Source organism: Dendrobates tinctorius, unplaced genomic scaffold (assembly GCF_039654945.1).
Source record: "Dendrobates tinctorius isolate UK_male_01 unplaced genomic scaffold, ASM3965494v1 ptg000014l, whole genome shotgun sequence".
Classification (NCBI taxonomy): Eukaryota; Metazoa; Chordata; class Amphibia; order Anura; family Dendrobatidae; genus Dendrobates; species Dendrobates tinctorius.
Window position 1 is genome coordinate 30,502,182 of NW_027361682.1, and position 261,623 is coordinate 30,763,804.

The following is a 261,623-nucleotide window of genomic DNA, read 5'->3' on the forward strand; positions in this document are numbered from 1 at the left end:
GATCTCAACCAGAGTTCACCTTATTAAATACCCAAGAATTAAAGTAAGTGCAACCGGATGATGGAAGAAATGTGTCTACACAAGGAGGAAAAATTGCCCCGGAGAGATGAGCCCACACTTCAATGGAGACAGTTGCGTTTCAGTGAGTAATTTAGCTTTATGTGTTGTATAAACAGCGTTTGCGATGGAGGAAGCGCACTGCCCGAGGGAGGCCGCTGCTTGGCAGCCTGCACAATCGAGAATTTGTTTTTAGACTTGAAGAACATGTATTGTGGGCCTCTTTGCAAACATGACACCGACAGTCCCTACATGTTATCTCCAGTGACTTCATGTGATGCCATATATAACACCATATAGGATTTCTATCACCCGTGAGGCTGGGAGGGAACTTCACTTCTGGTGGTACCATTCCCAGACTCTGACCCAATTTGGAGATGGAAGGGCGCAAACTCAATTCTGGCTTAGAAAAAGGCTACTGTCTCAGAATATAAAAGAGACTAATAAAATCCTGGAAGGGAACAAAGGTTTTCCAGGCACCATGAACCCTATAAAGCCCCTTTCCTTTAGTCCTAATAAATCTCAGGTGCCGCTATACACAATGCCATCAAGCTTCAGTCAATGTAGTCTGCAGTGTTTTGGTTTGAAGTGTAGATTTGCTTATGGTGTTTGGTCTGGGTCTGAAATGAGGGGTTCTGGTGTGAGGGCTGTATTTGGGAGGTCTGGTCTGGGGTCTGTTTTCATTTAAAAATTCTGGTATGAAGTCTTTTAGTTGCAAAGGACTGAGGTTTGTATTTAGTGTGTCTGGTCTGGGATCTGTATTTGGTTAGGGGTCTGTGTCTTTATTTTTGAGATCCGATCTGAGTCTTTAATAAGGAGATCTGGTCTGAAGTCTTTATTTGCTTTAAGGCACTTGGTCTGTATGTATTTAAGAGATCTGGTCTGGGGTCTGTATTTGTTTGGGTAGGGGTGGGAAATCTCAGGCCACAGATTCTTGGAGACCACATGTGACCTGTGATGTATATAGCACAGCCCCATGTCTTCTGTGATGTATATACAGCAGTCTCTGTGTCTCCTATGTGATGTATTTACAGAAGAGTCCCAGTGTATCCTAAGTGATGTATATTACAGTGATGAATTTCCCACTGTGAGGAGATCTGCAGTGTAATATACATCTGTGCTCGGTAAGACTTATTACTGTGAGTTTTTTACATAACTCATCAGAGCAAAGAGTCGCCTGTGCTCCAGACCAATGCAAATCTGGAAAAGCAGTTACGAGTTGCAACATTTTCCATATGCCTAACATCACAGCCACACCAAAGAGAAAGCAGTTGAAGCCATCATATTAGGGATGAGTTAATTACATGTTTGACCAAATATAGCAGGATCATTTTCAAGTTGATAATTTTAAATGACCCCCGAGTGATTTTATAAATATTCAAATGGCCCCAGGCAGAAAAGTTTCCCCACCCCTCGTTTAGGGGGTCTTGATTGGATCTCTAATGTGAGGGACTGGTATATAATTGCTATAAGGGGTGACTGGTCTGGTGTCTGCATTATTTAATCTGGTGTGGAATCTGTATTTGTTTAAGGAGTCTGTATTTGCATAGGGTAATGGTGTGCATCTCTACTTAAGGGGTCTGATCTGCCGTCTGTTTTTGTTAAAATGGTCTCGTATGGTCTATGGTTTGTATTAGTTTGAGTCCAAGTTTGTCTGTAATTGGGGGTCTGTGTTTATGGGGTCTAGTCTGCTTTTCTTTGAGGTGTGCTTCAGGGCAATTTTAAACAGCTTGTGATGTAGTGTCTTAAATTGGAGTCATGGCCAGCAAAAATGGGAGGGGTATAGAATGCACATTTCTTGGTATTGGTATCTAGGCATTTATAGCCTAGAAGCAGGAGGTTACTACTCATGATGGGAAAAAAAAACCTTCGTTTATGGGCTAGTTTGGGAGATTGTGTTGCAAAATTTGGGACAGGTGGTAGATAAATGGTTAACACTACTCTTTGGGTAACACTATGGTTCTTGAACAAGTGTATAGGCACAACTAGTGCGAATCCCACCATTTAGGCTTTGACATATGGTTAACATGAGTTTACTGGAACTTTACAAGCAGGAAAAATACAAGCCAATCTAAGGAGTTTGTGTTCTGCCAGGGCGCATTGACGCAAAAGCTTATGGTTTAGTTTGTGATTAAAGCGGACCACACCAAATCTTTGTAGAAGGTGAAAGTTTTTCTTGACATACGGTGTTTACAATTATGGGTGTAGCTGTGATACCATTATGGGACATTAGCTTCAGAGAAAAGATTAGTAGTGTGTCAAAGTATCAAAGAAAGAAAAAGCATCGTAAGTATAGGTGCAGCATACGAAAGTAGTCTGGAAAGTGAAGTAAGACATGAGGGATAATGTAATGAGCAACTGGTGCCATCACTGAAAAAGAGCAGATACCAAATGCCATTAGACACACAGTCATGGCCGAAAGTGTTGGCACCATTGAAACTGTTCCAGAAAATGAAGTATTTATCCCAGAAAATTATTGCAATTACACATGTTTTGTTATACATGTTTATTTCCTTTGTGTGTATTGGAGCAGTTTAACAAAAGGACAAAAATGGCAAATTGGACATAATTTTGCACAAAAGCCCCAAAATGGGCCAAAATTGTTTACACCGTTCCAAAATTGCAGGTAAACAACTTTCTTTCAAGCATGTGCTGCTTGTTCAAACTCACCTGTGGTGAGTAACACTTGCGGCAATATGAAAATCACAATTGAAACCAGATAACTTCTCCCCTTTTTATCTCAGTCTTTGCATTGTATGTGCTACACTAAACATGGAGAACACAAAGAGGTGAAGAGAACTGTCTGAGAACTTGAGAACTAAAATTGTTGAATAATATCAACAATCTCAAGGTTACAAGTCCATCTCCAGAGATCTTGATGTTCCTTTGTCCATGGCGTGCAACATAATCAAGAAGTTTTCACTGTAGCTAATCTCCCTGGACAACAGAAATTTGATGAAAGGTTGTAACGCAGGACAGTCCAGATGGTGGATAAGAAGCCCCAATCAAGTTCCAAATAAATTCAAGCTTTCCTGTAGACTCGGGGTGCATCAGTGTCAGCATGAACTATCCGTCAACATTAGAATGAAATTAAATGCAATGGCAGGAGACCCAGGAGAACCCACTGCCGACAGAGTTATAACAAAGCTAGACTGAAGTTTACCAAAATATACATGAGTAAGCCAAAATACTTTTAGGAGAGTGTCATGTGGAAAATGAGAACATCACTGTACTGTTTACCAAAACTGGAATGAGGTCTAAAAACAAAGGAACACAGTACCTACAGTCAAATATGGTGGAGGTTCAAATATGTTTTCGGGTAGTCTTGCTGCCTCCGGCACTGGGTGCCTTGACTGTGTGCCAGGCATCATGAAATCTGAATATTACCAAAGGATTTGGGGTCAGCAATGTAGTACCAAATGTCAGAAAGCTGGGTTTGCGTCCTAGGTCAAAAGTCTTCCAGCAGGACAATGACCACAGACATACTTCAAGAATAGATGGAAATAGTGATGAACGAGTATGCTCGTTACTCGAATTTTCTGATCATTCTTGGGTGTTCTCCGAGTATTTTGGGCGTGCAAGGAGATTTAATTTGTGTCGCCGCAGCTGCATGATTTGGGGCTGCTAGACAGCCTGAATACATGTGGGGATTTCCTAACAAACAAGCAATCCCTGCATGTATTCAGGCTGTCTAAAAGTCGCAAATCATGCAGCTGCAGCAACACAATCTAAATCTCCGAGCAAGCACTCCCAAACTACTTGGAGAATACCCGAGCATGCTCGGAAATCTCGAGGAACGAGCATACTTGCTCATCACTAGATGGAAACAAAGCGCTGGAGAGTTCTGAAGTGGCCAGTAATGAGTCCCGATCGAAATCCCATTGATCACCTATAGAGAGATCTTAAAATTGCTGGTGGGAGAAGGCGGCTTCAAATATGAAAATATGAGAGACCTGGAGCAGTTTGCAAAAAGAACAGTGGTCCAATATTCCAAATGAGAGGTGTAACAAGATTGTTGATGGTTATAGGAAGCGATTGATTGCAGTTATTTATTCCAAAGGGTGTGCAACCAAATATTAAGTTGAGGGTGCCAACCATTTTGTTGAGCCCATTTCTGGGATTTTGTACGAAATTATGTTCAATTTGCATTTTTTTTGTGTGTGTCATTCCAATATGCACAAAATAAACGTGTATAACAAAACATGTAATTTCAATCATTTTCTGCGAGAAATATTTAATTTTTTTGGAACAATTTCAAGGGTGCCAACACTTTTGGCCTTCACTCTATGTGGCATAATCACAGTAGCTTCCATAGTCATGGGAACAAGAAACAACTCCGCAGCATAGACATTTGTGTGATCATGATGACCAATTTATAGAATCCAGAACTCTCTATTAGCTGATATCAACTAGTCCAACATGCGATAGACCCTGCATTATTTGATGTTGGAATTATAGAACTTAATTTTAAGGTCCAATTGAAGATATGTCGAAGAGCGGTAAACCTTGAAATATACTGTACATGTCCATTCAGTCTACAGTAATATGACATTTGTACATTATAAATTTTGTCCAAAGTCCAAATCATAACTGATCCCAGGAAAGGTTTCTCATCCAATTATTAATATTAATCATTTACCAAAGGCCCCAGAGCATATGGAGCAGTCTACTCAAATAGTGTAACTCAAGAGTGTAAAGAAATTCTCTGGTCTAATGTAGAAAAGATATCTACTTTATAACTTCTCCCTATGTACAGGAATGCAACTATTATATTAATGCCCCTATGTACAAGAATATAACTACTATAATGCTGCTCCTATGTACAGGAATATAACTACTATAATACTGCCCCCTATGTACAACAATATAACTATTATAATACTGTCAACTATGTGCAACAATATAACTACTATAATACTGCTCCTATGTACAAGAATATAATTACTATAATACTGCTCCTATGTACAAGAATATAATTACTATAATACTGCCCTCTATGTACAAGAATATAATTACATTACTGCCCTCTATGTGCAAGAATATAATTACTATAATACTGCCCTCTATGTGCAAGAATATAATTACTATAATACTGCCCTCTATGTACAAGAATATAACTAAATAATTAAAATTTGCGCTTAATAATGAACCCCTTTAGCTTGTAGTGACCTAAAAAATACACACAAATGAATTGGATTGCTCCAAGTTAGGTAGTTATTACCTTAAGGTGTAATCTGAGCAAATGTCTGGACTCCAGAGGACCAGTAAAGAGCGCTGTGTGTCTTGATGTGAAGTCAGATTGAATGATGTTTGCCAGATAAACGTGGGTTAATACAACAGCTCTTCAGGAGTGCTGTCCCGGCCGGTGACAGACACTCCACGCTCCCCTCTTCCAGCGGCGCACCGGCGTGCAGTGTTCACGATGTGAAGCTGATGAAGGAAACCGTGTTTTTTCCGAAACTAGTCGGAGAGGAATTGGTCCACTGTGCTCCCTGTAATCTATCACGTGACCGGTGACATCACGAAGGTCCTGTTGGCTCATCTCACGCCACAGCTACACATCATGCACACTGCACGCCGACGCGCTGCTGGAAGAGGGGAGCGTGGAGTGTCTGTCACCGGCCGGGACAGCACTCCTGAAGAGCCGTTGTATTAAACCGCGTTTATCTGGCAAACATCATTCTATCTGACTTCACATCAAGACATACAGCGCTCTTTACTGGTCCTCTGGAGTCCAGACATTCGCTCAGATTACACCTTAAGGTAATAACTACCTAACTTGGAGCAATCCAATTCATTTGTGTGTATTTTTTAGGTCACTACAAGCTAAAGGGGTTCATTATTAAGCGCAAATTTTAATTATTTATTTATATTTTATTGATCACATTGGTGTTCCTCTCTCTTTTCTGCAGTTACTAGCGCCACCTACAGTCTATACAAGAATATAACTACTATAATACTGACCACATGTACAACAATATAACTACCATAATACTGCCCCCTGTGTACAAGACTATAACTGCTATAATACTGCCCCCATATACAAGAATATAACTACTATAATACTGCTCCTATGTACAAGAAAATAACTACTAAAATACTACTCATATTTCCAAGAATATAACTACTATAATACTGCCCCTGTATAGAGTCCAAGAATATAACTGCTATAATACTGCCCCTATGTATTAACTATTATATAACTGCTAAAATAGTGCCTCTATGTACAAGAATATAGCTACTATAATACTGCCCCCTATGTATTAGAATATAACTACTATAATACTGACCCCATGTACAACAATATAACTACCATAATACTGCCCCCTATGTACAAGAATATAACTATTCTAATAATGCTCCCTGTGTACAAGAATATAACTAATATAATACTGCCCCTGTAAAGAGTACAAGAATATAACTGTTATAATACTGCCCCTATGTGCTAGAATATAACTACTATAATACTTCCCCTATGTACAAGAATATAACTACTATAATACTGCCCCCTCTCTCCATGCATGTGTCATGGCTGTCACACAGCCGCGACATATGCAGCTGCGGAGCTGAACAGCTGATCAGCCGGAGCAATCCAGGAAGCGGGGTTTCCTCTGCAGCTTATTCAGTAACACACTATAGCTTGCCGGATAAGCTGTGACCCAATCAAATTCACTCATCGCTAATAATAATATAACTACTTTAATACTGCCCCCTATGTACAAGAATATAACTGCTATAATACTGCTCCTATATACAAGAATATAACTGCTATAATACTGTCCACTGTGTACAAGAATATAACTACTATAATACTGACCACATGTATAAGAATATAACTACTATAATAACCCCATGTACAACAATATAGCTACCATAATACTGGCAACTATGTACAAGAATATAACTACTATAATACTACCCCCATGTACAAGAATATAACTACTATAATACTGTCCTCTATGTACAAGAATATAACTGCTATAATACTGCCCCCATATACAAGAATATAACTACTAAAATACTGCCCCTATGTACAAGAATATAACAACTATAATACTGCCCTCTATATACAAGAATATAACTACTATAATACTGCCTCCTATGTACAAGAATATAACTACTATACTACTGCCCCTGTATAGAGTACAAGAATATAACTGTTATAATACTGCCCCTATGTAGTAGAATATAACTACTATAATACTGCTCCTATGTACAAGAATATAACTACTATAATACTGCTCCTATATACAAGAATATAAGTACTATAATAATGCTCCTATGTGCAAGAATATAACTACTATAATACTTCTCCTATGTACAAGAATATAACTACTATAATACTGCCCCCTCTCTCCATGCATGTGCCATGGCTGTCACGGAGCCGAACAGCTGATCAGCCGGAGCAATCCAGGAAGCGGGGTTTCCTCTGCAGTTTATTCGGTAGCGCACTATAGCTCCCGGATAAGCCCTAAACCCAATCAAATTCACTCATCACTAATAATAATATAACTACTATAATACTGCCCCCCTATGTACATGGATATACCTGCTAGAATACTGCTCCTATATACAAGAATATAACTGCAATAATACTGTCTCTTATAGATGATCTTTTCATCACAAATCGCTATGGCCTCTTTCACACTTCAGTTTTTTTGCATCAGTTGAAATCCGCCAAAAAGTCAGACAAGCGGATCCGTTCTTAGCTGATGTGAACGGATGGCACAGGATGCGTTTTGAGACGGATCCTGAAAATCAGGAAATTTAAAGGAAACGCTGCCCGGGATGAGAGAGAGAGAGAGAGAGAGAGAGAGTGAGAGTGTTAAATCAGTGTTAAATCAGTGTCTGGAGGATCCGCCAGAGAAAAAAACGTTACAAGCTCCGTTTTGAAATCTTTAAGGATGATGACGGACACCAACTTTTGGCGGATCCTCAAAAAAAAACGGATGCAACTGACAGCAATCCGTCACAATCCGCCATTAATGCAAGTCAATGGGGAAAAAAACGGATCCTCAAAAAAAATTGAGGATCCGTTTTTTTTCAAAACCTGGCGGATTGTGACTGATTGTAAAAAACTGAAGTGTGAAAGAGGCCATAGCTGTTGTGCAGCAGAGGTGTCTAGTATAGGGAACTTTCTACAGCAGGACTACACCTGGTAACAGAAGTACACTGGATTTTTGCTGTTTTATCTGATTATCTTGAGCATTCACTTGTTCTAAACTGCACTGATGCAACTTCCTACTGATTAGATAAGCCATTGTAAAAACAATACAAGGAATAGCAGTTGCACATTTACAGTACTTAATGATGTATATTTATAAAAAGCATGGTATGGTATCGGATGTTTAGAGGCGCTAATAATTGTTGACTAGAATTTATAGAATGTTCATTCACCGATTCAGCTTGTGAAATCATGTCAGCAACAATCCGCCAAACAAGCAAAATGCTTCATGCCAGCATTAAAAGCTTCGTTCTCAGCAGGACACCTTCCTGTATAATTAACAGGACATGTGCTAATGATGACGATGATATTCTATGTGCCGAAAATGATAATGTTATTGATCATAAGATTCAGGTCGGTCTATCTATCTAAACAGGGGTCTTTACATGTCACACATAAATTCTCCTTAGGAATCAAACCCACAACATGTACCATTGCAGACAGCCGCTAAAGTACAGAGCCACAGCCTGCACTGCCATCAGTGGGAGGATTTTGTATACTTGAAGCCGCATTGCAGGCTACAAACCCACAGGTAAATTACACTGGTCACAGAGATACATTGAACCTAGCAGTGGATTTCTATGTACCTGTATTCTAGAGGGAGAATAAAAGTCAGGGTTTATTTTCCCTAAAAAATAATTAAAAGACCAATTACAATAACAACATTTTTACAAAAAGATAAACATCACAAATCAGCAAATAATATGGACATATTTGATATCCGTGCAATCATACTGACCGCACAAAACTGCAATAAGATTATTTATGGTGATCAGTAAATGGCACTAAAAAAATGGTGATTGATTTTTTTCCTCTATTAAGACCATAAAAAAATAATGAAAATGTAACACCGAGGTCACACACAGTGTAAATGCTGTGCTTTTTCTATTGCACACACCACACGAGGCAATAACAATCTTCTCCGAATATTGCATGTTTGCCGTGTTTCCTTTATACGTTTTCCCTCTTATCTGATGCTTTTATGGTGCAGATGTAAAGTAGAAATTTTAATGCTTTTTTAATAGTATAGAAAAGCTTTGATTCTTCACTTAATAATGCAACAGCATTTTTCATTTTACATTCTTTTTTCCAGGTTCCACATAGAAGCCTATATAGGAAAAAAAAAGAATACTGCACAGTACAACAGCGTTTTTAGACACACCGAGGGCAAGGCCGGACTGGCCACCTGGCAATTCTGGCAAATGCCAGAAGGGCCTGTCTGGTTGTGGGCCGTCTTGTCTGCTACGTTGTTAACAGAATCGGTGTTCTCAAGATACCCATACTGTTAAGAGTATAAAGCCACTTACTCCAGCAGGCCATGGGTATCATTAGAAACATTGGTCATGTAGTAAATCTTGCTTTCTTCAATCCAGGGTAATATTAGTAATATATCCCATATGGTACTTGGGGACAGGGACACCATGGGCCTGTGTGATTTCAAATGTCAGGGCTGAATTTCAGCCCCAGTCCTTACCTGGCAGGTAATTTAATGAAATCGCATCCACTTTGCTTGGACATGTTCACATGTAGCGTAAAAGCTGCTTTTTTTCTGCTGCTTTTTTGCACAGAACTTCTGCTGTGTTTTAGGGTCCCGTTACACTAAACAACGCACCAGCGATCCCGACAGCGATACTACCTGGTCAGGATCGCTGGTGCGTCGCTGTTGTGAACTCATTTTCTGGTCTTCCTTTGGTTTCTGGTGAAGGAGCTGGTTGTCTTGACAGAGGAGTTGTGAGTTCTCTTTCTGGGCTCCCTCGTGTGGTGGCTGGAGGTAATGAAGCTGATCTAATTAACAGAGACCTGCCACCTGATAATGAGGATGAGGATTGGACATCTGGAGTCTCAGACTGGATTTAAGACAGCCGACTCCCTCTCCCCATGCTGGTGATTTTTTCCTGCCCCCTGAGGTTCTAGTTTCCAGTTCAGTTCCTGCCTTCTCAGTTTACTGCTAAGTGTTCACTGCTATTGTTCACACTTGACTTGGTCTGGTCTATTCAGTTTTTATGTGGTAGCCAGCCCTGGCTGGGGCTGTGCTGAATTTCCATTCCATAGAGTGCTGATATACTGGGAGAAGTCTAGTGACTTCAGGGGTTTTTTGCTATCAGAAGTGTTGGACATTTTTGCAGGGATTTTTGGCATGATTGCAGACAGTATATTTCCTTTCCTGTCCTTTCTAGTTAGTGTGGGCCCCATCGGCTGCTCAGCCTATTTTCCTACCTGTGTTTGTGTTTTCACCTTGTCTTACCGTCAACACATGTGTGGGGGCTGTCTATTCCTTTGGGGTCTGCTTTGGGGCAGTTTAGATTTCTGTTGTGAGTTCATTTTCCCCTTCGTCACTGAGGTCTGGTGAACTCCCTATTCTGGTAAAGGAAGGTAATGAGCCTGATTATCAGGCACCTGAGTCTAATGATGATGACTGGCTGAGTGGAGTCACGGACTGGATATAAGGCTGCCGACGCCCTTCTGCCCTGCGGGTGATTTCTCTGTGGACTTCTTTGAGACCAGTCTGATTCCTGCTCCTCTAAAGCTAAGTTTTCTGCTTTGCCTGTTAGCATTTGTGTTTTTGTTTTTTGTTTCCCTTGCTTTTCTGGATTCTGCCATTCCCTGCTGGGGTGAGCTGAATCTCCTTTTGCCTGTTGCTCTGTCTTCAGAATATTCCTGAGTACTGACATAGCTTTTTGAAGCTTAGCGTCTTCAGGGCCTTTTTTCACTGTCAGTTTGTTGGCTCTTATTTTTGTAGGGTTTTTCACGGATTGCAGACAGCAGCCTTCCTGTCCTTTCCTATCTAGTTAGCTTGGGCCCCGTCTTTGCTCAGTCTATCTTTCTGTGTTAGTGTTCCTTCTTCTTGCCTCACCGTCATTATATGTTGGGGGCTGCCTTTTGCTTTGGGGTCTGCTCTGGGGCAGTTTAGATTTCCTTTTCTGTCTTTAGGCTAGGCAGTTCTCCGGCTGTGATCGAGGGGTCTAGGTCATCGTAGGAACCCCCCATGGCTACTGCTAGTTGTGTTGATATGTTCAGGGGTCTGCAATCCGATAGCTGCCAACTTCTCTGGTGTTCTGGACTTAGCTAGCATTTCTGTTTTTGCCTCCTACGGTGACTCATTCATAACAGATTTCCCCTTTTCCTGCTTTAGGCTTATTTAGTCCTCCGGATGTGACGAGGCGTCTAGAATCATCGTAGGTACGCTCCATGGCTACTGCTAGTTGTGTGGTTAGGATCAGGGGTCTGCAATCCGCTTAGTTGCCAACCTCTCTGGTTTTCCTCCTCGGTGACCCAATCATAACACGTCGCTACATGATCGCTGGTGAGCTCTCAGACAGGCAGACTCACCAGTGTTCAGGACCAGTGAGGACGCTGGTAACCAAGGTAAATAGCGGGTAACTAAGCGCTTGGCGCTTAGATACCCGCTATTTACCCTAGATACCAGCTCACAGCGTCTGCTTACAGTGCTGGGAGCTCACTGATCGTTGGTCTCCCGCTGCCACACGCGATGCGTGCTGGCCAGCGGTAGACCAACGATCAAAAAATGGCTCAGGTGACGAATCAGCGATCTCGTTAGCGATCTCGCTTAGTGTGAAGTACCCCTAACTGTCTAAGCAAATAAAATGTGATTTCATGAAATCTTCGCCCCATGTGTGTCTAAAGATGTTGCTGAACCACGTATTTTTGTGTTGTTTTCTTTAGAGGCTTCTAGGTAGAGCCTAAAAAATGCATGTAAAATACAGCAGGTTTTTTTTTTTTTTTTTTTTTTTTTTATGGATGTGGCTGAGGCTGAAGTCAAAATTTGTCCCTCTTTCTCTTCTGCAAAAGTTGGGAGGTATGAAAATGCTGTTACTTTTCTGCCCTACTCACTGGAGGCCATTGTCTACTTGAATATGAAATACAAGAATTTTATTTCCTGAAATTCTAATTAATAAGGCAAACTTAGATGAAGAAAAGATAAGGTCATGTCCAGCAATCAGCCTGTCTCCGCTTACTCCAATTATTCAGCTAAAGTCTTACAGGTCAATGAATGGAGGTAAATCAAGACTGATCTCAATTTCTCATTTTGCCTTATTAATCAGATTTTTTCAAAGCAAAATGCAGCGGCCACTACAGGAGAAATCTGTTATTGCAAGACACCTACTCCAATGAATGAATTTGGAGCTGCTGCTTATTAACCTGAGACCCCTTCTAGACAACGTCTTCTGCTTTATTTCTCAGTTCTCCTCTTCCAGCCTTATGAAATTTTAACAAGTGCTAGGCTGTAGTTGTGTGAACTAATTCAGCCAAAATTAGCAATTGCGCCCACATGTGCCCCCTTAATATTTATGGCTACCTATTAATATCACAGGGCAAACAGACGACTAAACACATGAAGGATCCGAGATTTATACCCAGGACATCATCTCTTCCTGTTACGATATAAATCCCTCCACAGCTCCACGCATAGGTACACAAACATCCTGAAATATATCGCCCCTATATAAATTATTCAGCCCTCGGCTGACCTCTCCATCCTTTTCAAAACAAATAAGGGAGACGTAAAACATCCTCCTCCTGAACGGGGAAGTGTGCTTGCTTTTTTTTTTTTTATTCCTGCTTTTCTCTAAATAAAACCTTCTTTCACAAGCCAAGAAACAGGTTGAATCTTATTAAAGTCCTATGTTTTACGTGTGTCATATATAGAAATATCCCTTTAAAGCGGACCTGTCACCAGATCAAAAGTGACCAGTTTTTGCTCTTATTTATTTCCTGCTGCTCTCCTGAGTATTCTGTGTTTTGCTTTGTTTTTTATAGGAAAGGTGCCAAGTTGGCACAAAGCTAAGCGGAGACAATACTGATGCCCCCACCTCAACCATTTAAATGCATAATTGACAACTTTTGGATGTGTAACCCTCACAAGAGGATTTTTCTCAAGGACATGCCCCTTTCTCAGGTCACTCCTTGTCCACAATTCTTGCCTTTTCCTCGTCCACCTCCAATCTTCCTGAACGGAAGAATTTATTCTGGATTCTCTACTTTTGACATTTTTAAGGGAGGATTTGGTGCGTTCTGAAAATTTTTGAAAGATTTCCAAGTCCACATACAGGTGCTTCTCACAAAATTAGAATATCATCAGAAAGTTAATTTATTTCAGTTCTTCAATACAAAAAGTGAAACTCATATATTATATAGAGTCATTACACACAGAGTGATCTATTTCAAGTGTTTATTTCTGTTAATGTTGATGATTATGGCTAACAACCAATGAAAACACAAAATTCATTATCTCAGTAATTTAGAATAATTAACAAAAACAACTGCAAAGGCTTCCTGTATATGAATTTGTCTCAGATGGGAACAAGCTGGCACACAGCCCAGAGGAGATGTTTTTGTTGCCTCACAGGCAGGCTTGCACTGGCCCACAAGAGAACAGGAGAATCCTCCGATGGGCCCCTGTAGGCCACGACCCTCTTATATGAGCAGTACTTGGCACATATACTTGAATCACTACGTACAAACAAAGGCAGCATCTTATTCATTTAACAATCTACGCAGATCATTGTTATATAAATCTGTGATTGACGATTGTCACATTTTCATGAAGCTGAAAAGTGAGGCCCTGGAGTTGGTTACTGGTGGGCCCTTGGCACCCCAGTCCGACACTGCTCACAGGATATTAACGGAATTTTCAGACATTCCGTTTTCTTTTCCGTTAGGCCACTGACTCTAAATGCTGCCTTAACACCGTTTTCTCGTCCATCTTCTTGACTCCAGAATGAAAGAAATGTTCCAGAACTTCTCCATTTCTGGTTCTAGGGAAGGTTTTGTCAGCAGCTTGAACATTTTCCAAATATTTCTAGTTTCCGGACGGTCTCAACTTTTCCTCTTGGATTTTTTGAGGCTAAATATGGTGACCCTTCAAGTCACAGGAAGAGACTGTTAAAAAAGTCCTCATCAGAACCCCATATAATAATAATAATTTTATTTCTATAGCGCCGACATATTCCGCAGCACTTTACATTTCAGAGGGGACTTGTACAGATGATAGCCATTACAGCATAACAATAATCACATAGATCATAACAGATACCAAGAGGAATGAGGGCCCTGCTCGCAAGCTTACAATCCATGAGGAAAAAAGGTAGACACTAAAGGTTAGTGGTAACAGTTGCCTTCATTGTTCAGACCAGCCATAATGTTAAGTGTGTAAAGGGCATGTCACACTAAGAGATATCGCTAGCAATATCGCTATAACTAGTGACGTTATAGCGATATTGCTAGCGATATCGCTGTGTCTGATACTTACCAGCGACCGGCTCCCCCGCTGGTTATCGCTGATCGCGCGAGAACGTTCAGGACCGTTTCTCATCGTCAGCTTCCTGTGGCGCTTCCTGCTGTGAAGACGAGCGACGCGTGGAGCCGGGCGGGAGGACGCAGGATCACCTGGTGTGACAGGTAAGTAGCGACCCCCGTCCCCAGCGATGTCGCTGGTGAGATCTGCCTATGTGGCAGCTCACTAGCGACCACTTAGCAATGTACCAGCGATCCTGACCGCGTCATATCGCTGGTCGGGATCGCTGGTACATCGCTAAGTGTGACAGTACCTTAACAGTACAGACACAGAGGGCTAATAGATGCACAAAGCATGTGGGAACATGATACGGGGAACCTGGTTATGGTAAAACTGTTGACTGTACCACACAGAGATAGTTAGGTTAATGTGTTGAGGCGGTAGGCCAGTCTGAATAAATGCGTTATTAGGGCACGCTTAAAATTGTAGGGATTGGGGACTAATCGTATTGACCTGGGAAGGGCATTACAAAGAATTGGCGCAGCACGTGTATACACTTCCTTGTCATTTTTTCCATTTAGATATCTGTACTATATTACCACTAAAAATACTGCCCTCCATGGGCAAAAGTATGGATGTGGATTAACTTTCCTCCGGCCTCTCATCTAACTTGCTCTTTGACAATCTACAATCTGGTTTCTGCCTCCATCACTCCAGTGAGACAGCCCTGACAAAAATTACTAACAACCTACTTACAGCCAAGCTCATGAACAATCCTCTATACTCCTCCTTCTAGACTTGTCCTCTGCTTTCGACAGAATTGATCACTGCCTCCTTCTACAGATCCTCTCCTCCTTTGGCATCAAAGACCTCGCCCTATCCTGGATCTCCTCATACCTTTCCAACTGCACATTCAGCGTCTCCCACTCCCACACTACCTCCTCATCCCACCCTCTCTCTGTTGGAGTCCCCCAAGGCTCTGTTATAGGACCCCTACTCTTCTCAATCTATGCACTTGGCCTGGGGCAACTCATAAAGTCCCATGGATTCCAGTACCACCTTTATGATCATAACACTCAGATCTACCTCTCTGGCCCAGATGTCACCTCTCTGCTGTCCAGAATCCCGGAGTGTCTATCAGCCATATCCTCCTTCTTCTCCTCTCGCTTCCTCAAACTCAATGTGGACAAATCTGAACTCATCATCTTTCCCCCATCTCACAGATCTTCCTTACCTGACCTATCTATTGCAATTAACAACACGCTTTCCCCCGTACTAGAAGTCCGCTGCCTCGGAGTAACCCAAACCGCATATCCAAGCTCTTTCTACCTCCTGTCGACTCCAACTCAAAAATATTTCCAGAATCCTTTCCTCAACCCTCAATCTACTAAAATGCTTGTGCATGCCCTCATCATCTCCCGCCTCGACTACTGCAACATCCTTTTCTGTGGCCTCCCTGCTAAGGCTGGTTTCACACTTGCGTTTTTTTGCGCTGTTTTTTAGCGCAAAAAAAGCATGTTTTTTTTCCCTATCTTTTACATGGGTGCGCATGCACATGCATTTGTATGCGCATGCATTTTTGTAGTGTGCGCTCGGGCGCACAAAATGCATCCTGTTGCATTTTTTGTGCGTCCAACTTGCGTTTTTTTACAGCCAAACACCCATTATAGTTTATGGGTGTGCATACGTGCACATGGTAATGCGCACGTATGCGCAAAAAAAGTATGCTTTTTTTAAAAAAAATGCACCAAAACCCGCAAAACAACGCACACAAACGCATGATGCGTTTTTTATGTGCGTTTGCACTGCGCACGGTGCACAGCACAAAAAAACGCAAGTGTGAAAGTAGCCTAACACCCTCGCACCTCTCCAGTCCATCCTTAACTCTGCTGCCCGACTAATTCATCTCTCTCCTCGCTACTCCTCTGCTTCTCCCCTCTGCAGATCTTTTCACTAGCTCCCATTCCCTCAGCGTATCCAATTCAAATTACTAATACTGACCTACAAGGCCATCTATAACCTGTTTCCTCCATAGGTCTCTGAACTAATCTCCCGATAACTTCCCTCACGTAATCTCCGGTCCTCCCAAGACCTGCTTCTCTCCTCCACACTTATTCAATCCTCACCCAACCGCCTCCAAGATTTCTCCCGAATATCCCCCATCCGCTGGAATTCTTTGCCCCAACACATCCGACTATCAACCATATTGGGATCCTTCAGACGGAACCTGAAAACCCACCTCTTCAGGAAAGCCTACAGCCTGCAATGATCCCCGCTTCCCCCTCACCTCTACTGGAGCTACCGCCTCACCATCACTGGAGCTGCTGCAACCCACCAACCTACTGTCTCCTTCCCCCATCTTCCTGCAGAATGTAAACCCAAACGGTAGGGACCTCTCTCCTCTGTATCAGTCTGTCATTGTTAGTTTGCTTACTGTAACTGATATCTGTAATTTGTATGTAACCCCTTCCTATGTACAGCACCATTGGATCAATGGTGCTATATAAATAAATAATAAGGTCTGCAAAAATAAATTTTTCAAGAGCTGTTTTGGTTATTCCACGTAATCTTTATGTTTTTGAGTGCGCTGAATCTGAAAATGACCTCCGTTTTGTCATAGGACATCACATTTTCTGACAATTCAAGTAACTATGTTAAATAAGACAATACCTCAAAATAAATGAAAATACTCATAAAATTAATTTTTTATTACAAATGTTTCATGAAAATCATTTTTTAACTGCAATGAGCTCATTAACACACACTAAAATCGATTCTTCTTCCCTGTGAGGCTTCTCTTGGTACATTTACGCTTGTGAGTAGCATCTGTAATGTCTCTCTGAAGCGTCCAACAGTGGGAATGGAGGAAATGCACTTTCAAACTCATCAGGCAACCTAAAGCTTGAAATGCTTTCAGCATTCGTCCGACGATTTTTTTGTAGTCAGGGTCTTTGTTATTGCCTAAAAATTTCTCTACGACCTCTTTAAATGCAATCCAACCTTCTTTTTGAGGATGCGTCATGGTATTGATAAACTCTTGATCAGCTATAAGCCTTCTAATGTCTGGTCCGACGAACACACCTTCCTTCAATTTTGCCCTGAGAGGCCTGGAAACTTAGTGACCAAGTATTTGAAGCATTCTCCATCTTTTGAAAGTGATTTTACGAATTGCTTCATCAATCCCAATTTGATGTGGAGAGGTGGTAGAAGAACTTCATGAGGAGGAACCAAAGTTTCTCGGAGGACATTTTTTTTTCACCAACTGTGAGCACCCTCGGCTGCCAATTCTTCTTGGTCCAGTGATTTTGTCGGTCTCGACTGCCCCATAGACACAGAAAACAAGGGTATTTTGTATACCCAGCTTTTTGCCGAGCAGCATGCACAAGACTTTCAAATCCCCGCACACTTGCCAACCGTGGTCTTCATATTTAAGTTTACGAAGAACCAATTCCAAGTTCTCGTAGGTTTCCTTGAGGTGTACGGAGTGACCTACAGGGATGGAAGCATAAAAACCGCCGTTGTGGAGTAAAACTGCTTTGAGACTTCTTTTTGAAGAATCTATAAAAAGACGCCATTGCGCTGAATCATATTGCATTTTGAATTGACCCATCAAACCTTCGACATCGATGCAATAAACCAACTTATCTTCCTCTGCAAAGTAAGGAACGAACTCGTCTTCACGATGTCTGAACCATGAAAAAGACACTCCTGGCAACAATAAATTCTTGCATTTGAGCCTTGATCTGAGTAACTCAGCGGCATCTTTGGGAAGATTCAAGTCTCTTACCAAATCATTCATCTCCTCCTGGGAAAACAATTTTGGTCCTGTATCATCTTCAAAGTCAGAACTTGATTCATCATCTGTTTCAGGTATGACTCCACCTTCATCGGAGCTAGTTATCTCTTCCAAGGTAGCAGGGGCCTTGGGTACTGGTATATCTGTGCCATGGGGGATGGGACGAATTGCTGAGTGAATATTGGGGTATGAAATGGAATGCTTCCATTTTGAATTATACCCTTTCAAATCGCATGAACAAAAGTAACAATCGTCACTATGGTTCTTTTGCTCTCGCCATACCATTGGAATCTCATAACGGAAAGCTTTTTTCTTACCCTTGGTCCAATTTCGTAGGTCCTCAACACACCGTTTGCACACTTTATGAGGCGCCCAAGCTTTATCTTGATCTCCAAGCTTTAGTCCGAAATATGCGAAGCATACTTTTTTCACAAAGTCTGTAATATTCAGCTGTTGCTTCAACACTGTATATTCACCACAAATGTAACAGAAACTGTCAGGCGAATTAATACACTTCCGCTGAGCCATAATGCTAATTTTGGGAAACACGGTTGAATATGACGAGCTAACACGAACTGAGTTTAAAAAGTGTGAACAGGCAAGAACCAAGATAAAACAATTGAAACAAGCCCGGCATGTCAGAGCCCGCTCATTCAGCTTGCAACATGTTGATGCTGGTTTCATTAGCTCACTCTGCAAGTTCTTTTCTTTGAAAGTTATATTTTTTTGGCATCGTATATCTTCAATGCATTGATGTGAATTAATGAATAGTAATTTTGACTTTCAAAACCCTAAGATAAAAAAAAAACAAAAATTGAGAAAAATTTACTAAATTTGAAGAGAATTTTGCATTTTGTGGCAAATCCTGATGTCCAGGATTTTTTTCAATATTTTTTTTGTTTTCAGCACACCAAAATACATGGAAATTAGATGAAAATAATCAAACAGCTTTTTAGTCGCAGACCTGTGTGATAATAATAATGTAATTTTCCTCTTTGTGTCTTAGTGCACATATAGAAGGGATTGCAGTTTGTTGGTTGGAAGTCAGGAGGTGACCCCAAGAACTGGCAGAGAATCTGAAGGGAAACCTGATAAGTATGGGCACTGTGCCATGGCGACTGGCGCTCCCAGTCAAAGAAATCTAGTACATTTTCAGGATGAAAGAATCTCGTCCATAATGGATACACAAGGGTATTGAGGATGAAAGTGTACAGTGCCAGGCAAAGGGGCAAATGGCTCTGGGAAAAGATGGCACACAGTGAAAAATGTGAACTAGCCAAAAATATACATAAATATGTGGAAATATTAAATATTTACAAAACTGGGGCAAGAGCAGGGGGTGAGGTGTAGACCCACATACTACTTCACAAGCAGTGTCGTAGCTAGTGTCCCTGGTGCAAAATTGGGATTTGGTCCTCCATCTGAATGTTGTTGATGTATAGGCGATCTAGATTCCATATAGACATAGGTGTTCACCCCCCCTTATAATTATGTTTCCATCTTTGCCCCTTCCTGGTATAATGTTTCCTATTCTGAGCCTCATCATATAATAATGTACCTCATTCTGGTATAGGGTCCCTCAACCTGGACCCTTTTGTGGCATACTTTTCCTCATCCTTGGTCCCTTTCTACAATAATGTCTCCACATCCTGGTCCCTTCCTAAAATTATGTCCCCTATCCTTGGCCCTTTCTGGTATAATGTCCCCATCCTGGCCCTTTCCTGATACAATATGCCCCATCATGAGCCCCTTCCTGGTATAACATCCCACAATCTTGTCCCCTTACTAGTAGAGCATTCCCCATCCTGGGACCCCTTCCTGGTATAATGTCTTCCATTCTGGGCTCCTTCCTCATATAATGGCCCTCCTCCTGGGCTCCTTCCTGGTATAATGTCACCCATCCTGGGTCGCTTCCTGATATAATGTCCCCCACCCTGGGCCCCTTCCTTGAATAGTGTTCACATTTCTGGGCATCCCACTGAATTAGGCGCTGGTGCTGGCAGCCCCCCCCCCCCCGCATGGGCTCACTGATGGTTGCAATTGTTACGCTCCAGGTCACCAGTGTTAAGGAGTAAAAGTCAACTCTGCATGAAATTACCTGCCACCATAGTCATAGGGTCTATTTCTTTGGATTGTTACTGTGGCTGTTAGTGGTCATGTATCATGTCCAGCTCTGTTATGGGGTAACTGTGGAAGGCACTAACATAAAGCACTGTAACTGGTTCTATTATGTGAGGAACTATAAGAGTTTTTCAGGCACAATGGTTGACTATATTATGAGCTTAATGTAGTAGTCACTTATGTATAAAGCCACTTTGGTTGCTGGCTTTGTTATGGGGGTACTGTTTTTGTGAATATTAAATAGGAACCATAGCTGGCTCTGTTATAGGTTTACTGGTACTGATATGGAAGTACTGTGACATGCGCTGTTATGGGTACACTGTGGACATCAATGTTACACTTACAACTTGCCTAGCTCTGTCATGGGTTAATTTTTATAGGCTTTAATGTATTGCACTTTGGCTAGTTCCTCATTTATTTTGATTAGCCTTGCGATTTACACCTTTAGGCCGGGGTCGCACTTGCGAGAAACTCACACGAGTCTCGTGTCTCAATAACCGGCACTGCCGCCGACACTCGGGAGCGGAGCACTCAGCTGCATAGAAATACAGGCAGCCGCACACTCCGGTCTCGAGTGTCGGCGGCAGTGCCGTGTATTGAGACGCGAGACTCGTGTGAGTTTCTCGCAAGTGTGACCCCAGCCATATAGGGGCTAAAGTTCTTTCTCTTTTTTTAGTTGTGTTATGGGGACACTGTGTTTTTCAGTCAGATATAGGCTCTACAGTTGTCTGTTAAGCTTATTTTGATTGGCTCTGTTATAGGGGCACTGTGGATATCTCTGTTATGGGGGGCACTGTGGATATTTGTTATACGGTAGGTACTGTGCCTGTCTCTGTTATGGGGGCACTGTGGATATCTGTTATGGGGTACTGTGCCTGTCTCTGTTATGGGGGCACTGTGGATATCTCTGTTAAGGGGGGGGCACTGTGGATATTTGTTATAGGTACTGTGCCTGTCTCTGTTATGGGGGCACTGTGGATATCTGTTATGGGGTACTGTGCCTGTCTCTGTTATGGGGGCACTGTGGATATCTCTGTTAAGGGGGGGCACTATGGATATTTGTTATAGGTACTGTGCCTGTCTCTGTTATGGGGGCACTGTGGATATCTCTGTTAAGGGGGGGGCACTGTGGATATTTGTTATAGGTACTGTGCCTGTCTCTGTTATGGGGGCACTGTGGATATCAGTTATGGGGTACTGTGCCTGTCTCTGTTATGGGGGCACTGTGGATATCTCTGTTAAGGGGGGGGCACTGTGGATATTTGTTATAGGTACTGTGCCTGTCTCTGTCATGGGGGCACTGTGGATATCTGTTATGGGGTACTGTGCCTGTCTCTGTTATGGGGGCACTGTGGATATCCCTGTTATGGGGTACTGTGCCTGTCTCTGTTATGGGGGCACATGATATCTCTGTTATGAGGGCTCTGTGGATATCTGTTATGGGGGTACTGTGCCTGTCTCTGTTATGGGAAAGTACCCACCTGAGGAAGACAGCGTCCTGCTGATGAAACAAGTTGTGGAATAAAGACATCAAACAGATTTCCCTCCTGACTGCGGTTCATTGCTCTACTGTCTCTGTTATGGGGGCACTGTGGATAATTTTGATATGGGAACACAGTGGCTGGCTCTGTTATGGGGGCACAGTGGATATCTTTGTTATGGGAACACTGTGGCTGGCTCTGTTATGGGGGCACAGTGGATATCTTTGTTATGGGAGCACTGTGGCTGTCTCTTATGGGGGCATTATGTCTTTCAGTCATATAGACTCTTTGATTGTTTCTCCTTTTAGCTGACTGTGATTGACTCTGTTATGGGGGAACTGGCCAATAATTATAATGATCGAACCCACTTTTTATTATTCCATTATTTTCAATCCCATCATGGGTCAGAAAATTGCAAAAATCTCCTGTTTTCTTGACCCTAGAAGGCGATTTATTTTAAGGCCATTATTGCCTTCCTTAGTATAAATACTCCAGCGGTGTGTGGGAGGGGAAGTGACAACTGCTGTAGGGGTCTAATACTGTGTGCTGACCCCTGATAGCCATATTGGTTTCACCCATCTTTAAAAGAAAAAAAAACAAACATATAGGCCACGTTCACACAATGAGTTAGTATTTTACCTCAGTATTGTAAGCCCAAACCAGGAGGGTGATAAATGCAGAAGTGGTGACGGGTTTCTTATACTTTTCCTCTGACTGTTTCTCTCCTGATTTTGGCTTACAAATACTGAGGTAAAATACTGACTAAATACTGATGGTGTGAACGTGGCCTAAAGCTATAGAATACAGCCTTATAACTTAAAGTTAAATGTCCTGACGCTCTTCTGATTTGTGGCGTACACAACATTGGTCTTACTAACTTCTCACAGTTGTCGGCGGCCCCCTCACACCACAGATATGTCCTTGACGCTGAGGCAGAGGAGAGAAAGGTCATTGATTTTTGCATTGTATTACAGGACAAAGCTTAGTAAGCTTGAATTCAACTCCACGGTATCATCCACCAGAGATACCGCCTCGGCTCACCAGTCCCTGCTGCTGAGTGTCTGCAGTCCATAATATTCGTTATCTCCATCCTACGTGATAAAAAGATTGGGTTACCAACACAAACTCGGCTTTGAAGGCATTCAAACAAGTTTCTTAAAGTGCCCCTCCACCCCGAGCAAAAAAAAAAAAATTCCATGTACACCTGTGGGAGAGAGGGTCCCCGTCGAGTGTCCGGGTCGGAACCAAGGGGACCGTCACCTGGGTTCCGGGGGAAACTGTTTCTGGGGGACAGAGTTCGGGGACGGACCGTTGTGACAGACAGATGGGCTGGGGGGAGTGACCAGTATAAAGGAGGTGGGGAATTCCCGGGACGATGAGTCAGCAGGACGAGACAGAAGGAGTAGGAGATTGTGAGAGCGACTGAGAACCAGAGCGACTCCCCAGAGCCAGGAAGGAGGCCAGAGACAGGAGAGACACTTCCCCTGGACATCAGTGGGACGGCGCAGAGACGACCGTCCGAGAACCGCTGCCCCGCGTCGACCAGCGGCCGCTGCCACCTTCTTTCAGCCCGCGGCTGCGGCCTGCCCGCGGTCATTCGTGGCCGTTGCCGTCTCACTCCTGCCCGCGGCTGCGGCCTGCCCGCGGACACCAGCGGCCGCTGCCGCCTCACTCCAACCCGCAGCTGCTGCCTGTCTCCCGCTGCCCGCAGCCGCTCTGCCCTCACCAGTGGTCGCGGCAAGCCCAGTGCCGTCGGCGGCCACCACTGTCACCCTCCGGTCCGCAGCAGGGGCCGAGCCTCCACTTGCCGCGGATTCCCCGTCGCAGCCGTTAACTGCGCAGGTGGCCTACCCTTCGCCACCCCACATCGCTGCCGCTTGCCCGAGCCCGAGGGCTGCGGCCCATCCGTCCAAGGACTCCGCCGGGGCCTGTGAGGTTCCAGTGTCATCAGTGCGCCGAAGCGCGCGAAGACTCCGTCAACGCCTCAGCAACTGGGCCTAGCGACTACTACACCGAAAGACCACCATCCCGAACGGCGAGAGACGTCTGGACGGCTAAGTTGACTATATAATTAAGGACCCGTAGTCGGCCATACCGCGGCCCTATAGTGACCGGCTAGTGCCGGACGTAGTCGTGTTCTACCCGTTTGTGTTTGCTTGTTTAGAGCCCCTGCGAGGGCAATCCGTGTTACCCCTTTTTGTTGATCAGGCCATGACTGAGGAAAGTTCCCTCTAGTCCTATAAACATTATTATAGAAAGCACCAAATTGTCTCGCGACTCGTCACTGCATCCTGCGTACCTGCAAGCACCACACTTGGCGTAGTCGGCAGGATGCAGTCTCCGAGCGCGGACAACGAGGGCCCCCCCGGCCCAGCATTTCTTTGGGGGCTATGCTAAGCAATCTACCCAGGTTCTCCGGCAGCAATACTATGCTGTGGAATTGGACGGAGCGAATGTGTGGGTTATTCAGGATGCATCCGCTTAGAAGTGGCCCTGACGGCGTTGGACGGGGAAGCCCGGGATACCGTAATGTTGAGGCCCTGGGGGCAGCGAAACACCTTCATCAGGGTGTTAAAGATCTTAGAAGAGACCTATGGGGACACGACCGATGTGGGGGAACTGAGAACCCAGATGTTTGGACGCATGCAGAAAGAGGGGGAAACAGTGACCCAGTATATGAATGTTTTGCAGGAACTGTTTTTAGCCATTGAAAGGAAGGATGGAGTCGGCGTGGGGACCGTGGACGTAACATTACGTGATCTGTTAGTGACCGGGTTACGAGACACCCTGACAAGACAGGCTTTGCGAGAGCGGGTGCGAGTGGACCCACATCTGACCTTTTCAGAGATAGGGAAGGAGGCACGAGTTCCGGAACAGGAGCAGGAGGTGACGGTCCCCCTGGGGATGGCTCGGAGTATCGAAGCATCCGTAAGCGCCCTGAGCGAACCCCACTGGGTACAAGAGATGAAGCAAGAGATACAGAGTATTAAAGGTGAACTGGCCGAAGCCAAGAAAGCGGCCACAAGGAGTCGGCCAGGGCCGGGTAAAGGAGGCATGAACTATTGCGGCCCCCACCCAAGACGGTCCCCACGACCATTCGCCTGTTACGATTGTGGAGAATTGGGACGCTCCGCCCGAGAGTGCCCACGTTCCAGGGGAAACTCGCCCCGCTGGCCAAGAAGAGCAGAGGACCCTGAGCCGTGGAGACTCCGCCCAGAGCTGGAGCCCATCACACGGGGTGGAGGAAGTCACGAAGACCTGGTCGCGCGGTGCCCAGTGGTATAGGCAGAGATCGAAGGCCGTGCCGTGCGATGCCTAGTGGATACGGGATCGCAGGTTACGACCATGCAAGAGACTTATTTTCGGCAGCATTTTCCAGAAGCAGTGAGACCTCAGTGGGGGACAGTGATAAAGTTGGTAGCCACCAACCAGCTACCAGTTCCTGTCGTCGGAGTAGCCTGGATGCAGATTTCGATAAGCGGCAAATCACTCGGCCGCCGGGGAGTGGTCCTGACCCAGGGAGACACAAACAGCAAACATCCGGTTATTCTGGGTATGAACACACTACGAGAGTTCGGCAACCTCCTCCTCAATGAACCCACACAAGAGACTCTGAGCCACTGGGGTTCTCGCACGGCCCAAGGGTAGGTCTTCCAGCGGTTGGTGCGGGAGGCGCGAGTGCTCCTGGAGTGCCAGGAGGGTGAGGCGCTGGGCAAGGTCATCGCGCCAGCAGCCCCCCCGCTCGTGCTTCCTTCAGATCAGATGGTGGTAACTCTGCCGATCTGCGCCCCGATGCCACTGGAGGGCGTGGAGGTGCAGGTGGAACCATGTTACTCGAAGCGCCTGCACCCTGGCATACTGGTAGCCGGCTCCCTGGCCACGGTGCGGGAGGGGACCGTCCTGGTGCGTTGTGTCACCCTGGAAGACCAAGATATCACGCTAAAGTCCCGGGCCGAAATGGCCAAACTAGTGAGGCCTTTGGAGGAGATGCTGCCGGACCCCGCGGTCCAGTTGAAGGTGCAGCCCGAAGATCCTTGGGCAGTAAAGGTACGAACCCAACAGACTGCCGTGTCCTCGACCCAGGAGAAAGGTCGCGTCATCCTGGAGAGAATGCGGGCTGAACTTTCCGGCCTTGCGCCAGCCCAGCTTCTCCAGGTAGAGACACTTCTTGGACAATTTTACAGTGTCTTCACCAGCCACGAGGACGACTTCAGATGTACCACGGCCATCACGCATGGGATCCCCACGGCAGGAGCGGCCCCCATCCGGGAGCGATATCGGCAAATACCACCGCAGCTATACCAAGAAGTGAAAACCCTATTAGCCCAAATGCTCCGGAAGGCGGTCATACGAGAAAACCAGAGCCCTTGGGCGGCCCCTATTGTCCTGGTTCGGAAAAAAGATGGCACTCTGCGTTATTGTGTGGATTATCGGAAGTTGAACGCCTGCACCATCAAGGATTCGTATCCATTGCCCCGCATAGAAGAGTCTCTGTCCGCCCTGGGGAACGCGACGTACTTTTCAACCCTAGACCTGGCCAGTGGGTACTGGCAGGTGCCGATGTCGGAGGAAGACAGAGCCAAGACGGCGTTCATCCTTCCCATGGGACTGTTCGAGTTCAATCGGATGCCGTTTGGGCTGGCCAACGCCCCAGGAACTTTTCAGCGGTTGATGGAGCGGTGTCTAGGAGACCTCAACTTTGAAGCCACGTTGATATACCTGGACGATATTATCATCTATTCCGCCACGCTCGAGGACCACCTGAAGCGGTTGGGGCAGGTGCTCGGCCTGCTGCAGAAGTACGGGTTAAAGGTAAAGCCCCAGAAATGCCACCTGTTCCACACCCAGATCGAATACCTAGGTCATACCGTCTCGTCAGAGGGCGTCCGACCATCCCTGGAAAAGGTCGCTGCCATCCAGGGGTGGCCTACCCCCAAGACGGTGAAGGACATGCGGGCCTTCTTGGGGTTGGCCGGCTACTACCGTCGGCTTGTGAAGAATTTTGCACGCCGAGCTCGAGTCCTGCAGGACCTGCTAAAGGGGGCTCCCGCCGGGGCGAATGGACGGAAGATCCAGTGGCAGCAACTGCAAGAGGATGCGTTTCAAGATCTCAAAGCTGCTCTCTCGGATGCCCCGGTATTGGCATATGCGGATTTCTCGCAACCGTTCATCCTGTATACCGACGGAAGCCTCCAGGGATTAGGAGCTGTGTTGTCACAGGTGCAGGACGGCCGGGAGAAAGTGATCGCCTACTGTAGCCGGTCGCTGCACCACTCAGAACGCAACCCGGACAATTACAGCTCCTTTAAGCTCGAGCTCCTCGCGGTAGTGTGGGCAATGACGGAGCGATTCGCAGAGTACCTGGCGGGCTCCAAAGTAGTAGTGCGGACCGATAACAACCCATTAGCCCATTTGGAGAAAGCCAAACTGGGGGCCCTAGAGCAGCGGTGAGTGGCTCGAGTGGCCAAATTCAATAATAAGATCATCTACAAATGGGGAGCTGAAAATGTGCACTCCGACGCGCTCTCCAGAATCCAACACACCACCCCAGAAAGCTCCACCCCGGTCGAACTTAGACGCTCCGAGCGGTCAACAGCCGGCAAACCCCCTGAACGTTACGAACAGGACCAGTTCATATGGCGACAAGAACTGTCGTCTCCAAAGACTAACTTGAGTCTACTAAAGCCCTCGCCCGAGGACTGGTGAGCATACAGGGTGGGGGAATGTGGGAGAGAGGGTCCCAGTCGAGTGTCCGGGTCGGAACCAAGGGGACCGTCACCTGGGTTCCGGGGGAAACTTTTTCTGGGGGACAGAGTTCGGGGATGGGCCGTTGTGACAGACAGATGGGCTGGGGGAGGGACCAGTATAAAGGAGGCGCGGAATTCCAGGGACGATGAGTCAGCAGGACGAGACAGAAGGAGCAGGAGATCGTGGGAGAGACTGAGAGCCAGAGCGACTCCCCAGAGACAGGAAGGAGGCCAGAGACAGGAGAGACACTTCCCCTGGACATCAGTGGGACGGCGCCGAGACGACCGTCCGAGAACCGCTGCCCCGTGTCAGCCAGCGGCCGCCGCCTTATTCCAGCCCGCGGCTGCGGCCGTTGCCATCTCTCTCCTGCCCGCGGCTACGGCCTGCCCGCGGCCACCAGCGGCCGTTGCCGCCTCGCTCCTGGCTGCAGCCTGCCCGTGGGAACCAGCGGCCGCTGCCACCTCACTCCAACCCGCGGCTGCGGCCTGTCTCCCGCTGCCCGCAGCCGCTCTGCCCTCACCCGTGGTCGCGGCAAGCCCAGTGCCGTCGGCGGCCACCACTGTCCCGCTCCAGTCCAAAGCAGGGGCCGAGCCTCCACTTGCCGCGGATTCCCCGTCGCAGCCGTTATCTGCGCAGGTGGCCTACCCATCGCCACCCCACATCGCTGCTGCTTGCCCCAGCCCGGGGGCTGTGGCCCATCCGTCCAAGGACTCCGCTGGGGTCTGTGAGGTTCCAGTGTCATCAGAGCGCCGAAGCGCGCGAAGACTCCGTCAACGCCTCAGCAGCTGGGCCCAGCGACTACTACGCCGAAAGACCACCATCCCGAACGGCGAGGGATGTCTGGACGGCTAAGTTGACTATATAATTAAGGACCCGTAGTCGGCCATACCGCGGCCCTATAGTGACCAGCTAGTGCCGGACGTAGTCGTGTTCTACCCGTTTGTGTTTGCTTGTTTAGAGCCCCTGCGAGGGCAATCCGTGTTACCCCTTTTTGTTGATCAGGCCGTGACTGAGGAAAGTTCCCTCTAGTCCTATAAACGTTATTATAGAAAGCACCAAATTGTCTCGCGACTCGTCACTGCATCCTGCATACCTGCAAGCACCATACAACTACTGACATCCATGTTGGAGGCTATGGATCGTTATGTTTGGTCACCCAGTCATCACCTCTCTACATGCCAGTACACACTTTACCCTTACCATCTTCAAATCTGTTAAAGGGATACTCCAGCCATAAGCCCTCAATGGCAAACATACAAACAGCTGAAAAGTAACAGCCCACATGCCTTTTAAGAGGTAGTTAAGCTAGCTGCTCTGCTAAGGGTTTCCATATGTTTCAATGCAGAGAGCAGACAGATGAGCGATAAGATGGATAGTATGAGAAAATATGCCAGGGGCACTGTTATTACAACCTTGCTCTTACATATGACTGCAATGAAAGCAGTTTTACAAGTATTTTAATATAAACACTGTTTTGTCATCAGGAGAACTGTTGCATAAAGGCTCTAGCATAGGGGCACTGTTGTAGTATAATGGCTCTATCATAATGGCACTGATCCATAAAAGGCTTTCATAGGAGCACTGCTGTAGTATAATGGCTCTATCATAATGGCACTGATCCATAAAAGGCTTTCAAAGCGCCATTATACTACAACAGTGCCCCTATGAAAGCCTTTTATGGATCAGTGCCATTATGATAGAGCCATTATACTACAGCAGTGCCCCTATCATAAGGGCACTGTTCCATAAAAGACTATCATAGGGGCACTGTTGCATAAAGGCTCGATCATAGGGGCACTGTTGTATAATGGCTTTATCATAGGGGCATTGTTGTAGTATAATGGCTCTATCATAAGAACACTGTTGCATAAAGGCTCTATCATAGGGGCACTGTTGTATAATTGCTTTATCATAGGGGCACTGCTGTATATGCATCTTTGGGGCACTATTGTAAAACAGGTCTATAATTATGGCACTATGGGGAGAAACAGGGGAGTAGCGAGGAGAGAGGTAGATTAGTCGAGCAGCAGAGTTGAGGACAGACTGGAGAGGTGCAAGAGTAGCAAAGAGGTCACATAAGACAGTGTTGAAGTAGTCAAGGTGGGAGATAATCAGGGCATGTACAAGAGTTTTAGCAGATTGAGGGCTGAGGAAGGGACGGATTCTAGAAATATTTTTGAGTTGGAGGCGACAGGAGGTGGCAAGAGTTTGGACGTGCGGTTTGAAGGACAGGGCAGAGTCAACAGTTACTCCGAGGCAGCAGATTTCTGGTGCGTGAGAGAGAGTGATGCCGTTTACCATAATAGATAGATCAGGTAGGGAAGATACGTGAGATGGAGGAAAGATGATGAGTTCGGTTTTGTCTACATTGAGTTTTAGGAAGCGAGAGGTGAAGAAGGAGGATATGGCTGATAGACACTCCGGGATTCTGGACAGCAGAGAGGTGACATCTTGGCCAGAGAGGTAGATCTGAGTGTCATCTGCATACAGATGGTACTGGAAGCCATGGGACTTAATGAGTTGTCCTAGGCCAAGGGTATAGATGGAAAAAAGTAGGGGCTCCAGGACAGAGCCTTGGGGGACCCCAACAGAGAGAGGGCGGGATAAGGAGGTAGTGTTGGAGTGGGAAACGCTAAATTTGCGGTCAGTAAGGTATGAGACAATCCAGGACAGGGCAAGGTCTTTGATGATGAAGGGAAGAAGGAATCTGTAGCAGTAGGCAGTGGTCGACTGTGTCGAAGGCAGAGGACAGGTTGGAGAAGGAGGAGGATGGAGAACTGTCTGTTAGCTTTGGCTGTAAGTCATTAGTAATTTTGGTCAGGGCAGTTTCGGTGGAGTGGTGGGGGCAGAAGCCAGATTGGAGGTTGTCAAGGAGAGAGTTAGATGAGAGGTGGGAGGTAAGTTGAGCATGGACATGCTGCTCAAGGAGTTTGGAAGCAAACGGGAGCAGTGATATGGGGCGATAACTGGGCATAGTAGTTGGGTCAAGGTTTGTTTTTTGAGGATGGGTGTGATGGTGGCATGTTTGAAGGCAGAGGGGAAGGTACCAGAAGTTAGCGATAGGTTGAAGAGATGGGTTAGGGCTGGAATGAGCATGTTAGTGAGGTTGGGGAACAGGTGGAAAGGGATGGGGTCAAGTGTACAGGTGGTGAGGTGTGATTTGGAGTGATTTGGGTATGGAGCTCCCATTCTCTCGTAAAAGGAGATATTGGCAGAAAGGAGGATCGGACATGGTGAAATTAAACATGCCCGACCCTTTTGCTATTACTAGAGAGATGCCACCACCAGAGGTGTGTGGAGGGTCCACCAAGCCAATAAGAGTTGCATTTTTGGACATGGAAACTACAGGGCTGAGATATCACCGTGTGAACTTATGTTTGGTGCTCTACCCACTAAGCTGCCCACTTTTTTTTCAAATTTTATCTCCTGATATTGTGTCTGCTTTTCATCAAGCTATGAGGAACAGCAAGATACAATGAAGCTGAACCAACTATACCACAACTCCATGAGGCACAACAATGGTTTTCTGGTGAAAGGATCTTATAGCTGGAAGATTTCGATCTATTGACAAGTGCTAATACTGACTATTTGAGTCTGGGGGTAATACAATGTGCATGAGTCCTCATGGTGACATCATTGACCACTTTAGAACTGAGGGTTAGGAGACATTGCCAAAAAATACACATCACTTCATTGAACCCCACCTGCCAAGTGTTTCCAATGAAAAAAAGGAAAACAGCACTCAATTACACCAAAACTAAAAGTGCCATACATAATAGGGCAACGACGGCTAAACTGATCAGTTTTGTCAGGATTGGTTGCTGGACTCCAACCCAACAGATGATGGGCTCTCGGTTTTCAGATTCTTCTCTCATCCGGTATGGAGGTCTGTTGGCCCTCCACATTATAACACCTCCATGCATACTAGATTGAACTTCCTCAAACCTGATTTATTGGGGCCTACATACTCTTACCTAACAGATTACGTCACGGTAAAGAATTGAACATGATGAATTTTAATGCGCAATCCTGTGTTCTTAGGAGAAATAAATTGCTGCCATAAAGAGTTGGTGTGAATCGATTCACAGGACCCAGGCTATCGGCCACTTCAGTAATCTGTGGCCGCTGGATGGAAGCGGACAACATCCACGGTTCCTCTTTTGATTAGCCAGCATGGCGCAGTGTAAGATGTGATGTTGCGCCAATGCCAGGCCAGCTAGTAAAAAAAGAGCCACAGATGTCATCAGGTAAGAGGCGGTTCTTAGGGTTCCTGTCCAGCGGCCACAGATTACTGATGTGGCTGATAGACCTGGTCATGTGAGTCGATTCGTACTATCTCTACTGCCTGAGAAATATGGCAGCCATTTATTCCCATCTTTCCATTGGAAACAGAGGAAAGTGTACATGGGGGATGGTAACAATAGCATTCAGCAGACAGCTAATTAAGGTGTAGGGGCACCTTAATACCTATGGGGGTGTTGACGCCATGCATGTTCATTCCGCTTACTCTTGAGATCTTTCGATTGTTTCCGTATTTGCCTTGTGTGTTTGTTTATAGCACTTAACAACTCTCCTCTAATGAAGACACATGACTCCCTGAGGAGTGCTGCTTCGGGGACCCCACCCACTATAATGAAGCTTATTCTCTGCAGCCTGGGGGCCAATTAATTCTGTAAAAAGGCTTCTTGAAGGGAAAGCTGACAAGTCCAAACACAACCGGGAACCCAGCTGCAGCTTAACCATATAACTGCCAGAAGATATGTGACTCACAGCACAGTAGACCACAAGTGCGGAGCAGAACAATGATCTCCTTCATACCCGTGGAATATGGGTCAACGCTGCCTTCAAACCTGCCTATGGATTATACAATATCTATCTTATTACCGGAAGCTTCCTGTAGGGAAAGAATCAGCATTTGTTTCCCCATGACAACTCTTCCTGCCTTGTAATATGGCCACTTAGAGTTAACCGTAGGTGTTCTGCTCTGTACATTACTTATATTCAACGTCTTTCAGAGCAAATATCAACTGATTGTGGAAGTGTTGATCCACCACCGATCTAATATGGATGGGTCAGCAGTATGTTAGGTGTGGACAACCCCTTTAAGGGCTTCCTTAGATTTTTCACACCCCCACCAAGTTAATCTACATTAATCCAATGGAGGTATAGATGGTCCACTACCTGCTCCCGTCACATTATACATATCTTGCTACTGATCAGGAACTAATCCAAAACCATATCACATTCACACCTTTAATATTTCCGAGAATCTAGATATGGACAGTAGCATCTGAGCCCAAGTACCCGCCACATAAGAGGACACCTGTTTTATAATTAGCACATCGTATGTGGGGACCCTTGTACAAATTTCATGTTGGGACATCGGTTGCCACCATCAAGGACCTCATGAATATTTCAGCTAACCATACACATTAGATATTTGTAGGTGGATCCTATAAAGTCATATGTGAATAGAAACAACTCAATGGCACTTGGTAGGTGGGGGCTTCGGTTCGGATTTTGCATTGAGGCCTAGGAGCTTCAAATTGTGCTTCTGATTGGCACCATAGAGGAACTCGTGAACATCTCAGCTGGCCATACACAGTAAATATTTATAGGTGGTTCTTATGAGAACGTGTATAGAAACAACTCAATGGCACATAGTAGGTGGCGGGTCTGGTTCAGATTTTGCACTGATGAACTCATGAACATCTGAGCTGGTCAAACACATAAAATATGCGTGGTAAGGCCTCTAAATAGACGACACAAGGATGAAACTTTGCCCTAACAATTCCTGGAACCTCTTTCCTTCTATGAAGATGACTTGGCCCAAATGCTTGAATGTCTTCCTGTATCTCAGGCGGAAATACCCTTCACACAACCAATATACAGAGTGACAGCAATAATTCTGCCAAGATTGAGTGGAGCCAGATACACATCTAACAGACTGGTGGGGTTGGGGCTTGAGCATTCCTCGGCCCCAAGTCACACAGAACATCTTTTGTTCTAGATCACCAGGTGAAGCAAATATATGCCCATGACTTCACACATACGAGAGCTGCAGCATTCCTCACATATCTGCGCTGACTGTATGAGCTTATTTACATGTCTTTCTGCTGAGGGGGCAGGACCATTTGGTCATAGGACTGTAATGGTCATGGGGCCCTCAATACCTGGGCCCTATACACATCAAATGCACAATGAATTTTAGATGTGTTTCAATGTTTATGTTTGCTAGTGGGCACCAAAAGTGCCAGTGAGATGTGCCAAAAAATAGGGCATGCATGTCCTGCTTTACCATGACTCCTTATTGGAGGTAAAAGAAGTCACCACATATGATGATTAGAAGAGGTGGACTGTGGTTGAGCAGCCCCTTGCTTGGTCCCATAGAGTTACCACTATGAGGGTGCAATATACTGGCAAGCAAAAATGTATTTAAAGCAGCAAGCCTATAGGGCATTGTAAATATACCCTACCCATTGACATAGGACAGACCCTCAATTCGCAACACTAGAATAACAAAGTGGAATATGTCCCTTTAATACAGCCAAAATGAATGCAGTCCCCTGACTAGAACTAATACAGACCAGATCTCCTAAACTTATCTCGTACAAACCCCAGACTTTAACCTTTACAGAAAAATAAATATAGACTACATACAAAATTCCCTACACTAAAACAGACCCCTTAAATTAATAAAGACCCCAGACTAGACACTTTAAACAAATATAGTACCTAGACAATGATGCCTAAAAAATTAAACACCAGACTAGACCCAACCCGACCAATCAATGGACCCACAGATGAGACACACTAAACTAGACATATCTCTGTATGAATACAATAAATAGAGACCCTTATTAGATCCCCTTTATAAAATAATGATACTAGACCGGACCCCCTAAATGAATAGAGACGAGATCCCTAAGATAGAGATCTCACTCAAGATCTCTAATTAAATACGGATCCTAGGCCAGAATCCCTAAACAAATATAGACTCAACACCAGGCACCCTTAATAAATATTGACCCTAGACCAGACCACCCAACTACAGGACTCACATCAGCTGCCTTATATAAGTACAGACCCCAAACCAGACCCCTTTGGGTAGGGGCACACTGCACCTTTTAGACACCTGCGTAACTGCATTGTTTTTGAAGAAGTCATTTAAATGCGTTATTTCTGATGTCTTTTGGACGTCTTTAGCAGTGAGCATTTTTTTTATTGCATTTATAATATATAAATAAAAGGAAGTATATGCAACCAAAATATTAATATTTATTGACCCATAAGCACTTTTAAAAACATATATAAAAACAATATATAACACAGTGGCAGCTTCCAAGCAGTAGCCATTTTGTGGCTTTCAAAGACTGAAGCGATTAATATAAATTACAAAAGACGGAACTTGTGCACAGCAGGTCGTTTCGAGATTGTTGTGCATATATTCATTGTTTTTGGTGTTTGTTCAGTGCTCGTTCAGGCAGGTACCAGGCGGAATCCACCCGAAAGTAACGTCATGTGTATTTTTTCACGAGAGTGTAGTGCTGTAGATTTGCCCGCTCTTCTAGGAGATCATCATTATTATCGGTGAAGACCCAAGTACAGATTTAGCATCTAAAGGGCAGCTAATATTCAACACAACTGAGCGCAGAAAACTTATAAAATGCCTTAATTTTAAAGAAAAATGGTGCCGACAGGCGTCCTCTATTAGGAAGTGCTTGGATCTGATCTGAAAAGCGACCACCCACATATCTCAACAATTAACTATATAGTCCTGTCCCTTGAGTATGACCTTGTCTCCACAATGATGGTGATTTCCAGTATTTGACCTTCAATAGCCTTTCCTCCTGGCACAAAGTGGTAATGCCGCCCCCGATCAGTCACACCTGAAGTTTACAGCAAGTTTCTTTAGGTGATGACAAGGACCTGTTAACACTTAGAACAAAGCAAACACTTTACTCAGACCCATAGTGGAATTTTCCTACAAACATCAACCTAAATCCAGTCTGACAAGTTAATCCAGCGTCAATAAACTAACCCTTTCACAACTGGGACTGAAAGCGCTAAAATAAGATAAATAGCTAGATAAAAATAGAAAAACTTAAGCCGCACTCTTCCAAGCATAAGCAGGAACAAAACCTCTGCATGCATAAAAAATACCCCAAAATGGAGGCAGCACTCCAAAGTTAGATGGTAGAAAAAAACAGATTTTTATTAGCCCATGCGGAAAGGGCTCAAAACGAAGGAGCCTTTTTCAAGCAAGTGACCGCAAGGGTTAATTAAGATCAATTTTTCAACCAATTGCTTGAGAAAGGCTCCTTCATTTTGAGCCCAAACGTACCTGCATGGGCTAATTAAAAAACCTTTTTCTACCCTCTAACTTTGGAGTGCGGCCTCCATTTTTTTTATTTTTAGATAGATAATATATATGGTATTACATAGAGATGAGATTCTTACCAATTCCAACATAGTGTAAAAGATGCCCAATTTTGGCAAATTCTGCACAAATTTTTCTGTTGCCCTTTAATGTCCAATATATTTATATAGTATTTACTCGAAAACGTGATGCTTCTCCACCTTATCTGGCAGTATCAGATTTTGCCCAACAGAACGGATGTGTCGCGCAAAATACATTTATTAAATGAGACTTTTTTTCAACAAGTCACTTCACTAAAAGGGAAGTGAAATATCGGGTTCACCATTATTTAGAATTTAGCTCCTTGTTAGTAGTGTTTTAAAAAATGTCCAAAAATTATCACACACGGTGTCCAAAAAATGCAAATGATAAATTCCTTCTATTGTGCTTAAAATAAAATAGATGAATACATTTGGATTTGTGATAGCAGAATGGAAAAAGCAGAACAGGTGCAGGGCACTGCGCCAAGAATAAAGTACACGAGAGATACAGAACGTTATGCAAATGTTTTGTGTAGACATCCAGTAACTGGTACATGGCTCTGATTCCCAGTCTTCAAGTACAGATTTAATCAAGAACTTTAGAAGAGAGGCAAGTGTAAACATAGGGACTCATAGCAAAACACATAATGGGTTCCACCCCTACTGTAAGCAGTGACCTAAATGATTTCATCAAACCTTGTGTCTGCATGTTACAGCTAAAAAAAAAAAAACAGTGCGTAGGTAATGGAGATGTCTGGATGCAATGCACAGAGAGCACGAGGTGGGAACAGTAAGGGTATCTGCACATGAGTAAACGCCGCCAGTTGAACGTTGCGCACTAAGATGCTAGCAGGAACGTGGGATACAGTGACGAGCAGGAGGCAGAGCAAGAGTTAACGGGTATTTTATAAGGAATAGCAATAACAGTGAATACTCCACATAGGGAGCGGTAATGAAGATTTACGAGGAATATACCACAATAGAGTGATAGTAAAGGTCACACAGCCGTGACACATGCAGCTGTGGAGCCGGACACCTGATTATCGGGAGCGCTCCAAGTATCCAGGCTCCAGCTGCTTTTTCGGTAAGCTCTATAGCTTGCCAAATAAGGAGGGATCCAAAGATATTCGCTCATGTCTAATCACCAGCGACATTATACACAGGAGCTCTGTATATAGTGTCAGTGTACAGGTAATAGTTATCACTGGTGACATTATACACAGGCAGGAACTCTGCATGTAGTGTCGGAGTACAGGTAATATAGTGATCACCAGTGACATTATACATAGGAGCTAGGTATATAGTGTCAGTGCACAGATAATACAGTGATCACCGGTGACATTATACACAGGAGCTCTGGATAAAGTATATAGTGTAAGTGTACAGGTAACACACTGACTTACCAGTGATGTCTCGATTTGAAGTCCTTCATCTTCGCTTTTCTTCTTCATCCAGCACAGACTGCCATCACTTCTTCCAGCCAGGACTCGTCTATGCAGAAAATAACACAGTTATCAATAGCTGATTGCTTCTAGAGCACATTCCCTGACTTATGCACTATGCCATATGAAGAAAAATGCAACATAATGCCTCCTTGTACAGTAATACAACCTTCATTTGTTTCCCCCATGGAAAACAGGATTCTAAAAAGTAAATTATATTACAGCAATAATATTCCCGTGTTGGCCCCTACAGTAATTATATCTGTCCACTTGCCGCCATAAACTAATAATGTAGATTCCTCATTTTGGCCTCCATACAGTAATTAGGTCCCTCAACCTGGCCCTGTTAATTAATAATGTCCCCCATCTTGGGCCCCTATGTCCCTGGTGCTGACCCCATGCCCCTGATCCCATGTCACATATTCTGGCTCTGCATTATGCCGCATCCACCAAAGAAAAAAAAAAAGATTCAGATCCGGCGCAGTCATATTAAAATGGCTACCGACCTATTAGAGGCCGGTGGCTGATGTCAGTGCATCCATCGAGGTCGTATTCATGCAACGCCTGAGACGGGCACACTGACATCATCCGCTGGCTTCTGACCGGTTGGTGGCCATGTTAACTATTTGAGTACAGACCTTCTGCACCACAATACATTTCACCTGAATGTGCGTCCTCTGACACACGTTCAGTTGAAAGCAGCGGTTCGACTCTGTGTGTGTCCTGCTCAAGGGCCCACCAAGGACCTGTGCCCAAGGGAAAATAGTCCGGTATCCCGGTGCTCCAGTGCAACCCTGTCTATACTGAGTTCCCACCCAAAAAGCATCTTGTTTCTTCTTATATCCTCTGATCAATAGGGGCTTTCATTTAAGAAGTTGAATGCACGGTCTGTTCCTCTAAGATGAAGGGGGCTGCAGTACATATGGAAACGGAGTCTGTATTGCTGGCTTACTATATCGACTCGAGCTGCAATATTGTCATCTAGCATACAAATACGGGAATAGTTATACGTACATGCAGCTAATAAATACAACACCTTACATATGTGAGGTAACTGCTGAATAGCAATGCCTTTATACACAACATCCACATCAGTAGTGTACTCTAACTCCACTGATTTCAATGCAATTGCAACTATGCAATTCTCGGTTTATCCTGTGATGGCGCTGTGGAGAAATTGAACACTTGACGACAGGTCTCCCCAATCTATTTTGATGTGCTTTTAATTGGGAGACCCTTCTAACCAAATGGATTGTACAAGACCCCTTTACTGATAAAGACATTGAAGGATTGCCACATCTTCAGGAGCAGAAACCCTTAGTGATCGGCTGTCATCATGGGTCGAATTGCAGTGGCCTCTTCAGGAGAAACTCGGTACTACACGTCACTGATTTAAATTATTAGGTCTGTATTCTGTAATCTGGCAGAGAGCCATGATATGGGTATCATGACTAGCAAAAATATTTTGCATGTGGGAAAGCACTTTTTTAAGGGAAATTCATCTTTTAAATAGATTTCCCAGTTAATTTCCATTAAGCAGTTTGACTCCTGTTTTTTACCAGTGTCACTGTGACCTGCTTAAATAAGCAGATTTCACAGTCAGCACTTCGGCAGGGAGTTGATAAATATGGATCCATATTATTACTTTGGCCTTCATCTATGGTGTGACCCTGTACCCCGACTGTCTGGCATTGTCCAGTATTGAGTTTGTATCAAACACCTCAACAAAATAAAATCTGCCTTTATTGCCCATAGTAACCAATCACAGCGCAACTTATATTTCACCAAAGCGGTTTAAAAAATGAAAGCTGGGCTCTGATTGGTTGCTAGGGGCAACAAAACCAGTTTTCGTTTTAGACTGTTTTGGTAAATGGATTCCACTGAATGTATACACAAAAGCTATAAAAAAAAAGCCTGATATACGTATTTTCATACGACTTTTGCTTTAGATTTGGTTCACATAATGTAGAAACCTTCGGACTTTGGCCAGGCCTACGGCCTTTTTTTTATGCCAGTCTCGAGGCATGGCTGGAATTCTCCTTGTGTGGTGTGAAGCCGAGAGGATGGAATGTGGATTAAGACGTCTTGGGCCCTTTAGCCTACTTTATAATACTCCATGTTCGATCAGAAAGCACCCGTGGCGCGGCTCATATCTCCACGCTGCATGCCTGAAGTAATTAATTAGAAGGCAGCACTCTTAAAGAGGTATCCCCATCTCAAAGATCCTCTCCCAATATGTAGTAGGTGTAATAATAATATTAGCAAATACCTCCGATTAGAAATGTAGTATGGTTCTTCTGATTCGCTATGTCACTTACCCCATGTGCAGGGCATTACAGTAGCTTTCATATCCATGATTATGACCACTCATATAGTGACAGTTCGCTGTTAGTGGTCATAACCATGGATACCTAAGCTACTGCTATGCCCTGCACATGGGGTAAGTGACAAAACGAATCAGAAGAACTATACTACATTTCTAACTGGAGAGATTTGCTAATATTATTATTACACCTATTGCATATTGGGATAAGATCTGAATATCCCGTAGCTTAACCATACAGTATTTACACGAGACATTCTTAGTGACATGGTCTATCGGGTGTAGAATGGGTTCAATAGCTAGTATAAACATATTTAGATTACGATTAGTTTTTTTTAAAGTTTATATTGCTTCCCTTTTTCTATATCGTAAGTAAAATCTAAAAAGAAATGTAAAAAAATTGAACATATTTGGTTTTGCTTCTTCCGAACTAATAAAATATAATAATTTATCCCTTAAGCGAACACCCAAAAAAAATCAATAATGACAGAAACGCAGTTTTTTGGTCACTTAGCGTCCAAGAAAAAACAATTATTGATAAAACTAATTGACCAAAAAAAAAAAAGACAAACTTAAAGCTCTTGGAAGGAGAGGAGGAAAAAAATTGAAAGCAAAGAGGGGCTTGCTGAGACGCCCAAAGGTCAGCATAAATCTAGGGCCAACCCTGCTACTGCATGAGACGGCATTACCACCCAGTCCTACGTAGGAAGAGCCCAAAACTGGGCAAATCTGCTAAAAGTCACTGAGGCTGGCAGGTAGGATGAGACTGAGGCCAGGGGCGAAGCAAGGATAGAATAAAGTGAAGATGCTGCCCCCTGTTGGTATATCACAGGTTTTACATGCACACCCCAGGTGCCAGAAAGAATATCCGAAATACAGAGAACACCTGTTTAATTTACTAAGCAAAAGACAAACTAAGGGCTGACAGTGCTAAAAATCAAGGCTAAGTAACAAGGCCAGTCTAGACACGTACTCAAGAAAAGCAACACAGGACGCGGAGAGCACATACTTTAGGAGAGGGCCTCCAAAGGTCAACAATGACGCCAATAGTAATACATTTACAGGCCTTAGGCTTGGGATATAACTACTGCAGTACATAAAGCACATACATTGCCTGAAAAAGTATTCTTGCCCATTGAATGTTTCCAAATTTTTCACATTACACCCACAAACTTAAATGCATTTTACTGGGAATTTATGTGATATACCAACAAAAAGAAGCAAGTAAAATTGTCAAGTGCATTTCTATTTATCCACCCTGAGTTAATACTTTGTAGGACCACCTTTTGCTGTAATTGCTGCTGCAAGTCTCTTCCAGCTCTGCACATCTAAAGGTGATATTTTTGCCCATTCTTCTTTGCACTCTCGCTCTCAGTGAGATTGGATGGAGGCGTCTGTTAACAGAAATTTTCTAGTCTTGCCACAGATTTTCAATGGGATTAAGGTCTGAACAGAGACTGGGCCTTTCACACACATGAATGTGCTTTGATTCATACTATCCATTGCAGCTGTGGCAGTATGTTTAGGATCTTTGTGCTGCTGGAAAGTGAACTTACACCTCAGTCTCAAAAGTCTTTTGCAGCCGTTAAGAGATTCTCCCTCCAGGATTACCTTGTACTTAGCTCCATCCATCTTCCCATAAAGTCTCATCAGCTTTTCTGTCCCTGCTGAAGGAAAGTATCCATGCAGTATAACGCTGCCACCAAGTTTGACCGTAGTGATGGTGTTTTCAGGGTGATGTGCAGTGTTAGTTTTCCACCAAACAGTTTTACATTTAGCCCCCCCCCCCCCCAAAAAAAAAAATTCTACCCTGGTCTCATCTGACCTGAGCACCTTCTTCCACGTTCTCACTGTGTCACCTCCCTGGCTTTTTGGCAAATAGGAATTCTTATGGATTGCTTTCAAAAATGTCTTTCCTCTTCCCATTTTTCCATAAAGCCCAGATTTGTGGAGTATCCGACTAAGGCCGGTGTCACACTACCATAGAATAAGGACGAGTGCTATGCGAGAAAACATCGCACGGCACTCTGCCCAGTGCTAATCTATGGGGCAGCTCACATCACCGTTTATTTTCTCTGCTGTATTTGGTGTGTGCAGGTAAAATCGCAGGCAGCAGGCTGCGATTGTCACCGAGACTTGTCCGAGACTCGCTAATGCAAGCCTATGGGTGCGAGAAAAAAAAACTGCACAGCACTCAGACTACGTGAGTGCTGTCTGATTTTTACGCACCGGTGTCTTTTGAAAAGCCAGCAATTCATGTGCCTCCTACAGTAAAATCACACTGACAGGTTATAATAGATGTCGGCGACGCACACATTATATAATATATATATATATATATATATATATATATATATATATATTATTGCATACATATTGTAGATACAAGAAAAGACGGCAATCCATCTGCCGTGTACTGTAAAACAACTGCAGGATAGAAGAGATGGATTACATACAGTAAATACACATAGAATAGATGGATATACAGATGTCAGTGACACATACAATTAGTACAGTGTGTGCTTACTGTACATGTATCTAAATAAGAGATTATTTTTAAGAAAAAAATGGCTTGGGCTCCTGCGCAATTTTCGCAACCAGCAGAGGGAAAGCCTAAAAAAGCCTGGTGGGGGCGAGTATACATGGCTCCTTCCTAGGCTATTAATATCAGCCCGCAGTTGTCTGCATAGCCTTTGCTGGTTGTTAATTATAGGTGGACCCTACTTCATTTTTTTTCAGAGTCTCCCATTTTAATAGCCATTAAAGTATACAGTTGTGAGCTGATATTAATAGTCTGGGAGCTCCATGAGTATTACCCCCTTCCCAGGATATAAACATCGGCCCCCCCAGCTGTTGGCTTTTGAAAATTACGAAAATTACGAGGGAGCCCACGCCATTTTTTTTCAGAAAAATAATCTCTTATTAATTAAATACATATACATTAATTTGCACACACACTTGTGAGACCTTTGAAGGGGCTCCCGGGGTGGACCCGCTGGACCGTGGCAGCGAACCTCCCTCGGGCGAGCTGACCTGGTGTACCACCCCCTATACAGGGAGCGTTAGGGGCAGACCCAAGGGAGACTATCGCCACAGTAGCTGGTAACCAGGGGAGAGACCCAGGAGTAGCCGCAGGGGGCCGGAGAGGCAGGCAGAGAACCGACAGGACTGGAACACGGAGGACGAACAGGACTGGGATGAAGGAGGCAGAACAGCAACACGGAGGAGACAGCAAGGTGGAGGCACGGGCTGGAGGACAAGGCTTGAGACACAGGAACGAGGCTGGACGGGACCACAGGCAGGCACTAGGAGAAACACGGAGAGTAAGGAACAGGCACAGGCAAAGGAACTGCTGGCAGGGGAATGCGCGGCAGGACGTGGGGCCAGGATCACTTTAAGTCACAAATGATAATCAGGCAACGCCAGGAGAAAGGGGCAGCCTGATAAGGGGAGAGGTTGAAGGACTTCCGGGTCAGGGTGCAGCGCGAGCAGGGAGACAAGAGCGGCCGCCCTGGGCAGAACAGAGTGCGCGTGCGCCGCTAAACACAGCACGGGCGCGTGCTCGTCGGGAAGCCGGGGCAGGAGGCTGAGCGGGAGTGCGCAGGGACGCCGGGTGAGTGTGCCAGGAGTCGAAGGACCGCGGTGAGGCAGGTGGTGGCCGCGGCGGTGCAAGGAGCGGCGTGACAGTACCCCCCTCCTTAAGCGCCCCCTTCCGCAAGCTTGAAAGAAACCTAGCCAAGATTCGAGGAGCCTGGATACTCTCCCGGGGCTCCCAGGATCTCTCCTCAGGACCAAAACCTTTCCAACCAGAAAAAAGGTCCTCCCTCTTATCTTTTTCCTGGCCAGAATGTCTTTCACTTCGAACACATCGTCAGCGGATACAGGCGGAGGTGAACGAGTGGTAGAGGCATGAAACTGATTGAGGATGAGAGGTTTCAGACGAGACACATGAAAGGAATTAGGGATGCGGAGGGAGGCGGGAAGTCGCAGTTTGTAGGAGACATCATTGATGCAAGCCAAGACCTCGAAGGGTCCAATGTACCGAGGACCTAGCTTATGCGAAGGAATCTTTAGGCGAATGAACTTGGAGGATACCCAAACCTTATCACCCGGATGATATCAAGGAGGGTCTAAGCACCTTTTGCCTGCGTGTCTCTTCACCCTGTCACGAGCTAACTCGAGAGCGGTCTTGGTCTCCTGCCAGATCCTGGAGAACTCCCTAGACAGAAGAACAGCCGCCGGTACACCCGCGACAGGAGGGACCGGTAGGGGTATGCCAGGATGTTGCCCATAAACGAAAAAGAAAGGCGACTTGGCAGAAGATTCGCAGGAGTGATTGTTATATGTGAATTCAGCCTACGGGAGTAAATCAGACCAGTCATTCTGGTGGGCATTAGAGAAGTGACGGAGATAATTCACCAGGCACTGGTTAGTCCGCTCCGCTTGTCCGTTGGACTGTGGGTGGTACGCTGAAGAGAAGTCGAGAGTAACGTTCATAGCCTGGCATAAAGCTCTCCAAAATCGAGAGGTGAACTGAACTCCTCTGTCCGAAACAATATGTTGAGGTAGGCCATGGAGGCGAAAGATATGATGGATGAAAACTTCCGCCAAGTCAGATGCTGAGGGTAAACCAGGAAAGGCGATGAAGTGTGCCATTTTGGAGAATCTGTCCACAACCACAAGGATGATGGTACAACCCGAAGACCGAGGTAATGTAGATCGGTAATAAAGTCCATTGCGACGTGTTGCCACGGAGCCGAAGGGACTGGAAGCGGGTGTAAAAGACCAGAGGGCAGCTGCCTTGGAACCTTGTTCTTGGCACAGGATGGGCAAGAGGCAACAAAACTTCGGACATCATGGAGAAGGGTAGGCCACCAGTAGTAGCGGGACACGAGGATGAGCGTCTTTTTTAGACCAGCATGACCCGCGAGTTTGGAGGCATGCCCTTAGCATAAGACTCGCCTCCGGTCTCTTTCTGGCACAAAAGTTTTACCGGGAGGTAGAGAAGTTAAAGTGACGGGTGCCACCGTGATGAGCCTGGAAGGATCCATGATGTGCGTGGGTTCCTCCTCAGTATCTCTATAGACAAGAAGGACCTGGACAAGGCATCGGCCCTGAGATTTTTGATGCCGGGGCGGAAGTGAAGTTCGAAATCGAAACGACCGAAGAACAGGGACCACCTGGCTTGCCGGGGGTTGAGTCTCTGTGCAGATCGGATGTAGGCTAAGTTCTTATGATCCGTGTAGATCTTAAAAGGATGTATAGCTCCCTCCAATAGGTACCTCCACTCCTCCAGTGCTAACTTGATGGCCAGCAGTTCCCTGTCACCGACGGAGTAGTTCCGTTCCGCAGTGGAGAACGTCTTGGAGAAGAAACCGCAAGTACCCAGCTGTCCGGAGGAAGCTCTCTGAGAAAGTAGTACACCGGCCCCAGTTGCCGAGGCGTCAACCTCGAGGATGAAAGGTTTGTTGGCCTCAGGACGCTGGAGCACGGGTGCGGTGGCAAAGGCTTGCTTCAGAGACAGGGAGGCGTTCTCCGCCTCAGACAACCAGATGAGAGGATTAGCCCCCTTGCGGATCAACGAGGAGGTGGGACCAGACAACGAGGAAAAATGAGGAATAAATTGCCGGTAATAGTTCGCGAAGCCGAGAAACCGCTGAATTGCTTTAACACCATGAGGCCGCAGCCAGTTGAGCACAGCCGACTCCTTTTCTGGATCCATGCGTAAGCCCGAGTCGGAGATGACGTAACCCAGGAACGGAAGGGACGACTGCTCAAAGGCGCACTTCTCCAGCTTGGCATACAGGCGATCCTCCCTCAAACGCAGCAGTACTTGACGGAAATTTCTTCTGTGGGTGGACAGGTCCGGAGAGAAGACGAGAATATCATCCAGATACACCACCACACAGGAGTACAGAAGGTCTTGGATAATGTCATTTACAAACTCCTGGAATACTGCGGGGGCGTTGCACAAACCGAAGGGCATGACCAGATATTCGTAGAGCCTGTCCCTGGTATTGAAGGCGGTCTTCCATTCATCTCCGGAGCGAATACGGATGAGGTTGTAAGCCCCACGGAGATCCAGTTTAGTAAAGATTCGTGCTTCCCGTAGCCGATCGAACAACTCCGGGATGAGAGGCAGCGGGTACTTATTCTTGATCGTAATTTCATTAAGACCCCGGTAATCAATACAGGAACGAAGAGACCCGTCCTTCTTCTTGACAAAGAAGAAACCTGTGCCAGCAGGTGAAGACGACTTCCGGATAAAGCCTCTGGCCAAATTTTCCTGAATGTACTCGGTCATGGCTTGAGACTCGAGAGGATTCAGAGGATAGATTCGGCCTCTAGGAGTAGAGCCTGAAACAAGATCGATCGGGCAATCGTACGGACAATGCGGGCGAAGACTCTCTGCCTCTTTGTTATCGAAGACGTCGGCGAAGGCCCAGTAGGCCGAAGGCAAGTCTGCAGGCACCGTGACTAGCCGCAAAGTTTTAAGAGGCTGAACAGGAAGGAGACACTTAGTCTGGCAGGACTGACCCCAACGAAGGATGTCTCCAGACCGCCAATCCAGAACAGGTTCATGTATCCTTAACCAAGGAAGGCCTAAGAGAAGCGTATGGAACAATGATGGCAGTACGAAGAAGGCTATCCTCTCCCGATGCAAGGCTCCAATTTGTAACTCCACCTCTTCGGTGACCAAGGTAACGGTCTCCCCTAGGGGAGCACCGTCGACTGACGCTAACTGCTGAGGAGTCTCCCAGGACCTGGCAGGTATCCGCAATCTTTTTACCGCCTCGAGCTGGATGAAGTTCCCTGCTGCCCCAGAATCTATATAAGCTACCTCTGAAGAGCGTTTAGAACCGTGGTTCAACAAGACAGAGAGGGTCAAAGGTAGAGAGGTGTCATTGACACCTAGGGAGGCCTCTCTTACCTGTCCTAGGCGGAGGCGTTTCCCGGTCTCACCGGATAAGAACGCAGGAGATAGGTGGAGCTGCCACAATAGAGACAGAGACCTTGCACACACACTTGTGAGACCTTTGAAGGGGCTCCCGGGGTGGATCCGCTGGACCGTGGCAGCGAACCTCCCTCGGGCGAGCTGACCTGGTGTACCACCCCCTATACAGGGAGCGTTAGGGGCAGACCCAAGGGAGACTATCGCCACAGTAGCTGGTAGCCAGGGGAGAGACCCAGGAGTAGCCGCAGGGGGCCGGAGAGGCAGGCAGAGAACCGACAGGACTGGAACACGGAGGACGAACAGGACTGGGATGAAGGAGGCAGAACAGCAACACGGAGGAGACAGCAAGGTGGAGGCACGGGCTGGAGGACAAGGCTTGAGACACAGGAACGAGGCTGGACGGGACCACAGGCAGGCACTAGGAGAAACACGGAGAGTAAGGAACAGGCACAGGCAAAGGAACTGCTGGCAGGGGAATGCGCGGCAGGACGTGGGGCCAGGATCACTTTAAGTCACAAATGATAATCAGGCAACGCCAGGAGAAAGGGGCAGCCTGATAAGGGGAGAGGTTGAAGGACTTCCGGGTCAGGGTGCAGCGCGAGCAGGGAGACAAGAGCGGCCGCCCTGGGCAGAACGGAGTGCGCGTGCGCCGCTAAACACAGCACGGGCGCGTGCTCGTCGGGAAGCCGGGGCAGGAGGCTGAGCGGGAGTGCGCAGGGACGCCGGGTGAGTGTGCCAGGAGTCGGAGGACCGCGGTGAGGCAGGTGGTGGCCGCGGTGGTGCAAGTAGCGGCGTGACAGTACCCCCCTCCTTAAGCGCCCCCTTCCGCAAGCTTGAAAGAAACCTAGCCAAGATTCGAGGAGCCTGGATACTCTCCCGGGGCTCCCAGGATCTCTCCTCAGGACCAAAACCTTTCCAACCAGAAAAAAGGTCCTCCCTCTTATCTTTTTCCTGGCCAGAATGTCTTTCACTTCGAACACATCGTCAGCGGATACAGGCGGAGGTGAACGAGTGGTAGAGGCATGAAACTGATTGAGGATGAGAGGTTTCAGACGAGACACATGAAAGGAATTAGGGATGCGGAGGGAGGCGGGAAGTCGCAGTTTGTAGGAGACATCATTGATGCAAGCCAAGACCTCGAAGGGTCCAATGTACCGAGGACCTAGCTTATGCGAAGGAATCTTTAGGCGAATGAACTTGGAGGATACCCAAACCTTATCACCCGGATGATATCAAGGAGGGTCTAAGCACCTTTTGCCTGCGTGTCTCTTCACCCTGTCACGAGCTAACTCGAGAGCGGTCTTGGTCTCCTGCCAGATCCTGGAGAACTCCCTAGACAGAAGAACAGCCGCCGGTACACCCGCGACAGGAGGGACCGGTAGGGGTATGCCAGGATGTTGCCCATAAACGAAAAAGAAAGGCGACTTGGCAGAAGATTCGCGGGAGTGATTGTTATATGTGAATTCAGCCTACGGGAGTAAATCAGACCAGTCATTCTGGTGGGCATTAGAGAAGTGACGGAGATAATTCACCAGGCACTGGTTAGTCCGCTCCGCTTGTCCGTTGGACTGTGGGTGGTACGCTGAAGAGAAGTCGAGAGTAACGTTCATAGCCTGGCATAAAGCTCTCCAAAATCGAGAGGTGAACTGAACTCCTCTGTCCGAAACAATATGTTGAGGTAGGCCATGGAGGCGAAAGATATGATGGATGAAAACTTCCGCCAAGTCAGATGCTGAGGGTAAACCAGGAAAGGCGATGAAGTGTGCCATTTTGGAGAATCTGTCCACAACCACAAGGATGATGGTACAACCCGAAGACCGAGGTAATGTAGATCGGTAATAAAGTCCATTGCGACGTGTTGCCACGGAGCCGAAGGGACTGGAAGCGGGTGTAAAAGACCAGAGGGCAGCTGCCTTGGAACCTTGTTCTTGGCACAGGATGGGCAAGAGGCAACAAAACTTCGGACATCATGGAGAAGGGTAGGCCACCAGTAGTAGCGGGACACGAGGATGAGCGTCTTTTTTAGACCAGCATGACCCGCGAGTTTGGAGGCATGCCCTTAGCATAAGACTCGCCTCCGGTCTCTTTCTGGCACAAAAGTTTTACCGGGAGGTAGAGAAGTTAAAGTGACGGGTGCCACCGTGATGAGCCTGGAAGGATCCATGATGTGCGTGGGTTCCTCCTCAGTATCTCTATAGACAAGAAGGACCTGGACAAGGCATCGGCCCTGAGACTTTTGATGCCGGGGCGGAAGTGAAGTTCGAAATCGAAACGACCGAAGAACAGGGACCACCTGGCTTGCCGGGGGTTGAGTCTCTGTGCAGATCGGATGTAGGCTAAGTTCTTATGATCCGTGTAGATCTTAAAAGGATGTATAGCTCCCTCCAATAGGTACCTCCATTCCTCCAGTGCTAACTTGATGGCCAGCAGTTCCCTGTCACCGACGGAGTAGTTCCGTTCCGCAGTGGAGAACGTCTTGGAGAAGAAACCGCAAGTACCCAGCTGTCCGGAGGAAGCTCTCTGAGAAAGTAGTACACCGGCCCCAGTTGCCGAGGCGTCAACCTCGAGGATGAAAGGTTTGTTGGCCTCAGGACGCTGGAGCACGGGTGCGGTGGCAAAGGCTTGCTTCAGAGACAGGGAGGCGTTCTGCGCCTCAGACAACAAGATGAGAGGATTAGCCCCCTTGCGGATCAACGAGGAGGTGGGACCAGACAACGAGGAAAAATGAGGAATAAATTGCCGGTAATAGTTCGCGAAGCCGAGAAACCGCTGAATTGCTTTATCACCATGAGGCCGCAGCCAGTTGAGCACAGCCGACTCCTTTTCTGGATCCATGCGTAAGCCCGAGTCGGAGATGACGTAACCCAGGAACGGAAGGGACGACTGCTCAAAGGCGCACTTCTCCAGCTTGGCATACAGGCGATCCTCCCTCAAACGCAGCAGTACTTGACGGACATTTCTTCTGTGGGTGGACAGGTCCGGAGAGAAGACGAGAATATCATCCAGATACACCACCACACAGGAGTACAGAAGGTCTTGGATAATGTCATTTACAAACTCCTGGAATACTGCGGGGGCGTTGCACAAACCGAAGGGCATGACCAGATATTCGTAGAGCCTGTCCCTGGTATTGAAGGCGGTCTTCCATTCATCTCCGGAGCGAATACGGATGAGGTTGTAAGCCCCACGGAGATCCAGTTTAGTAAAGATTCGTGCTTCCCGTAGCCGATCGAACAACTCCGGGATGAGAGGCAGCGGGTACTTATTCTTGATCGTAATTTCATTAAGACCCCGGTAATCAATACAGGAACGAAGAGACCCGTCCTTCTTCTTGACAAAGAAGAAACCTGTGCCAGCAGGTGAAGACGACTTCCGGATAAAGCCTCTGGCCAAATTTTCCTGAATGTACTCGGTCATGGCTTGAGACTCGAGAGGATTCAGAGGATAGATTCGGCCTCTAGGAGTAGAGCCTGAAACAAGATCGATCGGGCAATCGTACGGACAATGCGGGCGAAGACTCTCTGCCTCTTTGTTATCGAAGACGTCGGCGAAGGCCCAGTAGGCCGAAGGCAAGTCTGCAGGCACCGTGACTAGCCGCGAAGTTTTAAGAGGCTGAACAGGAAGGAGACACTTAGTCTGGCAGGACTGACCCCAACGAAGGATGTCTCCAGACCGCCAATCCAGAACAGGTTCATGTATCCTTAACCAAGGAAGGCCTAAGAGAAGCGTATAGAACAATGATGGCAGTACGAAGAAGGCTATCCTCTCCCGATGCAAGGCTCCAATTTGTAACTCCACCTCTTCGGTGACCAAGGTAACGGTCTCCCCTAGGGGAGCACCGTCGACTGACGCTAACTGCTGAGGAGTCTCCCAGGACCTGGCAGGTATCCGCAATCTTTTTACCGCCTCGAGCTGGATGAAGTTCCCTGCTGCCCCAGAATCTATATAAGTTACCTCTGAAGAGCGTTTAGAACCGTGGTTCAACAAGACAGAGAGGGTCAAAGGTAGAGAGGTGTCATTGACACCTAGGGAGGCCTCTCTTACCTGTCCTAGGCGGAGGCGTTTCCCAGTCTCACCGGATAAGAACGCAGGAGATAGGTGGAGCTGCCACAATAGAGACAGAGACCTTGTGCAAGTCTCTCCTGGCGACGCTGCTCAGCTAGCTTGAGTCGGTCCACCTGCATGGGCTCTGGAGCTGCAGCCGCGGAGGAAAATCGCGAGCGAGGAGGACTGCGTGTAGCTGGAGACGAGTGAGGAAATCTTCTCTCCCTGGCAGCTTCGCGGGTACGCTCCTGGAATCGTAGATCGATACGCGTCGCAAGGGAAATTAGGTTCTCCAGGGACGTTGATGTGTCTCGCCCAGCCAACTCGTCTTTAATTCGAGCGGACAAGCCACGCCAAAAGGCTCCTACCAGGGCCTCATTGTTCCATCCTATCTCGGAAGCCAACGTACGGAACTGGATGGCGTATTGACCCACCGAGAGTACCCTGGCGGAGATTAAATAAGGACTCGGTGGCAGAGACCAGGCGCCCGGGCTCGTTGAAGACTTTACGAAAAGTCTCCAGAAAGGGGGCGAGCTGGGAGACCAGAGGATCGTCTCGCTCCCACAGCGGGTTTACCCAAGCCAGTGCCTCACCCTTCAAGTGGGATACCACAAAGGCCACTTTGGCACGGTCGGTGGGGTACTGTTGTGGCAATAATTCAAAATACAACTGGCATTGGTTAAGGAACCCCCGACACAGCTTGGGGTCCCCGGTGTACCACGGAGGGGAAGGCTGTGGAGCCGGAGCGGCGGCCTGTAGGGTGAGCAGCCGATTATCCACCGAGGCCATGAAATTAAGCATGCGGGCTTGGGTGTCTCGCTGCTGGGCGAGTTCCTGCTGGAGACTGGCTAGCTGGGACGCGCTCCCCGGATCGGAGGGCTGTAGGGCCGCGAGACGGGACTCCAAGGTCTTCAAAAATGTCATGATCCGGGTCTGATTTTCCCGCAGGAACGCTAATTCCTTTTGGGCGGTGGCAGAGGTACCAGCAGGGTCCATGGCCTGATTATACTGTGAGACCTTTGAAGGGGCTCCCGGGGTGGACCCGCTGGACCGTGGCAACGAACCTCCCTCGGGCGAGCTGACCTGGTGTACCACCCCCTATACAGGGAGCGTTAGGGGCAAACCCAAGGGAGACTATAGCCACAGTAGCTGGTACCCAGGGGAGAGACCCAGGAGTAGCCGCGGGGGGCCGTACAGGCAGGCGGAGAACCGACAGGACTGGAACACGGAGGACGAATAGGATTGGGATGACGGAGGCAGAACAGCAACACGGAGGAGACAGCAAGGTGGAGGCACAGGCTGAAGGACGAGGCTGGACGGGACCACAGGCAGGAAGGCACTAGGAGAGAGAAACACGGAGAGTAAGGAACAGGCACAGGCAAAGGAACTGCTGGCAGGGGAATGCGCGGCAGGACGTGGGGCCAGGATCACTTGCAAGTCACAAATGATAATCAGGCAACGCCAGGAGGAAGGGGCGGCCTGATAAGGGGAGAGGTTGAAGGACTTTCGGGTCAGGGTGCAGCGCGAGCAGGGAGACAAGAGCGGCCACCCTGGGCAGAACAGAGTGCTCCGCTAAACACAGCGCGGGCGCGTGCCCGTCGGGAAGCCGGGGCAGGAGGCAGAGCGGGAGCGCGCAGGGATGCCGGGTGAGTGTGCCAGGAGTCGGAGGACCGCGGTGAGGCAGGCGGTGGCCGCGGCGGTGCAAGGAGCGACGTGGGCGGCGTGACAACACTGTACTAATTGTATTTGTCACTGACATCTATATCTCTATCTATTCTATATGTATTTACTGTAATTCATCTATTTTATCCTGTCGGCTCCTGCAGTGATTTTACAGTACACGGCAGATGAATGGTCATCATTTCATCTATGTAATATATATACATATATATGTGTGTGTCACTGACATTTATTATTCTGAGTATCTATCTATTCTGTCACTCTGTGATTTTATTGTACACGGCACAAGATTTGCCGGTTTGTATTCTATTATTTATATATACAGTTGTGCTCAAAAGTTTACATGCCCGGCAGAATTTTTGCTTTCTTGGCCTTTTTACAGAGAATATGAACACCACCACCAAAACGTTTTCTCCACTCATTGTTAGTGGTTGGGTGAAGCCATTTATTGTCAAACTGTGTTTTCTATTTTTAAATCATAATGACAACCCAAAACATCCATGACCATAATCACAAGTTCACATACCCTGGTGATTTGGGCCTGATAACATGCACAGAAGCTGACACAAATGGGTTTGAATGGCTACGAAAGGTAACAACCTGTGACCTGTTTGCTTGTAATCAGTGTGTGTGCATAAAAGGTGAGTGGAGTTTCTGGGATCCAGACAGACTCTTGCATCTTTCATCCAGCCACTGATGTTTCTGGATTGTGAATCATGGTGAAGGCACAGACTCTCTGAAAACTAGTGGTGCGGATGTTTCAAGAATCACAATTTGGAGGCACTTGAAGAAAAATGGGCTGCATGGTCGAGTCCCCAGAAGAATGCCATTACTGCGCAAATGCCACAAAGTATCTCTCCTACAATACAAAAAACAGCACAGAGACCAGACTAAAACTTCTGGAGCAAGGTAATTTGGAATGATGAGACCAAAATTGAACTTTTTGGCCACAACCATAAACATTACATTTGGAAAGAGATCAACAAGACCTATTATCAAAGGAACACCATTCCTACAAAGGCACAGAAAACTTGGTCAAAGTTGAAGGAAAGATGAATGCAGCAAGTTATCAGCATAGACTGGAGGCAAATTTGCAATCATCAGCCCGGAAGCGGTGCATGGGATGTCATTGGACGTTCCAACAAGACAAAAACACAAGGCCTAGTCGACCGGTCATTGGCTACAGCAGAGCAAAGTGAAGGTTCTGGAGAGACCATCTCAGTCTCCTGACCTCAATCATTGAACCACTCTGGGGAGATCTCAAGCATGCAGTTCATGCTAGACCGCTCCTAAACAAAAACTAATTCTAAAATGTACAAATATTTTATTGAAATATATTAAAACCATAAACATACAAGAACACCACGCAAATTATTTGCTGATCCGAATTGTGACCCTAGTCACACATATGAATAGGATAGGGGGATAAACGGCCTATTTACCCCTATATGGCCCTTTTCTTCCCCCTGCCTAACAGCGGAGGTTGGCACCCTCTTGAAGCGCAAATGGCGCCCCCGCTCCACGAAGGCTATCCCTGTTCACCTTATTAAGTGCTATTCTTCAGGGCGAAAATCATCAAGGTACAAAAATAACACAAAGAAAATCTGGTCAACAAACAAACATAGTCCTTTAAAGGACTATGTTCCTTCATCTTTATCAACGATTTAGATAAAGGAATTGAGGGTAAACTGATTAAATTTGCTGATGACACAAAGCTAGGAGGGATAGCTAATACTAGAGAAGAGAGAGGATTCAAAAAGATTTAAATAAACTGGAGAAGTGGGCAGCAACTAACAGAATGGTTTTTAACAGGGAGAAATGCAAAGTACTACATCTGGGCAATAAAAATGAAAAAAGCATATACAGAATGGGAGGAATAGGGCTAAGTGACAGCACATGTGAAAAAGACTTGGGTATACTAATAGATCACAGACTGAATATGAGTCAACAGTGTGATGCAGCAGCAAAAAAGGCAAATGCAATTCTAGGATGCATTAACAGAAGCATACAGTCTAGATCACGTGAAGTCATTATTTCCCTCTACTCCTCTTTGGTCAGACCTCATCTGGAATATTGTGTCCAGTTTTGGGCACCACATTTTAAAAAAGACATCAACAAACTGGAGCAAGTTCAGAAAAGAGCGACCAGAATGGTGACCGGTCTGCAAACCCTGTCTTATGAGGAAAGGTTGCAGGATTTGGGAATGTTTAGTTTGCAAAAGAGAAGACTGAGAGGAGACTTAATAGCTGTCTACAAATATCTAAAGGGCTGTCACATTGTAGAAGGATCAACTTTATTCTCATTTGCACAAGGAAAGACTAGAAGCAATGGGATGAAACTGAATGGGAGGAGACACAGATTAGATATTAGAAAAAACTTTTTGACAGTTAGAGTGATCAATGAGTGGAACAGGCTGCCACGAGAAGTGGTGAGTTCTCCTTCAATGGAAGTCTTCAAACAGAGGCTGGACAGACATCTGACTGGGATGATTTAGCGAATCCTGCTTTGAGCAGGGGGTTGGACCAGATCGCCCAGGAGGTCCCTTCCAACTCTACGATTCTAAGATAATTCCAATAGTCCTAAATCATCCTAAGACAATAAATACTATAAGGGCAAGGGTGAGGGGTATGCAACCAGTAACCGATAAGCAGACTTGTTTAAATTTGTGGGAAAAGACATAGAATTTTGCCTAAATTCCTTATTTTCATAATTCCCTGCCTACCAGCAGAGCTTTTTCACCCTACTTTATACTGGTGCCCCCGCACCACGTTGACTATTCCTCACTTACCCTATATATCTCATATATTGACCAAATCAAATCATAGGGAAATGGGACACGGTACTAAAAGGACTGTTTGACCAGTTTAGCTCATATTCATCTCAGATATCTAAATGAGGATCACAGTCTATATAAGGGCTGCAAACCTCCAAATCAGGAAAAATTCCTTTAGTATGTATAAAGGTTACTAATCACAAAGGCACCAACAGTAAATATACATAACCCCTGTGAGATATATAGAGTAAGTGAGGGATAGTCAACGTGGTGCGGGGGCACCAGTATAAAGTAGGGTGAAAAAGCTCCGCTGGTAGGCAGGGAATGATGAAAATAGGGAATTTAGGCAAAATTCTATGTCTTTTCCCACAAATTTAAACAAGTCTGCTTATCGGTTACTGGTTGCATACCCCTCTCACCCTTGTCCTTATAGTATTTATTGTCTTGGGATTATTTAGGACTATTGGAATTATCTTTAAAGGACTGTTTGTTTGTTGACCAGATTTTCTTTGTCTTATTTTTGTACCTTGATGATTTTCGCCCTGAAGAATAGCACTTAATAGGGTGAACAGTGATAGCCTTCATGGAGCGGGGGCGCCATTTGCTTCAACAGGGTGCCAACCTCCGCTGTTAGGCAGGGGGAAGAAAAGGGCCATATAGGGGTAAATAGGCCGTTTATCCCCCTATCCTATTCATGTGTGTGACTAGGGTCACAATTCGGATCAGCAAATAACTTGCGTGGTGTTCTTGTATGTTTATGGTTTTAATATATTTCAATAAAATATTTGTACATTTTAGAATTAGTTTTTGTTTAGGAGCTGTTTCACGACTAATTCACTTTTTGATTTAAGTTTTCATGCTAGACAGCCCTGGAATTTACAGGAACAGGAGGCTTTTAGCCAAGAAGAGCGGGCAGCTTTACTGTCTGAGAAAATAAAGAACCTCATCCACAACTACCACAAAAGACTTAAAGCTGTCTTTGATGTTAGAGGGGGCAATACACGGTATTAAGAAATGGGGTATGTGAACTTTTGATCAGGGTCATTTGGATGTTTTGGGTTGTCATTATGATTTAAAAAGAGAAAACACAGCAGTTTGACAATAAATGGCTTCACCCAGCCACTAATTATGAGTGGAGAAAAAGTTTTGATGTTATTCATATTCTCTGAAAAAAATGCCAAGAAAGCAAAAATTCTGCCGGGGTATGTAAACATTTGAGCACAACTGTATATACACATATATGTGTGTGTGTCTGTTTTGACGGATATTTCCTTTGAAAACAATGTGTAAATGACAGAGAATTGCTGTATGTAAAAGCTCATGTTAAAATCGCATTGCAATCAATCGGATAGCAATAACACTGCATTCGGATGCTAGGTAGACCTGACGTTAGCATCCACAATAATCAGAACCTCCCACTCCGGTCTCCAAGACTATACACGTACTGCGCCAATTCTTTGGAATGCACTTCCCAGGACAATACGATTAGTCCCCAATCCCCACAATTTTAAGCGTGCCCTGAAAACTCATTTATTCAGACTGGCCTACCGCCTCAACACATTAACCTAATCTATCCCTGTGTAGCACAGCCAAAAGTTTTACCATAACCAGGTTCCCCGCATCATGTTCCCACATGCTTTATGCATCTATTAGCCCTCTGTGTCTGTACTGTTACACACTTAACATTATGGCTGGTCCAAATAATCAGGGCAACTGTTACCACCCACCTTTCGTGTCTCCCTTTTTTCCTCATAGATTGTAAGCTTGTGAGCAGGGCCCTCATTCCTCTTGGTGTCTGTTATGATCTATGTGATTATTGTTATGCTGTAATGTCTATTGTCTGTACAAATCCCCTCTGAAATGTAAAGTGCTGCGGAATATGTTGGCACTATAGAAAAATTTATTATTATTATTATTAGGTGTGAAAAATCGGATTGTACTCGCATGACAGGACACTTGCATTACACTCATGCGACTCTCAGCAGGGAGATTTGGACAGATTTTTCATACGTTTAGTGTGACTCCGGCTTAATTGTTGTCCTGTGTAGATTCTCCCACCTGAGCGGTGGATCTCTGCAGCTCCTCCAGAGTGAATATGGGCCTCTGGGCTGCTTCTCTAATTGTGCTCTCCTTCCTTGGAATGTCAGTTTAGGTGGATGGCCATGTCGTGGTAGGTTTGCACTTGGGCCATACTTCTTGCACTTTTGGATGATTGATTGAACAGTGCTCTGTGAGATGTTCAGAGTTTGGGTTATTATTTTTTTTATATAACCTAACCCTGCTTTGCTCTTCCCCACATTATCCCTGACATGTGTGGTGTGTTCCTTCGTTTTCATGATGGGGTTTGATCCCTAATATTCTCAAACAAACCTATGAAGCACGCAGGGGGCCTCAATTTACTAATTATGTGACTTTAGAGGCAATTGGTCATTTAGGGGTATCATACTACAGGGGGCTGAACACAAAAGCATGTCACAATTTACTGATTTACCGTATATACTTGTGTATAAGCAGAGATTTTCAGCCCATTTTTTGGGGCTAAAAGTCCCCCCCTCAGCTTATACACGAGTCATATACCGGGGGGTATATTTAAGACTTTAATGAGCGGTACCACGTGATCGCTGAAGCAGGAAGAGCGGCAGCACCGAGAACATGGAACAAGCAGGGGCTGCACTGCAGACACGAGCGCCAGGAGGGGGTATGAACGGGGGGAGCCATATTCACCTGTCCCCGTTCCAGAGCCGGCAATGCTGATGAGCAGCGGGCAGCAGGAGGTGAGTATACAGTTTTTTTGTAACGGAGGAAGCGGCAGCAGCAGCAGCAACATGATCGGGCCACTCACTGTCCTCATTATCTGGGGCCACACAGGGTGCAGCAAAACTGGGGCCACTCACTGTGCAGCATTGTCTGGGGCCACTCACTGTGCAGCATTGTCTGGGGCCACTCACTGTGCAGCAAAACTGGGGCCATTCGCTGTCCTCATTATCTGGGGCCACTCACTGTGCAGCATTATCTGGGGCCACTCACTGTGCAGCATTATCTGGGGCCACACACTGTGCAGCATTATGTGGGGCCACTCACTGTGCAGCATTATCTGTGGCCACTCACTGTGCAGTATTATCTGGGGCCACACACTGTGCAGTATTATCTGGGGCCACTCACTGTGCAGCATTATGTGGGGCCACACACTGTGCAGCATTATCTGGGGCCACACACTGTGTAGCATTATCTGGGGCCACTCACTGTGCAGCATTATCTGGGGCCACTCACTGTGCAGCAAAACTGGGGCCACTCACTGTGCAGCATTATCTGGGGCCACTCACTGTGCAGCAAAACTGGGGCCACTCACTGTGCAGCATTATCTGGGGCCACTCACTGTACAGCAAAACTGGGGCCACTCACTGTGCAGCAAAACTGGGGCCATTCACTGTCCTCATTATCTGGGGCCACTCACTGTGCAGCATTATCTGGGGCCACTCACTGTGCAGCATTATCTGGGGCCACTCACTGTGCAGTATTATCTGGGGCCACACACTGTGCAGCATTATGTGGGGCCACTCACTGTGCAGCATTATCTGTGGCCACTCACTGTGCAGTATTATCTGGGGCCACACACTGTGCAGTATTATCTGGGGCCACTCACTGTGCAGCATTATGTGGGGCCACACACTGTGCAGCATTACCTGGGGCCACACACTGTGCAGCATTATCTGGGTCCACTCACTGTGCAGCATTATCTGGAGCCACTCACTGTGCAGTATTATCTGGGGCCACACACTGTGCAGCATTATGTGGGGCCACTCACTGTGCAGCATTATCTGTGGCCACTCACTGTGCAGTATTATCTGGGGCCACACACTGTGCAGTATTATCTGGGGCCACTCACTGTGCAGCATTATGTGGGGCCACACACTGTGCAGCATTACCTGGGGCCACACACTGTGCAGCATTATCTGGGGCCACTCACTGTGCAGCAAAACTGGGGCCACTCACTGTGCAGCATTATCTGGGGCCACTCACTGTGCAGCAAAACTGGGGCCACTCACTGTACAGCATTATCTGGGGCCACTCACTGTGCAGCATTATCTGGAGCCAATCACTGTGCAGCATTATCTGGGGCCACTCACTGCGCAGCATTATTTGGGGCCACTCACTGTGCAGCAAAACTGGGGCCACTCACTGTGCAGAATTATCTGCGGCCACTCACTGTGCAGCAAAACTGGGGCCACTCATTGTGCACCCTAGGCTTATACGCGAGTCAATAAGTTTTCCCAGTTTTTTTGTGACAAAATTAGGGGGGTCGGCATATACACGAGTACTGTATATACGGTATATTTTTTAAATAACTAGAAAACTATATCATTTCCTGTACACTTTACAAATACTTTCTATTTTATGTTGGGATATCACAAAATCCCAATAAAGTAAATTTAAGTTTGTTAAGTGTATCATGAAAGAACGTGGAAACGTTCACGGGGTATGAATAGTTTTTCAAGGCACTATACGTTCGTATACCATATATACTCGTGTATAAGCAGAGTTTTTCAGCACATTTTTTTGTGCTGAAAACACCCCCCCTCGGCTTTTACACGAGTCATTATCCAGAATGCTAGTGGGGGAGCGGCAGAGCAGCGACAGGAGCCGGCGGCTGTGGCTAAAGCCTGTGCCGCTACTAAATATCACTCACAATGACAGCCGCCGGCTTCCAGAAGACACCATACTCACCCTCCTCCAGCATACCCTCAATGCATCTCGCTGGTGCTGGCTTCCGGCAGCACATCCTGTACTGAGCGATCACATGACCCCGCTCATTAAGGTAATGAATATGCACGCGTCTCCACTCCCATAGGCGTGGAGCATGAGCATACCAGGACGGGAGTGGGAAACCATGCATACAATTAAGTGACGGGGGGGGAAGCCATGCATACCAGGACAGCGATGGGGAGGGGAGCCACGCATACCAGGACAGCGACGGGGAGGGGAGCCACGCATACCAGGACGGGGAGGGGCGGGGAGGGAAGGGGAGGGAAGCCGCCAAACATATCAGGACAGGAAGGGGGAGCCATGCATAGCAGGACAGTGACGGGGTGAGCCACGCATACCAGGACAGGACAGGGGGGAGCCTTGCACACCAGGACAGGGATGAGGGGACAGTGCATACCCGGCTTATACTCGAGTCAATAAGCTTACCCAGTTTTCCATGGCAAAATTAGGTCCTCGGCTTGAACTCAGGTCGGCTTATACTCGAGTATATACGGAATTTCATTTGGGATTAGTACTGCATACGTAATATAATGTATGTACATAGTGACACCACATGCAGAATAGTGAGTGCAGCTCTGGAGTATAATACAGGATGTAACTCAGGATCAGTACAGGATAAGTAATGTATGTACACAGTGACTGCACCAGCAGAATAGTGAGTGCAGCTCTGGAGTGTAATACAGGATGTAACTCAGGATCAGTACAGGATACGTAATGTATGTACACAGTGACTGCACCAGCAGAATAGAGAGTGCAGCTCTGGAGTATAATATAGGATGTAACTTAGGATCAGTACAGGATAAGTAATGTAATGTATGTACACAGTGACTGGACCAGCAGAACACGGAGTGCAGCTCTGTAGTGAATTAAAGGATGTAACATGGAATTAAGAGACCACTGCAAGATTTTCAATTTGTCTGATTTTTCTCTTTATAGGTATATTTTTGAGTAAAATGTAAATTGCTCTTTTATTCTATAAACTACTGACAACATGTCTTCACATTTCCAAGCACTAAATTTTGTGTTTATTTTCAGAAAATGAGAAATGGTCAAAATAAAAAAAAATGCAGTGCTTGCAGACCTCAAATAATGCTAAGAAAACAAATTCATATTTAGAAACAACAATACTAATGTTTTAACTCAGGAAGAGTTCAGAAATCAATATTTTGTGGAATAGCCATGATTTTTAAATCACAGCTTTCATGTGTCTTGGCATGCTTTCCACCAGTCTTTCCCACTGCTTTTGGGTGACCTTATGCCACTCCTGGTACAAAAATGTAAGCAGTTCTTCTTTGTTTGATGGCTTGTGACTATACATCTTCCTCTTGATTACATGCCAGAGGTTTTCAATGGGGTTCAGGTCTGGAGATCGGGCTGGCCATGACAAGAATTTGATGTGGTAGTCCTTCATCCACACATTGATTGACCTAGCTGTGTGGCATGGTGCATTGTCCTGCTGGAAAAACCAGTCCTCAGAGTTGGGGAACATTGCCTGAGCAGAAAGAATCAACTGTTTTTCCAGGATATCCTTGTGTCACAGTCCAATTCTTGGATCTGTGTCAGATTCGGGATTCCCTCATATAAACCCTTTTTTTTCCTTTTCAGGCCTTTGGGGACTGATATTTTTGCCCGCCGGTGGCCATAGGTATAATTAGATGTTTGTTTTCGTTTCCCTGCTGATGTGACCACTCCCTTGGTTATATAAGGTCACATGGTGTATCAGCAGGTGTTGGTAATAGCAGGTCCTTTTTGGATGCCAATCACGGTGGTGAGCAGCTGGCTCTGAGGTGTTGAGCCACTGCTGAAACCTGGTGAAGTAGCAGGTGGATCTGAGGTGTCAGGCCACTGCTGAAGGTTAATCCGCTGATGAACTCTGCTGCCTGGTGACTGCAGCAGAGAAAGATGGTGAAAGTAGGAGCTGGCTCTGAGGTGTCGAGCCACTGCTGAAAGCTGATCTGGTGCTGCACTCAGCTGCCTGGTGACTGCAGCAGAGAAAAATAAGTTTTTTGGTGTTTTCCTTCGTGTGTATTAGTGCAGCGATGGGACCAGTGTCTGCTCTATCCAGTTACCTAGCAAGGGATAGGTGCAGGGATAGTGAGGGATTCAGGTATCCTGCTCGGCGACAGGTGAAGAGCCTGTATAGGGAACGTTAGGAGTGTTCAGGGACACTGCCTCAGGGGAGTGCAGGAGGTCTCCACGTCCCCATTCCCTATTGCAGGGCCCACTGTTGTAACTGGTTCCTTTTGTCTTGTTGATTCAGTTACCGACCTGCAGGTCGTGTCACACAGGACAGGTATACGTGACATTGTCTTGTTGTTTCAGTTACCGACCTGCGGGTCGTGTCACACAGGACAGGTACACGTGACACCTTGGATGCAGCTTGATTCATACGTCCTTCGCACAGATTAACCTGCCCAATTCAAGTCTTGCTAAAGCATCCCCAGATCATCACCGATCCTCCAAAAATTTCACAGTGGGTGCAAGGCACTGGCTTATATGCTTCTCCAGGTCTCCGTCTAACCATTAGACGACCATGTATTGGGCAGTGCTGAAAATTAGTCTCATCAGAGATTACCTTACGCCAGTCCTCTATGGTCCAATCCTTATGGTTTTAGCAAACTTTAGCCTGGCTCTCCTTTGCTTCTCATTGATGAAAGGCTTTTTCCTACCTTTATATGACTTGAGCCTTGCCTCTGGGAGCCTGTTATGAACTATTCTTGCAGTTTACTTCACCCCAGCTGCCATTCCTTTTGTAGGTCACTTGATGTCATCCTGCGGTTGCTGAGCGACATTCGAATAAGATGACGGTTATCCCGGTCAGTGGAGTCGTTTTTCGCCCTCTACCTGTCTGTAGCTTTGTTGTCCCCAATGTCTGTGGCTTGACCTTGTTGTAATGGACTGCCGTCTTAGAAATTTTAAGGATGGAGGCAACATGATGCTCACTGTATTCCTCTGCTAGTAAAGCCAGAATTGAGCCCTTCTTTTCCTCACTCAAGACTTTTCTTTTCAACTCCTTTGGCATGGTTAAAAGTTAGTTCTTAAGAAATGATACAGCTACCGTCCCCGAATATAAGACACCCCCGAATGTAAGACGTACTGGGGAATAATGGGGGATGCCTAATGTAAGACATCCCCCATTTATAAGACATAGCGGATCAGCGGTGCCCCGAAAGTAAGACGTTGTGCGGTACCGGTATAATGCATTAGGTTTAACATACCGGTAACGGTGCCTGTGTCCCCCTGGCAGAAGTCAGGGCCTCTCTGATTGGCCCAGCGGCTTCTGTGAGCCCGCCCGCCGGCCGCCGCCCTGACGTCACCGCTCATTGGCCAGTGTCCCCCTGCACGAGGAAGAAGAAGCCTGCCCTGCCCTGTCCCGCACCGCAGAGGAATCGCCATCCGGTAAGCAATGGCTGTGGGATACTGTACCATACCGTAATGGCAGGCTGTGGGATACTGTACAATGGCAGGCTGTGGGATACTGTACAATGGCAGGCTGTGGGATACTGTACAATGGCAGGCTGTGTTTACGATGATGTTCCTGAAGATGACATGGTTGTCATCGAATAAATCTTGTTTTATCTTCCAGTATAACTTATTCAGACTGTTCATTGTTACCGTTTTTCATTGTTTTAAATGTTTTACATGTTATACATGGAAATACCGTCATGATACGGTTGTAACAAGACATCCTTGGCACTTTCTTGGGCACTTGGTTTAATAAAACTGTTTTGTGGTGAACACCACACTGTTCAGCTTGTTAATAAATGTTATTTTTTGGTTAAAACAAAAATCGTCATTTTTTTTTTTCTAATATAAGACATACCCCGAAAGTAAGACATAGTGGGACTTTTGGGGGTCAAAAGAATGTAAGACACTGTCTTATATTCGGGGAAACACGGTATCATTTATATCCTACAGTTGATAATCTCATGCTGATGTGGATTATATGCTTTTTTATATACCTTACAATAAGCCTGGATTCTGTATTGTATAATTATCTCAATAAACTTGACTTATACAAAAGTTAGTTCTTCATTCCTATTACTTTTGTGATATTACTAGCACTTGTTTTGCCAACCAGCTTGTCCTATTGCAAGAGGATTGTGAACACCACAGCAGGGTTTTTATACTTTCCTTCGTTACATAAGATTTGGTTCAGCTGATCACCTCATCAGAAGCACATGCACACGTACTTTTTTGCCCTGCGGATTTTTCCGTGCAGAATTGAAGAAATCCGCAGGTCAAATGACCTGCATTTTTCCTGCAGATTTCTTCCTTTTTTCTTGCGGTTTTCCCCTGCGGATTTCCCCCTGCAGATTTGGAGAATGGAGCAGGTGGAAAACCGCACAAAAGAAGTGACATGCTGCATATTTTGAACCACAAGAAAACCGCGCGGAAAAATCCGCAGCGTCTGCACAGCGTTTTTTTTTTCTATTAACATGCTACTGTACATCACAATGCGGATATGCAGCGTTTCTGTGCGGTAAAATCCGCTGCAGATCCGCTGGAAATCTGCATCGTGTGCACATGGCCTAAGTAGAATGAGATGTACTCTGGTTGGAATTCAACTGACACTGGAATGGAATGGCTGTCAGACATGTAGAGAAGCTGATTTTTATAAAACTGTGTAGTGGTCTCTTATTTTTTGCCAGAGCTGTAGGTTACCATAAACATGTATAGGGTAAAGGAAGGTGGGTATTTAATAACAGCAGGCAGAGATCTTAACAGTAAGAAAGTGAAACAGTCTGTTGGATTTTTTATAATACAATGCATTTACTTTATTTGGGGAAACTGGATATAGTGGTTTAAGGATATAAAATCATTAAATAAATTTGACAGTTTTAGGTTAGTAAAACCTAATGTTTGTACAAATGAAAAGTTCTACAATTTTTTTAATATACTTTGCATCTTTATTTCTCACCATTTTCAAGATCTGTTTGCAGTCATTGAATGAGAACACTAGAAACCACTACTGAATCAGTCCTGTTTTCAGCTAAGAAATAAATACAGTTGTATCCGGGCTAAGGCCTGTTTCACACCTCCGTCGTTGGCGGACAGCTGATATCCGCCAAAAACGATAAGTAGCGGATCCGCCTCCGTTATTTGATATACGGATGTCGGCGGCCGCTAAGTTTGTCAGAGAGAGAAAGAGAGACACTCCCCGGAACGTGCTTCCCGGTGTGAAGCTTCTGGACATGCGCAATGCAAAATAGCGGACCGTCAAAGAAAAAAAACGTTGCAGTGTCAGTCTCATCCGCACGGGAGACGCTGAAATCTTGGCAGATCCGTCAAAAAACGGGTGCGACGGGCGAACGTCAGTCAAGATCCGCCACTAATGTAAGTCTATGGGGGAAAAAACGGATCTGCCCCTTTTTCGGCAGATCCGTTTTTTCCAAAAATTGGCGGATTTTGACTGACGTCAAAAAACGGAAGTGTGAAACAGGCCTAAGCAATGCTCTGTGAGGACTGCTGTCTGATACAGTGTAGCAAATGTCCAAGGGATATATCCAGATGGTGCCGATCTTCACACACAGAATTGGTTAGATTGGGTCCAATAGTTTTAACTTCTTATATGGGATCAGGACTAGCCTTGCATTACATCCCTGGTGACCTTCAGCAAAAAAAAGCATTAGGGCAGTGATGGCAAACCTTTGAGACCGAGTGCCCAAACTGCAACCTAAAACCCAATAATTTATGACGAACTACCAACATGTGCCAAATGCCCCATCATGATCCCCTTCTTGTAATAATATGCCTCATCATTGTCCCCTTCATGCAGAAATATGCCCCATCATGATCCCCTTCATGTAGAAATTGCTCATTCCATCACCTCCATCATTTCCTCCTCCCCATCACTGCCCTCTCCCCATCACTCCCTTCATTGGCCCTCTCCCCATCACTGACACACACACCACAGCAGCTTCACTGGCACAGCGGCCACACTCACCTCTCCGCGCACTGGCAGCTTCCTTCCTCTCACACACTGAGCGGCACGGCCACGGCTGAATGACATAATTCAGCTTCGCGGTCGCGCCGCTCAATGTGTGAGGCAGGAAGCTGCAGCTCCTGCAGGATGAGGCGATGCCACGCGTGCCAACTAAGAGGGCTCTGCGTGCCCTCTCTGGAACGGTTGCCATAGGTTCGCCATCAGTGCCTTAGGTCTGCATCCCAAGTGGCCTATGATGGAGAAAGGGTTTAGGATTTGCATCCCTGGTGGCCTAAGGAAGAGAACGAGTTAAGGTCTGCATTCTTGGGCAGAGAATGGGTAAGGATATGCATACCTGTTGTTCTATGGCAGTGAAGATATTAAAGTCTATCTCTGGTGGTTTAGTAATCAGATGAAAGAGAAACCAGGACCATAAGAATCAGTGCACCATTATAATTAAAAAAAAACCCAGTTTAGTTATAAAATCCTTCTTTTATCTTTGTGAAGCAATAAGAACACATCTTCGGAAATGTACAGTACTTGTCCATGAATCAGTTAGGAAGCTGTGGTGTTCAGGCTCCGTACACTTTCCTACAGCCACTCCCAAATTAATCTGATTTTGATGGCCAAAGTTTAGACCAATATTAGCCCTGGACATCCCCTTTGATAAAGCCACAGCAATCATTTGCTTTCTGTAATAACAGTTCTAGAAACCTCCTTTATGACTATCTCCAACATCATGGGAAGAGCGGAAGCAAACATCTGACGTTAGGTCTATGGCCTCATCTATCCATGTCTTGCTGTTACGTCCTTAGCAGCATATTTCAGTGGTCTCCATTTATAGTCACAAGTCATGTATGGTGAGGTTTAGAGAGTTTGGATTCTTCACTTTGAAGCTGCCTTTTCTTTTTAAGGTCACGGTAAGCCTTGACAACGCGCTCCCGTTCATCCTCCAACAGCCTCTTTCTAGCCATGGACATAACAGGTGGGGATGCTGTTGTGCTGGCTTTGTCCAAAAGGTTTTTCAACAAGAGCTTCTTTTCTCCTGGCTAAAGATGTTAAAAAAAAGTGCAAGAATATCGAACAAGGAAAACATCTTGCAAATCTGATATTTTAAAGATGCATTCCCTTCCAAATCTACCCATGAAGAATATATGGAGAACTGTCTCACCTTAGTTTTGTCTGCACTCTTCCTTGGCTTTACTGTGAGAGTTGGAGGCTCGGTAACCACTTCTCCAAACATCACCGTGTCTGGCCAAGAAATGAAACCAGTAAATGATTAATTCTCACTGGGGATATGCGGTACATTTACATGGTATTCTTTGTTAGCTACTTGTGAGCTGTCATGTGCCTGTTCTTACTACTACTCAAAACAGTAGGTGTTCTGTTTCCCATATATCACCTGTGAATATGTCTTTTTCCAATCGGGTCTCTTTCTTGTCTTCTTTTCTCTTCAAAAACTTATCAAGACGTCTTCGGTCAAAACTGAAACAGAACACAAAATTTGGATGTAAATTCATATAGCAGCAAAAGAAGGACAACTTGTTACCCCATGTGGGTCAAGAACCAACGGCTGTAATGTCCACATGCCTTACTACCATACCAGTTTTAGAAAAATTACCATCCGGGCCCAGGGAACCCATGACAATCTAAACCCTGGACAAATCAAATCTTATTGGCCAATATTGGAGAAGACTCCACTGATCTCTATAACGAAGGACTATCAGTATATACAACTTTACAGGGTTTGGTTGGAATTTGTGGTGAGTGCATAATGCATCCGTTTAGGTATATGCACTTCTTAAAATTTGGCCCATCTTACTTCACCACCTGTTGTACAGATTACCAGTTTAACTAAATGGGGGGCCAAAGTGCACAACCTCCAAGTCTTGTTCTCTATGACAGGTAGACATGGACATAATGTTCTGAACCAATTCATCACAACTCACTCTTTCCTCTTCTGTGACTTCTCCTTCTTGGCTACCTCAGTCACTGGCTTCCCCTTCTCATCCACCTCCGTCTCCGGCATCCGATCCGGCTGGTTCTTGCTGAGGAACATGACGTGTTGAGTTTCTCGGTCCATTCGTTCCAGATAGGCGTATACAGGTTCATGGACCTTCCTCTTGAACTTGGGGACTTTAATATCTGTCTGCAGCTCTTCATTGTCAGGACCTTGTTTCTTTGCTGAAAAGAACATAGCAGAATCTAGTTAAAAGATATTAATACATTGTTTCCCCATTTCTAATGTCTCCATCATTGAAGGAGCATTTCCACCCAAAACCTGACGTGAAGGCAAACGCTCCACCCAGGATGCTTCGCTATGGGCAACTCTGTAAGATACCTTCCATTCTGGAAAATATGAAAGACGACATGTAATACCATATTTCACCTGAGGTGGTGCCATTTGCCAGGGGACCCAGGATCCCAGACCTGCAACCATCAACAGATTGCTGCAACAGACCAAAACTAAAAAGACACCCATTTAACATATTTAGTAATTTTTATCCATGGTCTGATGATGCCACATCATGGCAACAATGACTACTAGCAGCAGGTGCAGCGCCCTTAGAGCTTGTCACATATAACTAAACTACAACTCTTTACAATTATGAAAATAAAACTTTGAAATTAAGCTGTTTATTGGGAATCCTACTGATGAGACTACCCCAGCAAAATCAACTAATCTATGGCAGTATCCAGGAGCAAGTGTTCACTTTTTCCTGCAGCGCCACAACAGGGAAAATGAAGAATTACACAGTTCTAATTAAAAACAATGAGCTCTTCATGAAATAAAGGCCCATCCCGAGTCCTCCACAGTGAGGACAGCTCTTGGCAATAGACGAGGGTCCTGAAAGTAGACTTCCCTCTATTAAATCTTATTCTCTAAAATGGGGATTTTTTTTTTTTAAAGTCCTTGACGATTAACCCTATATCCCCCACCTGGCCTTTTCTTTTTTTTCTTTGGATTGTTCATCTCCATGCGGCTCCTCATGATCTCTCGAAGCTTGAAGGGGATCTCCTGGGTATCCAGGTCTTTTGGCTTACTATTTGTTTTCTTCTTCTCATGTCTAAATAGAGATACATTGGAGCATTATAAAGTACAAATTCATTATATACATATAAACTCAAGGGAAGGGAAGAAAAAAAAGACTTACGGTAGCTGTCCAATTTGTCACTGTCGGTCTTTGTTTACTCTGCTATGGTGATGATGTGCGGTACAATCACGTGACCATTGCAGCCAATCACTGGCCTCTGCTGTCTCGTGCTGTACAGTGATTGATTGTAGCGAATACGTGAAAATACAACACATCACAGTAAACAAAAGACCGGCACGGACAAGTGGGGAAATTGAACAGGTGACTATTTTTTTAAGTTAATTTCCTCAAAGCCCAATTTTAAACTTAGCAGAACCACAGGATATTATTACCTTGCTACAGATGCATAAATGTTGCAACTTTCTGTTCATCTGAAACCATATTTAACCCCTTTGGGACCAAGGTATTATTAATTTGTGCCCTTTCGTTTTTCCTCCAAAACCCATAAGTTTTTTATATTCCCATCACCATAGCAACATGATTGTAAAAAGAGTTGCAGTTTTGAATGACAACAATAATCTTACCTTCATACCATGTGCTGAAAATGAGAAAAAAAAACTGAATTCAGCAAGAAATGAAAAAAAAAAAAAAAAACCTTGTAAAAAAAAAAAAATATATATATATAAATTGGTTATGCTGTCATTCTCTGACACCTTTAGTGTTTTGATTTCTGTGTCAATGGACCTGTGTGAGGGCTTTTTCTTGCATTTCACAGCACAGATTTACGGCCGCAGAGGTACAAAATGTCTGTTTTTTACATTTCATTTTGAAGTTGGAAAAATGGGTAAACTTAAATCTTTCATTTTTCAAATATTCTTAAAAGCAGTAGCTGATTTTCCCTCTTATGTTTTAGTCCCTATAGGAAGCCTGTACAACACGGCGCAACACTACAGGCTGGGCATTATAATAGGTCCAAGATGCCAGCGACAGGGGCCTTTGTTCAGCTGTTGGCTGACATGGGAACCTCTTGACATTGTGAGGGGGCCGTGGGCACGGGTACATGTACTCATTGGCAACCTAACCGTTTATATGCTGCCATCAGTTATCTAGATGGTTAAACAAGAGAATTGTGCTCTGATCTGCAACGTTTAGCCTCGGTCCCGGGGATCTAGCAGCTCTACTGCTGGTGTCTGCTGTGATCTGGGCTTTTCCATATCAGGAACTGCTGATAGATGAGGTTCAGGGCAAACTTATACAGTAATACCAAGAGTAGAAATTATAGGCGGAGCATGTCACCAGTTATAGAAAAAGGCAGAGGCCTGGGTTATTCTCATTTATCACATCTCAATAGTAAAAGCCTCCTCCAAAGAAACTGACACACAGGCACAAACCCTCACCGTTTCCCCTTTCCTTCTCCCGGACCTGGAGACTTTGCTGGTTTGATCTGTTGCCGCTTTCCCATCGCGCTGTCAGACCAGTAAACACACGTGGAGCGCACGAGACGGACAACTTCCGGCCACGGCGTTATACGTCACCACGAAACCGCAGCATTCTTTACTATTCATTGTCGGAACGCGTCGATGACGTCACGGATGCGCCATCTTTGAAACTGGAACTTGTTTTTTGGTCTAGTCATTTCCGTTTTTAGGTGTAGTGGAAGAGGGGGAGTGTGTTAGTGACTCACTGTGAATTAGAGCCCTAAAAAGAAGGGGAAGCGGGATCCATGGCCCAGACTGTGTCGGGAGGAGCGTTACTATGGTAACCATAAGGACTCATGGGTTGTGCCAACATTATGCCTTAGGCTGGTTTCACATTTGCGTTTTTTTGCGCTGGAAAAAAACGCATACGTGCGCATGCGTTTTTTCCCCTATATTTAACATGGGTGCGCATACCTGCGCGCTGGTAAGCGCACGTATGCGATTTTCATGCGCTGCGTTTTTTTGGGGTGTGCGTTTGTATTTTCCAGACGCAGCATGTTGCATTTTTTGGCCCTGCAAAAAAGCGCATGCGCACGTTTTGCGCTAAAAATGGCCATTATAGCCTATGGATGCGCATACATGCGCACTGGCATGCTCATGTATGCGTTTTTTTGCACATGCGTTTTTTTTTGTTAACCATGGAATTTAGGGGTTTGGGTTAGAGTTAGGGTTAGTTAAGGGGGTTTAGGGTCAGGGTTGGGGTTAGGGTCAGGGTTAGGGTTAAGTATGGTTTGGTTAAGGGTTAGGGTTAGGGTTAAGTATGGTTTGGTTAAGGGTTAGGGTCAGGGTTAAGGTTAAGTATGGTTTGGTTTAGGGTTAGGGTTAAGGTTAGTTAGGGTTTGGGTTAGGGTTAAGTATGGTTTGGTTAAGGGTTAGGGTCAGGGTTAGGGTTAAGTATGGTTTGGTTAAGGGTCAGGGTTAGGGTTAAGTATGGTTTGGTTAAGGGTTAGGGTCAGGGTTAGGGTTAAGGTTAGTTAGGGTTTGGGTTAGGGTTAAGTATGGTTTGGTTAAGGGTCAGGGTCAGGGTTAGGGTTAGTTAGGGTTTGGGTTAGGGTTAAGTATGGTTTGGTTAAGGGTTAGGGTCAGGGTTAGGGTTAGTAAAGTCATGGTTTGGGTTAGTGTGAGGGGCCACCTAATGTTGGAAAAAACCGCAAACGCGGTAAAAACGCACTAAAAACGCATACAAACGCATAAAAACGCTGCGTTTTTTTCATGCATGCTCATAAAAATGCTTGAAAAAAACGCAGCAGTTGTATGCTTTTGTATGCGTTTTTTCAATGCGTTTTTTTGCGGGAAAAACGCGCTGCAAAAAAAAGCAAGTGTGAAACTAGCCTTAGCCGTGTTCAGTAGGTTCTGTATATGTCATTTTATGGATGTCAAAGCCATACATATCAACCTGTGTTGTAGGCTTGTGTGCATATGACTGGACTGGTCACAATTCCCCATAACATTACCTTTATATAGTGCCAGTCACAGTGCCCCCATAACATTGACATTTCTGCCCCCATAACAGTGACAGCTACAGCTCCCCCATAACACAGAAATACAGGGTCCCTCCCCATAACAAGGACATACCCAGAGCACCCGTAAGTGATATTATTATTATGCATTTATATAGCGCCATTTATTCCATGGCGCTTTACATATGAAAAGGGGAAATATAGACAGGTATAGTAAACGTGTAAGACAAGGGACACACAAGTACAGAAGGAGAGAGGACCCTGCCCGCGAGGGCTCACAGCCTACAGGTAGAGTAGGTCATGCTGTGGCTCAGTAGACCGAGGATCATTGCAGGCTGTGGGCTTGTCGGAACAGGTGGGTCTTCAGGTTCTTCTTGAAGGTTTCCGTTGATGGTGAGATAGTGATAGCCACAAAGCCCCCATAACAGAGGCATACATGACAACAGCATAACAGTGACAGCCCTGCTTCATAACACGGGCATACACAGCACCCCCATAACACAGAAATACACAGTGCCCCTATAATACGGACATACATAACATCAGCATAATATGTACATACACAACGCTAGCATAACAGTGACAGTGCTACCTCATAACACGGGCATACATGGCGCCCCCATAACAGTGACAGCCCTGCCCCCAGTGACACTCCCATAACACAGACATACATCACATCAGCATAACACGGACATACACATTGCCCCCCATAAACACGGACATACACATCGCTGGCATAATAGTGACAGCCCTGCCCCATAACATGGACATTCACAGTGCCCCCATAAGTGATAGCCTTCTCCCATAACACTGACAGTCACAACACCTTATTAAACACACAGGGCACCCTCATAATAGGGGCAGCCAGTGCCCCCAGAACAGTGACAGCCACGCCGTCCCCATAACACGGCTGTAGTGCACTATAAGGGCTCATACTCACTTGCGAGAGACTCGCACGATTCTCATGTGAGTCTCGCGCATGAAAACCAGGCACTGCCACCGGAACTCGGACCGGAGCATGCAGCTGCATGTATTTCTATGCAGCCGCACGCTCCAGTCCCAGTGCAGCAGCAGTGCCAGGTTTTTATGCGAGAGACTCACACAAGAATCGTGATAGTCTCTCGCAAGTGAGTATGAGTCCTAACAGAGCTAGCCGCAATGTAGGTAGTGCTAAGTCCTATAACAAATGTTTGACACCTCATGGAATCATTAGGGAATTGTGGTCAGGTGTATTACTGTCCTCTTAGGTCTGTATCCATATTACGATGCTCATACGTGAAGAGCCAGTGATGCCAGCAGGGAGGAGGAGGTACGCAGGGCTCACGTATGGCTGTCACCGAATATGAATGTGGCTGGTGGATCAAACTCCTTCAAATATATTTGCTCATCTCTAGTAGCCATGTTACTGTTCACGTAATCACCCACTGCCCACAGCTTCTGTTGATCGACACCCATCAAATTACTTTATCACTGGTCCACGGGAGGAGATCTTCCAGAAATTCTTCACCCATGGAAGAGAGAGGAATCCTTGGACTTCTGTATGTAGGTTTGTTGTCCCTTGACACGCCGAGATCTGATCTTGGGGCCCAAATTTCTACATTGTTTCAACCTTTTAAAAAAACATTAGACCATATTATACCCCTCACCCTCCAGTCTGTTGTATCTTACAGCTGCTGACTAGCCTTCTACGAAGATTTCCTTCTTCTGCCTCCTCTGCCTCCATCTTACTCATTAGAGATGGAATGTTTTCTAGAAGATCCGTAAAAACCTATGATCAAGGTGTGGAGAACACAAACATTGTGCCCTCTGTGGACAGCAACCCCCTGAAGGACAAGAATTCATTTCCTGGAGATCCTCACCAGCTCATCGAGCCTGAACTTCCACCTCCTCCCACTCACTGTTGTATGAGCGGCTGCCATAACTGCGTGTGGATTGCATACGCTGAAGAACTTCTGGCGCTGTACAAAGATGGAGGGGAGAGAGCGCTGGCCGCCTTGGAGAGGCAGATAGACGATGAAAACATTAAGATGTTTATACAGATGGAGATAAGGTTCAGAATTCAGAGCAAAGCACATCCATAGGAACTATGGCCAGAGGAATGAACAGAACAGAGTATGGGAATAAGAATAAAACCTCTTCTCAGTAATTGACAAGTGTTATGGCCACCAGATCTGCCTCCTCTGTCACCTTGTGACTTCCTGTTGGATACTTATGACCACTTGGTATTCTCTCATGATCCTGAACACTCCCCTACTATTTTATGGAAAGTCTAAATGTTGACTTGTTGAGGCAGCCATTTTGTGGACTTAAAAGGGAGTTCAGACCTAAAGTTTATAGAATGTCCATATGACTAATGCCAAGGGCATAGCTGACAGATCTAGAAAACTGGTATTTGAGTTTAACATCCCATGGACAGGTGTTGCAAAATACCCGCAAAACACCACTTTAGGTTGTTTCTGTACCAAAGTTTGAGTACAATAAGTTTCCTGTGTATAATGTTTTAAAATATATTATTTATTATAATTGAAGACGTGTTTTGTGAATTTCTTTCTTTGTAGGGCAAACTAAGTGAACCTGAATATCAGCCAGTTTGTTTATGGCATGGTTACGTTAGACAGTTGTATGGAGTCTCGAATCGTCACCCAGTGGTAATAGCTTGGAAGGAACAACCTTTTTGCAGTGCCTGCATAAGCACGTGCCCACATAATCACAGCACCCCCATAATAGAAGCACTACATGCAGCAACAGTCACAATGACCCCGTAAGGCTGGGGTCACACTGCGTTAAGGCAGTCCGTTTAACGGATTGCGTTATAATGTGTAACGCAATCCGTTAATGGGGGTTAATGGCAGCGTTATCGGATGCATCGCCAACACATGCCATAATCTGCGTGCACTAGCGATGTGCCGTCATGCTGTGACGAATCCTCGGACGCAGGTCGAGGGTCCGTCACTGCTAGCGCAGATGAAGCATCTGCGCTAACGGTATAGCATAACGCGATCGCGCTATAGCGTTAACGCAGCCCGTCAACGCTATGCATTGAACGGGCTGCTTTTAACGCAGTATGAACCTGGCCTAAGAGAGTGAGCCAACCACAATGCCCACATCCAGAGTATCAGATACAGCTGCAATGCCCTCATAAAGAGCCAGTTGCAGCATTGGTCACAGTGCCCTCCTAACAGTGTGAGCTACAGGAACCTTATAATATTCGAAGGACTGTCCCGATCAGAGTCACCTTTTCAATGGTGGGATGGTTTTTGCTATTTTTCATCAAAAACAGTATTACTAAGAACTCTGTGTTATTTAATTGCACTTTTGCTTTTTACTTATTTAGTTACAGCAAAGTTTTTGCTCATTTTGTAGGTTTTGTATGTTTTATGGCTGATGTGAACATGCGTTTATGTGCTGCATGTATACCAACTCAAACCAAGCTCTATTTTTCTGTTTTTTCTTTGTATTCTGTGCAAGCTGGGGTTTGGCCTCCCTTTCCTTAGCTGGAAATTATATTTAAAAGCTTCCCCAGACTTGTGTCTACTTGTTGGCACCCGGTCGTTTTGTCTGCCCTTATTCACACAACTTTGACACATGGTAAGGTTTTTAATATTAGACAGAGTAGGACCGTCCCGATCAGAGTCACCTTGTCGACACTGGGATGGCTTTTATGCTAATTTTGATCAAAAATAGTATTACTAAGAACTCTGTGTTATTTAGATGCACTTTTGCATTTTTACTTATTTAGTTACAGCAGAGTTTTTGCTCATTTCGTTTCTTGTAGGTTTTGTATGTTTCATGGCTGATGTGAACATGTGTTTACAGTGGGGAAAAAAAGTATCCGTATTTAGTCAGCCACCAATTGTGCAAGTTCTCCCACTTAAAAAGGTGATAGAGGCCTGTAATTTACATCATAGATAGACCACAACTATGAGAGTGAAAATGAGAAAACAAATCCAGAGAATCACCGTGTCTGATTTGGCACGATTTATTTTTCAAATTATGGTGGAAAATAAGTATTTGGTCATTAACAAAAGTTCATCTCAGTATTTTGTTATATATCCTTTGTTAGCAATGACAGAGGTCAAATGTTTTCTGTAGGTCTTCACAAGGTTGGCACACACTGTTGGTGGTAAATTGGCCCATTCCTCCATGCAGATCTCCTCTAGAGCAGTGATGTTCTGGGCCCGTTGCTGGGCCACACGGACTTTCAAATCCCTCCAAAGGTTTTCTATGGGGTTGAGATCTGGAGACTAGCTTGGCCACTCCGTTGCCCTGGCGGTGTGCTTGAGATCATTATCATGCTGAAATACCCATCCCCGTTTCATCTTCAATACCCTTGCTGATGGAAGGAGGGTTACACTCAAAATCTCACGATACATGGCTCCATTCATTCCATCATGTACACGGATCAGTCGTCCTGGTCCCTTTGCAGAGAAACAGCCCCAAAGCATGATGTTGCCACCCCCATGCTTCACAGTAGGTATGGTGTTCTTTCGATGCAACTCAGCTTTCTGTCTCCTCCAAACACGACCAGTTTTGTTTCTACCAAAGAGTTCTACTTTGGTTTCATCAGACCATATGACATTCTCCCAATACTCTTCTGGATAATCCAAATGCTCTCTAGCAAACTTCAGACTGGCCCGGACATGTACTAGCTTAAGCAGGGAGACATGTCTGGCACTGCAGGATCTGAGTCCCTGGCGGCGTAGTGTGTTACTGATGGTAGCCTTTTTACAGTGGTCCCAGCTCTATGCAGGTCATTCACTAGGTTCCCCCTTGTGGTTCTGGGATTTTTGCTCACCGTTCTTGTGATCATTTTGACCCCACGGGGTGAGATCTTCCGTGGAGCCCCAGATTGAGGGAGATTATGAGTGGTCTTGTATGTCTTCTATTTTCTTATTATTGCTCCTTCAGTTGATTTCATCACACCGAGCTACTTGCCTATTGCAGATTCAGTCTTCCCTGCCTGGTTCAGGGCTATAATTTTGTTTCTGGTGTCCTTCGACAGCTCTTTGGTCATCATCATAGTGGAGTTTGGAGTGTGACTGTTTGAGGTTGTGGACAGGTGTCTTTTATACTGATAAGTTCAAGCAGGTGCCATTATTACAGGTAATCAGCAGAGGACAGAGGAGCCTCTTAAAGCAGAAGTTACAGGTCTGTGAGAGCCAGAAATCTTGCATGTTTTAGGTGACCAAATACTTAGTTTTCCACCATAATTTGAAAAATAAATCTTGCCAAATCAGACAAGGCGATTTTCTGGATTTGTTTTTGCATTTTGACGCTCATAATTGTCGTCTACCTATGGTGTCAATTATAGGCCTCTCTCATCTATTTAAGTGGGAGAACTTGTACGATTGGTGGCTGATTAAATACTTTTTTCCCACATAAAAAAAGCCAAGCACAGCACTGCATACCATGCAGTCAGTTACAAGGTCCACCTAAATGACCAAACTACCGAGCCCATGTAACCAGAGCCAGCCACAGCCCCCTGTAGTGATTCATGCTCTTAGGCATAGGTAGTGTTCAAACAGGCAATAGTTTCTTGGTTCAAAATAATGTGACGTTTATTTCCACTGGTTGCACAGTACCAAACAGAACCATAAAACACAAAATCCCTGGACAGGGCCAGGCACTATCTAATCAAAATAGACTCTGGCTACTCACACACAGCTGAGTTAGTCCCAGTCTTGTAAAAACACAATGGCTATTGTCCATAGCAACCATTGATACTTTCAGATTCTGGCTTGTCCCTCTCTATTGCTTCAACACAATCCACTCTGCTCAGCTTCCCCAACTGACTAAGGTGAACACCTAGCCAGAGTATGTGCAGAGACAGGCAGGTGCACCTAATCAGAGCCTTTAGTGCTCGAATTTAATCGTTGACTTCCTGGCTTTGCTACATATACCCTCCCCTTTGCCCAAAGTCAGGGACTGGGCATTATCTGCCAACGAAAACAAGACCGTGAGCTGGACTTTTTTCTATTTGACTATCTGCCAACACATAGAGCCTACAGGGCTTTAAATTTACCAGAATGTGAAGCTCAAGCTTGATGACACAAGGGTGACCTAGTGCATCCACAAACCTGCTCCTATTTTTGAGTACTCATTTCCGGCCATGCTGTTTTTGAGGTGGTGACAAATTTGCTGCTACTTTGCCACCCACAATGGTGACTTCTGACTGGGTCCACAAGCAAGAGGTTTCAAGTGGGTCCCTATCCTTCCAGGGTTTTAGGGTAAGGAACTTGCTATCCACTGTGGGCACTAAAGAAAAGTACTCTGATCCCCAGGCATACGTTCTCACTCGAGCCGACTGGTTTTATCCCCTGAATTTTTTCCTCTTGGGTCACACCCAAATGTGCCAGAATCTCTGCCTTCAGTTTGCCAAACTCGTTGGACTCCTGCAGGGCAAGGTCATAGTACGCTTTCTGCGGTTCCCATTAAGATATGGAGCAAGAACCTTTGCAAATTGCTCTGTGGGCATTTTCTTCCTGTCTGCCAACTTCTCAAAGACAGGAATGTCATCCTCCATAGTCATTTTCTGCAAGGTTTCCTGTATGGTTTTGATCACTTTGCCTGGCAGATGGTGCCATCTCAATGGCCCGGACAGTTTCTGCCAGGAGAGACATCTGCTGCTGCAGTTCTAACTGCTGCTGCAACTCCCGTTGAGACTGTTGGATATGGAGTTTGTTGGTTTCTTGTTGGGTCTGCTGGATCTAAAAAGATCCTGCCAAGTGTTAAGACCCCCGATACCGATCTGTGACCTGCTAATTTGAATAGTTGCCTCCTGACTCTTCCACTGCATTTTCTGTTGGAAGAATCAGGAGGCCACCTTCTACATTGGAAGTTGTATAGTCCCGACAAAATCGTCCCAACCTTCCCAAGAAGAATTGGGCATGTTAAAATACCACATCCGCTCCTTTTGTTCTCCCAGTAGATAAACCCTTGAAGAGTGCATGCTTACATACAAGGAAATCTCATTATCTTCCAACACAATCTCCATTCTTCCCAAGACGTCTCTCTCTCCTCAACACTTATACATTCATCATCTAACCACCTCTTAAATGTCTCCTGGGTATCCCTCATCCTCTGGAATTCTGTACCCCAACCAGTTTGATTATTATCCACCAGGCTCAGAACTTTCAGACAGAACTTAAACTCATCTCTTCAAGAAAGCTTACCTCCTGCAATTACCCCACTGCCACCTCACCACCACGAAGTTGCTGCAACCCGCTAACCTACTGTCTACTTCCCCATTATGCTGTAGACCAGGAGTGGGGAACCTCAGGTCCGCAGGCCATTTACAGCCCACGATGACATTTACTCCGGCCCCCCGGGCGGATTTACACCCTCGCACCTCTCCAGTCCATCCTTAACTCTGCTGCCCGACTAATTCATCTCTCTCCTCGCTACTCCTCCGCTTCTCCCCTCTGCAAATCTCTTCACTGGCTTCCGTTCCCACAGCGTATCCAATTCAAATTACTAATACTGACCTACAAGGCCATCTATAACCTGTCTCCTCCATATATCTCTGAATTACTCTCCCGATATCTTCCCTCACGTAATCTCCGATCCTCCTTCTCTCCTCCACACTTATTCGCTCTTCACCCAACCGCCTCCAAGACTTCTCCCGAATAGCCCCCATCCTCTGGAATTCTTTGCCCCAACACGTCCGGCTATCAACCACACTCGGATCCTTCAGACAGAACCTGAAAACCCAGAACCTGAAAGCCTACAGCCTGCAATGACCCCGCTACCTCCTCACCACTACTGGAGCTACCTCCTCACCACTACTGGAGCTACCGCCTCACCATCACTGGAGCTGCTGCAACCCCCCAACCTACTGTCTCCTCCACCATCCTGTAGAACGTAAGCCCTAAAGGGCAGGGTCCTCTCTCCCCTCTATATCAGTCTGTGATTGTTAGTTTGTTTATTGTAAGTGATATCTGTAGTTTGTATGTAACCCCTTCTCATGTACAGCACCATGGAATCAATGGCGCTATTTAAATAAATAATAATTCACGGGAATCACAGTGCTTGGGCCAATAGTTGTGGTTTGATGACCGCAGGCCCTTTAATTTCTTCTTGCTCTGTGAGCATACGCACGAAGCATTCACTACTGAATGCTGAGGGTGTAATGAAAGATTACGTCCCGACACCAGTGCCAGCATCAGGGTGTACTTTGTGGGCAGAGTTATCGAGCGATTTGTACGGCCCCCGAAGGATGGTATAATTATCCAAATGGCCCTTGGCAGAAAAAAAGCTTCCTACCCCTGCTGTAGACTATAGACCTCTGAGGGCAGGGTCCCCTCCCCTCTGTTACAGTCTGTCAGTTTGTTCACTGTAATTTATATTTTGTATGTAACCCCTCCTCATGTATAGCACCATGAGATTAATGGTGCTCTAAAAATAAATAATAATGAAGATGGTATCTTTAGAGAGAGCAGTCAGCTTGACAAGCTTTTGGCTGACACCTGAGAAGTCTAGGTATGGAAACATTCACAAGGAAGGGTCATAGCTCTTCATGTCAGTTCACTATCCATGTCCCCAGATGGCTATCAGATTACCATGTGAGATAGAGAAGTGTAATCCTATTATTCTTGAGCCTAATAAATCCATGACCGCCAAAGGAAGGGCGGTTCAGAGTATTCCCGGAGTCAAGCACATGAAGGTGCTGACCACCAAATGCCAGATATTCTTGCATCTGGATATGTGAAAGCAGTTTTCATAAGGTAAGGAGATGGCAAGATCTTCAATTTAGTGGGAAGTTGTTGGATTTTAACTTCTCCAGAAATATTAGGCCCCAATAGGCCCTGGCCACCTGTTTCTTTAGTCTATGGCCATAGCTCTAAAAGACGTGTAATCCTTTTCCCGTGAGTTTCTTTACTGTTTTACTTTAAGTTGAAGTCCTTGGGAAAAGTTATTGTCCTATAGCCTCATGATGACATCCTTAACCAAGTTATGGGATTGTGTACATAAAATACAGTGAAATCTCTTTGGATGGCACTGAAAAATGACCTAGACTCTAGAGGGCTAGTATACATAGTGTATGATAGAAATCGGATTTAGATAAAGGTGTTTTTTAATTAGTTTAAGTGACAGTAAGACCCAAGTATTCATGTCTATGGTTCCCTCAGACATTACTAGCTGACTGATTTAGGAGCAATGTTTTTTTGTTGACTGCTCAATGTCATGGGCGTGTCAGGTGTGACAGACAGTCAGTCTGGATCCAGCTGTAGAAGGTCACTGCGCCTTGCTCTGCAGGCACATTCTGGATATTGCATCTCTGTTGTGGAGTGATATACTTCTCCCTCTAGGACCTAGCGGTGATCGCCACCTTCTGCTGCCGATTAACACACCCTTGCTGGAGGTTTAAATACCTTCAATCGCTTCAGTAAGGCACTGGTGATAGCTCTATTTACTTTTGTCTGTTGGAAGTGCTAGAAATCGACTAGTTTATTCTTGGAGTATCTTGGAGGATTGTTGTGAGCTCTCGTGTTGTCTCAAGCTAAGTGTATTCCCTCATTTGTAGTGGGAGCTGACTAGTGCTCACCACGTCCCCTCACTATCATGGGCCTATCTCTAGGGGCAGTCAGATTAGGTTCCTGCTCGGTGATAGGTGAGGAACCTATGTAGGGACATAAGGGCAGACAGGGTGTTGTCAGATCTGCCTAGGGGTCTCCACTCCCCCCTTTCCTAGTGTTTGGGCTCCTACACCATCTTCCCGTTATGCACCTAGCTTCTTCCTCACCCAACATGACACTTAAGTTTCTAATTGCATCTCCAATTCTTACCGATTTAACCCATGCTCATTGGAGCATACGTCTTGATGGAAAGATCTAGGGTACTGAAAACGTATAACTTTCAACCATCAAACAGGATATATTTCTTGACAAAAGCGTAATATTCCTATTAAACCCTACAAACCCCTAACCTTGACAATTCTACAATACCTAGGGTCCATGGCCTTACTGGTTCTACACCCTATGATATAGATTTTGGGACATAGTTAAGGGTAATACTTTACCATGGTCAGTAAATTTTCGGTAAATGTAGAAGAAAGTAGGAATTAGTCCTACCGGTAATGGTATTTCCAGGCGTCCATCATGACAACACCACCAGGAGGTTGTCCTTCTTATCCTTGATAGGGACAGGAACACAGAAGAGGTTAAATAGCCCCTCCCCACCAACCCCTTCAGTGATTTTCTAAGTACCACACCAGGATTGATGCAACGCAATTTTATTAAACTTCCTACCATACATGTTACCTCACATATCAGATAGGAAATCCAAGGGAGGGTATATAAGGGGTGCTGTCATGATGGATGCCTGGAAATACCATTACCGGTAGGACTAATTCCTACTTTCCAGGACGTCCCTCCTGACAGCACCACCAGGAGAATTACCAAATTGCTACAACTAGGGCGGGATTACAGCTTGCAAGACATTCCTCCCAAACGCTGTCTGAGGATTTGCCATAACATTCAACTTATAATGTCTGCAAAAGGTATTAAATTTAGACCAGGTTGCGGCCCTGCATATCTGGTCCATAGATGCTCCTGCGCTCTCTGCCCATGAGGCAGAAACTGCTCTTAGAGAATGGGTTCTAATGTTTTCTGGTGGAGTCTCTCCCGACGACACATATGCTGCACTGATAGTTGACTTCGACCATCTAGCCAGGGTAGCTTTTGATGCCTTCTTCCCCTTGTTTTTGCCTGCCATCTGGATGAAGAGGTTAGAGTCTACTCTTCAGCCTTTTGTAACCTCTAAGTATTGGAGGACGGCTCTTTTAACGTCCAAGTGGTGGAGAGAGCCGTAGTTATTGCCACTAGAAATAGGGCTTTAAATGTCATTGATTTTAAGGGGGCCTGTTCTAGCGGTTCATATGGGTCTTTGCGCAGCTCATTTAGGACCAAGCTAAGGCGGTATCGAGCTACGGATTGTGGGTCCCATCCGCTGAGTGGCTTTTATGAACCTCACTACCCATGGATGCTTGGCTAGGGGGAAGTCGAAGTATGAGCTTAAGGCTGCCACATGTACTTTGAGCGTACTAGGCCTTAGCCCTTTATCAAAGCCCGCCTGGCGAAAGTCTAGGATCTGCAGGATATCTGGACCCCAGATGACTGATACTGGCCCCTCACGTTGACAACAGAATTTCTTCCAGATTTTTCGGTATATATAACCGAGGTTACCGGTTTTCTACTATTCTGCATAGTAGCTATAACTAAGTTAGAGAGTCCTTTTGATTTTAGGATCTCCGCCTCAGAATCCAGGCCGATAGTTGTAGCATCTCGGGTTTCTGATGAACTAAGGGACCCTGGGTTAACAGGTCGCGTCTTGCTGGTAATAGTATCGGGTCTTCCTGTGCCATCCATTTTAGTAAGGACAACCAGCTTCTCCTGGGCCAGTAAGGAACAATCAATATTACTGATGCTCTGCTTTCCTGGATCTTTCTTAGGACCCTTGGTATAAGAGGGAGTGGCGGGAAGGCGTAAGCGAGCTCCATGTTCCATTCTTGGGTTAACGCGTCTACTCCTATTGGGTTGTCTGCCGGGTTGAGAGAAAAGAATCTCTTTGTTTTTGAGTTTTTTCTTGTGGCGAATAAGTCGACCTCTGGTGTCCCCCAATGTTGGCATAGCTGTGTGAAGACCTCCTCGCTTAGTGACCACTCTGATGACTGGAACTTCTCTCTGCTCAGGAAGTCGGCAACCTGATTTCTGGATCCCTTCAGATGGACTGCCGTAACTGAGGCTATTGTCTGTTCTGCCCAACCAAAGATCTCGTGCGCTAGGTCCTGAAGGTGACGGTATCAGGGTCCTCCCTGATGTTGAAGGAAGGCAACTGTAGTCGAGTTGTCCGAGAAGATCCTGACATTCTGACCCTTCAGTTCTTCTTGACATGTCTTTAGCGACTCCCAGACTGCCCTGAGCTCTCTAATTCGAGGACCGGTTACATACTGATGGTCCCCATGTCCCCTGGAGGTATCGACCTTCCATGTGAGCCCCCCAGCCTCTGAGACTGGCGTCGGTAGTGATGTTTGTACATGGCAACAGTCTCCAGGGTCTCCCTTATCCGAGATTTTGTGTGTTTGTCCACCAGGAAAGGAACTGCTTTCCTTCCTCGGAAAGTGTCATGTTCTTGTCTACAGGAAAGATGTATATCTTTGTACTGTGTTAGCCAGTAGATAGAAAAATATTCAGGATTGAGAGTCCTCAGTACTTGATACCTTTTAATGGCTAACTGAAAAGATGGTAACACATTGCAAGCTTTCGAGACTGCTCAGGTCTCTTCATCAGGCTAGACTAATACAAAATCTGAAGTCACATATTTATGCACAATACAGCCTAGAAAAAATGCAATAGATAGTTCTGCTTCACGTCACTTGTCTTATCTATTGCATTTTTTCTAGGCTGTATTGTGCATAAATATGTGACTTCAGATTTTGTATTAGTCTAGCCTGATGAAGAGACCTGAGTAGTCTCGAAAGCTTGCAATGTGTTACCATCTTTTCAGTTAGCCATTAAAAGGTATCAACTACTGAGGACTCTCAATCCTGAATAATGTTCTTGTCTAGCGATGTTTCCCTGCCGTCACAGATCGCTAAGAACTCTCTTCGCAGTATTCTTGAGTGGAACTGGCTCCATTGTACACTGGCGATACCTGAAGTCATGAGACCCAGGACTCTCATGGCTTTCCTTATGGAGATGTATTTGCATCTCTGGACCCACTGGACCTCTTGTGCGATTGCCGTCTGTTTGTGCAGAGGAAGGAAGAAACATGATTTCAGTATGACTCCAAGAAACATCTTTTCTCTTTCTGGTCTTAGGCTGGACTTCTTCCAATTTATTACCCACCCTAGGCTCTGTAGGACCGATATGGTGGATGTAAGGTCTTGCTCCTTCTGTTGTGGAGAATGTGCCACTAGCATCTGGTCGTCCAAGTATGGTATGATAAGGGTATTTCTTACCCTTAGATGGGCCATGATTTCTGATATGAGCTTTGTAAAGATCCGGGGCGCTGAGGCGAATCCGAATGGCAAGCAACGGAACTGGTAATGTTGTATTTTCCCGTGATCTTTTATGGCGAACCTGAGGAATTTTTGGTGAGATATTTGGATGGGCACATGATAGTAGGCACTTTTTAAATCTAGGGTGCACATGACCGAGTCCTTTTTTATTAATGGTATAACTGCTTTCAGAGATTCCATCTTGAATCTTTTGTAGGTCACCCACTGATTTAACGGCTTTAGATTTATTATGGTCCGGTATTCTCCTCCTGGTTTCTTTATGGAGAATAAAGTTGAGTAGTGACCCTTAAATCTCTGAGTATGGGGATCTCAGGTTACGGCCACTATCTCTATCAGTTCCTGTATGTCCTTTAACAGTCTTTGGTGGGTCACTTGAGACTGGGTCTGGGTTACACAGTATCTTCTGGGCGGTCGCTCGATGAACTCTATTCTGTAACCATCTGCGACCGTATTCCGAACCCACTGGTTTTGGGTAATATCCTTCCAGATGTTTTGGAAGTAACGGAGTCTCCCTCCTATCTTCCTGGCGTCATTCCCTAGTAGGTCTTGCCTTATGCTCTTGAGGAGAACTTCTCCCTCTTCCTCCTTTCGGGTAGCTCCACCTACCGAACTTCCCTTTTCCCCTATAGTCCTGTCTGGGATGGGAGCGGGTCCTCCGAAAAAAGGGCGTTTGTTTAGGCCTTTCCTCCGGAAAGCCCTTTTTGTCGGAAGCTTTCTCGAGCAGCTCATCTAATATGGGCCCGAAAACGTGGAGCCCAGAGAAGGATATAGAACACAGTTTGTTCTTTGACCGTCTCCTGTCCAGGATCTCAGCCACAGCGCCCGCCTTGCTGAATTAGATAAGGTATTATTTCTTGCGGCAAACCGGACTGATTCCGCCGAAGTGTCCGCCATGAAGTCAGTAGCCATTCTCAGGAGAGGTAATTTTAGGATCTCCTCTCTGGGGGATCTGTCTCTAATCTGATCCTCTAATTCCCCCACCCATAAGCTCATTGATCGGGCTACCGAGTTGGCTGCTATGTTAGCCTTCATAATGGCTGCTGTTATGAATGAGTCACCGAGGAGGAAAAACAAAAACAGAAAACCAGAGAGGTTGGTAACTAAGCGGATTGCAGACCCCTGATCCTATCCACACAACTAGCAGTAGCCATGGAGCGTACCTACAATGATCCTAGATGCCTCGTCACAGCCGGAGAACTAAATAAGCCTAAAGCAAAAAGGGAAATCTAAACTGCCCCAGAGTAGACCCCAAAGCAATAGACAGCCCCCAAACATGTATTGTCGGTGAGACAAGATGAAAACACAAACACAGATAGAAAAATAGGCTGAGCAAACGATGGGGCCCACACTAACTGGAAAGGACAGGAAAGGAAAGATGCTGTCTGCAATCACGCTCAAAACCTTGCCAAAAAATGTCCAGCACTTTCAGATAACAAAAACCCTGAAGTCGCTAGACTTCAATTCCCTATATCAGCACTCTGGTATATTCAGAAGACAGAGCAAAAAGAGACCAATCTGATCAGGGACAAAAAGCAAACTGGCATAAACAGAGACATAAGAATGGAAATTCAGCACAGCCCCAGCAGGGGCTGGCTGACCACAAAAACTGAGTAAACCAGACCAAATCTCATGTGAGAAAATAGCAGAGCACACTTAGCTTGAGAAGGCAGGAACAGAACTGGAAACGAGAACCTCAGGGCAGGAAAAATCACCAACACAAAATTAGGGAGTCGGCTGACTTAAATCCAGTCAGAGACTCCTGATGTCCACTCACAGTCCTCCTCCTCAGGTGGCAGGTCTCTGCCATTTAGATCAGCTTCATTACCTACTGTCACCACTAGAGAGAGCCCAGATGGAGAACTCACGACTCCTCTGTCAACACAGCCAGCTCCACCACCGTCACCAGAAGCCAGAGGTAAACCAGAAAATGTGTTCACAACAGTACCCCCCCTTGAGGAGGGGTCACCGAACCCTCATCCACGCCACCAGGCCGATCAGGATGGGCCCGGTGAAAAGCACGAACCAATCTATCGGCATGAATGTCAGAGGCAGAGACCCAAGAATTGTCCTCCTGGCCATAACCCTTCCACTTGACCAAATACTGGAGTCTCCGTCTAGCCAGACGAGAATCCAGTATTTTCTCTACCTCATATTCCACATTACCTTCAACCAACACAGGGTCAGGAGGTGCCACCATAGGAACCACTGGCTCAACAAACCTCTTCAAGAGACTTATGAAACACGTTATGGATCTTAAACGTAACTGGAAGAGCCAATCGAAAAGAAACCGGGTTAAGAATCTCCAAAATCCTATAAGGTCCAATAAATCTTGGCTTGAACTTTGGAGACGCAACCTTCATAGAGATTTTTTGACGACAACCAAACCATATCACCCACTTTAAACCGGGGACCAAAGATCTTATGCCGGTTGGAAAACTGCTGTGCCTTTTCTTGAGAGAGGGACAACTTATCCACCACTTGGTCCCAAATCTGCTGCATTCTCTCTACCACAGTGTCAACACCTGGGCAGGCTGAAGATTCCACTTGCCCTGAAGAAAATCGAAGATGAAACCCAAAGTTACAGAAAAAGGGCGACATCAATGTGGCAGAACTAGCTCTATTATTTAGGGCGAATTCGGCCAAGGGCAAAAATGAGACCCAATCATCCTGATCAGCAGATATAAAACATCTCAAATAGGACTCCAAAGTCTGGTTTGTTCTCTGTCTGCCCATTGGTCTGTGGGTGAAACGCAGAGGAGAAGGATAACTGAATTCCCAGCTAAGAACAAAAAGCTTTCCAAAATCTGGAGACAAACTGGACTCCTCTGTCCGACACAATGTTCTCAGGAATCCCATGCAACCGAACCACCTGTTGTAAAAACAAGGGCACCAACTCTGAGGAAGATGGCAGCTTTGGGAGTGGTACAAGATGGACCATCTTAGAAAATCTATCACAAATCACCCAGATAAGTCATTCTCAGAGACAGGACGACCAGAAATAAAATCCATTGAGATATGGGTCCATGGCCTCTTGGGCACCGGCAAGGGCATCAACAACCCACTAGAACGAGAACAGAGTTTAGACCGGGAACAAGTCCCACAAGACTGCACAAAATTCCTGACATCACTAGATAAGGCGGGCCACCAAAAAGACCGACTCACCAAATTTCTGGTACCAAAAATACCTGAATGACCAGCCAACGCGGAGCAATGAACTTCAGACATCACTCTCTTCCTCCACTGGTCAGGAACATACAATTTTCCCATAGGACAACGCTCAGGTTTGTCCTCCTGAAATTCCTCCAGGGCACGTCTCAAATCGGGCGAGATGGCAGAAAGAACTACCCTCTCACCTAGGATGGTAGTAGGTTTGGTCACAATAGGAGAATCAGCAAAGAAACTCCTAGAAAGGGCGTCTGCCTTAACATTCTTAGTGCCCGGAAGAAAGGATACCACAAAATCAAAACGCGTGAAAAACAAGGCCCACCTAGCCTGTCTAGGATTCAAGCGTTTGGCCGACTCCAGGTAAATCAAATTCTTGTGGTCAGTGAGGACCACAACTTGATGTCTAGCTCCCTCCAACCAATGTCTCCACTCCTCAAATACCCACTTCATGGCCAACAATTCCCGATTCCCCACATCATAGTTGCGTTCAGAAGGGGAGAACTTTCGGGAAAAGAACGCACAGGGATTCATTTTAGAAGTCACTGGATCTTTTTGGGACAAAACAGTTCCTGCACCAATCTCCGAAGCATCTACCTCTACCTGAAATGGAAGTGAGACATCAGGTTGCCGTAAAACCGGAGCAGAAGTGAACCTCCGCTTCAGCTCCTGAAATGCCAAAACAGCCTCTGGAGACCAATTCAGCACATCAGCGCCCTTCTTGGTCGGGATCAGTCAGTGGTTTGGCAATACCAGAAAAATTAGCTATAAATTTACGATAAAAATTAGCAAAACCCAAAAACTTCTGGAGAGCCTTCAAAGAAGTGGGCTGAACCCAATCATAAATGGCCTGTACCTTGGCCGGGTCCATTTCAATAGTTGACAAAATAAATCCCAAAAATGAAATCCTCTGTACACCAAAAAGGCATTTCGATCCCTTAACATACAGGGAATTCTCCCTCAAAATCCGGAACACAGTCCGAACATGTTCCACATGAGAATCCCAATCACTGGAAAAGATCAGAATATCATCCAAATAGATGATCAAAAACTAATCCACAAAGTCCTGGAAAATATCATTCATGAAGGATTGGAAGACAGAAGGGGGATTATGAGCCCAAAAGGTATCACCAGGTATTCAAAATGTCCCTCCGGAGTATTAAACGCCGTCTTCCATTCATCCCCATGCTTGATGCGAATAAGATTATACGCCCCCCTGAGGTCAAGTTTAGTAAACCAGCAGGCACCTTTAACTCTGGAGAATAAATCAGAAATCAGGGGTAACGGATACTGATATTTAACCGTAATCTTGTTAAGGGAATGATAGTCAATACAAGGCCTTAATGAACCATCTTTCTTAGCCACGAAAAAAAACCCAGCACCTAAGGGTGAAGAGGATGGTCTAATATGACCCTTCATCAACGACTCCTTAATATAAGATCGCATAGCCTCGTGTTCAGGTACAGATAAGTTGAAAAGCCGACCCTTGGGAAATTTACACCCAGGCCTCAACTCAATTGCACAGTCATAACTCCTATGAGGAGGCAGGTACGCAGACTTACTCTCACTAAATACATCATAAAAATCAGCCAAATAGTCAGGAACATCATGAGACTGGGGAAAGGTGGAGAAAACAGGAGTGTCACCAAGAGCACACCGACAGCCCCAACTCACCACAGACACAGATTTCCAATCCAAAACTGGATTATGGATTTGCAACCAGGGAAAACCCAGAACAACAGTATCATGCAAATTATGCAGTACTAAAAATCTACAACTTTCTTGGTGGTCTGGGGCGACCCGCATTATCACCTGGGTCCAAAACTGAGGTTTATTCTCCGCCAAAGGAGTAGCATCAATACCCCTCAAAGGAATAGGTGTCCGCAGAGGTATCATGGGAAAACCACAACGTTTAGCAAAATCCAAATCCATCAGATTCAAAGCCGCTCCTGAATCCACAAAAGCCTTGGCGGAAAATGTGGATAAGGAGCAGATCAGAGTAATTGCCAAAAGAAGCTTAGGTTGTACTCCACCCACAGCAAATGTGTGTGCAAAACGTTTCTCTCGTTTAGGGCAGACAGAAACAATATGAGAGGCATCTCCACAGAAAAAACACAGCTTATTACGCCTTCTATACTCCTGACGTTGCACCCTAGAAAAAACTATCACATTGCATAGGTTCAGACATTTGTTCAAAAGGTGGCAACACCTCTCGTGTAGTTTTACGTTCACGTAAACGCCGATCAACTTGAATGGCTAATTACATAGAATCATCAAGACCAGAGGGAACAGGAAATCCCACCATAATATCTTTTACGGTTTCTGATAAACCCTTGCGAAAGAGAGCTGCCAAGGCACCATCATTCCATGTAGTAAGGACCGCCCACTTTCGGAATTTTTGACAGTATAACTCTGCAGAATCCTGACCCTGGTTCAATGCCAATAGGGCTTTCTCAGCTTAATCAATAGCATTAGGTTCATCATAAAACAACCCCAAGGCTTGAAAAAATGCATCCACATTAGGCAGAATAGGATTTTCAGGTGTCAAAGAAAACGCCCAATCCTGGGGATCGCCGCGCAGCAAGGAGATGATAATTTTAACCTGCTGCGCAGAGCTCCCCGATGAGTTAGGCTTCAAGGCAAGAAATAATTTACAATTATTCTTAAAATTCAAAAATTTAGACCGATCCCCAGAAAACACATCATGAGTAGGGATTTTTGGTTCAACAGCATGTGATTGAGCGAGATAGGCGGAAATTCCCCGCACTTCAGCAGTGAGCTGCTCCACACGATCAGACAATTGCTTAATCTCCATTAAGGAAAAAATCCTCCTACGGCCCCAGAGAAAAAGAGGAAAAAATACATATAAAAAAAAAATTCTGACACTTTTTTTTTTACTATTTTTTTTCCTGCTTTTGAGTACCCTAGAATCTGCGGTATTGCTGGTGATTCTGTTATGAATGAGTCACCGAGGAGGAAAAATAAAAAACTAAGCCACAGAAAACCAGAGAGGTTGGTAACTAAGCGGATTGCAGACCCCTGATCCTATCCACACAACTAGCAGTAGCCGTGGAGCGTACCTACGAAGATCCTAGACGCCTCGTCATAGCCGGAGAACTAAATAAGCCTAAAGCAAGAAAAGGGGAAATCTAAACTGCCCCAGAGCAGACCCCAAAGCAATAGACAGCCCCCATACATGTATTGTCGGTGAGACAAGATGAAAACACAAACACAGATAGAAAAATAGGCTGAGCAAACGATGGGGCCCACACTAACTAGAAAGGACAGGAAAAGAAAGATGCTGTCTGCAATCACGCACAAAACCTTGCCAAAAAATGTCCAGCACTTTCTGATAACAAAAACCCTGAAGTCGCTAGACTTCAATTCCCTATATCAGCACTCTGGTATATTCTGAAGACAGAGCAAAAAGAGACCAATCTGATCAGGGACAAAAAGCAAACTGGCATAAACAGAGACATAAGAATGGAAATTCAGCACAGCCCCAGCCGGGGCTGGCTGACCACAAAAACTGAGTAAACCAGACCAAATCTCATGTGAGAAAATAGCAGAGCACACTTAGCTTGAGAAGGCAGGAGCAGAACTGGAAACGAGAACCTCAGGGCAGGAAAAATCACCAACACAAAATTAGGGAGTCAGCTGACTTAAATCCAGTCAGAGACGCCTGATGTCCACTCACAGTCCTCCTCAGGTGGCAGGTCTCTGCCATTTAGATCAGCTTCATTACCTACTGTCACCACTAGAGGGAGCCCGAATGGAGAACTCACGACTCCTCTGTCAACACAGCCAGCTCCACCACCGTCACCAGAAGCCAGAGGTAAACCAGAAAATGAGTTCACAACAGGCTGCTGATGCTTCCCAGGCTTTCTTGAGGAGGTCCTCTGATCTCTTGTCCATCGGATCTTTTAGGTCGGATGAATCCTCAAAGGGAATAGCCGTTTTCTTTGACACTCCGGCTACAGGAATGTCGATCTTTGGAACTATACAAAAAGGGTGGGGGAACAAGAGGTGCAATAGTGCCCTATCACTAGTGACACTACGATGTGAGTGGTGTAATGCAGTTCCACTCACCTATTCCGGTTGTGTGACCCACAACTGGCTTGAAGACATAACACAGTATCAGCTGCTGCAGGACCTCCACCGACCACTCCAAAGTGGAAAAACTGCCAGAGAATATGGGAAGCAAGATGTGCCACAGTCCGCGCTGCGGCATATCCCTGAGGAAGGTGCCAGGAAGGGCGCCGAAACGCGTAGGAAGGAATAAAGCAGTACTTTGTTACTACATCTTGCATCCCAGGTGATTTTGTGGATTCAGCAGCGCGGACTGTGGCACATCTTGCTTCCCATATTCTCTGGATCTTTGGAACTGTCTCCCACACTTTTTTGTTTCTTCTGGATCAAAAGGGAAGACGGTACCTAAAGTCTAAAGGGACTATTAGTTTCTTCCCCGATTCTTTCCACTCTTCTAATATCATTGTCGTTATATGTTTATTAACTGGGAAAACAGTATTTCTATGGGCTCTCAGCCCTCCGAACATCTCATCTTGGGGTGTCCGTGGTTCTGTAGAATCTTCTACTTTCATTTTATCTCGGACTGCTTGTAGGAGTGTGTCTGTATCTTCCGCAGAAAAAAAGGTATCTAATAATAATAATAATAATAATAATAATAAATTTTATTTTTATAGCGCCGACATATTCCGCAGCACTTTACATTTCAGAGGGGATTTGTACAGACAATAGACATTACAGCATAACAATAATCACATACAGTAGATTATAACAAATAACAAGAGGAGTGAGGGCCCTGCTCGCAAGCTTACAGTCTATGAGGAAAGAGGTAGACACGAAAGGTGGGTGGTAACAGTTGCTCTGATTGTATGGACCAGCCATAATGTTAAGTGTGTAACAGTACAGACACAGAGGGCTAATGGATACATAAAGCATGTGGGAACATGATGCTGGGAACCTGGTTATGGTAAAACTTTTGGCTCTGCCACACAGGGATAGGTTAGGTTAATGTGTTGAGGCGATAGGCCAGTCTGAATAAATGCGTTTTCAGGACACGCTTAAAATTGTGGGGATTGGGGACTAATCGTATTGACCTGGGAAGTGCATTCCAAAGAATTGGCGCGGCACGTGTAAAGTCTTGGAGACGGGAGTGGGAGGTTCTGACTATTGAGGATACTAACCTCAGGTCATCAGCAGAACGGAGGGCGCGGGTGGGGTGGTATACTGAAACAAGGGAGGAGATGTAGGGTGGTGCTGAGCCATGGAGGGCTTTGTGGGTGAGGGTAATAAGTTTATACTGAATTCTGGAGTGGATGGGTAGCCAGTGTAATGACTGGCACAAGGTAGAGGCATCGGTGTAACGATTGGTGAGGAATATGATCCTGGCTGCAGCATTCAAGACAGATTGGAGAGGGGAGAGTTTGGTAAGAGGGAGACCGATTAGAAGAGAGTTACAATAGTCGAGACGAGAATGAATAAGAGAAACAGTAAGAGTTTTTGCAGAGTCAAAAGTATGAAAAGGTCGAATTCTAGAAATGTTTTTGAGGTGCAGATGACAAGAGCGAGCCAGTGATCGAATGTGGGGGGCAAAGGAAAGCTCGGAATCAAGTATGACCCCAAGACAGCGGGCATGTTGCTGGGGAGTAATAGTGGAACCACACACAGAAATAGCAATGTCGGGTATAGGTGCATTAGTAGCGGGAGGAAACACCAGGAGTTCAGTCTTTGACAGGTTCAGTTTCAGATATAGTGAGGACATGATATTAGACACAGCGTTTAGACAATCGCCAGTGTTTTCTAGAAAGGCTGGCGTGATGTCAGGAGAAGAAGCGTATAATTGGGTGTCATCAGCATAGAGATGGTACTGGAAACCAAATCTACTGATTGTTTGACCAATAGGGGCAGTGTACAAGGAGAAGAGGAGGGGGCCTAGAACCGATCCTTGAGGAACCCCAACAGTAAGGGGAAGGTGAGAGGAGGAGGAACCGGCAAAAGAAACAGTAAAGGAGCGGTCGGAGAGATAGGAGGAGAACCAGGAGAGAACGGTGTCCTTGAGGCCAATGGAATGGAGCATAGTGAGGAAGAGCTGATGATCCACAGTGTCGAATGCTGCAGAGAGATCCAAGAGAATTAGCATGGAGTAATGACCATTTGATTTAGCTGTTAGCAGATCATTAGAGACTTTAGTGAGGGCAGTTTCAGTGGAGTGTAAAGAGCGGAAACCGGATTGGAGAGGGTCGAGAAGAGAGTTTTCTGAGAGATAGCGGATAAGACGGGAGTGGACCAGGCGTTCCAGGAGTTTAGAGATGAAGGGAAGATTAGAGACAGGTCTATAGTTAGCGGCACAGTTTTGGTCGAGGGATGGTTTTTTAAGTAGTGGATGTATGATGGCATGCTTAAATGAGGAGGGAAAAATACCAGTAGAGAGAGAGAGGTTAAATATTTTAGTTAGGTGAGGGGTGACAGCAGGGGAAAGGGACTGGAGGAGATGTGACGGAAATGGGTCACTGGTGCAAGTAGTTGGGCGAGAAGATGCAAGGAGCCTGCTTACTTCTTCTTCTGTGACTGGTTCAAAATCAGAGAGTGAGTTAGATGCAGTGGGGGAGGGAGGACGGTGCATGGTATGAGGGGATTTGGAGATAATTTCCTGTCGGATCTGGTCAATTTTTTCTTTGAAGTAATTGGCCAGATCGTCAGCTCGGAGCTCCGTGGTTGGGGCCTGTACTCTTGGATTGAGTAGAGAATGAAAAGTGTCAAAGAGACGTTTCGGGTTATTGGACAGTGAGGTGATGAGGGTGTTGAAATAGGTTTGTTTGGAGAGGTGAAGGGCAGTGTTGTATGTTCTAAGCATAAACTTAAAATGGATGAAATCTTCGTGTAGATTGGATTTTCTCCACAGACGTTCGGCGCACCTGGAGCACCGCTGCAGGAAACGTGTTTGCACCGTGTGCCAGGGTTGTCGCCGTCTGTGTTGTGGTGTTCTATTTATAGGGGGTGCAAATTCATCCAGGGCAGTTTGAAGTGTTTCATTGTAATGCTTCAATGCAGAATCAGGACATGAGAGGGAGGAGATAGGGGCCAATGAAGACTGCAAGTTCTTCATAAGTTTCTGGGTGTTAATGGCCTGTATGTTTCTATAAGTCTGGACAGTGGGGGTGACCTGAGCAGCCTGGCAGTTCTTTATAGAGAATGAAAGAAGATTGTGGTCAGAGAGCGGGAGAGGGGAGTTTGCAAAATCATCCACTGCACAAAGCCGAGAGAAGACCAAGTCGAGGGAGTTTCCGTCTTCATGCGTTGGAGAATTAGTGAGCTGCGAAAGGCCAAATGAGGAGGTTAGAGATAAAAGGTGAGTAGCAGATGGGGAGAGGGGAAGAGCAATGGGGATGTTGAAATCTCCCATGATGAGGGTAGGGATGTCACAGGAGAGAAAATGTGGAAGCCAAGTGGCAAAATGATCCAGGAACTGATGGGAGGGGCCGGGAGGACGATACACCACCGCCACTCGCATGGAGAAGGGGGTGTAGAGTCTGACGGCATGGACCTCAAAAGAAGGGAAGACAAGTGAGGGTACTTGAGGGATAACCTGAAAGGTACATTTTGGTGATAGGAGCAGACCAACGCCTCCACCAGCTCTATTGTCTGATCTTGGGGTATGAGAGAAGTGTAGCCCCCCATATGAAAGAGCAGCAGCAGCGGTAGTATCTGACTGCTGGATCCAGGTTTCAGTAAGAGCCAGGAGGTTAAGAGAATTAGAAAGGAAGAAGTCATGAATGAAGGAGAGTTTGTTACACACTGAGCGAGAATTCCAAAGTGCACAATTAAGAGAGATAGATGGCATGCAGGGAATATTAATAAGATTAGAGGGGTTTCTGAGTGTAGCAGTGGGGGGGTTTGACTTTCTATAACATGGGGGACCAGGGTTGGGAGCAATGTCTCCTGCGACTAGGAGAAGGAGGATAGAAAGAGTGAGCAGATGGTTAAGTGATTTGTGAGAGCGTCTCTGGTGTTGAATGGTGGGACTGCCTGGATCTGTGCAATTTAACTATGTGAAAAGAGCGTGAGTGCTATACATAGGAGAGGAAAGGAGTGAGGGGCCAATATGGATGGAGTGTGGAGAATTAATGCCAGGGCGGTGGATGTGTGTGAATGCAGCGGCCAGGATATAAATTACACAAATGCATATGGTATATATTTGTTGTACTCCAATTGTACCGGGAGTAGATGTATATAAATGTCTTACCTGTCTCCTGCCCTGTCTAACTGCCATGTTATAACTGCCAGAAGTACTTTGATACATGTACTTCGATTACATGTGCATAAATGCCACCCCTGCATAAATGCTCCCCCTAGCTATGTCCGAATATATAGGAGATTAAGGCTAAGTTTTTTTGGTTTTTTTTGGCTCTCTCTTCTCGTTAATCAATCACACTAAATTGAGACACCAGGACCCAATAAAATGTTGTGGTCAAATAAACACATGTCCAGCACTACATGGATCATAAAGCACTTTGAAAAGTTTCTTGACCTCACAACATAAGGGGACAAGCAGAGTAAGTTGAAAAAAACTATATACCAGATATAAGTTTGCAGAGTTGAAAACACATAGATAGCATTCAGGATTAACTGCTTGCTGACATTGAATGGAGACACAGGAGTGGATTCAGAGCAGAGATTGGAAAAGCTGGTTACCAGATATAAGTTTGCAGAGTTGAAAACACATAGATAGCATTCAGGATTAACTGCTTGCTGACATTGAATGGAGACACAGGAGTGGATTCAGAGCAGAGATTGGAAAAGCTGGTTACCAGATATAAGTTTGCAGAATTGAAAACACATAGATAGCATTCAGGATTAACTGCTTGCTGACATTGAATGGAGACACAGGAGTGGATTCAGAGCAGAGATTGGAAAAGCTGGTTACCTGTATGAAGAGAATAGAGATGCGTGTCACATTCATCCATGTTATAACTGCCAGAAGTACTTTGATACATGTACTTAGATTACATGTGCATAAAAATCTTCCTTTCTTCCGGGCGAGCTGCCGAGGAACCTTCGCCGGAGTCAGGATCAGAGTAGCCTGACACCTCTCCTTCCTCCAAACTCTGTTCTAGCTCCCATCTGGGCCTCTTCGGGCGCGGGGATTGTGTCGGTACCAGCGCTGCGACCGTGGACTGCACCTCCTCTCGTATTACGGGTCTCATATTGTCCAAAAGAGAGGACTGTTCTTGTCTTAGGAGTCCTGATATACAGTCCTGACATAAGCTCTTTGTATGTCCTGACGGGAGCTTGGCCGAGCATAGGGGGCACTTGCTAGGTTTTTTCTTGGTGGTCGAGGTGGACTGCTTAGGTGCCTCCTTGGCCTGAAAAATATATAGGGAAGCGGGTCCTGTATATCTGTATGGAGACCCATAAGGGACCCTGGTACCCTTCTACTCACATGGTCCAGGTCTGGCTCTAGGGACTGGACGTCTGGACGGCTACCACCTTCCATCTCTACTGAGTCAGTGTGCTGTCCATCAGAGTGTCTTTAAGTAGTCGCCTTACCCGGCTTCAAGACATCTGATTTGTCCTCCTTCCGAGCCCAGCTGCTGCTGATGATGCCTGCAGCATGTGCGAAGGTCTCCCCGCCCTTTACCGATGCCTCTCCCTGTGCAGGGCGCCAGGATCTCCGTGACACCGGCCCTGTGGGATACCCTGCTGCACGGGCCGCGTCACGCTGGGCGCCGCCATGGTTTTTCTTGGCTCCACCCCCGGAAGTCGTCACCGGCGTGCCCCCTCAATGACGCGGCGCGCCGTAACCCGAGGCGCCGACGTCCTGCAGCCAGGACCAGCAGCTGCTGCAGCGCAGAGCCCTCCAAGGGGATGCGCGTGACGGGGAGCAACCAGCTCTACCCCCAGCGCTGAGGGAACTCCAGCGGTCTCAGCACTGCTGCTGCGGGATCGCTGTCCGGAACCCCCAGCGAGGGCACCGCTCCCAGCAGCTCCTGCCACCGGGCTCCGACCGACACGCCGGCCTCACAGGTACACGCACCGCTGCGCTCTTCTGCGTCTGTACCTGATAGGGACAGGAAAAACAATGAAGGGGTTGGTGGGGAGGGGCTATTTAACCTCTTCTGTGTTCCTGTCCCTATCAAGGATAAGAAGGACAACTTCCTGGTGGTGCTGTCAGGAGGACGTGCTGGAAAAAAAACTTTCCAAATGTATCGTTAAGTAAATCTGACTTTTATTGCAAAAAAAGAGATGGACGATACTGAGCATAATCCATGAGTTGATGACCTGAGTCACCTCAGACAAAGGATTGTTTAACGGATGCCCGTGCCCACTTCAGCCTGCTTTATTAATAGACTTTTCTTTAAAAAAAAAAAAAAAAATCAAAGAGAAATATTGTGTCTGGCCTGGTACAAGAAGATTGCCATGTTGTCTATAACCTGGTACAGGGGAGTTGCCAAGATGTCTCTAGAATCTAGCGTGAAAAAAGGCTGATTTCATGTATTTGGCCTGGTACTTATTGTCTTTAGTTAAATATAAGGCTGTTGCTATGTTATACAGGGTGGGCCATGTATATGGATCCACCTAAATAAAAAGGGAATGGTTGGTGATATCAACTTCTGTTTGTGGCACATGAGTATATTGGAGGGGGGAAACTTTTCAAGATGGGTGGTGACCATGGCAACCATTTTGAAGTTGGCCATTTTGGATCCAACGTTATTCTTTTCAATGGGAAGAGGGTCATGTGACACATCAAACTTAGAGAATTTTACAAGAGAAACAATGGTGTGCTTGGTTTTAACGTAACTTTATTCTTTCATGAGTTATTTACAAGTTTATAACCACTTATAAAATGTGTTCAAAGTGCTGCCCATTGTGTTGTATTGTAAATGCAACCCTCTTCTCCCACTCTTGACACACTGATAGCAACACCACAGAAGAAATGCTAGCACAGGGTTCCAGTATCCGTTGTTTCAGATGCTGCACATCTCGTATCTTCACAGCATAGACAATTACCTTCAGATGACCCCAAAGATAAAAGTCTAAGGGTAAGTTTCCACCTACCGTAATCTCTGCTCTTTTGACTGAGCAGAAACCCCACTCCGCCCAAAGCCCCGCCCACTTCTGTATGCGGGGTGATTCCGGATGTGCTCATTGAACACATCCGGAATCGAGGCAGTGTATCCATAGAGTAGGCTGTTTACCTTGCGGAGACTGAGCGTGGAAACATACCTTAGGGGGCCAGATCGGGAGACCTTGGTGGCCATTCAACTGGCCCACGACAACCAATCCACTTTCCAGGAAACTTTATGTAGGAATGCTCGGACCTGACACCCATAATTGATGGTATAGTGTGGTATATGGGGTACAAAGATAGTGGGGCCATTCTTCATCAATGGAAACCTCAATGCCACTGGATATCTGAAATTGTTACATGATGATGTGTTGCCCTCTTTATGCACTGAAGATGGCAAGTTCCCTGAGTTTTTCCAGCAAGATGGCGCACCACCACATTATGGGTGTCAGGTCCGAGCATTCCTACAAGGAATCTGACCCCCTTAGAATAGCATTTCTTCTGCGGTGTTGCTATCAGTGTGTCAAGAGTGGGAGAAGAGGGTTGCATTGACAATACAACACAATGGGCAGCACTTTGAACACATTTTATAAGTGGTCATAAACTTGTAAATAACTCTTGAAAGAATAAAGTTATGTTAAAACCAAGCACACCATTGTTTTTCTTGTGAAATTCTCAATAAGTTTGATGCGTCTTCCCATTGGAAAAAATAAAGTTGGATCCAAAATGGCCGACTTCAAAATGGCCACCTGTTATGAATGAGTCACCGTAGGAGGCAAAAACAGAAATACTAGCTAAGTCCAGAAAACCAGAGAAGCTGGCAGCTATCGGATTGCAGACCCCTGAACCTATCAACAACAACTAGCAGTAGCCTTGGGGGGTTCCTACGGTGCCCTAGACCCTTCGATCACAGCCGGAGAACTATTAGATGTTACAGGATCCTTTTGGGACAAAACAGCTCCTGCACCAATCTCAGAAGCGTCCACCTCTGCCTGGAACGGGAGTGAGACATCAGGTTGCCGCAAAACCGGGGCAGAAGTGAATCTTCGCTTCAGCTCCTGAAAGGAAGAAACAGCCTCCGGAGACCAATTCAACAACATCAGCACCCTTCTTAGTCAGATCAGTCAATGGCTTGGCAATACTAGAAAATTTTGCTATAAATTTCCGATAAAAATTAGCAAAACCCAAAAACTTCTGGAGGGCCTTCAAAGAAGTGGGCTGAACCCAATCATAAATGGCCTGTACCTTGGCCGGGTCCATTTCAATAGTTGACGGAGACAAAATAAATCCCAAAAATGAAATCCTCTGTACTCCAAAAAGGCATTTCGATCCTTTGACATACAGGGAATTCTCCCTCAAGATCCGGAACACAGTCCGAACATGTTCCACATGAGAATCCCAATCCTTGGAGAAGATTAAAATATCATCCAGATAGATAATCAAAAATTTATCCACAAAGTCTCGGAAAATGTCGTTCATGAAGCACTGGAAGACAGAAGGGGCATTAGTGAGCCCAAAAGGCATCACCAGGTACTCAAAATGTCCCTCCGGAGTATTAAACGCAGTCTTCCATTCATCCCCATGCTTAATGCGGATAAGATTATACGCCCCCCTGAGGTCAAGCTTGGTAAACCAGCAAGCACCTTTAACTCTGGAGAATAGATCCGAAATCAGGGGTAACGGATACTGATATTTAATAGTAATTTTGTTGAGGGCACGATAATCAATACAAGGCCTTAATGAACCATCCTTTTTGGCCACGAAAAAAAAACGGCACCTAAGGGTGAAGAGGATGGTCTAATATGACCCTTCTCCAACGCCTCCTTAATATAGGATCGCATAGCCTCATGCTCGGGTACAGATAAATTGAAGAGCCGACCCTTGGGAAATTTACACCCCGATCTCAGTTCAATTGCACAGTCATAACTCCTATGAGGAGGCAAAGACGCAGACTCATTCTCACTAAATACATCATAAAAGTCCGCCAAATAGTCAGGAACATCATGCGACTGAAGAGAGGTGGAAAAAACCAGAGCCTCACTAAGGGCACACCGACAACCCCAACTCACCACAGACACAGATTTCCAATCCAAAACTGGATTATGAATTTGCAACCAGGGATACCCCAGAACAATGGTATCATGCAAATTATGCAACACCAAAAATCTGCAATTTTCTTGATGGTCTGGGGCGACCCGCATTACCACCTGGGTCCAAAACTGAGGTTTATTTTTCACCAAAGGAGTAGCATCAATCCCCCTCAAAGGGATAGGCGTCCGCAGAGGTGTCATAGGAAATCCACAACGTTTAGCAAAATCCTAGTCCATTAGGTTCAGGGCTGCTCCCGAATCCACAAAAGCCTTGGCGGAAAGTGTGGACAGGGAGCAGATCAGAGTAATTGCCAGAAGAAACTTAGGTTGAACACCACCCACAGAAAACGTGTGTGCAAAACGTTTTTCTAGTTTAGGACAGACAGAAATAATATGCGAGGCATCTCCACCAAAAAACACAGCTTATGACGCCTTCTGAACTCCTGACATTGGTCCCTGGACAAAACTCTATCACATTGCATAGGTTCAGACACTTGTTCAACAGGTGGCAATACCTCTCGTGCAGTCCTGCGTTCACGTAAACGCCGATCAACCTGAATGGCTAATGACATAGAATCGTCAAGACCAGAGGGAACAGGAAATCCCACCATAGTATCTTTTACGGCTTCTGACAAACCCTTCCGAAAGAGAGCTGCCAAGGCATTATCATTCCAGGTAGTTAGGACCGCCCACTTTCGGAATTTTTGACAGTACAATTCTGCAGAATCTCGACCCTGGCTCAGTGCCAACAGGGTCTTTTCAGCCTGATCAATAGCATTAGGTTCGTCATACAACAACCCCAAGGCTTGAAAAAATGCGTTCACATTAGTCAGAATAGGATCATCTGGTTTCAAAGAAAACGCCCAATCCTGGGGATCACCACGCAGCAAAGAGATGACAATTTTAACCTGCTGCGCGGAGCTCCCTTACGAGTTAGGCTTCAAGGCCTAATTTAGACCGATCCCCAAAAAACACATCAGGAGTAGGGATCTTTGGTTCAGCAGCATGAGAATGAGCAAGGTAGGCGGAAATTCCCCGCACTTCCGCAGCGAGCTGCTCCACACGATCAGACAATTGCTTTATCTCCATTGATGTGACGGATCCGGTTTTCTGCCGGATCCGTCTTGCGCATGACAGCCAAAACCGGATCCGTCTCATCCGGTTTTCGATTCGTTTTTCGACGGATTACGCCAGATCCGTTTTTTAAAAACGCCCCTTGTGGCCTTCCGAACGGGATTGGCTACTGAAAAACTATATATACACCGTGTTCCTACAGCCCTTCTTTGACAGGTTGTAGAGGAGAAAGTGCAGGTTGGAGAGAAGAGCAAGTGACTGGCGAAGATGGATGTTGTAATTGGAAATATTTTGAAGAATTTGGCGGATTTTACAGCGGAGGCGAATCGTTTGAGGGTGATTGTTCTGGAGAAGGAGAGAGCAAGACAGCAGCGCATCAGGCATCGTAGACGACGTTTGTGGATCCACCCCATCACAGCCAAGAGAATGACGCGTGGGGTCTATTCTACACTCTGCATGGACCTTAGACGAAACCCGGATAAATTTTTTGGATATGTTCGGATGAAAATGGAGAATTTTGATTACTTGGTGGAGCGCATTGCACACCTCATAAGAAAATCGGGCACCTATTGCCGCTTCTCTGTTTCACCCGCAGAGCGTCTGATGGTGACTTTAAGGTAAGCCACATTTAATGGATATGCTCGCATCAGAGCACACTTTCACTGCAATCTTGTTGGTGGTAGTTTGTATCTCCAAGTGTTATAGCTGAGTTTTGGTATGTAATGCTGTGATTTTAAACTAATTGATTGTTTTTTAATTCCCCACAGATTTCTTGCAATTGGAGAATCCCTTTCGTCACTGCATTTCCAGTACAGACTCTGGATTTCCACCATATCTGGAATAGTGAAGCACACATGCCGTGGACTGTGGGACTCCTTAGCTGAAGAGTTTTTACCAGAGCCCACAACAGAGAGGTGGATTGAAATTTCAGAAAAGTTTCTACAGATATGTCAGTTTCCGAACTGCTTGGGCGCTGTGGGCGGGAAACATATCCGCATTGTAAAGCCAGCTGGATCGGGATCGGAATATTTCAATTACAAGAAATATTTTTCAATTGTCCTCATGGCCATCGCTGACGCGGAATACAAATTTATTGCTGTTGATATTTGGGCCTATGGCCGCTCCAACGACTCTCAAGTTTTCAAACTGTCTGCCATGGGGCGTAAACTGTATGGAAACACCTTCCAGTTCCCATCCCCTAGACCGCTGCCGCAAACATCTGGTCTACCTATGCCATTTGTCTGTGTAGGGGATGAAGCCTTCCAGCTGTCAGAACACCTTTTGAAACCGTACGGTAGCAGAGGATTGTCAAGAACAAAACGCATTTTTAATTACCGCCTCACAAGAGCAAGAAGAATGGTTGAATGTACCTTTGGTATTCTGACAGCCAAATGGCGTGTCCTATTGACTGCGATCAACCTCAAGACAGAAACAATGGACGAGGTGATCAAAGCATGCGTGGTACTCCACAATTTTGTTATCTGCAAGGAACCCATTTCCATTGAGGACACCTCTGAAGAAACCACCTTGCAAGATTACCAGAACATTACCACTAGAAGTTCTGTGACGGTTTCAGTAATGAGGGACAATTTTGCACTATACTTTGTCACCTCAAGGCAGAGTACACTGGCAGGATGACAGAGTGTGAAAGATTTGTGCCCTTAACCAAACATGTGTACCTTCTGTACCAACAGTATATACCTTTGCCAACCAAAGTTGGCTATCTTGTCATGGTCTTACTATTTTTACCTTTAGGCCACAGGTGTGTACCTGGTTGTGTTTTATGGAAAGTATTTCACCTTGTAACAAAAGTTGTGTACATTGTTAGGAAATTACCAACAATAAACACAACTTTTTAGGTGAAATACTTTGCTTCAAACACAACCAGGAACACAACTGTGGCAAAAAGGTAAAATTTATTTACCTTTTACCTACAGTTATATACCTGGTTTTGAGATCCTTTTTACCTTTTAAATACCCTGTATTTAACTTTTTTTTTTTTTTTTTTTTTTTTTTTTTAACATATTTCGCCGCAGAAAGAAATGACAGACAACCAGTGTAAAACAATAATTGAACTTTTATTGAAAAAATTTTTTTGTAGTAAACTGTTTTGAAATTTAAATAAACTTTTTTAATAAAGCTTTGAAACCATAAAATTGGTCATTTTTATTTAAATTCACACATTTATAAATTTGTGTAGTGTGGGGTGGAAATACCGCTGGAGGGGCTGCGGGACACTTCGACACTGGGAGTGTGGAGAGAGGACTGGGATCGTGGTGGGGAAGGAACAGTTAGAGGTGAAGGTGTGTAAAAAGCTACAGAATGGGTGGACATGTGGGAGGCAGAAGAGGTGGTGGGTGGTGGAGTGGAGGGTTGGGCAGGGACTGTAGGAGCAGATGATGTTGATGGAAAGTTGTACGGGGAAGGAGTTTGGTACGGGGAAGGAGTTTGGTACGGGGAAGGAGTTTGGTACGGGGAAGGTTGCTGGAAGTGGGGAGATGTCTGGTACTGGGGAGGTTGCTGGTACTGGGGAGGTTGCTGGTATGTAATAGGAGGGGGAGGATGGAAGAACTACTGGGGTGGGAGGAGGAGGTTGGGAGGTAACGTGCTGGAGAGCACCGTGGCACGAATGCATTACATGCATCTGCTGGCTAGGAGAGAGCGTTTCCATGCGCTCCACAACAGACCTGAAAAAGGTGTGGTTTGGCGAAGATCTTGCTTCTGAATGCATGGTTTGCAGAAGTGTCTTCACCTCCAGAATGCTGGAGTTGATCTGCTGAAAGCCTGCGGAGATTTGCTCTGACAAGACTTTTAGACAGTTCTGGAAAGATGCATTCAGATGCAAGAACTCTGGCGCATAAGTCTTTTCCTGACCCCTCTGCCGCCCAGTACCCGCAGGTGTACTAGAGGTGGCAGGGGCAGAAGGGTGGGGTAAAGGGAAAGCGATCTCCTCACCAGCAGCTTCATGTAATGTAGGCGGCCACGATGCTCCTGTGCTGGTGGATGGGACAGATGGGTCGAATGTGTGGGAAGGTGCAGACAGGGGTGGATTAAGGGTAGCCAGGGCCCGGGGCAGTTCAGACTCTGTGGGCCCCCCTCGTCACGTGATGGGGGTCACGAATCGTAGAGCCACACTCTACATAGAGAATAATGGGGCCTCCAGCACCGACCTCCACCCGCAGAGCCGCACTCCACATAGAGAATAATGGAGCCTCCAGCACCGACCTCCACCCGCACTCCACATAGAGAATAATGGGGCCTCCAGCACCGACCTCCACCCGCAGAGCCGCACTCCACATAGAGAATAATGGGGCCTCCAGCACCGACCTCCACCCGCAGAGCCGCACTCCACATAGAGAATAATGGAGCCTCCAGCACCTACCTCCACCCGCAGAGCCGCACTCCACATAGAGAATAATGGAGCCTCCAGCACCGACCTTCACCCGCAGAGCCCCACTCCACATAGAGAATAATGGAGCCTCCAGCACTGACCTCCACCCGCAGAGCCGCACTCCACATAGAGAATAATGGAGCCTCCAGCACCGACCTCCACCCGCAGAGCCGCACTCAACAGAGAATAATGGGGCCTCCAGCACCGACCTCCACCCGCAGAGCCGCACTCCACATACATGGCTGCTCTCAGTGCTCTGTGCGCACAGGACCTGTGATGAGGTCACAGGAGGGGAGGAGACAGGGGTCACATGATCGGGGGCCCTGACACCTTACCTCCTGTGATCTCATCACAAGCCTTTGCACGCTACCAGCAGCATCAGCGTTCACGCTATTTGTAGATGCTGCTGGTAGCAGAGCACGTAATGCCGCCCCCACGGTCACTCACTTTTAGGTGGGGAGAAGATGGAGTGCCATTGCAGCAGCCAGCAGGAATGTGGTGGGGGCCCCCTTAGAAGCTCTTGTGGTGGGGGCCCCGGGGCTGAAGCCCCGCCTGCCCTGCCTATAATCCGGCCCTGCACGGTGGCGGATTATAATGGGGCAATTTACTGGCCTGGGCTGTGGGCCCCTTAACCCCACTGGGCCCGGGGCAACTGCCCAAATTGACCTCATTATAATCCGCCACTGGGTGCAGATGTACCGGGGCGGTCGAAGTGTCCCTCGGTGTCGGTCTCCTCAGGGATCGCCTCAGAAGGGTCCAAACGTGCAGGCTCCTGAGTGCTGCTCACCGTGCTGTGGAATAAAGAGAAAAAAAAACAATTAAAATAGTGACCTGGCATGGCCCTGGCTGAAAAAAAATTGTTACATCTAAACATTTTTTTTTTTTTTACATGTGGTGTGTAATATTTACCTTCTGGTGACCATTGTATCCTGGAAGAACGACAGGGCTCGTGCGTACTTGCTCCTGCGTCCTCCAGATCCACTCAGGGCCCGCATCTCTTTATTGAACTCCTTCTTGAAACGATCCCTCACAGACCGCCACCGCTTCACAATTCTGTCCCCTGAAACGAGAAAGGACAAAGTGGTTAGTGTACAACATCAGTGTTTCCCAAACTCCAGTCCTCATGGTCCCCAGGGGTCATGTTTTCAGGATTTCCATAGAAAATAGAAATCCTGAACACATGATCCGTGGGGACCACGAGGACTGGAGTTCGGGAAACACTGGTTTACATCAAGCAACCGGTACTGTATATACTTACGCTCTTTAATCTGGGCCCGAGCATCGAGGTCCTCCCAGCGGTCCACAAGGAGTGAACAGATTTCCTCCCAGAGCCGTCGGGTAACAATCAGGTCAGTATGGCGGCGGTAAGCCATATTCCATAGCAGCTCCCTTTCTCTGACGAGATCGATGAGGTGGTCCACATCAGTTCCTCCATCCTCACCGTCAGAGTTGGGAGCATGCTGTGAAGGCTGTTAAAGTAAAAGAGAAAAATAGCAAAATTAGGCACCACTCTTTAAGACATGAAATAAAAAGTGTACCAAAATTTAACTTAAATATTATACTTACACGCTGGTGACCGCCGTGTTGCTGTCGCCGACGACCCTGGGAGGCACTGCGAGGACCTCTTGGCCGAGCACCAGATTGGGAAGACTAGAGAAGAAAAGAAAAAAAATTAAGTGTTTGGATGTTGGCATATTTGTTTGCTGTGTGATGTCTGCGGTACATTGTTTTCTATGTGTTGTGTGTAGTGTGATGATGTGTTTCTGCGTTTGATGCAGGAAACTTACCAATTGTTAGCCCACTCCAGGTGTCTGTCCACCCCTTCCTTCTTCTTCTGGGAGCTCCTCTTCAGCTTGTGATTCCTGTTTTGAAATAAAAGCCAATGAATAGACATATATTACAGAGATGATGGATTTTGGAAATAAAAACTTACCATCAAACGCTGACGATGCGAGGGAGGGCTCCCAGAAGATGATGTGCTGTCCTCTTGCTGGCCAGACTCCATGGCTGTGGGTGGTGCTGCTGCTGCCAGTGCTGCCAGTGCTGCTGCTGCTGCATCTCTTGGGCGGCTGTTGAATAAAGAGAAACAAAGGGCCAATGAATATCTTGATATTCCATGGCCCTAGTTTTGAGGAATGGGGGATTTGATAATTACCGTCTCTCATCTGCTGCTGGACTCCCCTCCCGTTGTTCAGCATGTTCGCTTTGCTCCATTTGGGGTGGTGGTGGTGCTGCAGTGGTCTCCTGCCTTCTCCTGCGCCTGGTTCCTGTCTTGGTTGGCATGTTGGGTGTGGCTGAGGGTCCCACTGTCATGCTTTTATATATGTGTGCTGTGGGCAGAGCTACTGAGCATGCTCAGACCCAAAAAAACGGATCCGGCCACCGGATCCGGCTTTCGCCGGTTCCGGCGCATTGCGGCGCTCAGACTTTCATTGTGTGAAAAAGCCGGACGCGCCGGATCCGGCGGGTCCGGCTTTTTCGCCGGAGACAAAAAACGTTACAGTAGCCGTTTTTTCCAGATGCCGGATTGCGACACATTGCCGGATCCGGCGAAAACCGGACGAAACGCATGGCCATCCGGCGCGATCCGGCGCAAATGCAAGTCAATGGGGGGAATCGGATCCGGCATTGCATTTCGCCGGATCCGGTTTTTGTCAAAAGAGCCGGATCGCGCCTGACGGCGAAAACCTGATGTGTGAAAGAGGCCTTAAACAGGTAGGAGAGAGATGCTGCGTTTTCTATTGTCCTTCTACAAGGGAGTTGCCATATTGTCCCATGTTGTCTTTTGGGCTGTTATAAAGAAAGTTACCATGCAGTCTATAGGCCTCTGCCAAGAGAGTTGCCTGATGACTAACCGATACAGGGTGGCTCTGACTGAGCCAGGCATGACTTCATATGATACCTATAGTGTCAATGAAACCTTAATGGTACACAAGTCTACAGGATACTCAGTACCAGGGGAGGCTGATCATATGGATTTGTGTCACCCATAAGCCGCTTGCAATGAAGGTATTTTGCCTCCTCAGCAGAACATCCCTGTAATTCTACAACATTACATGTAGTCTGTGTTAGGGCTCAATATTTTTGTTGTGCAAGAGTGACATACATATAGGAATGTTTCTAAACATCAGTATTTGGAATATTACACTCAGGCTAAGTGCCCACGTTGCAAAAATGCTGCGGAGTTTTCCGCATTTGCGCAACTCCCTGCTGCGGGTAAAACGCATGCGGAATTCGCATGCGTTTTGCAAGCGTTTTTAGCTTGCGGAATAGCTTGTGCTTTCCAAGCGATTTGAAGCATCACTTGGAAAAGTGATTGACTGGTTGGTCACACTTGTCAAGCATAGTGCTTGACAAGTGTGACCAACCTTTTACTATTGATGCTGCCTATGCAGAATCAATAGTAAAATATAGAATGTAAAAATAATAAAAGATAAAATATATGGTTATTCTCACCTTCTGACGGCCCCCGATCGCCTCAGCGGCGCTGCTGGTACGTTCCATATCCAGTGATGCTTTGCGCGAAGGACCTTTGTGACGTCATGCTCGCGAGACCGCGACGTCATCTCAGGTGATGCGCGCAAAGCATCCCTAGGAATGAAAGATACTGGCTGCGTGGCTGAGAGGCAGGAAGGACTCTGGGGGTCATCAGAGGGTGAGTTTATCCCGATTTTTAAATTTTAATTCTATTTTTAACAGGATTATAGTACCCAGGGCATGGAGGAGAGTCTCCTCTCCTCCAAACCCTGGGTACCATCCGCACATGAAGCGCTCACTTTACACATGGTGGGCATAGCCACATGCGTAAAGTGAGTGTTTCAATGCAATTCTATGGCGCTGCGATTCTGCAAAATTAAAGGACATGCTGCAGATTTTTCCGCTTTGCAGTTCTGCAGCGGAAAAATCCACACCATGAGCACAGCAACTGCGGAATCCCATAGGCCTTAAAAGCTATGGCTAATCAATTTGATGTGACTCAGTCAGCCAGCAATACAGCATCCTATAGTCCACAGAAGGTGGTAGATTTCCACTGACTACTATGGCTGGAAAATATTCATCTAGATTTGTGATAGGCCTTAGTGGGACGTGGTGTAAATCAGCTTCAGATACGCTTTCTTCTGCTCTATTTCATGGGCCAGATATGAACGGACAGTGTTGCACGAGATCTCTGGCTCAGAGGAACCACAACGGCCCTGTTCTTGGGATGGGATGCAGAGCATGGGCTAAACATACCCTAAAAGGAAGCGAGGTTGTCAAATGCTTCTAACAAGTTCTTGCGAATAGCAGCTTCAGAGGGGAATGTTTTGGTAAGTGGTTAGCCGTTTTATGGTAAATTGGTTGGTCCTGGTATAAGGTCACTGACTGTGACTAGCAATCCTATGTACTTGCCTTAAATAGGACCTACGAAGACAAGGGTCCTTGTGTCCTTCATTTGTGGCTCACACTATTTCCACCATAGTATCAACATTATAAACAAGGGGCCAAAAGACAATCTAATGGTCATGTCTGCTTTTTCTTCCAGGGCATGACATGGTCTTTTGAAAAAAACAAAAAGGCTCAAGCATGGGTGTCCATGCCATTTGGGAGGATGCATAACCCTTCAGAAAGCACAAAACATTGGGTCAACCAGATTTAGAGTCACAAACTTTTTTGCAAAGAGTATATGAACCAGAACAGCTGACTCATCTGTAGTTTCTATACAGATGTTGCTCCATGGTTACAAACTGCACATACATACTTGTATAGTCTATCCTTCAGTTGTATTACTCCACACCCTCTGCCTTTTCATCTTGCCAACCTACAAATAACAGGAGAGTGTGCAAATAGAAGGGAAGGACATGAATTGTAACATCAATTGATCTTCACGGTGCCATCTATGGAATAAAAGCATCCACACAGAGGTCTTGACGAAGGTAGATGTGAAATGCATGTCGGGTGCTGTTATTTATTTAAATGATGTGAGCCATTGCCCCTTACTTTGTATCCCATATTTATGGATTTATACTGATAACTAACCTTAGTCTGTACTTGCATATATTATATTATGATTAGAGTTGAGCGAATTTGATGACACATGGAGCTGCGGAGCCGAATAGCTGATCAGCCGGCGCGCTCCAGGTATCCGGGTTTCCTCTGCAGCTTATTCGGTAAGCGCTATAGCTTGCCGAATAAGTAGGGACCAGATCAAATTCGCTCAACTCTAATTATGATGCACTTACTACATTAATATCCGTCTGTAACATCTATATTATACTTTGCTGTATATTCCTTAGTACTTTAGCCTAATTGACTTTATATATACATTGCAGGGTATACTGTATGGTTTATAGTCATTGCTCATCAGTCTAGAAAAGCTTGTGATTGAAATTTTATGCCTTGTACTTTCTTATAATCGGTTTTCCTGAAAGGTAGAATATACAGATTAGATATTAGAAAAGAAATTTTGACAGTGAGGGTGATCAATGAGTGAAACAGACTGCCACATGTAGTGGCGAGTTCTCCTTCAATGGAAGTCTTCAGAGGCTGGACAGAAATCTGTCAGATGATTTAGTGAATCCTGCATTGAGCAGGGACTTGGACACGATGACCCTGGAGGTTCCTTCCGTTCCATCTCTAACATTCTAGGATTCTATGAAACCTAACTGCCTGCTTGTAATCTGTAACCATAGAGACACGTAGGCCTTCATGTGAACTGTATACACAAAATTCTAGGACAGCATTTACAAGCATTTATATTAAAGGGTTTGATGGTATGAACAGGGCCAGGTAAGGAGCACTGCCGTTTAGATCTCTAACAATCTTAAAACCCCTTTCTGTTCAGGTCACATTTACACTGCCTCTTTATTACATTCGGATTCCATCCTAAAGTGGCACTCTGCACACAAGGCGAAATTCTCACCTTCACAGTCCCCACTAATCATGGATTTATGGGTATATTCTGGTAGTTTATTCCAATAGCCTGCCAAGATCAAAGGTAGTGCTTGTTCAAACGTCTCAAATCTCTTAGGCCGGCTTCACATTTGCGTTCGGCAGAGCTGCAAAGAGCTGCTTAGTAACACCGTGAAGCTCCGCCCACTGCCGCACCTCCTCCGGTCAGCTCCTCCTACGTTTGCATGTGGCCTGCCTACGTTAAAGATAGGTACGCAGGCCGCATGCAGACGTAGACTGACCTGACCGGAGGAGGTGCGGCAGTGGGCGGAGCTTAACTGAGGAACTACGCAGCCCTCCGCAGCTCTGCCGAACACTAGTGTGAAACTAGCCTTAAAAAGTAGTAACAGCTGGGCAAACCATGTCAATTGCTTCTTGGACCTGTGTGTGCTGGTCCAATTGTAAAGGAATAGTAAAGTTAAAAGAATTACCATAATACTGTCCCCTATGTGCAAGGAATATAACTACTATAATACTGCTCCTATATACTACAGGGTGGGCCATTTATATGGATACATCTGGGTGGGCCATTTATAAAGATGCAATCCAAAATGCGCGACTTCAAAATGGCCACCATGGTCACCACCCATCTTAAAAATTTCCCCCCCCTCGCATGTAATAATGTGCCACAAACAGGAAGTTGATATCACCAACCATTCCCATTTAATTTAGCTTTATCCATATAAATGGCCCACTCTGTTGAATAACTACTATAATACTGCTCCTATGTACAAGAATATAACTACTGTAATACTGTCTCCATGTACAATAATATAACTATTATAATACTGCTTCTGTACAAGAATATAACTACTATAATACTGCCCCTATGTACAAGAATATAATTACTATAATACTGCTTATATTCTTGTACATAACTACTATAATACTGCTCCTATGTACAAGAATATAACTACTATAATACTGCTTATGTACAAGAATATAACTACTATAATACTGCTCCTATGTACAAGAATATAACTACTATAATACTGCTCCTATGTACAAGAATATAACTACTATAATACTGCTTATGTACAAGAATATAACTACTGTAATACTGCTTATGTACAAGAATATAACTACTGTAATACTGCTCCTATGTACTAGAATATAACTACTATAATACTGCTCCTATGTACTAGAATATAACTACTATAATACTGCTCCTATGTACAAGAATATAACTACTATAATACTGCCCCCTATGTACAAGAATATAACTACTATAATACTGCTTATGTACAAGAATATGACTACTGTAATACTGCTCCCATGTACTAGAATATAACTACTATAATAATGCCCCCTATACACCTGATTCTTAGAATTGTGTGTAGAATGTCCATTCATGTCCACTATGAGCAGTTGTGTTTCTAGGCTGTACCCTTGCTGCCCCCTGCAATGTTTTTCTTGTTATTACACATCACATTCTTATAACAGTCTCTCACGCCCTTGGGTTAAGAGGATCAGGCTTGAGCCAAGTTAATAAACAGGTCAGCACAGATTAGAGATTCTATTCAAAACTCTACTAGTGAAAAAGTGAGTCATTAATCAGAATAGCAACGGGAAGTTATTTTGATAGGTTGCTTTTGTTGGAGTTGAATTTAGGAACTTACAGTTGTAAGGAAGCGATGCCAGACACTGTGCCACGCAGTAAGAGTCAATGAAAACTTAGGTCACCATTGACTTTTACCATACTTTATTTTTGGGATTGTGATCCCTATTAGGTCGAGAACTAGCTCAGAGCCTCCTGTCGAGTGTATGTAGAATGGTGTAAGACACATTCACCTGCTCCGGGGACCTTAGAACCCATTAATGGCTGGTCCACTACTTTGAAAATGTGTGGAAGAAACTGTGCAAGATCATCTCTCAGCTGAGGAACTGCATTGTTAGAAGACAAGGGCATGAGGAATTTGACCAAGATTCATCCCTAAAGCCTGATTCACACAAAGTATGGTCCGTGAGGCACAGACTCATGGCCTGATCTTGACAACCTCATATTCTATTGAGTTCGGGTCAGGATATCTACAGCTGACCTATGCATCATGGACCGAGACATGTGAATCCAGCCTAAGGAACATAGAAAAAGGCCTCATAGAAAAGGTCAAACTAGGCCCACAATTTTGATGCCAGTCTATTTACCCCACTGGTGGAAAAAAAAATCAAATGCTAGGTCCTCAAAGGGTGGTTGTGTAATCCATTATTAGCAAATAGGCCCAAATTTGGTTTGATATTCCTCCTCTTTACGATCACATATTCATAGACAGCCATGGAGTCAACCAGCCAACCCTAGACTAGGAGGTCAACCTGCCATACCCGATCTTTTGTTTACATGGGCGATAAGTTTCTTCTATACCCTTCTTTTCATTGTAGTGAAGATTGACCCAATTAACATTTTATAGATCTACCAACAGTGGAAGGGCACCATAACCTAGACTTAAGCACCAAATTCTCAAGACAGGACTTCTAGGAGGTACAGATAACGTGCTAGGAAATGAATGACATATAGATGGTCCACATTGTTTCTAATGGGAACTGGCTGGGTGAGCTTGAGCAATCATATCGACAGAGTTTTGGAAAGGGAATCCAACCAAATCCAAAAGTCACGCCGCCCATGTAGATGCAACTTTGTCCCAACGTTTTCTAGGCATTATAAGAAGGTTATGTCTCACCTGGTGAGGTGGATCCACAAAGTGCCTGATCTCAATGAGCGGTTTTGATGTTGAATGGACAGGTGGTGCTGGTGCAGCACAGAAGATGAGCAGGAACAACGGTTGACCCATGTGGTGCAGAGCTGGAACAGCAGAAACTGGAGACTTTGAATAACTGAACATTATAGCAGTGGGACGCCAACCGCATGAATTGGGTATTAATGAGGAGGGCGGATAAGTTCATTGAACTCATTGCATAACCTCCAAAGACTAGTTTGGCAACAAGATACACATGTATGGATACAAATCTGATTATTCCTCGCTCATGTCACTTGTAGGAATCCACCCAACTCATTTGTAATAGGGTCCCGTACCAGAGACGCTGCTGCTTCCTATTGACCTGTATTTCTTAAGTATAGTATTTGAATATTTATGGACTTTTCTTTCTTGCAGGTAGGTCTAGAATTCCTACCTTCACCTCGTTTCACCCGGATTTTTTTTCCATTTTGCCTGTGAACCAGACGCCAAAGAGGCTTCAAGCTCAGCATGAATCTTGAGCCAGCAAAGCCGGAGATCAAATCTGCCACACGGGTGACTGGAGGACCGGCCACCCCAAGGAAAGGACCACCAAAATTTAAGCAGCGGCAGACCAGGCAGTTCAAGAGTAAACCTCCGAAGAAAGGAGTTCAGGGGTAAGAGAACATGGACCTTGCTAGCACTTTATATCACTGCAAAATAGTTTATGAAGAATACTGAAAGGACATTCAGACTGTTAAAAGGGTTGTCTTAAAAAACACGCACCCCCCTGTATTGGAAAGACCCTTTAAAGAGAAATGGAGTGTACTGTGGCATGTAAAAGTTTGGGGACCCCTGGTCAAAATTACTGTTATTGTGAACAAAACAGTCAGAAAAACTTCGGCACTCAAAATTGTTTTTATTATTTTTTCTCACAAAATGTCAGGCAGAGGCTTTTTACAAAAGAAAATCAGGGCATATAAGACACAACCCTTTAAAAAAAATATTCTTGAACATTCAGACACTTGCAACGTTTCGGCTAATCTAAGCCTTTGTCAAGCCTACATCTGAAATATGCGGGATCAGTATGTAACTCTCATTAGAATCCACAAGTAGGACAATCAGTAACCGTGCTATCCCAAAACGGGGAACAAAAGAATTTACTGCCTGTCAGGAAGCCGTTACCACATGTGACATTCATCCACTCAATGCAGACTTTTATTCCCCATTGACTTGCATTGTGGTCGGGTTTCGGACGAAACTCCGACTTTTTTTGCCCTAGTCGGACCAGTTTCATCCGACTCAAATTTTGTTTCATTCGGCTTTCACGAAATCCGATCCAACCAAAGTCGCTCAACTCTAGTCTGCGGGTATCATGTTACGTTTGCAGAGCCTCTGATGTGCCTAAACAGTGGAAACCCCCCACAAGTGACCCCATTTTGGAAACTAGACCGCCAAGGAACTTATCTAGATGTGTGATGAGCACTTTGAACCCCCAAGTGATTCACAGAATTTTCTAACGCTCAGGCATGAAAATAAGAATCATTTTTTTTTCCACAAAAATAATTTTTTTAGCCCCCAATTTTTTATTTTCCCCAAGGGTAAAAGAAGAAATTAGACCCCCAAAGTTGTTCTGCTATTTTTCCTGAGCACGCTGATACCCCATATGTGGTGGTAAACCACTGTTTCGGCTCACGTCGGGGCTCGGAATGGAGGGAGCACTGTTTGACTTTTTGAACGCAAAATTGGCTGGAATAAATGGTGGCGCCATGTCGCGTTTGGAGACCCCCTGATGTGCCTAAACAGTGGAAACCCCTCAATTCTAACTCCAATCCTAACCCCAACACACCCCTAACCCTAATCATAACCCTAATCCCAACCCTAAATGGAAAAATAAAAATATTTTCTTTATTTTATTATATGTGCCTGCCTATGGGGGTGATAAGGGGGGGCGGTGATTTACTTTTGTATTTTGATCACTGTGAAAGTTTATCACAGTGATCAAAATAAATGAATGAATCTGTCAGCCGGCAGATTAAAAGAATCGGACTGCGGGGGGAAGTGGAGGGAAGGGGAGGGGGGGCAGATCGTGATGGCAACGTCCGATCGCTGCCGTCAGTCCATGGCGGGGGCGATCGCCCCCGCCAGCCGGTGTGGGGGGGGGGGGTAAGGGTAGTGTCTCCAGCCATGTCTGATGCTACTGCAGCATCGGCCATGGCTGGATTGTAATATTTCACCAAATTTCATTGGTGAAATATTACAATCGTACTGCGCATGCGCCCGCCATTTTCCAAGATGGCGGCGCCCATGATCCGGTATGGCAGGGCACCGGGACAGCTAGAGGGACATAGCAGGTACCGGGGAGGGTGATGGGGGGGAAAATCGGACTGTGGGGGGAGCGGAGAGAGGGGGAGGGGGATCAGATCCTGTTGGCAGCGATCGGACACTGCTGTCAGTCCGTGGCAGGGGGGGGGGGGCTGATCGCCCCTGCCAGCTGGGTGGGGGTGGGGGTCAGGTTAGTGTTTCCAGCCATGTCCGATGCTACTGCAGCATCGGCCATGGTTGGATTGTAATATTTCATCAAATTTCATTAATGAAATATTGCTAATCGCTCTGATTGACAGTTTCACTTTTAACAGCCAATCAGCGCGATCGTAGCCACGTGGGGGCTAAGCCACGCCCCCTGTGGTGAAGCACAAAGCCTCGTGTGTGCGGGTCAGGTGACCTTTCAGTGACCCCGGTCACCCGACCCGCAGGAGGGCGATTTATACCATGACACCTACGTAGGCGTCATGGGTCGTTTAGGCACAACTTTTCATGATGCCTACGTAGGCGTCATGGGTCGGGAAGGGGTTAAGAAATGTCAGTTAACAGGAACAGTGGAGGTCAAGATATGGTCTGGAAGACCAAGTGACGTTTTAGTGAGAGATGCTCATAAGAGGCAATCCAGAACATCCGCTTGACTGCAAACGACCTTCAGAAAGATTTAACAGACTCTGGAGTTGTGGTACACTGCGCTACTGTTCAGAGACTCCTGCACAAATATGGCCTTCAAGAAGAGTCATCAGAAGAAAACCTCTCCTCTCATTCTCACCATAAAACTCAGTGTCAGAAGTATGCAAAAGAACATATAAACAAGCCTGATTTTGGAAACAAATCCTGTGGACCGATCAGGATAAAATAGAACTCATTGGTTACAATGATCAAAGCTATGTGTGAAGAAAAAAAGGGCACACAATTTCAGGAAAAGAACATCTAACCAGCCATTAAGCATGCCCATTTTCCTTTTCATAATTTTTAAAGTTTAAAATATTTAGTTTTTTTTGCCTAAAATACAAAGAAAATGTCATCTAACTTTAGCTCTTTTAGAGAACATTTAATCCGCAACTTAACTGTTCACAATAACAGTAATTTTGACCAGGAGTGTCCAAACTTTTACATTCCACTGTATTTATCAATGAGGGATTGTCCATTTTAAATAGTCCTATTTGCAAGAAACATTACCTGATAAAGCAGATGACAGAGTCCTTCCACTGGACATCAGAAGTTAAGGAATGTGAAGGAATCCAGCAACAAGTGCTCTAATCTGCCTGCAGCGCCACCACAAGTGAAATTCTGCATTACACAGTTCCTAGTCTATCATCTCAGTATTTCTTAACAGAATATTTTAAGGGGTTCTCTGGAGCAGAAAACACCGTGAAGAATTACTTCAAAGGCATTTAAGAAGGGTGTGATGTAGATCCTATTGCAAGCTTTCAGCGAGGGTTCTCTCTATTTTCTCCCCGCTCTCTCCTTCTCAAAAACAACATGACATTTGTGCACAAGATGTGTCTGGTATCTCAGCACTGCCCCATTCACTTCTGTAGAGCAGAGCTATCAGAGGGTGTAGAGTAAGACACAACTGCAAGTTCAGACTATGCAAAAAGTTTATTTTGTCAACTATGGAGACGCATACGTATGCATAGGATCTGTGTACACAAAACGGTAGCTTTCATTGCTTTGCTATTAGATACATAGCATACACAACTCCAATCAATACAGCCAAAACTTCTCCATCCTTCCCTTACAGATTTGGTGACGACATCCCTGGAATGGAAGGTCTAGGAACAGGTGATACAATCTTTCTTGTCATTGTATTATTTCATTATGAGATGTGAAAGGGTTAAGTCACTGATATATTAAGAAAAATGTTTACATAAAAAAAAAAAACTGAAAAAGTTGAGGATTTTAAGACAAACTATTTTAGAAAGTTGCAGGAATTTTCACTAAACTGTGATTCCATGTCATTGTCAAACCCAGTGAATTGTAATTTGCCAACCATGTTTCAGCAGGGGCACCCCCATATGAATAGGAGAGTTGTCTGTTAATACCTTTTAACTACCTTAGAGCATTAACTTTCAAGTATCCCTTCACCATGGGTTTAAAGAGATACTGTACGTTTCTCATGTAGTCACCCTACCTGGTGCTCTCCATTTGCCATTCCCCGTGTCACTGCGGCAGCCTTCTTGGAAGCAGGACAAACAAGATAGTGACATGAGTGAAGAAGGCAAACGGAGGGCACCATGTAGGATGGACTATATGTGAGAAATTTATAACAACTTTTCAGGCCCAGGGTGGAGGGTCACTTTAACCTTTTCACTTGCTTAGACCACCAGGGATGCTAGGATGAGCATCTTACACCCATAAACCACCAGGGATGCCATCATGAACATATTTTATGGCTCCTGACCACCAGGGATGATAGCATGAGAATCTCTTACTCTCCTAGACCAACAGGGATGCAAGCAAGAACATTTGATGCTCCCTGCACCACTAGGAATGCTAGTGTATGCAAAATTTTCATTTACATCTTTTACTCCTTTAAGCCAACAGAGATTTTAGCATGAACAGGTTTTACTCCTGTAGACTACCAGGGATTTTAGCATGACCATCTGCTACTCCATTAGACGACCAGGGATGCTAGCATGAGCATTTTTTTTTTTTTTTTACTGTTCTCGACCACCATGGAATCTAAATTTAACATCTGTAATGTCCTTATTCTACCAGAGATGCTAGCATGAACGTGTCATTCCTCTGCACTACAAGAGATGCTAAGAGCAACTTTTTTTAATCCCCTAGACTGCCAGGGATGATAGCATTACCTTCTCCACTACCTTATTCCACCTAGGATACTAGCATGAGCATGTGCCATTAGAGATTCACTTAGGATGCCATAATTAGCCCTTCCAGATATTTACACATTACTATAGTGGGTTGTTTTTTGGGCTGGTTAATCAAGCCATTGTACTGTAGACCACCAGGGATAATATTGAAAAAAGTTACACTTTTTGATTGCTTTCCTAATGCTACATCTGTTATCTCTTTTCAGACATCACAGTCATCTGCCCCTGGGAAGCCTTCAACCACTTGGAGCTGCACGAATTGGCTCAGTACGGCATCATCTAGAGACTCCAGCTTTCCCATTGATCCAGCCTGTATTTATTTCCTGGCGGCTGGATGCTACAGGGAGGTGTAGTGTGTAGTGATCGGTAAAGGACAAGGTCTCCCAATTTTGCTTTTCCAAAGTCTCGTTGCTGAACGGCTTTCTCTTTTGGCAAAAACCAAGAACTTGCACACACACTGCATTGGTCCCAACTAATAGAGATCTGTCACATCCACCATATTGTGCAGCCCGGGAGAATAATCATGTAAATCTCCAAAAGATTTGAAGAATGCACCTGCCCTTTGCCAATTTTCTTGTCTACCTGCTGCACCCAAATTTCTTAAAAAAAATAAAAAAAAATAATATATATTATATATATATATATATATATATATATATATATATATATATATATATATATATATAAAAAAAAAAATCACATCGTACCTCTGCTACCTCTCCTGTCGTCATTGTGTGATGGCCACAACATGTATTGTCTGGGATTAAATTATGTTCTCTCCTACATTTTTATAGAAATCTGCCCTCATCTATTTAGTATTAGGGACCAGGAGGGGGCTCCAAGAAGCCATGGTCAGGGTATTTAGGCACAAAACAAGACTAAGAAAGAGTCCCTGCTCTGGATGAAGAAAGGCTATGACTGTCACCCAACTCCAGTCACTCATGATGGCACCCGTCTCACCAGAGCCTGGGATAGAGCATAAATTCCTAATCGTTTTATTTTGGGAAGAAGCTTTTCTCTGTGCGCTCAGTTACCTTCTATTGGGAGGCACAGGCAAATAGGTGGAATTATGGTTACGAGGAAGGGGATGTTAGACTTTCTGATAATGTGAAGTAAATTGTGTAGGTTGCATTTTTCTTCTCCATATGCATGGTACTGTATGTCTTATCCCCCTTGTTAAGTTTTCGGTTGTATCATGTCACAATCCAAAAGTAATGAAATACACAATAAAACATCTATCAAAAAGTAGTTTTTTTTGCTTCCCTCTTTTTCAAGGATCTTTGGCTGGGAGGCCAAGATTGCTGAAACACGAATCTCTCCCCACCACTCTGTCTGCACTGAGGAAACATAAAAAAAAAAAATAAAAAAAATCACTTATGAGAAGGGTAGGGGCATACAGGTTCATACCGATAATCCCCAAGGAAGGAGAAAACCGCGTGTTCATCAGCTGATTGGATCATTAATGCCGGCATTAAAATCATAATTATTGGCAGAGTATCGTCCTATGTAACCAGGATACATTCTGCCAATAATGATATTCTATGCACATAGAAGGATCATATTAACAATTGTTCTGAGTGCTTCAAATTCTGGTCAGCCAGTCTCAATAGGCCAGCAATAGACTTTCTATTGGTTATATAACTGTATGGCGATATGCACCCCAATAGATTGTAAATACCCAATCGCCAAGATCACCATCAATGCCGAGAACGAGGCTCTGTTAGAATGGAGAGGTAGTCACACATATGCATCCACGGGACTGATGGAAATAGCACATCAGAGCCCCATTCTTGGGATTTGTGGGGGTCCCAGTGGTCAGACCCCACTAATCTGCAAGTTCTAAGGCTACTTTCACACTTGCGTTTTTTTGCTGCGCGTTTTTTGCGCACACAAATGCATGAAAAAAAGGCATCATGCGTTTGTGTGCGTTTTTTGCTGGTTTTGGTGCGTTTTTTGCGCATACGTATGCGCACCCATAGACTTTAATGGGTGTTTTGCTGTAAAAAAAACGCATTACGTGCGCATGCGTTTTTTGGGGGCAAGTCGGACGCACAGAAAATGCAACAGGATGCATTTTGTGCGCCCAAGCGCACACTGCAAAAAAACCGTATGCGCATACAAACGCATGTGTATGCGCACATATGCGCACCCATGTTAAAATATAGGGAAAAACGCATGCATTTTTTTGCGCTAAAACAGCGCAAAAAAAAACGCGAGTGTGAAACCAGCCTAACTCATTTTTTTTTTTTTTTTTACAACTGCTGTTAGCCGTCCAGAATCTGTTTTGTTGTGGTAGTGCCTACCTACCATCCCCGCCAGCAGGTGACAACTCCAGATCCTAATCTTATTGTGGACAGTAAGGGCATGTTCACACTACATATTGTAAACACCGGTTTACCAGTATCATTTTTAATGTAGAAGACACCGGTATCATTTTCCCTGAAGCTTTTTTTCTGACATTTTTTTTTGTGCTCCAACACTTTTTTTAAATTCCATATAGATTATAATGGCATCTTCGAATCAGAATCCTTCAGAAGAATGGAGCAGTCATTTTTAGCCGCTTCACAGCTTTCGAAAGCCTGAAGCAGTTAAAGAAAATACAAAAGACGGAACATCTGCATAACAAGTAGTTTTAAAACTACTGGGCAAACATTCATTCTTTTTGGTTCTTTTTTAAAGGCAGGTTACAGGCGTCTAAGACATGCGTGCACATACTCTTTCTGGTGTCTTTGAGCAGAAGGGACCACCTCTTCAGAAAGTAGGTGATATAGGCAAGTCTTCTGATCATATAGAGATCTGGTCAATTTGGAGCAGAAGTAATGGAGCCATCAGCACTTCAAAATGGCTGCTCAATAGCTGCCATCTTTCAAAAACCGCTCCCCTCCGGTTCACAGGTTGGGTGTGGTATTGCAGTTTAGCCCTATTCACTTGGAGTGGAGCTGCAATACCAAACAAAACCTATGGATCAGTGTGGAGCTGGTGTTTTTGGGACACCATATAATCGAACCCCAGACAATCACTTTTTGACCATGCTGTACAAAACTAATGTACCGTGTCTTGGCATGGATGGCGTTGATATTAAACTTAGGATTTCTCTCCCTCAAAAAATGGGTTACTGCTCATCCCCTGGTACAATTTGTAGAGCATGTGTTAATGTTGCACTAAGCACGATAGATACCCTCCGCTTCAGCTCCTTTTTCCCACCTCTCACAGCACACAGTGTCAGAGAAAAAAAATGCAGCTTCATCTCCCTCCTCCCAATTAATAATTGTAATGATGTAAACAGACATGTGGAAGGCTGAGGTTTTGCACAGCCTGTAGTTACGTTCCCTTGATGTCCTAATCCTGTTTGTCCAGATAAATCCTTCTGCTTCCTTCATGCTGGGTGATATAATCTTGTACATACAGTACAAGTCCTTGCTGCTGTCTCTTTAAATCACCTGTAATCTGCTCCTCAAATCCTGACTGCTCAGTGGTTTATAAGATAAAGGATGACGTGTAGGGGTATATTCTGCGGATAAGCTGGTACATATGGTATAATGGTTTAGGCAAGACCCAAAACGCTTCCAGATTAACCTCGGCACATTCTCAATGTGTGTAAGACATTTAATTCAGGACATGTTTCCATACACTACAGTTGTGCTCAAAAGTTCACATACCTCAGCATAATTTTTGCTTTCATGGCCTTTTTTCAGAAAATATGAATGATAACACCAAATCTTTTTCTCCACTCATGGTTAGTGGTTGGGTGAACCAATTTATTGTCAAACTACTGTGTTTTCTCTTTTTAAATCATAATGACAACTCAAAACATCCAAATGACCCTGATCAAAAGTTCACATACTCCATTTCTTAATACCGTGTATTGCCCACTCTAACATCAATGACAGCTTGAAGTTTTTTGTGGTACTTCTGGATGAGGTTCTTTATTTTCTCAGATGGTAAAGCTGCCCACTCTTCTTGGCAAAAAGCCTCAAGTTCCTGTAAATTCCTGGGCTGTCTAGCATGAACTGTGTGCTTGAGATCTCCCCAGAGTGGCTCAATGATATTGAGGTCAGGAGACTGAGATGGTCTCTCCAGAACCTTCACTTTGTTCTGCTGTATCCTACGGATGTCATGGGATATCTTATTTATGACAGTTGACAGGGTGCACGGGCAAAGTTAATGAGGCCAGTGCATGGGCACTTCTACATACGAGTTCTAAAAGGAAAACCTGCCTCTATGAATTGGTTTTATAATTTCTCTCAATAGCTACTGGTTCTACCCTCACCTATCAGGCACTCATGGTCTATATTCTGTGTATATGAAATAAATGTATAAGATGAAAATACTTCATTTATAAAAAAAAAAAAAAAAGGACATGTCACTTGGTCCAAAGTAGTCAATTTTTTCACTTATTTTATTCCCGCTGTTTGCCCTGAGTATCTAGATTTGTTTTAAGTCTACTATACAGTTCCAGGGATATGGGCCTTTTTATTTAATTTTTATGATCTTTACAAGGGGGCTAGGCTCAGTAATTATGCAAAGCAACCTAAAGACAGACCCAAGATCCTGTTAGCCACACCCGATTCTAAAAAAAAAAAAAAAAAAAAAGACCCATATGTCCGGAACTGAATTATAGATTTCAATAAAAAAAAAAAAAAAAAAAAAAAAAAAACACAGATCACTATGGGAAGCAGTGGGAATAAAACTCAGAGCCATGTTGACTTTGTGACGGGTCCTCTTTAAAGAATAAGGAGGTCTCAAACCATACTTTCATTAGATCAAACGTCACAGATAAGCATGATTAATATGGAAAGGTGTTGGGGGAGGTCGGGGGTTAGAGTCCCTACTAACATTTTTACATTTCTTCTTTTGCAAAGAAAGACAAACCAACCAAGGTAAATTTTCAAGATCAGTGGTGGTCTTATATTTTTGGTACTTCGGAATTAGGGCAGAGACAGACAGAAGAAGGCCCCTGTGCAAAGAATATGGCCCTTCACAGTCCGTCTTGGACGTGGGACCCATTAATTCTTGGGCCCCTATGCATCTGCACCATTGATGTATCCACCCCTGATCTGGTTGATATGTCAGAGCAGTGCAATTGCCCACAGCTGCCGTGCACTAGTTTGAAGATGGGCAGGGAGCACCATTACAGTGGCAGAACTTGCATCCATAACTAATGACATATACCCACCTCTACATCACCCATTTACCATTGTATGGAGGATTAAATATTGATTTTAATAAATTGATTTTACTATTCTTATTTCACGCATGACCCTTTGAGCACAAACAATACATACAAGTTCAGTGGCTGCCACTATCAGGTAAGCAGCAGCAATATCCCAAATTCTGCGCTTGATCCAAAGTACAAGCTGAGGGATACAGCCTCCCAGGTAGATCAGGCTGGCAGCCGTGGCCTCACTCATACCAAGCGCTCCAAATCCACACTGGGAATTGGGCACAGTACCGTTCTGAAGTGGGTCGATGCAGCAGGAATAAGGGACACCACAGGAGTTAACACCAGGAGAACTGCAGTTGAAATACCTGTAGAAGTAGAGACTCTCGTTAGGTAGAAGATTCATGTGATTATATAAACCCTTACCCCAGTAGACCCTCAGCAAATGGCAAACACGTTGGTTAGAGGGTTGTATCATCAGAGACACCTCCTCTTAGATCAAACACACCATGTGGCCGACCATCTCCGCACCCCTAGCCATGAAATATATGGGCTGGCTCATTACATATATGTCCTAATACGCGTAAAGACAAACCTTATCTTTATTATTATTATAGCGCCATTTATTCTAAACATTAATTCCAATTCCAAAAACTACTTGCTCTTTATCTTCCTGCTCCTACTGATTTCAGGGGACATCTCCCCCAACCCCGGTCCACCATCCCCCAACCTCAACCCCTACCCTACCTCACATCGAAACCTTAATAATCTTACTAATATCATTTGCACTCCTTCATCTCCTTCTTTCAATTGTGCCCTTTGGAATCCACGGTCTGTATGCAACAAGCTTCCTTTCCTACACAATTACTTTCTGAAAAACTCTCTGAATCTGCTGGCCCTCACGGAAACCTGGATTCAGGATTCTGACACTGTCTCTCCTGCTGCCATTTCCCATGGTGGCTTACAATTCTCCCATTGCCCGAGACCGACAAACAGACCTGATGGTGGAGTCGGCATACTCCTGTCCCCACAATGCACTTTCCAGGTCATCCCCCCAGCTCCATCACTCTCATTCCCTTCTTTTGAAGTCCACACCATCAGGCTCTTTCGTCCCCTCTCCCTCAGAGAAGCGGTCATATACCGGCCCCCAGGCTCACCCACCCACTTCCAGGACCATTTCTCTGCCTGGATGCCGCACTTCATGTCCTCAGAACTACCAACCCTTATCCTGGGAGACTTCAACATCCCCATTAACAGCCCCACTTCCACATCTGCATCCCAGCTTCTATCACTAACCACTTCTCTAGGCCTCTCTCAGCTCTCAACCTCTGAAAACACACAAAGACGGTAACACCCTGGACCTGGTTTTCGCCCGGCTCTGCTCAATCTCCTACCTAGATAACTCACCGCTTCCCCTCTCTGACCACAACATTCTCTCCTTTACACTCACAAATCCTCGCTCACCCCAGCACCCTCCTACCTACCATTCAGTCAGAAATCTACAAGCCATTAACCCTCATACACTTTCAGACTCCCTACACTCATCATTGTCCCCAATCTCTTCTTTGTCCTGTCCTGATCTGGCTGTACATCACTTCAATGACACTCTTAGAAGCACCCTTGACCAAGTAGCTCCCCTCACCCTCAGAACCTCCAAACACAGAGTGAAACAGCCCTGGCTCACATCGCAAACCCGATTTCTCCAGCGATGCTCTAGGTGTGCTGAACGCTTATGGAGGAAAACACGCACACCAGAAGACTTCATACACTTCAAATTTATGTTAAGGACATATAACTCTGCCCTTCACCTCGCCAAACAGACCTACTTCACCACCCTGATCTCCTCACTATCCAACAACCCCAAGAAACTTTTTGACACCTTTCACTCCCTCCTCAGGTCAAAAGCACAAGCCCCTATCACAGACATTTGCGCTGATGACCTGGCCTCCCACTTTATAGAGAAAATAGACAATATCCGTCAGGAAATCCGCTCCCAATCACCAAGTTCAGTGACTCCCATTCCTCCCTGCATTTCCCCTGGCTCACTCTCCACATTTGCTCCCATCACAGAAGAAGAAGTCTCCAGGCTCCTCTCCTCTTCTCGTCCGACTACATGCACAACCGACCCCATTCCCTCACATCTCCTCCAGTCTCTCTCCCCAGTCGTCACAACTCACCTAACTACAATCTTTAATCTCTCCCTCTCCTCTGGCATTTTCCCCTCCTCCTTCAAACACTATCATTACTCCATTACTAAAGAAACCCACCCTCGACCCATCCTGCACAAACAACTACAGACCAGTCTCCAATCTCCCCTTCATCTCTAAACTCTTGGAGCGCCTGATATACTCACGCCTTACCCGTTACCTCTCCACTCACTCCCTCCTAGACCCTTCACAGTCCGGTTTCCGCCCCCTACATTGGACAGAAACTGCACTCATCAAAGTGACCAATGACCTTCTGACAGCAAAACGTAATGGTGACCACTCTCTGCTCATTCTTCTCGACCTTTCTGCAGCTTTCGACACTGTTGACGATCCTCTCCTACTCTCTAGGCTCCTGTCACTAGGCATTAAGGACACTGCTCTTTCCTGGTTCTCCTCCTATCTTTCCGACCGCTCCTTCAGTGTTCTGTTTTCTGGCTCCACTTCATCTCCTCTTCCTCTCACTGTTGGGGTACCTCAGGGCTCAGTCCTTGGCCCCCTTCTCTTCTCTCTCTATACGGCCCCAATTGGACAGACCATCAGCAGATTTGGCTTTCAGTACCATCTTTATGCTGATGACACACAACTGTACACATCATCCCCTGACCTTACCTCCGCTGTACTACAGAACGCCACTGACTGTCTGCAGTCTCCAACATCATGTCTGCTCTCTATCTGAAACTCAACCTCTCCAAAACTGAACTTCTGCTCCCACCATCTACTAACCTCCCTAAATCTGACATTTCCCTCTCTGTGGGTGGCACCATAATAACACCCCGACAGCAGGCGCGCTGTCTGGGTGTTATGTTCGACTCCGATCTCTCCTTCACCTCCCATATACAATCTCTTGCCCGCTCATGCCGCTTACACCTAAAGAACATAAATAGAATCCGCCCTTTTCTCACCATGGAAACAACAAAAACTCTCACTGTCGCCCTGATCCACTCCCGCCTGGACTACTGTAATGCTCTATTAATTGGCCTCCCTCTCACTCGACTCTCCCCTCTCCAGTCTATCCTTAATGCAGCAGCCAGGGTTGTCCATCTGGCTAATCGTTACTCAGACGCATCCGCTCTTCGCCAGTCGTTACACTGGCTGCCAATTCATTACAGGGTACAATTCAAAGTACTTGTTCTCACCCACAAAGCTCTCCACAGTGCGGCACCCCCTTACATCTCCTCCCTCATTTCTGTCTATCGGCCTAACCGACCGCTGCGCTCTGCAAATGACTTTCGACTAACCTCTGCCCTAATCCGTACCTCCCACTCCCGACTCCAAGACTTCTCCCGTGCTACGCCAATCCTCTAGGATTGCTCTACCCCAAGATATTAGGACCATCCACAATTTGCATAGTTTTAGGCGCTCGCTCAAAACACATTTGTTCAGAGCGGCCTATCACATTCAGTAATCAAAGTCATGTTTGTGTGTGTGTAGCCCATTCACTATCTCCATCTAACCCCCACCCCCTGAAGATGGCTGGACCGTCATTGTAAATACATCATTGTAAATACAAACCTGTGCTTTGTATCTCCCCCACCTCATTGTAGATTGTAAGCTCCACGAGCAGGGTCGTCTTATTTCGCTTTAATTATTGTATTGTTAACGTTGTTACTTATGACTGTTGTGTTTGAAACTGTTCAACTGTAAAGCGCTGCGGAATATGTTGGCGCTATATAAAGATGATTATTATTATTATTATTATTATTCTATGGCGCTTTTCATGTGAGAAGGGGTATACATAAATACAAGTAGAGTGATCTTAAACAATACAAGTCACGACTGGTACAGGAGGAGAGAGGACTCTGCCCGCAAAGGCACACAATCTACAAGGGATGGGTGAGGATACATAGGTGAGGGTAGAGCTTGCAGTGGCTTGGTTGATCGGTGGTTACTGCAGGTTGTAGGCTTGTCGGAAGAAGTAGGTCTTCAGGTTCTTTTTGAAGGTTTCCACGGTAGGCGAGAGTCTGTTATGTTGTGGTAGAGCGTTCCAGAGTAGGGGGGGGATGCGCGGGAGAAATCTTGTATGCGATTGTGGGAAGAGGAGATAAGAGAAGGAGATCTTGTGAGGATCGGAGGTTGCGTGCAGGTAAGTACCAGGAGATGAGGTCACAGATGTACGGAGGACACAGGTTGTGGATGGCTTTGTATGTCATGGCTAGGGTTTTGAACTGGAGTCTTTGGGTAATGGGGAGCCAGTGAAGGGATTGATAGAGGGGAGAGGCCCGGGAATAGTGGGGTGGGGGGTTTGGGGGGGGGACAGGTGGATTAGTCGATGCGATCCAAGATAGGGCCAAGTCTTTGATACCAAGAGATGAGAGGGTCTGTAGTAATAGGGAATGGTCCACTGTGTCAAAGGCAGAGGATAGCAGAGTAATGTCGCTTAGCCTTGTTGGTTAATAGGTCATTGTTGACCTTAGTTAGGGCAGTTTCAGTGGAGTTGTGTGACCGGAAGCCAGATTGTGTGCGGTTGAAGAGGGAGCAAGAAGAGAGGTGGGAGGACAGTTCAAGATGGACGTGTTGTTCCAGTAGTTTTGGAGGCATAGGGGAGAAGTGATATAGGCCGATGGCTAGATACCGAGGATGGGTCAAGAGAGGGCTTTTTGAGGATAGGTGTGATTGAGGCATGTTTAAAGCTTGAGGGGAAAACATCAGTTGTTAGTGATAGGTTGAAGAGATGGGTTAGGGTTGGGATGAAGACTGTGGTGAGGTTTGGGATGAAGTGGGATGGGATCGGATCAAGAAGACAGGTGGCGAGATGTGATCTTGAGAATAGAGTGGAGAGTCGATCTTCTGTAATAGTGGAGAAGTTGGTTTTGGAGGAGGATGCCTGGGCAGTTAGGGGGAAGGGCTCTGGAGGTTGTCAACCAAAACTGTCTCTGATGATGTCAATCTTCTGCTTGAAAAATGAGGCAAAGTCTTTATGATACAACCCTCTTCAAAATTGGTCATATACATCATAGGTTTGCCCTTCAAGCACTATTTTCCAGGATATATGTAGGCAAGATTGAGATAAAACATTTATAACATATTATACTGATCCTGGGTTACATCCTGTATTATACACCAGAGCTGCAGTCACTAGAGATGAGCGACTTTGCCTTTTTTAGGGTCGAGTCGGGTTTCATGAAACCCGACTTTCTCAAAAGTCGAGTCGAACGAAATCGGCCGACTATTCTGAAAAGTCGAAGATCCGACTGAAGCACGAAACCCAATATGCAAGTCAATGGGGAAGAAAAGTCGGCAGGGAGTGGAGGACAGTAAACACACCTACATGCCGGACCGCTTTTTTTAAAGTGCGCAAAATCTCTCTCTCTCTGGACACTGCACGTCATCTCGTTGCCCACAGTGTACGTCCTTGATCAGTGGCTGAAAAAAGTCACGTGCAAGCATTCTGGGAAATACGACTTTCGCTCTCGTTTTGCCGACTTCTCGCTGTGGTCGGGTTTCGGTCGGCGAAACCCGACTGCCATAAGTCGGCGACTTATGAATCTGGCCGACCTGTTTCGCTCAACTCTAGCAATCACTATTCAGCTCACTGCCATTAGACAAGCTTGCAGACAACTCTGGTAAAATAAAAGCCGTGCAATGATTGGTTAGTTGGTTGCTATTGGATATTACAAAATGCTGCAAGAGTATGATACAAAATGTAAGTCTGTATTACAACAGGAGTGTGCTTTATAGACAAGATTGCCCAAATAAATTTGACTTAACCAATACTTACAGATTTGAGGTCCAGTCATGGTAGGACTGAGCTCCACAACACTCCATGCCAAGTTGTATCTCATCCAATATAAACTTGAGGTCCGAATCGTCTTGGTATCTGTTCACAGCTACCATCATGGTTGTCTTTAGTGAATCCTCAATCTGTCTGTGAAAACACACGACCACCAAGGCCACCACACATTGTACAACCAACAGCGTGGTAATCCCAATGAAAAAAAATTTGAGGAGGCAAATATTCTCCCGGATGAAGCCAACGCATCCAGAGAAAGACAAGATGCAGACGACCAAGCCCAACAGTACGAACACAAGCATGGGGTCAGTACCCAGATTATTGATCTGCTCACCTATCAAGGACTGCTTGTCCACAAGGCCCCAAAATCCAATACACAACAGTCCGAAGCCCAACACGAAGAAGATGAAATTGAAAAAGAACATGAGATATTTGATGAAAGATAGAAAGGGATCGTGATGATGGCCTCGAGGTGGTGTCCAGTCTTTCGGCACAATGGAGAATGGGGAATTGTCCACTTCAGTATTTCTATGGGTGTAGTATTGGAAGCCATCTGATTCCTCAACGTATTTTCTATTCCATTTTGGAGTACCCTGAAAATGAGGTTTTAAAATGAGAGAAAGTTCAGATCCCTACAGGTGCACACAATCATTGTCACTGCCCGTCACCCCACATTTCGTATCCAAGCCGAGGCCTTGCTAGCCACTGCTCACTCAAGCCGAGACCCCACTAGACAATGTCATAACGAGTCAGAGTTATGGCCTGCCCACCCAATCACCAGCCACAGTGATTGCCTGCTCATCCTTTGGCATTACAAGACACTGTTAATGCTTCCACAAATGACAGATGAATCACAGTCAACTCTCCCCAGAATGTGGTCAGCCATAGTCGATGCCCTCTAGATCATAGGTAGCCATGTATGGTGGAAATTGAAACTTGGGCAATTCGTTTCCTGGCTTTAAGCCTGCTACAGAGTGTCATAACTAGGATTTTCAATACCAGAGGCAAAAGTTTAAATTTTGGCATTTTTCTAAATGTAGGTTGTACATACTCCCAGAGAACGAGAAAAAAATCTCACACAAGTAAAATCCCTGCACCCTTTGCTGCCCTGATCCATCTTGAGGCTATGTGCACACGGTGCGTATTCTGCTTTGGAATTTTCCACGCAGAATTTACTAAATCCACAGGTCAAATGACCTGCATTTTTCCTGTGGATTTCGTGCATGTTTTGTGCGGTTTTCCACCTGCGGATTTCTAGAATGGAGCAGGTGGAAAACTGCAGCAAAACCGCAAAAAAGTAGTGGCATACTGCATTTTTCATTCCACACCAAATCTGCGCTGAAAAAAAACGCAGCATGTGCACTGCGGATTTTGTTTTACATCGCCTTTAATGCTACTGTACATCACATGCAGTTCTACTGCGAATCTGCAGAGCCAAATCCGCTGTGGATCCGTAGCAGAATCCGCACCGTGTGCACATAGCCCGAGACAACATAGTTTGTTGCTGTGCCCCCTTGGCAGCAAAACGCAGTCCCTGCCCCTATCCGCCGAACACGTATATCTGTCAGAATTTGGCCAGGTTTTTAGTCTGTGGATGTAAACAACAAACAAGGTATTATTCACTGGCAGCAAGCAGAGAACTTGAAACAAAGGCCCTGATAAATCAGCTTTTTTATTTATAACTTTGTGAATTGTGACAGATTTATGAAATGTGACTTTTACCAAATGTCCCTTTTTTTGGCACACCTCATTACAGTCACCAAGTTTTTCTGGGGAATTTTAATTTTGGCACATTTTAAAAGCATTTGTTACTATTTGCAGTATAAAAGTAGCAAAAAAAAAAAAAAGATAAGATAATTTTTTTATTTGTGCAAAATTCATTGATCTACTGACCCATTTTGAAAAATTTGGTGCAAAATCAAAAAAGTCCCATCATTTTATACCACAAGCCAGAATAGAGAAAGAAAAGGGACTATAACTCCAAATGATGAATCGGACCCAGATCCCATCTGTATTAGAAAGTTGCAGAATTTACGATGAGTCTTAGGGTATGTGCACACGATGCAGATTCGTGTGCGGATTTTTCCATGCGGAATCTGCAGGTCAAAATACCCACGTTTTTACTGCAGATTTCGCCTGCATTTTAACACCTGCGGATTCCTATAATGGAATGGGTGTAAAAACGCTTCGGATCTGCACAAAGAATTGACATGCTGCGGAAAATAAACTGCTGCGATTCCGCGCGGAATTTTCCTTAGCATGTGCACAGTGGTTTCTTTTTTCCATAGGATAACATAGTACTGTACATCACTAGCGAATCTGCAGCAGATCCACACACGAGTCTGCAACATGTGCACATACCCTTAATATGTTGAAGTAACTTTTTTTTTAGTAAAACCAGAGCACAAATACCCCCCTTCCCCACCCAAGAATTCAAATTTTGGAACACACAGATTATAAGTAGCGCATTATCACCTTGGATAACAAGTTTCTCGATTCCTCACGCTGTCCTGGGTTTCTTCGCAGTTTCTGGAGCAGACGATACATTTTTGTGCCCCTTTTCACATGCAAAAAGTTCTAAGAAGTGGTGTAATATCATATGTACTCCAGATATTCTGGTGATTATCCGCTCCCCAGCAAGTTAATCAGGAGACTGGAGGTCAGCCTCTAATCATGTGAGGCACCATGTCTTCCAGTGCAGCTTGATTTCACCTCCTTTATTTAACCCAATCTATGCTGGAGACTTCTCCGAGCCATGTTCAGATCTAAGCTTCAAGGACAGTGAATCCATGACCTGAACCCCCCATCCCTATTAAATGACTAGAATAAAGAGGTCCCTTGGGCTTGGAGCCCCTAGCTCTAGCACTGGACTGCAACATGTGAATAAGGCAACTCTGCCTGCAATACAGGTCACCCGGCCAGCATGGCTGTATGCCGCTGCATAATGCACTTGAATAAGGTGGCATTGTGACAGCGACATGCAAGTGCCCAAAATTCTGATTTGGTTTGATTGTTTGTAGTCACAGTACCTTGTGAGTTGCAGTGCATTACACTGAGATGTAGCATCAGACCTGTGTCGGGGTCAAGGTCGTCATGTGGCCCCGGCCTTGGCTCTAAAACAGGCCATAGACATTAGATTGTCAAATCCCTATGGTCTATTGTTTTCAGGTTTCTGAAAACCTCTGTCTCCTAGGTGCAGTTTATTAAAAAGAAACAAAGCAAAAAAAAAACCTTTGGGTTTTACTCACCCTCCCCCCTGTAAGTCATTGCTTGCCAGGTAAGGTGTGGGATCACTGTGTGTGCCCACCCCATATACCGGCTTCAGACTTGCAGCGCGTGTCGTGAAGGGGTTAATCTGAAAGTTAGTTTTGCATTAAATTTGTTTTTCTGGGTGCCTGATGTCATAAATTCATCAAAGAAAAACACTCTGGGTAAAATCACAAAAGGACCTTGTTCACATGTTGGGAATTTGATGATTTTTTTACCTCAGTATTTTCCATCAGTGTTTGGTTAGTGTTTTACCTCAGTATTTTTCATCAGTATTTGGTGAGTTTTTTACCTCAGAAAGACAAAACCATGAGAGTAACAATCAGAGGAAACGTATAAGGCCGGGATCACACACAGCGTAATACGGCCGAGTCTCGCAGGTTAAAACCAAGCTCTGGCGCCGGCACTCCGGAGCGGAGGGTGCAGCCGCACAGCAATACATGGAGCTGCACGCTCCGCTCCAGAGTCCTGGTGCCAGAGCTTGGTTTTAACCTGCGAGACTCGGCCGTATCTCGCTGTAGTGTGACTCCGGCCTCACAGAAACATGTCACCAATTCTGGTTTTGGTTTAAGTAGACTGAGGTAAAATACTGACCAAATCCTGATCGCGTGAACATGGTCTTACAGTCCAAGCAAAGTAGATGTAATTTAATGAAAACCAATGTTCACTGTGTGTTCAAAGACGCTGTTGGACTGTGACATTTTTGGTGCATTTTTATATGCAGAATGAAAGCTTTTCTGCACAAAAAAAGCAGAGGGTTTTTCGTTTTTTTTTTATTATTTTTTTTTAAACACAGAAAAAAGTAATTCAGTTTTTAAAATCTCAATTGTGTTTCTTTGAGGCACCCTACCGAAACCTACAGAGAAAAAATGCACCAAAAGACACACAGCTGGTATAAGTTTTTGTGAAATGAATGAGGCCTTATTATGTATTTCAGATTGGACACCCGTAAAAAAAAACATGCAGATAAAAAGCTGCGGAAAAAATGCAGCATTTACATTACAGGTGAACCTGACCTAAAGGATTTATGTAAATCTCGCACCCACTAAAGTGGGGGTTTATGTTGTGTGAATTCATCTGTGGTATATATTTTTTTTAAATTTGGAGAATGTCATTTTCTCTTGTGGTGATTTTGTTTTTTTTTATTTCTGGATTTTCCCCATATGCTTGAATGAGATACAGAAAATCTGCATATAAAAAAATGCACTTGCGGTTTTACTGCGTTTTCTCAGCGGAAAAACTAAGTGGTTGGCTTCACACTAGCGTTTTGTAGCGCTGCGGATGGCAGCTTACTTCCTTCTTCCGTCCTCTAAGCCCCGCACACTGCCGCACCTCTTCATTTAGCTCCGCCTACGTCTGCATGCGTCCTGCATACCTATCTTTAACATTGGGTATGCAGGCCATGCGGATGTATGTTGAGTTTTTTGAGTTGCGGTCGGCGGACGCGTCAAAACGACCCATGCAGATGTGTCAGCATGCATCCGCCTGACCTGCGTACCCAATGTTAAAGATAGGGTACGCAGGACGCATGTAGACGTAGGTGGAGCTAAATGAAGAGGTGTGGTAGTGGATGGAAGGAGGAAGCAGGCTGCTATCCGCGGCGCTAAAAAACCGCTAGTGTGAAACTAGCCTAAAAACACATGTAATCTGTGGTTTTATCAAAGCTAAGCAACACGCATCCAGAACAAAACATGACCAAAAAGACACAAAAAAATGCAGGAAAAATACACATGGAACTTATTGGCTAAATGGTGCAGAAAATCCGTCACACCAAATACTCATTGAGGGAACTTCTCCTTAGAATATGCTGTCAATTGTTGGAAATCGTGGAAGTGTCTCTTCCAACACCCCCTTGGGGTGCAGATGACCAGCGGCCTGCTGGAGACCTCCATGTCTGCCGTGCTTTTGGACACCTATGAGGCCCATGGGCTTTGAGCGGTAAAATTAAGGTTCATATCACACCTTCCCTCTTACGGGACAGTGAGACAGTAAACAAAATCTAAAAAGACATATTTGGTGTCGCCACCTGTGTTACAGTGCAAATTAGTAAAATATCATCACATTTATCCTACACGGAAAAGACCTAAAGAAAAAATAAATCAATGTTTTTTGGTCACTTTGTCTCCCCCATCCCCCAACAAGGGGAGCTTTGCTGGTGACACTGTTAGGCAGGGAGCAGGACATGGGGGGCTTTGCTGGTGACACTGTTGGGCAGGGAGCAGGACATGGGGGGCTTTGCTGGTGACACTGTTGGGCAGGGAGCAGGACATTGGGGGCTTTGCTGGTGACACTGCTGGGCAGGGAGCAGGACATGGGGGGCTTTGCTGGTGACACTGTTGGGCAGGGAGGAGGACATGGGGGGCTTTGCTGGTGACACTGTTAGGCAGGGAGCAGGACATTGGGGAGCTTTGCTGGTGACACTGTTAGGCAGGGAGCAGGACATGGGGGGGCTTTGCTGGTGACACTGTTGGGCAGGGAGCAGGACATGGGGGGCTTTGCTGGTGACACTGTTGGGCAGGGAGCAGGACATGGGGGGCTTTGCTGGTGACACTGTTAGGCAGGGAGCAGGACATTGGGGGCTTTGCTGGTGACACTGCTGGGCAGGGAGCAGGACATGGGGGGCTTTGCTGGTGACACTGTTGGGCAGGGAGGACATGGGGGGCTTTGCTGGTGACACTGTTAGGCAGGGAGCAGGACATGGGGGGCTTTGCTGGTGACACTGTTGGGCAGGGAGGACACTGTTGGGCAGGGAGCAGGACATGGGGGGCTTTGCTGGTGACACTGTTAGGCAGGGAGCAGGACATGGGGGGCTTTGCTGGTGACACTGCTGGTCAGGGAGCAGGACATTGGGGGCTTTGCTGGTGACACTGTTAGGCAGGGAGCAGGACATTGGGGGCTTTGCTGGTGACACTGCTGGGCAGGGAGCAGGACATGGGGGGCTTTGCTGGTGACACTTGGGCAGGGAGGAGGACATGGGGGGCTTTGCTGGTGACACTGTTAGGCAGGGAGCAGGACATGGGGGGCTTTGCTGGTGACACTGTTGGGCAGGGAGCAGGACATGGGGGGCTTTGCTGGTGGTACTGTTGGGCAGGGAGCAGGACATGGGGGGCTTTGCTGGTGACACTGCTGGTCAGGGAGCAGGACATTGGGGGCTTTGCTGGTGACACTGTTAGGCAGGGAGCAGGACATTGGGGGCTTTGCTGGTGACACTGCTGGTGAGGGAGCAGGACATGGGGGGCATTGCTGGTGACATTGTTGGGCAGGGAGCAGGACATGGGGGGCTTTGCTGGTGACACTGTTGTGCAGGGAGCAGGACATGGGGGGCTTTGCTGGTGACACTGTTGGGCAGGGAGCAGGACATGGGGGGCTTTGCTGGTGACACTGTTAGGCAGGGAGCAGGACATGGGGGGCTTTGCTGGTGACACTGTTGGGCAGGGAGCAGGACATGGTGGGCTTTGCTGGTGACACTGCTGGTCAGGGAGCAGGACATGGGGGGCTTTGCTGGTGACACTGTTGGGCAGGGAGCAGGACATGGGGGGGCTTTGCTGGTGACACTGCTGGTCAGGGAGCAGGACATGGAGGGCTTTGCTGGTGACACTGTTAGGCAGGGAGCAGGACATGGGGGGCTTTGCTGGTGACACTGTTAGGCAGAAAGCAGGACATGGGGGGCTTTGCTGGTGACACTGCTGGTGAGGGAGCAGGACATGGGGGGCTGTGCTGGTGACACTGCTGGTGAGGGAGCAGGACATGGGGGGCTTTGCTACAGACACTGCTGGTCAGGGAGCAGGACATGGGGGGCTTTGCTGGTGACACTGTTGGGCAGGGAGCAGGACATGGGGGGCTTTGCTGGTGACACTGCTGGTCAGGGAGCAGGACATGGAGGGCTTTGCTGGTGACACTGTTAGGCAGGGAGCAGGACATGGGGGGCTTTGCTGGTGACACTGCTGGTCAGGGAGCAGGACATGGGGGGCTTTGCTGGTGACACTGTTAGGCAGAAAGCTGGACATGGTGGGCTTTGCTGGTGACACTGTTAGGCAGGGAGCAGGACATGGGGGGCTTTGCTGGTGACACTGTTAGGCAGAAAGCAGGACATGGGGGGCTTTGCTGGTGACACTGCTGGTGAGGGAGCAGGACATGGGGGGCTGTGCTGGTGACACTGCTGGTGAGGGAGCAGGACATGGGGGGCTGTGCTGGTGACACTGCTGGTGAGGGAGCAGGACATGGGGGGCTTTGCTAGAGACACTGCTGGTCAGGGAGCAGGACATGGGGGGCTTTGCTGGTGACAATGTTAGTCAGGGAGCAGAACTTGAAGGCTGTGCTGGTGACACTACTGCTGGTGAGGGAGCAGGACATGGGGGGCTTTGCTGGAGACACTGCTGGTCAGGGAGCAAGACATGGGGGGCTTTGCTGGAGACACTGCTGGTCAGGGAGCAGGACATGTGGGGCTTTGCTGGTGACACTGTTGGGCAGGGAGCAAGGCAACATACTGAGAGCAAGATCAGTGCCCAGGAAATGTCATCCCCAGAACGCTCATGTGTCACACACCCGCAGGCCGCTAGGTGGCGCTCTCCGTGACACGGCGGAACGTTCTGAACCGGAACCTTGTGATGTGTTTTGTGACACTGGGGGGGAAGTTTAGCTAGGTGACACCAGTGCGCAGAACCGGCCGGTTGGAGCCGTTAGAGGCCGGGAATCCCCGGAGGTAACCGCGGTGTGAGGCGGAGGAGGAGGCCGAGAAGCGTCAAACATGGCGGAGAGTATGGTGAGGAGAAGGCTGCGGCCGTGTGCGGGGAGCCGGGCGGGGAGAGCAGGCCCAGAAATAGTGTCATGTCATGTGTCATCACTGCCGGCTGCACCGGCACAGATGCGGTGTGTGAGAGGAGTGCTGGGTGCACACCGTGTATGTACGTGTCGTAATGGGAGACATGGAGGCAGCGCCGCGCTGTGAGGAAAAGGAAAACTTGGGCAATTTCTTTCTCAAGAAAGGTTCTCGGCCAGAACCGAGACGTCGCCATTATGGGTCACCATGGCACAGTGTGTCACCGGTCCAAAGTGATGGGCTGCCTCCATTTTCCTCATTTTATGTTGAAGGTTTTGTCAATAGGGAGGCTGGAACCTGACATTGGTGGTGCTGCTTGTGTGTGTGTGTGTATATATATATATATACACACACACACACACAGCTCCGATACTTACAGAACTTTATACATAATCCACACAAACACGCACGTTCGAAACTTATACACACACAGAGTTCTGTAAGTATATGAGCATTGTGTCAGTGTGTGTACACACTAATATATATTGTAGTCACAGCTGTACAGACAATGTATATACACACATAATGCGCCAATACTGACCGAACTCCTTGTGTGTGTATATGTAAATCATCCACATGTCACTTGCGGCACAGAATGGCCCAGTCGTGCAACCAATTCGCCGAACATGACAACACTAGGCCACATGTTGCTGATGTTACTGTGAGCGGCCACGTGCCATCGTGGTCTGCAGCCTGTCTGGACTTGTCTTCCATCAATCACATCTGGGACATCATTGATTGGCAATTGCACAACACCTGTAATGAAAGTCACTAATAACCCTTCGTTTCAGGGAGGGGGCAGAAGCTTTGGCAGTGACCACAGCCTCTTTCCCCTTTTTGACACTTCATTTGAGTATCCCCACTTGCACAGGCATTCTCAAACGAAGCGTCATCAATAAGAAAGTGGGGAAAAAACAAAAATAGTAAAGCAGTTTGTGTAGATACTTAATTACAAATTCCCTATATTAGAAAATAGTGTAGACTATGGCACTACATAGTTAAGACGTTAGGAGGAAAATTACTTTAGACAACCCCCTTTTAAGAAAACGACTATGCTAGCTTTCCCTTGATCTCAGAATATCTTGTAGACATAATGTCCCCATCAAATCCTTGGTCACACTTGTTTGTCCAATGGTTTTTCTTGTTATTGAAATGTGGACATTGTTGATTCAGGCTGGAGGCGGCATGAATGAACACATGGAAACAAAGGGAAAAGAAACCCGGATGAAACAAACGAGAATATCTGTTATGCCTTAGGGTGTGTGCACACGCTGCGGAATCCGCTGCGGATTAATCCGCACGGATTTTGCAAAAACCGCAGATAATCCGCAGGTCAAAAGACCTGCGGATTATCTGCGGTTTTGCCTGCGGTTTGGTCCTGCGGATTCACTATCTCCACAATGGTGGAGATAGGAACCCGCAGCGGTTTCCGCAGAAAGAATTGACATGCAATTCCTTCTGCGGATTCAAAACCGCAGCAAATCCGCGCGTTTTTTTCCGCAGCGTCGGCACAGCGTTTTTTTTTTCCCATTCATTTGAATGGTACTGTACACCGCAGCTAAAGCTGCTGCGGGTCCGCAGCGGCCAAAACCGCTGCGGAAACGCAGCGGAATCCGCAGCGTGTGCACGTACCCTTAGATTCTGCTCAGTCTCCTCTTTCACTCTGATGACATTTTGCACCCCTTGGCTTTCTCTCCAGTAGCTTCATCATGTTGTTATCTGGAATGGTTTTCAGCAGTCTAGAAGGAGTTTCTAGAGGAGCAGAGCACTTATTGCTGCTTTGCCTTCACTCTTCATTTTGCATCCAAATAATCCCAAACTGATCAGTTGGCTTGTGGTCGGCTGATTGTGGAGGCCATGACATCTGACGTAGCCTCCATTCCTCTCCTGCTTGGTCACCTAGCCTTTGCATAGCGTGGAAGTTTGTTTTGGGTCATTGTTCTGTTGCAACACAAGTGATGGTCAAACTAAGAGCAATCCAGATGATCTGTCGTCGTTACAGGACGCTGTGTTAGTCACGCTGTATAAGAACTGTGCCATGAAGTTGGAATAAATCGCCAACAGTGTCAAGAGAAAAGCCCCACCATCATCACATCTCCCCCTCCATATTTCACAGTAGGCACCACACATGTAGAAACTTTCTCCTCACCTTTTCTGCGTTTCACAAAGACATAGGGGTTGGTACCAAAAATATAACTTTTTGACTTCTCAGTTCACAGGACAGATTTCCATTGGTCCAGTCGTTATTCTTTCTCTGCCCCAACAAGTCTTCTCTTCTTGTTTGTGTTCCTCAGTAGTGACTTTGCAAATATTGAATCATAAATCATTTAATAAATCATAGGTTTTGCTCATATTCTGGTTTGTTTTACATGTGATTCTTTAGTCTTTGTTTCTATATGTGTAGCTTTGTTCTTTTGCTGCTTCAGTCTGAATCTACAATGTGCACATTCCAAGAACAAGGAAAACCGTTGCAAGAACAGGTGCAGCCAAACTTCACCAGTACAGTACATAAAGTGGGCATACCCTTTTACGTAGCATAATTTCAGAAAGCTTAGAGAACAAGAGGATCCCATCCTCAAGCAGGAGAACAAACTCCATCATACATGCCCAGATATATACAGTGGGGAAAAAAAGTATTTAGTCAGTCAGCAATAGTGCAAGTTCCACCACTTAAAAAGATGAGAGGCGTCTGTAATTTACATCATAGGTAGACCTCAACTATGGGAGACAAACTGAGAAAAAAAAATCCAGAAAATCACATTGTCTTTTTTTTTTTCATTTTATTTGCATATTATGGTGGAAAATAAGTATTTGGTCAGAAACAAGCAATCAAGATTTCTGGCTCTCACAGACCTGTAACTTCTTCTTTAAGAGTCTCCTCTTTCCTCCACTCATTACCTGTAGTAATGGCACCTGTTTAAACTTGTTATCAGTATAAAAAGACACCTGTGCACACCCTCAAACAGTCTGACTCCAAACTCCACTATGGTGAAGACCAAAGAGCTGTCAAAGGACACCAGAAACAAAATTGTAGCCCTGCACCAGGCTGGGAAGACTGAATCTGCAATAGCCAACCAGCTTGGAGTGAAGAAATCAACTGTGGGAGCAATAATTAGAAAATGGAAGACATACAAGACCACTGATAATCTCCCTCGATCTGGTGCTCCACGCAAAATCCCACCCCGTGGGGTCAGAATGATCACAAGAACGGTGAGCAAAAATCCCAGAACCACGCGGGGGGACCTAGTGAATGAACTGCAGAGAGCTGGGACCAATGTAACAAGGCCTACCATAAGTAACACACTACGCCACCATGGACTCAGATCCTGCAGTGCCAGACGTGTCCCACTGCTTAAGCCTGTACATGTCCGGGCCCGTCTGAAGTTTGCTAGAGAGCATTTGGATGGTCCAGAGGAGTTTTGGGAGAATGTCCTATGGTCTGATGAAACCAAACTGGAACTGTTTGGTAGAAACACAACTTGTCGTGTTTGGAGGAAAAAGAATACTGAGTTGCATCCATCAAACACCATACCTACTGTAAAGCATGGTGGTGGAAACATCATGCTTTGGGGCTGTTTCTCTGCAAAGGGGCCAGGACGACTGATCCGGGTACATGAAAGAATGAATGGGGCCATGTATCGTGAGATTTTGAGTGCAAACCTCCTTCCATCAGCAAGGGCATTGAAGATGAAACGTGGCTGGGTCTTTCAACATGACAATGATCCAAAGCACACCGCCAGGGCAACGAAGGAGTGGCTTCATCAGAAGCATTTCAAGGTCCTGGAGTGGCCTAGCCAGTCTCCAGATCTCAACCCTATAGAAAACCTTTGGAGGGAGTTGAAAGTCCGTGTTGCCAAGCGAAAAGCCAAAAACATCACTGCTCTAGAGGAGATCTGCATGGAGGAATGGGCCAACATACCAACAACAGTGTGTGGCAACCTTGTGAAGACTTACAGAAAACGTTTGACCTCTGTCATTACCAACAAAGGATATATCACAAAGTATTGAGATGAAATTTTGTTTCTGACCAAATACTTATTTTCCACCATAATATGCAAATAAAATGAAAAAAAAAAAGACAATGTGATTTTCTGGATTTTTTTTTCTCAGTTTGTCTCCCATAGTTGAGGTCTACCTATGATGAAAATTACAGACGCCTCTCATCTTTTTAAGTGGTGGAACTTGCACTATTGCTGACTGACTAAATACTTTTTTTCCCCACTGTATATATATTATAATATTAATGGGAATCATAAAATTAATGGGAATCTTATTTTTATTTGTCTGTAGATCATCCGGATCCAGTCTCCAGAGGGGGTGAAGCGCATCAACGCAAGCAAGCGGGAATCTGCTGCAACGTTTCTCAAAAAGGTATGTCGTTTTCCCCTATTGATGGGGTTTTACTTCATTACTGCATCCATTATACACTGCTGTACCCCCATATTGCGCAATTAAAGGTATTCCCCTACTAAATGCAATAATCATCTTTCCCCAGCATAGCAGATAAAAGTGTGAACGCTGGAAACTCTGATGAGGGAAGTGATAGTATGCATGCGTGTCTGTTGCTCCATTCACTTTTATGGGACTAATGAAAGTAAAAGAAGTGAATTGAGCTGTAATCGAGCCATAACATTGTTCACACTTTGAATTTTTGGACTCATGTTTTGGAGGTCACACATAGGGAATGTACCCCCAGGACCCCGTATATCCCTTATAAGTATTTTTTTTTTTAAACCTTCAGAGTACAAAACACAGCGTGGCCAGAACCAGATAGGTCAATAATTAACTGTAATTCTAAAGTTTACTATGCAAATCATAGAAAATCATTGCAGGCAGAGGCGGCGTAAATCACTGCCCAATCTCAGCTGGATTAGGTTACTGCCTGTACGTTACATTAAATGCTCAATATGTGCATTATGAATATGTCACTTATTTGTTGGAGTTTATTTGTATTTTTGTTATATGAATGTTTTTGCGTTATTATATTTATTTTTTTCGTCATGTGCAATGCTATTATTTTAGCACTATACTTCCGTGTTTATATTTTGTATTTATATCTGTTTATTTTATTTCCATTTTTATCAGTTAATATGTTTATTATAGTTTATATTTGCAAAAAATGTACATTTAGATGAAACAGTACTTGGCAAAAGTTTTGATAGTTAGTTGAGCTTTGAGTTTCAGAGGCAAACGGCTGCATGCTTCATTGTTTTTTTTTTTTTACTGGGTCATTGATATATAGATTGCATACTGTCTGTGAACCCAGGGGAGGTGAAAAAGCCATTCAGAGTTTACAGTCACAGCGTTCAGATGATTTCTCCCTGTGTTTTCAGTCAGCGTCATTGTAATCTTGTATATGATGGTAGTAATAAGATACTTGTGTGGGAGCGTGCCACTGGGTATCGGCCTCTGATGAAATTTTGGGGGAGAGCATGCCACGGGCATTGGCCTGGGGTGACATGGGGTGAGAATGCGCCATATAGTGTTGGGCTATGCTGGAACGTGGGGACAGAGAGTTCACCACGGGGAAGTGGTCTGTGCTGGAATGTGGGGTGAGAGTGTGCCACGAGACAAGGCGCTGTCCTGGAATGTGAGGTTAATGTGCCACCGAGCGGTGAGCGCTGCTGAATTGTGGGTGAATGTTCCCCGGGTTGCTGGGCTGTACTGGAATGTGGAGTGAGTGTGCCATGGGTCAATGGGTTGTGCTGGAATGTGGGGTGACTGTGGCACGGGTCAATGGGCTGTGCTGGAACTTGGATGAGTGTGCCACGGCCTGTGCTGGAACTTGGATGAGTGTGCCACGGCCTGTGCTGGAACTTGGAGGAGTGTGCCACGGCCTGTGCTGGAACTGGGAGGAGTGTGCCACGGGGCCACGGCCTGTGCTGGAACTGGGAGGAGTGTGCCACGGGGCCATGGGCTGTGCTGGAAATGGGAGGAGTGTGCCATGGGGCTATGGGCTGTGCTGGAAGTGGGAGGAGTGTGCCACGGGGCTATGGGCTGTGCTGGAAGTGGGAGGAGTGTGCCACGGGGACATGGGCTGTGCTGGAAGTGGGAGGAGTGTGCCACGGGGCCATGGGCTGTGCTGGAACTTGGATGAGTGTGCCACGGGGCCATGGGCTGTGCTGGAAGTGGGAGGAGTGTGCCACGGGGCCATGGGCTGTGCTGGAAGTGGGAGGAGTGTGCCACAGGGCTATGGACTTGCTGAAAGTGGGAGGAGTGTGCCACGGGGCCATGGGCTGTGCTGGAAGTGGGAGGAGTGTGCCACGGGGCCATAGGCTGTGCTGGAAGTGGGAGGAGTGTGCCACGGGGCCATGGGCTGTGCTGGAAGTGGGATGAGTGTGCCACGGGGCCATGGGCTGTGCTGGAAGTGGGATGAGTGTGCCACGGGGCCATGGGCTGTGCTGGAAGTGGGATGAGTGTGCCACGGGGCCATGGGCTGTGCTGGAAGTGGGATGAGTGTGCCACGGGGCCATGGGCTGTGCTGGAAGTGGGATGAGTGTGCCACGGGGCCATGGGCTGTGCTGGAAGTGGGATGAGTGTGCCACGGGGCCATGGGCTGTGCTGGAAGTGGGATGAGTGTGCCACGGGGCCATGGGCTGTGCTGGAAGTGGGATGAGTGTGCCACGGGGCCATGGGCTGTGCTGGATTGTAGGGTGAGAGTGTGCCACGGGGCCATGGGCTGTGCTGGATTGTAGGGTGAGAGTGTGCCACGGGGGCATGGGCTGTGCTGGATTGTAGGGTGAGAGTGTGCCACAAGGTGGTGGGTTGTGCTGAATTGCTCACATAATCCCATGTTGGCGCAGTGTCACGTTGTAAATTCTTCTTTTCTTGTGGTTTTTTTCACAGGTAGCGAAAGAGTTTGGTTTCAGGAATAACGGCTTCTCTGTGTATGTTAACAGGAACAGGACAGGAGAGATATCCGCCAACCAAAACAAATCACTCAACCTACTCAAAATTAAGTGAGTACCCGGCCTTCTTTATCAGTGCCATGGTGAGCGTGCCTGTAACGTTCAAATACTTTCTGTGGCATGGCTACTACTACAGGGCTGTGTCTGACAACCTGGTTATCATCCGTTTTTCAAAATCGTGAAATCAGCTTGAGGCAAATTTATTTCTAATCTCCTGAGGAAAAATGGTATCTTGCTGGTCAATGGAGCTCAGACTGATGAGACTGACTGATCTTGTAAAGAGGCCTATGAAATGTCCCGTTGGATTGGAGGCGTGGCTGTGCTTGTGCACTACTGCTGCATTCAGTTTCAATACAACTGCCGGAGACAGCGAGTGTTTTTTTTTTTTTTCTAATTTGCAGTTCCACTGACAATAAATAGAGCAATGGCGCATGCATGGCCTTCTTTTATTGCTATCTGGGCATTTCATAGCCCTTTCTTGGGATCGGTGGAGGTCTGGAATAAAGGGGGTTTTACACTAAGCAATATCGCTAGCAATATCGCTAAAACGTCACCGGTTTTGTGACGTTATAGCGATATTGCTAGCGATATCGCTATGTGTGATACTTACCTCCGACCGGCTCCCCCGCTGTCCATCGCTGATCGCGCGAGAATGTCCGGCTCCATTTCTCGTCGGGCGCTTCCTGCTGGGCTTCCTGCTGTGACGTCCAGCGACGCTGGATGCGGGCGGGAGGACGCAGGATCGCTGTGTGTGAATGGTAAGTATCGTGCGCTGCGTCGCTGTTGCATCGCTGTGAGATCTTTCTGTATGAAAGCTCACTAGCGATCATTTAGCGATGCACCAGCGATCCTGACCGGGTTGGATCGCTGGTGCATCGCTAAATGTAAGAGAGAGAGAGAGAGAGAGAGAGAGATTTATTTATTTTTTTTTTTGTCCGGCACCCAGAAAGAAATTCTGGTTAAATCAGTGTTTGCAGGATCCGCCAGAGAAAAAAACGTTACAAGCTCCGTTTTGAAATTTTTGAGGATGGTGACGGACAGCAACTTTTGGCGGATCCTCACAAAAAACGGATGCAACGGACAGCAATCCGTCACAATCCGCCATTAATGCAAGTCAATGGGAAAAAAACGGATCCTCAAAAAAAATTTGAGGATCCGTTTTTTTTCAAAACCTGGCGGATTGTGACTGATTGTAAAAAACGGAAGTGTGAAAGAGGCCTTACTGAGAAATCAGCGATTGGGCTGATATGCAACTGAGTATAGAGAGCTTGTAGATCGGAATCCTCTGTTACTCCAGCTCTATTCTCCACCCAGCAGGACCTCTTCCGCACTAAGCACCATTTACTGAAACAGTCTGTGCTCCAGTACTCGGCATGCCCACAATCATATTGGTGTAGTTGTGCTGCACACTACATTCAGCCCCTTCCTTTCGAAGATTAGTGGGAGTTTTGAGAGTGGAACCCTTGCTGATTACACATTGATGGTCTGCCATAAGGAAAATTCTTGGTTGCAATAGTTTATGCACTGGGCACTTCTTGCTCCTTTATCCTTTCAGTCAATGACAGTAGCAGATAGTGAGACTGAGAGGAAGGCAAGGGGAAGCCCACAGTTTAGCCCACAGTTTATGGTGTGACCACAACCCTACCCTTGGGATTACTGGAAAATATATATCTGCGACTAGTGATCAGGTAGATCTGATGTACAAGCTCTACTGGTAAAGGAACAAAAATCACTGGAACTTGTTTTCATTTGTCCCAGCAGTTCGGAGCAGCTCGAAAGGCTTAATATTGTTTTTTATGCAAGTAACTTTCTGTGCCAGGGAACTCCTCGCATATAAATGTGTCCTAGAATCTTCCATGCGTCTTGTCATCACCGAACTGGAGACACATAATCAATGGCAGAGACTAGCTACAGCCCAGACATGCTGCTCTCCTGTCCCTAGAGGGGATGGACTGAGCTTCTATTATGCAGAGCCTTTCAGTTCGGTTAGTCAGACCCTGATCTCTGGTCATAAGCAGTCAGACGTGCCCACTATTCTGACCTGTGGGGCAATATTTTATTCCGTGCTCTATATGCACTAGAGGTGTAATCAGTGAGCATCAGAGTATTTAGTAGCCCCTTATCTAATCAACCCTTAAGGACAAAGCCTATTTTTCCTTTTGGTGTTTTTCATATTTTCATATTTTTCTCTCTTTCATAGAGCCATAACTTTTTTTAGTTTAGTTTTTTTTAGTTTAATAAAAAAAAAAATCATATTTTGCTGGTCCTTTTTTTTCAGGCACCTTAGGGGATTTGATCCTGCAGCTGTTTAACCCCTTTCTGACATAATGATCCGTCCATGTGACCTGGGCCTGTTTGACTATGGGCAGATCATTACGTCATGGCGATCTCCCGCGATTACGGGGAGTGCATGGGTGATAGTCACCAGGTGTCAGCTGATTCTCACAGCTGATACCCAGCACTAGGTGCCAGGAGCGGTCATAGACCACTCACGCCACTTTTACCCATTGAAATACTGTGATCGAATATGATCGCAGCATTCTGGAAGCAGATGCATGGCTGACAGCCCCTCTGCCTTTGCATGCGAGACCCCGCGGCGTGACGTGGGGTCCCGATCGTTGCCATGGTGGGTCACCAGAGCTAAGAAACTTGTTGATCATGCGCATTGCATCATCAGCAAGTCTCTCTCTGTCAGTGCAGCGCTGACAACCTCTATGGCATGCAGATGCTTCTTCATCTGCATGCTATAGAAGTGATCAGTCTGCAAAAAATGATTGTTCCATAGTGGGAAAAAGTAAAAAAAGTTAAAAAACTAAATTTAAATAATTGTAAAAATATTTAAAAAAAACAAAAATAATAAAAAAAAAATCAATATATGCTATCACTAAATAAATATTTGAGTGAAAAAAAAATCTAAATAAAAGTACACATTTGTTATTGCCGTGTCGGCAACGACCCGACCTATAAAACTGTCCCACTAGTTAACCCCTTTAGCAAAAAAGTGGAATAACACGCAATAAAAAAAACAGATATAAACATTGTACCGCTGAAAACGTCATCTTGTCCCACAAAAAACAAGCCTCCATACAGCATCATCAGTGGAAAAATAAAAAGTTACAGCTCTCAGAATAAAGTGATGCAAGCATAATTTTTTTTATATAAAATAGTTTTTATTGTATAATAGCGCCAAGACACAAAAAATTATATAAATGAGGTATCGCTGTAATCATACTGACTCGAAGAATAAAACTGCCTTATCAACTTTACCACACATGGAACGGTGTAAACGCTCCCCTCCTTCCCATAAGAAATTCATGAATTGCTGTTTTTTGTTCATTGTGCCTCCCAAAAATCGGAATGGAAAGCGAACAAAAAATGTCATGTGCCTGAAATTGGTACCAATAAAAAAAGTCAACTCGTCCTACAAAAAAACAAGACCTCACATGACTCTAGGCCAAGATATGGAAAACTTATAGCTCTCAAAATGTGGTGATGCAAAAACTATTTTTTGCAATAAAAAGTTTTTTAGTGTGTGACGGCTGCCAAACATAACTACCCGCTATAAGGCCTCTTTTTTTTATTAGATGTGCCTTTTCTGGGCAGCTGCGGGCTGCTATTTTTAGGCGGGGGGGGGGCAATATCCATAGCCCCTTACTAACCTGGGAATACCAGCCCCCAGCTGTGAGCTTTAGCAAGGCTGGTTGTCAAAAATAGGGGGACCCCACGCCGCTTTTTTAAATAGTTAAAAAAAACAGCGTAGGGACCCCTATATTCTTGATAACCAGCCTTGCTGAAGCTGACAGCTGAGGGTTGGAGCCCCCAGCTGTGAGTTTTGTATGCCTGGTTTTCAAAAATAGGGGGGAACCCAGGCTGTTTTTTTTTTAAATTACCGTATTTATTTACAGCGCAGGAGCGGCAGATGAATACTCCCATCCGCTGCAGCAGCAGGGGTAGGCTGATGGGAGTAATAGTCCCATCAGCTGCCTGCTGTCTCTTTTGTTACTTAAATGTAACTCTCATAATTCTCCCCTGCTAGCGCCTGTCGTCGGCAGAGGAAGGGAGAATGATGAGAGCCGTGTTCAGCACCTGGTGCTGGGGAACAGCACTTACTGTAATGCTTCTTCCCGGGCGCCGATGCGTGTCACATGGATGACATCCATGTGTGTTATGTGTACGTTTTATGGCCCGTGCTGACCTTTAACCGGTTCCCGACCTGTGACACAGCGTATGCGTCATGAAAGTCGGTGCCAATCCGACCTATGACGCATACCCTGTGTCATGAATTCAAAGCCCCCCTGCGGGTCGGGTGACCGGGGTCAATGAAAGGTCACATGACCCGCAGATACACGGGGCTTTGTAATTCACCACAGGGGGCGTCGCTATGCCCCCACGTGGCTACGATCGCTCTGATTGGCTGTTAAAAGTGAAACAGCCAATCAGAGCGATAGTAATATTTCATCAATGAAAATTGATGAAATATTACAATCCAGCCATGGCCGATGCTGCAGTAGCATCGGACATGGCTGGAGACACCGATTTGACCCCCCCCCCCCACATCGGCGATCGCCCCCCCGCCACTGAATGACAGCGGCGATCTGCCGCCGCTGTCATCATCTGCCCCCCCCATCCCCTCCGCTACCCACCAGCTTCCGATAACCCCCTCACCCGCTCTCACCGCCCCCGGCATCTTCTATGTCCCCCTGTCGCTCCCGGTGTCCGACGGGTCCGGTTCATGGGCGCCGCCATCTTGGAAAATGGCGGGCGCATGCGCAGTGTGCCCGCCCGAATCTGCCGGCTGCAGATTCCATTATTTCAATTTGATCACTCTCACAGTGATCAAAATGAAATAAAAAGTAAATGAACCCCCCGATTATCACCCCCATAGGTAGGCATAACTAATAAAATAAAGAATATATTTTTATTTTTATTTTTCCATTAGGGTTGGAAAGAGGGTTAGGGTTGGAAAGAGGGTTAGGGTTGGAAAGAGGGTTAGGGTTAGGGTTGGAAAGAGGGTTAGGGTTGGAAAGAGGGTTAGGGTTGGAAAGAGGGTTAGGGTTGGAAAGAGGGTTAGGGTTGGAAAGAGGGTTAGGGTTGGAAAGAGGGTTAGGGTTGGAAAGAGGGTTAGGGTTGGAAAGAGGGTTAGGGTTGGAAAGAGGGTTAGGGTTGGAAAGAGGGCTAGGGTTGGAATTAGGGTTAGGGTTAGAATTAGGGTTAGGCTTGTGGTTAGTGTTATGGTTAGTGTTGGGGTTAGGATTATGGTTAGGGTTGGAATTAGGGTTAGGGTTGGAATTAGGGTTACGGATAGGGTTAGGGGTGTGTTGGGGTTAGGGTTGGGATTAGGGTTAGGGATGTGTTGGGGTTAGGGTTGTGGTTAGGGGTGTGTTGGGGTTAGGGTTGGAGTTAGAATTATGGGGTTTCCACTGTTTAGGCACATCAGGGGGTCTCCAAACGCGATATGGTGCAACCATTGATTCCAGCCAATTTTGCGTTCAAAAAGTCAAACGGTGCTCCCTCCCTTCCAAGCCCCGACGTGTGCCCAAACAGTGGTTTACCCCCACATATGGGGTATCAGCGTACTCAGGAAAAATTGCACAACAACTTTTGGGGACTAATTTCTCCTGTTACCCTTGGGAAAATAAAAAATTGGGGGCTAAAAAATTATTTTCTCGTTCGCCTTATTGGGGGACACAGAGACCATGGGTGTATGCTGCTGCCACTAGGAGGCTGACACTATGCACAAAAAAAGGTTAGCTCCTCCTCCGCAGTGTACACCCCACCGACCGGCAGGGAATTCCTCAGTTTAGCTTAGTGTCAGTAGGAGGTGGACACGGGTCTTTCACTAGACCCATATCTACCTCGATGTGCGTCGTTCCTTTTCAGGTTTCGCCGGAGGGATACAGGGTGAATAGTCACCTCTGTAGTCCCACGAAGAGGCTGCGAGTACGGTGCGTACTGCCGCCCCGTATCCTCGCAGCTCTCTGCACCAGGACCAGCAGCCTTCCGGGAGGACGCCAACATGCATACGTGTCGTCCTTTCTGAGAGTCCTGGTTGTCCGTCTCCCACCCACTCGCCTGCCAGAGCCTGTCGGTCGGATGAGACGCAGACAGCTTCACAGAAGGTACCTTTATTTTCAGGAGTTCAGGCCCGGGACAGGGTGAGTATTAGATCCCCACTCGGGACTTGGTCAGGAGAGATGGTAGCACTGCGGGTCTCCGTGGCCGTCCCGTGCCTCCAGGCACCCTTTTTTTGCAGTCATCCACTGTCCCTATCCCGGACAGGGGTCTTTTCCTCGGCGGCGCTCATGTTGCGGTTCCTCCGCGCCGCCCCTGTGCTGACAAGCGGCCGCCGCGATTAATTTAGGCCCCGGCTTCAGTTCGGACCTACTCCTGTATCGCGGCCACGCCCCCCGCCCCTTTCTACTAAGCGGGCTTCTCTCCCGCCCTTTCCAGGCCCTCCCACCGCTCTTCTCAGCCTGTTCTTGGCCAGGGGCGGTGCCGTTTTCAGCAGGCGGTTAGCCCCGCCCTCCTTCCCCTGGGAGCGCGTTTTTCCCTGATTCCTCTCAGGCGGTCGCCATCTTGCAGCCGCACAGCCGGACGCCCCTGTCAGCCGGATATCGCTCCCTGGGCCTGTCAGCCGGATATCGCTCTGACCTGCAGCTGCAGAGAGGTGGATACCTTCGTCTCTGGGGTCACCGGACCGTGAGTAGCTCTGCATCTGCAGGCTGACACCCTTCTCTGCACCCTGTCCCCCAACCTTCCGGCACTACCTCAGGTTTCACTATGTCTAACTCCAAATCTGACCGTAAACGCCCTGCGGCTCCCTCCTGCACTCTCGTCAAGTTCTTTGCATGCTCTTCTTGCAATCGCAAACTTCCCTCAGGTCAGTCCACTTCCCTCTGCCTGGATTGTAGCAATCCTATTCAACCTGATGCCGCCCAGGAGCCATCTAGGGCCCCAGGCGAGAGTGAACCCCCCCATGCCTGGCTGGGCCTCATCTCTATCACAGTCAGTGGCAGACCTCACCAGGGTGTCTCAGTCCCTAGTAACCGTCCTGGATAAATTGCCCCTGGACACCTCTACAGGGTCCAGCAGGCCTCAAGAGGTTCCATCTGAGTCGGCCAGCGTTAGTCGCAAAAGACCCAGGCAGGATCCCCAGCTGGAATCCTCTCCTCGCCCCATGTCACCACATAGTCCTTCTCGGGCAGCCTCCCTCCCGGGCCTCCTCTCCCGAGTCAGGTGAAGCGCTCTCGGACAGGTCAGCTGAGGGGATCTTAGAGCTGGATTTGGACCAGGATGCGAACATGAGGGTTACTGTGCAGAAGCTCATTGCAGCGATCCATCAGACCTTTGACATTGCTGACCCCCCTGCGAAATCCTCAGATCAGGAGGTTTCGTTCAGACGGGAGGAAACACCCTCCAGGGTATTCCCTTTACATTCCGAGTTTGGAAAGATTTTTACCAGGGAAAGAGGGGGATCCGACCAGACGCTTTCAACGAGGGAAGCGTCTCGGAGTTCTGTACCCGTTTGCTAAAGAGCTCACGGACAACTGGTCTGCCTCTCCCTCGGTCGATCCGCCCGTGTCCAGTCTTTCTAATAACACGGTTCTCCCGCTTTCAGGCGTGGCGTCTCTAAAGGATTCTAATGATAGGATCATAGAATCCCTAGCAAAGTTTGCCTTCGAAGCGGCTTCGACGGCGGTATGCCCAATTTTTGCTTCATCTTGGGCAGCAAAAGCCATAGCCACTTGGGCAGAGGATCTTCGTCAGGGCATCCTAGAGAAAGCACAACCAGATCAATTGGCCGATCTTGCCAATCAGATTTCCCTCTGCTTCTTTGGATGCCGCATCCTGCGCAGTTCAGGCGTCAAGTAGCGTTGTGGCAATCCGACGTACAATTTGGCTCAAGGCCTGGCAGGCGGACCTGTCTTCTAAAAAGTCTCTTACTAATCTGCTTTTTCAGGGAGGGCGCCTCTTTGGATCCCAATTGGACCAAATTATTAAGGACGCCACCGGTGGCACGAGTTCTCTCCTGCCTCAGTCCAAGCCTCGCAGACCCCCACTGAGGCGTCAGTTTCGACCCTTTTGGGCTTACCGCCGTTTCAATACGGCGGAGACCTCCTCCAACCAACAAAGACCGCAGGCACGCCAAGATAGGAAGGTTTCCTTCAGACCCACTCCCTCCTGGCGCTCCCACTCTTCGCAGGGCAGACCATCCAGATCCGGATCTGGACGGCCCACATCAGCATGACTATCCTCGGACTCCCCAGGGTCCCTTCCAATTGGGAGGTCGACTCCTGTTCTTCAAGGACGTCTGGCTGGCCTCAGTAGAGGATGCTTGGGTCAGGGAGGTTGTATTGTCAGAATACAAGATAGAGTTCGTCTCTCTTCCACGGGATCGTTTCTTCGAATCCCGTCCTCCAAAAGATCCAGCTTTGATCCCGGGGTTCTTTACGGCCATCGACACTCTCCTCAGTTCCGGGGTGATTGTGCCCGTGCCAGAATCGGAGCGGTTTACAGGGTTTTATTCAAACCTGTTTGTCGTGCCGGAAAAAGATGGGGCGGTCCGACCCATCTTGGATCTCAAGCTGCTCAACAAGAGAGTCCGTCTTCGTCACTTCCGGATGGAGTCGGTTCGTTCGGTAATCGCTTCCATGAAGGAGCAGGAATTCATGTGTTCAATAGACATCCAAGATGCCTATCTACATGTTCCCATATTCTCCGGACATCGGAAGTTCCTGTGTTTTGCGGTTCGCCAGGAACATTACCAGTTCGTCGCGCTGCCCTTCGGTCTCGCCACCGCTCCCAGAGTCTTCACGAAGATCATGACTGCGTTGATGGCCTTGTTGAGGATCAGAGGTCTCGTTCTTTTTCCGTACCTCGACGATATTCTGATCAAAGCTTCCTCTTTCCAACAGGCACGCCTAAGTTTGACGATCGTCCTGGACACTCTTTCCGATTTCGGGTGGATCTTCAACAGGAAAAAGTCCTGTCTGGTCCCTACTCAACGTCTTGTGTTTCTGGGCCTACTGTTCGACACTCGTCGGTCAAGGGTCTTTCTCCCACAAGAGAAGATTCTCTCACTGCAGCAGGCTGTACGATCGCTGCAGACCACACGATTTCCGTCCCTCCGAACACCTATGAGGGTCCTGGGAAAGATGGTGGCGGCGATAGAGGCAGTTCCCTTTGCCCAATTTCACGCCAGACCTCTCCAACACGCCATTCTGTCGAGGTGGAACAGGTCGCCTCTGTCCCTGGATCGCCCTGTTCGTCTTTCATGCCGGATCAAGCGGTCACTCAACTGGTGGTTGACGTCTCCTCTCATCCTCTTGGGGCGGTCTTTTCTTCCTGTTCACTGGCAGATTGTAACAACGGATGCCAGCCTCCTTGGTTGGGGTGCAGTGTTCCGCAATCACACTGTTCAGGGTCGTTAGTCGACTCAAGAATCTGCTCTGCCGATCAACGTCCTAGAGATACGAGCGATCCATCTGGCTCTCGTCCACTGGGAGAGGCTCCTCAGGGGCCTGCCTGTCCGGATTCAGACAGGCAATGCCACAGCGGTGGCATATGTCAACCGCCAAGGAGGGACACGGAGTGTCTCAGCCCTGGCAGAAGTGTCCAAGATCCTTCAGTGGGCAGAGATTTCGGTACTGACAATCTCCATGGTACACATTCCCGGCGTAGACAACTGGGCCGCCGACTTTCTCAGCCGCGAGGGTCTCACGGCAGGAGAGTGGTCCCTACATCCGGAGGTATTTCTTCAGTTCTGCAGTCGTTGGGGAACCCCGTACGTAGATCTGCTAGCTTCTCGCCTCAACAGGAAGGTCCCACAGTTTGTATCCAGAGCTCGAGATCCTCTCGCAGTGGGCGCCGACGCTCTGGCCATTCCTTGGTCACAGTTCGAGCTCCCCTACCTGTTTCCTCCCCTGCCTCTTCTTCCCAAGCTGTTGAAGAAGATCAAAGCAGAAGGAATCCCAGTCATTCTCATCGCCCCGAATTGGCCCAGAAGGTCTTGGTTCGCGGACATTGTCAACCTTCTCGCGGACGCCCCCTGGAAGCTTCCAGACAGGGCAGATCTGCTGTCTCAAGGTCCGATTTGCCACCCCAATTCTCGGCCGCTCAATTTAACGGCGTGGCTGTTGAGACCGAGGTTTTGAAACTAGCAGGATTCTCCGGTCGAGTATTTCATACCATGATCCGAGCCAGGAAGCCATCATCTTCCAAAATTTACTACCGTACTTGGAAGGCCTATTTCACTTGGTGTGAGGCCAATAACATCGCGCCTATGTGTTTTTCACTCCCTTCAGTTCTGGCGTTTCTTCAGGCAGGGCTGGATGCGGGGCTTGCTCTCAGTTCCTTGAAGGGTCAAGTTTCGGCGCTGTCCATTTTATTTCAGAAGACTTTGGCCTCCCGCCCTCAGGTCAAAACCTTTCTTCAGGGCGTGGCTCACACGGCTCCTCCGTATCGAGCGCCCGTGGATCCATGGGATCTTAATCTGGTTCTTGAGGTTCTGCAAGGTTCTCCCTTTGAACCTCTCAGAGAAGTCTCCCTTTCCCTTCTCTCCTGGAAGGTAGCCTTTCTGGTGGCCATCACCTCCATCCGGCGCGTGTCGGAATTGGCGGCTCTTTCCTGCCGCTCTCCTTTCCTGGTACGTCACCAGGAAAAGGTAGTTCTGCGGCCTCCGCCCTCTTTTCTTCCGAAGGTGGTGTCCTCCTTTCACCTCAATGAGGATATTGTTCTGCCGTCCTTCTGTCCGAGTCCATCTCCCCCTCGGGAGCGGTCCCTGAACAAGCTGGATCTGGTCAGGGAGATGAGTCTTATCTGTCTAGGACGTCTTCCTTGCGAAAGACAGACTCTCTTTTCGTCATTCCAGATGGGGTGCGGAAAGGTCACCCGGCTTCCAAAGCTACTATTGCTCGCTGGATCAGATCGGCAATTTTGGAGGCCTACCGGGTTAAGCATCGAGTGGCCCCTCCGGGAATCAGAGCGCACTCTACCCGGGCAGTGGGTGCTTCCTGGGCGGTACGCCACAGAGCCTCCGCGCTGCAGCTTTGCAAAGCTGCAACCTGGTCTTCGGTTCACACGTTTGTGAAATTCTACAGGGTCCACACCTACGCTTCGGCGGACGCCAGCCTAGGTAGAAGGATTCTGCAGGCAGCAGTGGTGAGTCCACTGGCCTGATGGAAGTTTGTTTCCCACCCCAGGGACTGCTTTGGGATGTCCCATGGTCTCTGTGTCCCCCAATAAGGCGAACGAGAAAACAGGATTTTTGGGTTGCTTACCGTAAAATCTGTTTCTCGGAGCCTTCATTGGGGGACACAGCACCCTCCCATGTTCTACAACTCCTGTTCTTACTTTGGTTGATTGGTTACAGTTGAGTTGTTTGTTCTGTTTTCAATCTATTCTGTTACTTCTACTGCTTTCTCACTAACTGAGGAATTCCCTGCCGGTCAGTGGGGTGTACACTGCGGAGGAGGAGCTAACCTTTTTTTGTGCATAGTGTCAGCCTCCTAGTGGCAGCAGCATACACCCATGGTCTCTGTGTCCCCAATGATGGCTCCGAGAAACAGATTTTACGGTAAGCAACCCAAAAATCCTGTTTTTGTGGAAAAAAAATGGTTTGTTCATTTTCACGTCTCTGCATTATAAACTTCTGTGAAGCACTTGGGGGTTGAAAGTGCTCACCATACATCTACATAAGTTCCTTGGAAGGTCTAGTTTCCAAAATGGGGTCACTTGTGGGGGGTTTCCACTGTTTAGGCACATCAGGGGCTCTGCAAACGTAATGACGACCGCAGACTATTCCATCAAAGTCTGCATTTCAAAACGTCACTACTTCCATTCCGAGCCCTGACCTGTGCCCAAACAATGGTTCCCCCACACATATGGGGTATCAGCGTACTCAGGACAAACTGGACAACAACTTTTGTGGTCCAATTTCTCCTGTTACCCTTGTGAAAATAAAAAATTGTGCGCTAAAATTTCATTTTTTGAGGAAAAAAAAAAGATTCTTTATTTTCATGGCTCTGTGTTACAATCTTCTGTGAAGCACTTCGGGGTTCAAGGTGCTCACCACACATCTAGGCAAGTTCCTTATGGGGTCTAGTTTGCAAAATGGGGTCACTTGTGGGGGATTTCCACAGTTTAGGTACATCAAGGGCTCTGCAAATGTAACATGATGCCCGCAGACCATTCCATCAAAGTCTGCATACCAAAACGTCACGACTTCCCTTCCGAGCCCTGAAGTCTGCCCAAACAGTGGTCCCCCCACATATGGGGTACCAGCGTACTCAGGACAAACTGGACAACAACTTTTGGGGTCCAATTTATCCTGTTACCCTTGTGAAAAAAAAAATTGCGGGCTAAAAATCATTTTTTTTTTTTAGGGGAAAAAAAATGATTTTTTATTTTCACGGCTCTGCGTTATAAACTTCTGTGAAGCACTTGGGGGTTCAAGGTGCTCACCACACATCTAGATAAGTTCCTTGGTGGGGTCTATTTCCAAAATGGGGTCACTTGTGGGGGGTTTCTACTGTTTAGGCACACAGGGGCTCAGCAAATGTAACATGATGCCCGCAGACCATTCCATCAAAGTCAGCATTTCAAAATGTCACTACTTCCCTGCTGAGCCCCAACGTGTGACCAAACAGTGGTTCCCCCCCACATATGGGGTACCAGCGTACTCAGGACAATCTGGACAACAACTTTTGGGGCCCAATTTATCCTGGTACCCTTGTGAAAATAAAAAATAGCAGACTAAAAAAATTTTTTTTAGGAAAAAAAAAGATTTTTTATTTTCACTGCTCTGCATTATAAACTTCTGTGAATCACCTGGGGGTTCAAAGGGCTCACTATGCATCTAGATAAGTTCCTTAGGGGGTCTAGTTTCCAAAATGGGGTTCAAAAGGTTCCCCGGTATGTAACCAGGTCCCAGGATCTGATGGCTGTCGGTTGCGACGCACTTGTGATCCCGTGGTCCCAGTTTCAGATGCCTTTTCTGTCCCCGCCTTTTCCCTTGATCACAAGAGTCTTAAAACCGCAAGGCCCCTCTTCTGCCACAGTCGTTTAAGTTTAACGCCATGGCTGTTGAGGCCTACTTCTGAGAGGGACTGGGTTTTTTCCCATAAGGTCATTCTGACCATTCTTTGGGCGAGGAAACCTACATCTTCAAGTTTCTACCACAGTTACTGGAACATCTGATTCCAGTGGCGTAAGTACAACTATCTGGTTCCGTTATCCTTATTGGCTACAAAGAAGAGAAATCAGGGGAGTCCTGAGTTGGCAGCATTATACTGCCTTCCTCCGTTTCTTTTCATTCCACATTAGTGCAGACATTGTCCCGTCTTCTCTAGGTCCCTCTTGTCCCTCTCAGGTCCATATTCTGGATAACTCCTGGGGCAGTTTCTCGCTAGGCCTCGGCTTTACAGGTTGCAGGGCCGCGACCTGGTCATCTTCGCACATTCTTGCAAAGTTTTGCGAAGTCCATGCTCATGTCCGACGCAGGCCTAGGAAGGAAAGGTGCTGCAGGTGGCAGTTACGCACCGGCCGGCCTCAGTCCTTTTTTCTCTGCATTCCTTCTGTTCCCACCCTTGGGCACTGCTTTAGGACGTCACATGGTGTAACCGCTGCGGCCGTGGCCGCCGACGTCCCACGGGCACCAGGTTCCCCTGCGGCAGTCACTCACCCGACGCCTCGCGCGCTTCCTCCTTCCTCCGGCTCACGCGCTCCCTCTCCTGCTGCTCCCCGCCCGCACATGCGCACTAGTGCGCGGGCGCGTGCCCGTCATGATGTTTAACCCTGCAGTGGGTGGTGGCCGATTAGCGGTCAGCCAATCGCCTGCCGGCAGAGGATTTATCAGGCGTCTTCCAAAAGGGGAAGACGCCTGGTTCTTGTGTGAAATCCTTTACACTATTTGGCCATCTATAGGTTCCCTATAGGTTTCCCCTCTGTTTAATGCTTTCCCTAGTCTCTATCTTGCTGTCTCTGCCTCTGTTTCTCCTTGTCTGCCCTCCGTCCTGCCTGGTCCGTGTTCCTTAGCCTTCGCTTCTGTCCCACTCCCTAGTCTCTGGCCTTTTCCAGGTCCTGTCCTTTTGCCTGCTGTCCGTCTGTCTTCCTCGTTGCTTCAGGCTCCACTGCTCTGCATCTCTCCTCAGCCGCTCCACAGGGAGCTCCGTACTTTGGTTCCGGTGCAGCCTTCTCTCCTGTTTGTGGTCTCTCCAGTCCTTCGAGCCGCCCCACTTGGTTCCAGCAGTCGCGGTGTCTGATCCCCCGCGGGCCTGCCCCTAACGGTCCCTGTATAGGGGTCGGTTCCACCTGGTGCGCTTGCCCCGAGGGCCTCAGTTCCGCATCCCAGAGGGTCCACTCTCGGACGCTGCCAAAACCCCAGAAGCTTCACACATGGTTACCTGTGTCCCCCAATGAAGCGATAAAGAAAGGATTTTTGGTACTCACCATAAATCTCTTTTCTGGAGCCTTCATTGGGGGACACAGCACCATCCCTATTTGTTTGTACTGGTTTTGGGCCAACGTGCCTTTGTCGTTGGGCCGGTACATATGTTGAGTTGTTGGTTGTTTCTCCTACTGCTTTAATACTTAACTGAGGTACTTCCTGCCTGTCGGTGGGTGTATGCTACTGAGGAGGAGCCATTCTTTTTTTATTTTTACGGCTCTACGTTATAAACGTCTGTGAAGCATTTTTGGGGGTTCAAAGTGCTCACCACACATCTAGATAAGTTCCTTAGAGGGTCTAGTTTCCCAAATAGTGTCACTTGTGGGGGGTTTCCACTGTTTAGGCGCACATCAGGGGCTCTCCAAACGCGACATGGCGTCCGAGCTTAATTCCAGACAATTTTGCGTTGAAAAAGTAAAACGGCGCTCCTTCCCTTTTGAGCTCTGCCATGCGCCCGAACAGTGGTTCCCCCCACATACTGGGGTATCTCCGTACTCAGGAGAAATTGTACAACAACTTTTTTGGGTCCAATTTCTCCTGTTACCCTTAAGAAAAATGCATCTGTAGTAAATTTTTTGTGAAAAAAAAGTTAAATGTTTGTTTTTTTTTTTTTTTTTAAAACCTTCCTGTGAAGCACTTGAAGGGTTAATAAACTTCTTGAATGTGGTTTTGAGCACCTTCAGGGGTGCAGTTTTTAGAATGGTGTCATTTTTTGGGTATTTTCTTTCATATAGACCCCTCAAGTCCCTTAAAAAAAAATGGTGCTGTAAAAATGAGAAATTGCTGTTTAACTTTTAACCCTTATAACTTGCTAGCAAAAATTCCAAAATTGTGCTGATGTAAAGTAGATGTGGAGAATGTTACTTAAGTTTTTTGTGTGACATATTGCTAAATTTTCAACATTTTCGCCAAATTTCCATTTTTTCACAAATAAACGCAAGTCATATCAAAGAAATTTTACCACTGTCATGAAGTACAATTTGTCATGAGAAAACGATGTCAGAATCATTGGGATCCATGGAAGCGTTCCAGAGTTATTGCCTCATAAAGGGACAGTGGTCAGAATTGTAAAAATTGGCCTGGTCATTAAGCTGCAAACCATCCTCGGGGGTAAAGGGGTTAATTACTTCTACAATATATTCTGCAATAACTGCGTATATAGTGAAGACAAGCACTTGGAGAGCGAACAAGGGCATTCAGTTGGCCCTCAGCTGCCATGCCAAACCCATCAGCACCCCATAATCAAATCGCTGGGTAGCCGATAAGTGTTTAATAATAATAATAAATTTTATTTCTATAGCGCCGACATATTCCGCAGCACTTTACATTTCAGAGGGGATTTGTACAGACAATAGACATTACAGCATAACAATCACATAGATTATAACAAATACCAATAGGAATAAGGACCCTGCTCGTAAGCTTACAGTCTGAGGAAAGAGGTAGACACGAAAGGTGGGTGGTAACAATTGCCCTGATTGTTTAGACCAGCCATAATGTTAAGTGTGTAACAGTACAGACACAGAGGGCTAATGGATGCATAAAGCATGTGGGAACATGATGCGGGGAACCTGGTTATGGTAAAACTTTTGACTGTGCCACCCAGGGATAGATTAGGTTAATGTGTTGAGGCGGTAGGCCAGTCTGAATAAATGCGTTTTCAGGGCACGCTTAAAATTGTGGGGATTGGGGACTAATCGTATTGACCTGGGAAGTGCATTCCAAAGAATTGGCGTGTAAAGTCTTGGAGACGAGAGTGGGAGGTTCTGATTATTGAGGATGCTAACCTCAGGTCATCAGCAGAACGGAGGGCACGGGTAGGGTGGTATTATGAAACAAGGGGGGAGATGTAGGGTGGTGCTGAGCCATGGAGGGCTTTGTGGGTGAGGGTAATAAGTTTGTACTGGATTCTGGAGTGGATGGGTAGCCAGTGTAATGACTGGCACAAGGTAGAGGCATCGGTGTAAAGATTGGTGAGTAATATGATCCTGGCTGCAGCATTCAAGACAGATTGGAGAGGGGAGAGTTTGGTAGGAGGGAGACCGATTAGAAGAGAGTTACAATAGTCTAGACGAGAATGAATAAGAGAAACAGTAAGAGTTTTTGCGGAGTCAAAAGTAAGAAAAGGTCGAATTCTAGAAACGTTTTTGAGGTGCAGATGACAAGAGCGAGCCAGTGATCAACTGTGGGGGGCAAAGGAAAGCTCAGAGTCAAGTATAACCCCAAGACAGCGGGCATGTTGCTGGGGAGTAATATTGGAGCCACACACAGAAATGGCAATGTCGGGTATAGGTACATTAGTAGCGGGAGGAAACACAAGGAGTTCAGTCGTTGACAGGTTCAGTTTCAGATATAGTGAGGGCATGATGTTAGACACAGCGTTTAGACAATCGCCGGTGTTTTCTAGAAAGGATGGCGTGATGTCAGGAGAAGAAGCGTATAATTGGGTGTCATCAGCATAGAGATGGTACTGGAAACCAAATCTACTGATTGTTTGACCAGTAGGGGCAGTGTACAAGGAGAAGAGGAGGGGGCCTAGAACCGATCCTTGAGGAACCCCAACAGTAAGGGGAAGGTGAGAGGAGGAGGAACCGGCAAAAGATACAGTAAAGGAGCGGTCAGAGAGATAGGAGGAGAACCAGGAAAGAACGGTGTCCTTGAGGCCAATGGAATGGAGCATAGTGAGGAGGAGCTGATGATCCATAGTGTTGAATGCTGCGGAGAGATCCAAGAGAATTAGCATGGAGTAATGACCATTTGATTTAGCTGTTAGTAGATCATTAGAGACTTTATTGAGGGCAGTTTCAGTAGAGTGTAGAGAGCGGAAACCGGATTGGAGAGGGTCGAGAAGAGAGTTATCAAAGAGATAGCAGATAAGACTGGAGTGGACCAGGCGTTCCAGGAGTTTAGAGATGAAGGGAAGATTAGAGACAGGTCTATAGTTAGCGGGACAGTTTTGGTCGTGGGATGGTTTTTTTTTTAAGTAGTGTATGTATGATGGCATGCTTAAATGAGGAGGGAAAGATACCAGAAGAGAGAGAGAGGTTAAATATTTTAGTTAGGTGAGTGGTGACAGCAGGGGAAAGGGACTGGAGGAGATGTTTAAACGCACAGGCCAGATGGAAGAGCTTATATATTGATTGATAACTAAATTTAAGGGGTTCATGGGAGTCTGTCAGCATAGAATGACTGTTCAAATCAAGTTCCGAGTGCCTGTGCTTGGTATGACCAGTCATTCTGTGCTGACAGTCCCTGTAATGGCATTGATCTGTGGTACTGCCAATCTCTGCAAGAGGCATATTCCGACTATGTAACTCGGCTGTCTTCTTTCCTGTGTGTAGTGAGGTTATGTACAACTCCCATCTATTGGTACCAGTGGGGGAGTCCAGGCTGGGGGTAATAGAGCTGTCACAGGTTGATACGGTTGTGGGCCAGGGATGAGCGCACTCCATTAGCAGCGCGTGTCCCAAGCTTAAAAAAATAAAAAAACGCTTAATTTTCCATGGCTAGATAATGTAATCAGTTATAAAAGCGTCAGCACACACAGGATTTTTAAGCTGGGACATCTGCACTTGGTATTAGCTCTCATCAGGCATTGTAATATGAGTCATGACAGTCCACCTTGTTTGATCATTAGTGCAGGAGGCGATTCCCGGCTGTTCACCTGACACCGCTTGCTCTAGATAAATAATAAATGGCTGCAACTGATTTCTGCTCTGTTTGCTTCCCTTGTAGACATGGAGACATGCTGTTCCTCTTTCCATCCAGCGCTGCCGGCCCTTCATCTGAAGTTATGGATACGTCTGCGTCAGGTCTGTCTTCCAGGCCATCAAGTTCGCCCCTAGTGGTGGAAGACGACATTGACCAGTACCTCAATAAACAAGAGGGAAAGATCTATAGGAACAGAGACGCCCAGCTGTACGTTTCGTAGTCGTGGTATATCGACCACAGGGGGGCGGCCTTGCTTTATGTGTAGCATGCATCATGTTGCATAAGTGCTGTGTTGTAGGCTAGAGAGGGTTTCCTATCATGTGATGGCATATTGCTGTGATTATGCCATTACTTCTTAGTTTTTAGGGGTACAACTTCCAGGACCCCCATCAGTCCTTATAAGCTGAACTTTGGCTTCTTTAAATCATTCACTTCACATTCACCTGAATGCCACTTTATTGCAAATTCCTGCACAGTGGGTGGCCTGGTGCGCCAGTGGTACGAGAGAAATGACGAAAATGACCTGGGAAACTCCTTTTATTGAAGAGAGCTTTGGAGGATGCAATTACATTCAATAGTTCAACCCTCGTAATATTTTAGTATATTATTTGCTTTAATGACACCACATAGCCCTTAAAGGGGTAGCACCATCATTAAACGATATGGATGTTTATTATGATAGCATGGGATATATGGTTCACTTGAAGTGAATGGGGTTGCACTACAGACCTCAGCACAATGCGATTTCCTGCAAGTGATCTTAGTAGATTGTTTTTCTAGCTGCCCCCACAATAAGGTTGCTTTTTCTTCCTTTCTCCTGCAGATGTCGCCATGGTCCGCTGGGTAAATGCGTGCACTGTGTCCCCCTAGAGGTGAGAATGGCAAAATAGTAAGATTAGCGTATTTCAGTTTGGAGGGAGTACGTGTAACACTACATTGTCCTGCAGCCTTTCGACGAGGATTATCTCAACCATCTGGAGCCCCCAGTGAAGCACATGTCCTTCCATGCCTACATCCGAAAGCTGACAGGAGGAGCAGATAAGTGAGTCACTGCAGTCCAAATATCTCATAGGCCTCTGGGAAGGGGGAGCCGAGCTGAATGTAAGGGCACATTACCCATAGAAAATACACAAGATGATTTCCATCCTCTTCTGTAATCATAACATGCGATATATAAGTGACTAATTGTTTTGCCAATTACTTAAAGGGCTCGGATAAAGAAGGCGATTAATTTTATTACAATAATTAAATGATTACAGAAAACAGGAAATATGATATTGCATACACTTTTGCATAATATAAATTACAAAGGTAAAGTACTTACATTACATACTACATAGCAAGAAAAACTTCACCAGGAATCGTACACATCATCTGCCCGGAAACATCAGCTGTGAGAAGCGAACAGCAAAGGCAGAGAAATTCATGGGATATCCACACTGTAGACCCACACGGGCGTCCCCTCCAGTCTACAGGTTATCAGGCTTCTGTCTTAGCTGAAATCTTCCCCAGCTTATGTATTGTTTAGAAAAAAACAATTCTTGCTTAACCAAGTGTTACACAAATTCTTAACAAATTCTATTTGTCCAATATAATATCTCTCTTCTGAGTGGCCAGCTCTTCAGATGTCAAATTACACCGGACAAATACATCACCGGATGTGACATGCCAAAAACTCTCCTGATACCGGATATTTCACCATTCTATAAACATGCCATTTCTCACCAAACATTAATAGCGAAACTATGCAGTAATTATAAACATACACTTTCCCACTGAGGAATACAAACATACACCGTTGTCACCAAACAGCGATATAAGAACTATATGGTAATTGGAGTAATTGGATGAATCCTATAAACAAGCATGTTCGCACTAAAAACTATGCAGCCCAGGTGTTAGGAAAATTACAGAAGATACACAGCTAAACTATTACTGTTTAATATCTTAAAGGGGTCTTTAAAGACAGGCTATCAATATTGATTCCCGATGGTCATTAACATCTTCGCACTACAATCCACCCTTGACCATCGGGAAACCTTACATCATTTATATACAATGCCATATCCTAAGGGAATACCTTTAGCAGATAAACGATACATTGATATGCATAAGGCAATACAAGCACAGATTATAGCAGAAATTACTCCTAAAATATTGCGTTAATAACCAAAATCAGGCAACCAGGAAAATAACCAATCCCACCATTTAACTGGTCTATTTGAGACTTCAAATCCTGGCTATAATCTGACAAATTAAAACAACACATACCCTCAAACTCTTGACACCCATGATAGTGAATTAATAGCAAATAATCTATTGTTGCTCTATTCTGTAAGATAGCTTTTCAGTAACTTTGTATATCTAAGGGGTAAGCCAATAGCTCGAAACACCGTGTCTGCAAATTGAGATTCTGACTTGGTTTTTATCCTAAGTCATATTACAAGACTCGATAAAGGGTTGATTGTGACTTGTAGGATCGCTACTACCGACAGGTGGTGCTATAGAGTTCAAGTCCTCTTTTTCTCTGAAGAGGCAATTTGCATTTGTATATCTAATAATATATATTTTAAGGCTCTACTGGTAGTACCAATATGGGTTCTCGATGGTCATTAACATCTTAGCACTACACTAATGGATATATTTCTTTTTGCCTGTGCTTCCCTTTAAGTAGGTTTATTTCCAAAATAACATTTTCTCCTACGCCTCATTGGGGGACACAGAGACAGAGGGTGTTATGCTGCTGCCACTAGGAGGACACAAAGTAAACCAGAAAAAAAGTTAGCTCCTCCCCTGCAGTATACACCCTCTCGCTGGCTGAGATTTCTCCAGTTCTTTGCTTAGTGTCTGTAGGAGGCACTTGGGTCTGGTTTCAGACCCCCCACCGTTTTTATTTTATTTTTGAATTTTCTGTAAATTTTTATTTTTTAATTAACGGAGTGAAGGGGGCGACGGTTTTTTTCTACGGCCCGCTCTCCCCCGAACCAACAACAGGCAAGTACGCGGAGTATACCTCCCCGTACACTTTCCTGCGACGAATGGGGCTAATTCCTCTGACGATGGTTCCCTTACGGTCGGTACTACACGGATACGAGGGCAAGCGCAACAGGACGTCGCACAGGAGTGCATGGAGAAGGACTTGAGCAGCGCTTTTTCGGATGCCCTGAATCAGCCCCAGAGCTCTCCATCGCCCTACCACAGGGTGGATCGATTGAGCATACCCCTTTAAGACCTCCTCCAGCTCTGCTACATCGACCGGAGGATGAGACAAGAAGACCCCGGACAGCGACGACCTGCCTGAGCACAGGAGTAGCGTTATGGGGTCGTGTCCTGCCCCCGGGAGAAGCGCTGACTTAACGTCAGCGACGGTGCACCGGCGCTCCATCGCAGCCCCCCCTGCTCTCGGCGCTTGGGTAGGCCAAAAATGTAGTCCCCGGCTTTTCCGGTATGCTAGGCCGCAATTTAAATGGTGCCGCCCTCTCTCCGCCCCAGGCACCTACCGCGGGTAGGCCAAAAATTTAGTCCCCGGCTTTTCCGGCCTACTAGGCCACAATTTGATTAGCGCCGCCTGCGCTAACGTCGCCGCCCCCTGCTCTTGGCACCTCTCATTACTTACGAGACGCGCAATTCTATTCTCGGGGGCCATGTCTTCAGCTGCCGTTAACCCTTTCATGAGCGCTATGCCTGCTCTGGACAGCCGGATAGCGGGTGACACCACATGGCCACCGTTTTTTCCTCCTGGGGGACCCAGCACAGGATTGGGTAAGCTGCATCTGCCCTCAGATTAAAGCTTAACCCCTTCACGGCACATTCCCTGCAGCTGCAGACAGACTCTGCCGTTAACCCTTTCCGGAGCGCTATGCCTCAATCTAAGGAGGCTAAACGGGCTGTTAATAAATACACAGCGTTTTTTACCGTGTGTACCATTTGCAAGTCTGCCTTACCCAGCGCACAGACTAATCCGTTATGCACGGACTGCGCCCCGGACTGCGCCCTGACCTGCGCTCCAATGTCCCTCGCTGCCGCTGCTGACGGGCCTCCTGCGTTTAGTAACCCTGAGTGGGCTGCGTCCCTGTCACGGTCGGTGGAGTCTCTGACCCAGGCAGAAAGCGTCCTACCTTCCAAGGAGGGCTCTGGCGTTGGCCAGGAACCGTAGCAGGGGCCATACTCGTCCAGCAGGGGCCATACTCGTCCAAGGGACGGTCAGCGCCTCAGCATCGGCGACTCCTGTCTCTCGCTCGCCCTCTCCTGAGGTTCACAGCGATCACGGATCTGAATTTGAATCTGACACGTCAGCCCCTCAGAATCCCTCAACTGATCAAGAGTTGCTTGATTCTCTTATAGAATCAGTCAACAGGATGCTGAGGTTGGATGAGGAAAATATTCCCGCTCCAGCACACCCTAGCTCATTTAAGAAAACCTAGCGTGTGCGCACGTTATTTACCAGCCGTCCAGAAACATGGGGATCGGCCTCATGAGCAGTTCACAGGGCAAAAGTCTACTCAGGCTAAATACCCTTTTCATCCAGACCTAATGTAGGATTTGTTACAGTCCCCTCCGGTGGACCCTCCTTTATCGCGTCTTGCTTCTAAAACGCTCCTATCTGTTTCTGAGGGTTTCTCAGTCAGAAACGCCTCCGATTGTCAAATTGACTACCTTGCCCGTTCAGTTTTTGAAGCTTCAGGAGCAGCGCTTTTTCCATCTTTCGTGGCAATTTGGGTCACTAAGGCAATGGCCGCTTGGGCAGAAGTTCTGATTACTTCCTTCCAAGGCACCAATCTTCCTCCGGAGGCAACCACTGTCGCCAGGCAGATAGTTCACGCAGCTGAGTTTGTCGTAGACGCTTCTTTTGATGCCGCCAATTGCGCGGCTCAAACTGCCGCTAATGCGATCTCCATTAGAAGAGCCCTATGGCTCCGCGGCTGGCGGGTGGATGCCACACCCTAAAGGATTGTTGTCTTCTCTCCCCTTTCAAACGAGTCGTTGTTTTGGAGAGAAACTCGACCAACTCATTTCTGATACTACCAGGGAAAAAAGTAAATTCCTTCCTCAACAATAGGGGCTGTTCGGCCGTTTCGCAACCAACAGCCGACGAGTTTTCGATCTTCTTGCAACAATTCCGGTTGGTCCTCCTCTACCTTCTCTTCCGGATCAGGTCGGTCCCCGCACGGAGACAGAGGCTCCCAGGTCTCAAACAGACCTAACCGCTCTTGGAAACCCAGTCCTAGGGCTTCTGGATCTAGGGGAACCAGATCTCATAGATCTACCCAATGACGACAAGTAGGTCAGGGAGCTTGTGTCCTCCGGATACAAGATAGAATTTTCTTCTCCCCCTCCAACTCGGTTTTTCCTTTCCTCTCCCCCCAAGAAAAAGACAAGAGCCTTCCTTTGGGCTGTTCAGGCTCTGCTAAGGGTCGGAGTCATCATTCCGGTCCCTCATCACGAAAGGTTCAGAGGATTATATTCAAACCTTTTTATGTTTCCAAGAAAGGACGGGACGATGTGACCCATTCTGGATCTCAAACTGTTAAATCAGTTTGTCAGGGTACGGCGATTCCGAATGGAATCTCTCTGATCAGTTGTCGCTTCCATGGAAAAAGAGTTCCTAGCATCCATCGACATCAAGGACGCTTACCTTCACATTCCGATCTGCCCGTCCCTCCAGCAGTTCCTGCGTTTTGCAATTCACAAGGAAAACTGCCAGTTCGTTGTCTTGCCCTTCTGACTCGCCACTGCCCCCAGGGTCTTTACCAAGGTCATGGCGGCTGTCATGGCCATTCTCCACTCTCGGGGAGTGGTGGTGGTGTTACCGTATCCGGACGACCTGCTCATCAAGGATCCGTCCCTTCCAGCCTGCGAGGAATCCATGGATAACAGTAAATACACTTTCTCGCCTGGGGTGGAAGATAAATTTTGAATAGTCTTTCCCAAAACTGGCTCAGCAGATTTCCCTTTTAGGGATGATCTTGGACACTTCCCGCAGGTTGGTCATTCTCCCTCCAGGAGAGACCCAAGCCTTACAACAGGCAGCTCGACTGTTTTCTCACTCAATTCGTTTCGGCATGAGAGTTCTAGGAAAGTTGGTGTCAGCGATGGAAGCAGTTCCATTTGCACAGTTCTACCTCTGTCCCTTACAACACGCATTGCTGTTAGCTTAGGACAAGAACCCGTTCTCCCTGGACCGTCGGATCCCTCTGTCCCTGCAGGTCAGGCAATCCCTCAGGTGGTGGACACTGAGGTCCTCCCTGAATCAAGGGAGGTCTTTTCTCCAAGTAAGATGGTTGGTAGTAACCACCGACGCAAATCTCCTCGGCACAGGGTCATTGGTCAACCCGAGAGTCAGTCTCCCCATCAACATTTTGGGATGCAAGCGATCAGATTATCTCTACGGAGTCTCCACCATCTCCTCGCAGGTCACATCAGGATCCAATCCGACAACGCCACGGCTGCAGCGTATATCAACCGCCAGGGAGGTACCCCGGAGCAGAATGGCCGTGCACGAAGCGAGTCACATCCTCCATTGGGCCGAGCATAGAAAATTGGGCTGCAGATTTTCTCAGTCGCTAAGGCATTGCCTCGGGGAAGTGGTCTCTTCATCCGGAAGTCTTTCAACAGATTTGTCATCGTTGGGGGACTCCGGATGTGGATCTCATGGCCTCAAGACTAAACAACAAGGTTCCTCGGTTCATTGCCCGATCGCGTGATCCATGCGCCATCGGAGCGGACGCCCTAGTTCTGCCATGGCACCGGTTCCGGCTCCCGTACATCTTCCCTCCTCTTCCCTTGCTTCCGAGGGTCATTAAGAAGATCAGAGCGGAGGGAGTACCAGTGATCCTTGTCGCACCAGATTGGCCACGCCGAGCGTGGTATGCAGAACTAATACAACTAGTTGCCGACGTCCCCTGGCGACTTCCAGATTGCATGGATCTACACTCGCAGGGCCCGATTTACCACCAGAACTCCGGCGCCCTGTCTTTTTTTTTTAACCAAATAGATTTTTTTGGGTCAGAATTCAAAATACAGAATATACCGTAAATCTTCCATAAACAATAGATTTACAAATTGAACATCCCTATTCCCCCCCTCCCACCCCCCCTATGTAGACAGCATATATAACTCTTTTCTCCATATGATTCCTCTTACACCGTAATTTACCATTAGTCATCCTCTTTACCCATTTTGTCAATCAAACCATACAAAACAGAAATGTTCCTATGTTCGGGTATTAATGGTTTATCCACAACACCAACATTGTAAAATATAGCACATTCCCATCAGTTAACTGTACCGTATTGTAACCAGGGATTCCACAACCTCTCATAGGTTTTAGAATTGCCTCTTTTAACATATATCCTTTCCTCTAGCCGAATGATACAAGTCACCTGTTTCACAAACTCTCTCCCAGAAGGTGGTTCTTTCCTGACCGGTGCCCTGTCTTTGATGGCGTGGTTCTTGAAACCTGGATTTTAGCACAGGCTGGGTTCTCTCACGACATGATTTCCACCATGATTAGTGCTAGGAAACCAGTGTCCATGTGCATCTATCACCGCACCTGGAAAACCTTTTCGTGGTGCAAGCATCATGGTCGATCACCTCTGGTGTTTTTCCATTCCGGCCATATTTGAATTCCTTCAATCTGGTTTAAAATCAGGCCTCATGCTTAGCTCGCTCAAGGGCGAAATTTCGCCCTTGACAGTGCTTTTCTGACGCAAAATTGCCACCAAACTTCAGGTCAAGACGTTCATTCAGAGAGTTTCCCATGTGGCTCCTCCTTATAGAAGGCCATTGTAATCATGGGACCTTAACCTGGTTCTCGGGGCCTTACAGGAGGCTCCTTTCGAACCGCCACAGAACGTGTCACTGTCCGTCCTCTCTTGGAAGGTGGTCTTCTACTGGCAATTACGTCAGTCAGACGAGTTTTGGAATTGGCAGCTCTGTCCTGTCGTTCTCTGTTCCTGAATTTTTCATCAGGAAAAGGTAGTTCTCAGGATGTCACCGTCCTTCTTGCCCAATTTTGTCTCCTCTTTCCATCTCAACGAGAAAATAGTTTTGCCTTTCCTTTTGTCCGGCGCCAGTCCATCGCATTGAGAAGGCCCTCCACACCCTGGATGTGGTTAGGGCGCTGAGACGGTACATCTCGCAGACGGCTCCTTTCCACAAGTCAGATGCCCTGTTCATGCTTCCAGAGGGGCATAGGAAGGGTCTAGCCGTGTCAAAGCAACGCTAGCCAGGGGGATTTCCCTGGCGATTCAGTAGTCCTACTGTATCAGGAACGCGCCTGTCCCACTGGGGATTAAGGCACACTCTTACCTGGTCAGTGGGCGCCTTTTCGGCCATTCGGCACCATGCCTCGGCAGAACAGGTCTGCAAGGCTGCGACTTGGTCCAGTCTGCATACTTTTTACAAAATATTACCAATTTTATTCTCAGGCCTGTCCGCAAGGCTGTGACTTGATCCAGCCTGCATACCTTTACAAACATTGCCTAATTCATTCTCAGGCCTCTGCGGATGCAGCCTGCAATCGGCAGTACCTCACTCTTGACTCAGTGGTACATGGGGTATTAGCAGATGTATGCTCCCCACCCAGGGACTGCTTTAGGACGCCCCACTGTCTCTGTGTCGCCCAGTGAGGCGTAGAAGAAATAGGGATTTTTGTGTACTCGCTGTAAAATCCTTTTCTCCGAGCCAATCATTGGGGGACACAGCACCCACCCTGTTTAGCCTATTGGCTCACTGTAGCATTCTTAGGCTTTTACTTAGTTATGGTTATTATTGACTGTTTATGCTCCTACTGCTTTTTTCACCGAACTGGAGAATTCTCAGCCAGCGAGAGGGTGTATACTGCAGGGGAGGAGCTAACTTTTTTTTCTGGTTTACTTATTGTCCGCCTAGTGGCCAGCAGCATAACACCCACTGTCTCTGTGTCCCCCAATGATTGGCTCGGAGAAAAGGATTTTATGGTGAGTACACAAAAATCCCTATATTTCAATAGTGCTTTTTTTTCTTAGGGTAGGCCATCAATGTGTCATCAGTTAGGGGTCCACTCCCGGAAACATCTTCAGTTTGCAAAATATAGTATCTTCAGCACTTCCCTGGTTTGTCCTGGTTCTTACATGTCTATCCAGCCACAGTGGTTTGGCTGTACATCGAGCTTTGCCTGACAAGAATGCACATTTTTATTTTTACCTTTCCAATTTCTTCCTTGTCACCTATTGCAGGTAGAACATTGGGTAGAAGCTCCTGCTGCAGGTAGAACAACGAGGGAGAGGCTCCTTCTGCAGTTAGTTGCCTTAAAGATAGGAGGTTTAAGAGGAGGAGTAAGGGGAAAAGACTGATAACCTGGAATTCTTAAAGACGAAACCTTTACATATTCATCATGGTTAATTAGAAGAATTTGGATCAAATGAGATTTATTTTCCACACTTGCTGATACTTGAAATTAGTATATGTTCATGACTTGCTGATGTATTATCCTGCCCCCTTCATAGGGTGACTACACTAGCGTGATTCTTTGTGCTTGGCTGTGTAATGTCTCATATGCTAAATGTTACTATTTTCAGGGGCAAATTTGTGGCCTTGGAAAATATCAGCTGCAAGATTAAATCGGGCTGTGAGGGTCACCCACCATGGCCAGAAGGAATCTGTACCAAATGTCAGCCCAGTGCTATTACACTCAACCGACAGGTAAGAAGGGACACATCACCTGTCAGATCTGGGTGTATAGAGTGGACTCTGGAGTTGACATTGCTTCATACATGGCAAGTGTCAGCTGTGTCACACAGCCAGCACTTTCCTTTAACAGCAGTGATTGGAGTTAGCTCGGCTCTCTGCTGTTTAATCATTATGATGCCACAAACAATCTCTGATAACAGCATTTAAATGGTTTGAAGTGTTGTGGACATCTTTGAGTGTTATCTGGATGCTGCTATTAAGCAGAGTCTGACGTTTCTTCATGAGATTGGTAAATTCTTTGGTATGGCAGTATAGAGCACATGTCCCTAGGGCAACTAAAAAAAATTTAAAAATTAGCTAAAACATTTTAGAAAATTAAAATGCTGCAACAATGAATCAACCCCCTTGTCCAAGTACGAAAATAAATTAAAAAAAAGCACATTTTGTATCCTCATCTGGTAATGTAATCTATTAAAATGTAAAATTAATTACCGTATTTTTCGGACTATAAGACGCACTTTTTTCCTCCCAAAATTTGGAGGAAAATGGGGGGAATAGGATCTCCCTAATCTGGCTGAGGTGGGGGGAGCGGCACTGGCGGAGCAGCGGCTCAAAGGAGGCAGGAGCCGGCTGCTACGACTAACTCCTGTGCCCACTGCTAAAGAGAAATGAATATTCACCGCTCTCCACTCCCGTGGGCGCAGAAAGGAGTGAATATTCATCTCTCTTTAATAGCAAGCACAGTGTTATCTGCAGCAGACGGCTTCTAGCAGCTGCCCGACATTAGAGTGTGCCGGCTACTTAAGGCAATGAATATTCATTGCAATCCACTCCCATAGGGCATGGAATGCAATGAATATTCCTTCCCTTTAGTAGCGGCACACATGAAATCCCAGCAGCTGCAGGAACCCGGCGGCTGTGGCTGACACTGTGCTCGTTAAAGAGCAATGAATACTCACTGCGCTTCACGCATTCAGTCCCGACGTGGGGAACAGTGAGTATTCTGGCAGCTGTCTTCGGCGGCTTGTAAGCAGCGCATGACTTCACTGCCATGCGCTGCTTACAAGCATAAAGCAGCTGCTGGCACTGGAGCATGACGTTGCGAGGGTGCGCAGGTAAGGTAAGAATGTTTTTTTGATTTATTTTTTTTTTTTTTCTACTGGGGGCCATGCATACCAGGATGGGGAAGGGGGCCAATCATACCAGGACAATCATGGGGCCATGCATACCATGACGGAGATGGGGGCCTTTCATATTACAATAGGGATTGGAGCCAATCATACCAGGATAAGGATGAGGCCATGCATACCAGTCAGAGATGGGGTCCCTGCGTACCAGAATAGGGATTGGGGCCAATCATACCAGGATAGGGATTGGGGCCATGTATACCAGGATATAGATGGGGATATGCATACGAGGATAAGGATGGGGCTATGCATACCAGGATGGGGGCGTGGGGCCAATTATACCAGGACTAGATTATGGCCCGATGCTATCGCATCGGGAGGATGCGATAGCATCACACCTCTTGCCATGTTAACCCTCAACACACACACTCCTCTCACCTTTGACCATCTCCACTCACTCTTTCTCTCCACATACGACCCCTTCTCTCACTCCGTCTCTCATACTCATGCCGTCATCGCCGCTGCTCCACGATCCCCGACATCATCTTCCGCCGGCGCCATCCTGGATCCAGACGTTCTCCACGCCGGCGACATGTTCTTGCGGCGACGCCATCTTGAGTATCGTGAAATCCCGCGATACTCAAGATAGCGTCGCTGGAAGAACATGTCGCCGGCGTGGACGACGTCGGGATCCAAAATGGCGTCGGCGAAATCTCGCGAGTTTTCGCCGACGCTATTTTGGATCCCGATTTCGTCCTCGCCGGCGACATGTTCTTGCGGCGATGCCATCTTGAGTATCGCGGGATTTCGCCAATCCAAAATAGCGTCGCCGCAGGAACATGTCGCCAGCGTGGATGCCGTCGGGATCCAAAATGGCGTCGGCGAAATCTCACGAGATTTTGCCGACGCCATTTTGGATCCCGACGTCCTCCACGCCGGCGACATGTTCTTGCGGCGACGCCATCTTGACTATCGCGGGATTTCGCCGATCCAAAATGGCGTCGCCGCAAGAACATGTCGCCGGCGTGGAGGACGTCTGGATCCAGGATGGCGCCGGCGGAAGATGATGTCGGGGATCGTGGATCAGCGGTGATGACGGCGTGAGTATGAGAGACGGAGTGAGAGAAAGGGTCGTATGTGGAGTGAAAGAGTGAGTGGACGTGAGTGGAGATGGTGAAAGGTGAGAGGAGTGTGTGTGTTGAGGAGTGGCGTGTTGAGGGTTAACATGGAAGGAGGTGTGCGGTGACGTCACCGGTTACAACTGGACGGAAGTTGTTACAACCGGAAGCTGCTTAGGGCATTTAATATTATAGATAAGGATGGGTCCCTGCATACCAGGAATAAGGATCGGTCCGTATACCAGGATAAGGATGGGGTTATGCATACCAGGATGGGGGAGTGGGGCCAATTATACCAGGATAAGGATGGGTCCCTGCATACCAGGAATAAGGATCGGTCCCTACATATCATGATAAGGATGGGTCCCTGCATATCAGGATAAGGATGGGGCCATGCATACCAGGATAAGGATGGGGCTATGCATACCAGGGTGGGGGCCAATTATACTAGGATAAGAATGGGACCATGCATACCAGGATGGGGGCGGGGAGCCAGTTATACCAGGATAAGGATGGGGCCATGCATACCAGGGTAAGGATGGAGCCATGCATGCCAGGATAAGGATTAGGGCCATGCATACCAGGACGGAGATGGGGTCCCTGCATACCAGGATAGGGATTAGGGCCATGCTTACCTGGATAAGGATGGGACCCTGCATGCCAGGATGGGGGCAAATCATACCAGGATAAGGATGGGAGACCTGCATACCAGGATAGAAATAAGGGAGCCTTGCATACCAGGATAGGGGATATTAAAGGGAATCTGTTATCTCCTTTTTGCCCTATAAGATGCAGCCACAGTCATCAGGGGCTTATCTACAGCATTCTGTAATGCTGTAGATAAGCCCCCCGATGTAACCTGAAAGATAAGAAAAACGAGTTAGATTATACTCACCCGGGGGTCCTGTCCGGCACCTCCCATCTTCTAGTGATGACGTCCTCCTTCTTACTTCAGCCGCGGCTCCTGCACAGGCATACTTTATCTGCCCTGTTGAGGGCAGAGTAAAGCACTGCAGTGCGCAGGTGCCAGGAAAGGTCATAGAGGTCCAGCGCCTGCGCACTGCAGTGCTTTACTCTGCCCTCAACAGGGCAGATAAAGTATGCTTGCGCAGCAGCCGCGGCAGACGTAATAAGGAGGATGTCATCGCTAGAAGATGGGAGGCGCCGGACCGCGACGCCCCCCGTGAGTATAATATAACTCGTTTTTCTTGTCTTTCAGGTTACATCGGGGGCTTATATACAGCATTACAGAATGCTGTAGACAAGCTCCTGATGGCGGTGGCCGCATCTTATAGGCCAAAAATGAGGTGGCAGATTCCCTTTAAGTATAGAATTGACCACAATTTTGCATCAATTTTTTTTTTTATTATTTCCTCCTCTAAAACCAAAGTGTGTCTTATGGTCTGGCATGCCTTATAGTCTGAAGAAAAAAAAAAAAATATTCTCCAGGAATACGCCAGAAGATGAGATGCTGAGAGAAAGCCTAAGGAAGCAACAACAACAGTTCTGGAAGGAAGAACAGGAACTTGAAGCGCCATGGCAAGACAAGCTGCTGCATGGGATGTACCACCGACAGATAATGGAAGTGGCTGACATGGAGGAATCCTACCAATGGCTGGAGAAAGCTGGACTCCGAGACAGCACAGATGCACTAATCGTAGTGCCACAAGAGCAAGCACTAAGTATCAGATCCATAGAAGCAGGAATCTACCACACAAGACAAGACCCAAGGTGCAGACTTGGCAAAGAAACCTCAGAAACAGTCTAACATAAAGTGGCAGGATGCAAAATGCAAGCAGTAACAGCGTATACTGAATTCCACAACCAAGTAGCGGGAATTGTCTACAGGAACATCTGTACAGCATATGGGCTAAGTCCAGGTGGGAGACCCCAGAAAAAGTGGTGGAAAATGAAATGGCTAAAATCCCGTGGGACTTCAAGATCCACATGGATAAGCAGGTGTTGGCTAACCAACCAGACATTGTGATAGTAGACAAGGATCAGAAGACAGCAATGATAGTAGATGTGGCAATGCCAATTGACAGAAACGTCAGAAAGAAGGGAGATGAGAAGCTGGAAAAATACCAGGGCCTCAAAGGAGAACTGGAGAAGATGTGGAAGGTGAAGGCAACAGTGATTCCAGTGGTGATAAGAGGACGTGGATCAGTGACCCCTAAGTTGGAAGAATGGCTACAACAGATCCCAGGAGCAACATCTGAGCTCTATCTAGAAAACCACAATACTGGGAACAACTAAGATCCTGCGCAGAAGCCGCAAACTCCCAGGCCTCTGGTAGAGGACCCGAGAATGAGAAAGGACAACAAAGACCACCCTCACTGAGGGGTGAGAAGGAAGTTTTAAGTTTTTATATATATATATATATATATATATATATATATACAGTTGTGACCAAAAGTATTGACACCCCTGCAATTCTGTCAGATAATACTCAGTTTCTTCCTGAAAATGATTGCAAACACAAATTCTTTAGTATTATTATCTTCATTTAATTTGTCTTCAATGAAAAAACACAAAAAGAATTGTCCTAAAACCAAATTGGATATAATTCCACACCAAACATAAAAAAAAGGGTGGACAAAAGTATTGGCACTGTTCAAAAAATCATGTGATGCTTCTCTAATTTGTGTAATTAACAGCACCTGTAACTTACCTGTGGTACCTAACAGGTGTTAGCAATAACTAAATCACACTTGCAGCCAGTTGACATGGATTAAAGTTGACTCAACCTCTGTCCTGTGTCCTTGTGTGTACCACATTGAGCATGGAGAAAAGAAAAAAGACCAAAGAACTGTCTAAGGATTTGAGAAACCAAATTGTGAGGAAGCAGGAGCAATCTCAAGGCTACAAGTTCATCTCCAAAGACCTGAATGTTCCTGTGTCTACCGTGCGCAGTGTCATCAAGAAGTTTAAAGCCCATGGCACTGTGGCTAACCTCCCTAGATGTGGACGGAAAAGAAAAATTGACAAGAGATTTCAACGCAAGATTGTGCGGATGTTGGATAAAGAACCTCGACTAACATCCAAACAAGTTCAAGCTGCCCTGCAGTCCAAGGGTACAACAGTGTCAACCCGTACTATCCGTCGGCGTCTGAATGAAAAGGGACTGTATGGTAGGAAACCCAGGTAGACCCCACTTCTTACCCCGAGACATAAAAAAGCCAGGCTGGAGATTGCCAAAACTTACCTGAAAAAGTCTAAAACGTTTTGGAAGAATGTTCTCTGGTCAGATGAGACAAAAGTAGAGCTTTTTGGGCAAAGGGATCAACATAGAGTTTACAGGAGAAAAAAAGAGGCATTCAAAGAAAAGAACACTGTCCCTACAGTCAAACATGGCGGAGGTTCCCTGATGTTTTGGGGTTGCTTTGCTGCCTCTTGCACTGGACTGCTTGACCGTGTGCATGGCATTATGAAGTCAGAAGACTACCAACAAATTTTGCAACATAATGTAGGGCCCAGTGTGAGAAAGCTGGGTCTCCCTCAGAGGTCATGGGTCTTCCAGCAGGACAATGACCCAAAACACACTTCAAAAAGCACTAGAAAATGGTTTGAGAGAAAGCACTGGAGACTTCTAAGGTGTCCAGCAATGAGTCCAGACCTAAATCCCATAGAACACCTGTGGAGAGATCTAAAAATGGCAGTTTGGAGAAGGCACCCTTCTAATATCAGGGACCTGGAGCAGTTTGCCAAAGAAGAATGGTCTAAAATTCCAGCAGAGCATTGTAAGAAACTCGATGGTTACCGGAAGCGGTTGGTCGCAGTTATTTTGGCTAAAGGTTGTGCAACCAAGTATTAGGCTGAGGGTGCCAATACTTTTGTCTGGCCCATTTTTGGAGTTTGGTGTGAAATGAGCAATGTTTTGCTTCATTCTCTTTTGTGTTTTTTCATTTAAGACAAATTAAATGAAGATGATAATACTAAAGAATGTGTTTGCAATCATTTTCAGGAAGAAACGGAGTATTATCTGACAGAATGGCAGGGGTGTCAATACTTTTGGCCACAACTGTATATGTAATATATGAATTGGCAGAATTGCTGTTTTTCATTCACTCGTGCCGCCACACGCTATCCCACTGATCCACCAACAGAAAAATAAGTTACGGTCTCTGAAAATAGGGACTCAAACCAAATGTTTTTTTTTTTTCTTTTTGTTGTAACAGGTCTGAATTTTTTTTTTTAAAGCTGGATAATAAAAACATTATGGGAGTTGTCGTAATCGTACTGACGTGGTAAATCACAATGTCAGGTTATTTGGGACAGTAACAATGTATCAGACTTTTGGGATGTTGCAGCTTCTTGAGTTATGGGTTTTCCAGTATAAAAGTGGTAAAGCCACAAATGCTTTTGCAGCAGTGACAGATGGGAATCTAACAATAGTGGGGGGTGGTTGCTAATTTTCTGTTTTAAGGCGAATATTGATACTGACTCTTCTTTAGTTTTACAAGCGTGACTTTTTATTGTCTCTCTGTAGAAATACCGACATGTTGACAACATTATGTTTGAAAATCACACCATTGCTGATCGCTTCCTGGACTTCTGGCGCAAAACTGGAAACCAGCGCATAGGCTACTTGTACGGCCGTTACACTGAACACAAGGACATCCCATTAGGTATTCGGGCTGAGGTGGCCGCCATCTATGAACCGCCGCAGGTATGTGGTTTTTTTTTTTTTTTTGTTTTTTTTTTTTTGCAAATGGGAATATTTTTACAAAAAGGGCAGAAGAGGTTAAAAATAAAAAGCAAACAAAAAAAACAAACAATCCTCGCCTTATATCCTGACTCGGAGACGTATGACTTCTGCAGCCAATCGCTGAGGTTGAGTATTCCTTTACATGATTACCTTCTGGATAACCCTTTTGATAAAGTGGTCAGTCTAGTGAAAGGTTCCCCAGTTTGCATAGATACTTTCTGTACGAATCACAGTCTACTATGTGCATTCATTTGTCGCTCTTTCAGATTGGGACACAGAACAGCCTGGAGCTGCTCGATGATCCAAAAGCCAAAGTGGTGGATGAGATTGCAGCCAAGCTTGGATTAAGAAAGGCAAGAGAAAAGCATAACTGGGAAGTATTCTAAACTATGCACCTAGGGGATGGGGTTCCCCATAGCTTTGAACCCAATGATGATCTGCGGCGTAATAGCACAGTGTTGCAGCCAGTCAGTGAGCTCAGTGGCCCAACTAGAGTGCACAAGCTGCTGAGAGCCACTAAGCTCACTGATTGGCTGCAGTGTTGCCAATGTGCACTCAGCACTACAGACACGGGGAGCAGATGCGGAAACTCAGTGAGTAAAGCACAGTTTGTTTTTAAAACAAGCTGCTGGCAGGGGTCTTTCAAAACTGGAAAACCCCTTTTAAGTTTTAAAAATGGTGTAATCATAGAAGAATATGACCTTCAAAGGGAAAGTAAAGAAATTCCCTGCAGCCAATTTATTTCCTTATCTTGTATATGTGGACAGCTCTGGCTACATTGAAACACTTGGCTCAATTTTAGGTGCACCGTAACAACAGTGTCTATACTTAATTATCAGTTCTCAGGGTAATCTTATAGATGTGTGTGTGTGTGTGTGTATATATGTATGTATAATATGTATGTATAAGAATATTAAAAAATTTGTACCCAAAGAGAGGGTAGTAAAATTAAGACCGCAGACGCCCTCGTCGATTAGCAAGAATGAGAGGCACTTTTGTCCTGTGGATGGAGCAGAGGTGCACATGCCCAGCCACTGCTCTTCTCTTAGTGACTGCTGCAGAAACTCCCCCATTCTGGCGATTTTGCTCTAGGGCTGCCACTAATATTATGGACAGGTGATAATCGCTTTGTACTAGAATACCCCTTTAAGGACAAAAATGTCTGGGTCTTTACGGGATTACTGATGTTTTAGGTACTGGGTAAAGGGAAGTGACAACTGTTGACCTAAAGAAGTGAGAGCCTGCAGGGAGTGCAAAATATCTTCTTTTTTTTCCATTTGCAAAAGTAAACTTATTGGAAGCGTTGTATTACTCTCCAGCCATTTGGGGGGATGTATTACAGATGGCTGAAGTCCCCTGAGGATGAATCTTGTTAGTTGCTCTCCATTCTGGCATGATATAGGAACAACAATTAGCATGGAGAGAGATGGAGCTGTTTTCTGATCTCATACACTGACCTTTAAGGATGATTCCAGGTAGGCTCAGTGAGGATGCACATACAGAGCAGCTCACTATGTCTTGTCTTTACAGGTTGGCTGGATATTCACAGACCTGGTTTCTGAAGATACTAGAAAAGGTACTGTCCGGTACAGTAGGAACAAGGTAAGCTCTCATCTGAATACCACCGTTATAAGTGCACGATCACTTTAACGCGTGCTCTGACATTTCGGAATATCAGTTGGTGAAGGGTCATTCTTTGTCAGATCGCTTTCTTGTGTATACCTGTCCTAGTTGATGTGCCATTTCTGGAATGTTGCTACTTTGAGTCCTTCTTGCCCTCTTATATTGTTCCCGTAATGCAAACTACATTTCCTATGATGCCCCTGGCTGTTCAGAGGGGAGGGACTCTCATCAAATTGCTCCTTTGCCCTCTGCTGCTGATGGGTTTCTACTTGTCAGCTATATCAATTTTGTGATACTTCACTGACTATAATAAGGGATGAGGAATGTAGAGATCCTGCTGAGCTTGGATGAAACAAATTACACGTTGAGAGTATAGCTTGTACGTTAACCATATATGTGCGGGGGAAAAAAAAAAAAATATATATATATATAATACCGTATATTATATACAATACACAGTGCTGTACAGATTAATTGGGACAAAGCATTCTTTTAAGTAAAGTCGTAAGTTGGTTACCAGTCAATGATTCAAACCAGTTTTAACTGCTTTGAACAGGCACTCACACCTGTTCGAAGCAGTTAAAACTGGTTTGAATCACTGACTTGTAACCAACTCATGATTTTACTTAAAGAATGCTTTGTCCCAATTCAGTTTCACAGCAGTGTGTGTGTATATGTGTGTGTGTGTGTGTGTGTGTGTGTGTGTATATATATATATATACATACAGTACAGACCAAGATTTTGGACACCCCTTCTCATTCAAAGAGTTTTCTTTATTTTCATGACTATGAAAATTGTAGATTCACTCTGAAGGTATCAAATCTATGAATTAACACATGTGAAATTATATAATTAACAAAAAAGTGTGAAACAACTGAAAATACTGTGTCTTATATTCTAGGTTCTTCAAAGTAGCCACCTTTGGCTTTGATTACTGCTTTGCGCACTAATGGCATTTTCTTGATGAGCTTCAAGAGGTAGTCACCGGAAATGGTTTTCACTTCACAGGTTTGCCCTGTCAGGTTTAATGAGTGGGATTTCTTGCCTTATAAATGGAGTTGGGATCATCAGTTGTGTTGTGTAGAAGTCTAGTGGATACACAGCTGATAGTCCTACTGAATAGACTGTTAGAATTTGTATTATGGCAAGAAAAAAGCAGCTAAGTGAAGAAAAACGAGGGGCCATCATTACTTTAAGAAATGAAGGTCAGTCAGTCCGAAAAATTAGGAAAACTTTGAAAGTGTCCCCAAGTGCAGTGGCAAAAACCATCAAGCGCTACAAAGAAACTGGCTCACATGAGGACCGCTCCAGGAAAGGAAGACCAAGACCTCTGCTGCGGAGGATAAGTTCATCCGAGTCACCATCCTCAGAAATTGCAGGTTAACAGCAGCTCAGATTAGAGACCAGGTCAATGCCACACAGAGTTCTAGCAGCAGACACATCTCTACAACAACTCTTAAGAGGAGACTTTGTGCAGCAGGCCTTCATGGTAAAATAGCTGCTAGGAAACCACTGCTAAGGACAGTCAACAGGCAGAAGAGACTTGTTTGGGCTAAAGAACGCAAGGAATTGACATTAGACTAGTGGAAATCTGTGCTTTGGTCTGATAAGTCCAAATTTGAGATCTTTGGTTCCAACCACCGTGTCTTTGTGCGACGCAAAAAAGGTGAACGGATGGACTCTACATGCCTGGTTCCCATCATGAAGCATGGAGGAGGAGGTGTGATGTTGTGGGGGTGCTTTGCTGGTGACACTGTTGGGGATTTATTTAAAACTAGCTGCAGAGCCCGGCGCTGCCCGGGCATAGTAACTAACTGTGGTTAGTTATAGCAAATTATAATTATCCTCCATCCCATAGTCCCGTGCCCATTTACCCATCATACATATCCACGATCCCATAGGCCCGTGCCCATATACCCGTCATACATATTCGCCATCCCATAGTCGAGTGCCCATATACACATCACACATCCTTCATCTCATAGTCCCATGCCCATATACCCATCATATATATCCGCCATCCCATCGTCCCGTGCCCATATACCCGTCATACATATCCTCCATCCCATAGTCCCATGCCCATATACCCATCCCATAGTCAACCATTATGACAGCATAATGAGGGGCGGGGCTTGATACACACACTTTTTCCCCATTATGTAGATAGGGGCAAAATTGTTTGGTGAATTGGAACGCGCGGGGTTAAAATTTCGCCTCCCAACATAGGCTAGGACACTCTTGGGGTCCAGACGTGTGACTGTGCCAAATTTTGTGGCTGTAGCTGCGACGGTGTGGATGTCAATCCCGGACATACACACATACATGCACACACACACTTGAGCTTTATATAGTAGATTGAAGGCATACTGAACCAGCATGGCTACCACATCATCTTGCAGCGGTATGCTATTCCATCCGGTTTGTGTTTAGTTGGACCATCATTTATTTTTCAACAGGACAAGGACCCCAAACACACCTCCAGGCTGTGTAAGGGCAATTTGACCAAGAAGGAGAGTGATGGGGTGCTACGCAAGATGACCTGGCCTCCAGAGTCACCAGACCTGAACCCAATCGAGATGGTTTTGGGTGAGCTGGACCGCAGAGTGAAGGCAAAAGGGCCAACAAGTGCTAAGCATCTCTGGGAACTCTTTCAAGACTGTTGGAAGACCATTTCCTGTGACTACCTCTTGAAGCTCATCAAGAGAATGCCAAGAGTGTGCAAAGCAGTAATCAAAGCAAAAGGTGGCTACTTTGAAGAACCTAGAATATAAGACATATTTTCAGTTGTTTCACACTTTTTTTGTTAATGATATAATTCCACATGTATTAATTCATAGTTTTGATGCCTTCAGAGTGAATCTGCAACTTTCATAGTCATGAAAATAAAGAATTCTCTTTGAATGAGAAGGTGTGTATAAACTTTTGGTCTGCACTGTGTATGTGTGTGTGTGTGTGTGTGTGTGTATGTACGTATCTGTGTGTGTGTGTATGTGTGTATGTATATATATATGTGTGTATATATATATATATATATATATATATATATATATATATATATATATATATATATTATTATATATTGTGAGGTAGCGCTGTTTTTCGGGTAGGGGATACTCGCTCAGCAGCCACAAAATCAGATCCGGCACAGATTTTCCATAAAGCAAGCATAGTCCATGCGGCTTATTCAACATCATAAACCCACAGCAGCAACAAAACTTCATATGAACAGCAGAGCGTACATGGCAGAGTTTCACTCTGTAAACCCTGTGTTCACACAGGTTGTACAATGTCCAGCATACAGGCTCTCTTAGCCTCACTTATCTCACCCACGTCCGGGTTTCCTCATGGTTGCTTCAGCTTACTGCAGACGTTCATTCCCTCCCCTGGGAATTCTCAGACACGTGTAGCCATTCACCACAGCCACTTTACAGGATGTTAGCCAGGAAGCTCCATCTCAGCGGGACCTTCCACACTGGACCAATCGGGTCCCAGCATTCACCACATGTGACCTACCCTGGCCACATTATATGGTTCATAGCCAAGCCCACCGGGTCACATGACTCTGACCTCATCACAGGTCCTTCAAGCACTTACACACTCTTTACAACAGTGTTCTTTAAACACACCCCCTCGGTGGGTTTTTTAGGTAACTGGCCCGCCCATCTCCCTAGTTACTTGGAGACTTCTCCCTGTCACATTAAAGCAGCACCTCAGCAGTATCACTGCTGATCAACACATAAGTCTCCATCTCAAAGCCACCCACTTTGAGATACATAATGGCCATTCAGTATTCTGCCATTCTTCCTTTCTCCTGGGACATCGACACAGCGCCCCCTAGCGGACACGGTGGTTACTACACCACAATATATATATCTACTATATAATTGTCTAATTCTGTCTGTCTGTAATGGAAATCCCACCTCGCTGATTGGTCATGTCAGTTAGGCAGCGACCAATCAGCGACAGTTGCTTAGTCGTCGTGGCAACACGGCTGCATTGCTTATTGTACTGGCACATTTCAGCCGTTAAAGGCATCACTGCTGCGTTGCTCATTACACAGGCACAGTCCTGTACATATTCTGGAGTACAATACTTTAGGTAATTAGGTAACAGTAGAACAGTGACTGCAGCTCTGGGTGTAACTTGCGTACAATACATTAGGTGACAGCAGTAAAGTGAAAGCAGCTCTGGGTGTAACTGGAGTGCAATACATTAGGTAAGATCTGAACAGTGACTGCAGCTCTGGGTGTAACTGGAGTACAATACATAGGTAAGATCTGAACAGTGACTGCAGCTCTGGCTGTAACAGGAGTATAATACATTAGGTAAGAGCAGAACGGTGACTGCAGCTCTGGGAGTAACTGAAGTACAATAGATAACAGCAGAACAGTGACTGCAGATCTGGGTGTAACTGGAGTACACTACATTAGGTAAAAGCAGAACAGTGACTGCAGCTCTGGGTGTAACAGGAGTACATTAGGTAACAGCAGAACAGTGACTGCAGCTCTGGGTGTAAGTGGACTACAATACATTAGGTAAAAGCAGAACAGTGACTGCAGCTCTGGGATTAACTGGAGTACAATACATTAGATAACAGCTGAACAGTGACAGCAGCTCTGGGTGTAACAGGAGTATAATACATTAGGTAAGAGCAGAACGGTGACTGCAGCTCTGGGTGTAACTGGACTACAATACATCAGGTAAAAGCAGAACAGTGACTGCAGCTCTGGGAGTAACTGGAGTACAATACATTTGGTAAGATCTGAACAGTGACTGCATCTCTGGCTGCAACAGGAGTATAATACATTAGATAACAGCAGAACAGTGACTGCAGATCTGGGTGTAACTGGAGCACACTACATTAGGTAAAAGCAGAAGAGTGACTGCAGCTCTGGGTGTAACAGGAGTACATTAGGTAACAGCAGAACAGTGACTGCAGCTCTGGGAGTAACTGGAGTACATTACATTAGATAACAGCAGAACAGTGACTGCAGTTCTGGGTGTAACTGAAGTACACTACATTAGGTAACAGCAGAACAGTGACTGCAGCTCTGGGTGTAACAGGAGTACATTAGGTAACAGCAGAACAGTGACTGCAGCTCTGGGTGTAACTGGACTACAATACATTAGGTAAGATCTGAACTGTGACTGCAGCTCTGGGTGTAACTGGAGTACAGTACATAGGTAAGATCTGAACAGTGACTGCAGCTTTCGCTGTAACAGGAGTATAATACATTAGGTAAGAGCAGAACGGTGACTGTAGCTCTGGGTGTAACTGGACTACATTAGGTAAAAGCAGAACAGTGACTGCAGCTCTGGGAGTAACTGGAGTACAATACATTAGATAACAGCAGAACAGTGACTGCAGATCTGCGTGTAACTGGAGTACACTACATTAGGTAACAGCAGAACAGTGACTGCAGCTCTGGGAGTAACTGAAGTACAATACATTAGATAACAGCAGAACAGTGACTGCAGATCTGGGTGTAACTGAAGTACACTACATTAGGTAAAAGCAGAACAGTGACTGCAGCTCTGGGTGTAACAGGAGTACATTAGGTAACAGCAGAACAGTGACTGTAGCTCTGGGTGTAACAGGAGTACATTAGGTAACAGCAGAACAGTGACTGCAGCTCTGGCTGTAACAGGAGTATAATACATTAGGTAAGAGCAGAACGGTGACTGCAGCTCTGGGTGTAACTGGACTACAATAAATTAGGTAAAAGCAGAACAGTGACTGCAGCTCTGGGTGTAACTGGAGTACAATACATTAGGTAACAGCAGAACAGTGACTGCAGCTCTGGCTCTAACTGGAGAACAATACATTAGGTAACAGCAGAACAGTGACAGCAGCTCCGGGTGTAACAGGAGTATAATACACTAGATGGTGGCCTGATTCTATCGCATCGGGTATTCTAGAGTCTCTGTTAAAATAAAAAATAGTTATATACTCACCTTCTGACGATCCAAAAGGACTCTGTCCCTCCTCTCACCAAGCTTCCGGCATCTTCCGGTCCCAGTAATGCTTAGCGAGAAGGGCCAGAGATGACGTCACTCTCGCGAGAGCGCAACGTCATCAGAGGTGTTTCGCGCTAAGCATTACTGGGACCGGAAGATGCTGGGAGCGTGGTGAGAGGAGAGAAAAAGTCCGGGGGCCGTTGGGAGGTGAGTATATCACTATTTTTTATTTTAACAGAGACTCTAGAATACCCGATGCAATAGAATCGGGCCACCATATAGTATGTGTGTGTGTGTATATTGTGAGGTAGCGCTGTCATTCAAGGTTGGGGGACACTCGCATGGCAGTGAATAATCACGTCCGGCACAGGTTTTCATAAAGCAATATCACAGTCCATGAGGTTTATTCATTATCATAAACCAATCACGATATGCAACAGTCTTATAGCAGACAGCAGGGTATCTTCACACTGGAGCTCTTCTCCCCTTTAGCTGTCCTAGTCACACAGGCTGTGCTTCATCTAGCCAACCGGCTATACAGTCTCTCAGTAGCAGTCCCGTCTCCGGGTTACCTTGCATGCTGCTTTACACTGAAAATGTTCATTCCCTCTCCCTGGGAACTGTCAGGTACACTTCGCCATTAGTCACAGCGTCCAGACGTGCTGTCAAGCAGGAAGCCACACGAGACCTTCCAAACGGACCAATTGGGTCTCTGCATTCACCACCTGTGACCAGACCTCAGGTACCTTATATGGTCCCTAACTACACCCACAGGTGATCACATGGCTATGACCTCGAGGACCCAAGGTCCTATTGCACACAGCCACCCACAGGCTTCCCTGACACATTGTAACGGTACGTACTACTCAGCAGTACCTCTGCTGATCATTATGATCTTTCAGTATGTCCTGGGACACCCATACAGCGCCTCCTAGCGGACACAGCGGTCACTGCACCACTATATATATATATATATATATATATATATATATATATATATATATATATATATATAAACAACGACAAAGCAAAGTCCAGCAATAACGTGAGCAATCCAGGATGCTGTTAAAAAATTTTTTCTTTTTATTCATAAATCCATTCAAATGCAATGGTCCAAGCAGTTCAAAACAGCAATAACGCAGGAAAGTCGTGCACGACTTTCCTGCGTTATTGCTGTTTTGAACTGCTTGGACCATTGCATTTGAATGGATTTATGAATAAAAAGAAAAAAATTTTTAACAGCATCCTGGATTGCTCACGTTATTGCTGGACTTTGCTTTGTCGTTGTTCACATTTGTATGGATGGACTCCTACATCCAGATCCGGGCACAACTGAGTTAACCAGGTCAGCTGAGGCTCCAGGTGGTTCACAGGAGTGAGCTGGTCTACATTGTTGGATATATATATATACATACACACACACAGCATTTTTTTAAGCAAAATCGTAAGTTGGTTACCAGTCAGTGATTCAAACCAGTTTTAACTGCATTGAACAGGCACTCACACCTGTTCAAAGCAGTTAAAACTGGTTTGAATCACTGACTGGTAACCAACTTACGATTTTGCTTAAAAACATGCTTTGTCCCAATTAATTTGCACAGCACTGCATATGTTACACGGTGTGTGTGTGAGTGTATATGTGTGTGTATATATATATATATATATATATATATATATATATATGTATATGTATATATGTGTGTGTGTGTATATATATATATATATATATATATATATATATATATATATATATATATATATATATATATATATATGTATATATGTGTGTGTGTATATATATATATATATATATATATATATATATATATATATATATATATATATACACTCACTGGCCACTTTATTAGGTACACCTGTCCAACTGTGTGTTAAGACTTAATTTCTAATCAGCCAATCACATGGCGGCAACTCAGTGCATTTAGGCATGTAGACATGGTCAAGACAATCTCCTGCAGTTCAAACCGAGCATCAGTATGGGGAAGAAAGGTGATTTGAGTGCCTTTGAACGTGGCATGATTGTTGGTGCCAGAAGGGCTGGTCTGAGAATTTCAGAAACTGCTGATCTACTGGGATTTTCACGCACAACCATCTCTAGGGTTTACAGAGAATGGTCCGAAAAAGAAAAAAAATCCAGTGAGCGGCAGTTCTGTGGCCGGAAATGCCATGTTGATGCCAGAGGTCAGAGGAGAATGGGCAGACTGGTTCGAGCTGATAGAAAGGCAACAGTGACTCAAATTGCCACCCGTTACAACCAAGGTAGGCAGAAGAGCATCTCTGAACGCACAGTGCGTCGAACTTTGAGGCAGATGGGCTACAGCAGCAGAAGACCACACTGGGTACCACTCCTCTCAGCTAAGAACAGGAAACTGAGGCTACAATTTGCACAAGCTCATCGAAATTGGACAGTAGAAGATTGGAAAAACGTTGCCTGGTCTGATGAGTCTCGATTTCTGCTGCGACATTCGGATGGTAGGGTCAGAATTTGGCGTAAACAACATGAAAGCATGGATCCATCCTGCCTTGTATCAACGGTTCAGGCTGGTGGTGGTGGTGTCATGGTGTGGGGAATTTTTTCTGGGCACTCTTTGGGCCCCTTGGTACCAATTGAGCATCGTTGCAACGCCACAGCCTACCTGAGTATTGTTGCTGACCATGTCCATCCCTTTATGACCACAATGTACCCAACATCTGATGGCTACTTTCAGCAGGATAATGCGCCATGTCATAAAGCTCGAATCAACTCAGATTGGTTTCTTGAACATGACAATGAGTTTACTGTACTCAAATGGCCTCCTCAGTCACCAGATCTCAATCCAATAGAGCATCTTTGGGATGTGGTGGAACGGGAGATTCGCATCAGGGATGTGCAGCCGACAAATCTGCGCCAACTGTGTGATGCCATCATGTCAATATGGTCCAAAATCTCTGAGGAATGCTTCCAGCACCTTGTTGAATCTCTGCCACGAAGAATTGAGGCAGTTCTGAAGGCAAAAGGGGGTCCAACCCCTTACTAGCATGGTGTACCTAATAAAGTGGCCAGTGAGTGTGTGTGTATATATATATATATATATATATATATATATATATATATATATATATATATATATATAATATGCGCGCGTGCGTATATATAAGTATTTTTTTTTTTTTTATTGTATAGGAGTGCTGCCCTATCAATTATCATTAGTTGTATATGCTCCTTACTCAACTATATTCCCTCTCCCTTCAGGATTCATATTTCCTAAGTGCAGAAGAATGCATCACGGCTGGCTTCTTCCAGAACCAGCACCCAAACCACTGCCGACTGTCTCCAGATGGACACTTTGGCTCGAAATTTGTGACTGTAGTGGCTACAGGTAAGATCGTAAATTTATACAGGAACCATTCTACCAATAGATGAAACTTTGCCTGAATTAATGGCCTAGACTGCCTTTGAACAGTGATTTCTTTGGCCCCTAATGAAGTTGGTCTACAGTCATGTGGCTACAAATAGTAAAAATAACTAGATGTGTATTTCCTGAAGGAAGTACAGATAGTGCTTTGAAATGGTGCCCGGGCTGCCCCTTTAAGAGAGACTTGCCTGCTGCCCCTGCAAGACTTTCAACTCAGGATCCGTATTAACTGTGGGTGCCTCTCAGGGGCCACTTTGGCATGTGGGGCCCCTCAGGGTCTGATTTGGTGGGTGGGGCCCCTCAGGATCCGATTCGGTGGCCTGGGCTCCTCAGGGTCCGATTTTGTGGTTGGGGCCCCTCAGGGTCCGATTTTGTGGGTGGGGCCCATCAGGGTCCGATTTTGTGGGTGGGGCCCCTCGGGGTCCGATTTTGTGGTTGGGGCCACTCTGGGTCCGATTTGGTGGGCGGGGCCACTCTGGGTCCGATTTGGTGGGCGGGGCCACTCTGGGTCCGATTTGGTGGGCGGGGCCACTCTGGGTCCGATTTGGTGGGCGGGGCCACTCTGGGTCCGGTTTGGTGAGCGGGGCCCCTCAGGATCCGATTTGGTGGGCGGGGCCACTCGGTCCGATTTGGTGGGCGGGGCACCTCAGGGTCCGATTTGGTGGGCGGGGCCCCTCTGGGTCCGATTTGGTGGGCGGGGCCCCTCTCGGTCCGATATGGTGGGTGGGCTTCCTTCGGTGTCAGATTTGGTGGACGGGATCCCTCAGGGTCCGATTTTGTGGCCGGGGCCCCTCAGGGTCCGATTTTGTGGGCGGGGCCCCTCTGGGTCCGATTTTTGTGGGCGGGGCTCCTCGGTCCGATTTGATGGGCGGGGCGACTCTGGGTCCGATTTGATAGGTGGGGCCACACTGGGTCCGATTTGGTGGGCGGGGCCCCTCAGGGTCCGATTTGTAGGCCTGGGTGGCTCAGCCTCCGTTTTGTAGGCCAGGGTCGATCAGATTTGCATTTGTGCTTTGGGTTTTACTTTAAGAGCTGATATTATCTGTCAGAAACTCTGTCCTGCTGGGGTCATGTAAAGTTCGTAGGCGTTGGCGTAGTAACTGGGTGTGCCTGCGCATATCAGTGAGCTTAACTGCCACCTCACGACAGCCCCATATTTTCCCTATGGCAAAATTTTCCCATTGAAATGCATTGAGACACTACATTCCAATGAAGGGAAAATGTTTTTTCAAACGCAAATTGCGCAAAACTACAAATCCGATCGACACGAAAAATACTTATCACACCACTCGTGGACGCTGGTTTCGAAACGACACCTCAACCGGAGTCTGTGCGCGTAGTGGTTCGGGCCGCATTAATTGCAGAAATCAACTGAATAATAATAACTAGATGTGTATTTCCTGAAGGAAGTACAGATAGTGCTTTGAAATGGTGCCCGGGCTGCCCCTTTAAGAGAGACTTTCCTGCTGCCCCTGCAAGACTTTCAACTCAGGATCCGTTTTAACTGTGGGTGCCTCTCGGGGCCACTTTGGCATCAGGGTCTGATTTTGTGGGTGGGGCCCCTCAGGTGCCGATTTTGTGGGTGGGGCCCCTCAGGTTCCGATTTGGTGGGCGGTGCCCCATAGGGTCCGATTTGGTGGGCGGTGCCCCATAGGGTCCGATTTGGTGGGCGGGGCCCCTCAGGGTCCGATTTTGGTGGGCGGGGCCCCTCAGGGTCCGATTTTGGTGGGCGGGGCCCCTCAGGGTCCGATTTGGTGGGCGGGGCCCCTCAGGGTCCGATTTGGTGGGCGGGGCCCCTCAGGGTCCGATTTGGTGGGCGGGGCCCCTCAGGGTCCGATTTGGTGGGCGGGGCCCCTCAGGGTCCGATTTGGTGGGCGGGGCCCCTCAGGGTCCGATTTGGTTGGCGGGGCCCCTCAGGGTCCGATTTTTTTGGTGGGCGGGGCCCCTCAGGGACCGATTTTTGTGGGCGGGGCACCTCAGGGTCCGATTTTTGTGGGCGGGGCACCTGGTCCGATTTTTGTGGGCGGGGCACCTCAGGGTCCGATTTTTGTGTCCGGGGCCCCTCGGTCCGATTTTGTGGCCGGGGCCCCTCTGGGTCCGATTTTGTGGCCGGGGCCCCTCTGGGTCCGATTTTGTGGCTGGGGCCCCTCTGGGTCCGATTTGGTGAGCGGGGCCACTCTGGGTCCGATTTGGAGCCTGTGGTCACTCAGCTTTCGATTCGGCACGCCGGCCCTTTAAGACTCATTTTGGTGCGCCGGCCCTTTAAGGATCACTTAGGCGCGTCGGCCGTTTAAGAGCCAGTTTGGCGCACTGGGCTTCTAAATCCACTTTGGCGCACATTCTCAGGGGCATGCGTCTTGTGATGAAGCTAGATTTGCATTTGTGCTGTGGGTTTCGCTTTAAGGCTGTGTGCCCACGTAGCGATTTTTAAGCGTTTTTGCTGCGATTTTCGCGCGAAAACGCTGCGAAAACGTTTAAAAATTGTGTACAGAACGCCTCCCATGCATTCCTATGGCATTCCGCACATGCTGTGCTAATGCTGCGCTTTTTTCCGCGGCGGAATCGCATTGCGGAAAAAAATCGCAGCATGCTCATTCTTTTGTGCGGAATCGCAAATAATTGCCGCGATTCCGCACCCATAGGAATGCATAAGAATCGCTTACTTCCCGCATGTGGCTATGCCCACCATGCGGGAAGTTAAGCGTCTCATGTGCAGTTGGTACCCACGGTGTGGAGGAGAGGAGACTGTCCTCCAGGTCCTGGGTACCATACCCCTGTAAAAAAAAGAATAAAAAATAAAAAATCGGAGTATATTTACCTTCCGGCGTCCCGCGCTGCATTCCCGGCCTAAGCATTCCCAGTAATGCCTTGCGGCAAGGCCCTATGATGACGTAGTCTCGCGTGACTCTAGCGGTCTCGCGAGATCGCTATAGCAACGCGAGACTACGTCATCACAGGTCTCGCAAGGCATTACTGGGAACGCTGAGGCCCGGGATGACAGCGCGGGACGCCGGAATGTAAATATACTCCGATTTTTTTTTTTTAAGCATTTTAACATTCTATCTTTTACTATTGATGCCGCATAGGCGGCCTCAATAGTAAAAACCTGGTCACACTTGTCAAACACTATGTTTGACGAGTGTGACCAACCTGTCAGTCACTTTCCATGCGATGCTTCAAATCGCTTGGAAAGTGCTTGAATATCTCACGCTGAAATCGCGCTGAAAAAAACGCGCGATTTCTGGGAAGGAGTCCGGTTTTCTGTGTGCGTTTTAACACGCAACGTGGGCACATAGCCTAAGAGCTGATATTATCTGCCAGAATCTGTGTCCTTGGGGCATCATGTAAAGTTCGTAGCCGTTGGCATAGTAACTGGGTCTGCCTGCGCATATCAATGAGCTTAACTGCCATTTAAATCGCCTCAGGGCATGTTTTGTCTGTGGCAAAATTTCCCCATTGAAAAGCATTGAGACAATGCATTCGAATGACGGGAAAAAAAATTTTCTAACGCAAATTGCGCAAAAACTACAAATCCGATCAACACGAAAAATACTTAGCACACAACTCATGGACGCTGGCTTCGAAATGACACCTCAACGGAGTCTGTGCGTGTAGCGGTTCGGGCCGCATTAATTGCAGAAATCAACTGAATAATAAGAATAAGTTAGCAGCGTTCGGTTTACAATATAGTGGTTTTTTCAAACCACTATAATAAGAAGAAGCAGAAGAAGAATAAGTTAGCAGCATTCGGATTACAAGATAGTGCTTTCTTCAAGTCACTATAAAAAAAAAGAAATATGTATGGCTCTCAGAATACAGGTTTAGGGATGCGACCATGAAAAAATGCATTTCACCATTTATAAGGTGACTAGGAGACAATTCAAATGGGAACATGCAGGAAATTGTAGTTGCACAACCGCTGGGGAGACACAATTTGGAGGCCTGTGCCATTTAGTATAGGTAGTCTTTAACCACATTTCCTGTATTCTGGAATATCCCATCCAGATGCTCTCACGTTTTACTATATATCCTGTGTTTGCAACAGTTTCATCTCACCTATTGTCATTTCGCAGGTGGACCAGATAACCAAGTGCACTTTGAGGGATACCAGGTGTCAAATCAGTGTATGGCGCTAGTACGGGATGAGTGCCTCTTGCCCTGTAGAGATGTTCCAGAGCTGGGCTATGCCAAAGAGTCAAGTAGCGAGCAGTATGTCCCTGATGTCTTCTATAAGGTCAGTATCATGATAAGGGCATTTATAAAGGGTGGAGGGGCGAGTTCCTTAAAGTGTTTGTCCCCACTGGACTTTCCAGCCCTTATGGAGGATATCCTTAATTTATTTTTTCCTTTATATTTACACTTCTTAAAAAAAATAAAGGGAACACTTAAACAACACAAAACTCCAAGTCAATCACACTTCTGTGAAATCAACCTCTTCAGTTATGAAGCAACACTGAATTGTGAATCAATTTCTCCTGCTGTTGTGCAAATGGAACAGACAACATGCAGAAATGATGGGCAATTAGCACGACATCACCTTTAAAGGAGTGGTTCTGCAGGTGGTGGTTAGAGATGAGCGAATTTGTTCGGATTTTGACATATTTGGGCCATATTCTAGCACTATTCGGGTCGAATGGTATGTGTTATGTTCGGTTCTGAACATATTCGGTAATTCTTACTCCCATTGACTCTAATGAAGCTTGGCTGTGTTCGATGAATATTGCAAAAACAATATTCAAATCCGATCATACTCGGAACCAAATCCGAACAAATTCGCTCATCTCTAGTGGTGATCACAGACCATTTCTCTGTTTTCATCCTTTTTGCTGTTTTGATTACCTTTTTACTTTGTCATTGCTCTCACCCCTAGAGGTACAATAGCATGAGGTGTTGTCAGAAATTGGTCGGGTAATGCAGCTCAACCAGGATGGCACATCTTTGCGACCTGTGGCAAGGCGGGTAGTTGTGTCTGTAAGAATAGTGTCTAGAGCATGGAGCTGATACCAGAAGACAGGCCAATCAGTAAACCCGGAGACGTAGAGTGCGCCGTAGGAGGGCAACAACCCAGCAGCAGGACCGCTATCTCCTCCTTAGTGCAAGGAGGAACAGTGCCAGAACTCTTCAAAATGACGTGTGTCTGCTCAAACTGTCAGAAACAGACTCCAAGAGGGTGGTATGAGGGCCCGACATCCACAAGTGAGTGTTCTGCTTACAGCCCAACACTGCGCAGGGCGATTGGCATTTTCCCGAGAACACGAAGGCTGGTAGATTCGACATTGCTGCCCTGTGCTCTTCACGGATGAGAGCAGGTTCACAATGAGCACATATGACAGATTCTGGAGACACCATGGAGAACGTTCTGCTACCTGCAACATCCCCCAGTATGACCCGGTTGGCACTGAGTAATAAATAGTGTGGGGAGGCGCTTCTTTGGAGGGCTGCACAGCCCTCCATGTGCTAGCCAGAGGTACCCTGACTGCCCTTATGTACTGAGATGAGATCTTCAGACCCATTGTGAGACCATATGCAGCTGCAATTGGGCTCCTTGGTTCCTTCTGATGCATGACAATGCTAGGCCTCGTGTGTGTCAGCAGTTCCTGGATGATGAACGCATTGACGCTATGGACTGGCCCGCCAGTTCCCCAGACCTGAATCCAATTGAGCACATCTGGGACATCAAGTCTCGTACCATCCACCAACACCACGTTGCACCACAGACTGTCCAGGAGTTGACTGATGCTTTAATACAGGTTTTGGAGGAGATCCCTCAGGAGAACATCCTCTGCCTCATCAGGACCAAGCCCAGGCGTTGTAGGGAGGTCATAAAGGCACATGGAGGCCACACACACTACTAAGTATCATTTTGTTGTCTGAGGCACTTCCATTGATGTTTGATTAGCCTGTAATTTGCTTTCCACTTTGATTTTGAATTACATTGATCATTATTGTTCTCAACGCATTCCAACATTTCATTCAGTGATATCTAGGATGTGGTATTTTCTCCTACGCCTCATTGGGGGACACAGACAGTAGTGTTAAGCTGCTTGCCACTAGGAGGACACTAAGTAAACACAGAAAAACATTAACTCCTCCCCTGCAGTATACACCCTCTCGCTGGCTGGGAATTCCAGTTCTTGCTTAGTGTCTGCAGGAGGCACTTGGGTCTGGCTTCAGACCTCACCGTTTTTATTTTATTTTTGAATTTTCTGTAAATTTTTATTTTTTAATTAACGGAGTGAAAGGGGTGACTGTTCCTTTCTACTGCCCACTCTCCCCCGAACCAACAACAGGCAAGCATGCGGAGTATACCTCCCCGTACACTTTCCTGCGACGACTGGGGCTGATTCTTCTGGCGATGGTTCCTTTACGGATACGAGGGCGAGCGCACGGAACGCACGGAGAAGACTTGACCAGCGCTTTCGCATGCCCTGAATCAGCCCCATAGGGTGGACCGACTGAGCAATACCCCTGTAACAACCTCTCTGGATCTGCTACATCGTCCGGGTGCTTTTTTTTTTTACCTCAGAATCTGAGATGGGATGAAACCTTGAGGCTCCTGGACAGCGCAGACGGCGCAAGCGCCGGATTGGAGGTATGGGGTCGGGTCCTGGTCCCTGGGAGAAGCGCTGACCGAGTCTTAGTGGCGGCATACCGGCGGCCCCCGCTCCTCCCCTTCACCCGGCGCTCGCCACGGGTAGGCCCAAAAAATTTAGTCCCCGGCTTTTCAGCCTACTAGGCAGTCGCCTTGCCCAGTACCCAGACTAATCCGCTATGCACAGATTGCGACCCGGCTTGTGCTAAACGCCATCCACTGCAAGGTGCTCCCTACGTTTAGTCCCTCTATGTGGGCCTCGTCCTTGTCACGGTCTGTGGAGTCACAGACCAAGGCTATAAACTCCTCCGGGAATCCTCTTTTAAGTCAGAACGTGTCTTTACCACCCGAGGAGGGCTTTGGCGACGGCCGGGAACCGTCCGCTTGCTTGGACCGTACTCGTTCAAGGGATCCTCGGGTCTCTAGAAAGCGGACCCATGACGCGTCCCCTAGTCACGCTCGCGATTCAGCATCTGCGAGTTCTGTCTCTCGCTCTCCCTCTCCTAATGTTGGCAGAGAACATGTCTCTGAATTTGAGTCTTACACGTCAGTCCCTCAGAATTCCCCAAATGTCCATGAATCGCTTGATTCTCCGACAGAGTCAGTCAAAAATTCTCTGACGTTGGACGAGGAGAATATTCCTGCTGCGGAACACGTTATCTCCTTTAAGAGGACTAAACGTGAACGCAGGGTATTTGCCAGCCATCCGGAGTTGAAGGATATTGTCTGGAAACGTAGGAACCAACCACATAAGCGGTTCACAGGGCAAAAGCCTATCGAGACTGAATACCCCTTTACTCCATATCTGCTGAAGAATTGGTTACAGTCCCCCTCGGTGGATTCTCCTGTATTGTGCCTTGCTCCTAAAACGCTTCTATCAGTTTCTGAGGGCTCTTCAGTCAGAAACCCCCCCGATCGCCAAATTGGCTACCTTGCCAGTTCAGTTTTTGGAGCTTCAGGAGCCACATTTTTCCCACCTTTCGCGGCGACTTGAGTGGCTTAAGGCATGTCCACTTAGGCAGAAGTCTTAATTACTGCCTTTCAAGCAGATAATTCATGCAGGGGATTTTGCCGTAGACGCCTCTTTAGATGCCGCTAATTGCGCTGCTAAGGCAACCGCTAATGCAGTCTCCATCAGAAGAGCCCTATGGCTATGCGACTGGCGGGCAGATCCCACCTCCAAGAGATTAAAGACTCCTCTGCCGTATCTAACTGGTCGCCTGTTTGGACAAGAAACTTGACCATCTCATTTTTGACACTTCCGGGGGGGGTAAGAGTAGGTTTCTTCCCCAACAAGGGGCTGCCTGGCCGTTTTCGGAATCAACAGCCGACTAGTTTTTCGACCTTTTTTCGCAACAGCTCCAGCTGGTCCTCTACACCCTTCTCTTCTGGATCAGGTTGGTCCCCGCGTGGAGACAGAGGTTCCCAGGTCTCTCACAGACCTAACCGCTCTTGGAAACCCAGGCCGACAGCATCTGGATTTCAGGAAGCAGATCCCATAGATCCTCAATGACTTGCTGTGGTATCCGGCTGACACCGACAAAGTAGGCGGCCGTCTGCTGTCATTCAGAATGGTTCAGCAGTTTTTATTCAAACCTTTCTTTGTGGTTTCAAAGAAGGAAGGAACTATGCGGTCCATACTGGACCTCAGGCTGTTAAATCAGTTTGTCAAAGTACGGCGATTCCGAATGGAATTCCTCCGATCGGTGTCGCTTCCATGCAAAAGGGGAGAGCCAATATCATCCAGCAGTTCCTGCATTTTGCAATTCGAGAACAACACTTCGTTTGTTGCCTTGCCCTTCGGTATCGCCACCGCCCCCATGGTCTATCCCAAGGCCATGGCGGCTGTCGTGGCCATTCTCCTCGCTCGGGCAGTGGTGGTACTGCCGTATCTGGACGACCTGCTAATTAAGGGTCCATCCCTTCCAGCCTGCGAGAAATCCGTGGCTATCACAGTAAATACACTTTATCGCCTGGGTCTGAAGATAAACTTCGAAAAGTCTTCCCCAACACCGGTCCAGCTGATTTTCATTTTGGGAATGGTCTTGGACACTTCCTGCGGGTTGCTCATTCTCCCTCCAGAGAAGGCCCGAGCTTTGCAACAGGCAACGTGGACTCTTTCCTGTCCGGTCTCTCATTCTATTCGTTTCAGCATGAGAGTTCTCGGAAAGGTGGCAGCAATGGAAGCGGTGCCATTCACACAATTCCATCTCCGCCCTTTGCAACAAGCCTTGCTGTTGACTTGAGACAAGAACTCGCCTTCCCTCGACCGTCGGTGCCTTCTGTCCCTGCGGATCAGACAAGCCCTCAAGTGGTGGACACTGAAATCCTCCCTGAGTCAAGGGAGGTCTTTTCTCCCAGTTCGATGGTTGGTGGTGACCACCGACGCAAGTTTCGTCACCACACGGCACTGGGTCGTTGGTCAATTCGGGAGTCACGTCTCCCCATCAACGTCTTGGAGATACAAGCGATCAAATTGGCTCTACTGAGTTTCCACCATCTCCTCGCAGGTGTCCCCATCAGGATCCAATCCGACAGCGCCACAGCTGTAGCATATATCAACCGTCAGGGGGGTACTCGGAGCAGGATGGCCATGCACGAAGTGAGTCTCCTCCTCCATTGGGCCTAGACCAACCGTTCGCCCATCTCAGCGATCCTCATCCCAGACATAGAGAATTGGGTGGCAGACTTTCTCAGTCGCCAAGTCCTTGCCTCGGGAGAGTGGTCTCTTCTTCTGGAAGGTTTTCAGCAGATTTGCTGTTGTTGGGGCACTCTGGATGTGGCTCTCATGGCCTCAAGGCTAATGAACAAGATTCCTTGATTCGTTGCCCGATCGTGCGATCCAGGCGCCATCGGAGCAGACGTCCTAGTTCTGCCGTGGCACCAGTTCTGGCTCCCGTACATCTTTCCCCTCTCCCCTTGCTCCCAAGGGTCATCAAGAAGATCAGAGCAGAAGAAGGCTATGTGCACACGCTGCGGTTTTTGCTGCGGTTCCGCTGCAGTTTTGTCCCTGCGGAACCGCAGCAGTTCTGCAGACATGGTACAGTACCATGTAACCCTATGGGTTTTCAAAACCGCAGTGCTCACCCTGCGTTTTTTTCCGCGCGGTTTTGCTGCGGTTTATAAACCGCAGCATGTCAATTGTTTCTGCGGATTCTGCTGCGGTTTCACACCTTTAACATAGTAGAGGTTTGAAACCGCAGGGCAAAACTGCAGGCCAACCGCAGGTCACTTTACCTGCGGTTCCGCGGGGAAAAACCCGCAGGTTCTTCCGCAGTGTGTGCACATAGCCGAAGAATCAGTGATCCTAGTCGTGCCAGATTGGCCGGGCATGGTACGCAGAACTAGTACAACTAGTCGCCGACGTCCCTCGGTGACTTCCAGATCGCATGGATCTACTCTCTCGGGGTCCGATTTACCACCGGAACTCCGGGGCCCTGTCTTTGACGGCGTGGCCTTTGAATCCTGGATTCTAGCACAGGCTGGGTTTTCTCACGACATGATTTCCACCATGATTAGTGCTAGGAAGTTCGTGTCCATGCGCATTTATCTCCGCACCTGGAAAACCTTCTTTTTTGTGGTGCAAGGATCATGGTCGATCCCCTCTAGTGTTTTCCATTCCTGCCATATTGGAATTCCTTCAGCCAGGATTAAAGTCAGGCCTCGCGCTTAGCTCGCTCAAGGGTCAAATTTCAGCCTTGTCAGTGCTATTCCAACGCAAAATTGCCACCAAACTTCAGGTCAAGACGTTCATTCAGGGAGTTTCTCATGTAGTGCCTCCCTATAAAGGGCCATTCGAATCATGGGACCTTAACTTGGTTCTTGGGGCCTTACAGGAGGCTCCTTTCGAGCCGTTGCTGGACGTACCACTACCTATTCTCTCTTGGAGAGTGGTCTTTCTAGTGGCAAGTACGTCAATAAGACGAGTTTCGGAATTGGCAGCCCTGTCCTGCCGTCATCAGTTCATGAATTTTCATAAGCACAAGGCAGTTCTCAGGACGTCCCTGTCCTTCCTGCCCAAAGTCGTATCCTCTTTCCATCTCTGAGGAAACTGTTTTGCCCTCCTTTTGTCCGGCACCGGTCCATTGCATTGAGAAGGTCCTCCACACCCTGGATGTGGTTAGGGCTCTGAGACGGTACGTCTCGCGGACGGCTCCCTTCCGCAAGTCAGATGCCGTGTTCATACTTCCAGAGGGGCATAGGAAGGGTCTAGCCGCTTTAAAAACCACGCTAGCCAGGTGGATTTGCTTGGCTATTCAGGAATCCTACCGTGTCCGGGACATGCCTGTCCCAGCAAGGATTAAGGCGCATTCTATCCGCTCAGTGCGCGCCTCTTGGGCCATTCGGCTCCAGGCATCGGCAGAACAGGTCTTCAACGCTGCGACTTAGTCCATCCTACATACCTTTACAAAACATTACCAAATTCATTCTCAGGCCTGTCCGCAAGGCTGCGACTTGGTCCAGCCTGCATACCTTTACAAACATTGCCTAATTTCATTCTCAGGCCTTTGCGGATGCAGCTCTTGGCAGACGCATCCTGCAATCGGCAGTACCACAGTGTTAAGCCAGTGGTACATGGGCTATTGGCAATTATATGTTCCCCACCCAGGGACTGCTTTAGGACGTCCTACTGTCTCTGTGTCCCCCAATGGAGGCGTAGGAGAAATAGGGATTTTTGTGTACTCACCGTAAAATCCTTTTCTCTGAGCCAATCATTGGGGGACACAGCACCCACCCTGTTTGGCCTATTGGCTCACTGTAGCATTATTAGGTTTTGACAGTTATGATTGTCATTCGTTTAATGCTCCTACTGCTTTTTCACCGAACTGGGAATTCCCAGCCAGCGAGAGGGTGTATACTGCAGGAGAGGAGTTAACTTTTTCTGTGTTTACTTAGTGTCCTCCTAGTGGCAAGCAGCATAATACCACTGTCTGTGTCCCCCAATAATTGGCTCAGAGAAAAGGCTTTTACGGTGAGTACACAAAAATCCCTATTTAGCGTTACCTTTTTTTTTTTTTCCAGCAGTGTATGTATATGTGATATATATAAATAATGTACTGCCCTTACCCTTGCCATTTACTACAGTATTTTCCTTTCACAGGATATTGACAAGTTTGGTAATGAAATTACACAATTGGCGCGGCCTCTACCTGTCGAGTATTTGATCATTGACGTGAGTATTCTCCATCAATAATTGTAGCGCCACCAACGAACATATCCGCTGCGGACTTGCATGTTTCCGTAGACTCTATGTCACTGGCCCGATTCTTAATATTTTTCCAGGGTTTGCACTCTGGCAGCCCGGCTCATTAGTCTCATGCCCTCTACCTTGGCATGAACGCTGAGCTCAGTGATTGGCCATAGTGGTCACATGCTCTAGCTGTGACTTTGGCGTTTCAGCCATGTTAACAAGGACCAGCAAGTGTCAGCTGAGATGTATTTTTGATGTAGCAGATAAGTAATAGTGATCGCTCTCTGTATATATACAGGGTGGGCCATCTATATGGATCTACCTAAATAAAATGGATATGGTTGGTGATATCAACTTCCTGTTCGTGGCATATTAGTATATGGGAGGGGGGAAACTTTTCAAGATGGGTGGTGACCATGGTGGCCATTTTGAAGTCAGCCATTTTGGATCCAACTTTATATTTTTCAATGGGAAGAGGGTCATGCAACACACCAAACTTATTCAGAATTTCACAAGAAAAACAATGGTGTGCTTGGTTTTAACGTAACTTTATTCTTTCATGAGTTATTTACAAGTTTATGACCACTTATAAAATGTGTTCAAAGTGCTGCCCATTGTGTTGGATTGTCAATGCAACCCTCTTCTCCCACTCTTGACACACTGATTGCAACACCGTAGAAGAAATGCTAGCACAGGGTTCCAGTATCCGTTGTTTCAGATGCTGCACATCTCGTATCTTCACAGCATAGACTATTTCCTTCAGATGACCCCAAAGATAAAAGTCTAAGGGGGGTCAGATCGGGAGACCTTGGTGGCCAATCAAGTCGCCCAAGACGACCAATCCACTTTATCACCAACCATTTCCATTTTATTTAGGTGTATCCAAATAGGTGTCTCCATATAGATGGCCCACCTATTTAAACAAACAAATTAGAAAATCAGTAAGGATGAAGTACATTAATGGTGACGATCTTGTTGTTTTTTTGTTGGTAGTCTTTGGGTCATTAATGCTTAACAATGGAACACCCCTTTAAGTCATTAGCAACTTTAGCCAGTCTTCTGCTGGTGATAGGTTGCTCTCTGTCAGCTGTGTATAGCTGCATATCTTAGATTCTGCACACAGCGCATATCAATATAGACTGGCAGCATCAGGAGAGATTTTTACTTCTGTGAGTAGTACATTTCTAGCAGTGTTGATAAAAAACAGACTTCTGTTTCCCTCTATGTAGAATTTGTTAATGGCATTTAAGGTATTTTTTATGAGTTAGTCTCAGGATTTTATGTTAAATATGATGTCAGTTCTCTGGACATGTCTGTTTCAGTAAATATTTTTGCATCTTTTGTTAGATTTATCTGTTGTGCTACTGAGGTTATTCCTTCTCTAAAAGGGCTAAAGTTAAAGATGACACATTTCCTTTCTATTTATATTTTTATCCTTTACATTTTAAAAATTGCAAAAAGGAATATGTGCCCATGCAATAGTTTGGGCACCCTGCATGGTTAGTACCTAGTAGCACCCCCTTGTGATAGTATCACAGCTTGTAAATGCTTTTTGTAGCCAGATCAGAGTCTTTCAATTTTTGTTTGATGGATTTTCATCCATTCTCCCTTGGAAAATTCTTCCAGTTCTGTGAGATTCCTGGGTCGTCTTGCATGCACTACTATTTTAAGTCTAGCCACAGATTTTCAGTGATATTCAGATCAGGAGACTGAGGGCCATTGTAAAACCTTCAGCTTGCCTAATTTGAGGTAATCTATTGTGGATTTTGACGTGTGTTTAGGATCATTATCCATTTGTAGAAGCCATCTTTTCAACTTCAGCTCTTTTTCTTACAGATGGTGTTATGTTTGCATCAAGAATTTGTTGAAATTTCATTGAATCTATTGTTTCCTGTGCCACTGGCTGCAACACAACCCCAAAGAATGATTGATCCACCCCTATGCATAATGGTTGTGACCAAAGAGTTCTATTTTAACTTCATCTGTCTACTGGACTTGTTTCCAAAAAGCATCAGGCTTGTTTAGATGTTCTCTAGCATACTTCTGGCCCTGAATTTTATGGTGAGGATGAAGGAGAGGTTTTCTTCTGATGACTCTCCCATGAAGGCCATATTTGTGCAGGCATTTCTGAATAGTAGGACAGTGTACCACAATTCCAGAGTCTGCTAAATCTTTCTGAAGGTATTTTGCAGTCAAGCGGGAGTTCTAATTTGCGCCTCTAGCAATCCTATGAGCGTGTCTCACTGAAATTTTGCTTTGTCTTCCAGACCTTATCTTGACCTCCACTGTTCCTGGTAACTGCCATTTCTTAATTACATTTCAAACTGAGGAAAGGGCACCTTGAAAACGCTTTGCTATCTTCTTATAGCCGCCTCCTGCTTTGTGGGTTTCCACCATTTTCGTTTTCAGAGTGCTAGGCAGCTGCTTAGAAGAACCTATGGCTGCTGTTTTTTGGCACAAGGTTAGAGAAGGCTGAGTTTTTTATAAAGCTGGGAAATTTGTATCACCTGGCCTTTCCGAACGCCTAATGGTGAACAAGCCTAACTGGCCAATTAAGGTCTGAAACCTTTGTCAAATTTATCTGAGCACACAGATCTCCAAGGGTGCCGAAACTTGCATTGGCCCATTTCCTATTCTGTAATTTTTAAAATGGAAAAAAATGTAAATATATGATAAAAATAAATATATGTTTTATATATTTGTTCTTTTATCTAAAATACAAAGGAAATGTGTAGTCTCCAACTTGGGGCCTTTTTCGAGATCATCTCATCTTCAGCCTGCTTAGGCCTGTTTCACAGTGCAGTTTTTTTGTCATCAGTTAAAATCCGGCAAAATGGCGGAAAGTGGATCCGTTGATAAGTGAAGTGAGCGGTCCGGTTTTTTGACGGGTCCGTTGGCTGAAGAATTTTAAAGGAACCGCAGTTCGGGGACGAGAGAGAGAGAGATCTTGCCTGGTAAAGGGGCATATGAATATTTCTTTCTCCGTTACTCCCTTTGAAGTGAATAGAACGAGCCATAGATATGAATGGCCGCTTCTACACTTCTCCTGGAGGCTGCGGTCACCTCACCATGTGGTGTGCGTCCAAGAGGTGAGACACATATCTATCAAATGTCCAAGAGATCTGGGGGCGTGGCGATGTAGCAGAGCCGTGAGGATGCATTCCGAGAGATCTTCCATAATCCTGGCGTTTATCCTGCACACAAAATCCCCTGAGAACGCTATACCTGCCGGTGACCCGGTCCCCCGGGCTGCTGACGGCTTCCGTCTCTCCGGGAGGTGCGATAAGTGGCTTCGGTGAGGTGAACTCCGCGGGTGTTCCGGCGGGGGAACAAGGCCTGTGGTGGACGGCGGCCATCTTCTCTTGCGTCTTCTGCTAGGAGACGAACATCATTCGGATTCCGCTCCTGAGGGGACCGACGGACTGGCACGGTGATCCTTTGGAGGTACTTGAAGGGGTGGAGCGGTGTGAGCTCTGGGAAATGAGGTCCGCGCTCCCCTGGTGATAATAGCTGGCCCGCGGTTCCCACCATCTTAGGGATCTTTACACCCGGACCGCGGACCCCCCCGCAGGCACTGCAATATACCCTGTGTTACAGGACCTCGGTGATGGCCTCAGACTAGTCACAGGCTCAGTACTTCGCATTACTATCCTACTCTGAGCTCACTGCACTCATTTCTATTACCAAGCCTAAAATGAATATACATATATTTTAGATTAACACAACTGCTGCTGGAGTCGGAGGGAAAAGGGACTTTGTGGGCATACGTTTATTCAGCTGCCATTTTACATCACTGTTAAATATGAATCGTTCAAAAGGATCAGGGATGGCTGACAGGCTCACAGAGTTTGCAAGGACTGATCCATCTGACAATGCACGATCTCTTAGGCATAACTCATTGCATGCTAAAGCTACAGAGCAGAGTAAAAACCGTGCTTCTGAGAGTGAGGAAGGTGGGGACCAAGACGATCTAACTCTTAGGCAAGCATCCGAACAGTTAATGCAAGCCATATCTTTAACTAGAGCATCCCTGACCAAAAAGATAGAGGATGTGCACTCTGAGGTGGGCAGTCTCTGGCAGGATATGCAAACCATGAGGGGACGCATTACAGAAGTGGAATCAAGAGTATCCCACTTAGAAGATAATCTCCCGCCCATAGAAACTAAGTTAACAAGAGTGGCTGGCTCTACAAATGCCTGGAAGCAAAAGGCGGATGATCTTGAAAATAGAAAGCGCCGAGATAACATTCGGATTATAGGATTGCCAGAGCGCTCGAAGGGTCAGCAACCTGAGCAATTTTTAGAGGGCTGACTCATGGATAATCTGGGAGATGATTTCTCCTCCACATTTTCTGTGGAAAGGGCTCATAGGGTCCCCACAAAGCCACTTCCACCGGGCAGTCCACCTAAACCACTCCTGGCGCGCCTCCTCAATTGCAAAGACAGAGATGCTATATTACGTCTGGCACAGCAAAAAAGCCCTATTAAGTTTAGCAATGCCACGATTTCGATATTCCCCGATTTCTCTATGGAACTCCAGAAGCAGCGGGCACATTTCATGGACATTATATTCAACGATGTATCCATCTTGTCTCCGTATTGTACATGAGGGCTCTTCCATGTTTTTTACGGATCCAACGGAGGCAGCAGAGTGGTTACGCTCTCATATCGGCTCTCTTGACAAAAAGTCCTGATATGTTTGCCACTAATTGAGATTTATTCAAATGTTTGTAGAATTGGAGCTCCTTCCACTGGTGTCTGACTTAACAACTAGACCTGACACTGTTTTCAGTGAGGGTATTCCAATGTTTGATCTATGATAGAAGTGCAGGACTCTGCTCCTTTATTTTTGAACTCTTCGTTGTTCTCTTTTTTCTTGTTAGTTCTGTTTGTTGTAGTTTATATGGATACTGCTGCCAAAATTCTCTGTGTTGCCTGTAAACTCCACTCATGTGATACGTCATCTTATATCTGGATGAGGTGACATGGGTTCTGAAATTCTGTATGACCTGGAATGTGAGGGGTCTCAGGTCTCTTCGCAAGAGAATCAAGGTTTTTTCCCAAATTAAGGCTAAGTGCACACGTAGCAGAAAATTTCTGCTGGAAAACACGCAGTTTTTATGCGTTTTTTCCCCGCACGTTTTCAAAACACATAGAAATAGCCAGAAACGCGGAGAAATCCGTGAAATTAATGAGCATGCTGCGTTTTTACCGCAATGCGTTTTTTTCGCGGTAAAAAACGCATCAGTATGCACAAAATGTGCAAAATGCATAGAATGACTGGGAAGCATATTTTTAGCGGTTTTATAGCGGTTTTATTGGCAAAACCGCTAAAAAAAACCGCTGTGTGTGAACACAGCCTAAGCGTTATCACCCTCACATCGTAGCTCTGGTCGAGACGCACCTCACCAGAGATTCAGCCCGATGTGTACAGAAGCCATGGGTACAGTGGTTTATTCACGCATTTCATACCAGTTACTCAAGGGGAGTTTCATTGTTGATACACAGAGATATTAGATGGGAGGTTAGGGAGGCTCGAAGAGACCCGGAAGGCCGCTTTGTTTTTGTATATGCATTGATCAACTCAAAAACAAACGTTATACTATGTATATACAATCCTCCCCCAGGCAATATGTCAATTCTTCAGATGGGAAATGAGCGTTGCTTTAAATTATCCTGATGCATACATTATATGTATGGGTGACGTTAATCTAGTTATGGATAACTGTCTCGATAGAATTAGGCTGGATAGTGAGATTTCCGGAGGGACCTCCTCTTTACCCTCATCTCCCTCTTCATTGGCGTTGTTTATGGAGGGTAGTGGTTGGCTGGATCTGTGGAGGATACGCCACCCCAGGGTAAAGGAATACACCTGTCACTTGTCTACTAAACATACCTTATCCCGTATAGACAATATATTTGGTTCCAGTAACTTAACGATGTGGGTAGCTGACATAGAACATGGTAATAAAGGGATTTCAGATCATAGTCCGATTATACTTAGACTTAATTTTGGCCAATCAAAACATAATATTTTCTGGAAACTAAATCCAATCTGGCTGAAATTGATAGGCCCCAATGATAGAACTATAGATCAATTAGATTGCTTCATCTCGTCTCGCCCTGAACCCCAAGGTATTAACCTGTTTTGGGATGCCCTTAAGGCGTATTTGAGAGGATGTTTGTCCTCTACAATTTCTTATGTTAAAAAGGTAACCTAGAGGTAAGATGACGAGTTGGAACAGCGACTTAAAGACTCTGAAGCAGCATATATGTCTAGCCAGACTGCTGAGAATAGAGTTGCATGGCTGACTTCCGATAGACTATATACTCAATATCAGGTGTTTTTTGCACTTTAATATGGCATATTAGCCTAATAAAGTTTTTTTCATTTATGCCGGTGTGCCGAACGAACTTTCTTCTTCTTGTATATACTCGATACATGGACACCAAATCTAAGCGCAAATTATTTTTCACTCGGCAATCCTATTTTGAGCTAGGAAATCAGGCGAGTAAATTTTTGGCTTTCCTAGTGCATCAAGATAACACATGTAACACTATACTCCAGATCCGGACATCGGATAGTTCAATAGTGACCTCAACTGAAGATATACTTCATTGTTTTTATGATTATTATAGAACATTATATAGTTCAACGAGTGGTTTTTATACTCCACAATGCCTAAATTACCTATAGAATTCCCCACACTGGATACTACCCAGCGGGCCTTTTTGGACCCTGTCTTTACTATAGTGGAAATTAAAAATGCTATGATGACTATGGCCCCTGGGAAAGCTCCTGGACCAGATGGATTCCCCGTTGAAATGTATATACAATCTTAAGATATTCTGGCACCACTTCTTCTAAAGGTATTTCAAGGGATTTGGAGGGGGGAATACTTATTTGATTCCTTCTATGAAGCAAACATTATTATGAAAGAAGGGAAAGACCTCCTTGATTGTGGATTTTATCGCACCATATCACTGGTAAATGTAGACTAAAAAATGTTCATCAAGATTCTGGCCACTAGATTAAACTCGGTTATATTGGATCTTATACAACCGAACCAAACTGGTTTCATGCTTGGTAAAAGTACCTCTGTCAATATCAGGCAGGTTAAGTCAGTGGTTCAATATAGCTCTCTGGTGCTAACTGGGTCCTGGTGTCACTAGACACAGCTAAAGCCTTTGATTCCCTTGAATGGCCATTCTTGTCTCATGTTTACAGAGATATGGCTTTGGTGCTAAATTCCAAAAGTGGATTGGTGTAATATATGCAAACCTAAAGCTTGTGTAGTCATAAATAACTCCATATCGGAATCCTTTTCTCTATCTAAGGGAACGCGCCAGGGGTGCCCCCTCTCCCCGGCCCTCTTTGCCCTTGCTATAGAAGTGTTGGCAATACGTATGAGGTCTTCTCCGAGTATTAGAGGGTATAAATATAGCAGATCGTCTAGACCAGTGGTCCCCAACCTTTTTTGCACCAGGGACCGGTTTCAAGCAAGACCATTCTTCCATGGCCCGGCAGGGCTGGGATGGAGGTGTGGCAGGGGCGGGGCTTTGGTCATAAGGGGGCGTGGCTATGGACACGGTTGTAGTGTAGCAGTGCATACTTATAATTAAATAACATTTATAATGTGACTCAACTCACCATAGGTTTTGAATAAGTGCTCCATCACCCCCTTCTCCCCAACATTGCCTTCACCCCATCACTCCCTTCTCCCCATCATTGCCTTCACCCCATCACTCCCCTCTCCCCATCATTGCCTTCACCCCATCACTCCCTTCTCCCCATCATTGCCTTCACCCCATCACTCCCTTCTCCCCATCACTCCCTTCTCCCCATCATTGCCTTCACCCCATCACTGCCGTCTCCCCATCATTGCCTTCACCCCATCACTCCCTTCTCCCCATCATTGCCTTCACCCCATCACTGCCGTCTCTCCATCATTGCCTTCACCCCATCACTCCCTTCTCCCCATCATTGCCTTCACCCCATCACTGCCGTCTCTCCATCATTGCCTTCACCCCATCACTCCCTTCTCCCCATCATTGCCTTCACCCCATCACTCCCTTCTCCCCATCATTGCCTTCACCCCATCACTCCCTTCTCCCCATCATTGCCTTCTCCCCATCATTGCCTTCTCCCCATCATTGCCTTCACCCCATCACTCCCTTCTCCCCATCATTGCCTTCACCCCATCACTGCCGTCTCTCCATCATTGCCTTCACCCCATCACTCCCTTCTCCCCATCATTGCCTTCACCCCATCACTGCTGTCTCCCCATCATTGCCTTCACCCCATCACTCCTCTCTCCCCATCATTGCCTTCACCCCATCACTCCCTTCTCCCCATCATTGCCTTCACCCCATCACTCCCTTCTCCCCATCATTGCCTTCACCCCATCACTCCCTTCTCCCCATCACTGCCATCTCTCCATCATTGCCTTCACCCCATCACTGCTGTCTCCCCATCATTGCCTTCACCCCATCACTGACGTCTCTCCATCATGGCCTTCAACCCATCACTCCCCTCTCCCCATCACTCCCCTCTCCCCATCATTGCCTTCACCCCATCACTCCCTTCTCCCCATCACTCCCTTCTCCCCATCATTGCCTTCACCCCATCACTCCCTTCTCCCCATCACTGCCATCTCTCCATCATTGCCTTCACCCCATCACTGCTGTCTCCCCATCATTGCCTTCACCCCATCACTGACGTCTCTCCATCATGGCCTTCAACCCATCACTCCCCTCTCCCCATCACTCCCCTCTCCCCATCACTCCCCTCTCCCCATCACTCCCCTCTCCCCATCACTCCCCTCTCCCCATCATTGCCTTCACCCCATCACTCCCTTCTCCCCATCATTGCCTTCACCCCATCACTGCTGTCTCTCCATCACTCCCCTCACGGTCTTCTCCTCATGTCCCCATCTCCTCCAGGGCCAGGCTACACACACACACACACACACACACACACACACACACACACACACACACACACACACAGACATACATGTGTACACACACATACACATTATACGTACACACACACCACCTCTCTCCTCTCACCTGCCGGCCGCCCGCGCTTCCTCGCTCTGACACAGCAGCGGCCGCGCTCCTCTCTGTGTCAGTCAGAGACAGGAAGCGCGGGCGGCGGGCAGGAAGCTGGACGGGTCCTTGCAGCTCCGCTCCTGCTATTCCCTCTTGCAGGCAGCGGAGCCGCTTGGATCGCTCCCTGCCGCCGCTAAGAATTGCTGCGCGCCGCCCCAGCCCCCGCTACGCCACTGACCGCCCCTGGCTCCCCTTGTGTCCGCGGACCGGCGGTTGGGGACCCCTGGTCTAGACACTATTGGTTTATACACTGACGACATGGTGGTGTTTAAAGATAAAACAGATGAGACGTTGCCATATGTGATTACTACCACAGATAAATTTAGTAAATACTCCGGCCTATATATCAATTGGAATAAATCCGCTCTCTTGGCCCTGTAATTCATCTTAATTCTTTGTCCTTATTGCCTATAGTGTCCCATTTTAAATATTTAGGAATTAACATATCTAAAAGCAGTGTACTTGACTTACAACTTAACATCCTCCCATTACTGGAACTAGTCAAACGCAAATTTGCCTCTTGGAGTAAACTTACACTATCTGTTGCCGGCCGTATTAAAATTAAAATGATTCTACTTCCCAAACTTAGTTACTCCCTCCAGCATAGTGCGGTGCTGGTTCCTAAATCCATCTTCACCAATCTGAACTCCCTGACCACGTCCTTTATATGGGGGAAATCGTTTTGGTTAAGAACCAACAACAAGTGGAACACAATTGTGAAGTTGAATTAAATTTATTTGTTATTTTAAATTTTTGTGGAAAGTCAAAAACTGAAAAGTGGGGCGTGCAATATTATGCGGCCCCTTTAGCTTAATACTTTGTTGCGCCACCTTTTGCTGCGATTACAGCTGCAAGTCGCTTGGGGTATGTCTATCAGTTTTGTACATCGAGAGACTGAAATTCTTGCCCATTCTTCCTGGGCAAACAGCTCGAGCTCAGTGAGGATTGATGGAGATCATTTGTAAACAGCAGTTTTCAGCTCTTTCCACAGATTCTCGATTGGATTCAGGTCTGGACTTTGACTTGGCCATTCTAACACCTGGATACGTTTATTTGTAAACCATTCCATTGTAGATTTTGCTTTGTTTGTGATCATTGTCTTGTTGGAAGACAAATCTCCGTCCCAGTCTCAGGTCTTTTGCAGACTCCAACAAGTTTCCTTTAAGAATGGTCCTGTATTTGGCTCCATCCATCTTCCCATCAATTTTAGCCATCTTCCCTGTCCCTGCTGAAGAAATGCAGCCCCAAACCATGATGCTGCCACCACCATGTTTGACAGTGGGGATGGTGTGTTCAGGGTGATGAGCTGTGTTGCCTTTACGCCAATTGTTGCCAAAAAGTTCGATTTTGGTTTCATCTGACCAGAGCACCTTCTTCCACATGTTTAGTGTGTCTCCCAGGTGGCTTGTTGCAAACTTTAAATGACACTTTTTATGGATATCTTTGAGAAATGGCTTTCTTCTTGCCACTCTTCCATAGAGGCCAGATTTGTGCAGTGTACGACTGATTGTTGTCCTATGGACAGACTGTCCCACCTCAGATGTAGATCTCTGCAGTTCATCCAGAGTGATCATGGGCCTCTTGGCTGCATCTCTGATCAGTCTTCTCCTTGTTTGAGATGAAAGATTAGAGGGACGTCTGGGTCTTGGTAGATTTGCAGTGGTATGATACTCCTTCCATTTCAATATGATCACTTGCACAGTGCTCCTTGGGATGTTTTGGAAATCATTTTGCATCCAAATCCGACTTTAAACTTCTCCACAACAGTATCACGGACCTGCCTGTTGTATTCCTTGGTCTTCATGATGCTCTCTGTGCTTCAAACAGAACCGAGACGATCACAGAGCAGGTGCATTTATACGGAGACTTGATTACACATAGGTGGATTATATTTATCATCATTAGTCATTTAGGACAACATTGGATCATTCAGAGATCCACAATGAATTTCTGGAGTGAGTTTGCTGCACTGAAAGTAAAGGGGCCGAATAATATTGCACGCCCCACTTTTCGGTTTTTGACGTTCCACAAAAATTTAAAATAACCAATAAATTTCGTTCAACTTCACAATTGTATTCCACTTGTTGTTGATTCTTCACCAAAAATTTACATTTGGTATCTTTGTTTGAAGCATATGTGGGAAAAGGTTGAAAAGCTCCAGGGGGCCAAATACTTTTGCAAGGCACTGTATTTCCCGGTGCTGTTGAACCACTCGTCCGCTGGCTTTTGGATCTCATATAATGTCTCTTTGATTAAAGAGTTATATGAAGGTAATATCCTAATGTCTTTTGAACCAATTCAATTTAGTTATAATATCCCTAGATCCCAATTATTTCATTATCTTCAACTCAGATCAGCTGTCCAGTCGCACTTACATTATTCATGTACAACCCAAGCTATCTCATCTCTCCCTCTAATAGGAATCCTTAAATCCCAAGGCCCTCAGGGCCTATTCTCTACTCTTTATACGTATATGTTGTCTGCGGGAACTGACTCTGCTATAACGACGATTAAGGCCCTGTTACATTTAGCGATGCACCAGCGATCCCAACCATGATATGACCCGGTCAGGATCGCTGGTGCATCGCTAAATGGTCACTAGTGAGCTGCCAAACAGGCAGATCTCACTAGCGATGCAGCGGCGGTCGTACTTACCTGTCAGACGCGGCGAGGATGACCGTCTTCCGCCTGCATTCATGGCTCGCTCGTCGGCGCCAGCAGGAAGCCGACGACGAGAAATGGACCAGGCCGTTCTCGCGCGATCAGCGATAGCCAGCGGGGAAGCCGGTTGGAGGTGAATATCACATGTAGCGATATTGCTAGTGATATCGCTGCTGCGTCACAAAATTGGTGACGCTTTAGCGATATCGCTATGTCTAAAGGGCCATTTAGGGAGAAGTGGGAAGATCTCATTCCTGATGCTCAGGCTGAGGATTGGGAGGAGATTCTTGAATCTCCAGCTAAAGTATCTCCATCTATTAATAATAGAATGACTCCATTATATATCTTACACCATTCATATTTAACTCCATCACAACTTTTCAAAATGGGTCCTCGGAATGTTTGAGGTGTCATATAATAGAAGCAAACTGTACCTACGGTGTGAGGCTGCCCCATTGTCCTTTAATACTGGTCTGAAGTAACATCGTTGTTAACATCCTTAGTGCAAATTCCAGTTCCTCTCGGTCCATTAGTTTGTTTATTCGGGATGTTAGACAAAGAGATATGGGGACACTATTAGGATTTTTCTGCTTGAGACACTTTTTTTTGGCTAGGAAGTTGTTGGTGCTACGTTGGATGCGAGGCTCACATCCCTCTCTCAGAGCCTGGATTGACCTGGTAAACTCGGTCAATCCATATGAACAAACACTTTATCAAAACGGGCTGTTTAGGGAAATTCGACGAAATCTGGGACAGATGGAATTCCTGTCATCTCACTATATCGGGGAGTGGAGGCTCGGTATCACGGTGACTGCTATAGTTGAAATACATTGAGATATATTTATGGCATCACATAAATTTTTTTAACAATGTGTAATGTACTTGGCAGTGCGTTAGGTATAGTTGTAGTTTAAATAGATTTGTAGTGCCTTTGTGATATGTACTTTCAAAAGATATAGAGCTTATCAGTGCTTCTGTTTACCTGCTTAATAATCTTCTATCTAAGCAGCAACTCATAGACCTGTAAAACTAAAATTGTATAAACAATTTAATGTGCGAATTGTTATTTTCCCATAATTATTCTGACAAAAAGCACTTGTATTATTTTGGTGTATGAATATGTGTACATGTTGTTTCCTTTTTTCTTGGTTAATAAACGAATTAAAAAAAAAATATCAAAGAGATCTTCCTTACTTATATATACACAACATTTATGTGTGTGAAATGTCTTCTGCGCTTTTCTCTTCAGCTTTTTGTATCCCTAACAGTTTGTATTCTCTCTACTTTACAGATCACGACCACATTCCCAAAAGATCCAGTATATACATTCTCCACCTCCAATTTGTTTCCCATTGAAAACAGAGAATCACTTGGGGAGACCCAGGTGAGACCCCCATTGTTTTGTGACATTCGTAAAAATAGATAACCCCCTGCTGTAATCTCAGGTGACATTACATGACATGGTCAGGGTGGTCTTTATTCAGAGGTTTTGTCCATTTAAATGGAAAAATATTTAGTAAACTTCCAAGAGTCTGAGGCTATATGATATTACTACATGTTTACCTGAAATAGTGCCCCCACTTGTCGATGGGCAGTTATGGTACTGCAGCTCACCTGCAGTCACTGATATAATATACCACTAACTGTAAATATATTTAGGACTAGCTGAAGAGCCCAGCTCTGCCCGGGCATAGTATCTAACTGTGGTTAGTGATAGCAAATTATAATTATCCTCCATCCCATAGTCCAGTGCCCATATACCCATCATACATATCCACCATCCCATAGGCCCGTGCCCATATACCCATCATACATATCCACCATCCCATAGGCCCGTGCCCATATACCCATCATACATATCCACCATCCCATAGTCCCATGCCCATATACCCATCATACATATTCTCCATCCCATAGTCCCATGCCCATATACCCATCATACATATTCGCCATCCCATAGTCCCTTGCCCATATACCCATCATACATATCCGCCATCCCATAGTCCCGTTCCCATATACCCGTCATACATATCCTCCATCCCATAGTCCAGTGCCCATAAACCCATCACACATCCTCCATACCATAGTCCCGTGCCCATATACCCATCACACATCCTTCATCTCATAGTCCCGTGCCCATATACCCATCATACATATCCGCCATCCCATAGTCCCGTGCCCATATACCCATCATACATATCCGCCATCCCATAGTCGAGTGCCCATATACCCATCACACATCCTTCATCTCATAGTCCCGTGCCCATATACCCATCATAGATATCCGCCATCCCATAGTCCCGTGCCCATATACCCATCATACATATCCTCCATCCCATAGTCCAGTGCCCATATACCCATCACACATCCTCCATCCCATAGTCAACCATTATGACATCATAATGAGCGGCGGGGCTTGCAACCTAGGATGACATCAGCGTCGCCATGGCAACCATTGTGACATAATGAGGGGCGGGGCTTGACGCGCACACACTTTTTCCCCAGATGGAGACAGGGGCAAAATTGTTTGGTGAATTGGAACGCGCGGGGTTAAAATGTCGCCTCACAACATATCTTAAGACGCTCTCGGGGTCCAGACGTGTGGCTGTAGCTGCGACGATGGGGATGCCTATCCCGGACATGCGCGCGCGCACACACACACACACACACACTTGAGCTTTATATATTAGACTAGCTGAAGAGCCCGGCGCTGCCCGGGCATAGTAACTAACTGTGGTTAGTTATAGCAAATTATAATTATCCTCCATCCCATAGTCCCGTGCCCATATACCCATCACATATCCTCCATCCCATAGTTCCATGCCCATATACCCATCATACATATCCTCCATCCCATAGTCGAGTGCCCATATACCCATCACACATCCTTCATCTCATAGTCCCATACCCATCACACATCCTCCATCCCATAGTCCCGTGCCCATATACCCATCATACATATCCGCCATCCCATAGTCCCATACCCATCATACATATATGCCATCCCATAGTCCCGTGCCCATATACCCGTCATACATATCCTCCATCCCATAGTCCCATGCCCATATACCCATCACATATCCTCCATCCCATAGTTCCATGCCCATATACCCATCATACATATCCTCCATCCCATAGTCGAGTGCCGATATACCCATCACACATCCTTCATCTCATAGTCCCATACCCATCACACATCCTCCATCCCATAGTCCCGTGCCCATATACCCATCATACATATCCGCCATCCCATAGTCCCATACCCATCATACATATATGCCATCCCATAGTCCCGTGCCCATATACCCGTCATACATATCCTCCATCCCATAGTCCAGTGGCCATATACCCATCACACATCCTCCATCCCATAGTCAACCATTATGACATCATAATGAGCGGCGGGGCTTGCAACCTATGATGACATCAGCGTCGCCATGGCAACCATTGTGACATCATAATGAGGCTTGACGCGCACACACTTTTTCCCCAGTATGTAGATAGGGACAAAATTGTTTGGTGAATTGGAACGCGCGGGGTTAAAATTTTGCCTCACAACATAGCTTAGGACGCTCTCGGGGTCCAGATGTGTGACTGTGCCAAATTTTGTGGCTGTAGCTGCGACGGTGCGGATGCCAATCCCGGACATACACACACACACACACACACACACACACACACACACACACACACACACACACACACACACACACACACACACACACACATATATATAAATTAACGGTTACAAAGCAGTTAAAGGAGTTATATAATGGGTCATAGGCCTCGAGATGTGACTTTTAATATACTGAAAGGGATGGGCCAGGATTAAAAATATGTGGCTGCCTTTTTCCAAAAACAGCACCCCCTGTCTGTGTCGTGTTTGCCTGCTATTGTAACTCCACTCTGTTGAAGTCATTAAAGATGAGCTGAAAAACCAGACAATCTGCGGGCATGGATGATGCGTTTTTTTTTAAGAAGACCGCCATGTTTTTGTAATCCTCGGTATCCCTTAATTATCGATGGCGTTGGAAAGGCAACTACAACTTAATCGGTTGGGGTCTGGCTCTCACATTTGTGGCTATCCCCAGTATTGCTTGAAAGGGATTGAGTGGCAGCATCAGGGACGGCCACAGATTGGACTGCACAGCGTCTGTATTATGTAATGCAGTGCTGCCTCAGAACGAAACATCAGCACCCTGAAAGTGCCCCCTCTACCAGATCCATCTGCTTGTGTTTCGTTCAAGCATTGTTTTTACTGTCAGTATAATGGACCCTATAATCCCTAGATTTTTGATGATGAGTTTTCTTCTTTCTGATGTGCAGGATTTCCATAGTTTGGCGACGTATCTCTCCCAGAATCCATCGTCCATCTTCCTTGAGATCATTTCCGATTTCCATCTACTTCTCTTCTTAGTCACCAATGAAGTGATGCCGCTACAGGTGAGCAGAGTATATTCCCTCCCCCTGTTTGTATCCCTGGCCACCATACTGGCATATCTGACGAGCTTGGTGTATGCCTCCATAGCAGATCCAATCCTATGTGCCATATGCCCCCCCTCCCCTTGGCTTCCCTGTGTATTGTATGTATTATAGCTGTGGGCAAGAGAGGGGCCTTACATGGCAAGAAGACTCACGCTGGGCTCATTGAAGTGGTATTCCCAGAAGCAAAATTTGTTAGAGAGAGAGACAGAGTGAGTTTTTTTTACCAGCCGCCAGAGCGGAATGTAGGGTTAAAGTTCGGGCATAGGCAATTCTTCCGGGCATGCGCAGTGACAAATGGGGATCCGGCCAGCCTAAAAAACGTTTCATAGTCTGTCCTGTCATGTCAGCGGACGCCAAAATTTTGGCAGTTCCGTAAAAAAACGGATCCAACGGATGACCATCCGTCAAGATCCGCCGATAATGCAAGTCAATGGGAAAAAAAAACGGATCCGCCAGGAAAAATGGTGGATCCGTTTTTTTTTTTTTTGCAAAACGGCGGATTTTGACTGATGGAGACAAACGGATGTGTGAAAGAGGCCTTACTTGTCTGTGAGACTGCCGAAGTTAGTGGAGCGATGTTCTCGTCCCATGGACAATGAGCAGAGGTAGAGCATGTGCACCTCTGCTTTATTAAAGACTAGCTGAAGAGCCCGGTGCTGCCCGGGCATAGTAACTAACTGTGGTTAGTTATAACAAATTATAATTATCCGCCATCCCATAGTCCCGTGCCCATATACCCATCATACATATCCACCATCCCATAGGCCCGTGCACATATACCCATCATACATATCCTCCATCCCATAGTCCCGTGCCCATATACCCATCACACATCCTCCATCCCATAGGCCCGTGCCCATATACCCATCATACATATCCTCCATCCCATAGTCGAGTGCCCATATACCCATCATACATATCCTCCATCCCATAGTCCCATGCCCATATACCCATCACACATCCTCCATCCCATAGTCCCATGCCCATATACCCATCATACATATTCGCCATCCCATAGTCGAGTGCCCATATACCCATCACACATCCTTCATCTCATAGTCCCATGCCCATATACCCATCATACATATCCTCCATCCCATAGTCCCGTTCCCATATACCCATCATACATATCCGCCATCCCATAGTCCCGTGCCCATATACCCGTCATACATATCCTCCATCCCATAGTCCAGTGCCCATATACCCATCACACATCCTCCATCCCATAGTCCCGTGCCCATATACCCATCATACATATCCTCCATCCCATAGTCCAGTGCCCATATACCCATCACACATCCTCCATCCCATAGTCAACCATTATGATATCATAATGAGCGGCGGGGCTTGCAACGTATGATGACATCAGCGTCGCCATGGCAACTATAGTGACATGAGGGGCGGGGCTTGATACGCATACACTGTTTCCCCATTATGTAGATAGGGGCATTATGACATCATAATGAGGGGCGGGGCTTGACACGCACACACTTTTTCCCGAGTATGTAGACAGGGGCAAAATTGTTTGGTGAATTGGAACGCGCGGGGTTAAAATTTCGCCTCACAACATAGCTTAGGACGCTCTCGGGGTCCAGACGTGTGACTGCCAAATTTTGTGGCTGTAGCTGCGACGGCACGGATGCCTATCCTGGACATACACACACATACATACACACATATATACATACACACTTTGAGCTTTGTATATTAGATGCGGTTTCTTCTGGGGCTGGTTCAATACAAAGGTTTGGTTCAGGTGATGGGGAGGGATCCCTTGGTTCAGGGGTTGGAGGCAGGAAGTTGGGTTTGATGTATCCTACTTTAGCGCTGATACCTAAAGTCTGGGAGGCAATTAAAAAGATAGGGGTTTGGAACACTTGACAAATTTTTCCCTGATATGGCAAAATGAGACTACCGGAATTTAAAAATTGGATGAGACTGGGAATACAGTACATGCTTCAGGTGCAGGACGCGCAGGGACTGGTGCCCTTTGGAACGTTGCAGGAAGATTATGGGCTACTGGAGGTCTGCAGATTTCAATATGGGCAGTTTAGGCATGTAGGCATGCTTATGTTACGCAGAGTAGGACGATGCATATGGAGATTCACAAGGATATATTGATTGTTTATGTCTGTGCAGAGAGGGGAACAAAAGGGGTAGTGTCGGGCATTTATAAGGATCTAATGCTTACTTTTTTAAAATAATTAACCTATTAGAGCGCAGGGGAAATGGGAGGAGGAGTTGGGTAGGATAGAGGAAGATAAATGGGAAGTGATTATGGAATATATACCCCAATTATCGCTGAGTGAACCGGGCAGACTCTCACAGATATATGTACTCCCTAGAGTATATAGGATTCCTGAACGGCTGTATAGAGCGTGTCTGAGACAGACTTCTGAGTGTCCTCGGTGCCGAATGGAGGGGGCTGGAATTCTCCATATGTTATGGCAGTGTCCAAATCTGAACCCATAGGCGGTGCTTAATGCCATAGGAGGAGCGTATGGTTGTAGAATTGAAAGGGATCCTGTGGTGTGTAAACTGGGATATGTGGAGGAGGTCCAGGTACATAATAAATATAAAGTGGCAATAGCTAGATTATTATATAGTACAGACCAAAGGTTTGGATACACCTTCTCATTCAAAGAGGTTTCTTTATTTTCATGACTATGAAAATTGTAGATTCACTCTGAAGGAATCAAAACTATGAATTAACACATGTGGAATTATATAATTAACAAAAAAGTGTGAAACGACTGAAAATATGTCTTATATTCTAGGTTCTTCAAAGTAGCCACCTTTTGCTTTGATTACTGCTTTGCACACTCTTGGCATTCTCTTGATGAGCTTCAGGAGGTAGTCACAGGAAATGGTCTTCCAACAGTGTTGAAGGAGTTCCCATAGATGCTTAGCACTTGTTGGCTCTTTTGCCTTCACTCTGCGGTCCAGCTCACCCCAAACCATTCAGGTCTGGTGACTGTGGAGGCAAGGTCATCTGGCGTAGCACCCCATCACTCTCCTTCTTGGTCAAATAGCCCTTACACAATCTGGAGGTGTGTTTGGGGTCATTGTCCTGTTGAAAAATAAATGATGGTCCAACTAAACGCAAACCGCATGGAATAGCATGCCGCTGCAAGATGCTGTGGTAGCCATGCTGGTTCAGTATGCCTTCAATTTTAAATAAATCCCCAACAGTGTCACCAGCAAAGCACCATCACACCACCTCCTCCATGCTTCACGGTGGGAACCAGGCATGTAGAGTCCATCCGTTCACCTTTTCTGCGTCGCACAAAGACACGGTGGTTGGAACCAAAGATCTCAAATTTTGACTCATCAGACCAAAGCACAGATTTCCACTGGTCTAATGTCCATTCCTTGTGTTCTTTAGCCCAAACACGTCTCTTCTGCTTGTTGCCTGTCCTTAGCAGTGGTTTGCTAGCAGCTATTTTACCATGAAGGCCTGCTGCACAAAGTCTCCTCTTAACAGTTGTTGTAGAGATGTGTCTGCTCCTAGAACTCTGTGTGGCATTGACCTGGTCTCTAATCTGAGCTGCTGTTAACCTGCGATTTCTGAGGCTGGTGACTCGGATGAACTTATCCTCCGCAGTAGAGGTGACTCTTGGTCTTCCTTTCCTGGGGCGGTCCTCATGTAAGCCAGTTTCTTTGTAGCGTTTGATGGTTTTTGCCACTGCACTTGGGGACACTTTCAAAGTTTTCCCAATTTTTGGGACTGACTGACCTTCATTTCTTAAAGTAATGATGGCCACTCGTTTTTCTTTACTTAGCTGCTTTTTTCTTGCCATAATACAAATTCTAACAGTCTATTCAGTAGGACTATCAGCTGTGTATCCGCCAGACTTCTGCAGAACACAACTGATGGTCCCAACCCCATTTATAAGGCAAGAAATCCCACTTATTAAACCTGACAGTGAAACCTGTGAAGTGAAAACCATTTCCTGTGACTACCTCTTGAAGCTCATCAAGAGAATGCCAAGAGTGTGCAAAGCAGTAATCAAAGCAAAAGGTGGCTACTTTGAAGAACCTAGAATATAAGACATATTTTCAGTTGTTTCACACTTTTTTATTAATTATATAATTCCACATGTGTTAATTCATAGCTTTGATGCCTTCAGAGTGAATCTACAATTTTCATAGTCATGAAAATAAAGAAAACTCTTTGAATGAGAAGGTGTGTCCAAACTTTTGGTCTGTACTGTATATTGCGCGAAAACTGATCGCCAGATACTGGATAAATGAAGATCCGCCGACGTTGAGGCAATTTTTCAGACAGTCTGACTATATTGTTAATATGGAAAAAGACATTTACGTTAAGAGAAAAAGCATAAGAACATTTGAGACACTATGGACACCTTGGGTGGAGAGAAGATGACCCTGAACTTAGGTTACACCATGCATTATTTGCTGCTCTTGTATGTAATGGGGGGAGGGGAAGGGAGGGAGGGAATTTCTGAAACTAATGACCATAGTTAATGTTTTCATGGTGAATTTTGTTCTATTGTTTTGTACCTTGAATTTGGTTAAATAAAAATGTATCTGATTAAAAAAAACGGGTTTCTGCAGCGCCTAAAGGCCCTTTTACATTTAGCGATGCACCAGCGATCCGACCCGGGCAGGATCATTGGTGCATCGCTAAATGATCGCTAGTGAGCTTTCACACAGAAAGATCTCACAGCGATGCAGCAGCGACGCAGCGCACGATACTCACCTTTCACACACAGCGATGAAGACGTCCTCCCGCCCGCCTCCACGCGTCGCTCGTCGTCACAGCAGGAAGTGCCCGACGAGAAATGGAGTCGGACATTCTCGCGCGATCAGCGATAACCAGCGGGGGAGCTGGTCGGAGGTAAGTATCACACATAGCGATATCGCTAGCGATATCGCTATAACGTCACAAAATCGTTGACGTTATAGCGATATCGCTATGTGTAAAACCCCCTTAATTCTCAGAACCCCAAAGTGATTAGTCTTCTGTTTTGATTTTGATAATACCCCCTTAAAGATGATGGACGCAGTAGATAAAAGGACCTAGCTCTACCTCCCCCCACTTGTGGCTTTTATAGGCATCGTTTGTGGAATTTAAACTTGATTGACACCAAACTCTTTAATGTGAACATCCAAAATATTGGCAGTGGGGGGAAGAGGCAGCCTCCGAGATTACTAAAAGCTTGTCTTATGGAACCGCCATCGTTGCACTCCTTACCTCGAACTCTATTAAAAGTTCTCTGTTCTCATGACACCAGTGATGCCATTTCAAGATGATCTCTACCCGATGCAGGGACTTCATTAGAACAGTACTTGCGTGTCGACCCAGGACATAATTCCTGGAGATCAGCAGGGAACCAGAGAAGCAGTGGCTTAGATGTGGCAGGGGATTGGGAAAGTGAAAATTAATACTTTTTCTTGGGATTGTAAAATTCCCTTAAAATGTTTTTTTGTACAATATGAGTATAAAATAGAGAGGATTAGGATTTTCTAACTTGTGACCCTCTGTAGTGGGCAGAAATAGACTTCTGGTATATGGCCCTGTTTGGTTCATCTTCCGGTTTTCACAATGTTGGGGTATGTACATGATTTTTGATCATTTCTCATAGCTTGTTGTCCTGGATAGGATAGGAGGAGGTAAGTATGGGCCGTACACAGCTGGGGCAGCACATGTATAAGCACTCCTGCGATAAATCCTACAGATCAATCATGTAATAGGGGAATATGTGAAGAAGAACTCGGGTCGTCAGTGTGAAGAAGCACACTCCAGAGTTTTTTTTTTTTTTTTTTTTTCTTTTTAATTTGTCACCTGGAGTGGTGCTTAAAATTGAAGTCCCCCCCCATATGATCCTCGCCTTCCGGTGTTTTCATTTGTTATCACCACTACTCAGATCCGTCTCCTGCGGTTTGTGATTTGGCTGCTCCAGTGTTTCATGGAGCGAGAGCGGAGGTTACTAATTAATGTAAGTCAATGGGACCCTCGCTCTGGCTATCATAGACTTGCATTGACAGCTTGTGATGTAGCTTCAAACTTATGGCCAGTCGGAGGCCGCAGGAGCGGAGCGGCTCAGAAACACTGTGAAGATGACAGAGGGTGAGTATATGACCAGGGGCAGGGGGCTTGTACGCTTTAAGCACCACTCCAGTGCTGAGAAAAAGAAACGCTGGAGTGGCACTTTAAAGCTGCAAGATGTCTTCTGAGCTGTTATAAATAATAATAATAATAATAATAATAATAATAATAATAATAATCTTTATATAGCGCCAACATATTCCGCAGCGCTTTACAGTTTAACAGTTTCAAAACACAAGTCATAAGTAACAACATTAACAATACAATAATTAATGCAAAATAAGACGACCCTGCTCGTGAGAGCTTATACACGAGTTATACACAAGTCCACCATTGTGAAGTCTACACGAATGGTTTAGAGCTTCTACAAAACAGCAGGTTTTTTTTTTGGGGGGGGGAGTGGGGGGGTTCCCCGTATTTAGCATGTCTTGTAAAGCGTTCTCTACGTATAGCAGGTTTTGTGGGTTGTTCCCAGTGTACAGCTGGTCTGGTGGGGTGTTCCCTGGTATACGGCAGAACTTTTTGGGTGTTCTCGGTGTACTGCTGGTCTTGTGGGATATTACCGGTATATGTCAGGTCTTGTGGATTGTTCCTGGGAAATGGCAGGTCTTGTGGGGTGTTTCTGGTAAAGGGCAGGTGGGGGGTATTCTTGATATGCAATGATCCAAGGGTAAGAAGTGAACTAGTGACATCGTCATTGACCAGTTGTGTGAATGGAGCTGTCTGAGATTCTAAAGAATTTAATTTGCTGCAGTGGGGAGACATCTGGTCCCATCCAACAGTAGAGCAACTATACTACAAATTACTGAGAACCTAACAATGATGGAAAGATATCAGGACACAGAGCATCACAGCTATGATAGAAAGGTTTCAGGACACGCAGAGCATCACAGCTATGATAGAAAGGTGTCCCGACACGCAGAGCATCACAGCTATGATAGAAAGGTGTCAGGATATGCAGACCATTGCAGCTATGAAAGAAAGGTTAGTCACAAAGTCCAAAAAAGTGATACAGATGGTACTTCTCCAACATAAATGCAACACAAGTTTTAGCCAAAGGTACATGGCACCCCCGGAAGAAGCATATGGTGAAAGCACGTCTGGGTGAGAGGATGCTGAGGTGGTCTTCATTACTTCCATCGCTGAGTATTCACTCCTCGGTGCTACAAGTATGAAAAACTACTAAGGGAGTTCCAGTCATTTGAAGCATTTCATGATCAATTTTTTTCATTGTATTGCACATATTTATTAGACCCTTCTAGTCCTTCCTCTACTGAAACTCATTGGCCATATAAAGATCACTGGATCCTTGATTACTCACTGACTCCGTGTTTCTTCTTCGTCTCATTGGGGGACACAGGTACTGTGGGTGTATGCTACTGCCGTCTGGAGGCTGACACTAAGTATACAAAAAAAGTGTTAGCTCCTCCGCAGCCGCATACACCCTCGCCCCGATTGCGGGCGGAAACCGGTTTTTTGCTTAGTGTCCTATGGAGGCACACATAGTCTGGATCTCTCCAGACTATTTTTTTTTTTTTTTCCTTTATGTTACTATGAAGATGAGACAGGGGCGACGGATCCTATTGAAAGGGTCCAATCACCCCAAACCATCAACGGGCGAGCACGCGTTGAGTATCGTCTCCGCGTATCCTTTCCCGCACCGAGGGACATATGTGGGACTTTCCCCAGACTTCTATTTTTTCTTTTTTTATTTTATGAAGATAAGACAGTGGCAACGGATCCTATTGAAAGGATCCGATTTCCCCAAACCATCAACGGGCGAGCACGTGCGAGTATCCCTCCACGTATCCTTTCCCGCGACTAGGGACATTATGCCAGACTTAGCCCTGTCCACCCCTAGGTATTGAAACCATGGGCTTGCTCAGAGGCACAAGACTAGTCTGTGCGGCCCCCACTGCTCCACCAACGCAAGACGGCGGTGCTGCATGACGGCGGACGGTACCTCTCCTCGCCCCTTCCAGGGCGGACGGAGCTAGGGTGCCTGCACCGTCCAAATGAATTACCCAAATTCCTCTACCTAGTGGCTGGAGTCGCAGGTAAGGATGGCTGGGGAGGGCCCTGGGCAGCGTTTTGGGAGAGGCTCCAGGTCAGCGGTGCGGCCAAAAACTGACCGGTTATGGGACTAAGGCTGCAATCCGGCAGACTCCATTCCCCTCCCTCCTTCCCCCTTCTCCTATCCTTCTCGCCTCCTTCCCTCCCTCCCTACTACCTGCATGTGGCTCATCAGGGCTGCGGATGTGGAAGACCGCCAGTGCGTGGGTGAGGAGAGCCGTTTCTTGGAGGTGCTGAGTAATTTAGCCCACGTCTTCGGCCTAGGCCGCGGGTGGAAGTTCCGCCCCCGGCGTGACGTCATATCCGGCGCCGCCCCCCGCGGCTAGGGCGAGCGCCAGACAAATTGAGGCCCCGGCTTCAGGTTAGGGTAGGCCGTGACCAGGAGAGCACCTCACCGCCTACCCAGAGGTGAAGGAGTGCATCAGAGGCAGGAGCGCGGGGGGACACAGGAGCAGGGTAAGTGCGACCCCCCTCCCTGGAGCCACGCTACGTGCGATAGGGGGTTATCCTCCTCCTCCTTTCCCCTCAACTCTCATAGATTGAGCCTAAGCAGCAATATGTCTGGGAAAGGAAAAACGCACACGTTCCTTTATGCCGCATGCATTTCCTGGGGGGTTATGTTCCCACGAGCGCAGACTATTAAGTTATGTGAGGCCTGTGACTCCGAACGTGCCCAGGAGCCCTCCGCTGCGACGGAGCCCAGAGATCTGGATCCCCCCCGGAATTAGCGTTCTCTCTCTCGCGGGCTATGGCTTCGCTTACAAAGGCGATCGAGACCCTTCAGGCCCCGGATAGGGGCAGAGACGACGGCTCGCCTGTCTGGGAGGGTTCATCCGCCTCACAAGAGCCTCCGACCTGCAGGGGCCGCACTCTCTCTAGGCAGACACATAGGAAGAGAACCCACACTGCGTCTCCGGGCCCCTCCGGTGCTTCGGCATCCGTGAGTGCGGCATCTCCTTCACCGTCACCATATTCCGGTAGCGAGCAGAGTTCAGATTATGACGCAGAGGAATCCCTGGACCTGGATACCCCGGGTTGTCGGTAGACGATGGACAGTCTCATTGAAGCTGTCAATCAGACTTTGGGTATTGAGGAGGACATCTCCCTAACCTCAGGAGATAAGGTGTCCTTTAAGAAGGCCAAGCGACCGCATAGGGTTTAACATGGTCCAACGTAGCAATGAACATAGTACTTTTTCCTATCTAGAAAAAAGGACGTTCATAATGGAATGAACAAAAAGGCAACTCCCTTAGAAATATATAGACCTACATAGAAGACGGAGTATGACGCCATGAAGTCAATAACAATAATTGATTATGATGTCAGAAATTATTCGCTCTTTATTAATACAGGTGCATAAAAAGTGTACATTACAGAATACAATTATATGATCAGATGTCGGATATGACACTACAAAGAGAAGGGGATGGATGCACCGCACATGTATGGTAAATGCAATAGTACAAAAAATATAAGTTTTCAAAGCCCCAAGAAAATGCATGAAAACTAGTACCCACGCAAAAAAGTCTCACACTTAAACATCTAGTGTTGCTATCAGAATAAAGTGCATAGCAAAAGGCATGGGGAATTCATGCAAATACTTAGCAATAAAGTGCTGTGTGCAAAAAAAGCATGGGGGATTTTGCAGAAGAGTAATCATGCTTACCCATAAAGAAAGTGCATGTGCGTGGCGTCCAGCCCCAAAGCCCCTACGCACGTTTCGCGCTAGGCTTCATCGGGGGGCATGTGTGGTACTGCTAGAGGTGCGGGGTATAAATGGCTAAAGACCAGGTGTCCGAAATTAGCATCACTGCGGGAGGAAGTGAGCGCATGAGAGGCGGGCCCCGATCGCGGCGCGTCACATCCGGCCGTCATTGCCTGTGGGAGGGACAGGGAGAGATACAGCTCTCCTGACGTCATTGTCCCGCCCCAGGCAGAGCTGACGCCTTCAGAGATGCCCACTAACCATGGGACCAGCCGCGCATGCGCAACCACGCAGCGGCCATTTTAAGTACTGGCCAGAAGCGAGGGCAGGTGGAAAAAAAAACGCATAGGGTGTTTAGCACTCACCCAGAGTTCGAGGACATACTGCAGCGTCACAGGGAACGTCCAGACAAGCGTTTTTCGCAGGGCTGTGGAGTCGGTAAGCCAAACCTGCAACTCCGACTCCGACTCCTCAATTTCCCTTACACCGACTCCAACTCCGACTCCACGACTCCGACTCCGACACATATTGCTTATATTTAAGTGAAAAATTTATTGTAGCACAATGTGAACCTCAGACATTTAATCATTTTTATGATCCAATAATCAAGATATTTATATAGAACAGAATATATATTGGTGTACTACCCGGTTTTCATTCTTTTTGGTACAGATACGATATGGATAGACAGATATGGATAAATGGATAGATAGAGCAGATTTCTAATCTGCTTTTGCTATTGAAAACATTATCTATGAGCTCAAAAACCTTTCAGGTGATGCAGTTTTTTAAAAAGATGATCAGCTTTTGCAGCTGAAAAACGTATCCTCAAAAAACACAGGAAAAACGCTGTGTGTGAATGTAGCCTTAGATCAGGAATATAACAGCCATTTATAGGACATTTCATAACTTTCCCAAACTCCTATGAAAAAATATTCAGCACATCCTGCATTGAATTACTGTACCCAATTTATTATATATTTTAGGAGTCGGAGTCGGTCCATTTTATACCGACTCCAACTCCGACTCCGACTCCACCAAAATGAGCACCGACTCCACAGCCCTGGTTTTTCGGGCCAGAAAACGCTAGAAACAAGATATCCGTTTGCACCAGAGCTCTGTAAGAGATGGGCGGAATCTCCGGTTGTGGATCCCCCAGTGTCACGCTTTCTTCCATTAAAGACCCCACAGATCGTCTCATAGAGAGCTTGGCCCGCTCAGTATATGAAGCATCAGGATCAGCACTCTCTCCCTCATTCGCGACAACATGGGTAGCCAAGGCCATGATGTCATGGTCAGAATCTTTAAATAAGGTCCTGCAGGATAGCGACCTGCCAACGGAGGTGTCTGAGATAGCAGGTCAGATCGCGATGGCGGGTGACTAATTGCGCAGCACTAGCGGCGGCGAATGCAGTCCCCATTAGGAGAGCCCTGTGGTTAAGGCTGTGGCGGGCTGATTCGATTTCCAAGAAATCCTTGACTTCCCTGCCTTATCAGGGTAGCTGCCTATTTGGGGAAAAATTAGACAAACTCATCTCAGATGCTACAGGGGGAAAAAGCAGTTTTCTCCCACAGCAGAAAATGAAATTGCCATTGCGTCAGCCTAAGGCACGCTTTCGGGCATTTCGCAGCCCCGGGTGGATGGCAGCGGCCAGTTCTTCCGCCCCAGGTTGCTACAACCAAGACAAGGATCGTCAGGTCACGTATACAGCCAACCCGCTGGGCAGGATGCGAGGCCGCCTGCCCAGGTCAAGGGGAGCCAGGTCCCAGAGACTCTCAGCTAAATTACTCCGGTTCTGCCACGTCTGGGTCACGGTAGCACGCGAGTCATGGGTGGCGGAATTAGTGTCGTCCGGGTACAAAATAGAATTTGTCAGATACCCTCCAAGACGATTTTTTCTTTCCCGGCTTCTCAAAGTGGAAGCCCGGGCAGAGGCATTGCTAGGGGCCATTGAGGTACTTCAGCGCAACGGGGTCATTGCTCCGGTACCAAAGTGCGGAGTAAGTCCGGTTCTGGACCTAAAGCTCCTGAGCAGGTTCATCAGAATCAGACACTTTCGAATGGAATCCCTCCGTTCAGTTATATCGGCCATGGCGCAGGGAGAATATGGAGCAGGGAGAATACTTGGCCCCGATCGACGTCCAGGATGCTTACCAGCACGTCCCTATTTTTCCTCTGCATCAAAGGTTCCTACGTTTCGCAATCGTTGGTCGGCATTTCCAATTAGTAGCTCTGCCTTTCGGGTTGGCCACCGCCCCCAGAGTGTTTACGAAGGTAATGGCGGTCGTCATGGCCATTCTACACTCTCGGGGCATAGTGGTCTTGCCGTACTTAGACGACCTCTTGGTGAAAGGTCCGTCTTTTCGGGCATGCGAGGAAAATGTCAACATCACGCTGGATACCCTATCCCGCCTTTGATCGTTGGTAAACGGGAAGAAGTCATCCCTTGTCCCAGCTCAGAGGATTTTGTTCCTAGGGATGATTTTCGACACCTCCCGAGGGTTGGTAGTTCTCCCTCAGGACAAGGCTCGAGCGCTCCGGCAGGGAGTTCGGAGGCTTCAACAACCAGGCCCTCACACCATTCGGTTCGGGATGAGGGTTCTAGGGAGGATGGTGGCGGCAATGGAAGCAATTCCGTTTGCCCAATTTCATCTTCGTCCCCTCATCTTGGGACAAGAGTCCATTCACACTCGATCATCAGTGCAGGTTGTCTTCTCAGGTCAAACGGTCACTGCAGTGGTGGACGCGCGACTCCTCTCTTCTTCAGAGGAAACCCTTCCCCCCAGATCAATGGTTGGTGATCACAACCGATGCGAGTCTCCTCGGTTGGGGGGAGCAGTTTTCTGCCATCACATGGCCCAGGGGCAATGGTCGCAACAGGAGGCACGCCTCCCGATCAACTTGTTGGAGATACGAGCGGTGCGGTTGGCACTGCAACATTTCCAGCACTTTCTAGCAGGACGTCCTGTCCGGATTCAATCGGACAACGCCACGGCAGTGGCGTACGTGAATCATCAGGGAGGCACGCGCAGCAGGGCAACCATGCGCGAGATAGAGCATGTACTATGCTGGGCCGAAGGGAACCACTCGGTAATCTCAGCAGTCCACATACCAGGCGTGGAAAATTCGGCAGCGGACTTCCTAAGCCGGCAGGGTGTCGTGTCCGGGGAATGGTCTCTGCACCCCGAGGTCTTCCAGCAGATTTACCAGCGGTGGGGGACACCGGACGTGGATCTGATGGCCTCCAGGGTAAACGCCAAAGTGGCCGTGTTTGTCGCTCGGTCTCAAGACCCGCGAGTGATCGCAGTGGTTGCGTTGGTCCTACCATAGAACCAGTTTCGGCTCCCATACCTGTTTCCCCTGCTGCCGCTACTTCCGAGGGTCATCAGGAAAATCAAGACAGAGGGGGTTCCGATAATTCTGCTGGCCCCAGACTGGCCCCGTCGGGCATGGTACGCAGATCTAGTGCAGCTCCTCGCAGACGTTCCTTGGTGTCTTCCGGAATGACCAGACCTACTATCTCAGGGGCCGATCTGCCACCCGAACTCAGGGGCCCTGTATTTGACGGTATGGCCATTGAATCTTGAATTCTGACCCAGACAGGGTTTGGGCGTGAAGTGGTTGCTACAATGGTTAGCGCCCGGAAGCCTACCTCGGCGAGAATTTACCATCACACAATTTGAAGGTTTTCTTTGGTTGGTGTCGAGAGCACGGGGTTGCTCCACTGTCCTTCTCTGTTCCCAACATCCTGGCTTTTCTTCAGTCAGGCCTAGGGTTGGCCCCAAGTTCCCTTAGGAGACAGATATCGGCCTTGTCTGTCCTCTTCCAGCGAAGAATCGCTACTAATATGCAGGTCAGGACGTTCATTCAGGGGGTCTCTCATTTGGTACCCCCCTATAGAGCACCCATAGACTCCTGGGACCTTAACCTGATCCTGAGTGTCCTGCAGGAGACTCCTTTCGAGCCATTACAAGAAATTTCATTGTCGTATCTTTCCAGGAAGGTCACATTCTTGGTAGCCGTAACCTCCATTAGGCGGGTCTCGGAGTTGGCAGCCCTATCTTGTAGTGCACCGTTTCTTACCTTTTACAAGGATAAGGTAGTTCTTAGACCAGCTCCCCCATTTCTGCCGAAGGTCGTGTCCTCATTTCACATTAATGAGGACATTGTTCTGCCTTCATTTTGTCCTGCGCCAGTACATCAGGTGGAAAAGACGCTCTACACATTGAACCTAGTGAGAGCGCTCAGAAGATACGTGTCGCGGACGGCAGCTTTTCGCCAGACAGACTCTGTTTGTGGTCCCTAAAGGGCGCAGGAAGGGACTCGCAGCCTCAAAGTCGACCATAGCCAGATGGATCCGTCTAACTATTCAAGAGGCTTACCATATTAGAGGCGCACCGATTCCAGCAGGGATAGGGGCGCACTCTACTCGGGCAGTGGGCGCCTCTTGGGCGCTTCGGCACCAGGCTTCGGCAGAGCAGGTATGCAAGGCAACAACCTGGTCCAGCCTGCACACTTTTTCTAAGCATTACAATGTGCATACTCAGGCTTTGTCAGATGCGAGCCTGGGTAGAAGAATTCTCCAAGCAGCAGTGGCGCATCTTTAGACAGGAGGTGCATGTGGCTTGGATCGGTGAGTCAATCTCCCACCCAGGGACTGCTTTAGGACGTCCCACAGCACCTGTGTCCCCCAATGAGACGAAGGAGAAACATGGATTTTTGTGAGTACTCACCGTAAAATCCTTTTCTCCGAGACGCTCATTGGGGGACACAGCACCCACCCTAGTAGCCAGTTGGCTCTTGTTTATTTAATTAATATGGTTCCTTTTTAAAATTAGGGTGGTCCTTTTTCAGACATATGGTATTCTGCTTTAAGGCTAAATTGGTTTTGTGTTCTCCTACTGCTGTTGCACTAAACTGGTTTCCGCCCGCAATCGGGGCAAGGGTGTATGCGGCGGCGAAGGAGCTAACTCTTTTTTTGTATACTTAGTGTCAGCCTCCAGACGGCAGTAGCATACACCCACAGTACCTGTGTCCCCCAATGAGCGTCTCGGAGAAAAGGATTTTACAGTGAGTACTCACAAAAATCCATGTTTCCTCTTTTTAGGGTATGTGCACACGTAAGCTTTTTTTTTGCGTTTTTACCAAATAAAATGCTTAAAAGAAGCATCCCATTCATTTCAATGATTTCCGCACTTTTTGTGCATATTGATGCATTTTTTTTCCGTGAAAAAACTGCAACGCGGAAAAACACGCAGCATGCTCATTAATTTCACGGAAAATTCAGCATTACTAGTTATTTTCTATGAGACTGGGGACGCTCCGGAAAAAATCGCATAAAAACACGTATGTGCATAAAAAGGGGTGTATGGACAAGTCTATGTCTATGGACAAGTCTATGTCCCTGTATGTAAATGAACCGGGGTTAGCTGAGACCCCGGAGAACACGATCCTGGTCGGTTCTTACCAACCCCAGTGTTGTGATCACTGTTATTCATAGAATAACGGCGACCACAGAAAGAAATAAATAGGAAATCAGACTCTTTTTTTTTTTTTTTTTTTTTTTTTTTTTTTAATCTCCTCTGATATGATCTAGCACATCTGAGGAGCGAGAAATGGGGTCCCCCGAGCCCTCCCGATTCCTCCGGCTGTGTCCCCCGATGTCATCTTCTGAGAATAAAATGGTGGGTGCATGTGTAGTGTGCCCGCCAAGATATGCTGGCCGGATCCAGCAACAATAGGAGATTCCTAACTCAACCCCCCCCCCCCCCCCCCCCCTTTATCATCCACTTAATCAGGTTAAAATAATAAAATTAAAAAAATATATTTTTTTTCAGTTAGGGTTATAGCTAGGGTTAGAGCTAGGGTTGGGGCTAAGGTTGTGGTGTTGGGGTTAGGGCTGTGTTAGAGTTGGAGTTAGAATGGGGGGGTTCCCCTGTTTAGGCACATCAGGGGTCTCTAAACACGACATGGTGGCCGCCATTGATTCCAGACAATTTTGCGTTCAAAAAGTCAAACAGAGCTCCGCCCTGTCTGAGCCCTGCCATGCGCCCAAACAGTGGCTTTCTCCCACAAATGAGGTATTGGCGTACTTGGGAGAAATTGCACAACAAATCTTGTGATCCATTTTCTACTGATACCCTTGTGATAATAAAAAAGTTTGCTTCCAAAGTAAATTTTTGCGAAAAAAGTAAAATACTATTTTTTTTTTCCTTCCACATTGCTTTAGTTCTCGTGAAGCACCTGAAGGGTTAAAAACCTTCTTGAATGTGGTTTTGAGCACCTTGAGGGGTGCAGTTTTTAGAATGGTGTCACTTTTGGTATTTTCTGTCATATTGACCCCCCCCCCCCCCCAAAACTCACTTCAAATGTGGTCCCTAAAAGGATGGATTTGTAAATTTTGTTGGAAAAATTAGAAATCGCTGGTCAACTTTTAACCCTTATAACGTCCTAACAAAAAAAAAATTGTTTCCAAAATTGTGCTGATGTAAAAGACATGTGGGAAATGTTATTTATTAACTATATTGTGCGATATGACTCTGATTTAAGGGCACAAAAATTAAGTTTGAAAATTGCAACATTTTCAAAATTTTTATTGCATTTCTGTTTTTTTCACAAATAAACGCAAGTCATATCGAAGAAATTTTACCACTAACATGAAGTACAATATGTCATAAAAAGCAGTCTCAGAATCAGCGGGATCCGTTGAAGCGTTCCAGAACCTCATAAAGTGACAGTGGTCAGAATTGTAAAAATTGGCTTGGTTATTAAATACCAAATTGGTTCTGTCACTAAGGGGCTCGCAGAGCATAGCATATATGATAGAAAGGTTTCAGGATATGCAGACCATCACACAGCAATGATAGAAAGGTGTCAGGAGAGCATTGCAGCTTCTGCTGCTAACGTCCTGTGGTCATACACAAGGAAAGGGTCTGGTGGTGAAGTCCATGCATTTTATGGGTCAGCACTTTTTTGTGAGCAACTTATGGGTGTCACACATTACTGGGGTTGTACTTGTATGTCTGATCAGACATCGCAGTCTAAAGTGGCGTGTATGCCAGGTGGTGAGCACCCTGATAAAACAAATATTAAGAAAGAGAATATATTAAGTACACACAGATGCTGCCATGGCATTGAAGCTGTGGCCTTGGCAATGTCCATCGCCTATGTTGGTGAGTTATATGTCATCCATGTTGGTGTGTGATACGCTTCCGCACTGGCTCGCTCTCGTTGCTGGGGTCTCCTCTGTATTCACGCCACAAGCAACAGGAATCTCAACTGTGAGATATCATTCACAGATGTCTGCGCCGGGCCGCAGAGCCTCCTGTTCACACTCATAATTGGCAGCCAGTGACACTGGCAGGGGACCAGTTTCTATTTTATAGGCAAGGAAATCAGTCTATGCTTATAGAGCATGTGCACAGCAGCTGGGATGTCCTTGTTCGCCTGGTGGTCAGGTCCTTTGAAGTTTTAAGCCATCATGTGACGGTTTATTGCATGGCTTGGATAGCATTTGTCCTCAAAAATCGCTCCAGTCCACCTCCTCCTAGCCTAGAGTGACTAATCACGGGGAGAAATAGATTACATTGAACTTCACAGCAGTGATATGTGATATAAAGTTCCCCTTTCATTCTAGAGATCTCATCATATGTATTTATCCCTTTAGGATAGTATTAGCTTGCTCTTGGATGCTGTAAGAACCAGGAATGAAGACCTTGCTCAGACTTGGAAGAAATCGGAGCAGTGGGCGACCATCGAGCAGTTGTGCAGTAAGTGCCGCAAGATAAAATAAGTAACTGCGTTCACCCTGAATTCTAAATATTGCGAAGTCATGTATGATGTATCCATAGGTTATGCTATAAACTCTGGATGAGAAACGGGGTTTGTCTTTACTAAAAGAGCAGATCAACATAATTCATTCCCTCCCAATAATTTCTATTTCTATACACTCCTAATAGCAACTTGACTTGAAATATTCCCGGGACCCTAGTCCAGCTGCCGTGTCAGTAGTAAAGAAAGTGGGTTCTTGAGCTGTGACCACCACCAGTTTCCAAAATGAAAGATCTCTGCAGATCTGTACTTGGTATAGTTTTCTTAGTATCTCAAAGGGGCGTATAAAAGGACAAATCAACCACTATGAACTTGCGGTCAATCTATATTGTGTAGGTGACACCAGTGGTCTTACAGCACCACCTGAGAGAACACATATTGATGAGAATAGACTGGAGGGTGAGAAGTGATGACAGCAGAAAGTAAAGGAATTTTTTGCGGCTCTGAACAAAGCAAAGAACAAGACAGTTGTCGTTGGGAAAATGCTGCGAATATCTGTCACACATATGTTACTTATTATGTAATATATTATTAGGGCTCGCATGCTCATGATGGCCATCATAGGGACTTAAAGGGCCACACCTGCTTCAAAATATATGCCGGTCTCCATTTCTTATCCATGCACGTGTTTTCCAGTCCTTTATGAATTAAGTATTGTCTCTTTCCTTTAGGCACGGTTGGAGTACAACCATCAGAGCTTCAAGATTACGGGGCCATCGGGGGATCCACGCAGGCTGCCTCATCAACGTCGATGTGGTCCTGTCAACACTGCACCTTCATGAACCAGGCTGGGACAGACCAGTGCGAGATGTGCCGCCTGCCCCGGACCTAACATCAGCGCACAGACCTTGGGGCAAGCAAGAAAGCACTATCAAGAGCTGATCTTAGGCGAGCCCCATCCTATAATGTTCATTGTGTAGGGCTGCGTGAAGGAGACGTCTTAAGTTTGTCCATTCTCCAAGGGTAGTATGTAGGGGTGCAGAGCTTATGAGCCCACCAGCCACAACCAAAGCCCAGCCCATAAAGTATGGAAGTGGGGTTGGGTTGATAAGATGTTGTCTTGCTCCTTGCTTTGCCTCCTGGACCGTCTGCCAGTTCTACAGCTTGGGCTGGCACCTCTGAGCTTTCCTGCATATCTTACACATTCACCTTCTTAATTGAAAACGGAGCCTAGTTAAAGCAGTCATGTCTTGATGATTATACTTTACCAAGAGGCGGCTCTTGCACCCATCCTGTTCTTTGCATCTGTCGGCACGCCGTTGTTTTACTTTTCACGTTGGCAACATCTGGATTGGCAGCAAGCAAATCTTTACATTGGAGAAACGATCGACTTTTATCCACCATGACCGCGATCCGCAAGTATTACTTTAAATGCTAACGACCTTAGATTAAAGACAGACTTTTGGGTGGACTTCATGTCATTGGTAGTTATTTTTCTTAAAGGGAAATGCTTATGTAGATCAGAAAAGGTTGGAGGAAAAAAAAAAAAAAAAAAACCTCACGTTCTACACAGTGTATTGGGATTTTTTTCTGTGCCAGCCTCTCGATCATAGCAGGGACCAGAACAATGTGTGTGGGGAAGAAGAGGTTCAATTAACTGTCCATCACTAACAATAGGTGGTAGTACTGTAAATCAGTGGGGAAGGGCCTGTCTGAGGGTCTTTAATATGCTGCAGCGGGGAGAAGCCCTCGGACGTCTTCTCTTGCTCTCACACCTCTACAGGTGATTGACAGGTGTCTCCAATGTGTGCACGTAGGGAGAGACCTGTCAATCAACTAGAGGAGGTTGGGAAGAAGCCCGCCAAGGGCTGCACCTGACTAGTCAGGTCACTACCTATAATACAACATTCTCTTGCCATTAGCCAAAGGTGGTGGACAACTTTTTACATTTTTATTTCCAGAAACTGTGCCACACTTGTCAACAGGCGATGTCCTCTATTGCATTAGTCAAGCAAATGGGGTTGAGTTGCAATATCTCAAACCACCCAAGAGTGGTGCTGTTTCTGGGGAGGGAAAATAGTAGCCCCCCCCCATTGTCTAAACTTATGCATCCCCCGACCTTTATAAGTAGAATCTGTACGCAAACTAGGTGACTTATAAGGCAATGTCAATCCCTGCACGACATTTTATTATAATAGCTTTTTATAAGGTCTACCAAAGCCCCATTAACATGAGGGGATTAAGCAATATGTTGCGATCCCCTGACATATAAATCCTGCCGATGTGGCAGATGAGTAGAAAGAACGGCGCAGTCCGCACCACTGGCACCAGGCGGTTGCAGTAAATCCTCTTCATGTATAATAGATTTCCATATCCCAATAGCGTTGTATATAATGGATACAATAAGACAAGCCTCTCAGGGCCCAACTGGACAGTATATTTAGATACGGAGTTAAAAAGCCCATATATCAGTGTGTCTGACCCACAGCGATTACAGCAGTTTGCAGAGTGCCTTATTAATACTGCCCTAGTGGGTTTACCATTAGACCGCTCATTTCTTTAGGTGGGAGGAGGATATTTTTTTTTTCTTAAGCATATATAAGGTAAAAGAGGAAAAGTTTCTGCATCTTAAAGAGGTCCTATCACTATATTGTATGAGAATCTGATTAATAAGGCAGCAAGGAGCGTGGCTGGAGTACAGGCAGGGATGTGTTGCCTAGCACCTTCATTTCCCTGGGTTCCGTACTAATCAGATTTCTGGGAGGATGCATGTATCTGACCCCATAGTGGCTGCCGCTAATGCAAACTTTTACCATTAAAAGCTGCCAAGTGTTCCACGTGGAACGTATTACTCATTTGACTACTTGTTTTCACTAGAAAAAGGAGAGTCATATGCTAAGCTTAATGGCAGATGTGTGAACAGAGCAGAGGAGAGGAATGGCTGATACTTTACTACCATTTTCGCATGGCACCTTCTGTAGCATTGGATGTTGCCAGAATGACATCCCTTCTCCGAGCTAAAGAGGATCACCTCATCTATTAGAAGAGAAGGACTGACGGCTGACAGATTATTGGCCACTTGGTATATGGAACAAAAGGTGTAGTCTGGTTGCTATGGACAGAAATTTTAAGAGTAGTCTCACCAAGGCAGCCCCTATAAATTTAAGATTAGCACTCTGGACCCCTATCTATGAGCCAGGAGGGAAAGACACTCAAAGTATGGATATTGCTTTGGAGGACTTAAAGGGAACCTGTTGTACTGAAAATGGTATCTGATCTGCAGGCATGATGATGTAGCGCTGGAGGAAGTGATCAGGTTTATAGGAAAAATGTAAATAAAAGGTGCAATTTATTCATTGAATTCCATGTTGTTTGCAAATTAGTCCAATTTAGTCAATCACTGAGTGGGACCGCCCACTGGACTTCTACATAGAAACAGCAGGGTTTCATAGAATACTGAATTGTTACTGAATTTTTTCCAACAAACTAATATATCATTCTTCTCAGCTTTTCCTCTACATCGTGCTGTCCACAGATCTGACTGAATGATAATATGACAGGTTCCCTTTAAACTGTCTTGACGACTCATGTTGTGTCAGCTCCTACATGAAAAAGGCTGACTGATGAGCCCAACCTGCTTTGAAAGGGTCCATACAGCACTACTAGAAGTGTGCATGATGAGCGTTGTCCCCCTCCTGATTTACCATAATAAAGGGAATCTTTGACATTGCTCTAGCCCTAATGTGTAAGAAAGGTCTCTAGACCCCCAAAAATGATCAGCTCTACCTTCAGTAAGTGTTCTGTTTCCCTGCAGCACCACCACAGGAGAGATTAATATTACACTGTTGCCAGTCAAGTCAATTGGGTTTGCCTTTGTAAAGTAGAACCGGACAGGTCCTTCACAGTGAGAAACACTCTTTTATACCTGCTCTCAATTGTAACCAAATGATCCCTCCATTGATTCTGTGGTTGGATATTGAAAAAAGGGTTTGACAAATAATACTGCCAAATACTTCCTGCAAATTAGTCCATATATCAGAACCTGCAGTGGAAACCCCATATACATAAAGGTCCACTTCCAACCAATAACAGGGAATCCCTTGCCCTGCCAAGTTAGAGTCCAGCTGCTTCTCAAATAGCTCCGTTTCTACCCTAACCACAGTCTGTGTTCTCGATGGGTCAGGAGAGCGCATGGACGCTCCCATCACCAAGGACCAGCCAAAGATGACGGTCTGTGTGGTGGGGCATTTTATTTAGACCCTAATACTATGTGCTATATCTCATGACAAGTGCCTTTTTAAGAAGGTCCCTTACATCTTTCCATCAATAGGGTTGTGATTAATGATGTAACAATATCTGCCCGGATTTTCATCTATGGCGATCTGAAGTGTGGCAAAGTCTCTTTGATTGGGCTACTAATAGACACAGGTCCGTGGGGGAGTAGAAGGTATTTTGGGTCCTTCTGTGAGAAGGACAACCAGGTCCCACCTGTGGTTTGCCGTGAGTACGCCGGAGCTCTTTTGAAGTGTAGTGCCACTTGACCTCTCCAATTTCTTTTATTCTCTCCTCATGGTGTACTTTCCCGCTGGGGCTTACAGGAGTGTGGGACACCAGACGTCAGACAGGGTTGTGTGTATTTTAGCACTGTTGAATTGAAATAAATGCTTGACAAATAGCCACCGTTGTCTTTGTATTATTGTGTTAAGTTCATTAGTCTCCTCTGTAATTAAGGAGTATTGGCATCTAAGGAGCCTTCACTATAAGTGATAAGTGAATGTGCTCGGATAAGGTGTCATACGAGCATGCTCATGTGCTAACCAAGTGTCTTCGGCGTGCACGAAAAATATGTTTTAGTCCCCTCGTCTTCATGTCTCACGGCTTTTCGCCAGCCACAACGCATGCAGAGATTGCCTGTTTGTTAGGCAATCCCTGCATGTGTTGCTGCTGTCGAACAGCGACGAGACATGCAGCCCTGAGAACTCTATTTTTCGAGCACTCCGTTAGCACACGAGCATGCTCACTCATCACTATTCACTATCTGTTGGGATGGCGTTTGTACCTGTTGTAAAAATTTTTAAAAAAAATGTTCAAGCCCTTTTGGTCCTGGGAGCAAATTTTCTCAATTGAGTTCTTTGGAAATTCCATTGACTTTTGTAGTTCCTAATGGCTAATAACCTTTATAGCCACATACTCCATGGAAGCCAGTAATTCAACTCTTATGGTAATGCAGTCGTAATGTACAAAGCTTTCTAATAACATGGGACATCAAATATTAAAAGTGTCCTCCCAACACTACAATATTAGTTGCCGGTCCTTTGGAAAGTCCGACCAATATCAGGTCGGTGAGTGCTCAACTCAACATTTAGGGGAATGGGGATTATCTGTAATACCATTTATTAAAAGGGTTGTCCGTTAAGGCTTTTGGCTCAAGTCTGCAGTCACACTATGTTAATTCAAACTTTGGGATCCGCACAGTGCGTGCTGTCAGGATTCTCCAGCGCCAGGAGTGGGCGGTCATGTGATTTGCATACTTCTGGCTACATTCTGACTAGACGTGTCTGGCTTTGCTCCATTCACTTTTATTGAACAAGGCCGCACACGTCTAGTCAGCATGTGATCGCATACTTGCCGTCAATGAAGAATCCTGACAGTGCGCACTCTGTGAGTATTCACAAGTCTGCAGTCACATTAAGTGAATGCAAACTTGAACCCCAAGCCTTGAAATCGCTTTAATATTAGGTAAAAATGTATTTGTTCCTGTTTCTCTAAGGTTAAAAATCCAGACTGAGCATCCATCTACCTATTTATCATTCTGTGAAGAAAACGCCATATTGTGCTATTGATCAGTAACCGCAGTGTAGTGCCTGGTAAACAACAAGGTGTCGCTCCAAGGATCCTTCAGTCAGATGACTGGCAGGTTGTGGACAGTTGGACCCCCAGGACAAGAAACTGTGCCATCCACCTGCCAATGGTTGTAAGTGGTATTGCAACTCTACACCAATAAAGTGAATAGAACTAAACTGGGAACTAACGTACATGTGCTCCAAAAATTAGGGACTTTTAAAAAGTCGCAATTGAAGCAGACAGAAACATCTGAAAACCTCAAATTCTACCCATAATGATAAAAAAAATATATATATATAAAAGGCGCAAAACCGGAGAAGAATGCCAAAAACTGGGTTATAAAAGGTGCAAATGCAATAATGTCTCTGGCCCTAATTTTTTTATTTTTTTTTATAATCCCACACGAGCCCTTAAATTGTATTATCAGCACACAATTAGTGGCCTGTAAACCTCAGCAATTCTCTCCGCTGCCATAGCTTCTTGGCAGGGGACTAGTTAATAAGCCCATTGCTCCATGTTTATCTTCCGTCATACAGGAATGGTTTCCAGAACTCAAAATCTCAAATCCCATAAGATTTCATGTAAAGCCGTGGTACCCCCCTCAGATCTGCATGAAATCCAGCGCTCGTCTTGAATAAATTACTTCCATGGGATATAATATCAGGAAAAAAAAAACCAACTTGCCCGCCTGTCACTCCTTATTTCCCCTGCCATATGATTCTGGTGTATTATACACAGCCTTACTCTCTAAAATCAGAGCACCCCCTTTAATAAGGGAAGAGCCCTCTATGAGGACCATCATCTATTAGCTGCATTTGCTCCAGAGAGCGTCTCTTTGGAAGGACCAGGCTTTTGTGCATTGATTACACTGAAACATTAAGAAATATAACCTAGGACATGGATGTTGCCCCTCTCCTCCTGTGGTCAATCAAGGTTGTCTAGGGGAAAATAGTAGCGGTCCTCCAAAAACAGCGCCACCCCTGCCCACAGGTTGTATGCGTTATTGCAGAACCCATTCACTTCTAATATGCAGGGTATAGCATTCAGGACAGGTGTGAGATCATTTCTACAAGAACGCAGCCTTGTTTTTCTATAATACTGGATATTTACGACAACATAAATTCCCGGATTCTGCTCCTAATTATCCCAAACTAGTGAGAGCGAATGGCTGGATCTCCCACAAGAAAGGGAGGAGATCTGGAGGAGTCCGATGTGGGCGAGGACTATAAACTTTGCGGACTGGAGGAAGTCTGGAGGGTTCAGGACCAGGGAAGGTGGAAGGACACGTGTGGGGAACGACGCAGCAGGTATGAGCACCAGATGGAGATATGCTCCCAGTACAGACTGGCTTTACTCTCTGCAGTGTACTGGGAATCGGCTAAGTAATCCTTCATAACAGGGATAAAAAGTTACATAAGAGTCCAGCTGTTTTTCACATAAAGCATAGTGATGTAGCAGAGTTGAACACGTCATTAACAGTTATCACACTCTTAGCTCTGCTACATATGTAACAAGGGAATTCTGCGCTGAATCCCAGGATAGCACGATGTGACTGGAGAATAGAATTTCCTGCTGATCAAATATCATGATCTAGTAGTCATATCACGTTGGAAGTTTTGGTGTTTTATGGATAGGTTATAATAGAATTGTATTTTGGTCATCTTGGGGGTTGTAGTGTTCGAATCATAGAATATTATAGAGCTACATTATGATCATGTTGAGTTCTTGGGTCCTGTTGGGAGTTGTAGTGTTTGATGTACAGAGTATAATAGAACTGTATTATGGTCATGTCCAGTGGTCAGTACACATTAGGGGTTGTAGTCGTCTATGTATGCAGTATAATAGAACTACATTATGGTCATGTGGAGAGTACTAGTTTTCGATGTACCGAATATAATAGACTTGTATTATGGTCATGTTGGGGGTTGTAGTGTTAACTGAGTAGGCGAAAACAGAATTGTATTAAGGGCATATTGGGGGTGGTAGTGTACACTGTATGACATATAATAGAATTGTATTAAGGTCATATTGGGGGTTGTATTCTATAAATTTGTATGTAATAATAGCATTTAGCTCTTTCCTAGTGGTTGATCATGTTGGGGGTTGTATTGTTCCTTTTATAGTTGGTAAGTTAATTTTATTGAGGTCCTGTCCAGTGGTCGGGCCGTCATTTTTGGAGGCATTTCTTGTGTACCCTCTGTCATGTGCAGTGGTGATAACGAGAAGAACCAGCACAATTAAGGGGCTTCATATTGTTTTCCGTGCTTGGTCCTCCTCTCCTCTATTCACCCCCTATGTCTTACCTCTTATAGTGTTAAGAAACATACTAGTCTCATGACTTCATCTTATGTCCTAATTCTTGCTTCCTTAGGTTCTTTGTAGGGGGTATGTGTCCCATCTGTTTATAGGAAATCATTCTGTACATAGCGTGACTAGGAAAATGCAGGAAGGAGATTTGAGAATGTTCTGAATGCTTTCATCGTCCCGAGAACAGATGGGTTTTATCAGATACGGTTCCCTCTCCATCATACGCTCTCCATGCTCTTCAGGATCCACACAGGTAGATCTAGTCTCAAAATGTTCAATAAAAGGGATAGACAAAAGCTGAAGGACAACTATAAGTCCCAGGAAAACTTGGCCTGGTTGACCTATAAATTGCACAACTTTCAGAAACTTCAGTCATGTACTCCAAGACTCCCACCAGTTGTCATTACCAAGAAGATCTACAAAAGCCAAGACCACGAATCTGGACACCATATTTTAGCACTTGTTCCAGAAGCGTAATTAGTCTAAGTGGTGGACGCACCATGACCAAGTGATGCTTCTTCATCTACACCAAATCATTTTAGGTCAGTCCAGCAAAATATAACCTATATTCTTGTCCCTCCAGCCTGAGGACCAACCATGGAGAAGATCCTGCTATGTCTGTTGTTGATCTTCACAATAGGCTTGGCCTCTAAGCAAAAGCGAGAGCCATTAGAGTGGGACTACCGATCAGAAGGTGAGATGTGGGACTCCCACAGTGATTAGTGATGGTGGGACTCTGGTGGGGGTCAGTCAGAGGAATATACGATGAAACACTCAGTGCTTGTTTAAATTCATGGAAAAATGTTTTGGAGAAAGTTATCCCCTATACATAGAATGGGAGACCTCAGCGATCCTGAGATTGAGGCTCTGCAGTCCAGACTTGAATGAAGCTGAGATGTCACTGCTCAGCCTCAGCTCCATTCATAGTCAATGAGACTGCCAGAAATAGCCGTGTACAGTGCTAGGCTTTCTCCAACCGACAATGAAGAGCGCTGATCTCTCAATTGCTGTTGGATCCCTGGAAATGACCATAGGATAGGGAATAACTTGTATTTTTTGTTAGTGGCTGTGCCAGGACCTGCAGGTCTGTGCCATTCACCTAAATGAACTTGCAGTATCAGTCACAGCTCCAGCTAAAGGTATAGCATTGTGACTGGTAAAAACAAAATAAATTATTGAACATCACTGCTGATCAGTCGGAGTGCCCATGAGTTGGATTAATACAGGTATTAATGCCCTTTTCTGACTAAAAGTACTGATATACATCCAATATCTGTTGGTCAAATGCTTGTTTGGTTGACAGCTGTTACTCCTGACACCCTTCTATACACATGTGTGATATGCTTGGCCAAGTGTGAGTATGTTCTTAATGGGGAGAAAGCCACTGTCAAGACACCTAGAGGTCGCTTGTGGCAAAAAGGATAGGGCATAAAAATTCAACATGCCCAATATTTTCCTCTTTACTGGTATCTTCTGTCAAACAAGAGTCAGAAGGCCCTCGTCCACATAAGATGGATTGGCCGAAATTGGTAGGTTGGGCCAACCTTGTTCTTTAGGATAGGTCATTAATATCCCTTATCCATTCAGGGGTTCCTTTATTTACCAGTGACTGGCAGAGACTACAGTCGGCCAGGCGTTTGCTGGGGATCCTCTTTTTGAGGCTGGTGGACTTCCAGTGATAGGACCACCATAGTGTACCCTAACCATACAGCATGGTGGAAATCCTCCTACAGGCACCACCTTTCTAAATGTCCCATTAAGGCATGTTGACCTTTTATACCGGGTGCTCCGCCATTAAGTTTTTTTTTTCAACTGGTGACCGCTACGACCTCAGTGTACACATCATCTACAATGTGATGCAATCTTGTGTGATGTGGGTTGCTGTTTTTAGTTCTGGGCAGAGAACAAAAGTTTCTCACTTCTTTGATTCCACAGCCGAGAAAGTGAACATGCGGGGGTGCGCTAATCTAACCAATGTGTTGGACAACTGGAAATTTGCCATCCTGACACAGTTCAGAAACCTTCTTTTGTATGATCATCATACTGTACTGCCAGACTACGGGAGGTGAGAATCTCGGAGCCTACAGTCATGGCCAAAAGTTTAGAGAATGACACAAATATTAATTTTTTACAAAGTCTACTGCTTCATTTTTTCTAATGGCAATTTGCATATACTCCAGAATGTTATAAAGAGTGATCAGCTTAACAGCAATTACTTGCAAAGTCAATATTTGCCTAGAAAATGAACTTTATCCCCCAAAACACATTTCAACATCATTGCAGCCCTGCCTTAAAAGGACCAGCTAACATCGTTTCAGTGATTGCTCCATTAACACAGGTGTGGGTGTTGATGAGGACAGGGCTGGAGATAAATCTGTCATGATTAAGTGAGAATGACACCACTGGACACTTTAAAAGGAGGCTGGTGCTTGGCATCATTGTTTCTCTTCTGTTAACCATGGTTATCTCTAAAGAAACACGTGCAGTCATCATTGCACTGCACAAAAATGGCCTAACAGGGAAGAGTATCGCAGCTAGAAAGATTGCACCTCAGTCAACAATCTATCGCATCATCAAGAACTTCAAGGAGCGAGGTTCCCTTGGTGCCAAAAAGGCTCCAGGGCGCCCAAGAAAGACCAGCAAGCGCCAGGACCGTCTCTTAAAAGTGTTTCAGCTGCGGGATCGGGCTACCAGCAGTGCAGAGCTTGCTCAGGAATGGCAGGCAGGTGTGAGTGCATCTGCATGCACTGTGAGGTAGAGACTCTTGGAGCAAGGCCTGGTCTCAAGGAGGGCAGCAAAGAAGCCACTTCTCTCCAGAAAAAAACATCATGGACAGACTGATATTCTGCAAGAGGTACAGGGAGTAGACAGCTGAGGACTGGGGTAAAGTCATTTTCTCTGATGAATCCCCTTTTCGATTGTTTGGGACATCTGGAAAACGGCTTATTTGGAGAAGACCAGGTGAGCGCTACCACCAGTCTTGTCTCATGCCAACTGTCAAGCATCCTGAAACCATTCATGTGTGGGGTTGCTTCTCAGCCAAGGGAATGGGCTCTCTCTCAGTCTTGCCTAAAAACACAGCCATGAATAAAGAATGGTACCAGAATGTCCTCCAAGAGCAACTTCTCCCAACCGTCCAAGAGCAGTTTGGCGAACAACAATGCCTTTTTCAACATGATGGAGCACCTTGCCATAAAGCAAAGGTGATAACTAAATGGCTCAGGGAACAAAACATAGAGATTTTGGGACCATGGCCTGGAAACTCCCCAGATCTTAATCCCATTGATAACTTGTGGTCAATCATCAAGAGACGGGTGGACAAACAAAAACCTTCAAATTCAGACAAAATAAAAGCATTGATTTTGCAAGAATGGACTGCTATCAGTCAGGATTTGATCCAGAAGTTGATTGAGAGCATGCCAGGGAGAATTGCTGAGGTCCTGAAGAAGGGTCAACACTGCAAATATTGACTTGCTGCATTAACTCATTCTAACTGTCAATATAACCTTTTGTTACAGAAATATAATTGCAATCATATTATGAGTATGTGATAAAAACATCTGACAAAAAACAGAGGCCAGCAGATCATGTGAAAATATAATATTTGTGTCATTCTCTAAACTTTTGGCCATGACTGTACAGTTCTGCATGTCTACATCATCCACTTAGTGTGGAGCTTTGTTTTTTTATTGTGTGGTCCTTTGTCTCTGGCTGGGAGGAAGCTTGCTGTATCAGAAACCTTCTTCCATTCCACTAGCTACAATGGAGACTAGAAATATTATGGTCGTGGAGGTGAGCGAATTTTTTGAAATTCAAGTTTGCCAGATTCTTCAAGTTTTTCCCCAAAAATATGATTTTATAGTAAATCAACTCACTGCAAGTTGCAAGTACTGCAGAGCCTCCAATTGCTGTTAAAAGACCTGTGTCAGCGAGGTCTCCTATGACTGTAATCAACACTTTTCAAGCTCTTTAATGCAAATGTAATGATGTCGGAGTGACCTCAACATCTATGGCTATCAATAAACTTTTTCACTGCAGTCCTGTTTTGCACATTATTTCTAATGCTTGTTCAGTGTTTTAAAGCTTCCTTATCTCTGTTGCTAAATAGTGATATCCTCTCACTATCCAGACTCACGATATAGCTGCTGCATTCCCTGACTCTGCTTTTATACAGGCTATGATAGTCCCTCTTGATTTGCTGGGATATACAATGTCCTTTCACACACACATATCTGTACTGTTTATTCAGTTTTTCAAAATTTTCTCATCTCTATTGCTAAGCTGTGACGTCCTCTCACTATCCAGACTCACTATATAGCAGCTAATACGTTCCCTGCCTCTGCTTTAATACAAGCTATGCTTGATTGGCTGGGCTATACTGTCATTTCTCACAAACAGTTTATTCAGTGTTTTAAAGCTTCCTTACCTCTATTGCTAAGTTGTGACATCCTTTCACTATCCAGGCTCACTAGCCAGGTTCGCTATATAACGTCTGCTGCTTTCCCTGCCTCTGGTTTTATACAGACTATGATAGTCCTCCTTGATTGGTTGTGCTATACTATGTGATGTGATAGCTGCTAGGCATTATGAGGAAGCCTGTGCGAATGTACCTAAGCTCATATGAGTCTTCTCTGGCTCATGCAATCTTTTGCTTTGTGTAAAATAATGGTAACCATTTTTGGGGGAGATTCCAAGAATTGAATGACAAATTGTTTGAATTCTTCGGGTTCAGCAAATTTACCTAAAATTCGGCACCAATTGATTTGCTCATCTCTATAAGATCTGATCCTTCAGTTAGGCCTCCACCAAGTAAGATAGACCCCTAAGTTTGATACCTACCACATTGATTGTTTCAAGCGCTTTCTAAATTGAACATACCACTAGTAAAGCACCAAAGAGAATAGTCTGCTCCCTATGGTCTGCACTAGGCATTACATAGTAACAGGTTTGGCTGTGTTTCTCTTTTTAAATGGCTTAAAAATAAATCACAGTGTCAGAGACAGAGCCCCGTCCACAGTAGTGCCAGTCAGACAATGCCATTCAGAGCAGCATCGGGTCCATGCACTCACAAGTCAGGCGCCTCTACCTTACTTTATGGATTTTGTGATATTTGTAACCAATATCCAACCATTTTGCCCTTCTCTTCCTTTTAGGATCAAGTCACTTTCCGAAGCTCTCGACGACTTGTATAAAGAGTTTAACGCCTTGAAGGAACGTCTCGGAGAGCTCACTATTAAATTCGATGGTGTGGAAGCCTTTGTGGACCAGATGAATGCTGGTCGTCACATGCCACCTGCCAGGCCACCTTCAGCAGCTGAAGACTCACATGCTGTGCCAAGTCAAAGTGGCCAAACGCGAAGAGTGAAAAAAGTTAAAACACCTGTTAATCGGGTATAAAACACAGTGATGGGGGATTGGAATTGGGAATGGCATGGTGCGATTGCTGCCGAGCTGCGTTTCTCCTTCTCTGCTCCCACCTGACAGTCAGGTGGCTATGAATACGATGCTTAACAATCAAAATCTTCTGGGTACCAGGCAGTGAGCCCCTAGCAGGTTTTAAAGAGGATCTGTCACTTAAATATGTAACCTTTTTTTCCTTCCTGGTGTAAATGCCGCTCTTCTCCTGAATCTGGCGTTGTTTTCCTTTTTGTTTCTGCGCCTCTCCATTCCTGGAATATGGCTTCTTCTACTCTGTAAGTAAATCCAGGTTTTATATAATTAGGTGTGCTCCTCAAGTAGACTCCATAAGACAACATACCAGAAACAAAGGCTTATACCTCAGGAACGGAGACGTGCAGGAACAAAAGAAAAACAATGCCAGATTCCGGAGAATAGCGGTATTTACACTAGGTATAAAAATTACATATTTATGGAGAGTGTTAGGTCCCCTTAAAAGGAGAAGTGACACTGAAATGAGGGCATAGAAGGACCAAAAAGGCTTGGTAGGATATAAATAAGGTTTATTTGTATCTCTTACTGCCATTTTACCCTCGAGTATATTACATTTACCTGAATAATGCATATTCTTGCTGTACAGTATAATCCTTTGTTGGACAAGCATTCTGTGATTTGGCTGCTAGGGAGAGAGGGCGCAGTAGGGAGAGTTCATATTGTCTAACTGGGACTCCTATGCGTCCATTTTCCCTGTAGCTATATGGAGTGAAGGGTAACCCCCAGCATTGTTTAGAGGACCGATACCGCTAAACATTGTTGAGTGGTCCCCTTTAATTATGACTTCTTGATCAGTGAGGTCACTTTCTGGTTATATATTACAAACTTATGTAACATGTACACAGTTTTATAATAAATATATTCTATACATGTGTCTGCTGCACTTACCTTTCAAAGACCTTTCCTCTACATAATATTTGTCCATGAGTTCTTAAAATTCTGCATTTTGCCATTCCTCAATAATTGGCTCATCAGGGTGAAGGAAGGTGAGTACAGTGCATATTTTATTTTTCTATACAATGACTTGCAGCCAGGGACATTAATTTACTGAAAGGGAACAATCGCTTAAATATGACAACACCATATATTGAACAAAAAAGAGCCATACTGTGTTCATATAATAATGCCACATAGTGATCAAATAGATCCATACTGTGTTCATATACTACTGCCACATAGTGAACAAAAATAGAGTCATAAGATGTTCATATAATATTACCACATAGTGGACAAGAGTCATAGTGTGTTCATATACTTCTGCCACATAGTAGTCAAATAGTAGAGCCATACTGTGCACATATAATACTGCCATGCATTGATCAAATAGTGGAACCTTACCGTATTAAAGGGAACAATGCCTTCAATATTTACACCACCATATAGTGAACAAAAAATAGAGCCATACTGTGTTCGTATAATACTTCCACATAGTTATCAAATAATAGAGCCATACTGTGTTCATAAAATACTGCCAAATAGTGTTCAAATAGTAGAGCCATACTGTGTACATATAATAATGCCATGCATTGATCAAATAATAGAACCTTATTGTATTAAAGGGGTTGTTCCCTTTCAGTAAATGAATATGACCAGGTAGACTGGCAAGTCTCGTCACTGCTCCCACTGTCTGCCATTGGCATCACGTTGGCAGCCAATCTCTGAGCTCTTCAGCTCCGAAGGGAGCACTGTCTACACGCTACTGAGCACACTGTCTGGCTGTCATCAACGCCACAGGTAAACCAGCAACAGGAAGTAGTTGCGGAGACTCAGTCCTGGGACCTGGGGAAGGTGAGTACAGCGCCCAATGACGCCACATAGGCGTCATGAAAAACTGTGCTAATCTGACCAGTGATGCCTATGTGGCGTCATGACTTCAAAGCCCCCCTGCGGGTCGGGTGACTGGGGTCACTAAAAGGTCACCCGACCCGCAGATACAGGGGGCTTTGTTCTTCACCACAGGGGGAGTGGCTCCGCCCCCATGTGGCTACGATCGCTCTGATTGGCTGTTTCACTTATAACAGCCAATCAGAGCGATAGTAATATTTCATCAATGAAAATTGATTAAATATTACAATCCAGCCATGGCCGATGCTGCAGTAGCATCGGACATGGCTGGAGACCCAGATCCGATTCCCCCCCCCCACGACTCACGGGGCCGATCGGCCCCCGATACCGACTGACGGCGGCAATGTGCCGCTGCCGTCATCATCTGCTCCCCTCCCCCTTCTCTCTGCTCCCCCCACCCAACTTCTGTGAAGCACTTGGGGGTTCAAGGTGCTCACCACATATATAGATAAGTTCCCTGGGGGGTCTAGTTTCCAAAATGGGGTCATTTGTGGGGGGTTTCCACAGTTTAGGTACATCAGGGGCTCTGCAAATGTAACAAGATGCCCGCAGACCATTCCATCAAAGTCAGCATTTCAAAATGTCACTACTTCCCTTCCGAGCCCCGACGTGTGCCCAAACAGTGGTCCTCCCCCCACATATGGGGTACCAGCATACTCAAGACAAACTGGACAACAACTTTTGGGGTCCAGTTTCTCCTGGTACCCTTGTGAAAATAAAAAATTGTGCACTAAAAAATATTTTTTTGAGGAAAAAAAATATTTTTATTTTCACGGCACTGCGTTATAATCTTTTGTGAAGCACTTGGGGGTTCAAAGTGCTCACTACACATCTAGATAAGTTCCATAAGGAGTCTAGTTTCCAAAATGGTGTCACTTGTGGGGAGTTTTCACTGTTTAGGCACACAGGGGCTCTCCAAACACGACATGGTGTCCGATAACGATTGGAGCTAATTTTCCATTCAAAAAGTCAAATAGCGCTCCTTCCCTTCTGGACCCTGCCATGCGCCCAAACAGTGGATTATGACCATATATGAGGTATCGGTGCACTCAGGAGAAATTGCCCAACAAATTTTGGCATCCATTTTATCCTGTTGCCCATGTGAAAATGAAAAAACTGAGGCTAAAAGAAAATTTTTGTGAAAAAAAAGGTACTTTTTTTTTACGGATCAATTTGTGAAGCACCTGGTGGTTCAAAGTGATCACTATGCATGTAGTTAAGTTCCTTGGGGGTCTAGTTTCTACAATGGGGTCACTTGTGGGGGAGCTCCAATGTTTAGGCACACAGGGACTCAGAGGCGTATCTAGGCTTTCTGGCACCCGGGGCAAGAATTCGGTTCGGCGCCCCCCCCCCAAGTACATATGCGACTTGCACACTTAGCCATGTACCCACGAGCTGCTCCTCCTAATGCTCTCAATGTTCAGTAAAAAACTGAGAGAAGCAGGAAGAGAAGCTCGTTGTCACAAGACCATAACTATGAAAATCGCATATGAGTGAAGTGTCCATGTGATGACTACGGCAACCTGCAGAGCTGAGTCCTGACATTGCAGCTTCTGAATTCTCACAACGAATGCACTGCACACTTTTAGGATTCTCACTTGCCGATGTACAGTCATGTCAGCACAAGTATGTGATTTATATACTTCTGGCCACATTCCGACTAGATGTGCCCGGCCTCGCTCCGTTCAGTTTCATTGAGTGAGGCCACACATGTCTAGTCAGCATGTGACCGCATGTATGTAAATTACCGGCATGAGAGAATCCTAACAGCGTTCAGTGAGCACTGTGAGAATTCAGACGTCTGCAGTCACATAGAATGACTGCAGACTCAGCACAAACCTGGACAACCCCTTTAATGTTCCTAACAAATAAAAACATGAGAATTAGTCAGTATTACAAATAACATTTACATCCAAGTACCTGATAGATGACGTCGTCTCTGCAGTCGGTCTCCTTTTCTTCTTCTTGTCCAGACCCCATGATGAGTTTTCTCATCCACAGCTGTCTCTGCAGACTTCCATCTTCTCCGGTCTTCTGCAGCAAATCTCCACACAACGCCCTTAAAGATAGAAGAGTCATTATAATGCTCCTAAATAAAAATATCTGCAATATACTGTCGCCTCACACTATTCCCCTCTAGCATCCCACCTGTTCACCATACTGTCTCCTCATATATTTACCCCCTCACTCTCTATACTGTCTGCTCACACATATCCCCGACTCCCCATACTGTGTCCATCCACATACATTAACCCATTCGCTCCCCATACTGTCTGCACCCAACCCCCATACTGTTTCCTCATACATACTCTTTATTTTGTGTCCTCAAATCTCCCCACACATTAAATCCCCCCATCCCCAATCCCCCACATACATTAAGTACCCCATCCCCATTCCAAATCCCCCCACACATTAAATAACCCCCCATCCCCACTCCAAATCCCCCCACACATTAACCCAATCCCCACTCATTAACCCCCATCAGCACTCCAAATACCCCCACACATTAACCCCAACCCCACTCATTAACGCCCCCATACATTAACCCCCATCCCCATTCATTAACCCCCGCACACATTAACCCAATCCCCACTCATTAACCCCATCACCACTCCAAATCCCCCCACACATTAAATAACCATCTGCCCTCCAAATACCCCCACACATTAACCCCCATCCCCACTCATTAACGCCCCCACACATTAATCTCCATCCCCATTCATTAACCCCCGCACACATTAACCCAATCCCCACTCATTAACCCCCATCACATTAAATAACCCCCATCAGCACTCCAAATACCCCCACACATTAACCCCAACCCCACTCATTAACGCCCCCATACATAAACCCCCATCCCCATTCATTAACCCCCGCACACATTAACCCAATCCCCACTCATTAACCCCCATCACATTAAATAACCCCCATCTCCACTCCAAATCCCCCCACACATTAACCCCATGGCATCCCCACTCATTAACCCCCACACATTAACCCCCATCCCCTCTACAAATCCCCCCCATCTCCACTCATTAACTCCCCCTCATCTCCCATCTTCGGTGGTTCTTCAGCTCCACAGAGGAGCACACTTACCACCAGCGTTTGCTTTGGGCGCCGGGGAGTGACGTCAGCAGCGTGATCACATGACCTGATCACGCTGCTGACGTCGCTCTGGCCCAGCGGTCAGAGCTTCAATTGTACAGGCGTCTGTATAGACGCCAGTACAATTGCTCCCTGGGAGCCGGCACGGCCTTCTCTGCGCCGGCTGTCAGCTTGACAGCCGACACAGAGAACCGCCGACTCTCAGGCGGGGGGCGGCAGAACGCAGCCGCCAGGGAGGACACTGCGGACCGATGCATTAGGCGGCCCGACTCCGCCCCCCTGCTGGCTGCGCCCGGGGCAACTGCCCCGGTTGCCCCCCCCAAGATACGCCACTGCAGGGACTCTCCAAACGCGACATGGCAACCGCTAAATATTCCAGCATGTTTTCCATTCAAAAAGTCAAATGGCGCTCCTTCCCTTCTGAGCCCTGCCATGCACGCAAACAGTGGTTTATGACCACATATGAGGTATCGCTGTACTCAGGAGAAATTGCCCAACAAATTTTAGTATCCATTTTATCCTGTTGCCCATGTTAAAATTAAAAAATTGATGCCAAAAAAAAATTTTTGTTGGAAAAATTAAAATGGCTGTTTTTTCTTTCCACGTTGCTTTAGTTCCTGTGAAACACCTGAAGGGTTAATAATCTTCTTGAATGTAGTTTTGAGTAGCTTGAGGGGTGCAGTTTTTAGAATGGTGTCACTTTTGGGTAGTGACTTCAAATGTGAGGTGGTCCCTAAAAAAAAATGGTTTTGTAAATTTTGTTGTAAAAATGAGAAGTCGCTGGTCAACTTTTAACCCTTATAACTTCCTAACAAAAAAAAAGTTTCCAAAATTGTGCTGATGTAAAGTAGACGTGGGAAATGTTATTTAGTAACCACTTTGTGTCACATAAGGCCTGTTTCACACTTCCGTTTTTGTGTCCGCCAAACGGATCCGTTTCCGTTTTTTTGACGGAAACGGATGCCAACGGATCCGTTTTTAAAAAAACGGATCCGTTTTTTTTTACGGATCCGCGGTAACCGTAATGGAAGTCTATGGGACAAAAAAAACGGATCCTGCAAAAAATGGCGGATCCGTTTTTTTACAGAAAACAACGGATTTTGACGGATTTGAAAAAACGGAAGTGTGAAACAGGCCTTACTCTCTGGTTTAACAGAATAAAAATTCAAAATTTGAAAATTGCAACATTTTCTAAATTTTCGCCAAATTTCTGATTTTTTCACAAAATTAACGCAAAAATTATCGACCTAAATTTACCACTAACATGAAGCCAAGTATGTCACGAAAAAACAATCTCAGAATCGCTAGGATCCGTTGAAGCGTTCCTGAGTTAGTACCTCATAAAGGGACACTGGTCAGAATTGCAAAAAATGGCCTGGTCATTAACCCCTTTCTGTCATGTGACGTACTATCCCGTCCATGTGCCTTGGGACTTAATTCCCAGGGACGGAATAGTACGTCACAGCGATCAGCGGCGCCCACTGTGATTATCACAGCTGACACCAGGTACAATGTGTCAGGGGCGGTCACGGACCGCCCCCGACACTTTAACCCCTTGCACACCGCGATCAAACACGATCGCTGTGTACCGGGGGTTAAAGGGAAGCATCGGCAGGGAGGGGGCTCCCTCCGTGCTTCCCTGAGCCCCCCACAGCAGCGCAATGTGCAGCGCTGCTGCGGGGGGCTCCATCCCTGCAGGTCCCCGGATCCAAGATGGCGACGGGGACCTTCGGGAGCCTGCAGGGAGCTGGCTTCCTTATGCCTGCAAAGCGCAGGCAAGGAGGAAGCCTTGTGCAGTGCCTGTGACAGATCAGCGATCTGTCACAGGACAGTGATGTCCCACCTGGGACAATGTAATAAAGTTAAAAAAAAAAGTGTAAAAATAATTTAAAAAAATAGCTAAATAAATTAAAAAAAAAAAATATTCCCTAATAAATTTTTTGGAAATAAAAAAAAACAATAAAAGTACAAATATTTGGTATCGCCGCGTCCGTAACGAGCCGCCCTATAAAACTGTCCCATTAGTTAACCACTTTAGAGAACCCCTTAAAAATTAAAAATAAAAAACGAAGCAAAAAAATGATTTATCATACCGCTGAACAAAAAGTGCAATAACGCGCGATCAAAAAGACGCATATAAATATCCATGGTACCGCTGAAAACGTCATCTTGTCCCGCAAAAAACGAGCCACCATACAGCATCATCAGCCAAAAAATAAAAAAGCTATAGCTCGCAGAATAAAGCGATGCAAAAATAATTATTTTTTATATAAAATTGTTTTCATTGCATAAAAGCGCCAAAACATAAAAAACGACCTAAATGAGGTATCGCTGTAACCGTACTGACCCGAAGAATGAAAGCGCTTTATCAATTTTACTGCAGGCGGAACGGTGTAAACGCACCCCCCAAAAGAAATTCATGAAACGCTGGTTTTTGTTCATTCTGCGTCCCAAAAATCGGAATAAAAAGCGATCAAAATATGTCACGTGCCCGAAAATGATAATAAAAACGCCAACTCGTCCCGCAAAAGATAAGACCTCACATGACTCGGTGGGTCAAAATATGGAAAAATTATAGCTCTCAATATGCGGTGATGCAAAAACTATTTTTACAATAAAAAGCGTCTTTTAGCGTGCGACAGCTGCCAAACATAAAAACCGCCATAAATAGTAACTCAAACCCCCCGTTATCACCCCCTTAGTTAGGGAAAAATAATAAAATTAAAAGAAAATGTGTTTATTTCCATTTTCCCATTAGGGTTAGGGCTAGGGTTAGGGCTGAGATTAGGGTTAGGGGTGTGTTGGGGTTAGGGTTGGAGTTAGAATTGGGGGGTTTCCACTGTTTGGGCACATCAGGTGCTCTTCAAATGCAACATGGCGTCTGATCTCAATTCCATCCAATTCTGCGTTGAAAAAGTCAAATGGTGCTCCTTCCCTTCCAAGCTCTGCCATGCGCCCAAACAGTGTTTTACCCCCACATATGGGGTATCAGCCTACTCAGGACAAATTTCAAAACAACTTTTGGGGTCCAATTTCTCCTGTTACCCTTAGGAAAATAAGAAATTGGGGGCAAAAATCTCATTTTTGTGTAAAAAAAAAATGATTTTTTTTATTTTCACTCCAGGGCGTTATAAACTTCTGTGAAGCACTTGGGGGTTCAAAGTGCTCACCACACATCTAGATAAGTTCCTTAGGGGGTCTAGTTTCCAAAATGGTGTCATTTGTAGGGGGTTTCCACTGTTTAGGTAAATTAGGGGCTCTCCAAAGGCAACATGACCACCGGCAGAGCTTTCCATCAAAGTCTGCATTCCAAAACGTCACTACTTCCCTTCTGAGCCCCGATGTGTGCCCATACAGTAGTTTTCTCCCACATATGGGGTATGAGCGTACTCAGGACAAATTGGACAACTTTTGGGGTCCAATTTCTCCTGTTACCCTTGGGAAAATAAAAAAATTGGTGACTAAAAGATCATGTTTGTGGAAAAAATACGATTTTTTTTATTTTCACGCCCGGGTGTTATAAACTTCTGTGAAGCACTGGGGGGTTCAAAGTGCTCACCACACATCTAGATAAGTTCCTTGGGGGGTCTAGTTTCCAAAATGGTGTCATTTGTGAGGGGTTTCCACTGTTTTGGTACATCAGGGGTTTTCCAATCGCGACATGGTGTCCGATCTCAATTCCAGCCAAAAAAGTCAAATGGCGCTGCTTCCCTTCTGAGCTCTGCCATGCGCCCAAATAGTCATTTACACTCACATATAGGGTATCAGAGTACTCAGGACACATTGCACAATAACTTTTAGGGTCCTATTACCCTTGGGAAAATAAAAATTGGGTGAAAAGATCATTTTTGTGGAAAAAATATGATTTTTTAATTGTACGGCTGTACGTTATAAACTTCTGTGAAGCCCTTGTGGGTTCAAAGTTCTCACTACATATCTAGATAAGTTCCTTGGGGGGGGGTCTAGTTTCCAAAATGGGGTCACTTGTGGGGGATTTCTACTGTTTAGGTACATCAGGGGCTCTCCAAACTTGACATGGCGTCCGATTTGAATTCCAGCCAATTTTGCAATGAAAAAGTCAAATGGCGCTCCTTCCCTTCTGAGCTCTGCCATGCGCCGAAACAGTGGTCCCCCCCCCCACATATCAGGTATCAGCGTACTCAGGACAAACTGCACAATAACTTTTGCAGTCCAATTTCTCCTGTTACCCTTGGTGAAATAAAAAAAATTGAACCTGAAGTATTTTTTTTGTGAAAAAAAAGTTAAATGTGATTTTTTTTTTTTAAATATTCAAAAAATTCCTGTGAAGCAGCTGAAGGGTTAGTAAACTTCTTGAATGTGGTTTTGAGCACCTTAAGGGGTGCAGTTTTTAGAATGGTGTCACTTTTGGGTATTTTCTATCATATAGACCCCTGAAAGTGGCTTCAAATGTGATGTGGTCCGTAAAAATAAAATGGTGTTGCAAAAATGAGAAATCGCTGGTCAACTTTTAACCCTTATAACTTCCTAACAAAAAAAAATTTTGGTTCCAAAATTGTGCTGATGTAAACATGTGGGAAATGTTACTTATTAATTTTTTTGTGTGCCGTATCTCTGTGATTTAAGGGCATAAAAATTCAAAGTTGGAAAATTGCGAAATTTTCGCCAAATTTCTGTTTTTTTTCACAAATAAACTTAAGTTATATGAATGAAATTTTATAACTAGCACAAAGTACAATATGTCACGAGAAAACAATGTCAGAATCACCGGGATCCATAGAAGCGTTTCAGAGTTATTACCTCATAAAGGGACAGTGGTCAGAATTGTAAAAATTGGCCTGGTCATGAACGTGCAAACCACCCTTGGGGGTTAAGGGGTTACGGTCAAAATAGGCTCGGTCATGAAGGGGTTAATTTATTTTTTAAAATTTTATTTTTATTTTTAATTTAATAACCTACAGCCAGGGACATTGATTTATTGACACAGAACACCCCCTTGTCATGCTAATGGTACCTGAGCACCTGTGACTAGGACCATATTGTGATGACTACAGCGTCCCTTGGTTGTCCCGTATACAGATTTTGTGAGGTGTCCTGTTAAACGGTGGCTCTAGTGAGGTATTCCCAGTATGTGGCAGGTGTTGTGGGGTGTTCTCGGTTTATGGCGGTTCTTGCAGGGTGTTCCCGGTATATAGCAGATATTGTGGCGTGTTTCCGTTTTACAGCGAGTCTTCCGAGGTGTTCTTGGTATATGGTGGGTCTTGCGGGATGTTCCCGGTATATAGTGAGTCTTGTGGGGTGTTCCCGGTATATAGCGAGTCTTGTGTGTTCCTGGCATACGACGGGTGTTAATGGTATATGGCGGGTCTTGCGGGATGTTCCTGGTATACGGCAGGTCTTGCGGGGTGTTACCGGTATACGATGGGTCTTGCGGGGTGTTCCCGGTATAAGGCAGGTCTTGTGTGATGTTTCAGGTACACTGTAGGTCTTGCGGGGTGTTCCCGGTATACGGCGGCTCTTGTGGGGTGTTACTGGTATACGGGAGGTCTTGCGGGATGTTCCCGGTATACGGTGGCTCTGGTGGAGTGTTCTCGGTATACGGCGGCTCTTGTGGGGTGCCCCCTGATTTACAGCGAGTCTTGCGGGATGTTCCCGGTATACGGCGGCTCTTGTGGGGTGTCCTCTGGTTTACGGCGAGTCTTGCGGGGTGTTCCCGGTGTACGGCGCGTCTTGCAGGGTGTTCCCGGTATATAGCAGATATTGTGGAGTGTTTCCGTTTTACAGCGAGTCTTCCGAGGTGTTCTTGGTATATGGTGGGTCTTGCGGGATGTTCCCGGTATATAGTGAGTCTTGTGGGGTGTTCCCGGTATATAACGAGTCTTGTGGTGTGTTCCTGGCATACGACGGCTCTTGTGGGGTGTCCTCTGGTTTACGGCGAGTCTTGCGGGGTGTTCCTGGTGTACGGCGCGTCTTGCGGGGGTGTTCCCGGTTTATGGCGGCTCTTCTGAGGTG

General features: G+C 46.0%; 3 protein-coding genes across 7 annotated transcripts; 2 read left to right on the forward strand and 1 right to left on the reverse strand.

Annotated features, from left to right (window-relative positions):
• Window positions 1-66,462: 66,462 nt before the first annotated feature.
• CCDC137 (coiled-coil domain containing 137) lies at window positions 66,463-139,381 on the reverse strand. Of its 4 annotated transcripts, none has more exons than XM_073560491.1 (7): window positions 139,272-139,381; window positions 130,633-131,237; window positions 68,931-69,058; window positions 67,940-68,174; window positions 67,393-67,475; window positions 67,162-67,241; window positions 66,463-67,039 (listed from the first exon to the last, which is right to left on the reverse strand). In XM_073560491.1, exons 2-7 carry the CDS (start codon window positions 131,067-131,069, stop codon window positions 66,842-66,844), a joined length of 1,161 nt encoding a protein of 386 aa, XP_073416592.1. In that variant the 5' UTR covers window positions 131,070-131,237; window positions 139,272-139,381; the 3' UTR covers window positions 66,463-66,841. The 4 variants fall into 4 exon arrangements, with proteins under 4 accessions (XP_073416592.1, XP_073416584.1, XP_073416575.1 ...); XM_073560483.1 differs by lacking the exon at window positions 139,272-139,381 and adding an exon at window positions 133,674-133,793; XM_073560474.1 differs by lacking the exon at window positions 139,272-139,381 and adding an exon at window positions 133,120-133,337.
• On the forward strand, window positions 70,682-120,794 carry PDE6G (phosphodiesterase 6G). Of its 2 annotated transcripts, none has more exons than XM_073560511.1 (4): window positions 70,682-70,783; window positions 114,823-115,061; window positions 118,454-118,494; window positions 119,753-120,794. In XM_073560511.1, exons 2-4 carry the CDS (start codon window positions 114,916-114,918, stop codon window positions 119,827-119,829), a joined length of 264 nt encoding a protein of 87 aa, XP_073416612.1. In that variant the 5' UTR covers window positions 70,682-70,783; window positions 114,823-114,915; the 3' UTR covers window positions 119,830-120,794. The 2 variants fall into 2 exon arrangements, with proteins under 2 accessions (XP_073416612.1, XP_073416621.1); XM_073560520.1 differs by lacking the exon at window positions 70,682-70,783 and adding an exon at window positions 80,600-80,686.
• Window positions 138,478-241,755, forward strand: NPLOC4 (NPL4 homolog, ubiquitin recognition factor). Its single transcript, XM_073560459.1, has 17 exons — window positions 138,478-138,673; window positions 143,021-143,101; window positions 145,577-145,689; window positions 163,820-164,002; window positions 164,619-164,667; window positions 164,743-164,837; window positions 173,356-173,479; window positions 180,202-180,381; window positions 180,687-180,773; window positions 181,951-182,022; window positions 191,253-191,379; window positions 195,489-195,649; window positions 203,109-203,180; window positions 216,265-216,357; window positions 219,300-219,416; window positions 236,977-237,079; window positions 237,812-241,755. Exons 1-17 carry the CDS (start codon window positions 138,659-138,661, stop codon window positions 237,970-237,972), a joined length of 1,833 nt encoding a protein of 610 aa, XP_073416560.1. The 5' UTR covers window positions 138,478-138,658; the 3' UTR covers window positions 237,973-241,755.
• The last annotated feature ends 19,868 nt before the right edge of the window (window positions 241,756-261,623 follow it).

What these genes read in the sequence shown, in the direction of transcription:
- PDE6G (XM_073560511.1), top strand. Translation starts at nt 114,916, where the DNA reads ATGAATCTTGAGCCAGCAAAGCCGGAGATCAAATCTGCCACACGGGTG. An exon ending in CCGAAGAAAGGAGTTCAGGG is followed by an intron (nt 115,062 to 118,453) that starts GTAAGAGAACAT and finishes CTTCCCTTACAG; the next exon opens with ATTTGGTGACGACATCCCTG. An exon ending in AATGGAAGGTCTAGGAACAG is followed by an intron (nt 118,495 to 119,752) that starts GTGATACAATCT and finishes ATCTCTTTTCAG; the next exon opens with ACATCACAGTCATCTGCCCC.
- CCDC137 (XM_073560474.1), bottom strand. Translation starts at nt 133,191, where the DNA reads ATGTATCGTCTGCTCCAGAAACTGCGAAGAAACCCAGGACAGCGTGAG. An exon ending in AAGTCACAGAAGAGGAAAGA is followed by an intron (nt 67,476 to 67,939) that starts GTGAGTTGTGAT and finishes GTTCTGTTTCAG; the next exon opens with TTTTGACCGAAGACGTCTTG. An exon ending in GGAAAAAGACATATTCACAG is followed by an intron (nt 67,242 to 67,392) that starts GTGATATATGGG and finishes TTTCTTGGCCAG; the next exon opens with ACACGGTGATGTTTGGAGAA.
- NPLOC4 (XM_073560459.1), top strand. An exon ending in TCCGGTACAGTAGGAACAAG is followed by an intron (nt 182,023 to 191,252) that starts GTAAGCTCTCAT and finishes CTCTCCCTTCAG; the next exon opens with GATTCATATTTCCTAAGTGC. An exon ending in AATCACTTGGGGAGACCCAG is followed by an intron (nt 216,358 to 219,299) that starts GTGAGACCCCCA and finishes TCTGATGTGCAG; the next exon opens with GATTTCCATAGTTTGGCGAC.